At 45.3% G+C, this 236,711-nt stretch overlaps 5 protein-coding genes across 13 annotated transcripts in view; 3 read left to right on the top strand and 2 right to left on the bottom strand.

Moving 5' to 3' along the window:
* Positions 1-11,767, top strand: part of fgf8b (fibroblast growth factor 8b) — a 48,049-nt gene extending 36,282 nt beyond the window's left edge. The window contains exons 2-4 of the mRNA XM_078412713.1: positions 1,044-1,305; positions 8,885-8,991; positions 11,486-11,767. Coding sequence (XP_078268839.1) covers positions 1,044-1,305; positions 8,885-8,991; positions 11,486-11,767 — 651 coding nt within the window. The remainder of the gene's footprint in view (positions 1-1,043; positions 1,306-8,884; positions 8,992-11,485) is intronic.
* Positions 11,768-40,257: 28,490 nt separating this feature from the next.
* On the top strand, positions 40,258-129,765 carry fbxw4 (F-box and WD repeat domain containing 4). 5 transcript variants are annotated; one of them, XM_078412792.1, is made up of 10 exons: positions 40,258-40,540; positions 55,234-55,329; positions 55,798-55,983; positions 58,687-58,819; positions 63,700-63,794; positions 100,595-100,660; positions 126,696-126,836; positions 127,340-127,678; positions 127,951-128,092; positions 129,467-129,765. In XM_078412792.1, the coding sequence occupies exons 1-10, from the start codon at positions 40,287-40,289 to the stop codon at positions 129,599-129,601; spliced, it is 1,587 nt and encodes a 528-aa protein (XP_078268918.1). In that variant the 5' UTR covers positions 40,258-40,286; the 3' UTR covers positions 129,602-129,765. The 5 variants fall into 5 exon arrangements, 4 of the variants coding, with proteins under 4 accessions (XP_078268918.1, XP_078268919.1, XP_078268920.1 ...); XM_078412793.1 differs by lacking the exon at positions 127,340-127,678; XR_013548195.1 differs by lacking the exons at positions 63,700-63,794; positions 129,467-129,765 and having other exon boundaries at positions 127,951-128,062.
* A 682-nt stretch (positions 129,766-130,447) lies between these two features.
* On the bottom strand, positions 130,448-135,794 carry dpcd (deleted in primary ciliary dyskinesia homolog (mouse)). Its single transcript, XM_078412796.1, has 6 exons — positions 135,652-135,794; positions 134,953-135,033; positions 134,048-134,172; positions 133,469-133,602; positions 132,245-132,347; positions 130,448-131,294 (listed from the first exon to the last, which is right to left on the bottom strand). The coding sequence occupies exons 1-6, from the start codon at positions 135,713-135,715 to the stop codon at positions 131,190-131,192; spliced, it is 612 nt and encodes a 203-aa protein (XP_078268922.1). The 5' UTR covers positions 135,716-135,794; the 3' UTR covers positions 130,448-131,189.
* A 243-nt stretch (positions 135,795-136,037) lies between these two features.
* poll (polymerase (DNA directed), lambda) lies at positions 136,038-145,681 on the top strand. Of its 4 annotated transcripts, XM_078413292.1 has the most exons (9): positions 136,038-136,182; positions 137,435-137,603; positions 138,056-138,221; positions 138,875-139,374; positions 139,882-140,184; positions 141,482-141,655; positions 142,271-142,399; positions 143,049-143,217; positions 144,033-145,681. In XM_078413292.1, the coding sequence occupies exons 3-9, from the start codon at positions 138,110-138,112 to the stop codon at positions 144,389-144,391; spliced, it is 1,746 nt and encodes a 581-aa protein (XP_078269418.1). In that variant the 5' UTR covers positions 136,038-136,182; positions 137,435-137,603; positions 138,056-138,109; the 3' UTR covers positions 144,392-145,681. The 4 variants fall into 4 exon arrangements, with proteins under 4 accessions (XP_078269418.1, XP_078269417.1, XP_078269419.1 ...); XM_078413291.1 differs by lacking the exon at positions 137,435-137,603; XM_078413293.1 differs by lacking the exon at positions 136,038-136,182 and having other exon boundaries at positions 137,158-137,603.
* Positions 145,682-146,853: 1,172 nt separating this feature from the next.
* oga (O-GlcNAcase) lies at positions 146,854-193,507 on the bottom strand. Of its 2 annotated transcripts, none has more exons than XM_078413289.1 (16): positions 192,942-193,507; positions 181,588-181,639; positions 180,931-181,028; positions 179,540-179,670; positions 178,490-178,661; positions 177,630-177,728; positions 176,249-176,533; positions 175,495-175,653; positions 173,003-173,619; positions 168,955-169,129; positions 163,530-163,615; positions 162,454-162,558; positions 154,855-154,943; positions 151,849-152,041; positions 150,363-150,522; positions 146,854-149,223 (listed from the first exon to the last, which is right to left on the bottom strand). In XM_078413289.1, exons 1-16 carry the CDS (start codon positions 193,231-193,233, stop codon positions 149,087-149,089), a joined length of 2,850 nt encoding a protein of 949 aa, XP_078269415.1. In that variant the 5' UTR covers positions 193,234-193,507; the 3' UTR covers positions 146,854-149,086. The 2 variants fall into 2 exon arrangements, with proteins under 2 accessions (XP_078269415.1, XP_078269416.1); XM_078413290.1 differs by lacking the exon at positions 192,942-193,507 and adding an exon at positions 192,350-192,558.
* Between the last annotated feature and the right edge of the window lie 43,204 nt (positions 193,508-236,711).

A 236,711-nucleotide genomic window follows, 5' to 3' on the forward strand; every position in this document is an offset into this window, starting at 1 on the left:
TCAGGCTGGCTGTAATTGAAGGGACGGGGATGTCAAGACGCCTCAAGCAATCTACTCCCACAGTCCGGCAACAGCTCCCACTGCGCTGCCCGGAGTCCCCGACCTCCCGCTCCCCCTCCCGCTCCCGCCGCGGGAACTCAGCTACTACAAAATATTCATAAATAACACGAGTAAAGCATGCGGAGAAAGGAAACTTTCCACAACCGTCAGGGGGGTCTCGCCGGGGAGAGAAATCACCGGGGAAAGAGACCACGGGGAGAAGTCACTGGGGAGAGAAATCACCGGGAGATAAATCACTGGGGAGAGAAATCACCGGGAGAGAAATCACTGGGGAGCGAAATCACCGGGAGATAAATCACTGGGGAGAGAAATCACCGGGAGATAAATCACTGGGGAGAGAAATCACCGGGAGATAAATCACTGGGGAGAGAAATCACCGGGAGATAAATCACTGGGGAGGGAAACCACAGGGGAAAGAAATCATCGGGGGGGGGGGGGAAACGGGGGAGAAATCACCCGGGAGAGAAATCACTGAGTAAAGAAATAACCAGGGCAAAGGAATAACCGTAAAAGAAAAAAAATCACCGGGGAGAAAAATCTATAGGAATTCAACAAGAAAAGAAATCATCGGAGAATTGGTAACTGGGCGGAAAATTACTGGGCAAATAAATCACTGGGTGGAATCACTGGGGATTCACCGGGGGAAAAAAATCACGGGAGGGAAATCACAGGGGAATTCACTGAAAATAAATCGCGGTTGGGAGAGATCACTGGAAGAATCAGGAAGGGGGAGTAACACTGGGAGAAGAAGCAGGGAGGGAGGGAGGGAGGGAGGGAGGGGGTGAGTCTCTGGGGAGATGGCCAGCGGAAGATCACCGGGGGGGGGGGGGGGGGTGGATTCGCGACGGATTCACTCCCCTGTTGGTTCATTCATTAAGTGATTTCAACAAGCCGCCCTCCTGGAAGTGAAACAGTTCTTGGGCTGAGGCTTCTGTTAATTGATTAAACTTTAAAAATAAAGATATGATGTGGATCCCCTGCAGGCGGTGCCTCGATGTGAAGGCGGCTGTCTGTATCTGTCATTGTTTAATGTCTATGTGTATTTGTATATTGTATTTTCTTTAAAGGTAACCTATCAGTCACCGCCTAATTTTACACAGCACGTCAGGGAACAGACCAGGCAGACGGACCGCCTCAGCAGGAAGCTAATCCGTATTTACCAACTCTACAGCCGCACCAGCGGCAAACACGTCCAGGTGCTCGGCAAGAGGATCAACGCCAAGGCGGAGGACGGCGACAAGTTCGGTAAGCCAGGGCAGGAGGCGGGGGTGGACAGGGAGCAGGAGGACCGGGGGGGGGGGGGGGGGGGCGAGGGCCGGGTGGGAGGGAGCGAGGAGGTGTGGAGAGGTGTCCAGGACAGGATGGCGATGAGGTGGCAGGGGGAGAGGTGGAGGGAAGGGGGCGAGTGACTCCGTAGAGAATGAGATAAGGGATTGAGGGAGCTTCTGCGAAGGTCGGGGGAGAATGGAGGGAGAGCGAGAGACACGGGGGGGGGGGGTATCAAGGGGAGAGAGAGGATGAGAGTAGAGAGAGAGAGAGCGCGAGGTTGGTGGGAGGGGGGACGAGTGGTAACAGGTCAGTAACATCCCGGTGAGTGGCTGTAGGGTGCGTAGAGGAGGGGGAATGCGGAACTCCTCTCAACTGGGGGATCTGGGTGGGCATGGGCGAGTTGGGCCGAAGGGCCTGTTTCCGCTCTCTGGTTGTCGTTCATCTCCGGGCAAGTCAGGGGAAGGGAATTTAAAATCCTTACAAAAATCGGTTCGTTAGCACGCAACAAAAGCTTTTCACTGCACATTGGCACACTTGACATTAAAACGAAAAACAACTAAATGAAAACGCGAGGAACTGCATGTTTTGGAATCTTAAGCAAAATATGATGTGCTGGAGGAACTCAGCGTGTCGGGCAGCACCTGGAGAGGGAACGTACAGACGGCGTTTCGGGTCGGGACCCTTATTCAGATTCCAAAGGGAATCGTCGTGTGTCCATCCCGCTTCCCAGAGGCTGCCCGGGTCGCTGAGTTCCTCCAGCACTTTGTGGTCTTTCCTTGAAAATAAATCAGAGTTTCAAGGCGTCAAACAGCAGTAGGGGGTTGGACGGGAGGAGGTTTAGTCAGGATTCCCTCTTCGCGGGAGAGTTTGTCCGAGAGAAAGTAATTCATTCGTTAAATTGGGCCTAACGTGTCCACGTTCATCTTTATAGACACAAAATGCTGGAGTAACTCAGCGGGACAGGCAGCATCTCTGGAGAGAGGGACCGTTTGACGTTTCGGGTCGAGACTCAGTGTGAAGAAGGGTCTCGACCCGAAACGTCGTCCATTGCTTCTCTCCAGGGATGCTGCCTGCCCCGCTGAGTTACTCCAGCATTTTGTGCCTCTACTCGGTTTTAACCAGCATCTGCAGTTCCTTCCTACACATTCTACTTTACACCCGGACGGCGGAGAGATGTTGCATTTCATGTTGGATGCGCCTTTGCAACTCTAGCGCCGAGAGGCATCCACCTTATTGAGGTGCACAAGATCACGAGGGGTGTGGATAAAATGGACAGTCTTCTTCCCGAGGATTTTCAAACTAGAGGGCACGGGGTTACGCCCTCGGGGGCAACTTTTCCACTCCGAGAGCAGTCTGTATTTGGACCGCATTGCCAGAGGATGCTGGGAGAATGCAGCTTCTGCACACGAGAGACTGCAGATGCTGGGATCTTGCGCAGACCACAAAGTGCTGGATGAACTCAGCGGGCCGGGCAGCATCTGTGGCGCTGCAGCTCTCTTGACCGGTTGAGTTACTGCAGCATTTTTCCGTTCTAGTTTCGTTTGATCGTCGTTGTTATTAAGCTATAGAAGCGGACACAACCCCGACTTTCAAAAGACATTTAAAATAGATATATGGAAAGGAAGAGTTTACAGGAATGGGGGACAAATGCAGACAAATGGGACCAGCCCGATATGCCAACTTGGTCGGCAAGGACAAGGTGGGTCGAAGAGTTTCGACCCGAAACGCCACCGATTCCTTCTCTCCAGCAGAGTTGCTGCCTGTCCCGCTGAGTTACACCAGCATTTTGTCTCTATCCGAAGGGCCTGCTTCGTGTTTTGCGCAGAAAGCCTTTGTAACTGAATTCTTTGCGCATTCCCCGAAGTCCGTCATGAATGTATTTGGTTGCCCCCTGTTTTTCCATCAATCTCGTTGCCACTTCTTCCGCGACCACTCTTTGAATCCGGCGACAGCCCCCTAAATCAATACTCCAAGCCCCTTGATGGATTCTGCACCCCCCCCCTTCCCACTTGGGCGGATTCGGGCTTGTGGCGATAGCTTCTACAGATGGTGGCGATGATTAGTTGTATGATTTAGTTCAGACATTTCATCATGTGCAAGAACGTTCGGCCGTTCGGCCCCTCCAGCCCGCCCCACCATTTAATGTCCATCCAAACCGTGCCCTCATCACCACTTTCCTACCTGTTCCTCGGGCAACTGAACCATCCTATCACCAACTAGCGAGTGGTCCTGACCTCCTAACTACCTCATGAGAGACCCTCGGACTATCTTTAATCGGACTCTGCTGGAGTTTATCTTGCACTAAACGTTATTCCCTTTATCCCGTATCTGTACACTGTGGACGGCTTGATTGTAATCATGTATTATAGACTTTCACAGACCACGGAGGAGGCCAAGTCATTGAGTATTTTTAAAGCGGAGATTGACAGGTTCTTGATTAGTAAAGGTGTCAAAGGTTAGTGGGAGGGTGGAGGCAGGAAAATAGGATTGAGAGGGAAATATAGATTAGCCAATGGTTGAATGGGGAGCAGACTCGATGGGCCGAATGGCCTGATTCTTCTCCTATGTCATTTGGTCTCAACATTCCACCGATTCCTAAGGCTATTGTTAAGGGATATTTGCAGCATAAAGCAAATTCATGAAATGTGAAAGAGATGGTTTCTAGATCAGTTTATGGAGGAGGGAATGAGGATAAAGATTGCACTGTGCAATGAGAGATGGTTAATTAACAAGGGAAGAGTGATTCTAATGCAGACACAAGGAACTGCAGATGCTGGACACAGAGTGCTGGTGTATCTCAGTGGGTCAGGCAGCATCTCTGGAGAGCATGGATAGGTGACGTTTTGGGTCAGATTTAAGTGCTTCTAATGTGTTGGAATTTTATAACGAGAATAAGAGTTCAATTTTTCAATCAACACAAAGAGTTAAAGTTAGTTTGAGATTTGCGCCATACAATGTTGTCAAAAAGGACAGTTATTCCCTGAAGATCGGGGAATTTTCAAATGTCACAAGGTTTAGGTTTATTCTTGTCACCTGTACCGAGGTGGAGTGAAAAGATCCAACCAGATCAGATAATACGAAACATAAATACAATCAAGTCAAACTCAAGTAAATAGGCACAATAAGCCCAACCAATTGAGCAGGAGATGAAAGGTACAATATAAGAATGATTTACCACCAACCATCAAGAAATGGCAATAGCAGGTTTGATAGATTTGTTTAAAAAAAAGTTAATATGTGTCATTTACAGAGTGAGATTAGACTGGGAAATAAAGAGGTGAAATTCAACAAGAATATTGCAGTTAATGCACGAAGGTGGCACCGGTGTAAAAGATCAGCCACCATCTTACTGAATGCTAGAACGGGCATGAGGGGTGAATCATACTGCAGCTCTCATTCCTTATGTCCTTATGATCCAGCACAACCCAGGAGGAGCAGCCACATGGCCATTGAACTCGTTCCAAGAGCTAAGAGTGAATAACTGTCAAATGTGTGGACAACGGAACAATTAAATCCTTACTTGCAGCAGCATAACTGGCCCATAAAAAAGCAATTTAATATAATAATATAATAATAAAAAATAATTCAATAGATTATTATCCCATCATTCAAGACAGCGCCTATCATTTGTCAGGATTTGTATCACCACCTCCCTTTTCCAGTTTTCTCCCCCCCTTCACTCTATCAGTCTGAAGAAGGGTCCCGACCTGCAACCGTGCTGTCCATTCCCTGCACAGAGGCTGCCTGGCCCGCTGAGTTCCTCCAGCATTTTGCATTTTGCTCATGATTCCAGCTTCTGCAGTTTCTTGGGTCTCCAAACCAAAGACAACCTGTTTATTCCAACTCTCTGACTGTAAGCCATTCCATTCAGTCTCCCCTCATCCCGAGCAATGAAAGAACCATTGTTACACCTCCTTCAAGGCAAGTTTGTTCTTCCTTTAGTAAGGTCACCAAACCTGTAACAGGTGTGATTCCACCAAAGCACCATATAATTACCGCAAACCTTCTTTACTGATGTATTCCAACCTCCTTGTTATAAAGGCTAACGTACCATTTGCTTTCTTAATTGCTCTCTGCAGCTACATGTTAGGTTTTTGTGATCCTTGTATAAGAACACCCATATCCTCTAAAATAATAACATTTAGTGGTCTCTCCTCCTTATTTTTTCCATTCTTCATACCAAAGTGAATAATTGCTCATTTCCTCTCACTGCTCCCACCTCAGCTAATCATTTATCTCCATTGCAGCCACTTTGCATCCTCATATGTTCTTTTCTTTGTATAATTGATTGTGGTCGAGTGGGCTTGTTGGAAATTTGATTAACATGCTCCTAGCAATTGGTACTGCAATGGCAAGGGTTCTTAACTCCCTGGAAGAGATAACAAGTACGCAACTAGCACTTCTGAGCTAATACGGAATCGGAGATGAAGGGGAGTTGACATGAGTTACCTGAGGCTTTACCCGGGGTAGGGGAATCAAGAACCACAGGACATAGGTTTAAGGTACGACGGGAAAGATTTAATAGGAACCTGAACAGCAACTTTTTCACACAGAGGGTGGTGAGTATATGGAATGAGCTGCCAAGGAAGTAGTTGGGGCAGATACTAAAACAACATTTAGAAGACATTTGGACAGGTACATGGATAGGAAATGTTTGGAGACATTTGGGCCAAATGCTGGCAAATGGAACTAGCATAGATGGGGCCTCTTGGTCGGCATGGACTGAAGGGCCTGTTTCCGTGCTGCATGACTCTATGACTATGCTACATTATTATTTTAAGGAGATTTCGAAAACCAGAAAGTAAGCTTGGTAACTGAAGAAAAGTTAACGCTGCAGAATTTTTGTGATTGTACAGCACGGCATCTAAGAATGGTCACTGCCAAGGAAGCTGCTGATTCCTTGAGGGCACCATGTAACATGTGTGTGGTTTGATTTATTGCTTAGTGTGAGTCGGTGGTACTAAGCCTTCTTCAGAGGGCATTGGATGCATGGGTACATAAGGTTGGGATTCCGTACCTTAAATGTAACTGGTGAAGTAATTGGGATTTTAGCAGCAGTTCAGCAGATTCTGTGATTATTTCCCAGATTAGCTCTGCAAATTGCATTTATTGAATCGTTGCGGTGGGATTAAAACTATTTTTCTCAGGTCTATTGGTCACAGGGATTAATTCCTAGTTGTAAATATTCACATTCAAATAGAATACTATCAGGAGACACGAGGAACTGCAGATGCTGAAAGCTGGAGCAAAAAGCAAAGTGCTGGAGGAACTCAGAGTGTCAGGCAGCATCTTTGGAGGAGTGTATTGAATATTATGAGGCGTTGACACAGAGTTAGTTGCAGCACATGCCCGCAGATAGTGAACTGATGAGCTGCATTTGTGCTATAACACTGGCATGATACATAACAGGTCCCCTCCACAATAGCATTATGATTGCTGAGTAAATACAGATGTTGTTCCCATGCTGGTGTCAGAGCAAGTAGGGGAACGATTAACTGCCGCCCACCAAAACAGTGACTGCAGTGTAAATACAACATAAATGTTTTGAAATGTGAGGAGATACTCAGAGTGGATCTACCAATGTCTGGTGTGTAGCTGATACTCAGTAAAGTACTCAGGGGAAAGAGTACACTGGGTTTGTACAACCTGGTGCTAGAACAGCATTTAAAAGGCTTTTTAACAGGTTCTTGGCTGGAAAAGGTTTAAAGGGATATATATGAGGCAAACGCTTGCAGGTGGGACTAGACTAGATGGGGCATCTTGGTCGGCATGGGCAGGTTGGGCCGAAGGGGCTGTTTCCACGGTATATGGCTTTATGATTCTCTATGACTCTATAACCGTGGGATCTTTCTGTTGTTATTTAAGAACATGGGCTCCCATTTGCAAAAGCTTTCATTTCAGAAGCCCGGCTTGACAAATTACAGTCAGGGCTACCCTTTGGTTTACGACCTTAGCTCATTGGCTACTGACAGCTTGATCACTGTAATGTATATTCTACACACAGAAGGTATTTATTCACAAAATGCTGGAGTAACTCAGCAGGTCAGGCAGCATCTCAGGAGAGAAGGAATGGGCGAAGCTTCGGGTCGAGACCCGATACGTCGCCCATTCCTTCTCTCCTGAGATGCTGCCTGACCTGCTGAGTTACTCCAGCATTTGTGAATAAATACCTTCGATTTGTACCAGCATCTGCAGTTATTTTCTTATTCTACACACAGAATATTGTAGTTAATCATAGATGCCGAGATTAGTGTTGTGCAGTGTTCAAGACCTAGAAGTTGCTGGGAAGATGCTGTTCTTGAACCTGGAGGTCACGGTTTCCAAGCTCCTGTACCTTCTTCCTAACGGTAGCAGCAAGATGAGAGTGTGGCCAGGGTGGTGAGGGTCCTTGGTGATATTAGCTGTCCTTTAGAGGCAGCTCCTTCCGTAGATCCATTCACTGGTGGGGAGGTCAGTACCCGTGAAATACGGGTCAATATCTACCTATAGGCTCTTTGATATTCTAAAATATGTTATGTACAGTCACTTATAATGCAGGACACAGGTTGCTCATATGCATCTCCCACATACAGCAGCCTGATAACGATCAGATAATCTGTTATGGTGATGTTAGTTGAAAGATAAACAGTGATTGGGATGCAGAGGCAAACTCTCCTGCTCTTACATAGTAATTTCACATCTACCTGACAGGCTGAAAGCTGAGCTTGAATTTAACAGCTCATTTGAAAGGCAACATCTCTTGCTGATTAACACTCCCTCCCTCCGCACAACCCCGGGGATGTCAGCATTGGAAAACTCCCCCTCTTGAGTCGGCAGGAGAAGATCCTCAGGATCTGACCTGACTAGTTGAGGTTCGGCATGTATCAGGTAAGGACAGGACTAATCCCAACTGTGTCACCTTCATAGTTTAAAGGAGACACAAGAGACTGCAGGTGCTGGTTTACTAAAAAAGGCACAAAGTGCTGGAGTAACTCAGTGGGTCAGGCAGCATCTCTGGAGAACATGGAGGGATGATGTTTCAAGTCGGGACCCTTCTTGAGATTGACCAGTCCAAAAGTCCCGACCCAAAACGTCACCTATCCATGTTCTCCTGAGATGCTACCTGGCCTGCAGATGTCTTTGTGTCCAGCACCCTTGTGTCTTTTCTTCATAGTTTAATAATTGGCCATCAATACATCCCAGCACATAAAGAACAAATGCAATCCGTGGAGTTACAATAGGATAGTCAACTACTTGAGGGGATGGAAGAAAGCAGAGCACCACTCGGTTTATTGAATGGCTCCATATAAAGGAAACAAGGGAGCTTCATTCTATGTCTGACCCCGGGAGTGTGTGATGGGACAGTGTAAGGGGAGCTTCACTCTGTGTCTGATCCAGGAAATGTATGATGGAATGGTGCAGAAGGAGCTGCACTCTGTATTGGATTCATGCTGTTCCTGCACAGTGTTTGAGGATACTTGGTGTATGAACTAGCCCGTGCTCCCTTCTGCAGCAGGATTTGAATATAGTGGGACTGTCTGTTCAGGTGGTCATTCTGTGTGGTTTTTGCTTGCAGCTAAACTGATCGTAGAGACGGACACGTTCGGAAGCAGAGTCCGCATAAAAGGTGCCGAGTCTGGGTTTTATATTTGCATGAACAAGCGAGGAAAGCTGATCGGAAAGGTAAGGCTCAATGTGCGACTTACTACCAACGGAAGAGTGGATGGGAGTTCGGAGCATGGGGCAGGGAGATTGAGGAGGAACAGAGCAAATGTTTGGAAAAGTGGCAGAGAGAGCAAAATGGGGAGAGACGGATACCTTAAATAGCCCATGACCAATTATCATTAACATTTACATGGCATTTTTAATCCAATGAAAGCGATGAACCAGTGATAATAATTAGAACCGTGATGAACCAGTAATGATAATTAGTGCAGCACTTATTAATACTGTACAAAGCAACTGCAGAGCTGAAGAATCAGAAACAGTGATAACAGAAGGGATGGGGCGAGCAGTGACTGGTTATGGAGAGGGAGGTGGAGAAATTGAGAGGTATTGTTATTGGTTTATTATTGCGTCATGAAACAGTGATAAGCTTTGTTTGCGTGTTATCCAGTCAAATCATTCTATCCACGAGTACAACGGGTAGTGCAAAGAGAAAAATACCAGAGTGCAGAATATAGTGTTACAGTGTTAAAGAGAAAAAGTCTAAGGTCCGCAATGAGGTAGGTGGAAGATCGGGTCCCTAACAGCCTAGCTTATGGAAGCACCGTTCAGTAGCCTCGTAACAGTGGGGGAAATGCTGTCCTGAATCTGGTAGTACGTGCTTTCAAGTTTTTGTACTGACGGGAGAGTGGAGAAATGGAGCAAATTGGAGAATGGTAATTCAGACAGAGTCACCGTACTAATGAATTGGAGAGGTTAATTAGCAGGGGAAACAAAGAGAAACAGTGAGGCGGATGAGAGATCGCAGGACTTGGTGAGGGGTGGGAGGAAGGTTCATGGTGATGGAGAGTCGGGCCAAACAATCGAAGGTAAAAATAACGAAGAAGGGTAGGATGTGAGTTTCCAAAGTACAAGGGGGGGAGGTGAATTAAATAGCTCGTTCTGCATGAACACCCCACATGGCACTGCTTAATGGTTGGACTGAGAAAGCAGCACCAGGGTTTTGTCTTCCCTCACCATTGCCCAGGTCCCAGGTTTCAACACTTTAAACAACTGGAGGCACAAGGAACTGCAGATGCTAGAATCGTAAGCCAAGTGCAAAGTGCTGGAGGAACTCAGTGGGTCAGGCAGCATCTGTGGGGGGAATGGACAGACGAGGTTTTGGGTTGGGACCCTTCTGCAGACAATTGGTTTGTCTCCCCTGCTGTATTACCACCTTATTTTACTAACAAATATATTTCAAGTTGTGTAATAACGGAGGGAAAATGTGTTCCTCTTATTGTATGCCGTCCCTCGAACTGCTCCCTCTTCTGAACTCCAGTGTCATTGATATACTGAATTGAATCTGAGAGGAGGGACAAGAGACTGCAGATGCTGGAATCTGGAGCACAAACAAACGAGAGGAACTCAGCAGGCCAGACAACATCTGTGGAGGGAATGGACAGTGGAAGTTTCACCTGGACTGCAGAAACATCATCTTTTCATTCCTTCCACAGATGCAGCTTGACCCATTGAGTTCTACTAGCGCTCAGTCTTTTTGCTCAAGATTCCAGCATCTGCGGTCTCTTGTGTCTTCACATCATTATTAGCTATAATTCAGACAGTGGGATGATTAGACTTCTGTATATACAGATCAATCTCAGCATCTCCTTATGAAACGATTAGTTATTTATTTAGGGAGAGCATATTATGCAAAGAGTGCGGCTTGGTGGAAGTAGTCAATGAAAAGGGATAGCGGTCTCGAGGGAAAATAATTTGCAGGGCTGCAGGAGAATGGCGCCGCTGAAATTTAAGGCCGGGATTCGATAGTCCTGTGGCTTAAAGTCACAGAGCTGTGCTTTCGGCCCACCCTGACAATGAGAACCAAGTTTGCATTCTGCTCCCCATTTACCAGCTCTGGCCCATATCCCTCCCAACCTTTCTTTCCAAATATCTGTCCAAATATCTTTTGAAAGGCTTATTCTAAACAAAAAATCAAATGTTAGGTACATCGTAACAGAAAATAATGATTAACATTTTCTGTAAGGTCACAGCTGGTTCGATCCATGGATAAACTATCAATATTCCCATGTATAGATTTGTTGCAGTGTTAAGTATTTGGAGAGCTGGCTATTTGCATTGAATGCTGGGAGCTGGAGAAAGAATCAGATGAGTTTTTTAGTTTAGAGATACAACATGAAAGCAGACTTTTCGGTTCACTGAGTCCACAGTGACCATCGATCACCCGTTCATACTGGATCTACGTTATCCCATGTTTGCATGCACTCCCTACACACTAGGGGCAATTTACAGAGGCCAATTAACTTACATCCCTGCACGTCTTTGGGATGTGGGAGGAAACCAGAGCACACGGAGGAAACCCACATAGTTGACATCCGAAACATTAACTCTGTTGCGCGTTCCACCGATGCTGCCTGACCCACTGAGATCTCAGCATATTCTGTTGTTTGTTAGAAGTGCGGCTGGAGACGATTCACCGTTAAACTAATCTGAGACTGTTCTCTTTATGCAGCGGAGTGGGAAGAGCAAGGATTGTGTTTTCACTGAGATTGTCCTGGAGAATAACTACACGGCACTGCAGAACGCCAAGTACGAAGGTTGGTTCATGGGCTTCACCCGCAAAGGAAGACCCAGGAAAGGGTCGAAGACCAGGCAGCATCAGAGGGAGGTGCACTTCATGAAGAGGTTGCCCAAGGGCCACCTGTCCACACAGGACAACCACAGACACTTTGAGTTCATCAACTATCCATTCTCCACCAGGACTAAACGCACCCGACACTCCAGGCCTCGATAGAAGCAGCCACCCACGATAACCTCGCTCCGATAATTACAACCAACAATACAGGACTTTCGCCCCTTTTTTTAAAAGATAAATAAACAAGAGGTTTTATTTTTCTACGCCACGCGACCCAAAGTGACCAAACCAGCGGGGGTGTTGGGCAAAAAGAACTCAGCAAGGAAAGGACTGGGGCACAAATGGATTCTGATAGGGGTAAAATAAACTGTTTGGACTCCGAGCCATCAGCCCAAGCTGCTCCATGCTCACCTGAGTTAGGATTACGGTGTATGTATATAATGAGCTAATTCGACATTGGAGGGAGAAGAGCAAAAGAGAGATTGCTCACATTCTCTTCAGATGCTGTTTTGGGAACTTGTTCACTTAAGATTGACATCCAGGGGAGTGAAACGCCAAGAATCTACCAGAGCGCAGATCATTCTCCATCGAACACTCTCCCCGGATGCTGCTATCAGTCATTCACTGTGCAACTGCATTTACTGAATCTCAGCAGAGATCTGGTGCAGCAAAGGATTACAGCCCCACCTCTGACTTACTTTTTAATACTCTCTTCATTTGCTTTATTACCTATTTTTTTAGTAAAACACTGTATCACTGCCAAGAGACTGGCACAATTTTTATATCCTTTTTTTTGGAAGAATTGTGTAAGATATTTTTTAATGGTGAGAATATTTATTTAGTAACTGTATTAAATTTGTACTAGTTTACAGAAAGCAATTTCTGTGTGATGTTCGCTGTAACAAAGGATGCGCTAGATGCCAGGGATCATTCTCTGAGTGACACTCACATGCCCATCGTTACAGAATAAGTAACACAGCCCAGAGATGAAACCCGAGGGAGAGGGGGGAAGGAGAATGAAACATAGGGGGAGAGACTTAAAAAAAAGAAAATAAAGAGAACAAGTGAAAGGAAGAAAGAGGTTAAGAAAAGTTAGGGACGGGAAAGTTTGTTTAATGTATTCAAAGCCATCACTGCCAATACATTAACAGGTACATTGATAGGAAAAGTTTAGAGGGATAGGGGCCAAATGCGGGCAGGTGGGACCAGTGTAGATGGGGCATTTTGGTTGGCATGGGCACGTTTGGCCCTAGGGTCTGTGTGACTCGATGACTCTATTAACATCATGGCATCTGGAGCTCCTCCTTGCAAATTTTTTTAATTTCTCACCCCATTCCCATACTGATCCTCAGCCTCCTGTACTGCCATGGTGAGGCCAAACACAAACTAGATGATAACACCCTCTTCTTCTGCCTGGATAGTCTACAACCCAATGGCATGAACAGTGGATTCTTCAATTTCAGATCACCCACTCAGTCCCTTTCTCTTGCCTTCTGACCTACCCATGCTCACCTATTTCCAATCCGACCCAGCTCCCTATTAACCAGTTTCTTTCCCCTTCCACACCAACCCCATCTTCCCATCACCCATAAACATCTCTCACTGGGTCCCCTATGCTCTCCCCCACTCTTCCTACCTGCACACCATCCTTCCCTGATTTGGTTCCACTCTTCCTTTCTCATTAGATTCCTTCATCTACAGCCCTTTGTTACCTTTACTTATCACCTCCCAGTCTCTGTTGCTCTCGCTGCCCTTCCCTCCCCCACCTAACTCCATCTGTCAATCAATCACTTCTCACCTGGATCCATCTAGCATTTGCTAACTCTTGCCTCTCGCCTCGTTATGCTGGCCTTACCCCTCTACACTTTCAGTCCAGATGAAAAGTTTGAGCTGAACCAACTGTCCACTTCCCTCCACAGATGCTGCCAGACCCAATGAGTTCTTCCAGTAGTTTGGTTTTTGCTCCAGATTCCATCATCTGCGGTCTCCTGAGTCCACATTAACAACCACCTTGGAATCTTATTACATTTGAATAACTCCTATTTCTTTCACCTGTATGCTCATTTGAGAGATTGTTACAGTTATCACTGACAATATACGTTGCAAAATCACTCTTTAGAAAATGATACATAAAAAGAGTGACAAAGAGACACAAAGCAATAGAAAAGGGCAGATTACTGTGTATAAAGATAAATGCTACTATCCTAATGGGGCGGGTGGATAGATAGATAGATAGATAGGCAGACAGTTAGGTAGAGAGAAATCGAGAGTCAGAAAAATAGATGCATAAACACTATAAAACTAGTTTTAAAAAGTTGGGAAATTTTTCCTTTTCACATTAGGAAAATCGTGAGCATATTATACTTAAATTTATGTTTCCACATAAAAATGAAGAGTTAAAATTTTCCTCCAGATAGATGCACATATCAGATAGATAGAGAATCGGAAAGGCATAATTACTGAGAATAAAAAATGCAGCTAAATTGAATATACTTCTCACTGGTGACTTTGACCATGACAGCTGATCTGCTGTCTGGCTCTGTGTATAAATCCTACACTTTACAACATCGTTTGAAGTTGCCTTCTTTTTGTTGTTGCCCATCTTAACACTTTCTTCAATACACAGGGGTTATATGTTGCATTTTGCTACAACCTTCGATGGAATCATTAGTAACACAGATAAAACCAGAGTGCTGGAGGAACTCGGTGGATCAGGCAGCATTACTGAAGGGAATTCACAAACGTTTCAGGTCGAGACCCTTCATCGGTCAGAATAATGGTCCTGACCCAGAAACATCAACTATCCATTCCATCCACAAATGCTGTCTGACCCGCTGAGTTCTTCCAGCACTCTGTTGTTTTGCTCAAGATTCCAGCATCTGCAGTCTCTTGTGTCATCTATGAGCATATGCCTGAAATGTATACAAGTACAGAGTGGAGTACTATCTATGTTGGGTACACAGGAGAATTTATGTTTAACTCATACTGTTCCTGCACTGGGAGTATTTAATGGGAGTGTGCAGATGGAGTTTTACATTATATCTAGCCTGTGCTCTCCAGTCATGGCTGTGATTGATAGGTCATTATAGAGGGAATTTTACTCTGTACCAAATCCATATTTCCTGGGAGTATTTGATGGGACAATGTAATGGGAGCTTTAATCTGCACCTCACCAAGCTATTGGAACAGTGATACGGATGTACTTAATATCTCCAATTGTTCCTTCCCCACGTGAAAACTTTCCTGGTCTCCCTGAGTGTTTTGTTCCTTACTTTTCTACATCTGGGTGCAGCCAGCACTCTTGAAAGTTCTGTCTGAGATGTAACCTAACAATTGTTTGCAGGCATCCAGTAGCTTGTGCAAGTCATCATTCTTACATTGCTGTCACACATGCACACATCTCTGCCCAAACTTATACAGGTTCCAATTTCTTTTGGGATACGCAGCACTGGACTGCTTCACGATTCCTCTTTTGAGTCTGGGGTCTGGGCATCTATCTGACCTGGATTGTATAGATCACAATTTGTACTTAGCCTCGTGTGTTTAGTTCAAAACATGAGAACATTGTATCAGAAGCGCAGAGTCAATTGAAGCTGAGTTTTATTACTATAGGGGGACCTGACCATCAATCAATGCTCTTCTATTGACGATTTTGGAGCATTTTAAATATGATTTCAACAAGGTCAAGTTTGTCAGTTAAATATTACCAGGCAAGAAGCTTCAAGCTATATTTGTCTCTGTAATCATCCAATGGTTCATCAATGTGCAGCAAATCAAGATTATTTTCTGGGTAGCAAATACCATAAATGGATCAGAAACCACTTCAATTAAAAAAAGATATGTACTTAGCTACTGTACCAAGCATTCTCAATGCAAATCGCCACAACATGAACTGATCATTTATTATATATACACATTATGTTAGACACTATGTTGTGTCAATTCCCAGCATCCTGTTCCTCTGGCTACGCTTACAATGCAAACCTCCCATGTAAACAAGGCATATTCCCCTCAATCTACTGCAATGCCAGCACTGCCAGGCAGACTATTACAGCCTGACATTAATTGATTTCTATATAAACTGGAACTTACAAAGTATTTGGAAATTTAAAAATAATGATTGTTAAAGTTATTTTTATCTGATTAAAACCGGCGAGAGAAAAGAAAAACACGTGGCTGCCTGAGACCAATTAACTCCCGTCCTCTAATCCTGATCCACACGAAGACTGTCTTGGGTCTCAGTTCCCCAGCTTGGATTTCACTCTTGTTACCAGAAATCCCAGCTGCCAATTGGTGATAAATCTATTATTAACCCATTTGCTTTGCAGAGCATACTGTGTGTGTTGTGTTAATGGCTGCTGGCAGGAAACTGTCTTCGAGTGGGAGGGTTAATTGGCAATATCACTTTGGCAATATCACAACCAGCAGCAGCAGCAGGCATGGAGGTGTCAGCGAGCATCAGGGGTCCCAGATTCTCAGCAGAACCCGTAGATGGTTGAAACTGAAATTAAAACCTGCACAAGCTGACGCTACATGCAAAGAAAAGCACGTATCGGACGTATTAAGGCAGCCAATAGTCTCCACCATTGCACGGATTGAAGAGTGTTTAATTGGCATGTGCACCAGCAACAGAAAAATCACGTTAACGCAGTAACACACAAATCAATATAAAATAATCAAGAATACAATAAATTAATAATCAGTGATACTCTGCAATCAGAACATAATGGTGCAAAACCGAAGGACATTGTGCAAACAAAACAAAGTCCATAGTGGGTTGTAGGTGCTAAGGTAGTGTTGTGGCTAGTGTTGTACAATGTTCAAGTGTCTGAGTGTCACTTCAAGCTGTTCTTGAACCTTTAGCTCATGGTATTCAGGCTCCTCGACCTTCTTCCCGATGGTAGAAGTGAGATTAGAGCGTGGCCAGGGTGGTGTGGGTCTCTGATGATATTGGCTGCTTTTATGAGGCAGCGCCTCCTGTAGATCCCCGTTGGAAGGGAGCTCAGTGCCTGCGATAGATCAGGCAGTGTCTACTACGTCGATTGCCATTCAGTGTTGGAAATGCACGGACTCAGTGGGCTGAAGGGCCTGTTTCCTTGTTAGATCTCTAAACTAAACAACAAGTTCCTGCAAGGCCAAATAGACAATGGCCAGATGTCTATTCTTAAGTTGTGGTAAAAGTTATAAAAGTAGCGAGAACATTAGACCGTGCTTCCTTCCAAATAACGGTACAGAATCTTTTATGTCCAACTGAGATGGCTGATGAGCCTCATCTGAGAGATGGCAGTGCTGAGAGTGTGGCGTTCCTTCCCTGCTGCACTGGGAACATCAGCTGCGATAACGTGCCCAGGCTTTGGAAATGGGACTTCATCCCACATTACAGTGACTCAGGGAGAAAAGTGCTACTCAGAGAGTCATGTCTGATATCCTATATTTGTGAAGAAGCCAATCAAGTTTATAAATAGGCCACTAATTTGATCTGCAAAACATCTACACCCATGATGTGCATAGCAGGAAGTCGACCTATTCCAGTCAGCATCTGATACACATCAGTGAGATGAACGGTCAGTTGGCCAATTCTGTGCTGGCATGGGGGAAGAATATGGGACAGAGTAACAGGAGAACTTGCTGCTGAAATGACATCTAATCCACTTTATAACCTGCCACAGCCAGTCAGAGCCTTGCTCCTCTCAGCTCAATTTACAAATGGTTCATTCAATGAAACCCCATTCCCTCAAGTCTGCACTACAGTGTCTCCTGGTATCACATGCTCCACGCTCAACGGCTCAGATTCACAGCCTTCTCTGTTGCCACACGATTTGCAGCCCAATGTTTTTTAAATCCTTAAACAAATTTAAACCGTGATTCATAATTTAACAAATATTTTTGTGGTGTCTCCAGGGTAATAAAAAATTACAAGAGAGCTTAGTTTAGTTTAGTTTAGAGATAAAGCATGCAACAGGTCCTTCAGCCCACTGAGTACATGCCGATCATCAATCACCCATTCACACCAGTCCTATGAGGTTGCAGGGTGACTTGGATAGGTTGGGTGAGTGGGCAGATGCATGGCAGATGCTGTATAATGTGGATAAATGTGAGGTTATCCACTTTGGTGGCAAGAACAAGAAGGCAGATTATTATCTGAATGGTGTCAGATTAGGAAAAAGCAAGGTACAACGAGACCTGGGTGGGCTTGTACATCAGTCACTGAAAGTAAGCATGCAGGTATAGCAGGCAGTGAAGAAAGCAAATGGCATGTTGGACTTCATAGCGAGAGGATTTGAGTATAGGAGCAAGGAGGTCCTAGTGCAGTTGTACAGGGCCCTGGTGAGATCACACCTGGAGTATTATGTGCAGTTTTGAGGAAGGATATTCTTGATATTGAGGGAGTGCAGCGTAGGTTCACCAGGTTCACTCCGAAGGCAGTGGGGGGCGATTCATTGGATGCATTCAAAAGAGAGTTACATAGAGTTCTTTGGGCTAGCGGAATCAAGGGGTATGTGGAGAAGGCAGGAATGGGGAACTGATTGTGGATGATCAGCCATGATCATATTGAATGGCGGTGCTGGTTCGAAGGGCCAAAATGCCTACTCCTGCACCTATTGTCTATGTATCTATGTATCTATGTTAATTCCCGAGATGGCAGGACTGGCATATGATGAAAGAATGGGTCAACTGAGCATGTATTTCTTTGGAATTTAGAAGGATAAGAAGGGATCTTATAGAAACATATAAAATTCTTAAGGGATTGGACAGGCTAGATGCAGGAAAAAATGTTCCCCATGGTGGGGGACTCCAGAACCAGAGGTCACAGTTTAAGAATAAAAGATAGGCCATTAAGGACTGAGATGAGGAAAACATTTTCACCCAGAGTTGTGAATCTGTGGAATTCTCTGCCACAGAAGGCAGTGGAGGCCAATTCACTGGATGTGGTCAAGAGAGAGTTAGATTTAGCTCTTAGGGCTAACGGAATCAAGGGAAATGGGGAAAAAGCAGGAACAGGGTACATGATTTTGGATGATCAGCCATGATTATATTGAATGGCGGTGCTGGCTTGATGGGCGGAATGGCCTACTCCTGCACCCATTTTCAAATGTTTCTATGTTGCCCCACTTTCTCATCCACTTCCTACAAATTAAGGGCAACATTTTTTTACAGATGTCAACCAGCCTATAAACCTGCACATCTTTGTGATGTGTGTTCTAAGACAATGTTTTTCACTATTTCCCAATAGGTGATATTGGTTAGAGTTTGGTCAGAGAGTTATGCCTTAAACGTGGAGAAGTGAGGTCTGGGGGCCAGAGAGGTTGAGGGAAGGGAATCGAGAGCTTCACCCCCAGTCAGCTGAAGACACAGCCACCACATCACTTGTAATTCTCTCTCATCAATTGTACTGAATCTTGCACTTCTGGAGTGGATTACCCTGAGCACTCTCCGGCTGCAGCTGAAGATGTGCAAAACACAAAGGGCTGGAGGAACTCAGCGGGGCAGGCAGCATCTTAGGAGGGAATGGACAGAAGACCTGGACAGAATGGTTGGTGCCTCAAACATAAATACGAAAGGTGTGCTACAGGACTCTGGGGCTGTAGCTATGACACATAATTGGATAAAGCTAGACACAAAAAGCTGGAGTAACCCAGCGGGACAGGCAGCATCTCCAGAGAGAAGGAATGGGTGACGTTTCGGGTCGAGACCCTTCTTCAGACCGCTTTGTCTAAATCAGGGTATAAATGATACTAGAGGGCTTTAAGGGATGGCGGAGAGGAAGTATTACTGTGTATCTAACTTGTGTTGTCCTTGCTCTATGAGAGTTTGACAGGAATAGGGGTTGAGGGAACTTTATTATAATCTAACCCATGATATATACTCCTGAGAGTACACACTCGAGACAGAGTAAAAGGAGTTTTTACAGCATAATCATTACTGCATTTGAAACTTCATCTAGTGCATTCTGGTTCCTACATTGGCTACATTTCCACAGTGACAACACTTCAAAAACAACGTCATTGGTTGCAAAGTAACCTGCTCTGAAATTCTGAAAGGTGATTTTTAAGTTCAAGTTTTTTCACTGATTTATCATTTAAATCTGACCCAATTCATTAAACTAACTTGTCCAGTCGACGTTATTGTCATATGCACTCGTATGGTGGAGGTATAGTTACAGTGAAAACCTTATTTGCACCAGCATCACAGGCGCACAGGCTCAGACACTACATAAATTATACATAAATTCGACATAAACTCTGCAGAATAGAGAAAGGAAAAGGACTGCGCAAAAACCAAGATATTAGTGCAAGACACCGTGGGCAGCACCGTGGCGCAATGGTGGAGTTGTTGCCTGACAGCGCTTGCAGCACCGGAGACCTGGGCTAGATCCCGACTATTGATGCTGTAGGTGCGGAGTTTGTACGTTCTCCACGTGACCGCGTGGGTTTTATCCGAGATCTTTGGTTTCCTCTCACACTCCAAAGATGTACAGGTTTGTAGGTTAATTGGCTTGATTGAAATGTAAAAAATTGTCCCTACTCTGTGTAGGATAGTGTTATAAGAAGATAACTGCAGATGCTGGTACAAATCGAAGGTATTTATTCACAAAATGCTGGAGTAACTCAGCAGGTCAGGCAGCATCTCGGGAGAGAAGGAATGGGTGACGTTTCGGGTCGAGACCCTTCTTCAGACTGATGTCAGGGGGGCGGGACAAAGGAAGGATATAGGTGGAGACAGGAAGATAGAGGGAGATCTGGGAAGGAGGAGGGGACGGGAGGGACAGAGGAACTATCTAAAGTTGGAGAAGTCGATGTTCATACCACTGGGCTGCAAACTGCTAAGGCGAAATATGAGGTGCTGTTCCTCCAATTTCCGGTGGGCCTCACTATGGCACTGGAGGAGGCCCATGACAGAAAGGTCAGACTGGGAATGGGAGGGGGAGTTGAAGTGCTCGGCCACCGGGAGATCAGTTTGGTTAATGCGGACCGAGCGCAGGTGTTCAGCCTGCGCTTGGTTTCGCCGATGTAAATAAGTTGACATCTAGAGCAGCGGATGCAATAGATGAGGTTGGAGGAGGTGCAGGTGAACCTTTGTCTCACCTGGAAAGACTGTTTGGGTCCTTGGATGGAGTTGAGAGGGGAGGTAAAGGGACAGGTGTTGCATCTCGTGCGGTTGCAGGGGAAAGTGCCCGGGGTTGGGGTGGTTTGGGGAGGAAGGGACGAGTGGACCAGGGAGTTACCGAGGGAACGGTCTCTGTGGAACGCAGAGAGTGGAGGGGAGGGGATGGGAAGATATGGCCAGTGGTGGGGTCCTGTTGTAGATGACGGAAATGTTGGTGGATGATTTGTTGGATCCGCTGGCTGGTGGGGTGGAAGGTGAGAACGAGGGGGATTCTGTCCTTGTTGCGAGTGGGGGGAGGGGGAGCAAGAGCGGAGCTGCGGGATGTAGAAGAGACCCTAGTGGGGGCCTCATCTATAATGGAGGAGGGGAAGCCCCGTTTCCTGAAGTATCGTGTTAATATGCAGGGATCGCTGGTCGGTGAGGGCTTGGTGGGCCGAAGGGCCTGATTCCGCGCTGTGTCTCTAATCTAAACTAAAAAAAGACACAACTAGAAAAGATCCATGGTAATGCAGGGATCTGTGGGTGTGGGTCTTCAGGCTTCTGTAGCTCCTGCCTGACAGGAGCAGCAGGATGATAGATGCCGCCTTCTTGTGGCAGCACCCCATGTAAATGTTTTCGATGCAGTGACGAGCCATGCCCATGATGGACCACGCTGAGTCCATCATTCCCTGCAGCCTCTCGTGTTCCTGAGCTTTGGAATTGCGGTACTAAGCAATGATGCAACCAGTCAAATACTTTCTACTGTGCATCTGTAGAGATTTGTGAGGGTATTTAGTGACATGACAAATCTCTTTAAACTTCTTGGAAAGTAGAGAAAGTTTGTAATAAGAAAGTTTGAGTAAGAAGGTTTGTTTTGAACTTCTTTCCGTTGTTTATTATGGTGTCTACTGAGTATTACGTTTACATATCTGTTGAACTGCTGCAAGTAAGAATTGTATTATTCCGTTTTGGGACATATGACAATAAAACATTCTTGATGCTTGAGGTACTGGCTGGCCTTCATAATTACATCTGTGTGCTGGGCCCAAGATACGTCACTGAAGATGTTAATGCCCAGGAATCTGAAGTTCCACCACAGACCCACCCACCATCACTGGTACCTGGCCTCCCGATTTCCTCGCTCCAGTCAACAATTAATTCCTTGGCTTTGTTGACAACGTGCGAGAGGTTCCACATTTGGAAGGTTTGAGAAGTCAGAGGCCTGAACGCTAAATTTGTGCATCTGTGCAGAAGATTGCAAGGCAATCTGTGGAGTAGATTCCACAGAAACCAACGCTGCTGTAAACAACCAGGGCGTCACCTACAATCTGTGTTAATGTTTCTAACTGTTGACTTTAGTCACAACTCTTAGGCTGAAGCTGTCTGTTCTGTATTAAAGTAGTGCTACACTACTCAAATGCTGTATCTGAATGAGATTTTAAACAGAGGATCTAATTGCGCTGATATGCAGCCGTTAAAGATCTGCTATTTTGGGGAAGAGGGATATCCCTGGTCACCCTGAGGATATTTATCCATTAATCAGAATCTTTATGAAACAAAGTAACACATTGCTCTGGCTGTGAGAGCTTGCTGTGTCGTGCATGGTTAACACCTCTCCCTTATTGTAACAGTGGCTAACCTTCATATTGCTCAATTGTCTGGAAGGCGTTCTGGTAAAGATACAATAGAGATGAGTCTCCCACCATATTCCTCATTCCCATCTCAACTTAGACACTGCAAGGCAAAAGGGGGAGAAAGAAAATCCAGTGATAGAGATCCAAGAGTCTGCAGATGCTGGAATCTTCAGCAAAACACAAAGAGGAGGAAGAGGAAAGTCACCCATTCCTTCTCTCCAGAGATGCTGCCTGTCCCGCTGAGTTACTCCAGCATTTTGTGTCTATCTTCGGTTTAAACCAGCATCTGCAGTTCCTTCCTACACAAGAGGAGGAACTCAGCGGGTCAGGCAGCATCTGTGGAGAAAATGGACAGACACCCTTTTGGATCAGGTCATATGTACTGGTAATGGAACAATGAAATCCTTCCTTGCTGCAGCTTAGCTGGCCCCTAAAATGCAATAATACAGATAAATCTATAATCAAAAGTACAATCATTAATAAACATAATATTAGGTAACCATAGTAGTGCAAAACTGAAGTCCGTAGAGAAACTAGAGAGACAACAAAGGTCCCATAGTGCTGTTGGGTTGGGAGATCCAGGATTTGGACCCAGTGATGGGCCATATATTTCCAGTTCAAGACTATGTGTGACCTGGAGGAAGTGATGCACCTCATGTGTCTGCTGCCTTTATCCTTCTTAGTGGCAAAGGTCATGAGTTTAGGAGGTACTGTCAGAACCGGCTAGGTGTGTAACTGCAAGGTATTTTGTATCTAGTGCACACTGCAGCCTTGATGTTGACGTGAATTAATGTTTGGAATGGAAGATGAACAAGCATTGCCACGTGATTTTTCTCAGGAGCCAAGATTCGCAGAATTGCCTGAACAAGAGATATGGCAGAACCGATGTGAAGAAGAACTTCCAAAGATCCTTCCTTTTGTATATTATAAAGCAAAGCAGGCAACAATAAGCATTTATCTTAAACCTTAATTAATTCCAGTGAAAAAAAAACCCTTGGTGCGGTGAAGCAGGGGACATCAGACACCTGTGGGAAATGTCACACTCTCAGCTTGCACCCACTCACCAGCTTCAAGTCTCATGTAAATGGGAGGTGTTGAATCCCACCCCCCATCTCAACACCCCTACCGACCCTTTCATCTGCCTCTGAAACACCATCGCTTTGCCATTAAACACTGCAATCTAATTTGATTGCGTGCAATTCATCTCAGGGTAGTGTGATCACCAAGTGTCAGTCCATGAACTCAACAATTAGTCTTTTTACTGTAGGGAGCTTGGGGATGGGGTGAGAAACAAACAGTAGGCCTGCAGTAAAAACCTTGCTACTTCGCACCTGAGGGGCCGGTGGGGGGTCTTCAAAAAGAGTGTAAACCTCGGGCTAGGGGGTCCTGCAAATGTTTAAACTCTATCAGATGTTTCGGCAGAAGCTGGCCGTTCCAAAGAAGCAGGACTAAAAGGGAGAAATGCCGTCATCCCAATTGTCCCACCATCCCCAATGTGATGAAGGGGGAAGTGTGTCTGAAGGCCTCGCTGATGTTTCGGTCAAGAGTTGCCGATTTCCGAGGAACCACCCCAAACGTATGGCGATGTGAAGTAAATGAGTTGGCTCAGCTGTTGCCATGGATTCCCTCCGAGCTTTTATGTCACAGGTCAAACAACAGATACTGCCTAACTCCCACACCATTAGGAAGAAGGTAGCATTCTTGGCTCTGAGTGAGAAGCCATTTCCATTTTGGTTCAAATAAGGTATGGAGTCTTCTTACGTTACACCAGACCTATAAGGGCCAACACTTCTAATGCAGGATAGGGGGGCGCAGCAGTGTGGGGTGCACTACTCTTTGATGAAACGCTTCCCAGAGTCCCAGTTGCACAGGTGGATCTGGACGATCATAAGCCGCTGATCCAAGAAGAGCAGAGTGATTTCTTAGCCACATGAAGCTGCAGATCCTGCAGATGCTGAAACTTTGAGCAAAAGACGCAAAATGCTGGAGTTACTCAGTGGGTCAGGCAGCAGCATCTCTGGAGAACATGGAAAGATTATATTTTGGGTGGGGTCCTTCCTCAGACATCAGAATGATTTCTTGAGACCCTGCCCACATTACACTTTTAAACAAGTTCATTAAATAGTTATCTCAATCCATAGACAGCCGTTTGTATGATCTTGATGTGTTCAAAATATTTTATATTTCATAACTTCAGCACATCTCAAAATGTAAAAACATAGTACAGAACAGCACAGGAACAGGCCCTTTGGCCCATAGTGTGCCTGCTGATATGATGCCAAGATAAACTAATCTAATCTGCTTGCACATGATCCATATCCCACAATTCGCTGCATATACATGTGCCTATCTAAAAGACTCTTAAACTTCACTATCTTATTTGCCTCCACCACCATCCCTGGTAGCGCGTTCCTGACACCCACCACTCTGTGTAAAAAAACACCCCACACGTCTCCTTTAAACTTTGTCCCTCTTACCTTAATGCTATGCCCTCTCATATTTGACATTTCCACTCTGGGATAAAAAGGTTCTGTCTACCCGATGTCTCTCATAACTTTGTATACATTTGCAACCGATTAATTTGCTTTTAAATTATTTTGTATTATTGGGAACTTTGTAGTCAATTTGCACAAAGCAAGTCCCCACAGATTGCATTGAAATAAATGCCCAGATCAACATTTAAATGATTCTTGAAAGATAAGCATTGCCTAATTCCCATGTTTCTCAATGAATAACATCAATAACACAAGAAAATAAGAAAAAGCAACCCCCTGTGTCTGCTCCATTTTGGTTTTGCACTATTACTGTTTTATTGTTATTAATTCATTGTATTATTGATTATTATATATTTATCTGCCTGTTATTATATTAACAGGCTTGTTAAGCTGTAAGAATTTAATTGTTTTGTGCCGGTGTGACATATGACAATTAAACACTCTTGACTCTTGAAATAAAATGTGTTTTGTCATAAATGTGTTTAACTCTAAATTGAGGCAGACCGAGAAGCCCTGGTACTTGCTGCGGGGATATAAAGGGCTGTGTGAAATGAATGCCATGGTGCCAGCAACCATCTGATGGTACGGCAGCCAAATTACCCAGGGATTGCTCAGACATTTACAACACCTCATAACCTCTCCATTGGCTGTGAAGAGACTTAGGCCATCCTGTGGTCATGAAAGACGCTACAGTTGGCTCTACATTATCCATGATTTACCGGTTTGTGGGTTAGCCATGCAAGGGGACAAAATAACACACACTTAGCGGCATAAGATCTGCCTTCAGACAGCCTTCAGTGAAAGCACAGGAAATTTTAATGGGATTAAGTCTTTTGGGTTTTAGAATTTATAAATAAGATATAGAATTTGTAACTACAGTAGAGAATATTTAAGAATGGTACTGTATTCTGTGTTATCCAAGACACGGACCAGAGAATGATTGCAAGTATTAAAAGGGCTTGAAGATATGAACTGTTACAAAGGTTTGGTAGTAAAGGAAATGATTTGGAACTCTTTTAAGTTGCTTACAGTATGGGATGGGATTTGTGAAATGGTCAGAGTCTGGAGTGCAGTGAAACCGATCAGGCTGATCAGACCATGGGGTAAAATCTATGGTGAGGTGCTGAGGTGAGAAAATGGTCATAATATCGATGCAGAATACGTTTCCGCAATAGGCTTGGCAGAGCTCATGCAGCATACAGCTGGAGGTAAAAATGTTGATGCTGGAAATATTGAGGAACTCAGCGGGTCAGGCAGTATCTGAGAAGGGAATGGACTGACGGCTTTTTGGATTGGGACCTTTCTTCAGTTTGAAGAAGGGTCCTGACTCAAAACGTCATCTGTCCATGCTCTCCACAGATGCGGCCGGACGCATTCGTTTCTCCAGCACTTTGTAATTTGGTCAAGTTTCTAGCATCTGTAGTTTATTGTGTCTCCTGAGAACATTGAGGATTGGTTATTTCATTTGCTTGTACCTGGATATGATTTGCTTTCTGGGAGTGAGATTGTACATTAAGTGAACAGAAAGACCATGATGTTGTATGGAAGTGAAGGAACAAAATAAAACCTGATTTGCAGTATCTGGTTTCTCATGGTACAGCCTTTAATCATGCTGAGGTACTGCTTGGTGTATTACAATGAAATGTGGCATCCTTGACTATTTCTACAATTGTAAAGACAAGTATTAGAAAAATGGCAATCCTATCAACAAAACAATCAAATTGGAAAGAATAACTTAAAGAATAATACTTGTACCATGCAATGCTTTTGAAACTTAAATAAGTACAAGGGGGGATTAAAAATAATCCCCTCTAGTACCATGGAAACTCAAGAGTCCAGCGGATATAAAATGCTTCTTGTGCCTGTTGTCAATGTGTCATGATGCAACAGATTAGCTCATCACATCAGGAAAAAAAAAGGAAACAAAGTGCTGGAGTAACTCAGCGGATCAGGCAGCATCTCCGGAGAACATGGACAGGCGACTTTTTGGGTTGGGATCCTTCTTGAGACTGGATTGAACAGAGACCCAATCAGTTTCTCTCGACTAACACTCTCCTCCATCTGACGAAAATTATCCTCACCCTCAACAACTTCTCCTCTGACTCCTCTCACTTTCTTCAGGTTAAAGGTGTAGCCATGGCTACTCGCTTGGGCCCCAGCCTTTTTGTTGGTTATGTTGAACAGTCCTTGTTCCAAACATACACTGGCACCATCCCCCAACTCTTTCTCTGCCAACCAGTCCGAAGAAGGGTCCTGACATGAAACATTGCCTATCCAAGTTCGCCAGAAATGCCGCCTGACCCGCTGAGTTACTCCAGCGGAGTTATTTGGAAACCAGCATCTGCATTTTTTTTGTGTCCACATCCAGCAAAGGGCTGTTAAAGCAGTCTTAAGGCATTCCCAGTCAGATTTCTGCATCATGACTCCGTGGATCAAGGGCCAGTGACATGATGACAAAAGTAAACGGCATACTTTGTAGTAGCATTCACTCGAACAATTGCCAAGCTAATTTGACACCAAGCCTCTTAAGAAGATATTAGGCTAGGTGACCGAATGGTTGGTTACGGAGTTGGGTTATAATGAGAGCGTTAATGGAAGAGAGAGTGGTGGAGTAGTTTAGGAAGACAAATTCATGAGTCTGAGTAGTTAAAGGCAATGGTGCATTAAAACTGAGGACAGGCAGGAGGCTAGGGTGGAAAGAATGAGACATCTCTGGGAATTACATGACTGGAGCGCAGTTACAGAAATAGAGAGGATAAGTGAGTCCAATTAGGTTATTGGAAGAGACGGTGGAGACATTTAAAATTTAAATAGTACAGAGTATGATACTAGGACACATATCCCAGATTCACCCTGTCCTTGCTGAGTTATCTGATTTCAGCTGCCACGATTGTTGGGGTCAGGGGCTGACAAGTGTCACTTAATTTTTCTTTGGTAAACTTTTGCCCCTCAGGTCTTGGTTAGAACCTCACCCCTCTTGGGCAGTAACTAGAGGTACAAAGACTGGACATAAACACTACTCAACAAGTTGAAATGGATGGTGCAACAAGTCTGCATGGGTAGGGTGCAGAGTGCTGTTGTGTGGGCCAAGGGAGCCATGTCTCAGGGCATGAACAATATACTATCCCGTAGCTGGGAAAACCCTCTAACGTACTGAAAAACTGCAAGTCGCTGGATTATTTTCAGTCAAATATAATACGTAGCGATTAAATTTTAAATATGGTAAACACAGGCTGTAAATATTCCACAGGACTGTTTCTAATCCATTGCAATACACGTTTATTTTTGAAAGTATCTATGAGGATTTGAAAAGGGATTGGGGCCCAAAGAAACTTAGTGGCTGAAAAGTTAAGCGCTAGAATGAGACCACACTTCAAGCAGAGAAGTGAAACAAATAGCACAAAATAACTTTCATCACCAAACCAAATCACAACTTCCACACAGATTTAATAACATGCAAATGATGGGATTCTCTCTGTAGAATGACGCACCTTGAGAATTTATTTGCTAAATAATTTACACAGCTAGCGCCATGCTGGTCTTAATTAGCGCCCTTTATATTATCTTCCCACTTTCACCACTGATTCCAAGTTTGCCTCAGTTGCCTTTAACTGATGTGGATTGAGTTTGTGTACATTACAGGCACTCTTTCAATGAGGAGGCAGTCACACTATTGGTGTAGATTTTATTATTGTCAAGTGTACCAAGGTACAGTGAAAACACCAAGCCAAGCGCAGAAAATGCAGGACAGTACCAAGGTGCCATCTTACAAATGAGATGTTAAATTGAGGCTCTATTTGCCCACACAGGAGGATGCATACCACCCCACAGCATGGTATCAAAAAAGAACAGGGAATTTTCACTGGGTTAACTGACCAATCTTTATCGCTCACTCAATGTTGTGAAAAACAAATAATTTGGTTATTATCACTTGGCTGTTAGTCAAGCTCACTGTGTGCAAATTGGCTGTTGTGTGCTTCCAGGGTGAGTACAATTCAAATGCACTTTACTGGCAGCGAAGTACTTTGGGGCATCCGGAAAAAGGACATGAAAGAGGCTATAGAAATGCAACTCTCTTTCTTGTTGTCAAGAATTATTTAATCAAAGTGCCTAATCGCTTGAGTCAACAAGATCATGTTTTTGTGAGACTTGTAAACTGCAGCCCGGCTTTCAATCTTTTGTTTGAGTATTAGCTCTTGAATGCTACAAAACATTGACTAAACTGCGATCGAGAACTGTCTTGGTTGCCCTAAGGACTTTAGGCTCTTTGCGTTGTTAGCATTGGGGTTTTTAATTTGTTGAAATTTTTTTGTTCATTCCGTTATTGATGGGTATATGTTCACATGTTTGTTATGCTGCTGCAAGTAAGGATTTCAAAGACAGAAAATGAGACCCTTCCAGTCTGAAGAAGGTGACATATAACATCACCTATCCAATGTTCTCCAGAGATGCTGCCTGACCCGCTGAGTTACCCCAGCACTCTGTGAAACGTCACCTATCCATGTTTTCCAGAGATGCTGCCTGACCCCGCTGAGTTACTCCAGCACCATGTGTCTTTTTTGTTTACCCACATCAGCAGTTCCTTGTTTCTACAAGAAGTTCAAATTGTTCCTTTGATGGTACATATGACAATTAAACACACTTGACTCTTGGCCCCTGAAAGTGTGGGTTTTGTATCAACTCCAGATATTAAAGCAGAAAATCTGGGCTGAAAGTTCATTGCAATACCAGGCAGCTGCTGGTTTGCAGGTCTGTCTTGTATGGAGAGTTTAGGTGCATTTAGTCCATATTCACCAAAGTTTAGAAAAATGAATCTGATTGAAATATTTTTAAAAAGACACAAAATGCAGGAGTAACTCGGCGGGTCAGGCAGCATCAATGGAGGGAAAGGACCAACAGGGTTTTTATTCTGGAGATGGGTCCCAACCTGAAACGTTGCCCAACCATTCCCTCCACAGATACCGCCTGACTAGCTGAATTCCTCCAGCACTTTGTGTTTTGCTCTAGATTCCAGCAGCTGCAGTTCCTTGTGTTTCCAACATTTTCCTCTTGCTTTACAGCCATTGAGGCCAAGAGTTGTACCCGGACAGTCATCCCAACTGGCATCAGCTCCCTCAACAGAAGCCATCTGACAAACACCCCTGAAAAGGACACTTAATTTGAGGTGGCCGTGTAGTAGTGAGATGTAGGGATTGAGAAAGAGATGAAAGGGGATAGAGGGAGGAGACATCCCTTTAACAGGCATGAAGGGTGTTTGAGTGTGTGTGAGTGACACGCCGGCAGCTGTGTGTGCTCAGTGAGTTATGAAGGGGGTGTAAGCATGTTGTCAGTGAGACCACTTTGAGTGCTGTCCTGAATGGCGCGGGGTCAAAGCCCCGCTCACACAACAATCTGTGCACCAGCGAGCGGCATTTTCTCCCCATTCAGCGAGCATACGGCGTGATCAAACGCTGCTTTTGTAGCACTAATATAAACCGTGTTATACAATGTCCAAGTGGCACAATAACACAGAGAGAGGCGAGCTTCAAAACGGCGACTTGTTACTGAATGAAAGAGCCGGCGTTTGGGTGGGAAGACGAGACGGGGAAAGAGATGAAGGGGTGGGAACGAATATCCCAGGAAAGGGAAAGGGAGAGGGGTTGGGGGTGGTGGGGGGTGGGAAGGAAGGAGGGAGGAGGGAATAAAAAAATAAAATCGCAGAATATCCCGATCATCACGAAATGTTGTTAAAATAATTCAGGCAAACCAGTGTATTTTGGAAAACGTCAATATACTATATAGAAATCGGGGGTAGGCAAACAAGAAATGGATATGCGAGAAAGGACCAAATATAGGAGGGAAGGGAGGAATTGTAAATTTCATCGTGAGAGCAGCTAAACTGAGTGATCGTGGTCAGATTTGACAAGAATAGCTGCCGCTATATTGGTTCTGAAGTACATAGAACATAGAACAGTACAGCCTAGAATTAGGTCCTTCAGTCCCCCTTGTCTAGACTGTGCAAAGACCAAGTGTTATCTGCCTGCACATGATCCATAAACCTCCATTCCCTGCATATCCGTGTGCCTAACCAGAAGTCTCCTAAAACCACTATGGCATGTATCTGCTTTGATCACCATCCCTGGCAGCGTGTTCCAGGCACTCACTAGGCCCATCTCCTTTAAACCTTGCCCCTCTCACCTCAAGGCTATGATCTCTAATCTTTCATATTTGCACCCTTGGAAAAAGGTTCTGACTGTCTATGGTATCTATGACTCTCATAACTTTAGATGCATCTATCAGGTCTCCGGCATTCCAGATTGCTGTCGGATCTCCCTGGGCATTGACTGTGCGATCCACATGCACGCCATCAACTGCTTGGCATCTCAAGCTTTATCGCCCACATAAGATGAAATGTGCCCGAGTTACACTGGGCTGCTCTACACCTGAGTTCCCGAAGGCAGGGCAGATCCATTCAGGCACATGTGTGGGAGAGGATGAGAGAGCAGAGAGGAACATTGCTTTGAGGGAGAAAGAGACACTACCAGGAAGAAATGTAATGGAGGGTGGCACAATGGCACAACTGGTAGAGCCACTTCCTCACAGTGGGTTTCCTCTGGGTGTTCCGGTTTCCTCCCATATCCCAAAGACGCGCAGGTTTGTAGGTTAATGGCCCCTGTGAATTGCCCCAAGTGTGTAGCATTAGAAAGTGCGTTACCAGAGAACTAGTGTGAACTTAGTTTGTGATAGGCCTGTTTCCATGCTGTATTTCTAAACTAAATTAAACTAAACCAAATGCAGATTGGAATCCATATTCAGGGGAACACAACTAAAAAAAGTTGACATCAAATTTCAGAGTTATTGAAGACTCCAGGCTAATTGTTCGGGTCTCCTGGAAGAACTGTCTTTTTATTTGTGTTTATCCTCTTATGGATATTTGGGAAATTTGGGAAATTACTGGAAATAAATGGCAGCATTTATTGCTTATCCCTAACTGCCCTTCAGAAGTTGGCCTTTTTGAAGCCTGCAGACCCTCTTATTAAAGTGCTCTCACAGTGCTGCTGGGAAGGAGGTTTAGGGATTCAGATCCACTGGAGAGTTATTTCCAAGTCTGGGTGGTTGCAGCAAGGAGGGAAACAGGTCAAGTCAAGTCAAGTCAATTTTATTTGTATAGCACATTTAAAAACAACCCACGTTGACCAAAGTGCTGCACATCTGATTAGGAAAAAAAAAAAGAAACATACAGTGGCAGGCAGCCAAACACAACGGTGATGTTCTCCTGAGCCTGCTGCCCTTCTTCTTCTTGGTGGCAAAGGGTGCCATTTTGTAAGGTGCTGTCTCAGTAGCCTGGACAAGTAACTGCAATTCACACTGCTGGTGTAGTCCCACTAAGGGGATGTACAATTACAAAAGGACTTCTTACTCTTGTAAGCAAATCTCTCAAAACATACCATTTGACTTTGTAATTATTTACTGCATCTCCAATTGGCCTTTGATGACTTGTGTACTAGTACCGATACGTCACTTGGAACATCAACATTCCAATGTCTCACCATTTAACAAATACTCAGCTTTTCTGTTGTGTGCATAACAGAAACATCACTTTGCTAATGATCAAGATATGTTGCTATTGGCACCGTGTAAATTTCAGAATTGACGAATATTAACAATTCTTAATAATTAGATATGTTCAATATGTTCAACGTTGTGAGTGCTTCCCCAGATAGCTGAATATTCCTTAAAAATTTGGAATATTTTTCACATAATTAGGATTTACATCATTTCACACAGAATAACTGTGACTCTCTCTCTCTCTCTCTCTCTCTCTCTCTCTCTCCCTCTCTCTCTCTCTCTCTCTCTCGGCTCTCACACACACATAACAAATAGATAATATTTCGACCTCACTTTGTAGAAACAAGGAACTGCAGATGCTGCTTAATACACAAAAGGACACAAAAGTGCTGGAGTAACTCAGCGGGTCAGGCAACATCTCATGGATTGATGTATCAGGCTGAGACATCCAGAGTGAAGTGGAGTGAAAGAGAGTGAATTGGAGTGAAGGAGTATGAATCTCTTTTGTTTTGGGATCAGATCTCTCCAAAATCTTCAAAAAACAGAAAATGCTGGAAATGCTTAGTGGGTCAGCAGCAGAGGAAATATTTCATATCGATGGCCTGTCATCACAAATTGAAATAGGAGTTCTGGTTCTCTCCTCACATTTGCTGAGTGACATGCTGAGTATATTTAGCATTTATTGTTTTAATTTTGGATTTCCAGAATCTGCAGTAGTTTGGCTTATGATTCTGCTCTTCATCTTTCATGAGTCCACAGAAATTTCCCTTCTCATATTGAATCAAACCAGATAAACAAATCATCATGATATTTTTGTTGCAAAAAAAAATTGACGTCTAAAAAATGATCACCACAGAATAATGGAATAAATTACTCCGTCAGAATTATGTGCATTTTGAATTGTTTACTTTGGATCCAAAAGTAGATTTTAAGTCATTCTTGGAGATGCGGATTTAGGGCAGGGGAACGGGAAAGCAGCAGATGCAGAGAGGGGTAAATGGTCTCCTTCTGACCTATTTCAACAGTTCCATGTCAGGAAAATGCTGAACCTTTTAAGATCTCATCCGGTATCTGAAAAATGTTAATTGTGCCATTTTCTACCTTGGTAGGTGTGTTTCATCTGTAATAATAATATGGTACATATATATTTTTAAAGCATTCACAGAGAAAGCAGAGAAGTTGGTAGAGCATTTGAGGAAGGTGGTTTGGTGCTAGGTGTTAAAGCCAGACCTTTGATAATCTTTCAAACCGTTATGACTTCCTAATCACAATTTAAAGCGTTGAAAATCTACTTTGAAAGAGATAGCTTGGTTCAATTGTGTGTGTATGTGTGTGCGTATGTGTGTGGGGGGTGGGTCTAATTGTAAAATCATAGCTGTTTAACACAGGGATAAAAGGCAGCAATAGAATGAGAGAAAGAGAGAGAGAGAGAAAAGCTCAATTGCCTTTTAGCATGTTCAGGTCTGTCTGTAAAGCACAATAGGTTGAAAGTTTGCTGAGCAGCAGAACTCCTCAATCTGCCTTTTCCCAGGGCACAGGAGGCAGGTCCAAAGAGAGCAAGGGAGAAAAAAACCCTGAGCAAACATTAGGGATACAAAAGATTTAAAGATTGCAAGGCTTCCCCTGGTCTGGTTATGTTACAGGGCTAATGTTGTGTCCATTCACAGGGAAAGGTGAACACAAGCTTCCAAGTGTTTTTACATTTAGAAGTGTCAGAACAGGTAAAACAGATATACACAGATGCATGTAGCGTGACTGACTGGTCAACATCTCTGTTCACCTCCTGACTCTCCTTCCTTTTTACCCTTTTTCTATAAAACAACCAATGTTGCTAAAATATACATAAAATGCACCAGCAACAAATTACATCAAAGTATTCTTGCCCAACACCGTCAACCCTTCCCCAGTCACGCACTCGAGTGGGGTGAACGTCACATCAGGACTGCAATGACTGCAAGATTTATCAGGACATCCTGAATGGGAGATAAATGGGGGAAAAAATTGAAGTTTTACTTCATTTTAACCGTCTTTTTCAATTCAACGATGGGCAGCTTCACAGCCAAAGCCAGTTCAGTCTTCATATAGCTGGCAATTTCCAGTGGAGATCAGTGAAGCGTTCTCCAATGAAAAAAATACCAAGGTCATTTACTGCCACCTGGCTGAGATTAGTTGACTGAACTCTGAGTTGAATGTAAACTAGTTACAATCTCATAGAAAGAGGAGGCCATTTAGAACCTCAGACATATTCCATTATGTAATCATGTAATGGCTGATGTGTGAAATAACTCTTTACACCAACCTGTTCACATATCTCTAATCAATAACTCTCAGCTATCAATCAAAGATTTGTTAAAAACACAAAGTGCTGGAGTAACTCAGCAGGTCTGGCAGCATCTGTGGAGGGAATGGACAGATGGAGTTTTGGGTTGTTGCCTGTCCATTCCCTGACTCACTGAGTCACTCCAGCACTTTGTTTTTTACTCAGGATTCCAGCACCTGCAGTTCCTTGTGTCTCCGAAGATTTGATTACCCAGGCTCATGCCTGCAATGCATTTCTGAGGGTCTGCTGCCCAATCAGAGGCGCTGAGTGATACATTAAATAAAGGTTGGAAAGGTTCCCTGGCCACCCTTTCAAAGGAAAAACTTCCCCGGCCATCTTACCAATGGTCATTGCATTAACAACACCACTGCTTGTGTAATATTGCAAAAGGTTTTTTTTTCTTATTTAATTGCAGAATTTGTATAATGCCAACATTTACTGACTAACTTAATTGCTGCCTAAACAAAGTGCTTTGCTTGGCTATTTCAGGTGGCAGTTTGGTCAAACAATCAGGAGTCACATTGAGGCCAGACACACGAAGCATGTCTGGCTTCTGAAAATTCCTTTTCAGAAGAACATTCAAGAACATTAGCGAACTAAAGAGATTTTTAATAAGACTCCAATCATTCTACATGTTTGAGATCTCTTTCTTTAAGGACCTGCTGCTGCTGGTTAAAGGTGATATATAAATGCACGTTGTTGCAGTTGAGTCAGCACTTTGCAGAGCGTTGGATAAATCTGACAAGTGAGCAGCAAAATAATGTTTAATAATGGGTGTTTTCGAAGCTGAGCTTGTTTCTCATTATATCTGTACAAGGATATTGTAGCAGGGGTCACAGGATAACATTCAGATCATCAATTGTGGGGGCATCAGAGTCATACTGCTATTGGACCGTTCACTCTGGGAGTATATGTGCGGCTCAAATCCACTCAATATGCTGTGCTGACTCATTGTACATCTTCCAGCCTGAGTCAGTACTTACCAAGTTATCTATGCGTCCCAGTGTCTATGAATCGGAAACATTCTCACCTTATTTGTCTGCTCATTTTTCCCACACCTTTTAAATGTATTTATTCAAAGAATATGAGGATCTCTGCCACATTGTCCATCCCGATTTGCCCTATGAACTGAGTGGCTTTCTAGGGCATTTCAGAATGCCATTAAGTCAATTACATTGGTGGATTTGGGGTCATATGTAGATTGTACTAGATAAGGAGAGCACATTTCCTTTTATTAATGGATATTAATGTTTCAGAAGGGTATTTGATTTCCTCCCTAAATGTTTATTTGGCTATCTCCACAATGTACCCATTTATAAAGTCTTTCCTATATCAAGTAGGTTTAGGAGTCAAATTTGTTCCAAACATTGAAGAAGATCCATTGCAATAAGAAAAAAATAATTCACATAAGTATAGTGTCCAGACCACATATGTTTTCAGAGTAACTGGTCCTTCTACTCAAAAGTAGGTATTATAATTGCAAACATGGGAGAGGGAGAAGACTAGCTGGCAGGACTCAACTCTATAAATCCTATTCTCAACTGTTGTATTCATTGTAGCTGGCAATCAGGCTTCACTGTGATGTACAAGAAGGGTCTCGACCCGAAACGTCACCCATTCCTTCTCTCCAGAGATGCTGCCTGTTCCGCTGGGTTACTCCAGCTTTTTGTGTCAGGCTTCACTGTGAATCTGTTCCCGATTAACATCTTTCATTTATACAATTGCGTTTAACATAATAAAACATCTTAAAGATGCTTGACAAAATCAGGACAAATGGCACTGATCTCGTATTAAGAACAGGTGACCAGAAGGTTGCTCAAATGGGTAACAAAGGAACCACTTTGAAAAGTGGGAGAGGCAGAGCAGTTTAGGGAAGTAGTGTCAGAGATTGGGGCCCAGACAGATGAAGGTCCTGTGTTCAATGGCAACTGATGAAAGACAAAGGAATTGGAGGGGAGGAATTCAAATGTGGGAGGTTGCAGGTTTGACCATGAGTTTGTTTCGATCATGATCAATATGTCATTGATTGCAATGAGGTTGCAATTGTACCAGTATCTCCAGATCGTTGGAAATTCAAACATTTTCCTCCACTTCAGTTCTTGAGGAAAGGAAATCTGCCATTCTACCCCAATCTGGTCTTTATATGACTCCACACGGACCAATCAGTACTGTTGACCGTGCTCTTGCCTGCGAGGTCACTGAGTTAAATTATGGATGACAATGAATGAAAAGTAACCAACACACTGAGTGCAATAAAGGAACTGTTACAGGAAGATGTGCACACAGATGGGTCAGTTCGGAGACCCTTTTGGGCTGAATATGCTCTGACTAACTTGGCTCACATCCGGAGCAACTTTCACAACTTATCAAAGATTCCAATAGAAGTGGCACAGTGGTGCAGCTGGTAGAGCTGCTGCCTCACAGCGCTAATGACTTGGGTTCGATCCTGACCTCGGGTGCTGTCTGCGTGGAGTTTGCATGTTCACCCTGTGACCACATGGGTTTCCTCTGGGTGCTCCGGTTTCTTCCCACATCCCAAAGATGTGCGCATGTAGATTAATCGTTCTCTGCAAAATTGCCCCTAGTGTGTAGGGAGTGGATGAGAAAGTGGGACAACAGATCTAGTGTGAATGGGTGATCGATGGTCACAGTGGACTCAATGTGCCGAACTGCCTGTTTCCATGCTGTATCTTTCATCTAATCAAATAAATTCTGCATCCAAGCTATAAGCAGTTGTGCTGTTGTGATAGGGATGGGGGCAGATATAGGGGTAAAAGTTTGTTAGTAGAAAATTATTTTCTTCTTCTGTGCCCTGAACATAAATCTCAGTACTTTACTTAGAAACATAGAAAAATAGGTGCAGGAGTAGGCCATTTGGCCCTTTGAACCAGAACCGCCATTCAATATGATCAAGGCTGATAATCTAAAATCAGTACCCCGTTCCTGCTTTCTCCCCCATATTCCTTGATTCCTTTCGCCCTAAGAGCTAAATCTAACTTTTACATTTACATCTCTCTCTGTCAGTCTGTCTGTGTCTCTCTCTGTCATTTCCTCCTTTCTATTTTCTGCCTTGTCGCTCACAATAACTCAATTACCTCAGTGAGTACAGTCTAATCCACAAATCACCTCCTTTAGTAAAACATTTTGAATGATACAGTAACGTGTAATTTTGCTAACTATTTTCCAGCTGTCACTTTAGTGCAGCCACAATCGTAATAGATGCCGGCATCTTTGATCATGAATAAATAGAATAAAGTTAAAAAAACACATTTTCATCTTTTCCCCCTCCCTCTCAAATGGGAAGCACTTTAGTTTAGAGGTGTGAGTTCTGCTACATTCCTTGCATCTAATCCTTTCACTGATGAACACACTGAAAGCTGTTCAATAGCCAAGCCCCCATTCAACAGTGTAATACATTAAATTACAGGCGTTGCTGAGATATACTTGTATACTGTTACGCAGCACCTGGGATTAGACTAAAACTAGCCCCCCATTCACATGAAAAGACCTCTTCTCATATGACCTATCTTTAAATTGGCTGCACTTAAAAATAAAATGAAGTGTACGGTTTTACAGTAAAACCGATTGAAGTATAAATCTGGTAAGTCTGTAATTGCGTTAAGCTGCAATTCCAAACACCCAAATTATTTCCTATCACCAGCCGTTGCCTTCTGCTCCCTGTGATGTAACCGCAAAATTCTTTTACTTTGTTACACCAATTGCTCAAGAGCAAATTCCCTCGTATACACGACAAAGACATAGGTTTAAAGTGAGGGGGGAAAGATTGAATAGGAATTGGGGGTAACTTTTTTAAACAAAGGGTGGTGGGTATATGGAATGAGCTGCTGGAGGAGGTAATTGAGGCAGGTATTATTGCAACGTTTAAGAAACATTTAGACAGGTACATGGATAGAATAGGTTTTGAGGGATACGGGCCAAACGTAGGCAGGTGGGACTAGTGTTGATAGGGCATGTTGGTCGGTGTCTGCAAGTTGGGCTGAAGGGCCTGTTTCCATGCTGTATCACTCTATAACTCTATAAGGCCTTGCAGAGTTGTTTTATCCTTCCAATGTTGAACAAACTACCTCTATGATTGTGCAGATCTGTGTCTGGGTGATGGAATAACTTCATAACAGTAGCCCTGTATCTGTGTAACTAAATCACTGAATGCAGTAAAATCCTGTCACTCTGTGTCTGCGATCGTACACGTAAAGACCCTGTTACTCTGTGGCAGTGACCATACACAGTCTTTCTGCCAGTATGATCATATGCAGCAAGACCCTATTACTCTGTCTGTGTGATCACCCACAATGAGATAGCACTTCTGTGCAATCCTACACAGTAAGATACTGTTACGACATGACTGCATGATCACAGAAGGCCAAGTCCTGTTTAAAATTACTTTGATTCCGTTGTTCAATACATTGTTTTGGGTGATTGAGTGATCTTACGCAACAAAACTCCATTGCTTCTGTTGATTTTACGAACCTGAGGGGTAACGGCAGTGTAAGTTTAACAGTTTCCCATTGGTCCTGCAGAATAGCCTTACTCCAGTGGGAAGCTTGTTGGAGGTAAGACACTGCGTTGGATATTTGTCTTTGTCTTTGTAACTGATCCACTACAACGTTGAAAACTATATTCTAAATTCTGCATCATCGACTTTGTTATCTATTGTACTTGAATTTGACTTGCTTGTATTTATGTATAATACATCTAACCTGTTTGGTTGGCATGCAAAACAAAGCTTTACACTGTACTTCAGTACACGTGGCAATAATAAACCTAAAGGATTGTGGCATTTCATCAATGACCTTTGGGATGATTCTAACAATTAAATAAACACTTTTGTTTCATAAATAATCAGTGATCACCCCCCAAGAAGTTAAAAATTCCCATCGGATTCATTAATGTACAAAATCATGGCAATATGAGTTTTATAGCTCATCAGGCCACTCATCCTATTGTGTCAATATTGGCCAAGATACAACCAAAGGAGTCACTCCCACTTCCCAGCTCCTTGACCATTGCCTTGGAGGCCATGCTTCTTCAAGTGTTCATATGTTTACCTTCTTATATGACGAGGCTTTCTGGCTCCATCGCCCTTTCAACAATGCTAGATCCATAACATTATATGCTGACAAAAATGTAAACTCCCATGTAATCAAATTAATTTAAACCTATCCACCCACTTAGGAAGTTGCATATGTAATGCCACTGCGTTCATACAGACCACCTCAATACATAAAACACACGTGCAAAGTATATTTATGTCCTGACACATTTATATATTTTTAAAAAATACATAGAACAGTTGCTTACATAATTTGATTGCTCACTCCCTGCTTACTTATGTGACCCGTACTTTTTCACTATTACAGATAATAGAGAAGTATTTTATATAATGCAGATATAAATAATCCACATGCTGGTGAACCTAATAGTTGACACGACAGGAGCAGGCTCCGTCTACACGTGTGACTTCTGTCTGCACGACTGGAGATGGCGGCCGGCGGGGTTTAGAGAGAGAGAGGGAGGGAGGGAGGGAGGGGAGGGGAGGGAGGGAGGGAAGGAAGGGAAGGAAGAGATGGGGGCAAATGCAGGAGGAGGGGTATGAGTTTCTCTGCCCCCGTACCAGGCAGGGTGAGAGGAGGGCGATGCTGGCACTGTTGCTGCCCCAGCTCCCCGACGACATCCTGCTGCTGCTCTTCTCGTACGCCGATGCCCAGGCCCTGGGCCGGCTGTCGCAGGTCTGCCGGAGGTTCCAGCGCCTCATCAACAGGGACACTCTGTGGAGAAGCATCGCCAGAGTCTCCCTCAACACCGGCCTCACCCGCCTGGGAAGGGACGCGTGAGTAAAAAAACGTTTTTAACACCGATTCCCTTCAAAAAATGGAGGCGCGGCCTACCTGAGTCTGCGGCTCCTGCCGACCCGACTACCAGTCTCCATGGTTACCGACCGTCACCTTCACTAACTGCCGCATCGAATAACTCAAAATTATTTAATTCCATCCTCTGCATAAGAACTTATTTTAAGATCTCCGGCTTCTGCGCCGTTTAATTTTAATTTCCACTTTATTTTCACTTTATTCGCCCCAACTGGGCATTGCTTTCCATTGACTGACTCCCTGCACAGAGCCTGAGCCATCTGCGTGCATACACTGTATTCTTCCTATGTTGATATGTCACTGTTCCTATAAACGTTACTTTATAAAATGTTCATCCTTTATTTAACCTGGGGTACACGGGTAAGTTCAGTGTTCAGTCTGAGGTCGGATGGGGCCGATTTAGGAAATAACTTTTCCAGGAAGGGTTGGGGTGTGCATAGTGAAATACGAATTATAACAAAATTAATGATTGTATTTTATAATGTAAGGATAATACACAGGTTACACTGATAGTTTTCTTTCAATGAGGAATGAGGTGGGCAGATGATGACGTACTGAATTTCTAGGTATATATTTTTTCTTTTACATCTGCTCTCTTTGAAAAATTGATTTGTTTATATCGTGAAGGGACATCGATTGGAATGGCCTCTTGGTCTGGTTTGTGAGTGGCCCCATGCATTGAACATTTCATCTTAAACTGGTCAATTAGGATATTTTGCTTTATTCCCTCAGCCTAAAGAGGTCTTTTTTCATGCTTCAAATGCAAGGCCATCCAGACTTCAGCCATTTGTAATTCTGGACCAGTGAAGCTTACTGGCATTGTGTAAAAATGAACTGGTTACAGAAGTGTGAGGACCTGGAGTCGCCAAGTTTCACTCACAGTAGTACGTTTTTGGTCTATTTGTATGTAAATTCTTAAGTATTGATGAGGCTGATTGAAGTTCAGAATAAATAATTAGTTTGGAACATAAAAAGAGTGTGCAAATGTCTGCAAATAAGTTAAAAAAAGAAAATACGGATCGAAGGTATTGTGGCTCTCTTATGGATTGAGACATATTAAATTAGGCTTACGAGATACAGTGAAAAGTTTTGTTTTGCATGCTAACCAATTAGATCAGATATTACAATAAAAATTCAATCAAGCCAGACTCGAGTATGATGGGAAAGATGGAGTGCAGAATATAATTCTCAGCATTGTAGCACATCAGTTCCAGAGATAAAGTTTTAATGAGGGCAGGAGAGAGGAAACTGCAAACCAATTAGCCTATAGTGGGCAAAGTGCTCGTATCTATCATTAAGGAATGGGTACCAGGGCACTTTGAAAACAGTGTTAATAATGGGCAGCATCTATTTAGATACAGCCCCAACCTTTTTGATCGGCGAGCGGACATGGTGAGAGGAGGGGTGAGTGGTCGCCTCCTGTTTCTAGTTTTTCTCTACCATTGCTGTTAGTATGAATTGGTTAAGTTATATTAAGCAGCCCTCTTGATTTAACCATAAGATTCCATGTTATAAAAATCGCCCGGTTTCCATTAACTAGTTTGAGGATTCATGCCATCTCTATGTCACCTGTGCTACAGATGTTCAGATCTCGGATACCATTTGCTGCATCGGCATCTGTTGTGGGTATAGCACATGTGCTGTTGTGGCTTGAAAGGTGCAGAATGAGTGCACTGGAAAATTCTCAAGTGTGGGAAGCAAGTAATATAACTGACCAACAGTTGCTTGAGGCTTCATTAACTGAACCTGGTGACTGACTGTGCATTAATGATGGTGTGCTTTAACATGCTGTGCTTGTACAGCAAGGACACTCCAATTTATTTAATAATGAAGTGATTTATTGTGGATAGTGTTTGAGTTTCTGGATTAGCATCTGGATGGGGCTGCACAGTGGAGCAATTGGAAGAACTGATGCCTCACAGTGTCAGAGACCATGGGTTTGATCCTGAACCGTGGGTGCTGTCTATGTGAAGTTTGCACATTCTCCCTGTGACCATCTGGATGCATTGGTTTCCTCCCACATTCCAAAGACATACAGATTTGGAGATTAATTAATCTCTTTAAAAATTGCTCCTAATGTGTAGGGAGCGGATGAGAAAGTGGGATAACATAGAACTAGTGTGAACGGGTGATCAATGAACTTGGTGGGCCGAAGGGCTTGTTTCCATGCTGTATCTCTAAACTAAACTAAAGTATTTGATGGCCTGGATGTTGATCAGAAATACAAATTTGTGTTGAGCTATGGCAGCTGGAGAATTTAAATTTGAGTCCCTGTTAATTTGTTTTGGATTAATTTCTTTGAAAGTCTCCCACCACCGAGGTTAAATTAACTAGTTCATGGTTGCTAGGCTTATCTTCACTCCTTACTTTTGAACAGAAGCTGGTTGAAAACAGAACTCATAACAGAAACTGCAACATCTCCCAATAAAAGCAGGAGTAATTTCTCCAGAAAAATGAAGTCAGCAGGGGATTGTCACATACAAATTGTACACATGCTTTTGCAGCAGGGCAGTGATATATAGCCTGAATGTCAAGAGCTGGATAGGCAATGCCTAGAATTCAGGAGTAGACTAATCAGATACTACACCTCATTGGTGGCAAGCCACAGGAACCGCGAGCACAATGCATAGGACATCAGTTATACCCCATGAGCTGTCATAACAAATTCTGTACCTACTGCATGTTAAAGATTAATCTGGTAAAGTTAATCCAGTAAAGCAGTAATAAAGCTGGATTTAATGGTGCTGTCTATTCCCTGTGGTTTGGCTGGCAGTGCAGGGAGGTTGCTGAATGCCATGTTGAAGTGTTCCTGGAGAATAGGTAGTTTGTTATTTCTGGAAGCAGTGATTCTATGCTTTTGAATGACAAGAAAGTCACTTTGGCAGTAGAGATAGCAAGCGAGTCACTTGTGAGGAAGGCATTGTATCTTAATGTGTCATAATAATTACGTTTGGAAGTGAATGTGCTCAATATGGAACTTGTATTGAGTCACTAGATTCACAGTTAGTGTTGAGTTAGTTCAGGGATATCCTTTTGGTAGCTGTAGTTAACCTCAGCATTTCAGAAACTGGAATAAGACGGCTTTCATTGCTGACCACTGTCCTTTAGTTTATAAGCAGCATGGTCTCATCTCCCTGGATTTTTTTTTTCTTGTTGTGACCCATTTTATTACTGTCAGTGAAAACAGAGAAGATCCATCAGATGCTGGTGCTGGTGAAATTAAAAGTTGTTTCACCTGGAATTCATGATTCAATGATTCACCTGCACTTCTAATCTAGTGTCCTGCATTCTGTGTTCACGATGTGGTCCCCTCTACATTGGAGAAACCAAAAGCAGATTGGGTGATTATCTTGTGGAATACCCATGATCAGTCTACAGCGGCAAGCCCTGAGCTGCTTATCACCTGCCACTTTCATTCCTCATCCTACTCCCACTCAATAGTGAATTCCATCTTCTATTACTCTCGGCCTGTATCAATCATCCATGTGTAATATTAGCCCAGCTTGTTTTATTTTCTTCCTTTTATTCCCTCTCTGGAAGTGTCTAGCATGACTTGCTAGACTTGTTGGCCTGCTCTGCATTTCACAACTCCAATGTTAAGTCTATTTTCTTGCCCTCTAACTGCTCCCATTCACTCATTGACCAGATAACCTTGTCCCACTGGTCACCTGGTTTTGCCCTATCAAGACACAATCCTCCCTCACTCATTGCAGCTTTACAAGCTGCTTTTGTTTCCTTTTCAGTTCTGACAAAGGGTCTCCAACTTGAAATGTTGGCTAGAGTCATAGAGCGTGGAAACAGGCCCTTACGGCCCAACTTGCCCACGCTGACCATCATGTCCCATCGACTTGTCCCACCTGCCTGCATTTGGCCCAAATCCCTCCAAACCTATCCTATCCGTCCGAACCTATTATAGACTCTGTCGCTAGCTCCAACCAGTATCTTTCTCACAGTTGTGGCCTGTTTTCAGTTTAGATTTTCAGCATCTGCATTTTTTTTAAATTGGAAAGATTTGGGCTTGGCTCTGCTGGTTTTCATGATTGCTGAATGTGGGTTAATTGACTGGGTAAAATGTAAAAAAATTGTCCCTAGTGTGTGTAGGATAGTGTTAATGTGTGGGGATCGCTGGGCGGCGCGGACTCGGTGGGCCGAAGGGCCTGTTTCCGCGCTGTATCTCTAAATCTAAAAAAATAATTAAATAAGCGTTCAGGTGCTGGAATCTGGAGCAAAAAACAAACTGCTGGAGGAACTTGGTGGGCCAGGCAGCATCTGAGAAGGGAAATCATGGTTGACATGCACGGTAGCGCAGCGGTAGAGTTGCTGCTTTACAGCGAATGCAGCGCCGGAGACTCAGGTTCGATCCTGACTACGGGTGCTGCACTGTAAGGAGTTTGTACGTTCTCCCCGTGACCTGCGTGGGTTTTCTCCGAGATCTTCGGTTTCCTCCCACACTCCAAAGACGTACAGGTATGTAGGTTAATTGGCTGGGTAAATGTAAAAATTGTCCCTAGTGGGTGTAGGATAGTGTTAATGTGCGGGGATCACTGGGCGGCACGGACTTGGAGGGCCGAAAAGGCCTGTTTCCGGCTGTATATATATGATATGATATGATATTTCAGGTCGAGACCTTGCAGCAGGACTGAAAGTGCAAAGGGGAGATAACCAGTATAATGAGGTGGAGGGAGGAGTGAGATTGGAGCTGGCAAGTGTTAAGTGGATTGATGGGCAGATGGAGCCAGGTAGAGGAGAGAAGGTTGGAGCTAGTGACAGAGGATGGGAGGTGATAAGTGGAGATAACAAAGGGCTGCAGATTTTGGAATCTGATAAGAAAGAAAGCTGATGAGAGGAACCAGATAAGGGAGGGATGCGAATAATATGGGGAGGGGATATGGGAAATAGTGGATTGAATGTGTGGGTAATAGGCAAATAGAACCAGTTGGGGAGGGGAAAGAAACTGGATAACTGGACGCGAGGTTGGAAAAAGGGATGTGTGTGAGAGGACCTGGGTGGTTTAGAAAGTAAGAGAGAGAGAGAGAAACATGGTGGGTTACCTGAAACTGGAGAATCCATTGTCCATGCCATTGGTTTGTAGAACCAAGCTGGAACACGAGGTACTGTTCCTATAGTTTCCGTTTAGCCACATCCTGGAGGAGGCTGATGTAAGGAGTTAAATGGCTTGTGTCCATGAGCTGAAGATGGCTAGAGTTATTGTTTGTGACTGCCCCGTTACTTATCCCTCACCTAGCACTTTTATTGCACACTATCTTGTCATTATCAATTTTTTGTTTGAGGGTTCTTGCTCTGTGCAAATTGCAGCGTTTCCTACATTACAATGGAAATGCCTTCAAAGGTATTTCTTTGGGGCAAAGCTCTGAAAGTGAACCATGGGCACTGTACGCATGCACGTCTTTGTTTGTTCTTTGTGAGGGACGAACTGCTATTTTAGAAAATTGCTTTGTCTTTCAAGCGACAAGCTCTGGTTCCATCCCCTTCCCCAACCTGAATCAGCAGACCCTGAGAAAGCAAATTATTTTCTCGCCTGGCTTTGATGATCACAAGAGCAAAGACGTGGAATGGGTGACTTTAAGTCAGATGTCTAGGAATGCAATCACACTAAAAAGAAAGTGTCAAAAGATATACAGGGCTTGGGGCAGGTGGAGGGTGTAGAGAGAGAGAAAAGAGAAATGCCTGAGGCTATGGCAAGAGGATGGGAAAATGGAACACCAAGGCATTCTGTGTGCGAAGCGGCCACTGTAACGCGTGTTAACAGCTATGTGAGATGCTTATTTACTGCCTGAATCATTTTTAAGTGGCCTTAGGGAACAATGGCTTGAAACAAAAGCTGATGGGAATGTGCTTGAAGGAGAAATGTAGGGGTAGTTGAGGTTGGGGGGGGGGGGGGGGGGGTGGTAGTGGAGGTGAGAAGCACTGAACTGTTTTATTGAGTCAAGAGGTATGCTACAATATTGTCAAATTTTAGCAAATGTCATTAAGTGCAGGAATGCCCCCCCCCTCAAGGTCAAAGACCTGTTCTAAAAATGCGCCCCCTCCCACCAATAATGAGAATATTTAAACTAAGATCTGAAGCTGTGGTTGCTGTTGATGATTTGTTTTTGTGTGAGTAGTTGGATTATTCATTTGGCACTCACCCCACTCTTGGCGAAGCTGTTGCTGTGATGCTTAGCGTCCCTGGGGCTGTCTTGTTAGATTCTCTCCTGAAAGTAACTTTTCATAGGTTTGAAATACAGATACCCGCCATTTATTTGCTGCAAACTAAGGTTTATTGGATGTTGAATAAGGACAGAGTTGGCTTTGTGTAGATATAAATGGGGATAATCTTACAGGACTTGGCTGTGAAGTTCCAAACCTCAAAGAGTGTTGTGACACTCCATAGTTTGCATATTACAAAGAATTACACCAGTTACTGAGTTCCTCCAGCATTTTGTGTCTATTTTCAAGAAGAATAGTTATTTCAACATGCCCATAACTTGAGCATTGTATCTATCAACCAATGATGGTATTTTAAAGGGTGAATAGGGCGAGGAATAAGATCAGTGCATATAACACCATGAGTCTATAACACCATTTTGCCAATGAAGTTGGATCAATGCGGATCTACGTCATAACTGCACCTTCATGCCTTGTTTCTATAATATTTGATGGACACACAAGCAACTGCAGATGCTGGAATCACACACAGAACACAAAGTGCTGGCCTAACTCAATGGGTCAGGCAGCATCTCTGGTGAACATGGATAAGCAATGTTTTAGGTCGGGACACTTCTTCAGACTGGAGAAGTCCTCCAGAGATGATGCCTGACCTGCTGTGTTACACCAGCACTTTGTAGTCTATATTGTCCTTCTTCTGAAATTGTGATTAATTTCAGTTTTGCAGTTTCCAATTGATTCTCCGCCTCAACAGTTTCATGACAGAGTTCCCGATTTTCACTCCCTTTTGTGTGAAGAGGGACTAATGTCATAACTCTGAAAGTGCTGGCCCTAATTTTAAAGATATGACCCCTCATTCTGGAATCTCCCCTCCCTTCATGCTCTCCAATAGAATCCGAGAAAATTGTATTACTTTTTCAACCCTACTTTTAATCATTGTCAACATGTTGAGAAAGATTACAGTGCAAATGACAAGTATAGTCTGTAGCAATGCTGCAATTGAACCAAAACATTTAATCCTTTCTTTCTTCATGGTACTGCCTGACCTCCTGGGTATTGCCATCAATATTTTTATTTCATATCCCCACCATCTACAATTAAAAAAATAAAACAAACAACATTTTGCATTTACAGATTGTAAAATAATTACAGTTCATTTTCACCTTCCAGCACTTTTTTTCACCCACTGTTGAAGTCATTGTTCCTTGCTGGGAAGGAGGAGATAGTGTGGCCATGTTCATGAATTTGGCCTCACCTCCTGATACTTTGCCAACTGTTTGTTCTTCATGTCTGACTAGCGATGCTGAGTGAGTATTTATCTTTGAGGGTCCTCCTCTTGCCACGGGCTGATCTCTATGTTTCAGAAGAGATCATGGACTATCAACACACACCTAGTCTAATATTTCCACTCCGAACCCAGTGATACTAACACCAATTGTGACACCTCTGCCACCACTTTGGCCGACTTCAATGAATGCAAAGAAGCTCAGGAAATGAAACACTTTTTTGACCCAGTATAAACAGCATAAACACGGGTGTTGTGTCTTTGTGCGAGGTTAGGCAAGTTGATTGATAGCTTGTCTAAGTAATGTTTTGATCAAGCTTTATGAAGGTAGCACAATTATTAAGTTATTTAACAATACATGAGAAAGCTATTCTGTCATCGGGTCCACCCCAACTCCTTGAAGAGTAAATCCACCAGTCACTTTCGCATTTCCCTTTATTCCTGCAACCCATTCTGTCCTACGCATGCTCATCAGCTCCCTTTTGATTCTTTTTATCTTCAACCAGTGGTAATTGGTAATTTGCAGTCCATAATTAAACTACCTGCACATTTTTGTGATGTGGGAAGAAACTAAAGCACCCAGAGGAAATCCATGCAGTCATGGAGAGAACACGAAAACTCCACACTGACAGTATCTGACAGAATTCAAACCTGGGAAATTGGAGCTGTTAGGCAGTAGCTCTAATTGCTTTGCAACTGTGTCACCTTAGAAGGATTCTCCCTGTCTGACTGTCATTTGGCTACTTGGCGTTGAAGTCAAAGTCTGTGTGGTTCTCATCACCATGACTGCGTATTACCTTTTAGTAACATTGTGCAGTTCTCCAGAGCTTTTTGCTCTATCAGTCCCACTCTCTGATCTCTCACCCTGTTACTTGCCAAACTTTCAAAAGGCCTTTTGCTTTGGTCACTTGTACTGACGCCGACAAAGGTTTGTGAGTTGTTTCAATCTCCTGCATCTCCAGTACCAACACTTTCCTTGTTAATGGTATGTGTTGGTACTGGACTGGATTTCCTGCAATGCACCGGTCAACAGCCTATCCATTCCCTCCACAAATGCCTGACTCTGTGTTCATCCACAACTTTGTATTTTGTGACAGTGATCACTTTTCAAAAGTATTTCATTGGTTTTAAAATGCTTTGGAGCCTTCTGAGATAACACAAAAATATAGAAATGCAACAAAACTATAAAAACTCTTTTTGTCTGCCAAACATTAGCACTAACCCAGTGCTCTCCTTGACATCATCAATCACAAAATGTAACTCGTCCAAGAAACTGTAGCACACATTTCATGCAAAACCTCGCTTCTTCAACACCTTTACTGACGTCTGTTGATTCTGTGACCCTGTCTACTGCAAATCCCTGCTTAGGCTTATGCCTTCCATTCCCCAACCCCTCCTCCTAGCTCTCTGCAACCTTCTCCCACATTAAGTCCATCTGTGTTTTCTGAATCTTGGACACTGGCCTTTCTAACTCATCCTCCCTCTGCTCTGATAACAGTGGCAGCCTTCAGCTGTCTCAGCTCTGCTCCAGAACTCCCTTAGTAACCCCTTCCATTCTTATTTCCTAAATCTTTTTGGTACCTGTCCCAATACTTATTGGCTTTCCTTGTCATGCTCTTTGTCCTTCTCTCTGCCTTTCTTATCTTTGCTCCTTCCATCTGGCCCTGATGACACCTGTACATGCAACTTGTTGGTAATCGATTTTGTGAATAAATCGATTTGTACCAGCATCTGCAGTTATTTTCTTATATTGTTGGTAATTGTGACGTTTTGCAAGCTACGATTTTAAGATGCAGCACAGTGGCACAGTGGTAGAATTGCTGCCTCGCACGCGCCAGAGACATGGGTTTGATCCTGACTATGGGTGCTGTCTGTACGGAGTTTGCATGTTCTCCCTGTGACCACGTGGGTTTGCTCCAGGTACTCCAGTTTTCACCCACACTACAAAGACGTGCAGGTTTGTAGGTTTATTGGCTTCTGCAAATTGTCCCTCGTATGTAGGATAGAACTAGTATATGGGGCGATCTATGGTTGGTGTGGACTCAAACGGTGCCTGTCTCACCGTTGGCCAAAGTGCCTGTTTCCACGCTGAATCTCTAAACTAAACTAAACTAAAGTGACCTTGCTTTAACATAGTGACATACTGCAGTAAAAACATAGCACGCATAGTACATATTTGCGCCTGGCTTATCTGGAGCTAGTTCTTCAAATCCTAAATAGACACAAAATGCTGGAGTAACTCAGCGGGACAGGCAGCATCTCTGGAGAGAAGGAAATCCTAATTGGCTTTTGACACTGCTACAGTACCTGAACAGCTCTGACCTAAACCACTGATATATCTTATGTGACTGTGACTAAGAGCATCTACCTTTCCTTCTCTGCAGTATTGACATTGTGACCACATAATTTTCTTCAAATCCCTCTGTCGTTTCCTTTAACAACACTGACTTCAAACATTAGCTTTGAGTGCTTTGGAACATTTTTACTAAAGAAATATAACTCTTTTAAGATCAAATCTCAAACTCCCAGTAGTTTATTTTATAGTTTAAAGATAGTGTGGAAACCGGCCCGTCGGCCCACCAAGTCCACGCCAACCACAATCACCTGGACATTAGCATTATCCTACACACCAGGAACAATTTACAACAGCCAATGAAGCTAAAAAACATCACGTTTTGGGGATGTGGGAGGAAATCTGAGCACCCAGAGAAAACCCATGCGGGAGAACGTACAAACTCCGTACAGACAGCAACCATGGTCAGGATGGAACCTAGGTCTCTGGCACTGTAAGGTAGCAACTACTGCTGCGCCACTGTGCCGCCGAGTATTGGTAAGTGTTTTGGATGAGCAGTGAGAGTTTTCCTTGCGTCCTTGGCAGAATTAACCAATGAGCGAAGTATCTAACTCTGACACGTGGATTAATCAAACAGAGGTTTTTCCTTCAGTAATTTCAAAGAGACTTTCCTAAATCTGTGACAGTTTGTTGCAGGTTTGGTTGGGGGTGGGGTGGGGGTTGGGTGGTTGGTGGTTGGTGGGTGGCAGAAGATGAAAAGGGGGATATGATTGGGTTTTAAAACATAAGGATTTATCATGGATGGAAAGGCAGAAATGCAGTGGGATGTGTGAAATGTGGCAGCAAGCTAGATTGTCCTTCAAGTGTGTGGGGCTCTCCCTCCAGTCCAAATGCACTGTTGATTTACAGTTTGCTCTGTGTGTGTGATGAAGATCTATTGTTGCTGAGCATATGTGTCTCACATTTGTTTCTGCAGAACAGCAAATGGCAACTGGTTAAAATAAGCGAGCTGCATGCTGACCTTTGCACTTTGACCTAAATAGGTGTTTTATATTGGGTTTGGATGCATTGGAGGGTCTCACATTACCAAAGATGTAACCTTGTATATTTTTCTTTACAATCTTCCTTTTCTGTGCTAAAGCCAGTGAGGGCACGCTTCTGGGAAGACTGCAGGTATACTGTTTGTGTCTCCTCCCAAAGGGCCAGGAACCGTGACTGTTGCCAAGTTACTCAACCCCAGAGTGCTTCACAGAAGGTCCTAACTTTCACATCAATCTCTGGACAATTTCTACGACCACCGCATGTTGTTATTTGGTAATGGGAGCCCTAACCAGTGATACTTTGTCATTGTTGGCCACAGTTCAGTGGATAGCTCTAATGTCTTTTTTTGAAACTTTTTCTCTTGATGTCTTGCAGAATTTAGGTGTAATTTGTGTATAATTGACATTTTGTGTGTAGTCTGGGTGTATGTGCCTATGTTGTTGATGCAACTAAGATTTTCATTGTTCCTGTACCTCACCATACAAATGACAGTAAACTCAGCTTGACTTGACTTGACTCTGAATCAGATGGTTGTGGGTTCAGATCTGACTCCGGGCATGAGCTGATGCTCCTAATACAATGTTGAGAGCTTTGATGAAGCACTGAAGAAAGGTAATGTTGCCGTCACAAATAGAGGCGAATGGTTCTGTGGCATATTTTAAAATTAACTATAGGAGGTCTCCTTGCTCTCTTAGCCAATACTTAATGCTCGCCCACCATCGGCAAACATGAGGAACTGCAGATGCTGGAATGTTGAGCACAAAAAAAAACCCAATGCTGAAGTAACTCAGTAGGTCATATCATATCATATCATATCATATATATACAGCCGGAAACAGGCCTTTTCGGCCCTCCAAGTCCGTGCCGCCCAGTGATCCCCGTACATTAACACTATCCTACACTCACTAGCAACAATTTTTACATTTACCCAGCCAATTAACCTACATACCTGAACGTCATGCAGGATCTTTGGAGAATATGGTTGGAAGCATTCTTCAGAATAGCACAAATAGCACGCTGCTGTTTATGGGATCCTGCTGTGCATAGTTTTGCTGCTTTGTTTCATACATTAGTACTTTTTTCACAAGTATTTCTTTGGCTGTAAAGTGCTCTCTGATTCCTAAAATTTTGAAAGGTGTCTTAGAAATTCAATTTTTTTTTAATGAGTTTGCACGTGTCTATCTGAATTGTTGTGCTCTGGCATGGATTAAACTTTCAGCCATCTTACTTGGAAGGCAAGAAAGTTCTACTCGCACAGCTTTGGTTGACAAATCCTAGTTGTTGTGCGTGGGCAGAGTCCACAGTTGCTGCCCTGCATACTTTCCCCCACTCATATCCCCCTCCCGTACCGTATATGTCACTAAAGCACAAAGATCCCTCATGGTCCCTCTTTAAGGGCAGCACAGTGGTGCAGCGGTAGTGTTGCTGTCTTAAAGCACCAGAGACACAGAGATTAAATCTTGACTGTGGGTGCTGTCTGTATGGAGTTTGTACATTCTCCCTCGGACCGCATGGTTTTTCCCTGGGTACTCTGAGTTAAACATAGAAACGTAGAGAATAGGTGCAGGAGTAAGCCATTTGGCCCTTCGAGCGCCCCCATTCAATATGATCATGACTGATCATCCAAAATCAGTACCTCGTTCCTGCTTTCTTCCCATATCCCTTGAGAGCCTTAAGAGGCTCTCTTGAAAACATTCAGTGAATTGGCCTCCACTGCCTTCTATGGCAGAGAATTCCACAGATTCACAACTCTGGCTGAAAAAGATTTTCCTCATCTCAGTTCCATGACCAACCCCTTATTCTTACACTGTGATCCCTGGTTCGGTGGGCTGAAGGGCATGTCTCTGCACTGTATTTGTAAAGTTTAAAGGTCAGAATACATGGTTATAACTCATCTGGGATGGAGTATTCTAATAATTTGTGATTTGACTCAAAAAAAGAAATTCCATCATTTGGAACTGGTAATTTTTAACCCCTGAAATTGTCCCCCCAGTTCCAGATTCCTCCACCAAGGAAATATCCTATCAAGTCCCCTCATAGCCTTGTAAGTTTTAATCAATTAAATTGCATACTCATAAATTCCAAAAACCAGAAGCCCACCTGCTTTATCTTCCATCACAAGGTAAGATGGGCGAACAGGGGGGTTTGAATTAGGACACAAGTAGTAGAGCTCCGATGGTTTCACGTTCTTGCATGATGCAAAAAGGGAGATTGACCAGCAGGGACAAATCCAGAAATAGCAGGGATGTGAATACAGAGGTGAAAATATGCGGTCTATTGGCGAGACGTTTTGGGATTCGGAGCTGAATTCAAGTTAAATATGGCATCAAAGATACCAGCAGCCTGTTCCAGCTTCTCGCTGGGCAAGCCAGCTGATCATTTAGTACTTCAGGTTTTTACCACCTGTCTGATTCTCTAGAGATTATAAATGTGTAATTTAAAACCTGGTGTCTCCAAAGCGCAGTTCACCCTCTGTATTAAAGTTCAGAGAGTGCTGTATTACCCCTGTTTTGCCTCTCTCTGCATTGCTTTTCTGGCAGTTCTTCATTGATTTCCAGCCTCTAGCATATGATTAAGTCCCGGAGTCACGTTTGAAATGGCAATTTTCAAGTAAGAGTGCTCTCTCATGAGCTAAGCTGATGCCTACAAGTTAGGAATTTGGTTTTAGAATAATACAAATAGTTCTTGATCCCATGTTTCTGCAGAGTTATTTTTGCTCTTATTTTAAGGAGTGAGATGAGACCAAGAATTAATCCTGTCAGTCTGCAATGGCTTAGAGCTCAACTCTAGCAGTGATTGAACAGCAATCAAACCAGCTAAGCAATGGTATATTTTGTGCGAATTCATCGCACGTGGAACAGTTGAACCTGTTCTCTTCAGAATCCTCTCTGCTAGCTCTGAGAGTCATAGTCATGCAGCACAGAAACAGGCTCTTCAGCCCAACCCATCCATGTCGACCAAGATGCCCCAGCTAAGCTAGTCACAATTGCCCGCATTTATCCATATCCCTCCAAACCTGCCCTATCCATGAACCTGTCGAAATTCTTTTAAATGTTGTTATAATGCCTGCCTCAATAACCTCCACTGAAAGCTCGTTCCATATACCCACCACCCTCTGAGTGAAAAAATTACTCCTATGTATTAAATCTTGCCCGACCTCACCTTAAACCTATGTCCTCTTGTTATTGATTCCCGTATCCTAACTAAAAGGCTCTGTGTGTTCACTGTCTATTCCCCTCATGATTCTATAAGCCTCTATAAGATCATCCCTCAGCTTCCTATGATCCAAGGAATCAACTCCTAACCTGCCCAACCTCTCCCTGTAGCTCAGGTCTTCCATTCATGGCACACATTCTCGTAAATCTTCTCTGCATCCTTTCCAGCTTAATGACATCCTTCCTATAGCTGTGTGACTAAAATTGAACTTAGTACTCCATGTGTGGCCTCACCAACGTCTTATACAAATGTAATATAACATCCCAAAGGCTATACTCAATACCTTGACCGATGAAAGCCATCTTTGCAAAAGCCTTCTTTATCCAGTCTATTTACCGATCCTTCTGCTTCCCAACACTTCCCAGGGCCTTACCATTCACTGCAAAGGTCCTGCCCTGGTTTGACTTCTCAAAATGCCACACCTCGATGATTGGGGAAATGCAGGAAATGAAGTTATCTCAGACTCCTATACAAAATTGGCTGCCCATTCAACATTGTGCCCGATAGTTTCTTTTCAGTTTTAAGGTTACCAGAAGTGAACATTGGGTAAAGTATAAAATTAATTTGCTGCCCCTGTTTCAACAGTGCTGCTTCTGTATCACTGATGCCTCTTCAGTCTGTGTTTATTTCTTTACTGTGCTGTACTGTTTTAGATTTCCCCAAATAGCTCTGAAGGAGCGCGTGAAGGCCTCTCGGAACTGGAAGCACGGAAGGTGTCGCCAAGAGGTTACCCTAAGGTGGAAGTGCGAGTAAGTGACAGCGCAGTTTTAGTTCTATTTATTGCTGCTCTTCTTCCCAATATGACAGGACACAAAGTGCTGGAGTAACTCTGTGGGGAACACGAATAGGTGATGTTTCAGGTTGGAATCCTTCTTCAGATTCTGAAATGTCCCCTGCCTGTGTCCTCCAGAGATGCTGCCTGACATGCTGAGTTATTCCAGCATTTGTGTTCTTTTTGTAAACCAGCATCTGCAGTTCCTTGTTTTTATGCTGTGTCTTTAAATTGCGCTGCACTACACTACACCACACCACACTTAGTTCCTGATACTTAAGCTAATATTTATGGTTGTATAATAATGGAGCTTAGGTGGTCTTTTAATGTTGGCAAGCCTGGTGGATAGGTATTGCTTTGCTTCACTGAAACATGGAGATAGATTCCCCATTGTGCTACCTTTGCATCCTGTGTTGATCTCATCTCTATTCTGATTTCCCTTCAGTTTGTTACCTTGGTTACAACTGGACCAACAGTGGCTCTACCTCTCCCAAGCATCTGATATCCGAGCCTACTCCTTGAGACGGAATGGCACTGGTCTGCGGAAGCGCCCTGTCGCGGTCTACACTGGTCATCAGGATGATGTCTGCCGGTTTGTCCTCAATGAATCTCAAGTCGTCAGTGGTGGAGGGTAAGTACTTCAAATTACTGAGTAGTCTTTGGAAGTACTTTAAGATTGAGAGTTCAGTGGTTCTACTCTGGCTCCGTGGCTTCCTATTAAGACCGATACATGACCTGCAGACTGCTACAGATGGTTGCTAAACACTTTAACTTCCCCTCCCATACCCATACTGACCTTTCTGTCCTGGGCCTCCTCCATTGTCAGAGTGAGGCTCAGCGCAAATTGGTGGAATAGCACCTCATATTTCACTTGGGCAATTTACACCCCAGCAGTATGAACATTGACTTCTTTAACTTCAAGTAACCCTTGTTTTCCCTCTCTCTCCATCCTCTCCTCCTTCCCAGTTCTCCAAGTAGTCTTACAGTCTCCGACTACATTTTATCCCTGTTTGCTTTGTTGTTATTTTCTCACAACTGACAATGATCTATTCTACATTTTCCTTGATCTCCATTCCCTTTGTCCTATTTTCACACCATTTCACACTTATCTATACATTCCCTTATCTATGTATCTCCCTCTCCCCTGACATCAGTCTGAAGAAGGGTTTCGTCCCGAAACGTCACCCATTCCTTCTCTCCAGAGATGCTGCCTGTCCCACTGAGTTACTCCAGCATTTTGTATCTATTTTCAATTAAAACCAACATCTGCAGTTCCTTCTGCTATGGGGCATGCAGCTGATGTGACTGCTGGTTTTGAGATCTTGATCTAATCACTTGGAAATTATTTTCCTCACAAGGCCAAAGGAAACAGTGGTGCAGTAGAAGATGCTACCTTTTGTCATCAATGCCTGTCTTTGTGGATAGATAGTTCCTGAGATGTGGAAGGTGAACTAGATTTCATTGTCTGAGTTTGGTGTTGTGCAGTGGAGGTTGGTGGAGGAGCTTTGTCTTACTGTGTCAGTGAACGTGTCAACTGTTCTGTGCAGCTCATCTCCAAGTGGGCATACATGTCACCTATATACGACAGCTCGATCCCTCATTTAGTCTACAGTTGTCCTGTAGATTAATTCCATTCAAGGTGAGAGAGGTGCAATGTAAGGTATCATTTTGTGATTTTTAGATTTTTTAGATTTAGAGATACAGCGCAGAAACAGGCCCTTCGGCCCACCGGGTCCGCGCTGCCCAGCGATCCCTGTACACTAACACTGTCCTACACCCACTAGGGACAATTTTTACATTTGCCCAGCCAATTAACCTACATACCTGTACGTCTTTGGAGTGTGGGAGGAAACCGAAGATCTCGGAGAAAACCCACGCAGGTCACAGGGAGAACGTACAAACTCCATACAGACGGCGCCCGTAGTCAGGATCGAACCTGAGTCTCCGGCGCTGCATTTGCTGTAAGGCAGCAACTCTACCGCTGCGCCACCGTGCCGCCCGTGATGAGGAAGATTGGGAAGTGTTGGAGTGGTAATGCAGCTTTACTTGACCCCCAGTCTGCAAATTGGGATTGAGTCTATGGTGATCATAGCTTGTATGTCATCATTTATTTGACATAGGTCAGAGCAGAATTTCTGAGCATGCCCACATTTGAGAAGGGTATCACAAATTTTCACAGTTGACAGTGAAAGATTTTTGTGAGGACAAGAAAGATTATATATAATGGTTGGTGCTGATTCCCTGAATTATTCTTAGAGTTGACAGGCCTTGATTATTGTGCCTAACATATTTGTCGATGATGGAATCTGCCCAGCATCTCGGTAAGGAGATGCAATGCAGCGCTTCAACTGCTGGGGCAGGGCAGTACTCCGGTGAGGACATCCTCAACAGTAGGCAGCAGAGGTTGTAATTGCAGTGATTGGATTTGCTTTCTTTCTTGAATATGCCATGGTCTCTCGGATGCCCTCCGTTCTGTTCTTGTGTTACTGGATGAGAGAGCGGAGGCTGTTTAATTTGACCAGAAGTTCCTCTCCACAAAGTTTTGGGTCCAGTGATTCATTCCAGTTCAGTCATTTGTAAGCTGACTCTTTCTTAGCTATATGTGTATTATGCACATGCTTTGAAATGGTAATATGTAGACACCAGGAATGGCAGGTGCAGGTTTACAAAAAAGGCAAAAAGTACTGCAGTAACTCAGCGGGTAAGGCAGCATCTCTGGTGAACATAGGTTATGTTAAGGATTGCGAGCCTTCTTCAGATACTGGAAAAGGGTCCCGTCGTGAAACAACACCTATCCATGTTCTCCAGAGATGTTGCCTGACCCGCTGAGTTACTCCAATACTTTGTAACTATTTCAAACAAAAAGGACAATTTTTCCTGATGATGCAAAGCTTATTTGCATCATAGTGGTAGCAGTTATATTTTAATGGTACGGATCAAATACAAAGAAGCTTTCATTTCTAGAACATGGAACAGTATTCCTACTGGTGTTCAGCCCCTGATTATGCCCCCCCTCTCGCTACTTGTTCCTAATCATCCAGTCTGTCTCTCACTCTTATCTTAACTTTCATGTTATCTAAGCACAGTAGTGACAGCACCTGGAGCAATGTGCATTAAAGTCAATGAAAGTCTTTTTTTTTCATGCTGAGCAACATTGATTCAGATCCATTACATTTTTAAAAAAATTTAAAGAAATATTGCAAGATCCGCGTTGAGCGCTATTATCTGTGTGTGTATATGCCCGCACGCATGTATGTATGTGTGTATATTTCTAATGATCTTATTGACAATTCTGATGCAGGTTGCTAAGAGCATATGTTAAATTACTTGGCAGGGATGGGAAGATCATTGTCTACGACACTTGCAACTCCTTTTGCACAGAGTACTCAGCACACAATCAAGAGGTCAACTGCATCGACAGCCGAGGACATGTCATCGTTAGTGGCTCAAGAGACAAGACAGCACGGGTAGGTGTGGAGAAGTAGCCTGGTGTTAAACTCAGTTTGGCAGCTAATCTCATCCCTATCAGAAGTGGAATTTGCACTATCTGTGAGGGAAAGAGTATTTTTAACTCTCACCAAGGAGAAGATGAAGTCTTGGAATGCCAGCAATGAATCTTTTTGTTTTCACCTTCAGCCTTGTGAACTTGCTAAAGCCAGCAATGAATTTTAGATTAATATATAGAAAGGGGTGAACTGTATTTGGAATGGGGAATGGGTCATAAAATGTATATATTAGTATCAAAACACACACCACAGATGTAGATCTTTCTATCTGTGGACACCAATGTTAAAAGATTGACCTGAATATTTCCATTAATTTCCTTTTTAATGTATGTATATTTCCTATTTCCAGCTTACTTTCAAACAATGTGTCTTAGTTCACAGTAAGCTGTTTCAAAAAATTCCACTCCTCTTGCTCCTGTCCCTTTTTTGCCAATTATTCCATTTCATATGACTATTATAAATCTATGCTTTCTGGTTACTTACGTTCCTGCCAATACACACAGTTTCTAATCTATCCTATAATGCAGGAAGAACTCTCCTCATCATTTTGAGCAGGTTTGTCGCACTCCCCCTTAATCTTCTATACGCCAATTCAAATTTCTGCTGTAATTTTTTTTCCTTGAAACTTCAATTGGACTCAGATCTTGTAAATAACATTGTGTAGACCAGAAAGATCAACCTTTTGTTTCGTAGGAAAGAAAACTGCAGATGCTGGTTTAAATCGAAGATAGACACAAAATGCTGGAGTAACTCAGCGGGTCAGGCAGCATCTCTGGAGAGAAGGAATGGGTGACGTTTAGGGAGTTTGTGCTAAGTTAGTAGAGAGTTCAAAGGACAATGCTCCACAACTAATGAGGAGTGTTGCCTGGCCTTGTGTACTTGAGTTACAGGGAGAGGTTGGATATGTTGTACAAGATCATGAGGGGCATGGATAAAGTGAACTCTCACAGTCTTTTTCCTAGGGTAAAACCAGGTTTAGGCTTGAGATGAGAGAGGAAAGATTTAAAATGGACCTCCAGGGCAAACTTCCCACTCAGAGAGTAGTCTGTATGTGGAATGAGCTGTTGAAGGAAACATTGCCAACTTGGTCATCATGGACAAGGTGTGCCGAAGGGCCTGTTTCTGTGCTATATAGATCTATAATTGCTTCTCAATGCTGTTAACCCATCTTTTTCTTGCAACATATATATCACACCATTCTCCATCTGATAATTTGACAAATTGAGATTAACCATTTAAGATGGATCCAAGTCAATAGTGCAAAGGATACACTGTGCAACAACATCAGGATACAAATCGCCCCAGTGAATGAATGAATACTTTACTTTATTGTCACATGTGACAAGTCACAGTGAAATTCTTTGCTTGCATGCCAAAGGTATGCAAATAGTCGCCACATAGATGGCGCTTAAATAATGTTATCCTTGGAGGAATTGTGATATCACCAGATAAGGGAAGTTTTGATCACCTTGGACAAAATCTGGATTTCAGTTTGGATTATGGAGGAAAAAGGCAGAATTAAATTATTGTGCCTCACTCCCGCTTACTGAATGTATCTGTTTTATTGCCTGCAAAAAGTTGATCTGTATTGTAGCAGCTAGTCATTAATTACGCTAATCTCTTGTTCTCCAAAGTAATGTAGAAATTAGCATTCTCTGCCCAAGAGGCAGTGCCTCATAAAATTCAGAAAATAAAAACCGTTTTATATCTAATCAAGAAGCCAAAAATGATTGAAAACACTTGGGTTTTGGCTTTAGCCTTAGAGTTGCAGCATGGAAACAGGCCCTTTGGCCCACCGAGTCCCTGCTGACCAGCGATCACCCGTTCACATGAGTTTTATGTTATCCCACTTTGCATTCGTGCCCTACACACAATGGAATGGATTAGGCACAGTGAAATTATTTGCTTGCATACCCAATGTATACAAATAGCAGCCACCTCTGGCAATAGACAATAGGTGCAGGAGGAGGCCATTCGGCCCTTTGGCGCTGACAAAGTTACAAAGCACTCCAGCTCCTCCTTTTGTTCCCCCCCCCCTCCCCACCCCCACGCTGGGTCCTCTATTGTTCTTCCCCTCCTCCCTCATGGTTGTCCACCCATGCCGGGATGATTTATAGAGGCCAATTAACCTAAAAAACCCATGCATCTTTGGGTGGAAATAGGAGTACCCAGAGGAAACCCACATGGTCACAGGGGGAAAAGTAAAACTCCACACAAACAGCACCGAGGTCAGGGTTGTCTTGGAGTAGATAGCAGATATACCAGCTGCAACACCGAACTGCCTTAGAGTAAAGCCTGGTTTGCCTAGATTGGTTGGCTTGGATAAGGTGAGCCGAAAGGCTGTTTTCGTGCTGTCCACCTCTATGACTCAAAGGAAGAATAACGTTTCAGGCTGATAGCTTTTCAGTAGAAGTGAACAGTCTTAGACTTCAAGTATTAACTTAGGCAGCACAATAACGCTGCTGCCTCACCACGTCAGAAACCCGGGTTCATTCCTGAATTTGTGTGCCATCTAAGTGGAGTTTGCACTTTCTTTCTGTGACTGCTTTGGTTTTGTCCGGTACTCTGGTTTCCTCCCACATCCTAAAGATGTGTGGGTTTGTAGGTTAATTGGCCCTCTGTAACTTGCCCTTAGTGTGTAGGGAGTGGATGCCAAAGTGGAATAATATAGAACTAGTGTGAATGGATGATTGATCGGCCAAAGGGCCTATTTCCATGCTGTATCTCTAAACAAACCTTTTTTCTCTCTCCACAAACACCGCCTCACCTGCTGAGTGTTTCTGAGATTTTTTCTGTCTTCTTCACAGTTGACTGACTTGTGAAATAAGGTATCTGCTTCCCCAGTGTAGGAGTGTTGAAGCTAATCTCAGCTCCAGCAGAGATCAGCAAACTCATTAGTCTGTGCATGGAACGCAGGACCTCCCCTTGCCTGCAAAGTAAAATAAGAATCACATAATGAAGTCTAAACCGTCTGGGGAATAAATAAACCTTAAATAAAAATCGCACTTCTTGTTTTGGGATGAACAAGTGCTCCATCAGTTCTTGAAAGGTCCTGTTGCTGCTGTAATCCAGAAATGTAATACTGACATAAAGCAGACTGCAGTCTGACCTCGAAGCTGCCAGAATGCGTAGATACAGAGTGATTTGAGTCTCAGACTTTTGGATAATAAACCAGTACAGTGACAGCACGGGCATTACTGGGCCTCAAGATTAAAATTTAACGCTTTGAGAACTGGGCCGGAATGAAATTACTGGCCCGAGTTTATTTTTATCCCAGGAATGTAGCTCGATGACTCTTTCCTAAAACTGTGTATGCTCTTTCACCTGTATCCACCAATCACTTGACAGACTTTGCCCCGCACCCACCTTTCTTCCAGCAGCCTACCGACGGTATGAATATTGAATTCTTAAATTTGAGGTAACTAACTAAACCCCTCCCCTTGCATCTACATTTGCCTTCTCTGGCTTCACAATTCTTGACTATCCTATCCTTGTCTCACACCTTTGTCTTTGCATCTCTGGCCTTGGACCAACTATCTGCTTTGTCCTGCCCCTCCTCTCTCCAAGCCTTCTTCAACCTTACCGCAATCTGTAGATGGGTCTCAACCCAAAACGTCAACTATCCATGTTCTCCAGGGATGCTGCTTGACCTGCTGAGTTATTCCAGGACTTTGTGTCTTAGTTTAGGTGTACAGGAAAGACATTGCCATCTTTGACCATCTTCATGAGGCCTTGAGTTATAAGAAGGCATTGGATAGGGTCTGTTTTCTTTGGCCCAAAGGAGGCGAAAAGATGACCTTACAGAGGTTTATAAATTCATGGGGGACATAGATGGAGCATAATTCTCAGCCAGAGCCCCAGCTTAATACTATTAAGGCTTTATTTTTGGAAACTTACTCTAGAATTTCACCTTCCCCTTCACTGAGTTCTCCAAAGTACAAACTTTGTTTCCTTTGTGAATATTGATGAAAAGTATTTGTTGAGAACCTCACCGATACGTTCTGACTTCACACCCAGGTTGCCCCTGTTGTCCCGTGTGGTCCCTGGTCTTTCTCCAGATATTCTTTTATCTGTAATATACTTGAACACCTTTTGGATTTACCTTAATCCTGTCTGCCAGTGATATCACATGACCTTTCTTTACCTTCGTAGTTTACCTTTTTAGCATCTCCCTGCACTTTTTATACTCGTGACAGGCATCCCCTATCTTTAATTCTTGACACCTGTTAAAAGCTTTCTTTTTTTCTTTTTATCCGACCTTTGATATCCCTTGACATCCAGGTCTCCCTGTTCGAGTTGCCTTCAATATTCTGTGACTTGCAAACTGGCTTTTGTTTTTCTCTCTCCTATGTTTCCATGTTCTATTTCACAGGCAGTGTTTTCCATGTTATGTTGGTCCTTCTTGATGTATGTTTGTCTCTCTGGGTCTCTGCTTCTGCAAGTTCTTTTCCTGTATTTTTTTTATATCTCTCTTAAACTCTGTTTTCTATCTCTCTCTTTCCCTCTTTCTATCTATGTGCCTTTGTGTTCCTCCCTCTTTGAGTCTCTCACTGCGAGTGTGTGTGTCTGTGTCTCCGCTTCATACATGTGCATCTCCTACTCCATCTGTGGAGCATGCTTGTATTTGCTCTCCTGCCCTCAAAGGGGTGAATATTTCTGGAGAACAGTCCCCAGAATGACAGTTTATGTCTGAACCATGGCAGTGAAAATTTATGAATGGCTTTGACGTGGGAATGCCTTGAATATTCGATGAATTATCTGAATAATCTGAAAAGTAGAAGCATAAAAGTGAATCCTTTACGCAAGCCATGTATTTTTAAAGCTCTCCTCAACCCCTACAGATTTGGTCACTGGATTCAAATCGCCTGGGCGAATGCTTGCACACAATAAGGACAGAAGATCGAGTTTGGTCAATCGCCATTAGCCCTACTCTCAGGTACACTTTATTTACCTTTCATTTCTCCTTTATTCACCTTAATTTCTGAAGGTATGCTAATTTCAAGAGCAAATTAGGAACAGTTTATGTTACAATACCTTAATCAGCGTGCAGCTGGTAGAGCTGCTGCCTACTGCGTCAGAGATCCAGGTACAATCCTTATCTTGGATGCTGTCTGTGTGGTGTTTGCATGGTCTCCCTGTGACTGTGGATTTTCTCTGGGTGCTTGGGTGTTCTTTCACATCCCAAAGATATGCAGGTTTGTAGGTTAATTGTAAATTGCCCCTAGTGTGTAGGAAGTGGACGAGAAAGTGGGATGACATAGAACTAGTGTGAACGGGTGATCAATGGTCGCCGTGGACTCTGGGCCAAAAGGCCTGTTTCCATGCTGTATCTCTAAATTAAACTGAACTGTCTATATCTTGTTAAAATTCTTCTATAAATTTGTCTTGTATTAGGAAAGGTTGGACAGACCTCGATGTGCTGGAGTGTAGACAATTGAGAAATAAATGGGTTGAAATGTATAAAATCCCTGAGGGGTGACTGAGTGTTAAAACTCTCCATAATCATTGCTCAAGAGATTCCCAGCTTCTTTTAACAACCCCTGGCTCAAGAACTATTCTGGTAAATCTGCTCTGCACACTCTCCGCTAGGCAGTGGAAATACAATTAGTAACACAGTGTGTGGAGTCACTCAGCCTAACCATGTGAGAGAGCTGAATTAAGATCAGTGTAGTTTTATTCATTGATGCAATGACGGCTAAATGAGATGAAGCACTGAGTTAATAGTTTTTTACTGATCTGGTTATCTTTGCTTTGGATAACTATCGGATGTTTGCAGGACTTGAGGGCCTTAGGTACAGGGAGAGGTTGGGCAGGCTAGGGCTTTATTTCTTGGAGCACAGGAAGCTGAGGGGTGATCTTATAGAGGTTTATAAAATCATGAGGGAGGATATACAGTATAGGGTACATGCACAGTGTATTTTACCCAGAGAAGGGAAATCAAGAACCAGAGGACAGTGGTTTGTGAGAGGGGGAAAAAAATTAAATAGGAACCTGAGGGGCACCTTTTTCACACAGAGGGTGGTGGATATATGGAACGAGCTGTCAGAGGAGGTAGTCGAGGCAGGTGCGATAATCACACTTAAAAGAGATTTGGACAGATACATGGATAGGAAAGGTTTAGAGGGGCAATGGCCAAACGGGGGCAGCTTAGGCCAGTGTAGATGAGGCATATTGGTCGGCATGGTCAGGTTTGGCTGAAGGGCCTGTTTCTGTACTCCCTGTTACTAAAAACTAGATGGAATTCTGTGATGGGCTCTAGTTACAGTGAGCTGCTGGGATGAAAATCATGGAAACACAAGACATTGGAAGCACTCGGGTAGACATGAATAGACCGAGTGCGTGGTTGTGTTTAATTGATGTCTTCCAACTACAGTTCATGCTTTGAGAGGGAGGAAATAGAAACCTAGACAAAGAAAGTATGACTAAGAATGGGGCTTTCTTGGGGCCCATACCCCATTCAATATGATCACAGCTGATTATCCAAACTTTGTACACTGTTCCTGCTTTCTCCTTTTGGCCTTTGATCGCTTTAGCCAATAGAATTATATCTAATTCCTTGGCAAACAATGAGTCGAGCTGAACATGGAATGATTGGGGTAACATATGATTAGCGTTTGACGGCACTGGGCCTGACCTCGCTAGAAGGATAAGGGGGGACCTCGTTGAAACTTGACGAATAGTGAAAGTCCTGGATAGAGTGCATGTGGAGAGAACGTTTCCACATGGGAGAGTCTAGGACCAGAGGCCATAGCCTCAGAGTAAAAGTTCGTACCATTAGAAAGATGAGGAAGCATTTCTTTGGTCAGAGGGTGGTGAATCTATGGAATTCATTGCCACAGAAGACCGTGGAGGTCAAGTCAATGGATATCTTTAAGGCGGAGGTTGATAGATTTGATTGGTAAGGGTGTCATGGATTATGGAAGAAGTCAGGAGATTGGGGTTGAGAAGAAAGATAGATCAGCCATCATTGAATGACGGAGTAGACGGTGGGCTTAATGGCCTAATTCTGGTCCCATAACTTGTGAACGCTCTCCTTGGGAAGCACTATTCAGTGGAAGAAAGAGCCGAAAAGATTAAATCCTCTCTTTCTCCTTATCCTGTCATTTGACTCCAGCAGATAGTTGAGCACAGAATAACAATCTGCTAATCTGTTCTGATGGTACTGGGGAGTTTGTCGGAGGATATCACCAGATAATTTGGTTTGGTTTACTAATGGTGTTGTATCCTTTTCACGAGACGTTCTTCCAATGTCAGAAGATAAAGCTGGTGACCTAAGATGATATTTTAGTGTGGAATTTCAGGAATGATGAATTGCCAGTGTCAAATCTATCTTCATCAGTCTGAAGAAGGGCCCCAACCTGCAAAGTCATCTATCCATGTTCTCCAGAAATACTGCCTGACCTGCTGTGTTACTCTAGCACTTTGTGTCTATTTTTGTAAACCAACATCTACATTTCCTTGCATCTATTTCTTTGTTGGACTTCCAAGACTCGCCCTTAACAAGTTCCCCTTGTTTAAATCTGCTTTTGCGCTTGACTCTATAAGACCCATCAACGTCACCAAAGTCAAAGCTTTTCAGTTTCTGTGAAACGGTTTTCGAAGTTTTCAAGAGACAAGAATAAATGGAAGATTTTAATGAGGGTTCTGGGATGATATTTGATACTTCAGGAGTTCAAGATGACATCTGAATGACAGTGTGAATAAGGAATGTGCTAGGAACTCACAGTTGGTCACAAGCCATCAATGAATGGAGGAGACACGTGGGACCACAGATGGTGGAAACTTGAATAAAACACAGTGTTGGAGTCGCTCAGTGGGTCAGGCAGCATCTGTGGAGGGAATGGTTAGGCAACGTTTCGGGTCAGGACCTTTCTTGGAGGAAATAAGTTAAAGTTTCTGGTGTGGATCCTGCATCAAAGTAGTTCATCTCTTCCCAGTGGACGTGCTTACGTACTTCTAGAACTTCCTGATCTTGTTTTCAACTTAAAGATTGTTTTGCTTCTCGCTTGTCTGAACCGTGCAGGCTGCTGTACTTGAATAAGGTTGCAAAGCAAGTTAGTGCAGAATAAAGTTCAAAAACTACCTTTGGTTCATTGAACCACTGCCTGAGGTAAGGATTAAAATACATTTTGAGAGATGCTTTGGGCACAATCATCTTTTTAGAACTAATTTCTTCAAACAAGCCTGTTGAATTTACTTATTTTATTAATCTGTACGTGTAACAATCTCAAAGAGAGGGAGTTTATTTTTATTGGTGGATTTATCCCCTCAATGACTTGCTGCTGATGCGATAGTTTGTTCCGAAGATTTCTAATGAACAGCGGGCGAAAGCAGGATGACGCACGTACTCGATCAGCCATGTTAAGGAGTGTCCCAAATGGGACTGTATGCTAAGATAACAGTGCATGCTGAACAGAAGTAAATCTAGGCTTCTCCGGCACGCTGCTCTGACAACCTGCATAGCTGTCTCGTGTGGCATTAACCTACCATTTCCTTGGTCTCTTCCTCAGAAGTCAGAAAGTCATACAGCACGGAAACAGGCCCTTCGGCTACGTCCACCAAGATGTCCCATCTAAGAATGTCCCATTTGGTCCATTTCACGTTAAACCCATATACTTGCCCAGGTGTCATTTAAATGCTGTTATTGTACCTGCTTCAACTACTTACACGAGCGATATGTTCCATACACCCACTGTGTGGAGAAAGTTGCATCTCTGGTTCCTATTAAAGCTTGCCACTCTCACCTTAAATCTCGTTTCTGATTCTCCTACCCTGGATAAAAGACGAAATGTGTGGGAAGGAACTGTAGATGCTGGTTTACACCAAAGCCAGACACACAATGCTGGAGTAACTCAGTGGGACAGGCAACATCTTTGGATAGAAGGAATGAGCGATGTTTCAGGTCGAGACCCTTCTTCACACTGAGTCTCGACCCGAAACGTCAAACATTCCTTCTATCCAGAGATGCTTCCTGTCCCGCTGAGTTACTGTAGCATTTTGTGTCTATCCTGGGTAAAAGACGATGCATTCACCCTATTATTTCCCTCATGATTTTATACACCTCTATAAAATCACCCCTCAGCCTCCTGCCCTCCAAATAATATAGTCCTAGCCTGCCCAACCTCTCCCTATAGCTCAGGCCCTTCATTTCTGGCAACATACTCGTAAATATTCTCTACACTTTTTCTATAGGTGTGTGTGTGTGTGTGTGTATATCTTTTCTATCTATGTGCCTTTCCCCTGCTTTTTGAAGGAGGCACCACTTTACTGTGTTGTTTTGCTGTTGTGACTCTTGCCCAGTACAGGGAGTTAAGAAGGCAATAGAGGGTCCACAACGGCACTCATGGAGCTAGGTAACACTCATGGAAGGCATAAAGCCTGTTCGATCTCCAGCTTGACCATTAGGCAAAATGTTCACCCCCCCCCACCATCGCCCCACGATGGCTAAAGAGTATATTATCTGCAAGATGCTCAGTAGCAATTTCACAAGTCTTATAAAATAGCATCTCCTAAACAAAAAGGAGGTAGAAGGAGCCAGTAGGTGGTGGAATCTTGTGCGAAAAACGTTTGCTGGAGGAATTCATCAGGTCAGTTATTTCAACGCAGCTCAACAACATGCAAGCAATTAAAATGATATATTCAGTAAGAAGGAGTGTGGCGCAATAATTTAATGCTGCCTTTAACCTTCATAACCAAAACTCAAATCCAGATTTTTACCAAGATGATAAAAATCTCCTTAATGTGGTGAAATCAACTACTCCATGAATGACTTCACCTCCATCCCTTAGTTCTCTCATCTCACCCCTTGTTTTCCCCGCCTTGTTCATTTTACTCGCATTTATTGGTTTGTCATATATTTTCCCCCTCATTATGCTCATTCTTTTCATCATTCTTTCCTGATGAAACAAAAACGCTTTTCACTCTACCTCGGTACAGGTGGCAATAAGCTAAACTAAACTCTAGTTTGCTCCTTTCTCCACTCTGGCACTCATCTTGCTTTGTCTTTCAGTCCCGACCTCTAATGGCCTCTCCTTCTTGCTATCTTCTGCATTCTGGCGCAGAACAGTTCATTCTTTATTTTAGTCAAAATATTTTACCTTGGCTTTTCCCTCCTGTCCTTTTTCTGCCATTTACAAGAGGGTGAATGGGATCTTTTTGATGTGCACTGCCACCCAGCTGGCTGCTTTGAGTCACTCACCCATTTTATTAGGTACGGCGCCACTTTATGTCTTTCTGATCTTTCTCTCTCTGGCTCAACTTCTCTTCGTTGCAGACCCGGTATCAGAAGCGATTAAACAGCTCGTTAATTCTCCAATATGATGGTTGATATATTAGAGCAGAACAAAGCCAGACCTGTCAGATAACGGACACCTTTGCACATTACCGTGGTGCCGTGGGTTAATTGAAGTTTTCCCTGGATAATGGTGTCACGATATAGGTTAAAAGATTTTTTTAAATGAAAATGCCCATTCTTGTGTGAATTTTTCCATTAGTTTGATCTTTTAGAAAGGCGGGAATAAGAATATTAGCCGTTATTGAGGTGATGACAATGTGTCTTGACAGGTGCCGTTGGGCACCAGTGAGTTTTGGATGGATTTCATACATGGTTGAAGCAGAGAGAATAACTCGCAGTAGCTGAAGTACTTGCTTGAGTTCCCCTTGCAGATGCTCTGCTCTTTGCAAACTGCCAATGTACGTGTGTACCTGGGCACAGAATCAAGTGGACCTGATGCCCTCTGCAGTTCAATAGTCTGTTAACAATTGGTCTCAGCAGCATGAAACATGGAACATTGGCAAGGTGCCAATGAACAAAGGCACCACTTTACTTCAGCACACATCAGTGAGAGAGCACTGGCTGCAGGAGCAGAGTGTAGAAAAATGGGAAATCACTGGTGCCTCAACTGGACAGCTCAGTCATAGAGTCATACAGCATGGAAACAGGCTCTTCAGCACAATTGGTCCAAGATGCCCCTTCTACACTATTCCCACCTGCCTGCAATTAGCCCATATCCCTCTAAACCTTTCGTATCCATGCACTTGCCCAAGTGTTTTTTAAATGTTATAGTACCTGCCTCAACCACCTCCTCAGGTAGCTCGTTCCATATACTCACCATCCTCTTTGTGGAAAAGTTTCCCCTCAGTTTCCTATTGTCTTGCCCCTCTTACCTTAAACCATGTTCTCTGGTTCTTGATTCACCTACCCTGGGTAAAATACTCTGTGAATTCATCCTGTATATTCCCCTCATGATCTTGTATGCCTCTTTAAGATCTCCCTCAGCCTCCTGCACACCAAGGAATAAAGTTCTAGCCTGCCCATGCTCCATAGTTCAGTCCCTCGAGTCCTGGCAAAGTCCTAGTAAATCTACTCTGCACTCTCTCCAGCTTAAGGTCTTCACCTTCCAAAATCTTTATATGTTCCTTTCTCCCTCTCGTTCATAGTTTCCGGATATTGAGAGAAGGAAGTACTCCAGGACACCAGTTGTTCTAATCAGACCAGCAACCACTTGCTGGAGTTGTCATGTCCAGAAAGGGTCAGATTGTGGACAGCTAGTGCTGTTACCCAAGTAGCAGGGTGTTCTTTCTGGTGCCCAAGGAGAAGTTTGGAGATGGACTGTTTGCAGTTGGGGTTGGAAGCTAGTAGCTGAGTAAGGAGGGAAAAGGTTGTAACATCCATGTTTCTTGATGTCTCCCCTTTCAACACACAGACATTGACGTGTGTGGCTGCTCCTTTAAGAATCGCCCGAATAATACACAAAAGCAAGAGTTCAAAGATAACTTCACAGTGGTGCAAGCTGCGTGCCGCTGAGGAAGCTTTTCAATGGAGACAATGGGGCAGTGACGGGTTAAGAGGGAAATTAGAGGGTTTTGAAGGTTTTGCCAGGGAGGGGGTGACAGGTTAAAAAATGTCCCTTTGTTCCAGCCCTAATTCTGAGGGACATGCTCTCCAAACAAATCGTACAGGTCGGATGCTTTTGTTACCACTTTTACTGATTGATCTTTTACTAGTTTACTTTTCTGTTTAGTGCATGTCTTTTGAAATTCTATGCAGTCTTGTTATGTAAGGTGTCTGCCCATTGAGTGGGAGTCTGAGAGCAGTGCGGCTGTGTACCCAGCTTCAGGCACAGAGGTGCTGGAGGGAGGGATTTTGTTTTCCCCCTATCCTCTCCTGCTGCAAGCTCTGATGTCGGGCCGGAGCAGCTTCCAGTTAGCTCCCACTCTTTCTTACCCTGATCTGCCATATTCTCATTCCTCTACTTGATCAGGATGACCATAGGCTTTAACTATTACTCGCTGGTAATCAGGAAAGCTTCCTATAACACCTCATTACAACCTCGCTACCTCTTCCCTTGCTTTCAAAACCCTTGATTGCATACTCTTCATTTAAGTTATTTAATTTCAGTAAGATATAGAGGGTGTTTTACAAGAGGGTGCTTTGATAACAAATGGGATAAAATAATCGGCATACCAAAATATAATAAAAATGATGATTTAAGGAGGAGATACCTAAGGAAGTGATGTTTTAAAATTTAAAACTAAGGTGCTACATTGATAAATATCATGTAATGGGTAAAGCCAGGAATCAGCATGTGGGGTTATGAGAGTATCACTGCTGAGCATGAAGAGATCACAGACAATGTGAGCATCTAATGATCTGCATCACAAGGAGGAATGGAATATATTTTGGTTAATCAAATCCTAAAGATTAAAAAAAGCTCTCCTGGTCTTGGGGAAGTACTTATTCATCCCTCTTCTGGAATGCTGTGTCTTGACTTGATCTTATACAATAGATGATGCTGAGAGATTGAAAAAAGATTCGGACAATTTGTTTCCTCATATAAGACCCCATAAACATTTAATTCAAGGTGATATGATTTAAGGAGTTTAACTAATGAAAGAAACAGAATTGGGTATGAGTTAGGAATGTATCTTGCATACATAAAAGAATAGATGTAGTGTGGTCGGCCATGGCAAGACTCTTGGGTGTCAGCCTACACCACACTACGGCGTACCATCCACAGTCGAACGGGTTGGTGGAACGCTTTCACCGCCAGCTGAAAGCTGCCCTGAAGGCTCGGCTCACGGGCCCAGACTGGGTGGACGCCCTGCCGTGGGTTTTGCTGGGGATCCGCACCGCACCCAAGGAGGACTTGGCCTCCTCCTCCGCCGAGTTGGTGTACGGGGCCCCCTTGACGGTTCCCGGGGAGTTCATCCCACCAGCGCACGGTCGAGTGGAGCAGCCTTCTGACGCCCTGCAACGTCTTCGGCAGACGGTGGGCAGGCTGGCACCTGTGCCCACATCACGTCATGGGACATTCCAGCCACACGTCCCTGCCGCTCTGGAGGACTGCCAGTTTGTGTTCCTGCGCAGGGACGCACACCGATCACTTCTCCAGCGGCCGTACGAGGGCCCCTTCCGGGTCCTACAACACGGCTCGGCCACATTCGTTCTGGACATGGGGGGTCGCAGAGAGACTGTTTCGATCGCACGGCTGAAGCCGGCACATGTGGACATTGATCGGCCGGTGCCGGTTGCACAGCCCCGCCCGCGCGGTCGCCCCCCCGTCCAAGCTACCCCCTCCAGTGTCTGCTACGACCCCTCCACCTGTCGGTCAGTCGCCGGTCCCTGCGCCGGTCATGGTGCGCACCCGGGCTGGTCGCCTCGTGCGCCCTCCTGTCCGTTTTGTACCTCCGGTTCTTGGGGGGGGTCCTGTGGCGGATCAGGCCACTCCTCGGGTCAGCCCCCTCGTTACGTGACGGACAGGTGAAAGGGGTTAAAAGCCAGACCAAGGGAAGGCGTGGATCATCCCTAGGAGAACTACGCTGTGGGCACCAGCTCACAGCCTAATAAAGAATCTAACTAAACACTGCCTGGCGTCTTGCCTTTTCTCTGGCCTCCGCCAGGCCACTACAGTAGAAACAAAGAACTGAAATGCTAGTTTCTTCCAAAGGTAGGCACAAAGTGCTGGAGTAACTCACTGAGATGCTCCAGCATTTTGTGTCTATCCTAATAATTTGCCATTCTTGTGTGCCCGTATTTAATATACCTTTATCTCTTCCTTCTATTAAAGTAAATAACCACATTTGCACACATTATAGTTTATCTACCATTTCCATGTCCATTTACTTAATATGTATCTCTTTGCAGAGTACACATCCACAGTTTAGTTTTAGTTTAGTTCTGCCCACCGAGTCCACACCCACCAGCGATCCCTGTACATTATTACTATCCTATACGAGGGACAATTTTTTAAAACATTTATTTCAAGCCAATTAACGTACAAACCTGTACGTATTTGGAGTGTGGGAGGAAACTAAAGTTCTCAGAGAAAACCCACGCAGGTTACAAGGAGAATGTACAAATTCTGTACAGGCAAGCACCCCCGTAGTTAGGAGCAAACCCGGATCTCTGGCACTGTAAGTTACAGCAACTGAGTTGCAGCAACTCTACCACTGTGCCCCTGTCTACTAGGTATCACCAAAAGAGTGATTTGTGTAAATTTGACAGCACAGAAGCAGACAGCTGTTCTGTATAACTGTTTATGTTCCACACAAGTCTACTTTTGCTTCTGATCTATTTGCCAGCAACTCTGTTGTCTCCCTCACTTTTTTCTTGACTTCCCAAAAAGATATCCATGCTAGTCATTCAACATGTCCATTTCACTTATGGAAACACAAGAGATGGCAGATGATGGAATCTTGAGCAAAAAAACAAGTGCTGGAGGTACTCATTGGGTTAGGCAGCATTTGTGGAGGGAAATGGACTGATAACATTTTAAATCGGGACCCTTTTTCAGGCTGATGTCCTTGATCGGTCTTGTTCAGACTTGATGTTCAGTCTGAAGAAGGGTCCCCAATCTGAAATGTCTCTTCTAATTGCCCTCCATAGATGCTTTGTGACCTTCTAAGTTCCTCCAGCACATTGGTCAAGATTCCAGTATCTGCAGTTCCTTGTCATACACATAGAAACATGCTGTTCGGCCTAATTTGTCCATACTGACCTAGATGCTCCATCTAAGATAGTAGTCCTATTTGCCTGCATTTGGACCATATCCCTTTAAACTTTTCCTATCTATGTGTATCAATAGAAGAGACGGAGTCAAGGAAAGAGCGTTCACGTTGTGGCCCTGTTTCCACCAATCTTTCTACCACTAGGCACAAGAAGCGCAAGACGCCATTATATGCAGATGCTGAGAAGTGTGTTCAACTCTGGCTAAACAATTTCTAATCTTATGATGTGGACTCGATAAGAAGAATAGAAGAGATTGCATGTCAGTTTTGAAACTATAGCCTATCCAACCTCTCCAAGAACTTAAGCTTGCAACCCCAGCTAATATTCTAGTGAATCTCTATTGCATTAAACTGATGTCCTATCTGCACTTTGGATGAACATTCCTCCCTCCTGCCCTGGTGGATATTTACCTATTTCTGTAAATCACCAGAACTGATTATTATTCTATTACTGTTTGACAGAGCTTGCTGTGAGTAAGTTATTACCTTTATTGTGCTGAATTGACTCCGCTTGTAAAGGACTTAATGATGTCAAGTGGTGTAGGATATCCCAAAAGGCATTCCTCCCAACGACGTGTGGGTTTGTAAGTTAATTGCCCTCTGTAAATTGCCCTTAGTGTGTAAGGAGTGGATGAGAAAATGGGATAACATTGAACTAGTGTGAATGGGTGATAGGGGCGTGGGCTGAGGAGCCTGTTTCCATGCTGTATCTATTAACTAAACTGAGTTTAGGTTTAGATTCATTATACTGACATGTACAGTGAAAAGCTTTGTTTTGCAAGCTGTCCAAACAGATCAGATATACCGTGCATGAGTACAATTAAGTCCATAAGACAAGAGCAGAATTAGGCCATTTGGCCCATCAAGGCCATTCGATCATGGCCGATCTATTTTTCCTTCTCGACCCCATTCTCCCTCCTTCTCCCGTAACCTTTGAAGCCCTTAACAAATCAAGAACCAATCAATCAATCAATCAATCAATCAATCAATCAATCAAACTCGAGTATAATAGATAGACCAAAGGAAAGGGGAAAATACAGAATGCAGAATATAATTCTCAGCTTTGTAACGCACCAGTTCCATAGACAAGGTCCAATGTCGGCAGTGGGATAGAGGTGAGTCAGACAGTACCTTAGCTTATGGACAGTACCCTAGCTTATGGTTCTTTTTTATTGAGAGGAGGAGTAGGTGTGGATGGGAGAGGAGAGCTACTGTTAGATTGTGGGGGGTGGCAGAGAGTTAAACAGGGTGAGGGTCTGGTAGATATGGTTAAGCTTGAAGCAGCGACCTGGATGAAACAAGGATGAGGGCAAGGAAGGATGCACAATTGAGAAAAAACGGGGACATCAAGTTGGGAATGGAGGACAGAGAAAAGGCATCCTAATGAGATAGTAAATGTTACAGCTTCAGAAGGACGGACATCAGGCATTTTCCCCACCCCAGCCCCTCCATGGAGTTGGGGGGTTGCTGTGAAGCTGATGAAAAATGACCAAAAGGGAGTCACCCTGCTGGGATATTATGCCAGGGAAGGCTCGCGTTGTGGGATAGTGGCAGTCAAGTGTTGAACCTTTTCATCGAGTGGATGGATAAAGGCAGTGACACTTCAGACTGAATGTCTCATTGTTTCTTCACTGAGAAAGCAGTTGTTTTTTTCCCTATCCAGGGGCCTGCCTTGTACTTACTTTCGCTCTGCGCAGCACTGCCTCTTTGTTTTTTACCATCCTTTGATCATGGCCCTGCCAATAGATAATTTGGCAATGGCATCTTCCAAAGTGGAAGCGTGGAATTAATGTAAAACAGCTTCTCTTTTCACTGGTTCAGTGGTCGACAAAGCGAAGCAATGGCCAGCTGTAAATTTTCACCCAGGAGCTGATTAATTCTGAGTGGAGTGAGACACATGGACTTTAAATTGCTCACCTCCTCATCAAAATTGGGTACACCCTTTTAATTAACCTATTTTGCTGATTTTTCTAATTCAAAAAGAGTTTGAAGTACAGAAAAGTCCCAAATTGCATTCCGGGTCTGTATTGATGTGCCGAGTCGGAGGGTAATAATTTGGTTAGAATTGGGATATTAATCACCATCTTCAGCTGCCTGGACCCAAGGCTCTGGAAGTTTTCTCCCAACTCTGTCTTTATTTCGTCCTTTAAGATACGTGGATATGCAGGGGATGAATGGGTATGGGTCATGTGAAGGCAGATGAGATTAGTTTATTTTGGTATCATGTCCAGCACAAACATTGTGGGCCAAAGGTGCCTGATTCTGTGTGGTACTGTTCAGTGTTCTAGGTTCTAGGACATGAAATTAAAACCAATCTTTTTATCACCTGCCCAAATTATCCTTGTGTAGCTTGGTGTAAATTTTGATTACTAATCTTGTGAAGTCTTTTAGAATATTATGTCTGTGAAAGTTGATGTATTAATATTGATGGTCATAAAATTTTAACGGCAGAGTAATGAGTCTCTGGGGAGGTGATCTAAGCTGGAGTTTAATTAAGATGAAATGTGTTTATTTCGCTACATGTTCTATGTCTGCAGTGTCACAAAACATATAGTTATTTGCTCCCTCATTGACTAAGTGCGTGCTCATTTCTATTTTGTAGCTTCCTAATTTGTTCTATTCTGTTCATGTTCTCATTACTGTATAGGCAAAAATTCATACTTGCATGCACATTTCTTCAAAGTTCATACTCTCATGCACACTTTTCCCCCAAAATAAAAACTTGTAAAATGCAATAGCTTGTGTTGGGAAGGTAAAATAATCACAAAGTCAATCTTTCTCCCAGTTGCAGGAAATGTTCACTGCATGGTTGCAAACACTAAGCTTCTACATGTAAGGCAGAACCTTCATCAGTCAATCCTGCAGGAAGGTTCATTTCAAAGGAGTGGTACTGAACATCAAGAGAAGTCATCTTAAAGTCATATAGAACTTTGAGTAGATCACATCTGGAGCCCTGTACATTGTTCTGGCTTATACATTGCTGAGAAATAATATAAAGGCACTAGAGAAGTTACACATAAGAACTGGAGGTTATAATTGTTAGGAAACAATAATTGGTTGTGGTTCTTTTCCTTAGAAGGAGGAAGCTGAATGGCACTAAAACTTTGAAATAATAAGCGGGAGAAGATGTTTCTGCTTCTAGTTTAACAGTCTTAAATATAAGATGTTCGCAGATAAATTCTGTGTAATAAGGTCAGGGTGGTGGCAATGTGGAAATAGCTGTCACGTGTGAAAGAGAGAGAGAGGGAGAGAGAGAGCTTTCATCGTGGAAAAGAAGGTAGTGAGGAGAACTAATGGTGATGTACTGGTTTATGTGAGGTAAATGATCCCATCAGTGAATGGTTTGAAGACCAGGGTCTGAGATTTAAAATTATGTGCAGAAGATATTAGGGGGATGTGAGTGAGCAGTTCTGATCTGCAATTTGTTGACTGTTGGTCTTGGTGGAAGCTAAGTCAGTCATAATGTCGAGAAGAAGGTGGATAAGCATTTGAAAGAGCATAATTGGAAAAGAAGAATAATGCAGTGGATTGGATTGCTGAACTTGGAATTCTGATGGATGCAATGGTTCAAACAGTATCATTCTGTGCCGTAATGATACGGTGTTGCTATCGTGCACTGATAGGATAAATTGGTTAGAGGTTGGAGCTCAGACATTGCCATTGTTCAATTTGGTTAGCATGCCTGTTGTGTGCAATAAATTCTAAATGATTTTACACACAATCCTCCAAAATTTCCACCACCTGCAATGGGATCCCACCACCAGCCACATTTTCCCATCTCCACCCCTTTCCGCAGAGACCGTTCCTTCCGCAAATCCCTGGTGAACTCATCCCCCTGCCACCCAAACCACCCCTCCCCAGGTATCTTCCCCTGCAACTGCAGAAGATGCAACACCTGTCCCTATACCTCCTCCCTCGACTCTGTCCAGGGACCCCGACAGTCCTTTCAGATTAGGCAGAGGTTCACTTGCACCTCCTCCAACCTCATCAACTGTATCCTTTGTTCAAGATGTGGACTCTTATACATCGGCGAGACCAAACATCGACTGGGCGATCGTTTCGCTGAACACCTTCGCTCAGCCCACCTGAACCTACCTGATCTCCTAGTTGTTAAACACTTTAATTTTTCTTCCCATCCCCACACAGACCTTTCTGACCTCGGTCTCCTCCAGTGTCAGAGTGAGGCTAAACGCAAATTGGAGGAACAGCATCTCATACTTTGCTTAGGCAGCTTATAGTCCAATGGTATGAATATTGATTTCTCTCACTTTGGGTAGCCCTGGCATTCCCTCTCTCTCTATCCCACCCCCACCCAAGTCACACTAGCTTCTCGTTTTCACCCAACAAACAGCTAACAATAGCCTGTTTCCTTTATCATCGTTACTTTTATTCATTGTTCTTTATCTCTCCACATCACCGTCTATATCTCTCATTTCTCATCCCTAACCAGTCTGAAGAAGGGTCTTGACCTGAAAAGCCACCCATTCCTTCTCTCCAGAGATGCTGCCTGTCCCACTGAGTAACTCCAGCTTTTAGTGTCTAACCCTATATTTGTATTCAACTTAATGATGGGCCAGAAAGTTTCCCAGTGTAACCATAATAACTGGTAGAGTTAAAAACATTGTTACATTGATATGTTATGAAATGGATGGATGGGCAAATCTTCGCAAATGTTTGGTGGACAATAAAAGTATTAATGATGAAAAGCTAGAATGAGTGGTAATCTAAGAAAAGTGGAGCAGTCTAATTATGATAGATGAAGCCTTGGCGGCAGTGGCGGAGCCTCGTGGCGATGGGGCCTCGGCGGTGGTGAAGCCTCGCAGTGGCGGTGAAGCCTCACGGGTCGACCCACGGTCGATGGGAGCGTGGGGGGACCGCTGTGAGGAGGGGAAGAACAATGGAGGACCCGGCGTGGGGGGACTGCCATGAGGGAGGGAGAAGAACAATGGGGAGTGAATGGGGGGGGGGAGACCCAGCGTGTGGGAATGGCTGTGGGGGGGGAAGAGAGACCAAAGGAGGAGCTGGCGTACTTTGTAACTTTGTCAGCGCTGTAGGTGGCCGCTATTTGTATATCTTGTCACATGTGACAAAGTATTCCATTCCCATGTAGATTATTAAAATGTCATGAATGGTTATAGAACATAATGGAATGCTGGCCTTTATGTTTAAAGGACCAGAGTGGAATGGGGTGCAAGTTATGCTGCACTGTGAACAGCTCTGGTCTAATCACAGCTGGAGAGCTGTGAGCATACTTTACTTTAGACTTTAGAAATACAGTGTGGAAACAGGCCCTTCGGCCCACCGAGCCTGCGCCGACCAGTGATCACCCCGTAGACTAGTACTATCCTACACATAAAACTGCAGGTCTTTGGACTGTGGGAGGAACCAGAGAAAACCCACGCAATCACAGGGTGAGCGTATACATTCTGTACCGACAGCACCCGTCGTCAGGATCGACTAAGGTCTCTGACGCTGTAAGGCAGCAACTCGACCGCTGCGCCACTGTGCCACCCAGCTTTGCCACTATGCTGCCCAAAAGGACAATATCGAGAGTAAATGCTTCGGAAGGATTTGTCAGTTTAATAACTGGAGTTCATGATTTAAACAAGCATATGCAAAAGGGACTTGACCCAAAACATCACCTATTCCTTTTTTCCAGAGATGCTGCCTGACCTGCTGAGTTTCTCCAGCTTTTAGTGTCCGTCTTTGGTTTAATCCAGCATTTGCAAATCCTCCCTATACATGTGCAAAGACAAGCTTTGTTGGCATATTGCATCCTTTCCAATTGAGGTTTGAGTGACCTTGATTCCAGAGTGTAATCACCGTAAATTGATCCGTTTTTCATTAATTTGACGATTATGCCACATAATCTGTTGGTAGATATCTGTTGGAGCTGAGGAACAAAAAGATTGAAAATAATTGTTACGGCAATGACGCAGCTTTGTTTGACCTTGGTCTTCACTGAGGGTCTCTTGTTGGCTCATTGGTTAATATATTTTGGATGATCACCCAAATGTGAAAAATAAATGGATTTCTTGGCAGTTAAATTGTAGGTTGGTATCCTATAATTTGTAATAAAAAGGAACTGCAGATGCTGGTTTACTCCAAAGATGGACACAATGTTGGAGTAACTCAATGAGTCGGGCAGCATCTTTAGAGAAAATGTGGGGGTGACGTTTTGGGTCGGGACTTTTTCTTCAGATTGATCAGGCTGGGATCTTTTCCAACAAGTGAAGGAGTCCTGGAACTCTATGCTGGAGACAGAAACACTCCCCGCAGTTAGAAAGATTCTAGGTGAGCACCCAGAGACCCTGACCTCCAGTTCACGGACCAAAAGTTAGGAAGTGGAATTAAAATTCATTTGTTGACATGGACTTGACAGACCAAATAACCCATGATTCTCTAAAAATCTTTTAACAACAATGTGAAAATGACCGGTGATGTTTAGCGAGAAATATTCACAGGCATACCAGGGATAAATCCCTAACTATTCTTCTTCAAGAGTGTTTAAATGTCATATTTACTGACAGCAGAACAATGACATTCTTACTTGCTGCAGCTTAAAAGGCTCATTAATGCAATAACACAGAAAATGTAGAATAATTAATAAATGTAATACAGGTACACCACCGATATTTCTGTCACATTTGGTTCCAGAGCCTTGCCTGATTATCTGTTTTGCTGGTCCAGTAATAATAATTCAACGATATATCTCTGACCCACGAATTATATCCCACCCATGTCTCTAAAGCACCGTGGACTGCTAGAAACTTAAATAATAATAATAATAATAATAAAAATAATTAACTCTTTTGGGATGGAGGTGCAGGTCCCAAAAGAGCATGAGCCAAGATCAGTGCCATCTGTGGCGGCACAGTTTAGTGCTCGCGGGAATTTTAAATGCGCCCTCGTAAACTTTGTCTGGATTAAAGGAGGTGCCAGATCATCAGTTGTCGGAAAATCAGTGGTGTCCCTGTACTAATTGTGCAAAAAAACCAAACTTTGTAGTGCAACCAAAGACACAGGTTTAGGTTTACTATTGTCATGTGTACCAAGGTACAGTGAAAAGCTGTTTTGCATGCTACCTAAAAAGATCAGATATATTATACATAAATGCAATAAAATCAAATTTAAGGGGAAGATACAGAGTGGAGAATATAGTTCTCAGGATTGCAGCACATCAGTTCTCTAGACAAAATCCAATGTCTACAAAGGTGAATCGGACAGTGCCCTAGTTCATGGAAGGACTGTTCAGAAGCCTGCCACAGAAGATCAGAGGTTAGTGTAGTACTGTGTTCAAGAGCCTGATGGTTTTTGAAAGAATCTGTTTTTGAACCTAGAGGTCACGTTTCTCAGCGTCCTGTAACTTCTTCCGGAGAGCAGCAAGCAGCAAGACGGGAATGTGGCCAGGGTGGTGTGGGTCTTTGATGATGTTGGCTGCATTTTTTTTGAGGCACCACCTCCTTTAGTTCCCCTCAATGGTGGGGAGGTCAGTGCCTATCATGCAATCCCACCTGAATAGACAGACATGGCGGTGATTCATCTGATGGTGCAGCCTCTCCTGTACTACACGGGACACCATGATGGTGGTACCAGCAATGGTGGAACCCCTTGTCTAAAGCATTGGGAATGGCAGCCTGCATCATCTGCTGAATCCTCTGGAGTGTGACTTGAACCCATACCCTTCTGGCTTGAAGAAGAAACTGTGACAACTGACCCACAGCTGGCACTCTGCATTCACTGTTGGAATATCTGCCTTTTTATAATGAGATAAACATTTCCAATATTCAGATGAAAGATAGCAGCGAAGACAGCAGGGAGTTTATTTTGCAAGGTCTTTCAGATTGGATCCACTGGAGGTAAATGTGATGGTTGGCCAGAGCGAGCTGGTCTTTGTATGGTTCTTCTCTTTTGTATTGGGATGTTTTTGAAGCAGTTTTAATTCAATAGAAATTATTTGAAAGGTGCCGAATCTGTTAACGGCTCCTGCGATGGCATGGGACTTGATTGAGGGAGTCCGAAATGCAGCCTAGCAGCACTGCCTTGTGTGTAGAAAGGGCTGTGAAATACAAAGGGCTTTGTTGTGGGTGGGGATCTCCCTTGGCCACTACAGTGATGGGAGGGTTCAGAAAGCACTGGAGAGAGAAGTGTTCCAATGTGGAGGGAGGGGGTCAAAGGAGATAAAACAGAAGAGAAGAAGCCTACTTTCTTGTGTGGAGCCTGTCAAGCAAATCTACAGAATCACTGCAGCCAAGTTTTCAAAGGCAGCTGATCGTTTGATAAAACCCGCTCTGACTCACCGCTTTCTCACAAGTGAGGGGACGTGACCTCTGACCCTATATCACTTTGCTCTTTAAAAAAAAAAAATCCTTCCTTCGACAATATTTCTAACTTGTACGGACCCATTACCCTCCTCGTCTTCTTCTCTCGCTTTGCAGGACATCTCCACTGTCTGTCTCGCTGTCAGACACGGCGGGCTGTAATAGGAGCGGGCTTTCTCTCGCCTCCCTCCCTTGCTCGCTCACTCACTCACAATGTCTGTCTGTAACAGTTGCCCCACATCTTCCCATCATTTACATGTCTTGGGAGAGCAGCGTGGATACCGTTGAAACAGGTGCCAGGAATTGTGAGGCTCCTGCGAGAGACAGTTGGGGGAATTGAGCAGGCAAGAGACACGGATTCCTGAGCCTCACTTTGGTGGGGTTTCATTAGCAAATAGTTTTTTAAAGTCTTTGTAACTGTTTCCACGGTCGGTGAGTTTGCTCTGCATGGGTGGACAGTGCCTTCTCTTTCCCCCCCCCACCCACATTTCTCCTTTTCTTGAAAAAACGAATGCTGGCTTGACCTCTGTGTCAATTCTATTAAAGACCCGATGAGTCTAATTTTTTTGTTTGAATCATAGAAGTTGTATTAATGTTGCTACGGGTGTGTTGCTAGGACTTGATGTCTCGAGGCTTGGAATGAGCACGATGCCCAAGTTTACACTGAAGATGTCAGCAATGAGGGAGGAGGTGGTTGAGAGTGCATATTGATGTTCTATAACACTGACATGCATGCTCTGGGTAAAAATCGTATGACCCCTCCAGTTAAGCAGTGAACATGAATACAAAGTCCTGATTATCAGACCAAGTGCAATACTGAAGGAAATTCTCTTTCTCTCTTTCTTTCTTTTTCTCTCTCTCTCTCTCTCTCTCTCTCTCTCTCTCTCTCTCTCTCTCTCTCTCTCTCTCTCTCTCTCTCTCTCTCTCTATCTCTCTCTCCCTCTCTCTCCCTCTCTCTCCCTCTCTCTCCCTCTCTCTCCCTCTCTCTCCCTCTCTCTCCCTCTCTCTCCCTCTCTCTCCCTCTCTCTCCCTCTCTCTCCCTCTCTCTCCCTCTCTCTCCCTCTCTCTCCCTCTCTCTCCCTCTCTCTCCCTCTCTCTCCCTCTCTCTCCCTCTCTCTCCCTCTCTCTCCCTCTCTCTCCCTCTCTCTCCCTCTCTCTCCCTCTCTCTCCCTCTCTCTCCCTCTCTCTCCCTCTCTCCCTCTCTCTCTCTTCTCTCTTCTCTCTTCTCTCTTCTCTCTTCTCTCTTCTCTCTTCTCTCTTCTCTCTTCTCTCTTCTCTCTTCTCTCTTCTCTCTTCTCTCTTCTCTCTTCTCTCTTCTCTCTTCTCTCTTCTCTCTTCTCTCTTCTCTCTCTCTCTCTTCTCTCTCTCTCTCCTCTTTCTCTCTCTCCTCTCTCTCTCCTCTTTCTCTCTCTTCTCTCTTCTCTTTCTCTTTCTCTTTCTGAGCAGATGTCAATTTCAGCACAGACTTTGTGGGCTGTACTTTTCTATCGATACTGGGAACTGCAGATGCTGGAATCTTGAGCAAAGTGCTGGAGTAACTCAGTGGATCAGGCAGCATCTTTGGAGGACGTGGATAAGTGACGTTTTGGGTTGGGATCCTTCTGAAGAATTTTGAAGAAGGATCCTGACCTGACATATTGCCTGACTACATCCTTCAGAGATGCTGCCTGACCTGCTGAGTTACTCCAGCACTTTGTGTTCTACACTGTACTTTTCTATGTTCTATTAATTCAGGGTTCATTCATTTCACACGTGAATGAAAAGATTCACAGATCCATAGAAAACCAGGCAAGTTCTTAACTTTTACTCACCGTCCACCAGGACTTGATCATTTAAAAACAGCTATTCATTTGTGCACTGTTTATGGATACATATTGCTGATTAAAACTGCAATAACTGCTTGATTTATATACTACCTTTGGTATGGTAAAGCCCACCTCAAACAAACTTTATTACCAAGCTACATGAAGACCTTTTAGTCTGACTTTTCATCTGTCCATTCCCTCCACAAATGCTGCCTGATCCGCTGAGTTCCTCCAGCACTTTGTGTTTTGCTCAAAATGTCGTCACCTGCAGTTTCTTGTGAGTAAAGACATTTTGGGATTTAAGTTCCAACGAATACTTGAGAAGCTTTTGACAAGCATCTTAAATGAGGAGAGAGGCTAAGCAGCAATTCCAGCGCTCGGGCTTGGCCATATGTGATGTTCTTTTTTGTTTCTTTATTGATTTTGGTTAAAGATGGAGCGGGTTGTGTTTAGATAGGGACTATGCAGAAACATTAGTGATTTCTCCAATTAACATTGTGGCACTGTTGGAAAAGCCTGTGGGGAACCCAGGATGTTAATTTAAACTCAGCTGGTAAATCCCATGGAGACAGGAGAGGTTGCAGATACTGGAATCTTGAGCAAAACACACAGTGCTGGAGGAAGTCAGTGGTTCAGACAGTATCTGTGGGGGAAATGGACAGACGACATTTTGGGTCGGGATCCGTCAGTCTGGTGACATGCAACATTTGAGTACGAAATGATCACGTGTGCTGTATTTTTCTCTGACTCGAAGAAAACATTTTATCTGAAGTGTTTTGGCATTTAACGAGGGTGTGTGGACGTTCTTTTTTTCTGAGTTGGGACAATTGGAACAGGAGGATGTCTATCCGTCACCAAGGGGGCTGACCACAACGTGGATCTTTAGCCAGGATTTATGACAAGCATTGTAGATGGGGGAGGCAGGAAGCACCTCTGCTTAGAAGTAGCAGTGGTTTCATCCCTCTAGGGTGCAGTGATTTACAATAATCAATACTTCTCCATGAGTGACCTGTAGGAGGCAGACTAGAGCTGGGAGCAGTGATCCAATTAACTGGGATGAAGTGACAAGAAATTCTCATCAAAGTTTTGAGGGATCACAACTGGCTCTCTTCCAGCTGCCTAGATTGCGCGACACCGTCATGTGGTAACTTCTGGTCTCGGTGGAGTGCCCAGGGAAATAACCGAATTCAAGATGATGCAAACTGGTTTAAACATTTCTACTAAATTGCCCCAGTAAATAATATCTTAATATCTAACAAGGTAAGAAATATTGTGTCTTTTATGAGCTAATTTCACAGGCGTGAAGTAATCATTAAGTTTGTTCACCGCTATGTTTGAAATATCTAAGAGTGATCATATGAGCAGTGACCTTTGATACATAATTCGACACTCGGTTTGAAAGGGTTAACTGACCAATGATGACTCTTCCTCCTCCTCCGATATTACGTTACGGTAGAACTGGTGGTGTCTACAGACACAGGCGGCTAATGGAGAGAGGAAGTCCATTTCCTCTAACGCACTGCCTGGAGCGCTTGACGGATTGCCCTCAAGATTTATAGGAGTGATGGAACCTCTGTGCCCTGACACCTTGTTTCCATTTAGAAAGACATATGCCAAGGATAGGAAGCAATTAGGGAGGCATGGGGGGAAGAGAGAGGCATCTCTGATGTTCCGCTGTGTATTACAGTGCAGTAGCTCACAGCCCAGGCTCTAACTGGGTTACTGACTCAAAGCTAGCGCCGATAGGTGATAGTTCAAATGCATCATCTTGTGTGCTGCTTACTGTGTGCTGGTTTGTACGTGTTTAGAGTGTGATTTTTGTCTTCCTTTCGCATTATGTTTTTCCTCTTTCTGTGTGTGTGTGTGGGTGGCTCTCTCACTCCCTCGCTCTCTCTCTGTCTGTCACTGTCTCTGTCTGTCACTCTCTCTGTCTGTCTCAATAGACAATAGGTGCAGGAGTAGGCCATTTGGCCCTTCGAGCTAGCACCGCCATTCACTGTGATCATGGCTGATCATCCACAATCAGTACCCCGTTCCTGCCTTCTCCCCATATCCCTTGACTCCGCTAACTTTATGAGCTCTATCTAACTCTCTCTTGAAAGCATCCAGAGAATTGGCCTCCACTGCCTTCTGAGGCAGAGAATTCCATAGATTCACAACTCTCTGGGTGAATTTTTTTTTCTTCATCTCAGTTCAAAATGGCCTACCCCTTATTCGTAAACTGTGGCTCCTGGTTCTGGAGTCCCCCAACATCGGGAACATGTTTCCTGCCTCTCGCGTGTCCAATCCCTTAATAATCTTATGTTTCAATAAGATCCACTCTCATCCTTCTAAATTCCAGTGTATACAAGCCCAGTCGCTTCATTCTTTCAACATATGACAGCCCCATCCCGGGAATTAACCTTGTGAACCTACGCTACACTCCCTCAATAGAAAGAATGTCCTTCTTCAAATTTGGAGACCAAAACTGCACATAATACTCCAGATGTGGTCTCACCAGGGCCCTGTACAACAGCAGAAGGACCTCTTTGCTCCTGTACTGAACTCTTCTTGTTATGAAGGCCAACATGCCATTAGCTTTCTTCACTGCCTGCTGTACCTGCATGCTTACTTTCAGTGACTCTGGGTCTATCTGTGTCTCTCTTTCTCTTGGGTTTACTTACATAGAAACATAGAAAATAAGTGCAGGAGGAGGCCATTCGGCCCTTCGAGCCAGCACCGCCATTCATTGTGATCATGGCTGATCATCCGCAATCAGTAACCCGTGCCTGCCTTCTCCCCATACCCCTTGTTTCCACTAGCCCCAAGAGCTCTATATAACTCTCTTTTAAATTCATCCAGTGAATTGGCCTCCACTGTCTTCTGTGGCAGAGAATTCCACAAATTCACAACTTTCTGGGTGAAAACGTTTTTTCTCATCTCAGTTTTAAATGGCCTCACCGTTATTCTTAGACTGTGGTCACTGGTTCTGGACTCCCCCAACATTGGGAACATTTTTCCTGCATCTAGCTTGTCCTGTCCTTTTATAATTTTATATGTGCCCAAATCAGACTCTTATCAAGTACTATTTTCCTCTGTGAACAATTCAAATGGGAGTGAGGGGGGAGGTGGTGTCACCATTTTACAAAGAGATGATGGGGGGGGGGGCACACTCCAATTTGAACTGTATCCATATTTTCTGATATGCTTAGGGTTTGGGGGGGGGGGGGATGCACTGGATGGTGACAGGGATCTCATGGCAATATTTAAGCTGATCCTGGAGAAGGGCTAGGGGGAGGAGGTTATTGTAGAACATCAGAGAGACTGCTCTGGAGAATTTGGAGGTATGAAAGATTGCAGTAACTGGAATCTATAACAAAAGAAGGGGAGATGTTGGAGCAACTCAGCAGGTCAGTGGAGGGAATTGGAGATGATCTTTCGGGTTAAGACCCTTCAACTAGACTGGTTGTATCCACTCTTTCAACCTCCTGTTTTACATGTTCCGGACACCCATCAAGGATTGTAAACTCACCCACCTCCAGGCCCTGAAACTACTCGGGGTCCCTTCTGCTCACCCCCCCTGTCCATTCCCTCCACAGGTGCTGGCAGACCCACTGAGTTCCTCTAGTGCTTTTGTTTTCATGCTCAAGATTGTGGGATCTGCAGTCTCTTGAGTAGAGTACCTGGGGGTGACGTGCACCCTGGAATTCAATCGAGGATTTTAGAGAGTTTATACAGCGAATCATATGCTAGAGTCTAATTGAGAGTGTCAGATAGTCAGGATTGAGGGGTTTCCATGTAACACTGTAAATCCTGCCTCTGACTCAATTTATATTGGTACTTGAGGTACACAATTGATTATTACTGGAGCATTAAATCGAGCAAAGTAGAGCTGTTGTCTATTCAGCGGGGGGGCTTGATATGTGGTACTGTAATTACACACAAAAAAATGACAAAATTGTGGAGAATGAGTGTCCCCGCAGTGCTCCCCTCATCTACTCTCCCTGCATCACTGAGTAACGCATTGGAACATATCAAAGGGGCAGAGTACCCTCATGGGCCATTGTGGTAACAGCCTTGTGTTTTCATCTCGGCGGACAGGAGAGATTGGTATCAAGTGTTACTTGTAATGTAACCAGTTAAAGAGCAATTCGGTGCTGGGAATGTTGCCCTCAGCTGACTTTGTTATGAGGGTCTGCCTTTTAGGCACTTGAAGTGTCCTCACCCATAAAGTTTAAAAGGCAGAGAGGCTACAGTATCAGTTAGAATTTAGCCCTCAGGACCAGATGAGGTTTTTTTTTGGAAGATTCTCCTGATTTGAATGCAGGTATTTGTGATTGCTTCTGTATTTTTGAAGAATCCAAACATTTCTATCTTGAAGAAATGTATCAGATTATGCAATGAACCCATTTATACTATCTCCTTTAGTGACCTTCGCTTAGAGCAAATTACTAACTTGGTTACTTTAACAAAGGTATCCACAACCATATTGTGGTCCTCGTGTTTAAAGTGTTATGTTAAAATTCTCGACTTCATGTTTTAAATCTGTAAGAATTAGTTATTTCCCCAGACCATAACCTCTTCCATCACTAAAATACTTCGAAGAAGGACACAAAATGCTGGAGTAACTCAGCGAGTCAGGCAGCATCTCTGGAGAAAAGGAATAGGTGACGTCACTGCCTGATCTGCTGAGTTACTGAGTTACTCCATCATTTTGTATCTAACTTTGGTGTAAACCAGCACCTGCAGTTCCTTCCTACACTAAAATACTCCAATCTTTTTTATCCATCACTGATTTTGTTTGACCTCTTCTGCCTTAGTTAATCTCTTCATCTCTTTCTCCTTAGAACACAACTGTTGAACAGAACTTTTGACCATTATTTCTTTATACAGACAGGGTCAAATTTAGTCCAATACCATTTCTATGAACCCTCTTGAAGCCTTTTATAACATTAAAGCTGCTATGTAAATGCAAGTTGTTGTCAGTCTTTTGAAGATGAAAAGGATAGTCAGTACCATATAGTGATAGTGGCATTTAAGAGGCTTTTAGATAGGCACGTGGATATGCAGGGAATGGAGAGATATGGATCACGTGCAGGCAGAAGAGTTTAGGTTAACGGCATCATGTTTAGCACGGACATTGTAGGTTCCTAGGCTATACTGTTCAGTATTTTCTAGATTGGAGCAGTGATTTTTTTTTTTACACACATGCATTCATTTTGATAGTATAGTTTATCCCTCAGCGTATCAAAAATCGAAACTGAGTAAGAGGGGGGGATCTTGGAGGCTGCCAAGTTCGACCCCAAAGAATGGAAAGTTGAGGAGGAGGGAGCTGCTGGCGATGATGGATTCAAGGAGAGGGACCGGGGTATTGCCTCTCTTGCCTTCAAGGTCGGCTGCAGGAGGTACCCCTGGGACACCAAGGCGGTCGGGCAAGGAGAGGAACATCGTTTCATGGGACAAGCCCGTCGAGGGCGACAGAGGAGGCCCTCAAGCGGCGAGGTGCTTACCTGGATCGGGAGCCACTCCAGTACATCGAGCACATGGACCGTACTTTGGACGTTTACAAATGGCGCCAAAATATGGCGACTCGTGTGAGCTATGCAAAAACGATTTCACTGTGCAGTGAATACATGACAATAAAGCACCTATTCACAAAATGCTGGAGTAACTCAGCAGGTCAGGCAGCATCTCGGGAGAGAAGGAATGGGTGACGTTTCGGGTCGAGACCCTTCTTCAGTCTGAAAAAGGGGCTCGATCCGAAACGTCACCCATTCCTTCTCTCCCGAGATGCTGCCTGACCTGCTGAGTTACTCCAGCATTTTGTGAATAAATACCTTCGATTTGTACCAGCATCTGCAGTTATTTACTTATACAATAAAGCACCGTTGAGCCATTGATTTGAAGGCTGAGAGGGGTGATTGGGTTGGCAATGTGGCAGAGACAATCCGAAAGGAATATTTAAAAACACCCAGGTTTTTGTGGAATTAATGTTGGAGTTTGTGAGTGTGGTGGTGCCAGCACATGGGAATATCCAGCGTCCACTTGTTCCTGACCTGCCTGTGATGCAGACACACCCATTTGCCAATTGACCAAGATGGCTGAAGCTGCTCCTGTTCTTCAAATCTCCCATTTTGTTCTGTATTCTTTTTCATCCCTTGCCAGACCTCTTCTTCAGCCCCAGCCCACACAAAGAGTCTGGGGAGAGAGACACATTCTATTGATGGTAGTTTATAGCAAAGCTAGTGTCTGTAATGAGCGATTTTGGCAAAGACTGCAAAAGCAGATTGGATTGTAAAACGGGATCGAGTTACAGTTTGTGAGTATGATTGGTCGATTAAAGTCTAACAGGACATTCACCTGCACCACCTGCTGATCACTGTCTTGTTTCTGTGCTGTTGCTGCAGGTTTGACTTCTGTTGGGATCCTCTTCATAGGGGTAGCATTGTTCAGTGAGTGTAGTGCACCTCCACTCCTACGACAGCAGCTTCAACGAAATCAGCAGCTTCTTACCAGTTAACTGCTTCAGTCCAGCACCATGCGCTGCAGGGTTTATGCTAATTTATTCCATGCCCACGTGGAACTTGAACACGTTTTGTAAAGAGTGGTGCAGAAAGCAGCGTAGGTAATGTGTGATTGTGCAGCACTATACAGATAGGAGCAGCATATTATATACAAGGTCCAGGGTACATGCTGTTTCTGGATTGTGTCGGCAGGACTTTGGGATACATTGCATGTGCAGGATAATTGAAATACAATCGCAAGATGCTATACAAACAGAGTATAAGGAAATTATTACACATAAGAAGTGTAGGATGCATGTTACAAAGGAGATGTGCAGGACAAGATTATTTACACAGGGTGGTAGGTGCCTGGAATGCGCTGCCGGGGGGTGATGGAATAGATATGATAGTGGCGTTTAAGAACCTTTCCATTGGCACATGGATATGCAAGGAATGGAGGAATATAGATCATGTGCAGGCAGATTAGTTTAACTTGGCATTATGTTCGGCACGGGTATTGTGGGCTGAAGGGCCTGTTCCTGTGCTGTACTGTGCAGGCAACTGAACCATTCTATCAACAACGAGAGAGCAATCTTGAGCGACTATCTACCTCATTAAAGACCATTGGTCTATCTCTAATCTGACCTTAGTGGACTTTATCTTGCACTAAACATTATCGCCTTTATTGTGTATCTGTACACTGAGGATAACTCGATTGTAATCATGTATAGTCTTTCCGCTGACTGGTTAGCATGCAACAAAAGCTTTTTACTGTACCTCGGTACACATGACACTAAGCGAAACTATGTTCTAAATTCACGATAATGCATGAAACATATAATGTTGGTTGCACTCAAAGACCATAATATGCATATAAAATCTAGAAGCATCGGATACATATTATAAACTTTTGAAGTGAGAAAAATTAGTGACAAGTTAGATCTGACAGGAACCATAATTGTTTAGTGGGCTGCAGAACATTTACAAGAGTTATTTCAGCCCAATTGGGAACCATTTCATCAGTGTGTATTCCTCAGACCCATTTCCAGCATCTCAATTTACTGGAATTGTTCTTGTCTGTCTTCATTGGTCTCGTGTTGTTCTCGGTCATTGCAATATTTTAGTTGCTGATGAGAAATGCAGAGTCTACGTGTAAACTTCACCCTTCTTGTGCAGGTGCCTTTCATTGTTGAGTGCTTCTTCTTCCTTGGTTTCTGCTTGATGCTGTATAAGTGAGATATCAATATTTTTTTGTCAGCTGTATGTCATTGTGTAGGCTATTAAAATGAATGTATGGGGTTAAAAGAATGCGACCATGCCACACCTGTGGCTGTGCAGTGATATATATTGGACTTGTTGTGTTGCATTGGGCCTTGGCCCCTTTGTCTCACAGAGTCATGGAGAATGGAAATGGGCCCTTCGGCCCAACTTGCCCATGCCAACTAAGATGCACCATCTATGTTAGTTACACCTGCCCACGTTTGGCCTGTATCCTTCTCAGCCTTTCCTATCCATGCACCTCTCTAAATGTCTCCTAAATGTGGTTATGGTACCTGCCTCATCGACCTCCTCTGTCAGCTCGTTCCATATACCCACCATCCTCTGCGTGAAAATCTATTGACTTTCTTTACGATGACAAGCCAGGAATGAGGATATTTGCTGCCAGTTACCCTCGCCCACCGACATTTGATTTCATCAAAGTCAACATAACCCAGTGTTAGGATGTTGATACTTTCGCACCCAATTGACTTGGTGGGCGAAAGGAATTTCTCCTCCATATCTTCTCAGTTGTTCGGTACGTAGATGCAGGAAGAAGTAGACAGTTAGAGAGAGAGAGTGGGAAAGGATGAGTGGGATAAGGGGGGATGGGTTCAGAGGAACGGAGAACCGTTGATTGAAGAGAATCCGTTAACTTGGAAACGGCGGCCTGGGTTTGGTGCGAACAATGTTGGTACTGTGGCAGATGCTGTCCCGCTAGGAATGGCTTTGTGTTTGTGTGACCTCTGGCAATAATTCCATGCCTCTGAGGTACCTCAAATAATGATGTCAAATGATTAGGTTACCGAAAATGTGAACAGTGGCAATAGGACGTGACATGTTCTAATGATTGCTGGACACACTGGCAGGTCCGTCGTACCTGTGCTGATGTAACCTTTGCCACTATAATATCGCTGGTTGACAAAGTGCCTACTTACACACAGAAAAAACTCTTTCCCTTCTTCAAAAGCTGATTTAATTGTGTTTTTTAACTTTTTTCTTTCGCCTCTCCGTGCGGGGATCAGTGGGCTATAAATAATTTGAGTAATCGAGAGTAATAGGGTTGAGGGGGAGGAGAGGAGGGCAGGTTTGGCAAGGGGGGGGGCAGGGGGGAGGTTGAACTTTTCCTCTTTTGTATCCTGTGTCAGCGAGGGTCAAAGGTCAGGAGGCTTGCATATTCTATTAGGTCGAGTCCTAATCATTGGAACAAATGAGTTTACCCAACAGTGATTAAAGTGCCAGGGAAGTTCGGCAAGGCTGAATGTGTTTGATGAGCTCTCTGGTGAACGATGTGACAGCCCCCTGAGCCTGTCCTTGCCAAATTGCTGTCGCTCTACGAAGATACTTGAAAATAAAATAAAGTGAGTGAGTTGAGATCACTTGGGCGACCCGCATGTTCCCAGTGATACAAGAAACACATTAATGCGCCAGTTCTCCATGTACGTTCTAATTATGCAATCTGTTGATCTTGTAAGGCCGGAGTTCAGGCAATTGATGCAACAAACCCCATCTGATCATCCACTGAATGTTGATTGCACCTGTCGCTCCCCTGAAACGAGCAGCTTAACCTCTAAAGTCCAAGGGAGAGTGAGCGATAATTTATCACTTGCCACCATGGAAGGGGGACCTCGTTGAAACTTACCGAATAGTGAAAGGCCTGGATGGAGTGGATGTGGAGAGGATGTTTGCACTAGTGGGAGAGTCTGGGATCAGAGGCCGTAGCCACAGAATAAAAGGAAGTACCTTTAGAAAGGAGATGAGGAGGAATTTCTTTAGTCGGGGGGTGGTGAATCAATGGAATTAATTGCCACAGATGGCTGTGGAGGCCAAGTCAATGGATATTTTTAAGGCAAAGATTCTTGATTCGTACGGGTGGCAGAAGAATGGGGTGGAGAGGGAAAGATAGATCACCCATGATTTAATGGCAGAGTAGACTTGATGGGCTGAATGGCCTAATTCTGCTTCTATAACTTATGAGCCTTTCACTTGCCGTCTACCACGGTTCAGCCACAGTGACAGGTGCTGAATGTAGGGCTGGCACATAAACCATAGAACAGCACAAGAACAGGCCTTTCGGCCCACAACATCTGTGCCGAACATGATGCTAATACCATTTTTTATCTACCGCATATCACAACATATAAGTAGAAAGCTAGCATCATTCACAACCTCAGTACATACAAGTGTGGTTTCACAGTCAGTAAAGTACTTTTGAAGTGTAATTATTGTCAAATTGAGCTATTCATAGTATGCTACCGGTGGCGCAGCGGTAGAGTTGCTGCCTTACAGCGAATGCAGCGCCGGAGACTCAGGTTCGATCCTGATTAGGGGCGCCGTCTGTACGGAGTTTGTACGTTCTCCCCGTGACCTGCGTCTCCGAGATCTTCGGTTTCCTCCCACACTCCAAAGACGTACAGGTATGTAGGTTAATTGGCTGGGCAAATGTAAAAAATTGTCTCTAGGGTGTAGGCTAGTGTTAATGTGCGGGGATCGCTGGGCGGCGCGGACCCGGTGGGCCGAAGGGCCTGTTTCTGCGCTGTATCTCTAAATCTAAAAATCTCCCACAACCAATGACCAAATGATCTGTAGATAGACACAAAATGCTGAAGTAACTCGGCATCCAAGGGATCTTGGTGCTTGCTACCTCAAGATGGAGATGCTACCTCAAGATGGCAGGTAATATCATCAAAGACCCACACCACCATGGCAAATCTCTCATCTCACTCCTACTGTCAGGAAGAAGGTCTGAAAACTCTGACCATCAGTTTCAAGAACAGCTTCTTCTCAACAGCCATCAGGCTCGGCGGATGTCTGAATAAGGGTCCAGGCCTGAAATGTCTCCTATCCATTTTCTCCAGAGATGCTGCCTGACCCGTTGAGTTACTCCAGCATTTTGTGTCTATCTTTGGTATAAACCAGCATCTGCAGTTCTTTTTTATCACCAGATGATCTGTGTTTCAGTTGTTGTTTACGAGATAACTAATAGCAAGGACACCAGCGAGATTTACTTCTCTTCCTTAAATGGCTTTTTTAATTCATTTGCGGGGTGGATTAGCTTGTTTTATCATCTAAGAAGTGGTAGATCAACAGATTCGATAGACTCTCTGATCTGCAACTAATCTTGCAGCTTTGCAAATTAATTTCACTCCTGCATGGGCAATTGTCGTTTGAAAGCCTGATTAGTTCTATATCCAATACGTTCTCCATCATTTTAAATCTGTGTTGAACATGATGCCAAGCAGATGAGATGAGTTGAGATTAGTATCGTGTTCAGCACAGACATTTGGGGCCGAAGGGCTGTACTTTTCTATGTTCTATTTCTATCTATGCATGCTGGCCTTTCATACATCTACTAATGGTTGTTCTATCCATTCATCCCATCTTAATCCGTCATTGGTATACTGCAGCTACATTTGCTGAATGATATAGAATTAATTGGGTTAGCAGGTTGCGAGGAAATATGGTTAGGTAATGTTAGGTCCAACATGAGTATTGACCTCCCCACCATCAATAGGAAACACTGCATCAAGAAGGCAGGTAATATCATCAAAGACCCACACCACCCTGACAATGCTCTCATCTTGCTACAACCATTGGAAAGAAGGTACAGGAGTCTGAAAACTGTGACCAGCAGGTTTCTTCTTCTCAACAGATCTCGGACTCTTCAGCCACACTGCACAAGTCTGAAGAAGGGTCTCGACCCGAAACATCACCCATTCCTTCTCTCCCGAGATGCTGCCTGACCTGCTGAGTTACTCGAGCATTTTGTGAATAAATACCTTCGATTTGTACCAGCATCTGCGGTTATTTTCCTGCACAACACTAACCTCACCCCTACCTCAGAAATGGACCACGATGGACTTTGTACAGGTTACACTACATAGCTTAGGCTTGCAATATTATGGTCTCCTTTCCACTGTCCATGTTAAATTGGCTGAAGATGGGGAAATTCCGCTGACCATTGCATCAAATTTCTGCTTTCCCACACTGTGTGAGGCCAGCATCTCCACTTAGTGGCATGATTTATGCCAGATTCACTTCTTTCCCCAATAACCACCTAGTGTTGAGATTAATTCTGTATGCATTAACTGCCTGTTGGTCGTCTTGTGATCTGGCTCTTAGTGTCAGACTGTGAGCTGTGGTTAATTTACACTTAGCTTATGGAATTGACTGCAATGCCCGCCTCTCGATATTTGTGAAAGATCCTGAGTGGCAGCCCATTGAATATGTTGACCCACTACTTATGGAAAAAATGGCTACAAATATCTTTTAACAATTGTGGAAAATACTATTCATACAGTCAGGGTCTAGATATTTTGTGTGTGCTTTTTCGTTCGTACTGCATAATTGAGTCTGACTGTCACTGAAGTATTTCAAAAACTGGATAAATAGGACAACTGACAGTCTCTGTGAAATACTAGCATTATCTATTTGTGGTCTAACAGACCTGGGAAATTTTGAGTCTAACGCTTCATAATTGCCCAAGAAATCATCACCCTGTGAATAGGCAGGAGCTTTGTGGGATAATAATAATAATGATTTGTGGAGCAATAATAATTTGTATTTATACAGCAACTTTAATGTTGAGATTCATTTTCTTAATAGAATGCAAGGGTGAGTATTTTGGGCACAAGACTGATGAATGAGCTGGAATTGATGCAAAGTACAATAAGCTCCCCACCGAGTCTTGGATGAGTTCATGTTTGAGGAAGTTGGAGGATTGGAATCGGAGGAGGGATGAATGTAAAAAAACTCAAGAGATAGAATTCAGGCCTTTATACCTCTTGCACCATTTAGTAATATCTTTTATCTTGGCATCATTCATCTACACCATATCCCTTGATTTCCTTAATATCTAAAAATCTATCATCTCTCTTTTGAATGTACTCGACAGCCGGGCATCCATAGTCCTTGTGGGTAGAGATGGTTCCAAAGTTTTGCCACCTTCGTGTGAAGAAATGTCTTCCCTTCTCAGCCCCCCCTTAAGTTGAGACTCTCTCCCCAGCTTCTAACCAAGGAATGGTGTCATCTCAGATCTGCACAAAATATTCCAGGTACAATTTCACCAGGAGCTTCTACAACTGGAGCAAGACGTATCTACTCAAATTCTTGCAAAAAAAGGCTCTTGCATAATTTGCCTTCCTAATTGTATCTGCATGTTAACTTTAAGTGAATGATTTGCTCACAATGACACCAGGTTGCTCTGAACAGTAGCGCCTTTCAATCTCTTATCATTGAAAATGGGCTGCGAAAAATACTCTTGCTTTCTATTATTTTTTCTCTCAAACTAGATGACCTTGCATTTTCCCGAATTATATCTGCTATGTCCTTGCCCATTCATTATCATGTCTATATCACCCTGAAGGCTAATCCTTCTCACAGCTCCCATTATGTCAGAGAGGTTCGAGAGTAATTACCATACCGCGTCCATACACACATTTTTCCATTGATGGCCTCCGTGTAGAGCTCTTATTGACCTCAGCAGGATCTCAAGCCATGTGAGGTCTGTCTCTTCGCACAATCACTAGTATTGTAAGGACAAAACGTGCTGGAGTAACCCAGCAAGTCAGGCAATGTCTCTGGAGAACATGGATATGTGATGTTTTGGGTCGAGACGCTTCTTCAGACCGTATTCTTAAGACAGGATTATAACAGCTCATCACGTTGGTTCTTGGATGGACCTACCTGATGTAACTGTGACCTGAACTGTGTAAGGGATCCAAGGTGTGCCCAGGAATTTGCTGTGTCACTTCGATGCCAGCGCTAATTCAAGGTCCTGGGTCACTCTGCCACAACTTCTCATGGGTAGTTACAGTCATGTTGCCAGCTACCTATGGCTTTGTGAAGATGAAGGATAATGGTTGCTAGTCATAGTTGGCATGCTTGATTATGTTATTTCAATACCATGGCAGTGATGGAGTCAGATGTTGAACGTTCAAACATAAGGCAATGGCAAAAACCACCGTTGACTTGAGGTGACTACATATTCAGCAACTGTGGATGGGGTAGACAGGTGAAAAGAGAGCCACGGGTGTGTTTTTTGGTAGTGACAAAGTTTGCAAAGATTTGTAACGAGGGTAATGGAACCTGTTGTGCTGACATGAAACAGGTAGATGGTCAGCAGTGGGAATGAAATCTGGGTGAAAAAACAAGTCCCTGAAACCCTTGCACTTGATGAAGTAGTGAGTAGAAAGGGAAGAGGCAGGAGAGGAAGAGATTTTAAGAAATAGTATTGGGTAAAAGAAACCAAGAATATCCTTATTCTAAGGTAGAGGAGTGGGCCATGGATTGGGCAGAGGAGATTGAAGTTTGGTATTACTTGACGTGGTCCAAACAGTCAAGTCTAACCTTCACCATCTTAGGCTTTCCCTTGGGTAACAGGACGACTGGTTCTGTGCATTCTGAAGTGGCTGATCAGGCCAATTTGAGACCTGCAGATGCTGCCACTGTGAGGTGGGACGTGCTTGGCAGGTGTGGGTGGGAGGTGTGGGTGCTGGTGCGGGGCTTCTATCTGCTCCTGACAAAGGAACCCGACGTTATTAACACCGTCCTCAATGCTCCACCATTCTGAGCAGTCTTGCGTTGAATAAACTGTGACTCTGTGCTGTTTTTTGAAGTTGCGTATTGAGTAAACCTTGCCCTAAAAATTAATTCCATGCAATTACACAAAAAGTGACCCCCTACAAATAAACAGCAACACAATGAGTATTGTATTTTAAATGCCGAGTGATGTGTGCAGTTACAGTGAACTGTAATACTTTTGAAACTAATACAATTCCATAAAGTGACCCTAAATAAACAGACTCCATACATTGATGCTGTGAATCGCCTGAATACAGTGTAAATCTGTAAACTACTTAGAAACTATAATCTGTTAACTTGTAAAGAAAAACCGTTAACCTGCTAAATAACCTTTGTGAAGTTGTACGATATACAAATCGCACCCTTTTCACTAGTCTATTTTAAAAGCAATTCACATATTTCAGGTGCTGTTTCATGAGTCACTAATTCTGCCTCCATGTGGTGAATTGTTCTATTTGCCAATCAGCAAAGGCAACTAATAAAATGAGCCAGGGATATCTCTGTCCAGTTATCAAAGGGAGGTTTATTTTCATTGATCAGAAATTGTAAAGAAGTTTGAACATTTTGGTCCTTTAGTGCTAAAATAAGTTTCTGAGATGCCTTAGTGCCTTTGTGTGGGGCTTGAGGTGAGGATTGCAGCAAAACCATGGCTTTGAAAGGTTGGGTTGGGGAGGGCTCAGTGTTGGTGGTCCGCTGGCCAATTTTAGTGTGGCAGGTTTTGTATGAATGGAAACTAAAAGCTATTAGTGTGTACGTGAGTGTGATGGTCCCCCAGGGGTAGAGTGAAAGGGGTTAGGTGGTGGGAACACAGCAGGTAGTGGCAGGAACAGGGGAGGGGGTCTTTCAGGTGATCCACAGCCTGTGTGGGATTGTGCAAACTGCTCCACCCCTGTATTGTGTTGTGTAATAAATGATTCAGGCCTGCTCAAGAGCAGTGTACCAACTGGAGAAAGGCTAATTCCAATCTCTTCCCCCCTCCGAGGCCCTCCGTCACACCTCCCCTGCTCTTAACCATGTATCCAGCACTTGATTGGTGTTAACCCATTCCTTGATAGAACCTACATGCGTGATTTGTGTGGACCCATTCTCATTTTATTTTGTGTAGGAAGGAGCTGTAGATGCTGGTTTACAATGAAGATAGACACAAAATGCTGGAGTAACTCAGCGGGACAGGCAGCATCTCTGGATACCCATTCCTTCTATCCAGAGATGCTGCCTGTCCCGCCGAGTTACTCCAACATTTTGTGTCTATCTCGTTTTATTTTCCTCGAGCATTAGAGCTCTGTAATACAATACTTGCCAAAGTGCAGTTCGTTGCGTACAGAAATTATGGATAATGATGGATATTCCACTGCTACTACCCCTTCTCCCTGTCCCTCTATTTCTGGTGGGTTGGAGGGCAAGGCTGAGTTGAATAGTTTTTAGATTTAGATTTTTAGATTTAGAGATACAGCGCAGAAACAGGCCCTTCAGCCCACCGGGTCCGCGCCGCCCAGCGATTCCCGCACATTAACACTATCCTACACCCACTAGGGACAATTTTTGGAGTGTGGGAGGAAACCCACGCAGGTCACAGGGAGAACGTACAAACTTCGTACAGTACAGCACCCGAACCTGAGTCTCCGGTGCTGCATTCGCTTAAGGCAGCAACTCTACCGCTGCGCCACCGTGCCGCCCTAATAAAGCTGGCTGGTGCATTTGCAAGGTTCAAAATTGATCTTGAGATATACAGAGCAAGGGATATGGGGAAAAGGCAGGAATGGGGTACTGATTTTAGATGATCAGCCATGATCATATTGAATGGCGGTGCTGGCTCGAAGGGCCAAATGGCCTACTCCTGCACCTGTTTTTTTTCTATGTTTTCTATGTTTCTATATTTCTAGAGCAGTAGTCCAAGGGTCTCCAATGAGGTGGGTGGGAGGTCAGGACCGTTCTCGAGTTGGTGATAGGATGGTTTAGTTGCCTAATAACAGCTGGGAAGAAAATGTCCTTGAATCTGGAGGTGAGCGTTTTTGCACTTCTGTACCTCTTGCCTGATGGGAGAGGGGAGAAGAGGGAGTGACCGTGGTGAGACTCAATTTGTTATCCCCATGTCTCTTTTCGGTCTCGTATATATACTTTATGCACAATGGACCCTGACACAAAATGTTATTAGGGTACAGTGAGGATTACATACATCCACTCCAAAACAAGGGCTATAGAATCCAAGAATAGAAAAATATATAATTTACTTTGATGCACCTTTTTGTTTGGTAAGTGCTTGTACTTTCTCTTTTCTAGCTCTGTTATGACCGGGACTGCTTGCTGTGGCCATGCCTCACCCTTACGGATTTGGGACCTTCAAAGGTAAGGGATCCGACCCCATGAATCTCAGTCTCTGTTCTTGTGTTGTCACTGGAGCCCTCCTCTTTTCAGAGGGAGGAAGGACCCTGCATTTGTTCAGCACCCTTCACAACCTTCAGTCATTCTTATGTGTTCTACAACTAGTCAGATACCTTTAATGCACAGTCGGCATGATGATGAAACACAGTGGCCAGCTTACGCACAATGGGGAAACTGCCGCAAACAGCAATGAGATGACAACCAGGTTACCTGTTACCAGGGTCCAGACCCTAAACGTCACCTATTCATGTTCTCCAGAGATGCTGCCTGACCCGCTGAGTTATTCCAGCACCTTGTGTCCTTTATTTGTAAACCACCATCTGGTGTTCCTTATTTCTACACCTGTTATTAGAGTTGTTCAAGATACAAATATTGCTTGCAACTCTTGGGAGAACTCTGTTGCTGCTCTTTCGAAAGGTCCATGGATCTTTAATGTTCACTCGGAGGTGAGAGGATCCCTTAGTTTAATATCTCGTCTGAAAGAGCAACTCAGACAGTGCAGCGTTCCTCCATTTTTGCTGGAATTTCTGCCCAGAAACAGACCCTTGGAACCAACACATCGATGCCAAAATCCAGTACCCATGTATACCAACACTTAGGCTTCGATCCTTTTTGCCTCGAGTGCTCAACAAATGCTTCTTAACAGTTGTGAGAATGCCTTCCTCCACCACCCCTTTAGGCAATGCGTTCCAAATTCCATAACCCCTCTGCGTGAAAAAAATATTTCTCTCCTTCTCTCTGAACCTCCTATCTTACCTTAATCCTGTGCCTTTTGATTTCCAGCATCCCTGGGCTTTATGGCCCTCATAATTTGTCTACATAGGACATGGACTATACAGCGTAAGAACAGATTCTTTGGTCCACAGGATCTGTACCCTACATAATACCAAGACCAATTCCTATCTGCTTGCACATAAATATTCTCAATCAGTTCAATCAGATTACCAACCCCCCCACCCCTCACTTGCATCCTTTACTCCACACAAACCCAACCTGACCAATGTCTCCTATAAAGAAAAATCCATCCTTATACAACAATAGTATACTTCCTATAGTGTTCCAACCACAGTATTGTGCACACAATACTCCACCTGTACCCTAGCCAATATTTCATAAAATAGTAGCATATCCTCCTTCTCCTATAGACTGTGCTCCAGTTAATGGAGGCGAGTATTCCATAATAGGAATATTCATATTTTGAGTATCCCCCACCTTATCTGTCAGTGCTGCCGCCTTCCGTGGTCCTTGGACCTGTGCACCTAGAGATCCTTCTGTTCCTCAGTTCTCCCTCAGGACCTACCAGTCACAGCCTGAAGAAGGGTCTCGACCCGAAACCTCACCCATTCCTTCTCTTCCGAGATGCTGCCTGACCTGCTGAGTTACTCCAGCATTTTGTGAATAAATCAAATTGTGTGAAATATTATGTTCTCCCTTGCACTTATCAGGATTAAATTCCATCTGCACTTCTTATCAACTGATCAATAGCACGTTGTCACCTAAGACAACCCTCCTCACTAACAACACCATTGATTTTCCATGCAACCTGCAAACTTGCCAATCATACCTCCCAAATTTGCATCTAAATCATCAGTGTATGTTACAAACAGTAAACATCCCAGCACCGATCCTATGCTGCACCACTGGATGCAGGCTTCCAATCCACTATCGCTCTCCGCCTCCTATTACCGTAGCAATTAAATTTGGCTACAACTTGCCAACTTGTCCTGGAAGGGGATTTGAACCATCAAATTTATGACTTGGAAACAAGAATGCAGCCCACTTAGGGCGGCACAGTGGTCGAGTTGCTGCTTTACAGCGCCAGAGACCCGGTCTCGATCCCGACTACGGGTGCTGTCTGTACAGAGTTTGTACATTCTCCTTGTGACCGTGTGGGTTTTCTCCAGGTGCTCTCATTGCCTCCTACACTTCAAAGACGTACAGGTTTGTGGGTTAATTGGCTTCTGCGAGTTGTCCCTAGTGTGTTGGATAGTGCTAGTGTATAGGGTGATCGCTGGTCGGTGTGGACTGAAGGGCCTGTTGCCACATTGTATCTCTAATGTGTAAAGTCACTTAGCCACAGTTAAAAACCCTGAGGAAGAGACTAATTCAGCGTTTTGTTTTAAGGTGATGGGGAAGAATGAGTAGGGAGGATGTTGATTAACCTCAGCACAATGAGGAAGAAGAGCATGCAGGGAATTGTAGTGGAGAAGGGGAATGGCGGCCTGTAACCATTTCTGTGACAACCACCTCTATATCAGGTGTAGGTAGTAATAATATGAAGCTGTACACTTGAGGGGTCAGTAAACACTGCCAATGATTTTAAATGTGAAGGAAATTTATCGGCCTGTTTTCATTGCAGTGGAGTGATAGCTCAGTGCAGCTGGGGAGCCTGAATCTGCCCAAGTAACAAAGCTGTATTAGTCAGGATTAGCAACACGGACAGACAGGGTTTGAGTTTATCTAGTGAAGAGGCAAGCACAGGCAATTGAAGGAGATTAGTCTTGTCTAATAGTTTAATTTCTCTTTTAACTGGCAATCGCTCTTCATTTGACTGGCAGCTTGTGCAAGTGGTTTAGTGTCGAGCCTGCTGAGAAGGGCAAGAAGTAACAGATCTATTTGTAATAGACAGGTGTCACGTTTAGGTGTTGAGTGAGGCTGTTCAAAGGCTCTGACAGATGATGTGGCCTTTTTCTCTTTCTTTGGTTTGGCTTTCTGTGTTCTCCCACTATCTATCCATAAATTGCTTGCATTTCTTTTCCTTGTCACACCCTTTATACATGTTTTCTGCTCCTTGGTTCTACGTCTCAATAATGTTTTTATTTTCTCACATTCCCGAGTCTAGCAATTTGTCTTTATATTTGTCACTCTTTTTCTGATTTGCTTTATATTTCGCTCTTTTTTCATTCATTCTTTCTTTCTTCATGGCTTTTCAATGATTCAATGAAACTTTATTGCCACGTATACCTAGGTACAGTGAAATGCTTTGTTTTGCAAGTAACGTGATAAAATCATGCAGCAGACATCACCTAGGCAGTACACAAAGAGTCACCACGTTTCTAGCACTGACAAAGTCACAAAATGTTCATAGAACATAGAACATTCTTTCTCTTGCATTCTCTGTTTCTATTTGTTTGCTGGCCTCACATTTAACTGTTAAATGAAAGATAGGCACAAAATGCTGGAGTTTCTCAGCAGGACAGGCAGCACCTCTGGAGAGAAGAAATGGGTGACGTTTCGGGCCGAGACCCTTCTTCAGGCCCGGAGCGTCACCCATTCCTTCTCTCCAGAGATGCTGCCTGCCCCGCTGAGTTACTCCAGCATTTTGTGTCTATCTTCAGTTGAAACCAGCATCTGCAGGTTCTTCCTACACATTTTAACTGTTCAATCATCCAGCCATTTTCAGTTGCTTTCTGTGGAGAAGAGAGAAGGTAAACTCTGCGGGCTGTCATTCAGTGAGCCGTACTGTTTCCTACCAGACCGAATGCGTTGGTTCAAATCTCACTATGGAGACTTTACCTCATAAAAGATACTTGGACAGGTACATAGACAGGATGGGGTGTAGGGGGATGTGGGCCAAACATTGGTGAGCTTGGACAAATTGGGCTGAAGGCCTGTTTCAATACTGTGGACTTGATTACTCTATGTAGGCTGATGCATCCTGTGCGATACTGTAGGTATGTTTGACTGTGTTGGGCATTCTATATGGAAGGACACCCAGGTAGATATAACAGATTCCATGAGACTACTGTTTTGAAGAAGAGCAAGAGGTTCTCTCTGGTTTCCTGATCAACATATACACAAAATGCTGGAGTAACTCAGTGGGACAGGCAGCATCTCTGGAGAGAAGGAATGGGTAACATTTTGGGTTGAGACCCTTCTTCGGATTCGATCTGCTATTTTTTACAACAGTTCGATCTGCCATTTTTCACAACAGTTCGATCTGTCCCATATATCCCTCCTTTGTCAGGTATTTAGCTCCTGCTGATGGTGGGATATTGCTCTTGTTCATTGTGTAAAAATTGTTCATTGTGTTTTTTGCAATGGTGGCCTCGCATTTAAAACTAAACATTTTATTAGCTGAAAAATTATAATTGGGCATCCTGAAAGGAGCTGCAGAAATCCATAAAGGCTGAATTGTAAGTCTTCTCTCTTTTACTGTATTCAGTGGGTCAGTGAGAAACATTTAGACAGGTACACAAATAGGATAGGTGTAGAGGGATTTGGGACAAATGCAGGCAGGTGGGGCTAGTGTAGATGGGACATGTTGGTTGGGCTGGGCAAGTTTGGCTGAAGGGCCTGTTTCCATGCTATATGACTGATTCTAAATGGGTGGGAGCTGTTTTTCTTTCAAAGAATCAACAGTAGGAGTTCAGTCAGTCCCTTGAATCTTTCCCATCCTTCAATACAATGATTACTACTTTGCCTCAATTCCACTTTCCCACTTAATCCCCATATTCTTTGATTTACCCAATTTGACTTCCTGCCTCTCTGGATTGGAGAAAGCCAAAAATTCACAGCACTCTGAGTGAAGAAATATTTCCCCATCTCCGTCTAAAGTGGCTGACTATCCTGAGACTATGCCTCTTGTTCTAAACTTGCCATCAAGAGAAACAGCCAGTCAAAATATACCCTTTTTATGCCTCTAAGAATTTGTTTACTTTTCATTAAAATCACTCATTCCTCTAATGTCGGGAAAGTACTTTAAAGAAACATTCAAGGCTGTGCTTGGTTCATTCATATGGTCTGACCATGGTGGCTTATCAATAACAAAGAGAGTTTGAATTGAGCAAGTCCGTCACCAGCTATTTCTGTATTGTAAATGTATGCACTGTGCCTACTGTGACATGCCAATATTATTGTCAACCTATATATGCCACCCTTGCATATTTGTTTAGTTTATTGTCAGGTGTACCGATGTACAGTGAAAAGCTTTTTTTGCTTGCTAACCAGTTTGTTGTGTGCAAATATATGGGTTACATCCCAGATTTTGGTATTGAAAGAAAAGAATAATTATCAATAATTTGTATATGGTGGAATTGATCTGTATAAATAATTGTGAACTAAATAAGAATATCAAGTGATTTTTGTCTATGTATTAATACATCTCTGGGATTTAGTTCAAGTCTGAAATCAAATCAAGTGAGTCAGGTGGTTTATATACGGAAGTGAATTTAAAAGTTTGTGGTCTAATCAAAATGTTTAGGTAGTTTATACACTGAATTATTATAGATACCTGAGGTATAAGTTGTGTCTGTGCATAGTTTGGTCAGCGAAGATAATGTAAGAATCTGGAAGTTTGGATTTATCGTTTTTTTCCTTGTGGGGGCCAGATGGGCTGCTGTGAAACAGATGTTTTGCTTTCATCCTTTTATCTTCTGTGTGTGTAATCATGTATGTTTTGTCAAAGTACAAAGTAGCCCTGGTACAGGTTTACCTTTGTGAGCCATTGTGATGGCAAATGTCTTGTGTGTGATTGTGTGTGTTTTCTCCCACATATAGGGGCCACCTCGGCCTCCCCTTTTTTTTTGTATCTTCCATTATCTGAAGCTTTTTCTCTGCATGTCGTGCTATTGAAACTCGTGCCCGGGCTTGCGATGCAGGTTCCCACCATTCAAGACAGAACGTCAGGTGTTCGGGTAAGGGAGAGCCCTTTGAAGTAAACCGCTGAAGTCAGCACCAATCAAGGAATAAACACAAGCTGCACTGAGAGGCAACAGAACCTGCCTCAGACTGGACGACAGCTGGACTTGCCGGCAAGCTCACTACAGTCCAGTGGAAAAATAATCTATTTTTTTTCTCTTTCTCGTTTTCTTGTTCATCTTCCTCTAGAGGCCAACTAGTTTGCCAGTTTGACCCAATGTCCAGCATTGTTTAGTTTAGTTTAATTTAGTTTAGTTTACTTTATTGTCACGTGTCTCGAGGTACAGCGAAAAGCTTTTTCGTTGCAACTTATCCAGTCAGTGAAAAGACTATATACATGATTGCAATCAAGCTATCAGTGTACAGATACAGGATAAAGGAAATAACGTTTAGTGGAAGATAAAGTCTAATAAAGTCCAGGATTGTGTTAATGCTGGCTGAGTATAGATTGTGATTGTTGATTCCCCCCCCCCCCCCCCCCCCAAGAATCTGCCCTCATCTGGCAATAGCATACCCCTGCGGTCAGCATAACCTTTCACTGATCGCACCTAGTCCAACTGATATCTGTTAACCAAGCACAGTCTGAGATGAAGTCACGTCTGACTTGCCTGTAGGCTTGGCATAGTATTGTGCTGTTGCCCCTGTAGGCAGCTTTTTATTGATAAACATTGTGTTGGGCGAGGTGTTTGAAAAATACATCAAAAGTAATAAACACACCTTTACATTTTCCCCGCTGGGCTGTTTATAACGAGAATAATGGACACCTGGCAGTGTGTTATAGTCTGGAATCTAATCAAGGTGTTTGGGTAGTTTATATGTAGAATAGTGGATACCTGAGTGTGAGTTACAGGGTAGAATATAATTGAAGGGTTCAGGGGCTTCAATTATTGAATAACATATCTGGAAGTGAATTACAGGATGGAATCTAATAGAGGGACTCAGGTGGTTTCTGCATAGAAAAGCAGATTGGATTTGTGACTGGTCACTTCTGTACGCTTGAAATTAGTTCAGTGGGATAGGTTATGCGATGAGGAAAAATCAAGTAAGACTTGAGTTTGTACTCACTTCAGAAAGTAGAGGGTATCCAACGAAAGATCTCGAGGGAGTGACAGGGTAGCAATTTCCTCTCGGGGTAAGGGGTTAGCCATTTAGGTTTGAGATGTAAGGATATTTCTTCAATGTATAACATTGTAAATGTTCAGAATGGTTCATTTTTGCATGTGCAAGATCCACCGGGAGTCATAGAGTCACACAGCATAGAAACAAGCCCTCTAGCCCAACCAGTCCATGCTGTCCAAGGTGTCCCTCTCAGCTAGTCCCATTTGCATGCGTTTAGTTTATTTACCCTCCAAATCTTTCCTCTCCATGTACGTGTCCAACTGTCTTAAACACTGTTATAGTACCTGCCTCAACTATCTCCTCCAGCAACTCATTCCATATAGCCACCACCTTCAGCATGTTAAAGTAGCCCCTCAGTTTTCTATGAAATGTTGCCTCTTCACCTTAAACTTATGTGCTCTAGTTCTTGATTCCCCTAGCCTGGGTACAAGACATAGTTCAGCCTATCCATTCCCCTCATGATTTTATACGTCTCTATAAAATCAATACATTTCTGTAAGATTAAATATAAGATCGGATTTTTGGAAACTAAAGGATTAAAAAAAAAGAAATAAGTGTAGGATCAGCCATGTTACTGAATAGCAGAGTAGGCTTGAGAGTCCTCGAGGGCTGCTCTCACTGTTATATTGTGTTCTTCTGTGACCTGGGGGTAAATATTTTTTTTATTTAGAATATCACATACCTGCGAGTGAGTGGGATGGAGGGGTTTGAATAATTAATAAACAATATCTAGGAACGAGGTGGCACAGCGGTAGAGTTGCTGCCTTAATGCGCCAGAGATCTAAGTTCATAAGTCTAGGTGCAGAATTAGGCCGTTCGTCCTGACTAAGGATGCTGTCTGTGTGGATTTCGTACGTTCTCCCTGCGACCATGTGAGTTTTCGCCGGGTGCTCCAGTTTCCTCCCACACTCCAGAGAAGTACATGTTTGTAGGTTTATTGGCTTCTGTAAATTATCCCTAATGCGTAGGATAGTGCTAGTGGACTGGGTGATCGCTGGTAGGCGTGGACTGTTTCCGTACCGTATCTCTAAAGATGAAAGTCTAAGGAATGTGCTAAATGTAGTGCGGGAAGGAACTGCGGATGCTGGTATAAATTGAAGATAGACACAAAATACTGGAGTCACAGGCAGCATCTCTGGAGAGAAGGGATGGGTGACGTTTCAGGTCGAGACCCTACTTCAGACTGATGAATGTGCTAAATGTAGTGTTAAACTTTGTTCGGTAGAGGATAAACATCAAATGTGATGGGCTGGATCACTTCAATCCCCTTGTTGGGGGAATGTTTGCAACACTCTGCCAGCTCTAGGAGCTTGTGGTATGACTGGGATTCCTTGATGTGGCATGGTCTCCACGGTGGGATCTTTTGATGTTATCTCACCCTCATCCTTGTAAACTCTGCTCTTTGCCAAACTGAAAGTTTGCCTTCTCTTTATCTACTGAAAGCTTTGCAGAGATGAGATGGGGAACCACATCAAAGAAGACATCTTGTTACTGACCGCAAAGATTCGGAAGTGTACAGACCCACCTGGCAAGATACCAAAGCTCAGATGGTGCTGGGTATTGCACTTTCTGACAACACTGACCTTTCAAAGCTCCCTCTAACTGAAGTGCAATCCAGTCCAACCTAATGAGGTGGCAATGGCTTCTTAACCCTAACTGGACTAAAGCAAGGCCTTTAACAAGGTCCTGCACGGTAACAGATCCGGATGATGAGAAGACTTGGGATTCAGAGTGAGTTAGCAAAGTGGACACAATAGTTTAGTGAAAAGAGGCAGAGGGTGGTAGTGAAGGATTGTTTTTCAGGTGGAGGCCTGCGACCAGTAGTGTGCCACAGGGATCGGTGCTGGGTCTTCTGTCATTTGTCATACGTATTAGTGATTTGGATGGGAACATAGGTAGCATGATTGTATAATGTAAGAAAATAACTGCAGGTGCTGGTACAAATCGAAAGTGTTTATTCACAAAATGCTGGAGTAACTCAGCAGGTCAGGCAGCATCTCAGGAGAGAAGGAATGGGTGACGTTTCGGGTCTCGACCCGAAATGTCACCCATTCCTTCTCTCCTGAGATGTTGCCTGACCTGCTGAGTTACTCCAGCATTTTGTGAATAGGTACCATGATTAGTAAGTTTGAAGATGACACCAAAATTGAGGCAAGACAGTGAAGAAGGTGTCTATGGTTACCATAGGATGTAGATCAACCACACCCATTCCCCCCCCCCCCCCCCACTCTCCTTACACTTACATTCCCCTCCACTGTCTTCACAATTCACAAATATTCTATCTTTATCTCACACCTTTGTCTTTTCATCTCTAGCCTTTGTCCAACCATCTGCTTTGTCCTGCCCCCCCTCTCTTCAAGCTTTCTTCAATCCCACCACAATCAGAAGAAGGATCCCAGCCTGAAACGTCACCTATCCATGTTCTCAAGGGATGCTGCCTGACCCGCTGAGTTACTCCAACACTCTCTGCCTTATTCCTTGTGGTCTTCCTCACAGCTAAGTACTTTAGTTGAGTTTAGTTTAATTTATTAACTGTCATGCACACCGAGGTACAGTGAAAATCCATTTGTTGCGTGCAATCTAGTCAGCAAAAAGACTATACATGATTACAATCAAGTCTACAGTGTACAGATACATGCCAAAGGACTAACGTTTAGTGGAAGATAAAGTCTGATTGAAGATAGTCTGAGGGTCTCCAATGAGATGGATGGTAAGTCAAGACTGCTCTCTAGTTGATGATAGGACGATTCAATTGCCTGATAATAGCTTGGAAGAAACTGTCCCTGTATCTGGACGTTTGCGTTTTCACACTTGTCTGATGGGAGAGTGGAGAAGAGGGAATGACAGAAAATCTTGTGTTTCTGTAGTGTCTTTCACAATCTCAGATGCTCCAAAGTACCTTGCAGCTAATGAAGCACTTTATAAAGTTTAGTCATGAGAGATCGAGGCAGTCAAATTGCGACAGAAAGCAAGAGGAAGCAGTAAAATAAATGGCACAAATCTGTTGAAGTTATGATTATTGAGGGACAGATATAGGCCATGATATCGGAAACAGCATCCCTGATTTTTCTTCACAATAATATGATCTAAGTGTCCAGACTAAGTGTGATGTCGCATCCTATACATGTGCACGTGCAGCATAGGTGTTGTACTAGGTGTCTCAGGCTAGGTCGTGTGCTCAGAACCCACAACCTCTTAACTTACAGACGGGAGAGTCCTGCCCACAGCTGATGCCAGTTAGAATATCAAAAAAAGCAAATCTAACAATTGTGTCTGAATAGTCTGGCAGAACGCGAAGCTTGTGTAAGTTTAGCTTCAAAGGGCAGCTGGGACTCAAGAGGAATAAGGTGTGCATTTGTTTAAAGTATTACTTTGACATCTAAACATTCTTTGAAGTGTTTTTGTTCTATTTTTGAAACTGTTGATGTCTTCAGATTAAGTGTAAAAGGGTGAGAATCTTCCTTTAGCTTCACACCCCAGTCTCTGTTTCTGATTATGCTTTAATTTCCCCGCACTTTGTCTGACGACCTAGATTCTTTGGTAGGGTTGACATCAATGTGGGGTCTGACGTGTAGGGAGCTCAAACAGAAGGGCCATTTAAAATGTGACTATCCTCTCTAAATGACAATTCATTACCTCCACTCCTGGTTTAAAACAAACTCGAGTGCTGTGGTATCGATTGAAATCTTCGAGACTGATATAAAGGGAAAGATAAATGAAATTATGATGATAAATACAGTGATAATCAGATGCAATCTAATAAATCACAAAATAAATGAATAATTTATGTACCCCTTTAAGCACCTCAAGGTGAGGACTTTATTTCTTAGTGATCTTGTAGAGCTGTATAAAAACATGAGGGTGGAGGTAGAGTGAATGTACACAGTCTTTTTTCCATGGTGGGGAAATCAAGAGCCAAAGGTTTAAAGTGTGAGTGGAAAAATTTAATAGGAACCTGAATGGCAACTATTCACTCAGAGGGTGGTGGGTATATGGAACGAGCTGCCAGAGGAGGTAGTTGAGGCTGGTATTATAACAACATTTAAAAGACATTTGGACAGGTACATGGATAGGAAAGGTCTAGAGAGATATGAGCCAGGCATAGGCAAATAGCCTGGATGGGGATCTTGGTCAGCATGGATGAGTTGGGCCGAAGAGCCTGTTTCCACTCTGACTCAAGATGTCTCAAAGAAGTGAGGTGCCTCTGTCGGGTCAGTCAGTGTTTCAAAGTAGGACATTACAGCAGACCATTCATTTGGAAGATCCCACCAGCAAAATACATGATAACTGAAGAACATTGTACTTTCATGATATTGGCAAGGAACGTGTACAAACGGCAAAGGAGGATGTCCCTGCGGGGGTCAGTGGCCAACTGTTCCCAGTACTGGTCCATCCACCTGTGACGAGCATCGTACACAGGAACCGTGCAGTCGGCAGCTTTTCAGCTTCCTCTGATTCAGCAATTGATTCACCTCTACCCCATTGGACTTTATCTCTAGAACTGATGCGCTACGATGCTGAGAGCCTCACTCTGCACTCTGCGTCTTTCCCTTTGCTCCACCTATTCTACTTGAGTTTGACAGTTATATTTACGGATGCCACGTATGATCTATTTGGATCGCATGTGAAACAGAGCTTTTCACTGTACCGAGGTACATGTGATAATTAATAAACTAAACTTAGTTTGTGTTCTCCATCCCAGTTGTGTTCTCTTCTCACTTCTCCTGTGCAGCATTGAGGAAGTAGCACCCGGTGCCATTACTTGTGGGTGGTGTATAAAACTGAGTGTTCAGCTAGTTCTCCAGTTGGAGACTACCAGAGCAAGGGCAGAGGTCTCCCACTGTCAATTTGGTCAGCATTCTTTCCTCATTGGAGAGGTATGAGGCACATCATAACGTTGTCTCCTGGCCTCCCCTCCTCCCCGTCTGCCCCTCTCCCCTGCCTTTGACTCACCTTCAAAAGCAGAGGATGTGAACAAGGTTTGGGTCAATAAGGTCCCTGGGGATCGTTGGCAAATCTCCCAATCTCTCACATTGCCTGACCCTTCCTCCTCTCTCTCTTGTGTTTGTAATTTCTCTCCTTCTCACTCCATTTTTTTTCAATCTCCCCTTTAATGCTCCACATTTATCTACTCTCTTGGATATTCTCAATTCCTGAATCCCATTTTTACCCCAGTGCCTTATCCTCAAGTCTACTTGGCACCCTGTGTGCTATTTAAAGGTTCTCCCTTTTAGATTTTTTAAAGAAAAGCTGATACAGTGACTTTGTAGTGCAACAGCTGATGCAGGCATACCTACCCACCAATACGTCCCGCCTCGAAACTTAATCAGTTAAACTTCACCCCCTCCTCTTTCTCTTTAAGGCTGCACAGCCTGGCTTAGATCCCCACAATGATGTCAACCAAATCTGTGTTGCTACGCAGCCAGCAATGAAAGGCAGGCTGCATTGAAAAGCCTTATTGCACTTCCAACATGCCTCATCGTCCTCCAACCCTGCCGCATTGTGTGTTCTCCTGAAGGGTCGGAGTGGTGCAGAGGGAAGCTTTAGGGTCCCTTGCTTGCAACAAGGGGGCTGGGGGAGGCGGCTTTTGCTTTAATGGTGGGTGGCCCGGTGGAAGGCGGGTTGCATTGTGTTGTGGCACAGTGCAACCACTGGTAGCAACAGATGGTTAATAAGGAGAGGGTACAGTGCCATCTCTGTTTGTTTTTGCCGGAGTAACAAGGGTTGCAGGTCGCTCGCTGTCTTTGCTCGCCGCCTGCCTGCCCCAGTTGCAGGGGGGTGGCTGTTTCTCATCGCTGTGCGACATGACCGTTTACACACACAAACTTAACCTTTACAAGAGGGGTTAAAATAAAAGAGAGAAAAGGCGCCGCCGTACCCAGTGGCTGTGTGGAGGGGAGGGGAGTGGAGGAATCTGGGCTTTGTAAAGGAAGGTATTGCCTGTGCTCAATGCGAGGGCTCTGCAGCTAAAAGAAATCCTGATACGCTGCAGGCAGCTCCAGTCAAGTGAATATTTCTAAAGCGAAAAGCGAGTAAAATTCCCCTCCTCCAGGATTTCTACCCAGACACATTGTGCTTGCTCCACTTGATTGAATGTTTGGTTTTCAAAACTTCATTTTTAAGTTCAGCATTTTTTTTAGTATCTATTTTCCTCTTTCCATACCGTCTACTCTTCCTTGATGTTTTGCTCAGGAGGAATAATCCCTGATCGTAAAAAGATAATTTACGCGTGCTTTTCGCCCAGATGCCTGTCAAAGAATCATGCACCATAGAAACAGGCCCTTCGGCCCAACTTGTCCACGCCGACCATGATGCCCCATCTATACCAGTGCCAGCTGCCCGCGTTTGGCTCATATCCTTCTAAACCTTTCCTATCCATGTACTTGTCCAACAGTTTTTAAAATTGTGTTATTGTACCTGCCTCCACAACCTCCTCTGGCAGCTCGTTTCATATGCCCATCACCTTCTGTGTGGAAAAAGTTACCCCTCAGGTTCCTATGAAATCTTTCCCCTCTCACCTTAAACCTATGTCTTCTGGCTTTTGACTCTCCTACTCTGGGTGAAAACTCTGTGACTCTATGTGCATGACTCTGGACATAATTAACATTGGAGACACTTGACGAGGATCCCTGAAAACTCCTTCACACATTCTCACACTGTATTGCACAAGTGTATTCTTGTACAAGTGTGATCTTGCACATAGATGGTGTCTACCACACTCTTGACCATTGATTAACTATCTCTTGTGTAGGAAGGAACTGCAGATGCTGGTTTATACCGAAGATAGATACAAAATGCTAGAGTAACTCAATGGGTCAGGCAGCATCTGTGGAAAAAAGGAATAGGTGGCGTTTCGGGTCAGAACCCTTCTTCAGACAGAAAGATAGAGGTGGGAAATTTTCTTTCACTTTTCCTCCCCCCCCCCCCCCCCCAACCCCGCAATACAGGGAAATAAGACCATTCGTCGATGTATAAAGCCCTCTGGCTATCTTGGCAATGCCAGGAAACCCAATCTGAATCTGTTTGAAACATTGTTCCTCGCTTTCAGGTGGCCTGCTTTATCGTTTTACCATTCTGGATAGCACATCGTAACCCTGCGACATGACTCCTGTTAATCCGTTAATGTACAAAATTGCAGTGGGCCCAGAGCAGGGAGTTAACCTTTCAATCAGCAGGTCAAATTGTTTCCTAATTCTGCAAATACCCCACAACAGAAACAGTCTGACAACTTCCCAAATGCATTGTACAAAGGGGTCTGTAATTAAAGGATGGTTTCCAATTTCAGTCTGGTCCTTTCACATTTACTTTAGTTTAAAGATACAGCACTGAAACAAGCCCTTCGGCCCACTGTGTCTGCGCGACCAGCGATCACCCCGTACACTAGCACTATCCTATACACTGGGGACAATTTACAATTTACAGAAGCTAATTAACCTACAAACCTGTACGTCTTTGGAGGGCGGAAGGAAAGCGGAGCACCAAGAGAAAACCACGCAGTCACAGGGAGAGTGTGCAAACTCTGTACAGGAAGGTACAAACTCTGTACAGGAAAGTACAAACTCTGTACAGTTTCATGTCATGTATGTCCTGGATGAGGCCATTGAGCCCTTCAATCTGCTAGCTCATCAATGATCTGTGATTCTAACAACCACTTCTAGGCTCCATTTAAAAAAATACTCTCCAGTAAATATCTATTAATCTCCGTTTTAGATGTATATCGTAACTCTATAGATTTAATAAGAACTTGAAGGCAATTATTCTCACATTGATGGTGGTGGGTATATGGAACAAGCTGCCAGGGGAGTTAGTTGGGACAGAAACAATAATATTTAAAAGACATTTGGACGGTACATGGATAGGAAATATTTAGAGGGATATTGGTCAAATGCAGGCAAAGGGGACTAGCATAGATGGAGCACTTTGGTCACCATGGACGAACTGGATTGAAGGGCCTGTTTCCATGCTGTATGATTCTAATTAGAGATTGACAACAAATGTCAGCCTTGCATGGCTCACATAATAAGACCATACATCGATGTTTAACAGAGTTCAGTCCTTCCCTGCAGTCACTTCCAAGTTTTGTTCTATATCACAAGGCTGCTTATTTCTGATCATGCTGAACATGTTTGTTATCCCTTCTGTGTGTAAATATGACGCCTTTAAAATAGCAAATTGACCCAAGGCAGGAGGATTTTAGAAAAAAAAGTTAAATCATCAAATGAAATCAGGGATTTGTCACAGGAGTCTATATATTTTTAAAAAACAATTTGTTATTTTTGGTTTTTGACATAGCGTTTGTACAGGTTACTGTGATGTCAGCTGCCAAGTGGTCATACAGATAGTCAGGTGGATAATAAAATTAAACCATGGACCTAGATCCTGGCTGCACAGTTGGTCCAAGTGTTCACCAACTATATGAAGTCCGGGGCTATGGGTCGAAGCACGAGAATAGGGTTGAGAGGGTGAGATAGGTCAGGCATGATTGAATGGTGGAGTAGATTCGATGGACCGAATGGCCTAATTCTTCTCCTATAACCTATGAACATCCCCCAGCCTCACCATTCTGTTCTTTCTGGTTCCTGCCTCTGATTATAGGTTTCCCCATGTATTGAACACAAGATGCTAAAGTAACTCAGCGGGTCAGGCAGCACCTCTGGAGGACATGGATAGGCAAAGTTTTGGGTCGGGATCCTATCCAAAACATCACCTATCCATGTCCTTCCGGAAATGCTGCTTGACCCGCTGAGTTACTCCAGTACCTTGTGTCTTTTTTCCCCCTGCACCTGCAGTTGTTTGTCTCATCTCTCTATGACATTCCCATTACTGGCCCAAAGCATCTAGAAAAGAGATCCATTTGCATTTCTACAGTGTCACGTTCTAAAACATATTACAGTTAATTAATTCCTTTCAAAGCAAACTGATGAATGTGATTTAGAAAAAGCAACAGAGCAAGATTCTACAAATATGGATGAGATTCCTGACCAGATATTCTGCTCGAGGAATCCGCAGACTAGATAGAAGACTGAAGAAGGGTCTCCATAGACACAAAGACACAAATTGTAAAAAATCAAAGTGCTGGAGTAATTCAGCGGGTCAGACAGCATCTCTGGAAAACATGGATAGGTGACGTTGCCATTCTTTTTCTCCTGAAATGCTGCCTGCCCTGCTGAGTTACTCCAGCGCTTTATGCCTTTTTTTGCAAGGCAGCATCTGCAGTTCCTTGTTTCTAGCCCAGATAGAGTCGCAGTATAACTTCACACCTGGACAGAACTGAAACCAGCGAGTTCAAGAAACTAGAGTGACGATCGGAGAAAGATTGTGATTTTTAAAACGACTTTTCCTGGACCACCACCAGTGCAGATCTGATGGGGCAGGAATTCCCAAGCATTTGTAAATTGAATTATAGCATCATTGTAGTTAATAGAGGAAAACCCATATACATTCAAAGGTACCTGTGCAATAAGCGGGGTTTAATGATGTTCTGAGGCTTCCGCATGAGCGGCACTGGCTGGGTGAAAGGGTTAAACAATGGGCCTCTTTGTTCTCCGCTTTGTTGGCATGTGAATTTTCCCACTCGCAATTGGGACGAGTCCCCCCCCTCCACCAACTATGATTCCCAGTATCTTTTTTAAACACACTCTTTCAAACCCACTGGGCTGGTACCGAGACTTTTCTTCAACTACACTCCTTCGAGAACCCCTGAGAGGAGAGCGGGCACTGTAAGTAACAAAACTGTGCTTGGTCACCTCCTACTCGCCAGTTCACTTTGAGATAGACCATTCTCCTTTTTCATCCAAGGGGTTTGTCCACTTTGTTGATCTCTGCACACGGAAGGCATGACACCTCTCACCAAAACACAAAGAGCTGGAAGAACTCAACAGGTCAGGCAGCATCTGTGGACGTAATGGACAAATGACGATTCGGTTTGATGTCCTTCTTCAGGGACAGAATTAAAAAAGATGCAATTGAGGTGGTAAAATTGGGGAACTGGAGAGAGAGACAGTGAGACTACTCCGCAAGAAATTGCAGAAAATTGTGGACACATCCCAGATAATCACAGAAACCAACCTCCCTTCCATTTACTCCATCTACACTTCATGCTGCCTCGGCAAGGCCACCAGCATATTCAAGGACCAGCCTTACCCCGGTCACTCCCTCTTCTCCCTTCGGGCAAGAGGTACAGAAATGTGAAAACGCACACCTCTAGATTCAGGGACAGTTTTTTCCCAGCAGTTACCAGGCAAATAAACCATCCTATCATCCATTTGGGAGTGGTCCTGTTACCATCTACTTCATTGGAGACCCTCAGACTATCTTTAAATGGACTTTACTGGACTTTATTTTGCACTCAACGTTATTCCCTTGATTCTGAATCTGTACACTGTGGCCGGCTCGATTGTAATCACATGTAATCGTTCAGCTGACTGGTTAGCATGCAACAATAGCTTTTCATTGTACCTCGGTACACGTGACAATAAAGTAAGCTAAACTAAACGTGGGAATGAGAAAGGTGTAGGAAAGAACTGCAGATGCTGGTTTTATCGAAGTGTAACCTACCCAAGCAAAATATGAGGTGCTGTTCCTCCAATTTGCACTGGGCCTCACTGACAATGGAGGAGGCCCAGGACAAAAAGGTCAGATTGGGAATTTACTTGCACCTCCTTGTGAGGCGCAGCGCAAATTGGAGGAACAGCACCTCATATTTTGCTTGGGCAGCTTACACCCCAGCGATATGAACATTGGCTTCTTTAACTTCAAATAGCCCATGCTTTCCCTCTCTCTCTCCATCCCCTTCCCCTTCCCAGTTCTCCCACCAGTCTTACTGTCTCCGACTACATTCTATCTCTGTCCCACCCACTCCCCTGACATAAGTCTGAAGAAGGGTCTTGACCCGAAACATCACCCATTCTTTCTCTGCAGAGATGCTACCTGTCCCGCTGAGTTACTCCAGTATTTTGTGTCTATCTTCGAAGAGAAAGGTGTGCCAATTCCAACTTGAGTAAGTAAGATTGGAGTTGCAGGGATGGGATCCTGTAACTTGAGTGAGATCAGAGCAACACCTGAAGTCATGGTTACACATGGGGCAACCTGAGTTGAAACATTCAGCAGGACCTGGCATCTTGGTTTCAACCGCCGACTGACCCACAAACCTTCAAACCGTATGGCCCGCTCAGGGTGGGGGGGTTGGAGGTCAATGCTGAGGTTTGCTCATCTAGGCGGTGAGTGTGGGAAGCCGTTGGCGAGTCCAAGAATTGAGCGCGGGAACCTCCTCTGACATTCCACACTCAGCAGAGAGCCTTTCAAGACCAAGTTGCATTTCTGTACTGCCTTCCAGAAAGCCCACATGACTTGGAGTTATAGAACTTACAGGGGATGTAAACTGGCTCTTAGGCCCAACTCATCCAATCCAACCAAGTTGCCTAAATGCTAGTTGCTCATCCCTTTGGGTTTTTCAGTTACATAATTTTCTTTGTTGAACTAAATTAAAGTGCATGTTGCACTCAAAAGCGCTTGAATAGTTGGTTGGGAAGACGGTCAAAGTGAAAGATAGAGGACTGACATAATTTTCAAGAGCAGCCAGCTCCTGTGCCCGGGCCATATCCCTCCAAACTTTTCCTATCCATGTATCGGTCCAAGGGTCTTTTAAATGACTGACCCATACTTCTGCTTAGCACTCAGTTATATTCATTAGAGCTTCCTCTTCCATTTTGATGCCACTCCTTATATCCCTTTGGAGATGAAGGAAATCAGAGGATTTGGGTTATTGCGGGAAAGTGCCAGTAATCAGCTACAAACTGATTGAACGGTGGAGCAGGTAAGGGGTGTGGAAAGGTCTGCTCCAGTTCCAGTATTAGAGTCATATAGTCATAGCGCCATTCATACAGTGTGGAAACAGGCCCTTCGGCCCAACTTACCCACACCGACCAACATGCCCCATCTACACTAATCCCACCTGCCCGCGTTGGCCCATAATCCTCTAAATCTTTCCTATCCTTGTATCTGTCCAAAGGTCTCTGAAACATAATGATAGTGCTGCCTCAACTACCTCCTTCGGCAGCTTGTTCCATATAGCCACCACCTTTTGTGTATTAAAAAAAGTCACCCCTCAGGTTTTTTCCCTCCTCATCTTAAACCTGTGTCCTCTGATTCTCGACTCCCCTATTCTGGCAAAATACTCTGTGTGTCTACCCGATCTATTCCTCATACACCTCAATAAGATGACTTCTCATCCTCCTGCGCTCCAAGGAATCGAGTCGTAGCCTGCTTAACCTCTCCTTATAATGCTGGCCCTACTAACCAGGGCCAGCTACGTCAGCACCTTGTCTTGTTTTGTAAACCAGACTCTGCAGTTCCTTGTGTCTACTTTGAATGATCTTTTTTGATTCCCCTGTCTTGGCCTAATCTTGACCCTCTGTGCCACCCATTGGGAGAGCTGAGACTCTCCGCCTGGCACCACAGCCTGCTAGCATCGTGACACCTTGCAAGGACTCGTGTAGGTACACAGGACACCAGAGGACGCTGAAGATAGACACAAAATGCTGGAGTGACTCAGTGGGTCAGGCAGTAAAAGAATAGGTGACGTTTCTGGTTGGAACCCTTCGACAGACAGTCTGAAGAAGGGTCCTGACCCGAAAAACATCACCTATTCTTTTTCTCCAGAGGTGCTGCCTGACCCGCTGAGTTACTCCAGCATTTTGTGCCTATCTTTGGTGTAAACCAGCATCTGCAGTTCCTTCCTTCACCAGAGGAAACTATACAGATATAGTCAGACGGACACCGACCGGGTTGTTTTGAAAGGTGCGTGTTTGGCACAAAGCCTTTGGAACGTTGTTGCTGAAGACAAAAAAACAGCTTTGCAAGAATAAAAAGGGAGCCTCACAGTGAGAGTGCTTTGTTGAAATTGTGAAGATATCAAATTCCTTCCTTCCCTGGACTTTCTCACATCTTTTATTTTTAAAAGAAATATCAAACACCACTGAAATGACGGGATGCATTTAATTTGCATCTGGGACTTTTCATGTCCTCCCGGCGGGTGAATCCAGGACAACATGGGGGCCTCCCTCAAATGAGCTTCAGGTTCCGAGGCATCCATCTCGCCAGCCAGGCTGGTGTGGGGCATCTGGCCAACCAGTGTCTCCTCACTCCCTCTCCAGCCACGGCCATCAACATTTGTTGACTCCACCTGCTTAAATATCACCTCATTTGACAATCACCAATGCTTCCTCAACTATTTGATTACATTTATTGGTTGTTCAAGCTGTTCAGGTTCCTCAAAGTCTACAATGGTTGAAAGCAGTGAGTTCAGAGTAGAAGTTATGCCTTGGTGCCTCCATCTGCAATCGGTTTCTGAACTTCCTGACTGGCAGAATTGGTCGAAACATTTCCTCCACCTAAACCTCGACAATGTAGAAACAAGGAACTGCAGATGCTGGTTTAACTAAAAAAGACCCAAAGTGCTGGAGTAACTCAGCAGATCAGACAGCATCTTCGGAGAACATGGATAGGTGACAGTTTGGGTCAGGACCCTTCCCCGATTCAAAATGGCAGCTACCTATGTTCTCCAGAAATGCTGCCTGACCTGCTGAGTTGCTCCAGCACTTTGGGTCTTCCTTTGAACCCTCAACAATGATGCTCCTCAGGTGTTTGCTCAGTCTCTTGGTCTGCTCCATGTACACTGATAACAGAGTACCAAGCACAGCGACAGCTCATGCTTTAAGGTCACCGATGATGCCAGTGCCGTCAGCCAGATCAACACCAATGATGAGACAGAGTACGTAAAAGAGTTCAGGATCCTTGTATCATGGTGTCAGAACAACATAACCCTTAACATCAACAAGACAAAAGAATTGGTTGTTGACCTCGGGAAGCAAGGGAGGCAGAGAATGCAAACCCATCTGCATCATCAGAGCTGCTGTAGAGATGGTTGACAGCTTCAGGTTCCTGGACCTAACCTGGTCCCCTCACACTGATGTGGTGATCAGGAAAGCTCATCAGCATATTTACTTTCTTAGGCACCTGAGAAAATTCGGCGTTTCTTCAAGGATTCTCTTGAACTTCCACAGATGTGCCACAGAGAGTATTCTGATGGTATGCATCTCAGCCTGTTCTGGCAACTGCTCTGCTCTTGACCACCTGAACCTGCAGAGTGGTGAACACAGCCCAGTCCATCACAGGCTTCCATCCGGTCCATCCTCATGGCGCGTTGCATGAGGAAGGCTGGAAGTATCGTCAAGGATGCCTGCCATCCCGACCATTCTCTTTTCTCTCTTCTACCTCTGGGAGAAGATACAGAAGCTCAGACATTCAGACTTAAGAACAGCTTCTTCCTCACTGCCAGCAGACTCCTGAACTAATTGCCTTTTTCACACCTACTTCCCAGAGGTGCTGGCTCAAACTCTTACTCCCAACTCTACCTCATTCGGTGATTCCTTTAGTGCACTTTATTTTTGTACTACACCAGATTAATCCTCAATCTTGCACTATTTTGCTGATTTATATTTGAAACAAACTTGGAAGTTGCTTTGCACCCTGGAGTATATGACTATAAACTAACTTTAAACCTCCTTCCCATCTTAAATCTGTAACCCTCAGGCTGTAGACCCCGGCCTTGGGAAACACACTCTGGCTTTCTACTGATCTATGCATCTTATACTTTTACATACCTCTATCATGTCACCTCTCAAACCCCAGGAAAATCAGAGCCAGCCTTGTAACTCAAGCCCTCCAATCCAGCTACAATGCCAGTATACAGAATGGTATTATTTGTGCAGCACGGGGTGTTAAATAATTAAAGGAGTACTGAGTTATTTTTAACATATTCAGCTGTTTTGAACATTGTAATTCATAATGCTATTATGTAATAGATGTACAGGAATGTTACATGCAATAGCATATATTGTCATATATATTAATACAAACAGTTTCACAATATAGAACACAGGACAGTGCAACCTTCGGCCCACAATACCCGTTCCGAACCTGATTCTAAGGCCAACTTTTATCTGCCTGCATGTTATCCGGGGCAGTAGAGTTGCTGCCGTACAGCGCCAGAGACCAGGGTTCGATCCTGGCCACGGGTGCTGTCTGTACGGAGTTTGTACGTACCCCCTGTGACCGCGTGGGTTTTCTCCGGGTGCTCCGATTTTCTCCCACACTTCAAAGATGTGCAGGTTTGTGGGTTAATTGGCTTCTGTAAATTGTAAATTGTCCCTGGAGTGTAGGATAGAACTAGCGTATGGGGTGATCGCTGGTTGGTGCGGACTCGGTGGGCTGAAGGGCCTGTAACCACACTGTATCTCTAAAACTAAAAACACTGTCCATATCCCTCCATATCCATGTGCTGATCCATGTCTCTTAAACACCACTATCGTATCTGTCTCCACCCCCCGGCAGTGCGTGTAAAAAAACCTGCCCCGCACAAATCCTTTAAACTTTGCCCCTCGCACATTGTAAAGCTTTCTTGTTGCGTGCTATCCAGTCAGCAGAAAGACTATATGTGATTACAATCAAGCTGTTCACAGTGTACAGATATAGGACAAAGGAAATAACGGTTAGGTCAAGTCCAGTAAAGTCCGATTAAAGATAGACCGAGGGTCTCTAATGAGGTAGATGGTACCGCTCTCTAGTTGGTGATAGGGTTAGGGCGAGCATAAATGGAGCATCTTGATTGGCATGGGCAACTTTCTCCCTCTCTTCTCTCCCCCCCCCCCCCCCCCCGCGCTCTCCCTCCCCCTCTCTTTCTTCCACCCTCTCTCCCCCCCCTCTCCCACTCCCCCTTTCTCTCTGTTCTTCTGTTTTCAGCTCTTCATATGATGACGGAGGAAGACCCTGTATCACTGGCCCAAGGCGTTTGTGCAGTCCTGTCTGTTTGTGTGTTTAATCACAGAATATGTTTCTCTAAGTGATGCTGGTTGTGGGTTTTTTTTGATGTTCAAAGTGTTGACTGAGGATTCTTTCCCTTTGAATCTCCTGTATCATGTCCCATCTCGTCCTGCTCTCTGAGTTCACCCACCGGGTGCTGCGATAAGGGATTGGCCTTTGCTCCGCTCTGTTGTCTCGGGGTGGTGCTATAGAACAGTGCCCTGGTGCGGCAGACCCAGAGGCTGCCGTATGCTTATCTACCAACCCAGCACTCGCTGTCTGAGACCTGATCGGCAAAGTGGCGCAGAGGTAGAGTTGTTGCCTTGTAGCACCAGAGACGTGTGTTCCATCCTAACTATGGGAGCTATCAGTACAGAGTTTGCACGTTCTCCCTGTGACCACGTGGGTTTTCTCCAGGTGCTCCGGTCTCGTCCCACATCCCAAAGACGTGCAGGTTTGTAGGTTAATTGTCCTCTGTAAATTGTTCCTCGTGTATAGGATAGAACTAGTGTACAGGTGATAGTTGGTCGGTGTGGTGGTTGGGCCAAAGGGCCTGTTTCCACGCTGTATTATTATGCATACGGCATGCATTATTATTGTCTCTTTATGCACTATCAGTGTCTATTTATTTGTCTGTTTCTTTTCATATACTGAACCTCTTTTCTTTATTGTGGGTATTACAATGTTTACATATCTGTTTGGCTGCTGCAAGTAAGAATTTCATTATTCCGTTTCGAGCCATAAAACAATAAAACACTCGACTTGGCTATCTCTAAACTAAACTTCCAGAGGCAAGGGAGAGTGTGTTTGATTGCAGAACAATGACATTCTTATTTGCTGCAGCTTTACAAGCTACTAACGCAATCACACACACAAATAAAAATATACAATACCCACCCTGCACAATCCTAACCACAACCCTACCTCAGCAACTATGATCTTCTATCTGCACTGTTTTGGTTGTACTGTGGACTTTGCTTGGTTATCAAGTATTCCTGATTACTAATTTATTGTCTTATTGATGATTACCTGTTTGTCTGTGCATTGCTGCGTTAATGAACCTGTTAAGCTGCAGCAAGTAAGAATAGTGCTAGTGAGCGGGGATCGCTGGTTGGCGTGGACTTGGTGGGCTGAAGGGCCTGTTTCTGCACTGTATCTCTAAACTAAACTATAATTGCCCTGCCCCTGAGAGCGAGGCTGTGCAGCAGGGGTTAAAATCTTGACTCCAGTGGGTTTGGGTTACCTCCAACGTGGAGAATCTGCAACACAATAACACTCCACTGCAGGTTAATGTCAAGGATTAGTCGAACTACTTGACGATAAAGCTTGTGAAGGGATGCTTACAAGAGCCTGTTGCCATGGCCGGCCGAGCTAATTTGGCTGGTTGCTAGGGGCAAGGTATCGAGGTGCAATGTAGACATGCCCAGTCACGGCCAAGGGGAGAATTGAACATTGACAAAGAAATTGTTACTCTAAATAATCTTCTCTTTGGAAAGCGAGTGGGGACAGGTCTCCCCCAGTGTGTGATTAGCTGTGATCAGAGCAGCGTAGTTAGTCTCTGCACCGTCTGCATTGGGGCGCTATGTTAGATCTCCAGCACTTCGCTTCAACTAATAAGCTCCTTTTGCAAACCGTTCCACCGGACAATGGTGTTTATTTATATTTTAACATTGCCTGGCCTTTTCTCTCTGTTCCACTCCAACTTTTGGTGTGGTCTCCATCTTAATAAGGTCTGACCCCGCTGATATGCCGGGTCAGTCAAATAAAATAGTCACTGCTCTCTTTTGCCTGTGTGCTGGCGGCCTTGCTCTTTAAAATGTGTTGCAAACTTCGGTCAGCGTTGTCCTGTGGAACAGCTCCATCCAAGAAATTGCAGAGTTGTGGACGTAGCCCAGACCATCACACAAACCAACCTCTCGTCCTTTGACTGCATCTGCACTTCACGTTCCCTCAGCAAGGCCACCAGCATAATCAAGAACGAGTCTCACCCCCGGTCACTCCCACTTCTCCCCTCTCCCATCAGGCAACCGATCCAGAAGTATGAAAACACACACCTCCAAATTAACGGACAGTTTCTTCCCAGCTGTTATCAGGCAACCGAAACCATCGTATCACCAACTAGAAAGCGGTCCTGAGCTACCATCTACCTCATTGGAGACCCTCGGACTAACTTTAATCAGACTTTACTGGACTTTATCTTGCACTAAACATTATTTCCTTTATTTTGAATCTGTACACTGTGGACGACTTGATTGTAATCATGAATAGTCTTTTTGCTGACTGGATAGCACGCAACAAAAAGCTTGACACTGTACATCAGTACATGTAACAATACTAAACTAAACTGAAACGATGTCTTCCCTCAGCCACGGGTGAGACTGAAGGATACGGTAGTGATGTTCAAGCGGCTTTTAGACAGGCACACGAATACACAGGGATAGACACAAAATGCTGGAGTAACTCAGCGGGACAGGCAGCATCTCTAGAGAGCAGGAATGGGTGACGTTTCAGGTCGAGACACTTTTTCAGAATGAGACTGATACACAAGGAATGAAGGGATTATATGCAGGCAAGGAGATTAATTTAACATCATGTTCAGCGTAGACATGGTGGGCCAAAGGGCCCGTTCTTGTGCTGTACTGTTCTATGATTGTTTCTCAGTGATATTTCGATATTTGGAATAACGAAAAGCAGTTTAACAAAGTCTGGCGCCACTGATATAAACTGAAAAGAGTGCAGAAAAGATTTATGAGGACGTTGCCAAAACTAAAGGGCCTGAGCTACAGGGAGAGGTTGGGCAAGTCAGGACTTTATTCCTTGGAGTGCGGGAAGCGGAGGGGTGATCTTATGGAGATGTACAAAATCATGTGGGATAGATAGGGTGAAAGCGCAGAGAAAGCAACATGCCCCATCTACACTAGTCCCACCTGCCTGCATTTGGTGCATATCCCTCTAAGCCTATCCTATCCATGAACCTGTCTAAATGTTTCTTAAATTTTACGATAGTACCTGTCCCAACCACCTCCTCCGGTAGCTCGCTCCATACACCCACCAATCTTTGTGTGAAAACATTGTCCCTAAGGTTCCTATTAAATCTTCCCCCGTCACCTTAAACCTATGTCCTCTTGTTTTCAAATCCCCTACTCTGGGTAATAGACTTTTACCTGATTTACCTGATTATATACCTCCATTTACCTGATCTATTCCTCTCATGATTTTGTAGACCTCGATAAGATCACCTCTCATCTTCCAAGGAATAAAGTCTTAGCTTCCCTATAGCTCAGGCCCTCGAATCCTGGCAACATCCTCGTAAATCTTGTCTGCACCCTTTCCAGCTTGACGACATCTTAATCAATGCTGTGTGTCTGATCCATTCCAGTGGCCATCTGGAGAGCAGCCTGGGGTCGGACTTCCGAAGGGGAGCCGGGGTCCTGGACATCTTGTACGAGAGCCCCACGGTCGTGCTGAGTTGCGGGTACGACTCCTACATCAGGCAGTGGGACACACGGGCCGGCACCAGGTAAGCCCAGCATCTCCAGTCTCCGAGCACCTCTCCCCGCTCCTCCCTATCTGCACACGCTCGCTTGGAAAAAACAAGAGTCGTGCTTTGGTCTCGTCTGTTCCACGGCCATGAGATGCCCCAAACCATTTCCCAGCCAGTCACGGATTCATACAGCACAGAAACAGGCCCCATCTCAGCTAGTCCCACCTGCCCACGTTAGGCCCATATCCCTCTAAACCTTCAAATAATGCTGTACATCAGCATGATCATACTCAAGTATAAGGATGCAGAGGGGGAAGGAAATGTGAGGAGTGGGAGGTGCGGGATGGACAGGGGAGACAGGGGGGATTCACCTGCAGGGAACCCAGACCTGTGTAAACAGAGAGCTTGTAGCTGTACAGTGCTGTGATTCTCCCTCTCCCTGTGGCGTAATGCTGCCATCTGCTGGATAGATTCATACTCTTGCAAACACTTCCACACTGAGGTGAGCAATGTGGCTGATATAGACTTTTCGACTTTAGAGATACAGCGCTGAAACAGGCCCTTCAGCCCATCGTTCACGCCGACCAGCGATCACCCCATACACGAGCACCATCCTACACGCTGGGGACAATTTACAGAAGCCAATTAGCCCACACACCTGCATGGCTTTGGACAAACCAGAGCACCCGGAGAAAACCCACGGTCACAGGATGTACAAACTGCGAACAGACAGCACACCCAGGATCGAACCCGGGACTCTGGCGCTGTGAGGCAGCAATTCTACGACTTTCATTCAGAGGGTGGTGGGTATATGGAAGGAGCCGCCAGAGGAGGAGAGCTCCCAGATTCAAGGACAGTTTCTTTCCAGCTGTTATCAGGTAACTGAACCATCCTTTCACTAACTAGTGAGCAGTCCTGAGTTACCATCTACCTCATTGGAGACCTTTGAATTGGACTTTACTGGACTTTATCTTGCACTAAAGGTTATTTATTCCATTTATCCTGTATTTGCACACTGTGGGGGACTTCTTTTTAATCATGTAGTCCTTTCGCTGACTGGATAGCACGCAACAGAAAAAGCTCGACCAGCTGCACCAAGGTGCTTCCCAAATGGCGCATTCTCAGTTCTAACCTGCCCCTTCTGTAACAGGCGCTGTGTGTCGGAATGGGAGGAGCCCCACGACAGCGCTCTCTACTGCCTGCAGACCGACGGGAACCACATGATCGCCAGCGGCTCCTCGCACTACGGGGTGGTCCGCCTCTGGGACAGGAGGCAGTCAAAGAGCCTCCAGGTAGGATGGGTGTGGCAGAGGGTTTGACCAAATCATCCGTGATCACCCGGAGTGTGATTGTCCTCCTGGTGGCTCCTGTCTGTGGGTTTTGAGGAGGCTGATCCTGAAGCCACAGACGTTCTGATCCTCCAGGTGCACGCCCATGGGTGATGTCTTTACCGTAGGGAGACTGGTGCACGGACAAGCATCACACTGGCCCTGACAGATACTGACCTGGATCAACAGCATGGGATCCACCACGGTTGGGAGTCTCTCCCTGCGGCCGCCTTCTCGGCCGTTGTGGACCCCACCCAACGGCCAGCCATCATCCTCCGCCTGTTCCACCGCCGATATCTTTGTGGGCAGGAACCTTCCCCTCGTGCTCCCAGCCAGGAGCACAGCTCCACACAGTTGTCAGGATCTCAGTCACACGCAGGCATCTCTACCACAACAAAGTGGTGACCTTACATTGTAGACACCTGGTAATTGAACCCATTTCCTTCCCACTGGAGGCCAGGCAGCAGCACCCTGGCACCAACAGTACAAGGTTTTGGGTGGGCAATGGTGACTGTGCATCCTTGAGAAAGGAGTTGACTTACTCTCGTCTGAGGGTTGTCTCCACGTCATCAGTTGTTGAGGCAAGGGACCCTGACACGTTTTCGAATCATTGAAAACATAACTTCCCTTTCCTTTTGCCTAATGCAAATTGGAGGAACAGCACCTCATATTTTGCTTGAGCAGCTTACAACCCATCAGTATTAATATTGATATCTCTAACTTCAAGAAACCCTTACATCCCCTCTCTGTTTGTCCAACCCCCACTCTAGTAATCGTACTAGTTTTACTGTCGTTCTGCTGAGTTTCACTGTTTGTATCACTCATTATCACCTTCCCCACAGCCAACAATGGACCATCATAGGCTGTACCATTCCTTGATCATCGTTGCTGGCTTTAGTTTGTTCTATGTACATTTTCATATCTCTCGTTTCCCTCTCCCCAGACTGTCTGAAGAAGGGACTCGACCCGTAATGTCACCAATTCCTTTTCTCCAGTGATGTTGCCTGACCCTTAGGGAGTGGATGATGAAGTGGGATAACATAGAACCAATGTGAATAAGTGATCGATGTTCAGCATGGGCTTGGTGGGCCGAAGGGCTTGTTTCCATGCTGTATCTCTGAACTAAACTAAACTAAATTAAACTTATCCCATCCCGGTCACAGCTTCTTCTCCCCATTCCCATCCGGCTAAAGGAACCGAAGCTTGAAATGCGTGCATCACCAGACGCAGGAACAGCTTCTTGCTCTATCTTTCAATCCATCAAAAATGACAAACTGGGCACAAATTGGAGAAGGCACGTTTCCGAGCTAACTGTTGTTCTGTTTCCTCTTCCACCAGATGTTCTTCCTCTCTTCCCCCAACAGCAGTCCCGTGTATTGCCTCCGGTTTACTACCTCCCACCTCTACGCTGCCTTAGCCTATGCACTTTACACACTGGACTTCACATCCTCCAACTCGTGGCTTGCCAAGTAAAGGGCCCCAGACACCAACGAGACATATCCAGGACGGTGCTACTGAAGTCAAGATTTGCCGAGCACACTGGCAAATGATGCATTCGGAACAGACACCACTCCTTCACCCTTCCAGCTCTGCAGTCATTAAAAATCACCTTCTGTGGCTTTTTTTAAAATATAAAAGAGAGCGTTCTTTATTTGCAATAACTTTTATATGACTAGTGAATGAGATTGTCCATTCGCTGGAAGCGTCATCTGTAACTGGATTTGGGTACAGTCGGAAGGTGCTAAAGGCTACACCAGTGTTCGGATGTTTGAATGCAATTTTTAAAAAAAAGTAAAACCTTGCATTTCCAAGTGACACAGCCTTATCTATCAGTTGTCTCATGTTGTAATGCAAGCAAAAGCAACAGCTGGTTTGTGCAGAAGTTGTATACACAGAAATGCATACAATTATGACTTGAAAGACATTTGGACAGATATATGGATAGAAAGGGTCTAGAGGACTATGTGCTAAATAGGACTAGCCCTGTATGCCAACTGTGTGCAGTGGTAGTTGTTGCCTCACAGTACCAGAGACTCAGGTTCAATGGTGACCCCGGGTGCTGACCCCGGAGTTTGTACGTTCTCCCCGTGACCGCATGGGTTTCCTCCGGGTGCTACGTTTTTCTCCCATAGCCCAAGACGTGCAGGTTTAGGTTAATCGGCTTGTGTAAATTGACCTGGTGTGTAGGATAAACCTAGTGTAAAGGTGATCGCTGTTCTAATGGCCTAATTCTGCTCCATGAACAAGCCGAAGGACATGTTTCCATATTCTATGACTGACTTTGTGAGAGCTACTACACGGAGTGAGGTATCCCAGCAAGTGACTGAAATCGTGAAGGGCTTTGAGGGCTTGGGAGACAAATGTCACGACAATATCCAATGTAGAAAGCATTTTATTGGGATGCATCGCAGCTTGGTTTGGGAACTGCTCCATCCAACACCGCAAGAAATTGCGGAGAAGTGTGGATGCAGCCCAGATAATCACATAAACCAACCTCGCTTCCCTTTACACTTCACGCTACCTCAACGAGGCCACCAGCATAATCAAGGACCAGTCTCACCACTCCCTCTTCTCCCCTCCCTCATAAGGCAAAAGGTACAGAAGTATAAAAACGTACACCTCCAGGTTCAGGAACAGTTTCTTCCCAGCTGTTATCAGGCAACTGAACCATCCTACTAACAGCGGTCCTGAGCTTCTATCTACTTCATTGGAGACTCTCAGACTGTCTTAAATCGAACTTCACCTTGCACTAAACGTTATTACCTTTATCATGTATATGCACACTGTGGACAGCTTGATTGTAATCATGTGGTCTTTTTCCTCTGACCGGATTGCATGGAACAAAAAGCTTTTCACTGACCCTTGGTACACATGACAATAAACGAAACTGTTGGTAGAATTTACTATGACCACCATAAAATGAATATTTTCAAAAACTACCAGGACTTGAATGGAATTTTAAATATACGAATGGAAGGTGGATTTGAAGTGGTGTATGCGTCCACAGGTCTGTGCCTTCTCCCTACACGTTGCCTGTGGAGGCAGACACAGGTGCTGAGGATCACTGTGTTTTACACTCCGTATCTCCATCCTTTGCCACCTTCATTTTCTTCAGTTCCTGCTGCACCTCCTGCTCCAGCTGTAGGATTGCTGTCGGCTTTTGATACTGATGGGAGGGAGGGAGGGAAAAATATTCAGTGAACACATTTACAGTCAGCACCCAGCCAGCCCCTCCCTTCATGTGTTAACACCATCCCGTTCTCAACCACCACCATCCACACCACTTTGCCAATACAAGGAGCTAACTGCAGATGCTGGTTTACAAATTTCCCCAGTGTTGGACGAATAGTGGAATATATTATATTATTTTTAAAAAGACACACAAAGTGCTGCAATAACAATGGGTCAGGCAGCATCTCTTGAAGGCATTGCATAGATGATGTTTTGGGTTAAGACCATTCTTCAGACTAATTGTAGTAGGGGAGAGAAAACTGGAAGAGAGGTGGGGGCAGGACAAAGCCTGGTGAGTGATAGGTGGATATAGTTGAGGGGGTTGAAAGGCAGATGGTTGGACAAAGGCCAGAGACGAAAAGTAGTGAGATAAGGAGACAAAAGGACACAAAGTGTTGGAGTAACTCAGTGGTTCTCAACCCAAAACGTCATCTATCCAGGTTCTCCAGAGATGCTGCCTGACCTGCTGAGTTACTCCAGCACTTTGTGTCCTTTTGTGTATTAACCAGCACTGGCTGTTCCCTGTTTCTATACTACAGATACAAGAGGCATGAAATATGAAGTCAGAGTATGGGATATAGGTGGAAGGAGAAGGGGGAAAAGAACCACTTTTCTGCCTCCACTCCCGTGGCTTGAATTGTCCATGGTTCTGAATTTGTGGCCGAAGATTCCTAGATTATTTTCACCACAACTCTTTCCGTAACTCCTGGGGAGTTGCAGACTTGCCCGACATTGAATGATTAAAAAATCATCTGAAGCAGCTGGGCCAGCCGAATACGATGAACCTGCTCTCTACCTGTCCTCTCAGTCTGTGTATGGAACGCAGCGGGTCTGGCGGCATCTGTGGAGGATGCGGATGGGTGATGCAAAGGTTAAAGTGCTCACCGTGATAATGAGGGTATTGTTAGCATGAGTGAAGCTGAGTGCTGAGCTGTCCAGAGGGAGGTGGCATCGGTCCATATCGGCAACACTAAACTTCTTGTAATACCTGGAGACAAGAAAGCGCCCACGTCACTCTCAACAACAGAAGACTTGCATTTATAAGACCATAAGAGATAGGAGCAGAATTAGGCTGTTTAGCCCATTGAGGATCTGTATCTTCATTCAATCATGGCTGATCTATCTTTCCCTCTCAACCCCATTCTCCTGCCTTCTCCCCAGAACCTTTGACAAGAACGTGCTGCAAGGGGTGGTGGTGGAAGCAGATACAGTAGTGGCATTTAAGAGGCTTTTACATAGGCACATGGATATGCAGGGAATGGAGGGATAAAGATCACATGTCGGCAGAGGGGATTTGTTTGATCTTAGGGTACAGGGCATGACACTTGGGTTGGAGGCACGCAGAATTTCTTCAGGGGGTAGTGAACCTGCAGAATTACCTGCCATAAGAGACTATGGAGAACAACTCACTCAATATATTTGGAAGGCAAATAAATGCCTAGCCACAAGAAGCATCAACGTTACTCACACTCTGCCGTGTACCCAGTCCCCATCCACCAGATCTTCCTACACATGCGTACGGCACAGTGGCACAGCAGGTAGAGATGCTGCCTCACAGCGCCAGAGACCCGGGTTAGATCCTAACCTCAGGTGCTGTCTGTGTGTGGAGTTTGCACATTCTCCCTGTGACTGCGTGGGTTTCCTACGGGTGCACTGGTTTCCTCCCACGTTCCAAAGACATGCGGATTTGTAGGTTAATTGGCCCTCTGTAAAAGAAAATTGTCTCTAATGTGAAGGGAGAGGGTTAACGTAGAACTAGTGTGAACATGTGATCAATGGTCAGCATGGACTCCGTGGGCCAAAGGACCTGTTTCCATGCTGTGACTAAACTAAATTAATCATCAATGGGAGTCTGAAAGAGGAGAGGGATGTGGGCATGGGATTGTTGTAGAATTGTAACAGCAGTAAAGAAAACCAATTGGCCCACGTCCGTGTCTGCATGCTGCTGGAGAGGGAACACACGGTGCCCCTGAGGACGTGAGGCCTTCCGTGAATGCTGGTCGCCACAGGGGAGGGGGTGGGGTGGGGTAGGGCGTGTCTAGTGCATCGTGTATATGGATGATAATGTTGTAATTTGATTGATCTTTGCAGTGCTTTATAACGGATTACTTTTTGTTCGCGGTCCTCACAGTGCAGCATGGCTGCTCTGGATCAACGGTTACAGAGTACACGTTCTTGGAGTACGGTAGATTCCGAATCCGCCACTGGAAGCTGGTCTTGGTGTCCTGCCTTGTGAAAATTGGCTGCAAGATTAACAAAATAAACAAGTCAGCTTTAGAAAGGATATACTCTCTGAAGTTCAGAAGAATGAGAGGTGGTGTAACTGAAACTGGGAAGGACTTAAGAGGGAAGAAAGTGACCCACACATCTTCCGTCGGTGGTGGTGGAGGGGGGATATTGAGAATCGTGGGATGTGGTTCTGGCATAAAGGGAAACTACATAACATTATTATTGTGTTAATGGTCATGTTAAGCTACAGCAAGTAATAATTGCACTATTCTATTGCAGGTACATGTGGTAATAAACATAAACACCTTTACATGGTGAAACAAACTCACGGAACCGAATAACTTTACAGTTATACAGCACAGGAACAGGCTATTCGGCCTGATTCGTTCCACAGGTACTCGCTCTGATGAATATGGAGCACTTTAAGAGTTGTTTATACACTTTGCTCCAGACACTTACACTGCTGCCACTCTCGTGTATCAGCTGCTGCTCCAAGCTCCCTGCAGGTCGAGAATAGGCTTCCCCCACCTCGAATTGCCACTGCCCAGGGGATCCCAGTGTGGTCTTCTGCTTCCACTTCCTGACTACAAGCAAAGGTCTCAAAGTGAATGGGATGCAACATTCGAAGAGAACCATTAAGCAATGTACAGTGACGAAACAGGTCCTGCATTTCCAGGGCAATGCACAGATTATTCTGCAGCTCCAACATGATGCCACAACCAATTTATATCTGCCTGCCTATAATCCATGTTCCTCCATTCCCTGCATATCCATGTCTCTTAGGCACTACTATGATTTCTGCCTCCACCATCACCCCCAGCAGCACATTCCAGGCACTCACCACACTCTGTGCACATCTCCTTTAAATTTTGCCCTCTCACCTTAAAGCTATGCGCTCTACTATTTGATTTTTCCATTCTGAGAAAAAGGTTCTGACGATTTCCCTAAATATGCCTCTCATAATTTGACATACTTCAATCTGGTCTCCCTGAAACCTCTGGCATTCCAGAGATAACATTACAAGTCAGTCCAACCTCTCACTGCAGCTAACTAATACCCCTAATTCAGCCATCATTCCGGTAAACCTCCTCTGCACCCTTTCCATACTTCCTGCACGTAATACTCCAAATGCGGCTTAATCAAAGTCCTATAAAGCTATATCATGACTTCCTGCCTCTTATGTTCAATGCCTCGACGGATGAAGGCAAGCATATCGTACGCATTATCATTGGGTATTACTTGCAACTGATCACCCAACACTACCCCTATTTACTCTATAAGCTCGATTAATACAATTGAAAAACGAATACTAAATAATTATACCAAACCGACAAGCGTTGCCAGTGGGAGCGAGTAATTCTTACCCTTTAGTTGATCGCTGGAAATTTCATATTCTTCCACCATTTCTGCGCCATCGGTAAATACATAATGGACTTTCCTCTTACCTAGGGGTTTGTAGGGGAGTCAGGAACAGAGTTGGCAACCATTGTAACAATCAACACAAGTGGCAGAGATGACGAGAGACTACAGATGCTGGATTCTTGAGCAAAACACACAAAGTGTTGGAGGAACTCCCGGTTGGTTGGAAGCTCCCAGCCAGCCCGGCGAGCATTAACAGCATGCCCGGCGCGACCACCATGGAGCCAGGAACCCAACTTGGATGGAGTCCAAGGCTCATCTCTTGCTTGACCCCATATAGACCAGGAACCGGGGAGAAGAGTGGAGAAAGATCTTTAATCATACTTTCACTGGACCTTCTCTCCCACCAAACGTTATTCCTTTTTAAACTTTTCACTGTCTCTCGGTGCACGTGACAATAAACTTTTCTCACTCCCCTCTCCACACCGCTCTCCCTCCTTCCCTCCCCTCAATACCCCCTCCTTATCCTTATCCCCCTCCTCCGCGCCCTCCACCCATCCACGCTCTTCTTCTCTCACTCCATCCCCTCTCTCCATCCATCCCTTTCTCTCGATTCCTCCCGTCTTTCTCTCCCTTCCTTCAACCACCTCCTCTCCTTATCCTCCACTGCCCCCTCCATTCATCCTCTCTCTCCCCCACCTCACCTTCCTGCACCAACGCCGTTTTCTTCGCTCCCCGCAGACTCTCCAGCCAGACCCGCGCCGCCATCTTGTTTCGAGCTGCCCGTCTCCACGGCAACGGCCGGCCTTGGCCCCGCCTCCGCCCCTCGGATCCGGCACGTCCACTGATTGCATCCGCCGCCCTTGGCCCCGCCCCCGCCCCGCCCACTGATTGCATCCGCCGCACTTGGCCCCGCCCCTCTTTGCCGCCCGCCCCGTCCCCGCCCACTGATTGCATCCCCCTCCCTAGGCCCCGCCCCTCTCTCCCCCGCCCCGCCCCTGATTGCATCCTCCGCCCTTGGCCCCGCCCCTCTCTGCCGCCACCGCCCCGCGCACTGATTGCATCCGCCGCCCTTGGCCCCGCCCCTCTCTGCCGCCCCGGCCCCGCGCACTGATTGCATCCGCCGCCCGCTCCCCGCCGTCGACGTCGGTTAATGAATGGACGCGGTTTAATTCACGCCGGCCGGAGGTGGGTCGCTGTCCGCTGTCCGCTGTCCGCTGGGCATTTCCGGCACGGTGAGTGAGGCCACCGCCATCTCGGTCTCCATCTCCGCCCCCGATCGGCGCTCCCCTTTACACCCCGGTCGTCGCCGTCGCCGCTCCGGTGATTTAACCGTCAACCCGCCGGTGCAGAGGCTCCGGGCCCACACAGCCGGGAGTGGGGCTCTGATTGGCCGCTTCCTGTCGCACCGGCCTCGCCCATTGGTCACTTTAACCCAGACGCAGGCTCTTCGGCCCAACTTGCCCAATCTGGCCCAGATGTCCTACCTGCCTCCGCTTGGCCCCGATCCCTCCAAACCTGGCCTATCCATGTACCTGTGCAAGTGTCTTTTAAATATTGTTAACCTCTTCCCTACAGACACCAGGCTATTAAACATCATAAGCTCCAAAGTACGTAGACTTGGGGGCATTAGTTTTGTCTTTTTGCACACACACATATGCACTCAAACCTGTGATATTTGATTTCCCTACTCTGGGTAAAAGACTCAGAATTCACCCGATCTATTCCTCTCATGATTTTGTACACCTCAAAAAGATCACCTCTCACCCTCCTAGGCTCCAAGGAAAAAAAACCTATCCTGCCTAATCTCTCCCTAAAGCTTACGCCTGGGCGTTCTGGCAACATCCTCGTAAATCATCTCTGTACTTTTTTCAGCTTATTGGCATCTGTCCTATAACAGCAATTAAAAGTAATAATCATAACATTTGAATCATCACTAAAATAGGTTCACACCAGGTTACCCTGGCTTGAGTTACAGAAGGAGATTGGATAGGCTGGGAGCATTTTCTTCACAATAGACAATAGACAATAGGTGCAGGAGGAGGCCATTCGGCCCTTCGAGCCAGCACCGCCATTCAATGTGATCATGGCTGATCATTCTCAATCAGTACCCCGTTCCTGCTTTCTCCCCATACCCCCTGACTCCGCTATCCTTAAGAGCTCTATCTAGCTCTCTTTTGAATGTATTCAGAGAATTGGCCTCCACTGCCCTCTGAGGCAGAGAATTCCACAGATTCACAACTCTCTGACTGAAAAAGTGTTTCCTCATCTCTGAGTGCAGCCTCATTCAGACCTCACCCAGCCAGCGGCCACGTGACCTCACCCAACCAGCGGCCATGTGCTCCCGCTCCACCAAATTTTTTCAGATTTTTAAGCTTTTATTAAATTCGTATCTTTTGTAGGATAAAAAATTCCATATATATCTACATTATTTTAATCAATGTCTTTTCTGCATAAAAATCAAAATCCATTTCTTGCTTTGCTCAGACTGATTCCAGATGCCATTGTCAGCGATGCAGTTTGGTTTACTTTGCCGGCTCCGTAGCTGCAGGAGAAGCCAGGACTGGTGACGGGGGAAGCAGCCTGGGCCTGGACGTGACCGGGTCACTGTGAGCCTGAGATGGGCCAAGGGAAAAAGGCTGCAGCAGCAGCGGCGGTGAGGTCGGGCGTTGGTTGAAGTGGAGGCCAAGGCCTAGGCCAGGCCTGCCCTCGGCTCCCCCGTCCCCCCTCCTCTCCCCGGCCGGCTCAGCGCCTTCCCCATGCCGCCCAGAGTTCAGCGGCATCAGTGCAGCAACATGCTCTGGCCCTCCGAGGGCCGACAGTGGGAGAGCCGCCGACGTCTACCCACCGCACTGAACATATCCAGGACAGGATGGGACGGGACAGGACTCTTAATAAATATATATATGTTAAACGATCAGTTATTCTAAGTAAACTAGACCATGATCGAGTAAAAACCAAAGTAATTTGAGCAAGAACTTTAGTGCAAAGTCCATAGTGGGTCGGTGCTGTGCGAACACACACTTCCAGCAGAAACTCTGGCGAGGTTTGGCCACTTTGGGGAGTAAACGCAGGAGCATGGTTGCTGACACGTGTCTTTCTCACCAGTCGTTGTACAGGTGGGATAAGCGTTGACCCTCACCGACGGCTGGCGGGTTGTGCATGGAGCCTCAGGGGATCGTGAAGGCTTTTCGAAAGGTGAAGCGAGCCCAGGATGTCCAGTCCACCACAGACGGGGTTCCCCTGAAGACGACAAGGCTGGATGAAGCCAAAGGTAGAACCATTGATTTATTATTGTAACCTGTACCGGGGTACAGTGAATAGCTTTGTTTGTGTGATATACACAGGGCGGTGCAGTGGCGCAGTGGGTTTAGTTTAGTTTATTGTCACATGTACCGAGGTACAGGCAAAAGCTTTTGTTGCCTGCTAGTCAGCGGAAAGACTCTACATGATTACAATCGAGCCATCCACAGTGTACAGAAACAGGATAAAGGGAATAACGTTCAGTGCAAGACAAAGTCCAGGAAAGTCCGATTAAAGAGTTGCTGCCTCACATCGACAGAGACCCGGGTTCAATCCTGACCTCAAGTGCTGTCTGTATGTGGAGTTTGCATGTTCTCTCTGTGACCGTGAGAGTTTCCTCCGGATGCTCCTGTTTCCTCCCTCATCCCAAAGACGTGCAGGTTAATAACCCTCTGTAAATACCCCCTTGTGTGTCGGGAGTGAATGAGACTCACGACACACAGAACTTGCATGCTATCCATTCAAATCATACTGTCTAGAATTTGTGCAGGAAAATAAGAGTTGGTCTTGGCATCATATTCGGCACAGACATTGTGGCCTGTTCCTGTGCTGTACTGTTGTGTTGTACATTGTGGTTGTACAATGTGGTTGTACAATCTTATCCCCACGTCCATTCCGTTGCAGAGCAGTGGTTGAGTGGAGTGACGGTGTACATCGTACCGGCCGGGATTGGAAAGGCTCGGACGGAGATCTTCCAGAAGCAGATAGCACAGAATGGGGGAGAGGTCAGCCTAGTCTTCGGCCCAGCGGTTACCCATGTGGTGGTGGACGATGGGATGGATGCCGAGCGCGCCCTTCGCCTGCTGGGGCTGGAGGTGCTGCCACCCAGCGTCTGCCTGCTGCGCTCCGCGTGGCTCAGTTCCTGCATCTCACAGCGGAGGCTGCTGAGCACTGCGGCCTACGCCCTCTGCACCCCGGGACACCTCCTCCCAACCGAGCCGCCGCTCCCCGCGCCTAAGGCAGGAGACGAGAGCCAATGCGGGAACGTGCGCCCTGAACTCAGTGGGCAGCCTGCCCTGTCGCCAAGTGCCAGCTCGCTCTGCCCAAAGGCAGAGGGAGTCGCAGCCCAGCACCCACAAGCCATCAGAGAGAGCAGCGAAAAATGTTGTGCCTCTACAGCCCAGGTAAGTAAACAAAAGGCGAGCGTTTTATTGTCATTTGTCCCAAAACAGAACAATGAAATGTGATCCTGCCCACCATTATGCTCCACCTTTCAATCATGGCTGATCTATTTTTTCTTCTCAACCCCATTCTCCTGCCTTCTCCCTGTAACCTTTGACTCCCTTAAGAACCTGTCGATCTCTGCTTTAAAAATTCCGAATGGCGTGCTCCACTGCCGTATGTGACGATGAATTCCACAGATTTACCACCCTCTGACAAAATAAATTCTTCCTCATCGCCTTTCTATGGTATGTCCTTTTATTCTGAGGCTGTGCCCACTGATCCTAGACTCTCTCTCTAGTGGAATCATCCTCACCACATCTAGGCCTTTCATTATTTGGTAGATTTCAATAAGATCCCTCCTCATCCAGCGAGTGCAGACCCTGAGCTGTCAAACGCACCTTGTACGTCATTCAACCCAGTCACCCCAGGGACCCTGCCACTGAGCACCATTTATGATATCTCCGCAGCTCCCCAACACTGACAGTAGCAGCGACTCTGAGGATGAAGGTGTGTCCCAACGTGACCTGCGAGCTCTGATCTCTGGGGGTGAGCGTGGAGCTGTGGACCCCGACCCCAGCGGAGCCAGCAGCAAGTGGGTGTGTTCCCGCTCGTCGCAAAGCAAGCAGCTCAACCACAACCAGGCCATCACAGACAAGCTGAAGGCGTTGGAGACGGCGTACACACACCAGGGTGACAGGTGGAGAGCGCTGGGATACGGCAAGGCCATCAACGCCCTGAAGAGCTATCATAAACCAATCTCCACCTATCAGGTAAAACATTCTCACCGCCCCCCCCAAAGGAATGAAGCTTCCATATCACAGATGACACAAAAAGCTGGAGTAACTCAGCCTAAAGAAGGTCTCGGCCCAAAACGTCACCTATTCCTTTTCCCCAGAGTTGCTGCCTGTCCCGCTGAGTTACTCCAGCTTTTTGTGTCTATCTTCGATTTAAACCAGCATCTGCAGTTCCTTCCTACACATGTTAGTATCACAGCTTGGTTTGGGAACAGCTCTGCCCAATGCCGCAAGAAATTGCAGAGTTGTGGATGGAGCCGGGCCCATCATACAGACCACACTCCCCACCATGGACTCAAGCAGCATCTGTGGAGGGAATAGACTGAGGGAATTCTCCAGAGGAGCTGCCTGACCCACTGAGTTACTCGAGCACTTTGTGTCTCAGTCACATTGACTGGGGCACCATTCCTAGTATGAGCTTTTTAATCAGGATTTATTTCATTATTTGAATTTAAATTCCCAAGTTGTTTTGATGGGAAACACACTTCCATTAAGAAATTAAAATCAAAAGACTAGATGCTGGAAATCTGAAAAAAAAATAGGTGGTGCTGGAAAGGCTGGATGTGTGGAATAGAACATAGAACAGTGCAGCACAAGAACAGGCCTTTCGGCCCATAATGCCTGTGCTGATCATGATGCCAAAACCAACTCTTATCTACCTGCACATAATCCATATCCCTCCATTCCATCTCTTATTTAGAAATATAGCGTGGAAGCAGGCCCTTTGGCCCACCGAGACTGCACTGACCAGCAATCACCCACACGCTAGTTCTATCCTACACACTAGGGACCATGCCTTTGAGATGAAGGAAATGGGAAAACACGGAGAAACCCCAAGTGGTCATGGAGAACGTATAAACCATAGTTGGAATCGATCCCGGGTCACTGGTGCTGTACATACAACGCTCTACAGCTATGCCACTGTGCCGCCATATACCGATTACCCACCTGCACGTAACCCACGGCCCACCTTTCTCCACATATCCATGTGCCTATCCAAAGGTCCTTTAAATTGCCATGAATGAGAATTAATGAACTCAAAAAGAGAACCAGTTGAGGTTTCAGATCTGGAATTCCTCAGCAGAAGTTCTATGGGCCTGAAATGTTGACCCTGCCTGTCTCCACAGATGCTGCCTGACCGGCTAAGAATGTCTGACATTGTATGTTTTATTTTGCATTTCCAACATCTGCATGTTTTTTTGTTTTGAAAGTCTGCCCCTCTCAGGGGTTTGTGCAGTTCGGAGTCATCCTCCCTCCCTTTCGCTCTCCGTAGGAAGCCTGTGAGATCCCCGGGATCGGCAAGAGGCTGGCCGAGAAGATTTGGGAGATCCTGCAAACTGGCCATCTGCGCAAATTAGATAACCTGGACGAGAGTGTCTCTGTGCTGGGGACTTTTGCCAACATCTGGGGAGCTGGTGTGAAGACAGCCCAGATGTGGTACCAGCAGGTGAGGAGCTCGTTTGATGGAGTGCAGAGTCCTGAGTGCCGTCAGTACGTTCAACCTGGTAGGGCAGTACAGTGGCGTAGCGGTGGAGTTTCTGCCTCACAGCGCCAGAGACCCGGGTTCGATCCTGTCTACGGGTGCTGTTTGTACGGTCACCCCATGACCTGCATGGCTTTTCTCGGGTGCTTCAGTTTCCTCCCAAATGCCAAAAACAAACAATATGGTGCAAAGATAAAGATAATGCCCCAAGTCCCAAGTGAAATCAAGAGAATTTGTCCAATTTATTTGGAGTTCATAGAGTTCAATAGCCTGATGGCTGTTGGGAAGAAGCTGCTGCTGAAGGATATAGGCCAACACAGGAAAATGGGACTAACTCCATTAGACAACGTGGTCAGTGTGAACAAGTTGGGTCGAAGGGCCTGCTTGCATGTAATGTGACTATGATTCTATAAATGCTGATCTATTAGTTAGAAACTGTAACTTATTAAGGTTTCCACACCCCATCCAGGCTTGTAAATACCTAACTTTTTCTGGAAATTAAGATCCTTTCTGCATTGCTACTTCCTTTCCCTTGCACTGTTCACTGAAAAGCTTCAGTGCCTTTGCTGTGCTTTGCAGGGATTCAGAACTTTGGACGACATTAAGACTAAAGCCAGTCTCACCAGACAGCAGGTGATAGGTCTCAAACACTACCATGACTTCCTGGATCGCATGCCCAGGGAAGAGGCAGCTGAGATTGAGAAAACTGTAAGTGCTTTTGTGTGAATGTGGAACCATCGCTACCCCAGTTTACTCCTACACCCCAAAGGCGTGCGGATTTGTAGGTTAATTGGCCCTCAGCAAATTGCTCCTAGTGTGTAGGGAGCGGATGTGAAAGTGGGGTAACATAGGATTAGTGCGAACGGGTGTTCGATGGTCGGCATGGACTCAGTGGGCCGTAGGGCCTGTTTCCATGTTTGAATACGCATACAGGGTCAGATAGAGATTCAGGGACACTTTCTTATCAGTCAACAGAATAGTCTTCTCACCAGTTAGAGTGTGGTCCTGACTTCCTATCTACCTCATTGGAGACCATTGAACGATCTTTAATGGACTTTATTGGACTTCATCTTGCACTAAACGTTATTCGCTTTATCTTGTATCTGCACCCTGTGTACAGCTTGAGTGTAATTATTAATAGTCTTTTGTTGATTGGATAGCACGCAACAAAAAGCTTTACACTGTACCTCGGTGCACGTGACTTTTAATAAACTAAACTAGGCTTAAAGAAGGCAGAGGGATATGGCCCAAATGCTGGCAGAAGGGACAAGCACAAGTGGGGCATCATGATCGGATTGGACGGGTTTAGCCAAAGGGCCTGTTTCCGTGATGCATGACTATGCCCTATGCTGTCCAGGTGTGTGACATGGCTCATTCCATCAACCCGGGCCTGATTGGCCACGCCTGTGGTTCGTTCCGACGGGGGAAGCCCACCTGTGGGGACGTGGACATCCTCATCACCCACCCCGATGGACATTCGCACCGAGGCGTCTTCAACAAACTCCTCGACGGTCTGCGCAATGATGGTGAGCACAGGCTGGTGCGGTAACTCGGACTCTAACAAGGTCCAGGTTCAAAGGCATCCCGGGTTTGGAAGCAGGATATCTCCAGAGGAAAACCAAATTTTGTAGTTATTGGGAGTATTGCGTGCTGTTCTGGTCGCCCGAACACGGGGGAGATGTGGAGGCTTTGGAGAGGGTGCAGCGGAAGTTTACCAGAATTATGGATTGGAGGGTTTCGGCTACAAGGAGAAGATGGGTAAACTTAGATTGTTTTCTCTGGAGCATTGGAGGGTGACTTGATAGAAGTATATAAAATGAAGAGAGGCATAGATCGTCAGAACCTCTTTCCCAGGGTGGAAATGTAGCTTTAAGGTGAGAGGAGACAGTTTAATGGAGAAGTGTGGTGCAAGTTTTTACATGTAGGTGCCTGGAGTGATAGTGGTGTTTAAGAGGTTTTTAGATAGGCACATGGAAGTGCAGGGACTTAAGGGATATGGATCACATACAGGCAAATAAGATCTGTTTATCTTGTCATCATGTTTGATACGGACATTATGGGCTGAAGGGCCTGCTCCTGTGCTGTAGCGTTCTAAATAAGGCCCGCATTAACGAAGTGAACCAAAAACAAACAAAAATGCCAGAAGCACTCGTTTGATCAGGCAGCGACAGTGGAGAGATAAACAAGGTTGAGGATCCTTTCCACAGATGCTGCCTGACCTGCTGAAGGTTTGTAGATTGTTGTTTTTATTTCAGGATACGCTCGTTTGACAAGGTTCACTCCGTTAATGTGGGCCCCGATTGTTTTGCAGTTTATTGATCGCTGAATTTTCTGCTGCTAGGGTTTATCACGGATGACCTGGTCAGTCAGGAGAACAGGAACCAAGTCAAGTACCTGGGAGTTTGCCGGCTCCCAGGAGCGGGGCATCGCTACCGCCGGCTGGACATCATCGTGGTGCCGTACGCGGAGTTTGCCTGCGCCCTGCTCTACTTCACCGGGTCGGCCTACTTTAACCGTTCCATGCGAGCCCTGGCCAAGACTAGGGACATGAGCCTGTCCGAGCACACGCTCAGCTGCCGGGTCCTCAGGAAGGGCGGCACCAAAGTCGCCACCGGCATCTCGGTCCCCACCCCCAGCGAGGAGACAGTCTTCGAGAAGCTGGGGCTGGTGTACAGAGAGCCGCGGGAGAGGGACTGGTGAATCTCTGCAATTCATTCATTGCCACACACGGCGGTGGAGGCCAAATCTGAGTCTAATGGCCTACTTCTGGTCCTATGACATGAACATTGGACCTCTTCCTTTGGGCCTGAGGTTGGTGAATCTGTGGAATTCGTTGCCACAGACGGTGGTGGAGGCTAAGTCATGGGGTATTTTTAAAGCAGAGATTGATAGGTTCTTGATTAGTAATGGTGTCAAAGTTTACAGGGAATGGAGTTGAGTGGAAAAGATAGATTAGCCATGATTGAACGGTGGAGCTGACTCGATGGGCTGAATGGCATAAGTTCTGCTCCTATATCTTGTTGTGGATCCTAGCATTGGCACAGGCACTGGGGTATGATCTAGGATCCTGAACCCCCTCCCTACTCATGGGTAGCGTGCCCAGGGAGAGGTTCACGAAATGGTGGTTGTTCTAGCAAGGAATGGGCAAGTTGGGCTGAAGGGCCTCCTTCCACACTGTATCACTCTATGACCTTTCTCTCAGGGGATGAATGGGGAAAAAATACTATCTAATGGAGACACAAGGAACTGCAGGTGCTGTAATCACGATCAAAACACAAAGCACGGGAGGAACTCAGCGGGTCAGGCAGCATCTGTGGAGGGAATGGACAGATGACATTTCAGGTCGGGAACTTTAGACTCGTCTAATATTAACTTGGGAGTATTGTGTTCAGTTTTGGTCACCCTGCTATAGGAAAGATGCCATAAGCTGGAAGGAGTGCAGAGATGTGAGGATATTCCAAGGACTCAAAGACCTAAGCTATAGGGAGGGCTTGAGCAAGCTAGGACTCTATTCCTTTGAGCACAGGAGGCTGAGGGGTGATCTTACACAGCTGTATAAAATCATGAGATGAATAGGGTGAATGCATAGAGCTGCTACCCAAGGTAGATGAATAAAGAATTAGAGGACATGGTTTTAAAGTGAGAGGGGAAAGATTTAATAATCTGAGGAGCAACATTTTCACACCAAGGGTGGCGGATACATTGAACGAGCTGCAAGAGGAGGTAGTTAAGGCAGGTACTATAACATTTAAATTACGCTTGGACAGGTACATGGTTTGAAAGGATCAGAGGAATAATGGGCCCAATGGGACTAGGTAAGATGGAGCATCTTGGTCGGCATGGATGAGATGGCCCAAAGGGCCTGTTTTCATGCTGTATGGTTCTGGTTCTGGTTCACCAACATCTGGATTAATTGATCTCATTTTAATGAAGTTATCCAATCCTGCTGTGTTCTCTCAGTAAAAGCTTTTAAATGCCAAAGTTTACATTTTAATAAATGACATTAATGTTCATCATGTTAACAGTGCATAAAGATCAGATCGTTGGGGCGAGTAAAGTCTCAGGTCTAAAACTGGTGTTCTGTCTCCACCTTGTGGACAAAACCTAAACTTGCCAAGGCAACACAAGGAACTGCAGATACTGGAACTTTGAGCAAAATCCAAAGTGCTAGAGGAGCTCAGCAGGTCAGGCAGCATCTGTGGAGAGAGTGGACAGACACCGTTTCACGTTTGGACCCTTCACCAGCAAAGGAATGTGTTTTTTAGAGTTCTGTTGACTAATTGTTTAAATGTACATTGTGGAAACAGGCCCTTTGGTCCACCAAGTCCCAGCCAACGAACACTAAGCACTAGGGACAATTCACAGAAGCCAATTTACCTACAAATCTGCACGTCTTTGGGATGTGGGAGGAAACGACATGCAGCCACAGGGAAAAAATTGAACAAATGCTCAAAAGCACAGGAGGTCTGGCAGCATCCGTGGAGAGAAACAGAATTGGTTAGACAAGAAACTGCAGATGCTGGAATCTTGAGCAAAAAATGTGCTGGAGGAACTCAGTGGATCAAGCAGCATCTGTGGAGGAAATGGACAGGTGATGTTTTGCATGGGAACTTTTAGCTGGGGAGCTAGAGAAAACGTGGGGACACTGTTACCGTGACTGGAGGCTGGGACTTCTTTCCCCTGGAGAATGGCTGAGGAACACCATGATAGTTTATAAAATCACGAAGGGCATAGAAATGGTGGATAGCTACAATCGTTTCCCCAGGATTGGCAAGTCAAACTACCATGGGGACCATGAACGACACACAGTCCAATCACTACACAATTCCCCTGTTTGTGGGTTCATCCATTCCAGGTTCTCCAACTGTTGGTTTCAGCCTATCGGTAGGGCAGCACCAGAGATCTGGGTTCAATCCTGACTGTGGGTGCTGTCTGCACGTGTCCCCTGTGACTGTTGTTTTCCTCCAGGCGCTCTAGTTTCCTTCCACATTCCAAAGATGTGCAGGTTTGTAGGGTAATTGGCCCTCTAAATTGCCTCTAGTGTGTATGACTAGTGTATATTTGATCAATGGTCAGCAAGGACTCTGGGCCTGTTTCCACACTTTATCTCTAAACTAGGCATACAGGCAAAGTCACACAGATTTGTGAGGAAAATGCTGGAGGTGCGTTTTTAGTTTCACCAGAGCAGAGGACAACTGATGAACATAGCTGAAAGTTTAATGCAGGTGCACTCCTTTGGCTTGCAGCCACATACTTCATACAAACAGCATTGCCTGTGTTGTGACCACAATCTCAGACCTGTCCCACTTCCCTTGGTTGGCACCATCTGTGCAGATGCAAGAAAGTAAAGGGTGAAGCAGTAACAGTCACTGAGGAAACACTGGAGAGGCTGTGTATGAGCAAGCCTGACAGGGGTTTAGTTTAATTTAGAGATACAGCACGGAAACAGGCCCTTTGGCCCAATGAGTCAGAGGTTAATTGGCCTCTGTAAATTGTCCCTGATGTGTAGGATAGAACTGGTGTACAGATGATTGTGGGCAAGTTGGGCCAAACGGCTAGTTTCCACACTTTGACTCTGAGGGCTGAAATTTGAGTGCATGATGCTCAGAGGAAACCAAGTTAGCCAAGTCATTGCGGGAAACACAGGTGAATTTGTTTAATGTCATTGGATATGGACCTTTAACTCCCAGATACAGATTGTGCATGAAGACTTTTATATATCCATCTTAGGTCAGCCCAAAACACATTACCCTGGTGTCTAGGCTTGAGTTTTTGGGACAAGTTGGACAGACTGGAACTTTTTTCTTTGTAGGCAGGTACAACAGCAAAGATACTTGGGACTGGTACATGGATAGGCAAGATTTAGAGGGATATGGGCCAATAGCAGGCACTTGGGAAATGGGTACCAGACTGTAACACTGTCCAGTTCCCTCAGGGCTTTTTCCAATTATATTTTTCTGCTCTGTATAACAGGCAACAAGTCATTGATGTCTTTGAACATAATGCCGCAAATGTGCAGCCAGTAAGTTAGGAGCCAGTCAGGACGCACAGATCTAGTGAGAGGTGGGTTTCATAATTTTGACCATTCCTGGAGCATGGCAAGAGAAGAACTACTTACCCACATCTCAATGTGAACTGCAGTACTCTTAGATTAAGGATAATGGCCACTTTTTGTGTTGAATGAACTTGACATTTGACTTTTAATTGTACACGCACCTTCCAATCTACAATAGTTTACACTGAATTTCAATAATGTAGTTTGTAATAAGTGCTCTTTGCTTCCTGGGTTGCTAAAAGTTCAGTGATTGCCGTCTCGACCCAGCCTCATGGTCTTCGCTGCTGGGCTCCTTGAATCGAAGACCAGCTGCAGCAGATGTTGGGGGAAGTCCACTCTCCAAGGCCAGCAGTTTGCACCACTGGCGGCAAACCCAGGCTGCAACTGTCAGGAGGTCAGTCCGTGGTATAACCTCTTGCGCACGCCTGAGAGAACGCTGGGGACAGCCGGCACACTGCTGATGAGCAATCTGGAATGGATTCCTTCAGTAAGTGCAGGTAATCCCCACACCCCCAGTGCATGACTGCTTCATGGGGCTGGTGTACGAACAAGCTCTCCCACCACACTCAACAGTTTCACGTACATTTAATTACGTTCTGATCCACCCAAATTATTAACCTATCTTTCTTTACAAACGTTGACAGACCCAGTATGCAGTCCAGTACTGCTGTGCTCATTTCCAATGTCAACATTTCATTCCTTTCTCCAGAGAGCAATTCCACTAACCATTCAGACTGAGATTCACTACTTATAAAGTGCCTTCAAAGAGAGGTATCAAAAGGTCATTAGTTTTCACAGATGCATACGTGCTGCAGAAAGCAAACTCTTAAAATCACCGACTGAAGCCCTAAAATCTCACTTAGTGAAAATGACTGGGCTCCAGGGATGAAGAACTCCAATTACTCCTGTGGGTGGTCAGTTATAAACAAGGCCACCTTGTGATGGCAAAATGGCTGGTTTAACAGCATGCCCACACCAGGACTGCAATCAGGCAGTGGATAGTCTAAACCACTCTCTTTTTGAATGGCATGGGCAGTGGACCGAGTAGTTTCCTACTCAGAGGCCAAGTTCCCCGATTCCAAACGAGAAACTTCACAGACTCCCTGATATTTGCAGGGAAGACTGGGATGAAATGTCAGAAGGGGATCAAATAACTGTTATTGCATCATTGGAAGCTCACCCACTTCACAAAGTTCCATGTCGAGTTCACCTTGTGTATTGCAAATTAAAAAGATAAAATATAAAACATTATTAAACACAGGTTATTCAGCTTAAGGCTAAATTTAGATACATTTAATTATACACATCCTTTAATTACACTACGTTGAAGAGGCTGCACGTTACAAATTCCTTCCCAGCACCAGCATCTCCTTGGGGAATCCCTCCATCTTGGCCAACTCCAGGAAGCCGAGTTTGCTGTAAAACTCCAACCCTCGCCTGTCGCTGGGTTTCACTTCACAGAAAGCTCCTCGAGACCCTGGAAAGGAAACAGTCCTTTACAATACAATATATCTTTATTGTCATTGTACAGGGGTACAACGAGATTGGGAATGCGCCTCCCATACGATGCAATAAATTAATTAGCTAATCAATATTAATTTAAACAACCAAATGAAACAAATTAGAAACAGTTTTAAAACAGAATAAAGTGCAAGTAGGTCTGTGCCGGTTCACTGTGTGATGTGACCATCCGGCTCAGCAGGACCGTTCATGGCAGCTATGGCCCTGGGGATGAAGCTGTCCCTGAATCTGGAGGAGCGGGCATAGAAGGCCTTGTAGCGCCTGCCCGATGGTTGAAGTTCGAACAGACTATTGCAGGGGTGTGAGGCGTCTTTGTGAATGCTGGTGGCTTTTCTGAGGCATCGTGTGTTGTAGATACCTCCAAGGCTGGTAGCTGTGTTCCGATAGTCTTCTGAGCAGTGCCTGCTGACCGGCAGTGGAAACTGGCAGTACAAGGGTGTGACAACATAGTTTGTCATAGTCATACAGCATGGAAACAGGGCCTTCAGCCCAACTTGCCCACACCAACCAACATGTCCCCTCTACATTAGTCCCACCTGCCTTCATTTGGCCTGTATCCCTCTAAATCCGTTCTATCCATGTACCTGTCCATTTTTCTCTTGAATGTTGCGATAGTATCTGCTTTAACTACCTCCTCTGGCAGCTCGTTCCATACACCCCCCCCCCCTTTGTGAAAAAGTTACCCGTCAGTGGAGAAATCCAGAAATTGAGGTCATTGGTTTAAGATGAGGGAGGAAAGATTTAATAGGAACCTGAGGGGCAGCTTTTTCACTCAGAGGCTAGTGGGTACATGAAATGAGCTGCTAGAGGAGGTAGTCCATGTAGGTACTATAACATTTAAAAGACATTTGGATGGATACATGGATAGGAAAGGTTGAGAGGGATATAGGCCAAACACAGGCAAATGGGATGAGCTTAGATGGGCACTGGTCAGCATGGACGAATTGGGCTGAAGGGTCTGTGTCCGTGCTGTACAATGCTAAGACTGGTCTAGGAAGGAAGAACAAATGCCACTGAAGTTTTACTCTGTGTGAACCATGCACTACCTACTCACGGATGAAGGTAAAACACTTGGAAGAAAAGAGAGGTTCTTACCGTTAGCTTTTAAGGAAGAAAGCAAGCAGCCCATCATACTCTTAGCGACACTGGGATCTGTCACCTTCGAGTGCACGTCCACTTTAATCAGCGAGGGAAAGGAAGTGAGGAAGTGTTCCGGCAAGCCTTCCTGCTCTTCATGGAAACTCAACATCATTTTCTGTGAGAGACACAGACCAGTGACGGAGAGGCACTCAGTAATAACACACAGGTATACAGGTAAAGTAGGGGATCTGCAATTATTCCCTTTGGAGAAGGGTGGAGAACAATCTAATAGGTTTAAAGATCACACAAAAATGTCCAGAAAAGCTGAAAGAACACTGGTGACGAGAGGAAAACCTTTACATGTAGTACTGATTCAGAATTCATCGCCAGAGCAAAATGGAATCAGATTCACACGTGGCTTCCAATCACAAATTGGATAGAGAGAAGCAAAATAAAACTCCAGGAATCTAGATAAAGGGCAACCGACCAGGAATTGGGCAACGATTCTTTATAAAATGGGGACTTGAGGGGTGGGGACATGAGGAAATGGCGAAAGACAGGACATAACAGTACATGTTTCAAAATATTAGTAAGTTTCAGGTGAAAAACTGGGGAAAGAGCAAGTGTTTGAGCATGAAGATTCTATTTTTGTCTGGAACCCACTGCCGGGTGTTGGAGGCAGATACAATAGTGATGTTTCAGAGGCTTTAGGATGCAGGGAATATGGATTATGTGCGGGCAACAAAGGTTGCTCTTGACATGTTCGGCACAGACACAGGGCCTGTTCCTCTGCTGTAATGTTCTATGTTGGTAACAAAATGTTTACTGTATATTAGAACCATTACTCTGATCCCATTGTAGGCATGCCTCATGATTTTACTCACAGAAGCAGCTTGTTTGCACTATATTTGACAGCAGTTGTGACAATCTCCAGACCACCTACTGCTATGTTCCCAGGACTGACTCGGGCCAACTAGATTATCAGCGAGGATGGACGTGGCCACCTCCTTAGATGCAGGCATTGTAGTCGCCAGAGTAGCAGTTAGTGGGTTCACTAACTTACAGTGCCAGAGAGCCAGGTTCGATCCTGACTACGGATACCGTCTGTGTGAAGTTTGCACGTTCTCCCTGTGAGCGCAAGAGTTTCCTCCCGGGTGCTCCAGTTCCCTCCTACATCCCAAAGACATGCAGGTCAGTAAGTTCACCGGCCATTGGCGTGCACACTAGTGGTTGAATTTGGGGAAATGAGAATGTGGGGAGAATAAGATGGGATCAATGAAGGGTCAGCGTGAATGGGTGGGCTGCGGGGAACCGCGAGGGCATGAACCCCATGTCTTTACTGGTTGCAGAGTTTTGTCCATTGAAAGACACAATAAATTTACAACAAGCTGTTGCTAATTTGTAAGATTCAGATGCAAAAGTGGGGCAGTAGCAGCAAATGTTATTGAATTAATTTACAGCATAAAGGTTCTATCATTGTCTAATCACTCTGAGAAAGTACCTGTTCCTCGGAGAGCTCCTTACTGGCTTCTGGTTTATTGTATTTTTCCCGCATAGCGGGAATCCAGGAAACTTTACACTTTCTGGCGTATGGGTTCACGTCGACAGTGCCAAGGGCATAACCACACACGCTGCCCTCATCTTCCAACACAAAGCAATAGTCGGGGCTCAGTGTCAAAAATCCACCCACCAAGCTGCAACACAGCAAGAGCAGCACAATGTATAGGCACATCAGAACCACATTCCCCTTCCCCATACACAAACTGGTTCAAATACTCCCTCAGTTAGACACCTACTAAGAGAGTCAAGTGTTTTATCGTCATATAGCCGGGAACAGAACAAAGAAAATCTTTCTTGCTGCAGCAGCATAACATGTTTTTAACAGTACCCAATAGATAATATAATAATCAATAACCAATTGCTGTCTTTCAGCGCCAGAGATCCAGGTTCGATCCAGACTATGGGTGCTGTCTGTACAGAGTTTATACGTTCTCCCCGTGACCGCGTGGGTTTTCTCCGAGATCTTTGGTTTCCTCCCACACTCCAAACACATACAGGTTTGCAGGTTAATTGGCTTTGTATAAATGTAAATTGTCCCTAGTGTGTGTAGGATAGTGTTAATATGCGGGGATCGCTCATCGGCACGGACTCGGTGGGCTGAAGGGTTGTGGAGACAGATACAATAGTGGCAATCCGCGCTGTATCTCTAAACAAAACTTAAATAGAAAAAAAACAATAGAGTACATAAACAAAATGCCAAAGACCCTAGTGCAACACAGGCAGGTTGCAGTTTAGTTGGAGTTCAGAGTGTTCAAGAGCCTGATGGTTGTTGCAACACAGCAACGGGAAACAATCTTCAGCCACTTTATGCAAGATAAGAGTCAGAGCGTGGAAACAGGCCTTTCGACCCAACTTGCCCACACCGACCAACATGCCCATACCTAAAGATGTGAGCTTCTCAGAAGGTTCAATAGCATAGAAACAGGGACAATATTTCCCCTAGCCAAGATCCAGTCGCATAAATGTCAAATAGAATGACTAGTATTGGTATATTGTTGTGTGTATCGAGATGCAATGAAAAACTGTGCTATTCAGTCAAATCATACTGTACATGAGTACCATCAAATCACACACAAGGACAAAGAGTGCATAAAATAGTGTTACAGGACTGTAGTGTTACAATTCGAGAAAAAGTACAAGGTCCATAATGAGGTGGGTGAGAGGCTGTGACTACTGAATATAGTCAGATAGTAGTGGGGAAGATGCTGCTCCTGAATCTGGTGGTTCATGCTGTCAAGTTTTTGTATCGAAGATAGACACAAAATGCTGGAGTAACTCAGCGGGACAGGCAGCATCTCTGGAGAGAAGGAATGGGTGCCATTTTGGGTCGAGATCTTTCTTCAGACGGATATCAGGGGAGTGGGTGGTACAGAGACAAAATGTAGTCGGAGACAGTAAGACTGGTCGGAGAACTGGCAAGGGGATGGGGAGAGAGGGTAAGCAAGGGCTACTTGAAGTGTAGGGCGGAAGTGGCGGCGCCTAACGGCTGCGGCTCGCTAGCAGTCTGTTGGTCTTTTTTCCTTTTTATTTGTTGTGTGTCGGTGTTGGGATGGTTTTTGTATTTTTTTGGTTGTGCATGTGTGGGGGGTGGTGGTGTGGGTGGGGGGGTGGTGGGGTGAACTTTTCTCTTTTAGGTCTCTTCCTCACAGCGCGGGGTGCGGCTCGGCCGCGGGGCCTAACAGTGCCCGGTGCGGCTCGGCCGCGGGGCTTAACAGTGCCCGGTGCGACTCGGCCGCGGGACTTTTCATCGCCCGGTGCGGCTCGGCCGCGGGACTTTACATTGCTGGTGCGGTTCGGCCGCTGGACTTAACAGTGCCCGGTGCAGCTCGGCCGCGGGGCTTAACATCGCCCGGTGCAGCTCGGCCGCTGGACTTAACAGTGCCCGGTGCAGCTCGGCCGCGGGACTTTACATCGCTGTTGCAGCTCGGCCGCTGGACTTAACAGTGCCCGGTGCAGCTCGGCCGCGGGGCTTAACATCGCTGGTGCGGCTCGGCCGCGGGGCTTAACATCGCCCAGTGCGGCTCGGCCGCGGGACTTTTCATCGCCCGGTGCGGCTCAGCCACGGGACTTAGCTGCGCACGGCTCGGCCGCAGGGACTTCCATCGCCCGGCTCGGCCGCGAGACGTTTCAGCGCCCGGTGCGACTTGGCCGCGGGGACTTCCATCCCGGGGACTGTGCGGGTCGGTCGGGGACGAGCTGTCTGTCCGTGGGCGTGGGGAAGAGAGTGGAAGTTTTGTTGCCTCCATCACAGTGAGGGGGTGTTTGGAGTCACTGTGATGGACGTTTGTGTTGGGGTTATGTGTCTTGTGTTCTTTTTTGTATGACTGCTATGTAGTTTCGTTCGGTACCTTGGTACCGAATGACAAATAAAGCTCTGTTATGTTATGTTACTGTTGAAGTTAGAGAAGTCAATGTTCATACCGCTGGGGTGTCAGCTACCCAAGCGAAATATAAGGTGCTGTTCCTCCAATTTGCACTGGGCCTCACTCTGACAATGGAGGAGGCCCAGGACAGAAAGGTCAGTGTCGGAATGGGAGGGGGAATTAACCGAATATCAAATATTTAACCGAATATTAAATACTAGAGGGCATGGTTTAAGGGAAAAGTTTAAAGGAGATGTGTTAGGCAAATGTGTGGGTTTTTTTTTTAAGATACAGAGGGTGTTAAGTGCCTGGAATGTGCTGCTGGGGGTGGTTGTGGACACAGATACAATAGTGGCATTTAAGAGACTTTTTGGATAGGCATATGGATACGCAGGGATATGGATAATTTGCTTGCGTATATGGGTTGGTCCTGGCATCATGGTCGATACAGACATTGTGGGCCAAAGAGCCTGTTCCTGTGCGGCATTGTTCTATGTTCTATTTCACACACCAGCTGAGACGACAGAGCCATTGAAATTCAGGGAAACCAGTACTCTCCGCACCACATACCTACAGACACTCACCTATCACCGATGATATCTGGCTGATCGGACATCAAGTCGGCATCCATGTCATCATCATACATTTCCTTGCAGATCTTGTACACCGAGGCCTGTGGATAAAACAAACCCGGTTAATAAATAGTTCTCTTAACACACTACGAGTGGCCTGTTGGACACACTGACAAAATACAGGTGTTTTAGCCTTTCATTTACACGAAATGCAACCAGAAAAATCACAATATCCAATGATCACCGAATCGTCATGGAAACAATCCAATGTAGTCAAACAGATTTGGGATTGGGATCAATTTGTCAAGGCCCTACTGAGGCTAATGGATCCTCCTTGTACTTTAGTTGAAAGGTAGAGCAAAACTGATGGATATATTTACCTGCTGTGAATTTCCAACTAAAATGAATAAAATTCTGAATAAAAGGATGTAAAAAAAAACATAGAAAATAGGTGCAGGAGTAGGCCATTCGGCCCTTCAAGCCTGCACCGCCATTCAATATGATCATGGTTGATCATCCAGCTCAGTAGCCTGTACCTGCCTTCTCTCCATACCCTCTGATCCCTTTAGCAAAAAGGGCCACATCTAACTCCCTCTTAAATATAGCCAATGAACTGGCCTCAACTACCTTCTGTGGCAGAGAATTCCACAGACTCACCACTCTCTGTGTGAAGAAATGTTTTCTCATCTCGGTCCTAAAAGACCTCCCCCTTATCCTTAAGCTGTGACCCCTGGTTCTGGACTCCCCCAACATCGGGAACAATCTTCCCGCATCTAGCCTCTCCAACCCCTTAAGAATTTTATATGTTTCTATAAGATGTACTTTTAGACTGGAGGCTAAGAGGAATTTCTTTAGCCAGAGTGTGCTGAATCTATGGTATTCATTGCCACAGATATCAGTGAAGGCCAAATCATTGGATATGTTTAAGGCAGAGATTGACAGATACTTGATTAGTAAAGATATTGAGGGTTATGGTGAGATGGCAGGAGAATGGGGTTCAGGGAAGGACAGATCAGCCATGATTGAATGGTGGAGTAGATGGTGATCCTGTGATTTATGATCATTTTTGCTCCTGTGATTTATGAACATAAACTTAAGTCCAACAACATATATAAACATATTAAGTCCAACAACATATATAACCACTCCAACACTTCCACAGAAGACTATGGAAATTTGGCATGTTTCCCATGAATTATTAACTTCAACAGATGCACTGTAGAAAGCACCCTCTGCATCAGTTCTGCCCAAGAGAGTAATTCCCTCTTCTCTTCTCTCCCATCGGGCAGAAGATATAAAAGTTCGAAAGCAGATTCAGAAACATCTTGCCCACATAATCAGACTCTTGAATGGGCATCTCATGCACTAAGCATGTAGTCAAAATATACCTAATTGCAGTCCTTGCACCTTTTTTTACCTGCATCTTCCCTGTACCTGAAACACAATATTCTAAAGTTGGAAGTTCAAAAGCTGAATTCTACAACTTTAAGTAACCTCCACAAAACACCCCTCCCCTTTCTTCCCTGTAGCCCCCCCCCCCTTTCCACTGCACCTCCCGAGCCCTGGCACCCATCTCTCCCTTTGCCCTCCACTATATTCCTAAACGAGTCACACCTCCATCACTCAGTCACGAGTCGCAACTCTTGTGTGTTCATCTCATGTTCAACCTTTGTCCAACAATCTGTTTATCAATTCCCACCACCCACGTTCACCTATTACCTGGTATGCCTTGTCTGCCCCTCCACTCTTTAAGCTTTTTTCTCTTCTCACCCCTGGAATCACCCTGAAGGGTCCCAACCCAAAACGTCACGTATCCATGTTCTCCAGAGATGCTGCCTGACCCGCTGAGTTACTTTGGCACTTCGTGCCTTTATAATAAGTGTCCACGCTTTCAGGAACCACGCTCTGAAAACTCCCCTCTCTGAACCACTCATCTTTTAAAAGCTTCATAAAACATACCTATGCCAGCAAGTCTTGTGTCACGTGCGGCAGTGTAAAACTTTATCTAACAGTCCACTGAAGGGCATCGTAGACAGCTTGGACGAGGAACCGGACACGCTGGAAGTCTGCCTGCATGTTTGACCAGGTAATCCTGTGCTGCGGTATGCTCTCCCACCTTGTCCACGCTCCCTGCTGCCTGAGCCCCACCGTCCTGCTCACACGCTCTTCCTCCACACCTGCTCGGACCTCTACCTGGATGAGATGGTGTCTCTCCTTGCCCTGGGGCGTGCCAACCTGTGTCTTAGGGAGGTATCCCAAGCCCAATCTGCCAGTTGCTATGACTCCCACCAATGCCTTTTGTCTTAAGCATGACTCTGCCACCTCCACTGCTTTCTTCGTCCTCCATTCTCACCTTGATGCCAGCTGATGACACCTTCTGGTCCCTGGAGTCCCTGTACTGTAGGGCTTCTCTTGTCCATGCCACCATAAACTCTTCAGTGAGGCCACTGAATGGGAGCTGCAAGATGTTACTGGTCCCGTACAGTGCTGCACTGTTGAGGCTGCGGGGAAGGCCAAGCCACTTGCGAAGAAAGCCACTGATCTTCCTTTCGAGGGACGCAACTGTGGTCAATGGAACAGCGTAAACCAGCAGAGGCCACAGGACACGATGGAATGCTGATAGATCTAGGCCTTGAAATGCCAGGCAGGCCTGACTTTGGTGAGCCAGGCTTCGAGATTGTTTTATTGTCATATGTCCCGAAACGGGACAAGGAAATTCTTACTTGCAGCAGCACAACAGACATGGAAACAAACGCTGTATTATGTTTACTTATTGTCAGCATTGTGCAGCACTATAATCCTACACTGTCAGTGACTGGTTAAGGAGGGGCAGGTACAATAAGTGTGATCAGTCTCAAGGGTCTCGACCCGGAGCTTTTCACCGTACCTCCGAACAGTTGACATAATAAAACCAAACCACTTGGATCACTAGCTGTTACTTAAGATGCCTTAAAATCTTGAGCAATTGTGCTGCCATTAAGTACACTACACGCGTTTTCCGATCTCTGAAGGATGTACTATTGTAACATCAGTAAATTGATCTACTCATTAGATATTTTGGTACATCTTCAGTGGACTGTTAGATAAAGTTTGACACAGCCACACGTGACTAAACACTTGCTGGCATAGGTACGTTTTATGAAGCTTTTTAAAGATGAGTGGTTCAGAGTGGGGAGTTTTCAGAGTGTGGTTCCTTAGCAGCCTTTTCTCCAGAGCGGTGGCCTGACCTGCTGTTACTCCAGCCTTTTGTGCGTATCTACAACACGAGGATCCCAAAGATGCCATTCCTATGGTTCAATGGTTCTTTTTTTTGCCACGTGGAACAAAGGTACAGTGAAATACATTTTTTTGCGGGTTATTGTAATACATAGACAATCCTTAAAACTCAACCAATATCACAAAACATCAGTGCTGGCTGCCAAGTTATGGGAGATGAATTTGCATTGAAGGAGAGCTCAAAGAGCGACATGTTTACCCCCCAGCTCCAGTGACACAACATCTGGGGACAGGCCAGAAGTTTTGCCACTGTTCCCCGTGCGTATTTATGGTACAACTGTATCAGTGACGCAGCTGGTGAAACTGTCGGTCTTATTTGCAGTGTCTGCCGTTCTCAGACTACGCGGATCCCAGGTAATGAAACACACAGAGCAGTAAGGTCTTTGCAATAATTTCTTGGTCGCAATTAAAGATAGTTGGTAGTAAGGGACCACTTAATCCAACTTGGTCTTGACTGGCAAGAAGAGGGGAGGCCCAAATACACACATCAGGCGAGAAATCTGCCCAACTCTGCCGCGGTATAGTACTTCCCGACGATTCACGCACAAGGAATAATTTCCCCCTGGATTAAAGGGCTCAATAATGAATGAGCCAGACCCAAGGTTACGGGGAGAAGGCAGGAGAATGGGGTTGAGAGCGAAAGATAGATCAGCCATGATCGAATGGTGAAGACTTCATGGGCCGAACGGCCTAATTTGGCTCCGATGTCTTGTGGACTTTCTGATTGTAAATTCAAAATGTTGATCCTCAACTTTAACTTGAAATGTTTCAAGACAACTCTACCAGGATTTCCAGTCCAGTAGTTTGGACAATAATGGTACGGTTGGTTATTGGCATACACACGGGTATGGCAAGGAGCAAAGGAGCACGCAGCAGCAGCAAAAGCACATAAACCCAGACAAACTATATTATATACAATTCTAAAGAAAACGATTGTGCAAACATGTAACAGTGCAAAAATATAATTAGAAAGAAATACAAGTCCACAGCAGTGCAAGGGGTGGTCCTTAGTGTTCCGTTGCCGAGGTAGGATTAGGGAAATGCAGGTCAGTTCAGGAACGTGTTGGTGACAGGAAAGTAGCTATTCCTGAACCTGGTGGTATGGGACTTCCACCACCAACCCACCAATAAAACTGGTTGCCCGACTTGGACAAAGCTCCCAGCTTTAACCTTGTATGTATTGTTTGCAATTCTCTGGACCAATGATCCAAATATTCATTATCCAGAGACTAATAGAACAAACCAAGGATTGAAGTCAGGTTTGCACACATGTGCAGATTCACTGCACAGAAGTGCATCTCGGTTCCAAATGTTGACTGTAACTCGGTTTAAAAGATAACTGGCCAATCTGATAGAACTTACCAAGTAAATTCATATCAATGGTGATTTCCACCTGTACAAGGACAAATCCATCATATAGCATTCCAGTTTCCCCAGGTTCTTTTACCTGTAAAGAGTATGTTAATCACTATACTATACAGATTAACCAAGCACTGGGTGCCAGGAAGCAGTCGAACGAGTCGGGTAGTTCCAATAGTCCAATGTCCTGCCAAAGCAAACTGGCCAATTCCGCTTCTTCCCAAAATAGGAGCCATAAATTTAATTAAGAATTTTATCATATTTATTTGCAGAACACGAAGAGCCTGATAGGGAATTGAAAATTTTGGAGATAGAGACTGCAACCCAATCACCAGTGCATTTGTTTCCTTCACGAATCTGAACACAATAATCGTGTACACTTATAAGCAATCGGACGAGAAACTTGCTCAATAGCAGGTCCAGCTTCTGGGCCACATCCATGCCATGGATGGGAAAGAATTTCTCTAGCCAGAGAGTGGTTAATCTGTGAAATACATTGCCACAGACAGTGGCAGAGATCAAGTCATTGGATACTTTTGAAGCGAAGATTAATAGGTGCTCGATTAGTAACGGTGTTAATAAGGAGAGAAGGCAGGAGAATGAGGCAGAGAAAAAAATGGATCAGCCATGATCGCATGGCGGGGCAGACACGATGGGCGGAGTGGCCTAATTCTGCTCCTATGTCTTAGGAAAGGTACAGATGGGTATGGGCTAAGTGCAGGCAAATGGGATTAACTTAGGTGGGGATTGACAAGTTTCCGTGCTGTATGACATTGCCAGATTTAATTCAGCCAGTGTGCCATTACAAAAATGCAAAGTGAATTCTCATGGATTAATCTAAATGTACCAAGGCTTTTTTTAAAAAGTATTCAAAAGTAATTCTACTTTGAACGTTTAATAAACTGATCACTTTTGGATAATTTAAAAAGCCTTGGTAGCTACAGTAATCAAATTTCCTCACCCATTGAGTTTGCATCTCGTTCTGCGTTGAACAGTTAAGAGAACAGAGGTTACAGCCGGACTGATCCTCGATGTACGAATGCTAAAATTACGCCACTTGTTGTTCTCCTGATCCCTGCAGCACAATGGCGCAGCGGTAGAATTGCTGCCACACAGCGCCAGAGACCTGGGTTCGATCCTGACTACAGGTGCTGTCTGTACGAAGTTTGAACTCTCTCTCTGTGACCGCGTGGATTTTCTCCGGGTGGTCTGGTTTCCTCCCACACTCCAAAGACGTGCAGGTTTGTAGATTAATTGGCTTTGGTAAAAATTGTAAATTGCCCCTGGCAATTGTGTGGCATAGTGCTAGTATACAGGTTGATCGCCGGTTGGAGTGGACTCGGTGGGCCAAAGGACCCGTTTCCATGCTGTATCTCTAATGTCTAAAGTAATTGACCTAGCAATTTAGAAGAAACAGCAACAATAGCCACTGAAGAGATGGTCAAAAGAAGATACGATAATGCTTAACTTCTAAAAATATAAAGATACAGCATGAATATAAACCGTGAACACGGTTTCTGAGTGATAATAGTCAGAGTACTGCCTTGGGAGATGCCTTCTTCCCATTACCGAGGGATTAAAATCTTTTGTAAGACCAAGAGGGAAGGATGCAGACATATCACTTGTTCAAATATGGCACAGCAGCAGAGTTGCTGCTTTACAGCACCTGAGGCTCGGGTTTGATCCTGACTACAGGTGCTGCCTCTATGGAGTTTGTACAGTATGTTCCTCTTCCTCCCACACTCAAATATGAGCAGGTTCGTAGGTTTAATGGCTCCGGTAAGTTATTAAATTGTCTGTAGTGTGTAGGATAGTGCTAGTGTATGCGGTCAGTACGGTCTCAGTGAGCCGAAAGGTCTGTTTCTGCGCGGCACCACTATAGTCTAAAGTCAAATAGTTTGCACAAGCAGCAGTTGCTTTCTCAAGACCAACTCAATAAATAACTGAAGCAAATGGAGATAAAAGCATCTCATTTAAGTGGCTTCTGTGCATGGACAGCAATGACATAAGAAAAAAAAAAGCTTCCTCCAACAAATGTCTGTAGTTACGCAGAGACACAAGGAACTGGTGATGGAATCTTGAGCAAAACACAAAGTGCTGGATGATCTCTGTGGGTCAGGCAGCGTCTGGGGAGGGAAATGGACAGATGATGTTTTGGGTCGGGACCCTTCTTCAGACTGTCAAAACTGCAAAGCCCTCAGGTACATTGAAGATCCTCAGGGCATGAATATCTGAAGTTGGCCAGTAAACACTGATAGTAGGAGGGAGCACGCAAGAAACTGCAGGGGATGGAATCTTGAGCTAAACAAAGTGCTGGAGGAACTCAGTAGGTCAGGCAGTGTCAGTGGAAGGAAGGGACAGGCGACGTTTCAGATCGGGAACATTCTTCAAACTGATGAAATGTCACCTGTCCATTTCAATCCACAGATGCTGCCTGACTTGTCGAACTCTTTCAGCAGTTTTTTTCTTATAGTTACATGGAAGGAGAATGCGAGTTGGATGAGAAGCCACTGTCTGACACCAACACCACATTTCACAGTTGGTGATAAGGTTTGGAATTTTGATATATATTAAGAATCTGATTAAAACTCAGTTAAATTTTCGTTTAATAACAAAAGACGCTGAGTATCACAGCATCTCTGGAGAACATGGAAAGGTGACATGTGTGTAGGAAGGAACTAAAGATGTTGGTTTATACCCAGCCAAGTACTGACCAGGCCTGTGCCTGCATAGCTTTAGAGATCAGCCGTTTTAAGATGGCTAATAGCATGGTCTGAAGAAGGGTTCCAACCCGAAATGTCAGCTATTCCATTTCTCCAGACATGCTGTCTGACCCGCTGAGTTACTCCAGCATTTTGTGTCTACCTTATGTATAGGTGACGTTTCAGGTTAGGACCCTTCTTAGTTTACATGAACACAAAATGCCAGGATTTAAGAGTGTCTCGATGGTGTAGTTGAGATGAAAATGACACTTACCTCATCCTTTGGGAAGTATGGCCTGATGGCGTAGACTTTTGACGTCGGCGTGGGTGGCGGTGGTTGGTAGAAGAGATCGTTTGCCCCGTCAATGGGCAACAAACGCTGCGAAGAACAAACAGCTTAGTCAGTACTGCTCTGCGACTACTTTGGGACATCAGTATATGCTCCACACAACATACCTTCCAATCTCAAACTCAATTGCTACTGAAGGCACCATGCAAAGCATCACGTGCAGCAAAGCAGCTGGAACCAATTCCAGTCACTGGACATGACACACAGTATCTGCAGCAGCAAAGAAGTCAGGGAGGTGCCAATTACTGCACGTACTACGGAAATCGTAGTTTTATTTTTCGTTTTTAAAAAAAGGCCAAATAATCTCTTTTGAAGGGTTTGGGGGGGTGGGGGGGCAAGGAATGTCTGGGGAGGTTTGGTCTGGAGAGGGTTAACTGGCTGTCGAAGCAGTGCACCCAGAGTTTCATCGCAAGCGCGGTATCACAGGCTGCGCGCAAAAGCACCTGTGGAGGAGAAAACAAAACAGCGCAACGAAGCTCCATGAACCTTTGAGGAAAAACCAAGAATGTTCAGCAGAGTCTGGATAGAAAACATCCTTGTCCATCGACCCTCCCATTCGAGTCCATTAGGCACCAATGGCAAGGCGAGTTATAACTTAGTGTGTTTACATAGATGTCTCGGTGTCTTCCTCCCTCCCGCCCGCCCTCCGTCCCCACCACATTTGAGGCTGAATGTTCACTTCATTACTTGGCCTTCGCGGTTCATGGAACTTCGAGGTGGAAGCAAGCTGCGCAGCGCTCAGTAAATGTCGCGCAACCTGCAAAGGAACGTTTTTGTCAACGACACGTCAACTAAAATTTGCAGCGCGCGCAGGCGCAGTGGGATTCCAACATCTCCTTCCAAACTGAAAAGAAAGCAAATTAGTGCCAGTACCAAAGTGTACCAAATTCTGTCAAAGAAACCAGCTAGCCATCAACAGACCAATCCTTTCCTTTTGCACAATGTTTTCTCTTTCAAAATGAAGAAAAAATAACATCAGTCATTGGGAATTGGTAGAATACCTGAAACTCTCCTGCTAGACCACCTCTAAAGGCCCAGGGTTCTTGGTCGCCACTCAAGAACTGTGCTGAAGATTGACTACGACACCCTGTTGATCAGATCCAAGCGGAGAATGTTACGTGGGGGCTTCCTGTGGTCTTACTTTTCCACAAAAGCAATACACCACCTTCTCAATAGAAAGAAAAAATGCGCAGAAAGAATTGCCCTCTCTGAACTGGACTATCCCTTGCACGAGTTTAGGGCTGTAATGATCCACACCACTCTTCTTGCCCACTCTTCTTTAGAAAGGTTTTAATACGAAACAGTCGTCTATTAACCCATCAAATGTCACCACCAATAGAGAAGTGTTTGACCGTGGCTCTTTACAAAATGCTTTATTTACAAATGTGCATGGAATAATTCCAAGTTTTGCCATGCTGTTTTGGCTACATTGGATATTGAAAGGATGCCCCTAAAGTCCCATTGCAGCCCTAAGCATTCCTTAACTTAAAATGAAGTCACATTTTGGCTCCTCTTGTTAGATGACACTTGGTATGCAGATTTGTTTGTTTAAACAGGAAAACCTTTAACCTATCTATGCTGGTTACAGATCAAAAATAATTGCGAGCTTCAATTAAAAAGTAAAGAAAATGCTGGGAATGCGCCAGCAATAGTTGATAAGGGAAACACAATGTTTCATTCTCACAATCCCTGCTTGAATCTGCTAAGTATTTTCAACTCTCTTGATTTCTTATTTCAGGTTCCCACCATCTGCAGGTTGCGTGTCTTTCAATGGGGGCAAGGCTCATCAATCTTTGAGCAATCACGGCATCCTTCAGTTCTCGTATTATCAGCGAGGTCCAACAATAAAAGCTCGATATAGTCAACAAACTGAAGCTGGGCAGGACAGGGCTGTAAGCTGCAGGCAACTAGTCTCCCCAGCTCACCCTTGTCCGACAGAGGGTTACCTGGCCAACAGACCTTGTACGTACATCAAGACAGCCAGCCATCTTTGCCTGCTCAGCTCGCTTCTTCCAAAGGATGTAAAATTCACTCCAGAGTCTACCATTCAAGACGTTTGACGGAAATTTTCCCAAGAGGTAAAACAAGACCAAGATTGTCTTAAAGCAAGGCATCAACTCCAAGTTTCAGTAACACAGATAACGCCCATGTTCTCTTCTCATCTCAAATTTCTTCAATTCTAGCAGGTTTTTAAATCCAAGTTAAATTTGCAGCAATTATATTAACTCAAACACACAATGGTACTCTGGATAGGACTGAAGTTCTCTGGATGGGACTGAAGTTGTCAATTCTTTTCATTTGTGGCTGGTGAGTTTTCTATATGGTTTAGGTGTATATTGGAAAAATCAAGTTGAATCTGTATTTGCACACCAGTTGAAGGCCTGGAACCACGACCCTGTTTACTCTCAACATAACGTCCGGTTTCTAGCAAGTTCCCAAATTCCCTTTGCAACCAGGAATCACTGGGTGAGGACTTTGTAGCCTGAAGCTGCTTTGAAATGTAATCGCAGATTGTTTCACTGCTTTTGAGGCACCGACCGCCCTGATCACTTTCTTTCCTAGCCATGAAGCGAGGTTGAAGAAGGAACAGGAAGGATGGATGGCTATGTATTGTTTCAAACGTAGAGAGAGGAAACAAGACTAAACATAGTGAATTTGGACAGTTAACTGTTTCTATTCAGAGAATCAGCCAACTGAGTCCAAGTCAGCCAAAGGAAAGGGGCGCAAAATAATATTGTTCCAGTCACGCCAAGCCACTCCATCAACAGGGACAGGCGATGTGGTCAGGTCAAAATTATGAACCTGGAACCTTGCTGGGTAAATGCTCCCTCCATTTTTAATACTGAGCAGACAATTAACTATAACAAAGATTGGAGAGCAAGTGAGGGAAAGACAGACATGTTCACCAGACGTGTAAATAACCATTTAGAGTGTTAAGGCAGGAGACAATTTTAAAAGGTGATTCCACATGTAGAATCAACTTTACCGCTTCCAAATATTTGCACATTCTCCCTCTATCACCCTTCGACACTGGATTGGATTACCTTTATTGTCATTCAAAAATAAATTTGAATGAAATGTCGTTACCATGCAGTCATGCAGCTCATTTACATCAACGGCACAAACCTGCAGCTCCACTACAGACAGATGTGATCACAGATAAAGCACAGGTTTCCAACAAATAACACTGGAGACAATGTTTTTATACAAAGGCCATTATACAACCCATTTCCTGGAGCTGATAGCTTCAGGTAGTGCCTTTAACAAAGCTGTGCTTCAATGCTATACATTTAGCACAGTTCACAAAGGATCCAAACTATATGCTGCTGTGGAGCACCTGTATCGGATGATTAGTCGATCCTCCTCTGGGACCAGCATGCAAAGAGTCACCACACTACGGCACTAGCCTGTCAGTCCCGCTGAATGCCAACTTGTGGGACACAGTTTGGGAGGCAGAGGTTGAATAGAAGCTCGCACTGTATCTGCACTTATATCTGCACTGTCGCGATTTAATGGGGTGAACACGGAGGCAATTTAGGCCGTCAGAAAATCTGAGATCTAAAACCAGCCAGAAAAGTGAAAAGCCACTCAATATTTGGGACCAAATGTTGACTTGAGAAATAAATGCTTAAGTTTTGCTATTAGCCATACTTCCAAAACAAGAAATCGAAGCATCAAACATTGCACCGGCTCCTGCACAAAGCAACTTTCCCCACAATCCTAATGGGGACAAGGTGGGAAGGGTCAGATGCACCGAAGCCCCCCTTCCACAATTAAGAATTCTTGCACCATGGTTTATAAACTGAAAGCAATACTGGAAAACTCTGTTCACTTTGACTTTCCACTTTCGCTCACTATTCCAAATAGGTGAACAGAAATGATGACTGGCTTGCAGTCCATACCATGACAGTCATCTGACAAGATCAGCAGAGCAGCACAAGAGAGAAAGCTTCAGTTTCTAGGCCGTGCTCGTTTTTATGGATCAATGCAAAAACGAGTCTGTAACCTGGCTACGAATAAGGAAGCCTTCCTCTCGATTCACTAGTGAGATACAGTCCTGAGCAGTACCCACGTTACTTGCCAATCTAGAATGAAAAATGCAGAACTTTAATAAAATGACAGATATGGAATGTGGCACGGAAACACTTTACTGAACCTTCAGTATATGTTTTTAGGGCTGGGGCATGGAGAACTAGATTAATTTTTATGCTGCAATTGACTTCCATTTGCAAAATGAATCAGCTTTGAAAACTGAGCCCATTTCTAAAAATTAACTGCAGCTTCAGAAATAATTTTTCCTACATTATAACAGACCGCAAAACAAAACATTGCATAAAGCTTGTAACGGGTACTTGGGGGACAGTAACACAACTAGCTTTTGATTTCAAAGTTAATCTGGACTGTGTTCTATAAAAAAAAAAGTTAAAGCATTTCTTATAATACTGGCTGCATAAATGTGACTTCAAGACTTCCTCAAAACATTCTCTTAGAAAACCTCACTGCCTATCACTAAGCTTAATGAATGATCGCGCCACGCTTCATACATCAGGCGTTGTCGATCCCACAGCTGTAGTAACTTGTGCTGAGGATTCTTCCATCTGTACACAATGAGGGAAGAAGACAAGACAATAGAAGAGGCCGTTAGTAACCCTTCACATCACAGCATCACACTCAGGTTATGACAGAATGCAAACCGCATCACTGAACACTAGGACAATCTCAGTGGGGGAAAAAGCCGAGCTCTAAAGCTGCCTTTCTCACAACTTGTGCCCCCCCTCCAATGTTTAATGAACTAACACTGAATTTGCCGAATAGTTTGTTTGAAGCACTGCTGTTTGTGTAATCTATTGTTGATTTTGCCAAAATAAAATTAAAACATAGGAACAGGCCCTTTAGCCCACAATATCTGCGCCGAACATAATGCCAATTATGACTCCAATAATGGAATCTAATATTTGTAAGCTGCCAACTAACTGTTGTATACTGCTGATTAATAGATAAGATGAATCTAAGCTCTCACATAAGAGTTCAATACTGACTCAAGGGGGAAAAAAAAGCATCCCACTCATTGATTTTCTTTTAACTATCAGGAGGGTCAGATATTCATCATTTCTGATCTCTACCAGAAAACTGCTATTCTACATTCTGAATTGTATCACAACCACATGGTGGGCTGTACACCTGCCATTATAAGATTGCAAACTCTTGTGTTACACTCACTGCAGCATTTGTGGAAGTCAAGAATTTTCTCGCCCCTCCCCAACACACAACGGCAGCCTTTTACAAAAAACTATCGAAATGCTTTGCCCTCGGACTGGGGACCTTGCCACTAGAATAATCCTAGGCGTTTCAAAAGACGAACCCGTGCCGTGATCACGACGCCAGTTGAGCTGCCTGCTGCATTATTCTTTAAAAGACTGCATCCACGCCATATTCCCTGTCATCTGCGTAGAACCTGTGAATAAAATTTGGTTACATGCCGTAACCTAGACCATGCTGGTGCCTGAGACAGTCCGCACTCCACCACCTCAATCAAAGTAAGCTCTCATCGTTGTTTCATTCCATGACTGTATTCCAATTGCATTTGCAAAAGGAGATTGGAGTCTCCAGATATTAATACGGCTTACTGCCCATTTTTTGTTGTTGTTTTGGAACTGGTAGCAATTGTGAAGTACTGACTGAAGCAGCAGTCACCAGAATAGCCTTGCGTGTTTTATAAAGCTCGCATGCGCTGTGGCCTGGAGTTTGCGTTCCAAGCCTTCGGCTTCTGCTGGCGTGCCACTGTTCTGTTGGAAACAGTAATGTTACAAGACACACAGCAAGCAGCTCCCAACGGCAGGGTGTGATCTCGGCACATTTCAGTTCTCCCTGGGTTAATTCCTCTGGGTGCCATTCCACAATTTCGAGACATTTTACTAGTTCTAGTGACGTGATGCAGTCCACAGTCAGTCCCAGAAAAAAGAGACAACACAAAAATGAAATGCAATGAGCTGTTTCTTTTTTTTTTTTTATCACCACTGGGCTTTAAATAGTTACAAGGAACAACTGCATCATCCTCTGAAAAGTAAAGTTAGTGGAAAAGAGTGGTTTAGAAACTATTAACTCAAAATCATTAACTCTAATCCTGGTGTTGGTTTAAAATCCCAGCTCAGAAACAAGATATCAGCATGCCAATGTCCTGCACTGTACATGTGATGTGGGCAGGGGAGGGGAATTCAAGATCAATGTGGGTTAATTAGAAGATGCCGTATCTTTAAAGGACAGAAGTAGCGGATGGCAGAAATTATTTCTGAAGTGCGACCTTCGGATTCCAGATCGATTTGGTGCAGTGATAGTTTTAGTTTAAGAGTTTTCAAGGGCTGACACAATTGTAGGATCTCAAACCAAGAGCATGTGGGATCAATACCAGACTGCGATATTACCTACCTAACCACTGGACAAAGGATTTCACCATGGCGACAACACCCTTTATGTCCCAGACGTAAGGGTACAAATCGTAGAGAATGGATCGGTTTTCGCAGTTAGCCAGGCGAGTAAACATCTGCATTACTCTGCAACACATTTCTTCAAACTTGGTGGCTCTGAAATGCCATTTCTCAATCTGTAACAGAAAAATCAGAACTCTTCTTATTGTCTAAATACACACTTATGGATAGAGTATAACTCAATGCAATTTTGGGTCGGCAGTGGAGCAGCAGTAAAGCTGCTGCCTTACAGCTCCAGAGACCAGTGTTCGATCCTGACTACAGGTGCTGTCTGTATGGAGTTTTACGTTCTCCCTGTGGGTGTAGGATAGTGTTAATGTACGGGGATCACTGGGCGGCACGGACTTGGTGGGCCGAAAAGGCCTGTTTCCGGCTGTATACATATATGATATGATGATATATGGGTTTTCTCCGGTTTCCTCCCACATTCCAAAGACGTGTAGGTTTGTAGGTTATTTGGCTTCTGTAAAAATTGTCCCTAGTGTGTAGGATAGTGTTAGTGTATGGGTTATCGGTGGTCTGCACGGACTCTATGGGCCTAAAGGCCCGTTTCCATGCTGTATCTCTGAACTAAACATTTTATCATTTGAATATTCCCCAGGGTGAGGCAATCATTTCTTTGAAAGAACCTTCTACTTAAAAAGATGTAATTAATCCTGGAAATAGGGTGTTTAGTTGCTCAGCTTGCAATTTTAAAATCAGTCAATAGATCAATACATCACCAAACCACACCCAAGATTGTTAACAGGAAGAGCTGACCACCAAATAATGTTTAAAGACAGATCCTTAGAAGAGGCAAAAATGCAGAAGAAATGGAGGAAAATAATATCAGGTCAGCAAAGGCCATGTTCAACTCAAAGGACAGAAACAAAAAGGAACTGCAGATGCTGATGTTTTACGTAGAACACAAATTACAGGAGGAACTCAGAGGTATTATTCAAGGGCGGTACGGATGAGCCAGGGAACTCCAGGTAGGTGAGTCTTATGTCAGTAGTACAGAAACTATCGAGAGAAAAATTATTTGGGACAGGATTTAGGATCACTTAGACTGACTAGGGGTAGTTGGCACAGGTTTATGTATGGGGAATCCTGCCTCACCAATCAGATCTTTTTTTTTTGAGGCGACTAAGAAAATGTATGAGAGCAAGGCAGTAGATTTATTTATTTCCCTCTGTACTCCACAATTTGAGATTTGTAATAGGAAAAATCACATGTGGTTAAAGTGCACATTGACAGATTTTAATAAACGCCATTTTTATACATTTTGGTTTCACCATGTTGAAATTACAGCAGTGTTTATACAGTTCCCCCATTTTAGGGCACCATAATGTTTGAGACACAGCAATGTCATGTAAATTAAAGTAGTCATGTTTTGTATTTTGTTGCACATCCTTTGCATGCAATGACTGCTTGAAGTCTGCGATTCATGGACATCACCAGTTGCTGGGTGTCTTCTCTGGTGATGCTCTGCCAGGCCTGTATTGTAGCCATCTTTAGCTTATGCTTGTTTTGGGGATAGTCCCCTTCAGATTTCTCTTCGGCATATAAAAGGCATGCTCAATTGGGTTCAGATCGGGTGATTGACTTGGCCACTCAAGAAATGATCATTTTTTAACTTTGGAAAAACTCCTTTGTTGCTTTAGCGGTATGTTTGGGATCATTGTCTTGCCACTGAATGAACCACCCGCCAATGAGTTTTGTGGCATTTGTTTGAACTTGAGCAGATAGGATGTGTCTATACACTTCAGAATTCATTATGCTACTGCCATCGGCAGTTGTATCATCAATGAAGATAAGTGAGCCAGTACCTTCAGCAGCCATGCATGCCCAGGCCATAACACCCCCACCACCGTGTTTCACAGATAAGGTGGTACGCTTTGGATCTTGGACACTTCCTTCTCTCCGCCATGCTTTGTTCTTGCCATCACTCTGATATGTTAATCTTCGTCTCATCTGTCCACAAGACCTTTTACCAGAACCGTGGTTGCTCTTTTAAGTACTTCTTGGCAAACTATAACCTGGCCATCCTATTTTTGCAGTTAACCAGTGGTTTGCATCTTGCAGTGTAGCCTCTGTATTTCTGTTCATGAAGTCTTCTGTGGACAGTGGTCATTGACAAGTCCAAACCTAACTCCTGAAGAGTGTTTCTGATCTGTCCGACTGGTGTTCGGGGATTTTTCTTTATTATAGAGAGAATTCTTCTGTCATCAGTTGTGGAGGTCTTCCTTGGCCTGCCAGTCCCTCTGCGATTAGTAAGCTCGCCAATGCTCTCTTTCTTCTTAATGATGTTCCAAACAGTTGATTTTGGTAAGCCTAAGGTTTGGCTGATGTCTCTAACAGTTTTATTCTTGTTTCTCAGTCTCATAATGGCTTATTTGACTATCATTGGCACAGCTTTGGTCCTCATGTTGATAAACAGCAATAAAAGTTTACAAATGTGATGGAAAGACTGGAGGAAAGACTAGGTGCTGAGAGCATTCTTATATCAGCATTGAGACAATTAAACACACCTGAGCAATTACACCTGTGAAGCCATGTGTCCCAAACATTATGGTCCCTGAAATGGGGGGACTATGTATAAACACAGCTGTAATTTCTACATGGTGAAATCAAAATGTATAAAAATACCCATTAATAACATCTGACAAAGTGCACTTTAATCACATGTGATTTTTTTCCCCAATTACAAATCTCAAATTTTGGAGTAGAGGCAAAGAAATAAATGATGGGTCTTTGTCCCAAACATTATGAAGGGCACGTACATTCAAGGAGCAGAATTAGGCCATTTGGTCCTTCAATAGTCAATAGTCGTTTATTTGTCACATACACATAAATGTGTAGTGAAATGAAACATTACCCGCAGTTGAAACATCAAGTCTACTCCACCATTCACGCATGGCTGATCTATCTTTCCCTCTAAACCCCATACTCCTGCCTTCTCCCCATAACCCCTGACACCCTTACTAATCAATAATCTGCCAATCCCCACCTTAAAAATATCCATCGACTTGGCCTCCACAGTTGTCTGTGGCAATAATTTCCACAGATTCACCAACATCTGGCTAAAGAAATTCCTCCTCATCTCCATTCTAAAGGTACGTCCTTTTATTCTGAGGCTATGGCCTCGGGTCCTAGACTCTCCCACTAGTGGAAACATCCCCTCCCCACTCACTCTGTCCAGACTTTAGCAAGGCTTTTGGCAAGATCCCACATGGCAAGCTGGTGCAGGAAGTTATGGCGCATGGGATCCAAGGTATTTTGGCAAACTAGATCCAAAATTGTTGGGGTGATAGGAAGCGGTGGGTAATGTTGCAACTGTAAAAGACATAGCTGGCTACATTTGGAATATTGTGTTCAATTCTGGTCACCTGTCGAAGGAATGTGGCAGCGCTAGAAATTTTGAAGAACAGATTCCTCAGGATGTCACCTGGAATCAAGGGTTTCAGTTACAAGAAGAGATTGGATAGGTTGTAACTGTTCTCATTGGAGGCGGAGGAGTGTAGTTTTATAAATTATCTGGGAGTTAAATAGGATGGATAGTCAGTTTTTCTCCAAGCGTAGACGTCTTAAACTGGAGAACGCGTTTAAAGTGAGAGAGGAAACATTTAAAGGAGAGAGAGTACACAGGTTTTCTCCCCAAGAGGATGGTACATGTGTGGAAAAAGCTGGCAAATGTGGACATAAACACAGCACATAAGCACATGGGAAAAGAGGGATGTGGGCCAAGTGGGATCAGTATAGACAGTCTTCTCAGTCGGCACGGAGGCAACAGACCAAAAAAGGCTGGATCGGTGTACGACTGTCAGATGTTGACTGGCCTCTTCACCTGCTCCATCTCAATATATAACTTATATCGACTCCATTCCATAACTTCCAGGGATCATTAAATGAATCATTTCAGAAGGAGCTGTACACTGTGCCTAACACTTTGCTGGAGCCGCCCTGTGTGTTTGATAGGAGAGAGTAAACAAAATCTCTCTACATTTTACCTTCTCAGCATCTTTTCCTTTACAGTTCACACTGACGACACTACTGTTTGCCCGAAGCCACTGAAATTCCCTCAACATCTGAACAGATTTGGGTCCGTGCTCATAAGGCAGATAGAACATCTCAGCCAAGAGGTTCAGATCTTCCAAAGTCACAGCCTCAGCAGCATAGAGAGGCTTGTCGTTGGGACCTGGGATGTACTGTTCCTTGTTCATCTGCTCATCTGTCTGCATCAGTGCCATGTCACTTCCCGAATCTTCCTGCATAAAGATCTCCGGAGACTTGGATTCAGCAATACCGTCTTTGTCCATTTCCATGGGTTTGAGATCCTCAGACATTTTGGCTTTGACGATGTCTGTAAGGATCTGATTAACGTTTTTGGTTTCTTGCTCGTCTGGTTTTTCCAATACCATTTCCATTGGCTCCTCATCGGACTGCTGTTTCTTTTCCTCCTCTTCCTTGGCCAGTAAGACCGGCTCGCCACTCAGTGGGCTTCCCTGACTCATGATGGGCTGCTGATAAACCGTGGTCACTGTCGTAGAAGAGTTCAGGCATGGTGTGTCAATCCCTCCCGTGTCAACCGAGTTTGTCTTTGCACCGCTGTGAGGGACTGATCGGCCTGAAAACAAAAAATATTCATTAAACAAAAAAGCAAACTAGAAACTTGAAAGCACGCACCAGCATACTCAGAAACAGCTGTTATATCAAGCTTCAAAATGTTCTTTCCATAAGCTTGGGTACCGTCTGATTCACCTCTACCCCATTGCAGACATTGGACTTGGTCTCTGGAATTGATGGGCTACAATGCTGAGAACTATATTCTGCACTCTGCATTCTTCCCCATTGTTCCATCTATTGTACTCGAGTTTGACAAGTGTATTTTTGGATAGAACATCCAATCTGATGGGAGATCATACAAAACAAACCTTTATGCAGTGACTCAGTGCATGTGGCTATAAATCGAAACCTAATTCATGAATAGTTCAAAGGAAAATTCCAGTTTAGCAACAATATTTTAGCACAAAACTGGAATGGAATGGAAGATCTCACAGACCAAAATTGACAATGTTCTCTCAATAGAGCAGCAACAGGCAACCATCTAACTTTGCCTTTGTTTACCCAGCATCTATTCTTAAGCAGCAGCAAAGTGATGGAAGTGCCATCTCATAGAAATTACTCTTGTATAGGATTTTCACACCAAGGTGGCTGTAGTGTTGGGAGTGTTATAGAACAGAGGGACCTTGCAGTACAAGTACATAACTGCCTAAAAGTGGTATCAGTGGACAGAGTGGTGAAGATGTTTGGCATGATGGCGTTTGTTGGTCAAAGCATCAAGTACTGGAGTTGGGATATGTTGCAGTTGTACCAGACGTTGGTGAGGCCTCACATGGAGTGCTGAGTACAGTTTTGGTCACCCTGCTAGAAGAAAGATGCCATTAAGCTGGAAAGAGTGGTAAGATTTACAATTATACAGAATGAGGGCCCGGGTTTATAGGGAAAAGTTGGGCAAGCTAGGACTTTATTCCTTGGAGCAGAGGAGCCTTATGGTGACCTAAATGAGATACGGTGAATGCACGGAGTCTTCTTTCCAGGGATAGGAAAATAAAAAACTATAGGGGATAGGTTTACAGTGAGGAAGGAATCTAGGGGGGGGGGGGGCACAACCTTTCCAGACAGAGGGTGATGTTTATGGAACAAGATGCCACAGTAGTTGAGGCAGATACAACTATTTCAGGTCATTCTGCTTACGAAGCCTACACTGTGAATGGAAAGGTTAAATCGTACTCAGTAGGGAGGGAGGCATGCAGGGGTACATAATTTGTAGAAGTATTCAAGGGCAGTTGAGGAAAATTATTGCTAGTGATTATATTTAAGAATAGTGCGCACGGTAGCGCAGCGGTAGAGTTGCTGCTTTACAGCGAATGCAGCGCCGGAGACTCAGGTTCGATCCTGACTACGGGTGCTGCACTGTAAGGAGTTTGTACGTTCTCCCCGTGACCTGCGTGGGTTTTCTCCGAGATCTTCGGTTTCCTCCCACACTCCAAAGACGTACGGGTATGTAGGTTAATTGGCTGGGTAAATGTAAAATGTAAAAATTGTCCCTAGTGGGTGTAGGATAGTGTTAATGTACGGGGATCACTGGGCGGCACGGACTTGGAGGGCCGAAAAGGCCTGTTTCCGGCTGTATATATATGATATGATATGATATGATATGAAGAAGTCTTCACACAAGGAAGACCCATGGGGTGCCTTTGAGGATTGAGAACTGGCAAGTGGCCAGCAAGAACGAGTGGGCTGAATGCTATCATTCTGACTCTACCCAGATTTGTTCTTGGCTCTCCTTGATATTGTTCAATTTGGACGTACGCAACAACATTAAATGGAAACTGAAAAGCAAATCTTTCTGTGCCAATCACATTCCAGTATTTGGGAGTATAAAACTTAGTGGGTCATCGATAGGAAAGACTTGGTGAAAATGCGGTCAAATGCTTACAGTTATACTGATGTGGTACTCCAAATTCCTGCATCCACTCTGTTATGGCCAGCTTCAAAGCCATTTGAGGGCTGTACAAGACATCCATTTCTATCTCCTCGTCACTGCCTTCATTTTCAAGTTTGATCTGGATGGACACGGTGTTCTCTTCTGTGTCAGCTGGACGAAAGAAAAAGGATAACCCATAATAAAATCAGCATCAATATTCCAATTAAATGCAGAAGTCACAGGAGAACAGAGAAGGTGGGGTGGCAATCGTTTTGGTATATTTATCCTTTGTGGTTTTCTGACTGAGCCAGAGGTGCTTGCTGCCAGTTAACACAAAGTACAGTATGATCACTTGTTACGTGACTAAAATACTATGGAATGTGGTAAGGAACAGCAAGATCCCAGCTTCACACTCTGATGCACAAACATACCAACAGCAGCACTTCCCCCAGCGACTTCAGCTGTACAGACGGCAGGCATTGAATACAAAACATTTGTGCCAATTTCAGCCTCATCTTCAAAATCACCATACATCCACGGGTGGGGGAAATAATTACCACCCATTAATGTTGGGTTAATGTTATAATCATGTTATTATTCTTATTAATAGTAAGATTAATGTTGTGAATACAAACAATTGGGTTTTCTGGGGTCACAACCAACTGTACCCCCACATTTTTAATGCACCTCTACCAATGTTGGAAACGACACTAAAGTTACAAATGACAGATGCAGCCAGCAGCGAAGTTTCACGCAGTCTACTTACTCATTACGACGTCCTTCCTCACACCATTCATGTTGGATTTGTACCAGGTAGCCAGCGTGTGAATGGCGACAAAGTTCCCTTCAAATTCACAGTTGGGGTTCGTTAATACTCCTTTCAGTCGTGGAATGAGCTCAGTTGACCGCCCTTTGTACGGCCCAAGAAAGAGGCGTTTCTGATCATAATCATTGGCATGTAGATTGTCCCAGATGAGAGGAGACCTCTTCAATATTTTGGTGACCTCTTCAATAGATTCCACAGAGATATCTTTGGACACGACCTTTGGACCTACAAATCAAGAAAAAAAGTTTGTTTCTCACACATTTTACCCGTTTTACTGTTTGCAATCAAGTACTTGGTCCAAATGTTATTGATTTACCATATTTTAGTTTAGAGATACAGCGTCGAAACAAGCCCTTCGGTCCACTGAGTGTATGCCGACCATCGATCACTTGTACTCTAGTTCTATGTTATACCACTTTCACATCCCACACACTAGCGGCGATTTACAAAAGCCAATTAACCTACAAACCCACACGTCTTTGGAATGTGGGAGGAAACCAGAGCACCAGAGAAAACTCACGCAGTCACAGGAGGAAGGTACAAACTCCAAAGGCAGCACTATAGTTAGGGTTAAACCCAGGTCTCTTGTGCCATGAGGCCGCAGCTCTATCATTGCGGCACTGACATTTATAACAAAATAAAACATTAAAGATTCAAATTTAACCTTAACTGTTCTCCAATGCAGGGGGTGGGGAACACAGAATTAGGTTATTTTTCTTTCAGTAGCATAGAAGCCAGATATCTCAATCTGTACCCCTAGGCTTAGTAATTCAAGCCAAGTTTCAAACTCAGAATATTATGCAGAAAATATCCCCCACACAAAATTGTCAGGGGATCAGAACACTGATATACAGTGACCTACTCACAAAATACCAGTACAAAAAGTGTCTTCAGGGATAGGCACATTGCCCCCGAAAAGGGTAGACAGATAAATTTGAAATATTTCCCGATACTGCTAGAAAACAGCACCATTTAAAGGCAATTAAGATGTTAGCATTCCTTTGGAATACTGACATTATTAAATAGGTATACATACATTGCATGCAAGGCCACTGTCCCAGAGGTCAATTTGAAAATGTTGCTATTGCAGAGCCAAGTAACAAATAAATATATTTTAGACACAAAGTGCTGGAGTAACTCAGTGGGCCCCTGGTTAACATGGAGAGGTGACATTTCGGGTTGGGACCCTTCTTCCGACTGCAGTCTGACTCGAGTTACTCCAGAGCTCTGTATTTTTTCTGTAAACCAGCATCTGCAGTTCCTCGTTTCTACAAATATACTCTTGACATTGATTTGACAAGATAAATTAACAGTAGAGTACCTGTCCACAATACATCAATGCCAGGCAGAAGCTTATCTCCAACAGTCCTGAGATATGGGGAATGGGCAACATTGGGGTAGCAAAATGTTCCACAGTATTCTGAAAAAGATGAGCAAAAATACGAAATAAATACCACTTCTAATGCCATTATGTTTGAACATGACCGCGTGGTCAGTAAACAGCAAAACTAACCCTACAATTAAATCTGCAGATGCCTTCCCAATCTGATTTGGAACATTTAATCTAAACAAATCAAGTTTCATGGGGGGGTCAAAGGAAAGTGTTCTGCATGGAGAATTTGACTACATTTCCCGTAATCTCACACTTGCAGACTCCAGTCACAAATGGCACGTATAAAGCAACTCTGACCAGCCCAAGAACCCCCTTGGTAGCACAAAGCATTTGAAGAAACTTTACTGAACTTCAGATTTTTGTATTTGCAGAGTCGAGAGTTGATTGTGAAATAGAAATCTGGGAAACAAATTTTCTTCACACGTGACTAAAACAAATCTCACGAGAGGTCACTGTTCATTAATACAAAAACATTTTTTGGAACTACTTCCTTTTAAACAACAGACAAATTACAGTAAAGTTCAATTACTTTAGCAATTCTACAGCTGGAATATACAACCAGTCTCAAAGATCAGCAAGTACAGAAATGCATCTAACGAAAGAATGTTTCTGGCGAGTTTTAAATCAAAAGAGTCAATTCTGCACCCTCAAAATTTCTGGCTTTGCGCTGGAGTCAAGAAGACCTTTGCAACTATCAAATGCAAAAAGGAAAAGCATTACAGATTCACTGGCAGCAGAAACCTTATACCCAGGTTGCATTACAGTAAGAAATATTTCTGCATACTCACCAGTTGGACAGAATAAAAAGTGTTCCGGCTCTTCCAGGTACTGATAAATCTCGTTAGTAACTGAGAGTTGTGCATGTGCAAATGAGCTGAAGACCTCTTTATCTGCTGGACATATGTTGTGGTCAATGTCATCAAATAACAGTGCAAAAGACTTGCAACCAAACTGTGACACCTGTAAAACAGGAAGACAGTGTTTTTAACTGGAATTATGCCATTGGCCCAACTTGCCCTTGCCAACCAAGATGCCCTATCTACATTAGTCCCACCTGCCTATATTTTGCCCATATCCCTCTAAACCTTTCCTATCCATGCACTTGTCCAAATGCTTTTTAAATGTTGTGATACCTACCTCAACTACCTCCTCTGACAGCTCATTCCATGTACCCACCATCCCCTTTTTCTCCTCAGGTTCCTTTTAACACTTTCCCCTCTCTTTAAACCACGGTCCTCTGGTTATTGATTCCCCTACTCTGGGTAAAAGACTGCACATTTACCACATCTATTCCCCTCGTGATATTACACAGCTTTATATGGTGCCTTTAACAAGGTCCCACACAAGAGATTAGAGTGCAAAATTAGAGCACATGGTAATGAGGATAGGGTATTGACATGGATAGAGAACTGGTCAATTCATTGGATGTATTCAAGAGAGTGTTAAATATAGCTCTTGGTGCTAATGGAATCAAGGGATATGGGGAGAAAGCAGGAACGTGGCACTGATTTTGGATGATCAGTCGTGATCATATTGAATGACAGTGCTGGCTCGAAGGGCTGAATGGCCTACTCCTGCACCTATTTTCTATGTTTCTAAGATCACCCCACATCCTCCTGTGCTCCAAGGAATAAAGTCCTAGCCTGCCTAACCTCTTCCTATAAGTCAGACTCTCAAATCGTGGCAGCATCCTTGTAAGTCTTTTCTGCACCCTTTCCAGCTTAACAATATCCTTCCTCGAGCAAAATCACTTCCAATCCCATTCACCTGGTTGGCAATTGAAAAAGTTGAGTAACAAAATTGAGTATGACTTCCAGAAATATCACAAAAACACTCACCTGATCCAATTTGCGTTTAAGAGTTGCAACCTCCTTCTGATTTGAGAAAGTGATATCCAGTCCAGGTGATATGGCATAGACAAACTCAATACTGTGCTCTTTTGCTGCAGTAATTAGCTGCATCAATTGCTCTAGAACAAGAAAAAGATGAATAAACAAAAGCTTTGCAGCAGAAATGTTGAAAAAAAATCAATCTAAGAGCCAAGAAATTGGTCAACTCCCAAAACAGACAACAGCACACCGCTGATACAACAGGACATTGAAAAGGCCAATGAGCTGGGAGATAAGAAACTGCAGATGATGGAATCTTGAGCAAAACACAGTGCTGGAGGAACTCAGCGGGTTAGGTAGTTTCAGTGGAGGGAATCGACAGCGAGACATTTTAGGTCAGGACCATTCCCCAGAAAGATGCTGAAATAAGAAACGGTTCAGTCAGAAGGGTCCTGACCCAAATCGCCACCAGAATTTATGAATTTATAAAATTTCTGTTATATATTATTTATGTATAGCCTGTTTAAGGCCTGCTGTGCTACAGTAGGGAACAATGTCAGAGGTCTGTTGTCAGTACATCTGACAATTAAACACTCTTGACTCATTTAGAAGGATGAGGGGGGATCTTATTGAAACATATAAGATAATTAGGGGATTGGACACATTAGAGGCAGGAAACATGTTCCCAATGTTGGGGGAGTCCAGAACAAGGGGCCACAGTTTAAGAATAAGGGGTAGGCCATTTAGAACGGAGATGAGGAAGAACTTTTTCAATCAGAGAGTGGTGAAGGTGTGGAATTCTCTGCCTCAGAAGGCGGTGGAGGCCAGTTCATTGGATACTTTCAAGAGAGCTGGATAGAGCTCTTAAGGATAGCGGAGTGAGGGGGTATGGGGAGAAGGCAGGAACGGGGTACTGGCGGTGCTGGCTCGAAGGGCTGAATGGCCTACTCCTGTACCTATTATCTATTGTCTATGAAACATACACTTCACTCTGCCTCTTCCCGGGACTGAAGAGTGTGTTCTTCAACTAGTGGTGGAGCTCAATCACAAAGGGAAATATGTGTGTAGGATAAACAGCGCCAGAAACCCAGATTCGATCCTGACCTCGGGTGCTGTCTGCATGGAATTGGCACGTTCTCCCTGTAACCGTTTGGGCTTCCTCCAGGTACTCTGCTTTGCTCCCACACCCCAGAGACATGCAGGCACAATAGCCTCTGCAATTGCCCCAAGTGTCTGTAGGGAGCAGATGCAAAAGTGGGATAATGTAGAACTAGTGTGAACGGGTGATCAACGGTTGGCTTGGACTCAGTGGGCCGAAAGGCCCGTTTCCATGCTCCACCTCTGAACTGAACTAAATTGTACAACATTAACGGAAAGGGAAAAATGGAACTGAGACTCACCTGCTTCTTCAACAGAGTACATCTCTCTCCAGAACATTCTGTGCTTATAATCATCCTTTGGTGCATAAAGGTATGTGTTCAATCCCCATCGACGCATTCTGTTGAAGAATGTAACAATAAAGACGCACATTAAGCCTCTGCACTGAAGTATCCAAAATGCTGGAGTTTTAGATAAAACCAGAACACCAGTTCAGATGACCAGATTTGGTGGAGGAAGAAACAAAAGGGGCTAAATCAGCCCACAAAGGATGCACATGTAACTATTTAGAACAGTTACTTCAAAGCTAAAATGTTAAATCTGTAACATTACAAACCAAATCAAACATACAAACACACATTAAAGGAAAAAAATAGGTTGAAGGTTAAAATCCACACAGAAAAGTTATTAGTGAGAATAACTTCTAGCTAGAGTGGAGAAAAAAGCTTTAGAATCTAATTTTAATCCAATGGCAGGAAACTAGGTTATTTATCAATACACTTCCAAAGGCGAAAAGAGAAGAGAAGACCAGGTTTCCTCAGTGACAATTCACACTACTATTATTTCTCTATGTATGGATTCACACGGGGTTAATAAATAAACCTAAAGTCATGAGATTGCTGATTTAGTTTGAAGAGACAGTCAACTTCAAAATATACCTACGAGTTATAGAAACACACCTTCTGAACAGCTCCTTTCTCTGTTCCATGCTCCAGGGACGCCCATAAAATCCTAGGAAATCGGAAAACAGATTAAAAAACAAAATACTGCAAATGGCACAGATTTCATATATCTGCCCGAAGGATTTGATGCTAAGCAAATAATAACATGGTATTAAATACGAAATAAAAGCAAAATAATTCAATAAAATTTATTTTTATTCATTCGTGACTATGTGCCTAATAAAGCTGGTAAGGACAGCGTGTATTGTGTCTATAAACCAGCATTTGCAGTTACTTTTTATTATATCATGTATTGCCTGGTAGCTTTGAATTGGGAGGCATGTATGCCAAGTCATTTCCAAGGACACATTCTTTTGTGACACTAATATTAGCAGTAAAGTGGATAACAAAGGAGACCATCTAAGATTACAGAAGGGTCTTGATCAACTGGGCCAGTGGGCTGTGGAATGGCAGATGGAGTTTAAATCAAGATAAATATGAGGGGTTGCATTTTAATAAGTCAAACCAGGGTAGGAACTACACAGAAAGTGGTAAGGAGTGTTGAGGAACAGAGGCACCAAGGAGTGTGGGCACACAATTCCATGAAAGTTCAGACACAGATGAACAGTCTAAAGGCGGCATTTGGAGTTCTGGCATTCATCAGTCGGAATAATGCATACAGGAGGCGGGATGTCATGCTTGGGCCATATATTTGAAGTACTATACACAGTTCTGGTCTGTGCTGTGTTGCTGTTCAAAGTAAGAAGCAAAGTGAGGTCTATTTCATGGAAAATATTAGTGGAGGCCCTCATTAATTCTGAAAATTGCAAACAAGAATTCTTGGGGATGGAGCGTATAATTCACACCATTTCATTGCAGTACTGAAGAAGTTCTCTACTATCTGGGGTGCAATCGAAACATCAAATCTGCCACAAGGGTCTTAAAAAAAAAACTTTTTGAAGAGTGGCATCATCTTTGGCCTCTGGTTACTACCAACATGAACTAAATATTTCAATGATCACAATACATAAAAGACTGCAGATGCTGGAACACTGTGCAAAAAAAAAAAGAAACCAGAAGAAATTAGCAGGCCAGGCAGCAATCATGGAGGGGAATGGATTGGAGACGTTTCTGGACTGGATCCCTCTTCATGCCCATTTCCCTGCCCAGACTATGCCTGACCTGCAGAATTCCTCCAGGAGTTTGTTGTTTGCTTGGAATTTCCCACAGTTGCTAAAATTTGTCCAACACTGAAAATAGATTGATATTTTAAAAGACTAAGATTACAGTGCACTTGTGTCAGAACATGAAGCACTCAGAAAGCAGTGACATAAAAATGTGTCCAGCAGGGAGATTTACATCATTTACGTCAAAACATCTTATGACATCTAATGTTAACAGTAATTACACAGTCTGATAGTTGCAATTTGGCATGTGGAAATAATTATTTACTTGGTTCTTTCTAAAATCATTAGACTAGACAAAGGGAATTGACTTGAAAGATTGCTTGAATGATGGATGTTAGGATTGAGACTCCAAAACACTGCTGGGGTGAAGAGATGAATTATTTAAAGGGCACCCATGCTATTAATATCCAAGCCCATTTTCATCTGAAACATTAATTATACCTCCTATTTCAGTTAAGCAGGACTGAAACCTTGAATTGTACCTCAAATAGATTTCACCATCCATCCTACCTTTTGCAACCTATAAAACCCAAACTGCTAACCCTTCTGTAATCTTAGATGGTCTCCTTTGTTATCCACTTTACTGCTAATATTAGTGTCACATGGTATCTTTAAATTCATACATGTCCAGTTCACTAATCACCATGTGTAGGAAAGAGCTGCAGATGCTGGTTTAAACAGAAGATAGACACAAAATGTTGGAGTAACTCCACTGGAGATGCTGCCTGTCCCACTGAGTTACTCCAGCATTTTGTGTCTTTCACTAATCACCATTGTGCTTGTTGAACCATACTGGTACCCAGCAAAAAACTGAAGAAGGGCCTCGACCCGAAACGACACCCATTCCTTCTCTCCCGAGATGCTGCCTGACCTGCTGAGTTACTCTAGCATTTTGTGAAATAAATACCTTCGATTTGTACCAGCATCTGCAGTTATTTTCTTACACTAGCCTTTTGTGACTGTCGTCCGTTTTAAACCAGCATCTGCAGTGCCTCCCAACACATCCGAAAACACATACAAATCTTTTCCTTGCTTTTACATCCCTCCACAGTAGTTGGTCACCTAGCTCTGCAATCCTGTTCTCCTTCAATATGCCCCCCACCCACCCATTTAAACAGACACAATTAGTAAACGAATCTGTTGCTTTTTTATGTGTTTGGTTACAGTAGTTATGCTTTCAGCTTTCATGACACTAAACTGGGAAATTGAGCGGTGAAGGCTGCTTTGTGCGCACGGCACGCTGTTTTAAACCCAGGTCACACAAGCCATTTACACACAAACAGCTGTTCCCAAATTCCTTGATGCAGAACAAGTGTTGCCCTGGCAACCCAAGAGCCAATAACCTCACAGCAAAACTGCCACATCACCAGCTCCAATCCACCAGTAATCCTTATACAATGCTGAACATGCTTATGCTTTGACCTTCGCCATAAATAGGAAACATGTTAAAATTAAGCACTTATCGAGCAAGTATCTCGTAAATTATTGCGTGTAAATATTATCCCTTCTCAATTGGCCGTGGGAAATTAAGTGGTTAAAAAAAATCTATTAAATGGAACCTTTCTTGAACTGAATGGCATCACTGTTGTTTTGCCACTGCAGAGGGAGACATCTTACAAATATTGTACAATCCTAAAGCATGTACTGAAAAGATATATAGCATCCCAACATTTTGGCATGAGGCATGTTGTCACAATTTTTGTTTCAATTGAAGGATGACAAATGAGATCCTTTGCATTGTAGGCAGTGTGCTTAGCAGAGTGCCAGAAACTAAACAGTTGGGTTGCTAATTAGTGATCTCGAAACCAAGCACATAACACGGCAACAGATTCCTTTACTACTCATGTCTAGTCACTATTACATCAAACCAAATATGCTCCCACGTTGCCAAATAGAACTGGCACATTTACATGCAGTGGGAGGCCAAAATGAAAGAGTATCAGCCACAGTCAATGTCAACTGCTCAGTACACAGATCCCACCCCCTGCATTCAGACAGCCTGTGACATATGGTTGCTGTCTGAACTCACATTTCTGGTCACGCTCTAAATAAAAACAAACCGCGTTGAAACTCCATGACAGGCACGAGGAAAGTTCAAAGGCTATTTAGGTTCATTTAGTAAGAAAATAGCCACTCTTGTTTATTGATTGAAAGATACAGCATGGAAATAGGCCCTTCGGCCCACTGAGTAAACGTAAACCCATTCAAGTAGTTCCATGTTACTCCAATTTCATAGCCACTCCCTGCACACCAAGGCCAATTTACAGCAGCTAATTACCCAACAGACCAGCACATTTTTGGGATGCGGGAGGAATCCGGAGCACCCGGAGGAAACCCGTACAGTTACAGGGAGAACGTGGAAACTCCACATGGATAGCACCCAAGTTCAGAATCAAATCTGGGTCTCTGTTGTCAAGACAGCAGCTCTATCAGCTGCATTCTGCAGGACATTCGCCCATCTCGAAAGGGATACCCAATTAACCAGTGATGCCACTATTTTTTTTGGATCAATCATCTTTTCTACTCATCCCCCCACCCACCCAATGCACCACAGTCCTGAAGATTCAAGATAAGCTCTCCCTTATGAATGGGGAGCAGACAGACAGGCCACATTCAGATTAGTTTTTTGTCATATACAGTCCACCAGCACCTCATTTAACCCAGACAGAATCATGCCAACATAATTGAAATTCCCCCAGACATCCCCCCAAAAAAAGTGCTACCTAGGCTGGGTGAAGTGGTCGATCTCAATCTCATCGGGACTTCCGATCAGCGGGGCAAATTAGCCCCCTGTAGCCAGGGCCCCGAAACTCCGGCCCAGCAGGAGCCAGCGGATCTGTTCCCATACCCGAGTTCTTAGGCTGACTTGTGGGCCGGTATCTCAGCACCCCAGCAGCCTAAGCGGACCCTTCCAGTAACGTTTCACTCCACCTGGAGGTCCATGACCTCTGGATAGACTCAAAAAGCTGGAGTAACTCAGCGGGACAGGCAGCATCTCTGGCGAGAAGGAATGGGTGATGTTTTGGGTCGAGATTATTTCTGATTTAAACCAGCATCTGCAGTTCCTTCTTACACATGGCCCATGACATCTGTTGGTCCAGCAAAACGGGTAATCCGGGAAGGCTCTGGAACCAAAGGTGCTGGAAAAGAAATCTAAACTGGGGTGCTGGACCGTACATCAGTGTGTAATGAAATTCCTTGCTCACATGAAACTCAGAGTAAACAGCTGATTGTAATGATGGATACAACGATAAATTGAACAAATGCCAAACTGCAGAATGGTGCAAAGATTGCAGTGCCAAAAAACCTCTGAAATAACAGACTAACCGAATGGGGTAGAGTCAAGGGTAAGAGTACGTGACAGCAGCTCCATGAAGGTGGATGTGAAAGAGGTGATTGGTTCAGGAGTCCGATAGCAACAGGAAAGCTGTTCCAGAATCTGGGCATCCAAGCCTTCTAGTTTCTGTATCTTCTCCCAGAAGGTAGAAGTGACAAATGGCCAGAATGGCAGACATCCTTAATGGTCCAGTCTTGCTGATGCAATGCACCGTGAAGATGGACTGGATGGAAGGAAGTGATGAGCCTGTGATGGCTGTGTTCACTACTGTAGACTCAGGCAGTCAAGATCGGTGCAGTTGCCATACACTGCAGAGATGCATCCCGTCAGAATACTTTCAATAAGAGTCCTGGCAGTCATCGCTATATTCTAATTACCAATCTCAACACCATGAAACAGCTAAGGTAGACACAAAATGCTGGAGTAACTCAGCAGGTCAGGCAGCATCTCTGGAGAGAAGGAATGGGAGACGTTTCGGGTCGAGACCCTAGTTCAGACTGAAGGGTCTCGATCTGAAACGTCACCCATTCTTTCTCTCCAGATGCTGCCTGTCCCGCTGAGTTACTCCAGCATTCTGTGTCTATGTTCGATTTAAACCAGCATCTGCAGTTCTTTCCTACACTGAATGTATTCACTGAGTTTAATCAAACCATCCTCAAGAAAGCAAAACCGAGAATAGGTAGACATGGGAGATTATACATATTCCTGAAAGATTAATACGCCTCAACAAAATAGGGTCCTGGGGGTAATCAAAGCAGTCGATTAAGACTATATACAGGATTGAAAGGAAACAAACTTTCCAAGTGAGTGCCCAATGTTATTAGAGAAAAGCTGTCACAATGATTCCAATAGGGAACAGAATGTCTAGGAGGATATCATGCCGTCTAATCAGGCCATTCCACTTCCCATTTTGTGACCTACAGTTAATTAGTCAAAAAGTCTTAGTGGACACCATTTTCAAACAATTAGTATTTCTTACAAATGGAATTTTCAAATTTGACTTTTATTCAGAATGCTGCACTACCATTCTTGTCAATGTCAGCAGAACAGGGACATCAACAAGGAGGGAATGAAATACAAACATGCAAGTCACCTCTGGCCACATGCACAGATTTGTGGGGATCAGGAAATAACACTGATAATAAAGATTGGATGCATCCCTGCATCGTAAACATAGCCAACCCTTTGCAATCATCCAGCTACAGTGGGCCAAGAAATGGCAGATGGAATGTATCTCGCATAAGTGTGAGATGTCACAATTTGTTAAATTAAACCAGGACAGGATTTGCACAGTAAATAAGACTCCGGAGAATGTTGTAGAACGGAGAGAACCAGGAGTAGAAGTAAGCTCCCTGAACATAGCGACACAGATCAACAGGGTGGTGAAGACTGTTTGGCATGCTTGCTTTCATCAGTCAGGGCACCAGGTTCAGGAGTGCAAAAAAAATCACGAGGATGTTTTTGGCATCGGAGGACTTGCGTTAAAAAGAAGGGTTGGAGAGGCTAGGACTTTTCCCACGTTATAATGTGTATGGTTACTGTTCTTTTTCCAGCTCTAGAGAATCTAAGACTAGAGGACAGGTTCAAGATATGAGAGTAAAGACTTAATAGTGACCTAAGGTGGCAACTTTCCAACAGAGAAGATGAAGGGTTCAAGGAAGCAAGAGGAAGCAATAGAAGTACAAATTACAATGTTTAAAAGATATTTGGCCAGGAACAAGGGTAGGAAAGATTTATCGGTATGTGGGCCAGATGCAACTAGCTTAGATTGACATCTTTTGTTGGCATTGACAAGTTGGGTCGAGGGATCTATTTTGGTGCTGTATGACGACAAAATATTGTTGGCCAGTACTCCCTTTCACCCGTCAGGCAATATTACTAGAGCATTAGTTTGTAAATGCATTTCATTAATTTTGCCTTCTTAATGTACAAAGGCAAATCTGTGGCACAGGCAACCACACCGCTAGTACGTACTTGTTTTCTGCTACTTTTATTCTGCAATATAAAATGGAATATCTGCAACCGGGTTTAGCAAAGTGACACCCGAATAAAAATAATGACTAGACTACTTTGAAAACAAATTAGGGGATGCAGACAATACCATGATTCTCTAACCCACAATTCCCATGGTTTGGCTACACAGACTGAATGCAGGGGAGACAAAGGGATAATTCTAAATCTTATTCTTAAAGTGAAAAGGAATGTGGCAGCGAACCAAATAGCAGGCTGCCAGCTGTTGCAGGAGACTGGAACAGTTTAAGCAGATTTCATAGGCATGGTAATACTGTGTCAGTAGGTTTAATTCACCAGCGCCTAGGAGGAGGAAAGGCACCAGTATTCCTACCCAGCATTCTGCAAATGATCAAAATGTCAACATGAGACAGTGCTTAATTTTACACTAAGGCTTTAAAATAATTGAGTAAAACGGATACATTAGGAGTCTTGTTGAAAGTAGCCATGGTGTGATGGGTGTTTTAACATCAGGATTAGATCACATTAGGCAAAATGGCCATATGGAGAATCATTGTTCCAGCCAGTTATCATCCAAATTACCCCAAACCCCAATAGATTTACGTCAGCGCTGTACTGCAAAGTTCAAACTATTCAGCTTCACACTAATAATTTAGAAACTGAGCTAGTCGTGGCAACCTGCTTAGGTTTACAGCATTTATTTAACTAACTGAATCACATTTCATCAACTTTATTATTTTAAATCAGTAATGTACAATGCTTACCAAGATCACCATTCATATATTGAGGTCTATTGGAGATTCTATAACAGAATTTGGCTTCATCAACTTTGGAAATAGTTGGGTGTAGTTGACTTTAATTAACTCAGAAATCCTAACTTGCACTGCCATGCCAATACTGCATTAAATATATTAAACTCCCTCATTTATCAAAGAGATACCACTCGTCTCGTGGTGGGACACTGATGAGGTTTGCTGACTTAATAAACCAATCAGGGCACACTTTGAGCAACACTTCTCCTTTTAGAGAGTTACTTCAGTCAGTTAGCTATTCTACAGAACATAAATGATCAAAACTAGGTGCCATTTTGCACAAATGAAATACTTATTTCAAAAATATAGTATAATCCAGGATTGAAGATAATATTAAGAATATTAAATAATACAATTCAAGGAAACGGAGAAAAAAAATCAATTTGGAAAGGTCTCGGAAATTGGATCAAATAGGCAAAGATCCTGCTATTAATCTTTGCACTAATGGCCAAAAAAAGAGAACTGAACAGTATAGGGCTAGATGCAAAACTGAAGAGAATTACAAGCGATCAAATGATTTCACTTTTTTGTAACTATCGTATCACACAGCAAAAGCTCTAAAGTAGTAAAAGGGATACAACAAAGTGGGCAATGACAATTACACATTTTTTAAAAAGGCAGTCAGAGCAGTGAACATATCCAGCATTAAAAAATGCAATTGCTTTACATTATAAGTCTCTTAAGTTGTGGGGCTTGAGGCAAAATGCAATGAATCGGATTACCAACATTAGAATCCTCTGGCTAACCAAAAACTCCTCAGCAATCACACAAGACTTGCTATCAACCCACAGCATTTAATCTTGCTTCAGCCACAGCAAGTAAACTACTCAAACAATCTTTGAAACAAAATGCAAAGAGATAATGCTCAATTGAACATGTTAAAATGCTATAATTTATCAATCATACTTTTCTGATAAATACACTATCACAAAGGAAAAGTCCTGATCTTAATACAAAACTAGTCAGTGACTCAGCTATACAAATTTGAACAATTAAAACCCCACAGGGTGAAGAAAACTTTAGAGCAGACATTTTGTGTTCTCTATTTTGGTCACTTCTGGAGCAGAACTTTAAGTCTCACATCAAGAAAACTACAAACAAAATGTCTGCCAATTATCTGTCAAAAAAAGCCCAAAGTTGGCCCGCACAGGGAAAATTCAATGTGTGCACAGTTCCTTGCAGTTACCCATGATCCGTCTAAAGTTTATAACTAGCTGAATTCTCAAAGACCGTAAAGGAGACCCTTTTTTTCTCAAGTCTAGCTCAAACTAGCTCAAAAATTAATGTTTTTTTTGCCAAACAAAAACTAGTCACATGGTTTATAAACCAAATATTCTTTCATGATGCAATTATGGAACCAAACATTGCATGTATCTGCAAACTGTCAGACTTAACTTGGGTTAATAGCATTTACCCTCAGTCATTAGATTATCCACTACACCGCCTTAATACCGTGTCAAGAAATTGACTGGACAGTTTATTATATATCCGTCATCCTTTTAAAATGGGATATTACAGCCAGGTTACATTTTTCAAATATTAAACTGGCATTATGCAAATACTGAGAAGCTTCAGGACCATAAAAAAATAACTGATTTATAACATGATCACATAATGTTATACTACCTGGCCCTGCAAAAAAAATATTGCACTCCATGATTGTCGAATAGCAAAGCTCCTTCTAATTTCTCAACAGCTATCATAGGTCACCAAATGATAGCTGTTCTCACCAAAACAACCATGCTGAAAATATATTCTACTACTCCGACATCAGATAAAAGTGCTTAACAGTAAAATAGGTTTTATTGATTATAGAAGGAACTGCTGGTTTACAAAAGAAGACCCAGAGTGCTGCAGTAACTCAGCTGGTCAGGCAACATCCCAGATGGACATGGATCGACAAAGTTTCAGGTCGGAACCCATATTTTATTAATATGGCCTTGCCCATAATTCAGTCCCTACCACCCATTACTGTTTCCATAGATTTGGCAACCTTTCAAGGACCACTGCAAACATTTGAAGGTAGATATTAAATCCAAACAAGTAGGAAAAATAATTCAGTGATTGCTTTTGGCCTTCTGATCTTCAGAGGCATTCAATCAAACAGCAGTGGTATGGAAAAGGGATGATAAACCATTCATGCTAAAACCAGTTCACGTTTCACTTGACCGTCATGAATCGTTCATTCTTAATTCCTTCCCCCCCCCCCCCACCGCCACCACAAACAAACTTTGCTGAGATTTTTTTTGAAGGAATCCAGGATAAAATAAATTGGGCTCATATACAGAATCCAATCAGCATGGAAATCTTCCCTCAAGCACAAACTAGGCATTTTAATGAGCGTACTTGCCACTGCAGGCCATTGCTTCTGGACTAACATGAAATAATAAACCTCAGTCATCAAAACATCCACTTGAGCTCCCCCCCCAATAAAGCTGTGGCTCAATTGATCCTGTCCTCAGTTCCCCTCTTCTGCCTTTTCTCATAACCATGAATCCTATTGCCACAGTTCATCAGGTTAGAGAATCACAAAAAAAGATCTGCAATCCTCAAACATTCCTCACCTCCATTTTAATAAGACAGCTTGCATTTTTAAAAAAAATCTTCAACTGGATTCATGGCAACCGAGGCAGGTCAGTGGATCTGAAGATAAGCTGAAAGACCCACCACCTGACATCCCACCCCCGTTCGGCAGAAGATGCAGGAGCATGAAAGTGCGCACCACCACTCAGGAATAGCTTCTTCCCCTCCATTATTAGGTTTCTGATCAGTCCTTCCATAAGCTAGGGTACTATCAGATTCACCTTTATCCCTTTGTAGACATTGGACATTTGCCTCTGGAACCGTTATGTTACAATGGTGAGAAACTATATTTCTCTCTCTCAACCATTCTCTTCGCTCTGTAGAATTTTGCTTGCTTATATTTACGAAGAAGGGTGCTTCTCCAGAGATGCGACCTGACCAGTTGAGTTCCTCATGCACTTTGACTTTGTAAGCTGGCAGCTGCAGTTCCTTTAGACTTTGGAGATATAGCTCGGAAACAGGCCTTTCGGCCAACCGAGTCAGCACTGACCAGCGATCACCCTGGACACTTGTTCTATCCTACACTATGGGAAAATTTACTGAATCCAATTAACCTACAAACATGTGTCGGAAGGAACTGCAGATGCTGGTTTAATCCATCCCTAATTAGTACAGATATCAGAGGTTATGGGGAGAAGGCATGAGAATGGGTTTAGGAGGGAGAGATAGATCAGCCAGGATTGAATGGTGGATTAGACTTGATGGGCAGAATGGCCTAATTCTACTCCTGCCACTTATGACCTTATGACACCGATCGTCACGAGTTTCACTGTCCTCCTGATTAAATTTTCCTGATTGAATGCCCTTGTCACCTTCCCTATAACTAACAATAAACCATTCTACATTTCCTTGATCAACATCTGCTTTGATCTGTCGTTCTCACAACTTACCTATCCAGATCTCTAGTCTCCCTCTCTCCTGACTCTCAGTCTGAAGGGTCTCGACCCAAAACGTCACCCATTCTTTCTCTCAAGAGATGCTGTCCATCCCGCTGAGTTATGCACGTCTTGGGATGTAGGAGGAGACAAAAGCATTCGGACAAAACGCACGCGGGAAAACGTACAGACAGCACCCGTAGTCAGGATGGAAACCGGATCTCTGGTGCTGCGAGGCAGCAACTCCACCGCTGCGTCACTGTGATGCCACACATTTCTTGCGCCTAGTATTATCTTTCATTGGAAGGCAAAGCTTTTTTACTGTAGTCCGTACAGGTAACAATAATAATTCTACACCCTTGGACGTCCCAAGTGCATGTTGTTATTCATGGGAGATAGAATTAAAGGATGCTATGACCTCAGAAGTAACGCCGCCCCTCCCCCGGCGGCAGGGAGGACCCAGAGGGACAAACAAGCCGTGCTTTCCACACCGAGGAATAAAGGCTGAGCCGCCTGTATGGTGCAACATTAATGTAATACATGTTACACCCGCCGCCGATCGGGACCTGGGCATTTTAAAGGCGCTCGCTACTATTTAACCCTTTACCTTCCACGACGCCGCACAGAAACTTCTTCTTGCCGCCGGGAGAGTCGGTGCGCGGCGGTGCCGGCCGGTTGTCGGGGCCGCCGTCGACGAGGGTGGGCTCGGGGGCGGCGTCAGTGGGGCCGGGCTCGGCCGTGGCAGGGGGGTCGCCGGGCGGGACGGGTAGGCAAACATCGGCCGCGGGGACGGGAGCAGGGGAGGGGCTGGGTTGGGAGCAGTCTCCGCCGCCGCCGCTGTTGCTGCCACCGCCGCCGCCGTCCTGGGGGCCCGGGGGAACTTTGTCCGTCTGCACCATGGTGACCGGAGGGAGGACGGGAGGGTCCGCGGGCCTCGCCCACGCCCACTGCTCCCCGACTACTGCCGATCGGCGGCGCACCGAGATTGTTCTGACTCGGAGCGGGGCTTATTCTGACAGGGAGCGGGTTTATTCTGGCACGGAGCGCGGGGTTTATTCTGGCACGGAGCGGGTTGCTTTTCTCTGTTTTTCTCCTCAGGGCGGCCAGCGATCCTTCGCTTCCGTCCCTTGTTGTCCACTGAAGCACCCTGGGATCGCTGGCCCGCCTCCCCGCATGCGCACTGCCCGCCAGCGCCCTTCCCCGCGCGTGCGCGCCGCCGGGCCGCGCCCCTCCCGCATGCGCACTGCCGCCCAGCGCCGCCGTCACGCCCCGCCCGCATGCGCACCACAGCCCGGCATTCTGCTCTCTCCGCCCCGCACGCACGCGCGCTGCAGGCCGCCGCACAGCGCAGGCGCAGCTTCGTTTCCACCCCCGCGGCCACGCATGCGCACCGCCGACAGCAGCCGCCCCCGTCACAGTCCGGACTCGCTCGGCCGCAAAACCCCACATCTTTTTTATCACTTGGTCCTCATTCTTGCAAAATTATAATCAGTTAATCCACCAATGCGCGCACTCCCGTTTTACTCCCGGCAAATACACTGTAGAGCGAGGCTGCTGGGGGTTTTGACGCGAGGCAACTGCGCAGGCGTGGGAACCACCCGAAACCAGAGTTAACCGGTTTGTCCAAACGCCCATCTTTATGTGCAAAAATAGCTTCCTGTGAAAATACGTTCTTTAGATTAACAAGTTTTTTTCAATTCTTCCATGAGGGTTTACTACACTTTGTGGACTGTGCAATGTGTAATACGCGTTGGGCATTTGCAGATTGTGATTTAAACCTCTTGCCCGTTCCCCTGTTGTAAATCGCCGGCGCTGAAACGCCCGCGCTGAGTTCCGGTTCCCGCGCTGGCGTGACGTGCGGGCGCCGAGCTGGTGGCGGGAGATTCAATCGTGCGCATGCGCCGCAGCTCTCACCGGCCGGAAGGAGGTGTTTAGTTCCGCGCGTGCGCGTTGGGGAGGGCGTTGAGTCCGGCGCACGCGTGGTGGCCAGGCCGGGCCCACAACCACTGACCTAATTCCATGAAGCAGAGGAAGGCAAGAGAACATTTCACTTTATTATTTAATTTGCTCTTTCAGCAATTTCCATAGCAACTCACATCGTGATTTTTTCCCCCCCAGCTCCCAATCATTCACTTGCTGTGTTTATCACGACGTTTCCAGCCAAGCCCCCGTCTAAAGGAACATTGTCGTGTGTGAGGAGAACGATTCAGCAAACTGTTAGATATGCTCCTACATTTTTATTGAACACAATAGAGGCTTTCATTAAAAACATCTCAAAGCAATTAATTACGAGTGATTGCTTACTTGGAAGAAGGTTTCAAACCAAAACATCACCTATTATTTCTCAAGAGTAGGTGGCCTCCTTATGGGGAGAAGGCAAGAGAATGGGGTTTGGAGGGAGAGATAGATCAGACATGATTGAATGGCGGAGTAGACATGATGGGCCGAATGGCCTAATTCTACTATCACTCATGATCTTATGAAGAGTCAAGAGTGTTTTATTGTCATATGTCCCAAACAGAACAATTGAATTCTTACAATACAATTTATCTTTATTGTCATTGTACAGGGGTACAACGAGATTGGGAATGCGCCTCCCATACGATGCAATAATTTAATTAGCTAGTCAGTATTAATTTAAACAACAACAACCCAACGAAACAAATTGTAACAGTTTTAAGACAGAATAAAGTGCAAGTAGATCTGTGCCGGATCACTGTGCATTTTGACCATCCGGCTCAGCAGGACCGGTTCATAGCAGCTATGGCCTTGGGGATGAAGCTGTTACTGAGTCTGGAGGTGCGGGCGTAGAAGGCCTTGTATCGTCTGCCCGATGGAAGGAGTTCGAACAGACTGTTGCAGGGGTGTGAAGAGTCTTTGTGGATGCTGGTGGCTTTTCTGAGGCATTGTGTGTTGTAGATGCCCTCCAACTCAATTAAGATTACAGCACAATACGAAGAAGGGTCTTGACCTGAAACGTCATATGTTTCTTTTCTCCAGAGATGCTGTCTGACCCGCTGAGTTACTCCAGCTTATTGTGACTCTCTTCAGTTTAAACCAGCACCTAGTTTCTTCCCACACAGAATATATAAACATAAGGCAGACACAAAAAGATGGAGTAACTCAGTGGGTCAGACAGCATCTCAAGAGAAAAGGAACATAGTACTCAGTAAACTATATATAATAAAAAGTTCAGTGTGACAAACCATAATAGTACAAAAAGACAAAACCAATGAATCCAAGTCTATGTACTTCAGAGCTTATTTGGAGGTTGTAGTGTTTAATAGTGTGATGGCTGCAGGGAAGAAGCTGTTCCTGAACCTGGATGTTACAGATGCTGCCTGACCTGCTGAGTTACTCCAGCATTTTGTGTCTATCTTCAATATAAACCAGCATCTACAGTTCCTTCCTACACAATTAATTTTATATGTGGATAGAAGAGAGGATATACTTGTGAAAGGAGGCTTTAGAGACTACAGAGACTGCATCTCTGGAGTCTAAAGGAGCCACACGGAACTGCAGATGTTGGTTTACAAAAGAAACATAATATCAGGCAAAGAAAGGACACAAAGTGCTGGAGTAAGTCAATGGGGGCAAGTAGCATCTCTGGAGAACATGGATAGGTGACATTTCGGGTTGGGACCCTTCAGACTTATCAGTCTAATATTCCCGGCCTGGAAATCTGTGCAAATTTATTGAAGGTGAACTTTATTTTCACTTCTATTTGCTTAGGAATAAGCTCCTCATTCCCCATTCCCAGGTACAATTCAGTACATGTACAAGGCCAGGCAGGCATGACAATATGTGTCCTGAGGGAGAGATAGAACCCAACCCAGAATACTGGCTTGGTTGATCAGTCACAGCAGCACCATCACGGTACATTGAAAAAAACACATTGGTTTTATGTGTGGTGAACCACGTCTCACCAATTTGACTTTCTGAAGAGGTGACCCGGAAAATTGATCAGCGCAGTGTAGTAGATATTGTCTACATTGACTTTAGCAGGGCCTTTGACAAGGTGCCACGTTGCAGGCTGGAAGGTTAGATCACACGGAGTCCAAAACGAGCTAGCCAGTTGGATACAAAATCGGCTTGAAGGTAGGAAACAGGGTATTGGTCGAGTGTTGGTATTCAGACTGGAGGTCCGTAACGACTGATCACAGAGTCAGACAGCAGGGAAATAGGCCATTTTGTTGAATTCGGAGAGGGGAGCAACGTCGGTTCACGGGAACTGCTCCATTATACCGAGCGCGCAAGCCAACCAGACTCGAGTTCCATCCCGACTGCGGGTGCTGTCTGTATGGAGTTTGTAGGTTCTCCCCGTGACAGCGTGGGTTTTCTCCGAGATCTTCGGTTTCCTCCCACACTCCAAAGACGTACAGGTATGTAGGTTAATTGGCTTGATGTATGTGTAAATTGTCCCTAGTGTGTGTTAATGTGCGGGGATCGCTGGTCGGTGTGGACTCGGTGGGCCGAAGGGCCTGTTTCCGCGCTGTATCTCTGAACTAAACTAAACATCCCATCTGACCAAGATGCTGTTGCCTGTTATGCAGCTGCAAGGAAGAACGTCATTGGGTACATCTGTCAATTAAACACTCTTGATTCTTAATCCAAGCTAGACCCATTTTTCTGCATTTGGCCCCTTTCCTATCCATGTACGTGCAGAAATGTCTTTTAAATGCTGTTATAGTTCCTGTCTCAACTCCCTCTGGCACCTCATAGAAACAAAGAACTGCAGATGCTTGTTTACACCAAAGATAGACACAAAGTGCTGGAGTAACTCAGCGGGTCAAGTAACATCTCTGGAGGAAAGGGATAAGTGACGTTTTGGGTCGGGACCCATCTTCAGACTAAAAGTAGGTGAAGAGTCCAATTAAGATATTAATACCAAAAAGGGGTCAATATTATCAGTTACTTTTGATTGTCTTGAAGCATTAATGTTATTTATTTAGACACAAGGAACTGCAGATGGTGGTTTAAAAAATAAAGACAAAGTGCTGGAGTATGGGAGCTGTCTGTACAGGGTTTGTACGTTCTCCCTGTGACTGCGTTGATTTTCTCTGGGTGCTCTCGTTTCCTCCCACAAATACATACAGATCTGTAGGTTAATTGGCTTCGGTAAAAATTGTAAATTGTCCCTACTGTGTGATAGTATTAGTGTGCGGGATCGCTGATCGACACTGACTCGGTGAGCCGAAGGGCCTGTTTCCACGCTGTATCACTAAACTAAACTAAAACTAAGTAACTCAGCGAGTCAGGCAGCATCTCTGGAGAACAGGGCTAGGTGCCATTGAAATGCAAACTCTTTCTTAAAGGAAGGATATTTCCACTACTTGAGTAAGCATGGAATTCCCCCAGGAGAATTCCCGAGGATCTGCTTCGGTGCAATCTGCAGGAGGCCAGCAGTCCTCTCTTTGCTTTTGGTTGTGTGGAAGTTTCTCTGACTCCGGCTGTTTAAGAAAGATCAGGGTGAGATCAGCCGGTTGGCAGATTTATTGCCAATGAATAACCTTTTGCACTCTAGGACTGGTGTGTTTATTGGTGGAATGATATGAGTTGTATCTACCATCCCTTGTGCACCAGCATGCTGGGACAGTTTGCATTAGACGTAAAGCAAAGCTCCCACTACCATGTCCCAGGAAAGACACAAATTGCCAGAGTAACTCAGCAGGTCAGGTAACATCCCTGGAGAAGAGTCGGGAATATGCTGACTGACCCGTCAAGTTACTCCAGCATTTTGTGTCCTTCTTTTGAAAATGTTCCAATTTCTCCAGGGATGCTGCCTGACCCCACTGTGTTACACCAGCATTTTGTGTCTTTCCTTGGTAAACAATCTACGGAGAGTGGTGGACGCTGCCTGGTCCATCACAGGTACTGACCTCCCCACCATCGAAGGCTGGTTGCCGTTTTGAGGCGTGCTGCCTCAAAAAGGCAACCAGCATCATCAAAGACCCCACACCACCCTGGCCATGCTCTCATCTCACGATGTTTCAGGAGCCTGAATAATGTGACATCAAGAACATCTTCTCTCCAGCAACCATCACGTTGTTGAATCATTCTATGGACTTAGTTTTGTTTGCACGACAGATTTCAATTTGCACTGTTATCGAGTGTTCCTGTTATCGTGATTTGCTGCTTTCTCACATGCTTTGCAAAACAGCACACAGTTGTCTGTAGAGCGTATATCACTCCGGTACACTCACCAAATCGTTCAGTTTTTTACAAGGCGTTGACTTGACTAGGCATTTTCACGCTTGCAAGGGCAGATCCTACAGGAGCGGCGATGTAGACCACTACAGGCAGGCGAAGTACGAGCTGAGAAGAGTGATTATTGACTTATTGGATTTTTGTTTATTGAATATTTATCTCTATGTGGTGTTTTACGGGTCTGTTAAGCTGCAGCAAGAAAGAACTTAATTGTTCCATTGCCAATACTTATGACAATTAGAGTCATACTGTGTGGAAACATGCTCTTCGGCCCAACATGCCCACAACGACCAACATGCCCCATCTACATTAGTCCCACCTGCCTGCGTTTGGTCCATATCCCTCCAAAGCTATCCTATCTACGAACCAGTCTAATTATTTCTTAAACGTTGCAATAGTGCCTGCCTCAACTACCTTCTCTGGCAGCTCATTCCATACACCAAACCCCTTTGTGTGAAAAAGTTACCCCTCAGATCCCTGTTAAATCTTTCCACCTTCACCTTAAACCCATGTCCTCTGTTTCTCAATTCCCTTACTCTGGGTAAGAGACTCTACATCTACCTGATCTATTCCTCTCATGATTTTGTACACCTCTATAAGATCACCCCTCATCCTCCTGCCTGCTCAACATCGCCCAATAGCTCAGATCCTCGAGTCCTGGCAACATCCTCATAAATCTCTGTGCACCCTTTCCAACGTGACACCATCTTTCCTGTACATGATGCCCAGAACTGAACACAATGCTCTAAGTTCGACCTTACCAACGTCTTATATAACTGCAATATGCCCTCCCAACTTCTACACTCAAAACACTCTTGGCTATTGGAAACCTTCATTCCTGGACTTGTTCCAGCAAATCACTCTTCTATGCCTTCTCCAAGACCTTCGCATCTCTAAAGTTAGAGGAGCAGAGTGGCATTGCCTCACACTGATTTTTATTCAGCACTACATGTGATGAAACCGTCCTTTGTTGGCCTGAGCCTCACAAAGGAATCAAGACAGTCATTTGAGAGACACAGCGGTCCAGCTGGTAGAGCTGCTACCTCACAGCGCCAGAGACCCTGGTTCGATCCTTACCTCAGGCTCTGTCTGTGCGGAGTTTGCACGTTCTCCCTGTGACCGCGTGGGTTCCCTCTGGGGGCTCCGTTTCCCTCCCACATCCCAAAGATGTGCGGGTTTGTAGGTAAATTGAGCCACTGTTAAATAACCCCTTAATGTACAGGGAGTGGGATAACATAAAGATTGAAAGATACAGCACGGAAATGGGCCCTTCGGCCCATAAAGTCCATGCTGACCATCAATCACCAGTTCGCACTAGTTCAATGTTATCCTACTCCCTTCACTTTATTTTTTACCAAAAATATTTAATCAGTTATTAATAATATTTACAGTATGAAATAAATCAAAACAAAACCCACCACCATCATTCAAGACAAACAAATATATTAAATAAGCTACTATACAACTATATTACAATCCTTATTGAGGATGACTTCCACTCCACGTGGAGTCAACGGTCCCGGAAATCCCCCAAGGCGCCCGTAGGTCCCTCTCAGGTACCACCCGGGCGTGGATGTAACCCCAGAAAAGGGGCAGGCAGCCGGCTCGGGCAGAGCCCTCTTCTGCTTGGCGCTGTGACTCGTGGATGGCCAGCTTGGCCAGGCCCAGGAGCAACCCAACCAGGACATCTTCGGCCCTACCTTTTCCCCTAAGCACAGGGTGTCCAAAGATGAGGATGGTGGGCGTGAAGTTCAACCAGATGGCAAGGATCAGGTATTGGAAGAGGGGCTGCCACCTCACACACTCCTTATACATGTGGAACACAGACTCTTCCAGCCACTCCCTTCACGTTAGGGGCAACCACGCAATAGCATGAACGGGTGACGAAGGTCTGCATGGAAAATGTGGGCCTAAGGGCCTGTTTCCATAATGTATCTCTAAATTAGACACTACATTTTCAGGGTTCTGCCTGAAAAGCAGGGAGAGGGACTGACAGGATTGTTTGACTGGGAGACGGCACAGGCTCAACGAGCTGTGACCATGCTAGTTACTGCGTCAGCAATAGACACAGGCAGAACTGCTGAGCATTGCATATTCTCACTCCCTGCAAGAGCAGCAATGAAATGCCGACACATTAAACTGCAGATGATCAAAATGAGAGCAAAGCACGAAGTGCTGTAGGTACTCGGCGGGTCAGGCAGCACCTGCGGCAAGTCCCGACCCGAGACGTCACCTATTCCTTCTGTCCAGAGATGCTGCCCGTTACTCCAGTTACTCCAGCATTTTGTGTCTATCTTCGGTTTAAACCAGCATCTGCAGTTCCTTCCTACACATTGTATTCTCTTGAGTATATACTCTGCAGTTTCTCGTGTCTAAAGTATATTCCGAGTCTGCCCCTTGTTCCAGAGTCTATCAGTAGTGATCAGGGGTCTACACCCTTCTATTTTATGACATCACCACCATCTGTCTATAATTTAGATTTTTTAGATTTTAGATTTAGAGATACAGTGCAGAAACAGGCCCTTCGGCCCACCGGGTCCGCGCCGCCCAGCGATCCCCGCACACTAACACTATCCTACACCCACTAGGGATCATATATTTTTTACATTTGCCCAGCCAATTAACCTACAAACCTGTACGTCTTTGGAGTGTGGGAGGAAACCGAAGATCTCGGAGAAAACCCACGCAGGTCACGGTGAGAACGTACAAACTCCGTACAGACGGCACCCGTAGTCAGGATCGAACCTGAGTCTCCAGCGCTGCATTCGCTGTAAGGCAGCAACTCTACCGCTGCGCCACCGTGCACCATCTATTTTAAACTTCACCATAGGAACATGCTGTCGGGTTGCATCACCACTTGGTTTGGGAACAGCTCTCCCCAAGACCGCAAGAAATTGCAGCGAGTTGTGGATGTAACTCAGTCCATCACACAGACCAGACTCTATACAATCGACTCCATCTACACTTCATGCTGCCTTGTGAAAGCAGCCATCAGAATCAAACACTTGTCCCACCCTTCTTAGGGACATAGAGTGATACAGTATGGAAACAGGCCCTTCAGCCCAACTTGCCCACACCGGCCAACAATGTCCCAGCTACACTAGTCCCACTTGCCTGCGCTTGGTCCATATCCCTCCAAACCTGTCCCATCCATGTACCTGTCTAACTGTTCCTTAAACGATGGGATAGTCCCAGCCTCAACTACCTCTTAGAAACATGGAAAATAGGTGCAGGAGGAGGCCATTCGGCCCTTCGAGCCAGCACCGCCATTCATTGTGATCATGGCTGATCATCCACAATCAGTAACCTGTGCCCCAACTTCTCCCCATATCCCTTGATTCCACTAGCCCCCCAGAGCTGTATCTAACTCTCTCATAAATTCATCCAGTGATTTGGTCTCCACTGCCTTCTGTGGCACAGAATTCCACAAATTCACAACTCTCTGGGTGAAAAAGTTCCTTCTCACCTCAGTCTTTAAATGGCCTCCCCTTTATTCTAAGACTGTGACCCCTGGTTCTGGACTCCCCCAATATTGGGAACATTCGTCTGGCAGCTTGTTCCATACACCCACCACCCTTTGTGTGAAATTATTACCCCACGGATTCCTATTAAATCTTTTCCCCTTCACCTTGAACCTATTTCCTCTGGTCCTCGATTCCCTTACTCTGGGCAAGAGACTCTGTGCATCTAGCCAATCTATTCCTCTCATGGTTTTGTACACCTCTATAAGATCACCCCTCATCCTCCTGCGCTCCATGGAATAGAGACCCAGTCTTCACACCCACTTAGTGACATTGGTGAGGCCACATTTAAAGTATCGCATTCAGTTTTTGTCACCCCATTAGAGGAAAGATGGAAAGGGTGCAGAGAAGTTTTACGAGGATGTTGCCAGGACTGGAGGGTTTGAGCTCGAGGGAGAGGTTGGCAGGCTAGGACTTTATTCCTTGGAGCCCAGGAGGATGAGGGGTGATCGTATAAAGGTGTACAAAATCCAGAGGAATTAATATAGTAAATGCAGAGTCTTTTACCCAGAGTAGGGGAATCAGGAACCAGAGAACATAGGTTTAAGGTGACGGGAGAAAGATTTGACAGGAACCTGAGAGGAAACTTTTTTTACACAAAGTGTGGCGGGTATATGGAACGAGCTGCCAGAGGAGGTAGTTGAGGCAGGTGCTATCATAATATTTAAGAAACATTTAGACAGAAGGAATGGAAGGGGGAAAGAGGGATATGGGCCAAGCACAGGCAAGTGGGACTAGTGGGGCATGTTGGTCGGTGAGGACAGGTTGGGCCGAAGGCCCTGTGTCCATGCTGTATGACTCACTCTACCCACTGCCAGTCATCCCCTCCCCTGTATCCACCTATCACTTGCCTGACTTTGTTCCGCTCTCACCTCTATTTTCCAGCTTACTCATCCCCCCCTGACTGCAATCAGTCTGAAATTTGGTCCCAACCCAAAACGTTGTGTCCGTTCAGGGTGGCACAGCAGTAGAGTTGCTGCCTCACAGCGCCAAAGACCCAGTTTCGATCCTGACTACGGGTGCTGTCTGTTCGTATTTAAACGTATTCCCTTTGACCGCGTGGGTTTTCCCCCACACCCCAAAGACGTACGGATTTGTAAGGTAATCGGCCTCGGTAAGAATTGTAAATTGTCCCTAGTGTGTTGGATAGAACTAGTGTACGGGTGATCGCTGGTCGGCACGGACTCAGTGGGCTGAAGGGCCTGTTTCAACACTGTCTCTAAATTAAACTAAAAATTCCCTCCTCAGATGCTGCCTGACCTGCTAAGTTATTATAGCTGTTTGTATTTCAGTTTAACTTAGGCATCATGTTTGGCATGAACATTGTGGGCAGAAGGGCCTGTTCCTATTGTATGTTCCTGTATGTGTGTTTCTCCTGTATGTTAGGTACTGCTTCGTTCTTTAGAAGGCCCCTCACTTCTCTGAGGCAGGTCTGGCCCTCTGCCCAAGGCGATCAGTGTGAACACAACCCTCCTTGTGTCCAAGAAAAAAAATTACTTGAAGGTCGATTATCCTCAGGAATGTCTTGTTTGGAGTTGGACTGGCCTTGGGAAAAATGCCTTGAGTCACAGAAAGAGGGAAATCTGAAAATGATTAACAATGAAAGAGTCTGCAGAAGGGTCCCGACCTGAAACGTCACCTATCCATATTCTCCAGAGATGCTGCATGATCCGGCACTTTGTGTCTTTTTTTGTAAACCAGCACTTGCAGTTCCTTGTATCAGCCAATCTATTCCCTTTTCAAATTCAAGTAGGGTTACACATTTGCATCTCGCAGATCCTGGGGGTTGGGTGGTAAGTGAAGGGAGAAGAAGGAAAGAGAGAGAGAGAGAGAAAGAGAGAGAGAGAGAGAGAAAAAGAGAGAGAGAGGAAAGAGAGAGAGAGAGGAAAGAGAGAAGAGAGGGGGGAGAGGAGAGAGGGGGGAGAGAGAGAGAGAGAGAGAGAGAGAGAGAGAGAGAGAGAGAGAGAGAGAGGAGCGAACGAGGGAAAAGGAGAGAGAGGGAAAGGAAGAGGGAGGGGAGGAGCAAAGGGAGAAAAAAGAATGAGGGAGGGAGACGGAGGGGAGGAGCAAGAGAGGAAAAAAGAGAGAAACAGTAAAACAGAGAAGGGGAGAGGTGGGAGGAGCGAGGGAGAGAAAAAAAGGAAAAACAGAGAGGGAGGAGCAAGGGGGAGAGAGAGAGGGAAGGAGAGAAGGAGGGGAGCAAGGGAGAGAGAGAGAGAGAGAGAGAGAGAGAGAGAGAGAGAGAGAGAGAGAGGGAAGGAGGGGAGGAGCAAGGAAGAGAGAGGGAAAGAGAGAAGGAGGGGAGGAGCAAGGAAGAGAGAGGGAAAGAGAGAAGGAGGGGAGGAGCAAGGAAGAGAGAGAGAGAGGGAAAGAGAGAAGGAGGGGAGGAGCAAGGAAGAGAGAGAGGGAAGGAGAGAAGGAGGGGAGGAGCAAGGAAGAGAGAGAGAGGGAAGGAGAGAAGGAGCAAGGAAGAGAGAGAGAGAGGGAAGGAGAGAAGGAGGGGAGGAGCAAGGAAGAGAGAGAGAGAGAGAGAGAGAGAGGGAAAGAGAGAAGGAGGGGAGGAGCAAGGAAGGGAGAGAGAGAGAGAGAGAGAGAGAGAGGGAAAGAGAGAAGGAGGGGAGGAGCAAGGAAGGGAGAGAGAGAGAGAGAGAGAGAGAGAGAGAGAGAGAGAGGGAAAGAGAGAAGGAGGGGAGGAGCAAGGAAGGGAGAGTGGGGAAGGTGACTTCATTCGATAAACAAGTGCAGGCCCAGCCCAGCCCAGCCGGAAGGGCCTGTGGTTGGGCTCATGGAGAGGGGCGTTGATGGACAGTGGGAGAAATCTCACTGAGGGTTTTAACACTGAGCAAAAACAAGCCTTTGGAGAGACGGAATCTGGGTCACATGCTTTGCTCAGTCTCTGCCATCCGCCGTTTCCTGGGTTACAATGCCAGGCTGACTCTCCAACCACCGACATTTCCCTCCCTCCCTCCCTCCCTCTCTGCCTTTTGCATATTAATGACTAGAGGTATTCTGTCTTTTTGAGGGAATGAATATTCTCAGCTTCCTGTTTGCCTGACGGTTCCTCTCTCTTTTATTCCCCCCCCCCCTCCCTCCCTCCCTCCCTTCAGTACGTGACATCAACACACACACACACACACACAGGATACCATGAAGTAGAGAGTGACACACACACACAGACACACACACACACACACACACAGGGGAGGGGAGGGCAGAGAGGCTGCGTGTCTCTGCTTCTCCAAACCAGAAGAAGCCCAGTGAAGAAGAAGAAGAAGAAGGATTTAAAAAGGAAGCATCTTTTCTGCTCGCACGCATAGGAAGGGAGTTCAGAGATGTGAAAGATGTCAGGAGGCTGCTCGTGTCCTGGTGAGTACTGCACACGCACACACACTCCTGCAACTAATGGCTAAACCAATTAACTTTACTGATGTGGAGATGTGTGGTTTGTCTGAAGCTGGGCAGTTAGGCCCGTGGCTGTGTTTTGCACTTGGTTTCAATGAGGGAGGGAAGGAGGGAGGGAGGGAGGGAAATAAAAAAAAAAGCCTGAATGTCTCTGTTGTTTTGTAGGCGCGCGGTTGAACCATTTTAAGATTTGATTACTGAGGGTTTTCTCCTCCCAATGCCTGGTCTGGACGTTCGAAAAAATGATGCCTGATGAATGTTTAATTTTAATTTTTCCATGCACACTCGCACGCACGCATGCAACATCCCCACGCATGCACCCACCAACAGCAGGCACATGCACACCCACGCATGCAACATCCCCACGCATGCACCCACCAACAGCATGCACACCCACGCATGCAACACCCCCACGCATGCACCCACCAACAGCAGGCACATGCACACCCACGCATGCACCCACCACAGCAGACACATGCACACCCACGCATGCAACATCCCCACGCATGCACCCACCAACAGCATGCACACCCACGCATGCAACATCCCCACGCATGCACCCACCAACAGCAGGTACATGCACACCTACGCATGCACACAGCACAGGCACACCAACGCAGGCTTGCAACACCTCTCTGCGTGCACACACACACACATGCATACCCAAGCAGGCCTGAGCACACCAACACGCGCACATACACACATGCAAAACACTTTTGCGTGCACACACATTTTACACCCACACACACGCATGCTTGCACACCAACACACACTGACATTCAGACACACGCAAACACATATGTGTGTGAGTGTGCACAGGCAGCTGTTGTGTATTTGGCAATCTCGTACCCCCAACCACAACAGAGTGAGGCTCTGGAACTCCTTCCAGCAGTAACATCATCTGTAAACTTTTACATTTTTGCCCCCCAGGAATGACCGATCATTTTTCTCAGTCACCCTGGGGCCACTGCACACTGTGACCCATGTATGAAGCAACAGCTTGGACCTCTGCCCCTGGGCGAGGCTGGTCAGTGAGATGTACACCGACATGGGTCCTTGGCAGTCATGCTGCCCAGAGTACCGGGTCCGCCATCACCACCTGGCTAGTCATCTACGGCTTCCATGCCAAGGGCCGGGCAAGCAGGCACCGTTACCACTGCTCAGGTTTGCGAGGATGCTGCCAGGACTTGAGGGCCTGAGCTATAGGGAGAGGTTGAGCAGGCTAAGACTTTATTACCTCGGAGGGCAGGAGGATGAGGGGTGATCTTATAGAGGTGTATAAAATCATGAGAGGAATAGATTGGGTGAATGCGCAGAGTCTTTTACCCAGGGAAGGGGAATCAAGAACCAAAGGACTTTTGTTTAAGGTGAGAGGCGAAAGATTTAACTGGAACCTGAAGGGTAACTTTTTCACACGAAGGGAGGTTGGTATATGGAACAAGCTGCCAAAGGAGATAGTTGAGGAAGGTACTATAACACAATTTGAAAGACATTTGGCCCGGTTTAGAGGTATTTCCATGGATAGGAAAGGTTTAGAGGTATATATGGGCTAAACGCAGTCAGATGGGATTAACATAGGGGGTGCATTATGGTCGGCATGAATGAGCTAGGCCGAAGGGCCTGTTTCTGTGCTGTGTGACTCTACATGTCCTCCCGTGCCTCACCTATGGGTAACCCCCCCCCCCCCCTTGTTCCTCAGCCCACAGTGTCTCTGACCCCTCTCCCCTCCAGTATTGGGTACCTGCGATTCCTTCTGTCCCCACCTTTTGCAACTGAAGGGGTGGCGTTTAAGATGCTTTTGGACAGGCACATGGATATGGGCAGCACCGCAGCGCAGCTGGTAGGTCCAATGCCTCACAGCACCTGAGACCTGAGTTTGATCCTGACCTCAGATCAGTGTGTCTGTGTGGAGTTTGCACATTCCCCCTTTGACCGTGAGGGTTTCCTCCGGTGCTCCGGTTTCCTCCCACATCCCAAAGATGTGCGGGTTTGTAGGTTAATTGGCCCTCTGTAAATTGCCCCTAATGTGTAGGGAGTGGATGAGAAAGTGGAATAACGTAGAACTAAACTAGTGTGATCGGTTGATCGATGGTCGGCGTGGGACTCGGTGGCCCGAAGGGCCTGTTTCCGCACTGTATCCCTAAACTGAAAAAGCACAGGGAATGGAAGGATATGGATTATGTGCAGGCGGATAAGAGTTGATCTTGGCATCACGCCACGGGCATTGTGGGCTGAAGGGCCTGTTCCTGTGCTGTACTGTTCTATGGTCGACATACAGTGATGGTGCAGCGGGTAGGTTAACAGACTGTTAACACAGACGCCCTGAGCAAACATCCGGCGTGTGGCAGTAGAATCTTTAATCTCATAATCTGGAATTTTAAAAGCACTTGTGATAATTCTAGATTGAGGTTAAAAAGAAACCCCTCTGTTTCATTAATGTCCTTTGGCGGAGAAAATGTCGTATCCACCCTGCGATTCGGCTGAGCAAGCAACTCATGATCATTGCATTGAAACAGAAGGCAATGTTCCCACACAGATCGTCTCTCTGACTTCGAGCCTCGTCGCTTGACCTTGCAAAATCCTCCTCAACACCTGGGAACAGCTGCCCCTTCACTGCCAGGGACAGGGGGAGCAGGTGACGGGAATGCCATCACCGGCTGCTCCCCTCCCTCCCGCCGCCCAGACTTGAGGTACTTTAGCCCCTTCCACCACCTTGAACCTTTATCCCTCCACCATCATCCACCCAGGCCACTCCTCGCCCACAGTGGGGAGGGGACGATTAACACACCATCCCCCATGGCCTCTGGGGTGTGGGAGTGATTGAAAGATACGGATAGGGAAACAGGCCTTTCGGCCCACCGTGTCCGCTCCACGATCCAACATATAGGGCACTCACAACCCTATATTTTTAATAAGACTTGCCCTTAAAGTTTTCCCCGTTGACCTTAAAATTATACCATCTAGTCTTTGACAACAAGGTTCTGACTGTCTACATTATCTATGCCTCTCATCGTTTTATGTAGTTCCATCAGATCACCCGTCAATCTCTGACATTCCTGAGAATGCCTAACCTCTGTGGACAGCTGGTACCTTCTAATCCAGGCATCATTCTGGTAAACCTCCTCGTTACCCTCTCCAAAGCCTCCACATCCTTCCTGTAACGGGGTGACCAGAACTGCACGCAATACTCCAAATGCGGCCTGACCAATGTCCAATAAAGCTGCATCATGGCTTCCTGTCTCTTGCCCTCAATGCCCTGGCTGATGAAGGAAGCATCCACAGAGTCTCTTACATAGAGTAGAGGAATCAAGAACCAGCGGATATAGGTTTAAGGTGAGAGGGGAAAGATTTAATAGGAACCTGAGGGGCAATGTTTTCACTCAGAAGGTGGTGGGTATATGGAAAGAGCCGTCAGAGCAGGTACTATAACAACATTTAAAAACACTTGGACAGGTGCATGGATAGGAAGGTGTAGAAGGACATGGGCCAAACAAGGGCAAATTGGACTAGCTTTTTAGTCAAGTTAATTTTATTTGTATAGCACATTTAAAAACAACCCACGTTGACCAAAGTGCTGCACATCTGATTAGGAAGGGGCATCTTGGTTAGCACGGATGAGTTGGGCCGAAGGGCCTGTTTCCATGTTGTATGACTATGATAGTTACATACAATGGGAGGGAGCTGGAATGTAGCATTGAGACAAGGCATTGCACAGCACCATGTTAAATAGAAGCGCAGACTCCAACAGTCTATAAAAGGGTCCCGACCCAAAACATCACCATCCATGTTCCCCAGAGATGCTGCTTCACCTGCTGAGGTGCTCCAGCACATTGGGTCTTTTTGTTTAGTAAACCAGCATCTGCAGTTCCTTGTGTGTAGCTGAAGGATTGTATTTGTAATGTGTCGCTGTGTGAGAATTATTGCGGGGGGAGGGGGGGGGGGTGGGTTTCAACGTGATGGGTTAAGTGAAGAACTCTTTAATCGAAAGGCTTGGATTCATGAGTTCAAATCTCACCAAGGCAACTGCGGAATGTAAATGATGTTAATTAAATAAATCTGGAACACTTTAAAAAACAATCCACCGGTGTCGGCCCAGTGGCTATGACACTGCAGCAAAGGCCTACCCTCTTCACTCATGCTCTTGGCGGAAGGTTTAGGTCTATTCTAGTCATGTGTACAGTGAAAAGCTTTATTTTTGCATGCTGCCTGACCTGCTGAGTCACCTTGTGACTATTTGGCAGAAATCCTCGCTGTAATATTCTTTAGACTTTATTGGCCCACCGAGTCTGCACCAACCAGCGATCACCCCTTACATTAGCACTATCCTACACGCTAGGGACAATTTACAGTTTACAGAAACCAATTAATCTACAATCCCACATGTCTTTGGAGTGTGGGAGGACACCCGGAGAAAACGCACGTGGTCGAAGGGAACACGTACAAACTCTGTACAGACAGCATCCGTAGTCAGGATTGAACCAGGTCTATCGCACGGTAAGGCAGCAACTCAGCTACTGCCACCTGTGTCCTTCCGCCCAAGTCGAGGTGTGTGGCTCAGTAACAAGGCAAAGTTCATTACTACTGGTTATGTTTGGTTAGATTTATTATTGTCAAGTGGATCGAGGTACAGTGAAAAGCTTGGTTTTGCATGCTATTCAATAAAATCAGCGAATACTATAGATAAACACAATCAAATCAAACTTGGGTGCAAAAGGTGGAGGAAAGAGGAAGATACAGAGTGTAGAATATAGTTCTCAGCATTGTAATGCATCAGATCCAGAGACAATGTTCAATGTCTATAATGTGGTAGAGGTGAACCCTAGCTTATGGAAGGACAAAGGGGAAGTTGTTCCTGAGTCTGGTGGTGCGCACTTTCAAGCTCTTGCACTTTCTGTCGGATGGGAGCAGGGAGAAGAAGGAATGACTGCGGTGGGACAAGTCTTTGATTGTGTTGGCTGCTTCTCCACGGCAGCGTGGTGTAGATTGAGTCAATGGTGGGGGGTGTGATCTGTGTGATGGACTGGGCTACATCTACAACTCGCTCCAATTTCTTGCAGTCTTGGGCAGAGCTGTTCTGAACCAAGCTGCGATGCAACCCAACCAGCGTCTATATCTTTCATGAAGCTTCCGAGCTTCTGTATCTTCTGCCAGACAGGAGCAGGGAGAAGGTATGTCCGTGGAGGGAGAAGTCTGAAACTGCTGTCTTGATTCAGTTTGGCTTCCTCGACTCCAAACTCATCAAACGGACCTCTGAAATGGCCGGCAAGCCTCTCCATTCAAAAGCAGGAAATGCTTTTGAATCTGTGGAATTCTCTGCCTCAGAGGGCAGTGGAGGCCAATTCTCTGAATACATTCAAGAGAGAGCTAGATAGAGCTCTTAAGGATAGCGGAGTCAGGGGGTATGGGGAGAAGGCAGGAACGGGGTACTGATTGAGAATGATCAGCCATGATCACATTGAATGGCGGTGCTGGCTCGAAGGGCCGAATGGCCTTCTCCTGCACCTATTTTCTATTGTCTATTGTAAGCCTTGGTTATGATAGCCTCATCCCCGGAGTGAATAAAGGAAAGCTCACACTTTGCCCTGTCAACGTTTCATTAAATTCCCACCAATATTCATCCTACAGTCAGCACTGCTAAAACCATGAACGCTCCCACTCTCACACTGTTTGTGTGAGCCATGCTTGTGAGAATTAACAGCACTTGCCATGGGTGGCACAGTGGTGCAGCTGGTAAAGCTGCTGCCTCACCGTGCCAGAGACACGGGTTCAATCCTGACCTCGTTGCTGTCTGTGTGGAGTTTGCATGTTCTCCCTGTGCCTACATGCGTTTTCTCCGGGTGCTCCAGTTGCCTCCAACATCCCAAAGGTTTGCGGGTATGTATGTTAATTGGACCTCTATATGTTGCCCCCTAGCGTGTAGGGAATAGATGAGAAAGTGGAATAACATAGAGCTAGTGTGAACGGGTGATCGATGGTCGGCTTGGACTCAGTGGGCCGAAGGGCCTGTTTCTTCGGTCCACTGAGTCCAAGCCGAACATCGATGCTGTATTTTTCAATCAATCAATTACTTGGACGAATTTCTGAGGAAGGGTCTTGACCCGAAACGTCGTCTGTCCATTCTCTACACAGATGCTGCCTGACGCACTGAGTTTACGTTTTGCTCAGGATTCCAGCATCTGCAGTTTCTTGTATCTCCAGAACGAGTCTATCCATCTCTTGCTGTTACCGATAGCAGTTCTATCATTTCTGATTTAAATGCCCCTCTTTCTTAAATGATAAAAGTTATAACTCGGTCAAATTCTCCATCCCAAGGAGTTCCCTGCAAAACTTGAGCAAATAAAACAAAGTGCCTGAGAAAATCAGCAGGTCAGGCAGCATCTGTGGACGGAATGGACAGACGATGTTTCAGGTCGAGACCCTTCAGTCTGATGGAGTCGGGGGGAAGAAAGCTGGAAAAGAGAGGTAGGGGCGGGGCAAAGTCTGGCGAGTGATAGGTGGTTACAGGTGAGGGGGTGATTGGCAGGCTGGAGATGAAAAAGAGACAAAAGTGTGTGAGAGAAGGAGATGGGAAGTGAAATGTGAAGCTGGAGGAAGCTGGGTGGTGATTGGCAGGCTGGAGATGAAAAAGAGACAAAAGTGTGTGAGAGAAGGAGATGGGAAGTGAAATGTGAAGCTGGAGGAAGCTGGGCGGATGGGGACAGTCACATTTGCATGTGTATTTACATGTTTGCGTAGAGTTATACAGCATAGAAACAGGCCCTCAGATCTGAAGAAGAGTTCCGACCCAAAACATCACCTATCCATGTTCTCGAGAGATGCTGCCCTCCCTGCTGAATTACTCCTGCACTTTGATAGAAACAGGCCCTTCGGCCCAACTCGCCCATGCCAAGCACCATGCCTCGTGTTTGTATCGCGCCATTCACAAGGGATAGAGGGCGCATGAAAAGAAAATATGTGAATCAGGGGTTGGAGATGAGTGTGGGAAGGGGAAAGGAATAAATGACGGGGGGGGGGTGGGGTTAATGCGTGTATACCAGGGTGGGGGGTGGAGGTGGGGTACAGAGGGTATTATTTGAAATTAGAGAACTGAATGTTTATACCCAAAATGCTGGAGTAACTCAGCAGGTCAGGCAGCATCTCGGGAGAGAAGGAATGGGTGACGTTTCAGGTCGAGACCCTTCTTCAGAATGAAGGAATGGGTGATGTTTCGGGTCGAGACCCTTCTTCAGAATGAAGAAGGGTCTCGACACGAAACGTCACCCATTCCTTCTCTCCCGAGATGCTGCCTGACCTGCTGAGTTACTCCAGCATTTTGTGAATAAATACCTTCGATTTGTACCAGCATCTGCAGTTATTTTCTCATACTGAATGTTTATACCGTTGGGTTGTAAGCTAAACCCGGGTGGAATATGAGGTGCTGTTCCTCCAATTTGCGTGTGGCCTCACTGGGTCAATGGAGGAGGCCCGGGACAGAGAGGTCAGTGTGTGAATGGGAATGCCAAATCTGGCTGTTTAATGATGCACTCTGGGATTTGCAGAGAGCATCGAAAGCACGAGGGGGTTTATATAAAAACAAACTCCTCGGAGACACGAGTGTATCTTGGTTACAAACTTTGAAGAGAACACATGCGATTTTAAACCACGTATTCGTTGATTTATGAAACTGTTGACTGCATCACAGCTTGGTTTGGTAACAGCTCTGCCCAGGACAGAAATAAATTGCAGCATTGAATTGAATACTTTATTGTCACATGTGACGAGTCACAGTGAAATCCTTTGCTTGCACACCCAAGGTATGCAAATAGACGCCCATAAAGGGCGCACAGAGAGTTGAGGATGTGGCCCAGTCCATCACACAGACCAGACTCCACACCATCGGCTCCACCGACACTTCATGCTGCCTCGGGAAAGCAGCCAACATAATCAAGGACCACTCACACCCCAGTTATTCCCTCCTCTCCCCTCTCCCGTCGGGCAGAAGGTACAAAAGCTTGAAAGCGCGTACCACCAGATTGAGGAACAGCTTCTGCCACCTGATCGGTCATCCCATAAGCTGGGGTGTAGTCCTGATCTTCCAACAAATCTCATTGCGTACTTTGCACATTTTCTCTGGAACTGTCACGCTATGATGATGTAACATTATCATCATCATCATATCATATATATACAGCCGGAAACAGGCCTTTTCGGCCCTCCAAGTCCGTGCCGCCCAGCGATCCCCGTACATTAACACTATCCTACACCCACTAGGGACAATTTTTTTACATTTACCCAGCCAATTAACCTACATACCTGTACGTCTTTGGAGTGTGGGAGGAAACCGAAGATCTCGGAGAAAACCCACGCAGGTCACGGGGAGAACGTACAAACTCCTTACAGTGCAGCACCCGTAGTCAGGATCAAACCTGAGTCTCTGGCGCTGCATTAGCTGTAAAGCAGCAACTCTACCGTTGCGCTACCGTGCCGCCCGCTATATTCTGCACTCTGGTATTTTTCACTACCTGTTGAGCTAGAGAGAGCTAGATAGAGCTCTTAAGGATAGCGGAGTCAGGGGGTATGGGGAGAAGGCAGGAACGTGGTACTGATTGAGAATGATCAGCCATGATCACATTGAATGGCGGTGCTGGCTCGAAGGGCCGAATGGCCTCCTCCTGCACCTATTGTCTATTGTACTTGTGCACGGCTTGATCATACTCGTGTGCACTGTGATTTGACTGGATAGCACGCAGACAAACATTTTCCCACTGCGTCTCGGTGCACGTACCAACCAATACATGCTGTCGAGTTGCCGTTGGGGAAACGGGTTCCAGGTGGGTGCAGTTTCCATGTGCGAGAGAGCCAGTGGATCTGGCATCTGACATGGAGAGACGCCACCTCTGATGAAGCAGCACGTCCTCAGCACTGCGCTGGCAACATGCGTCTGGGAGGCTCGAACTCCCAACCTCCTGTGTGAGGTGAGACTGTGACCCCCTCCCCCTACCAAAACTAGTTGTAGGGAAACAGAGAGTTGAGGAACCTTCTTCTATTTTAATTTATTTCTTACTCTTTTTAGATGTGAGTAATCTCCAACTGCTTTGAGGAGGTTGGTGAGTTGCCTGATTGAACCATGTAAAGGGTGGCACCCTGGTGCAGCTGGTAGAGCTGCTGCCTTACAGCGCCAGAGGCCCAGGCTCGCCTTTCACCTCAGGTGCTGCCTGTGTGTGGAGCTTGCACGTTTAGTTTAGTTTAGAGATACTGTGAGGAAATGGGCCTTTCGGCCCACCTGTTTCGTGCTGACCAGCAATCACCCGTCCACAGGCTCTATCCTACACACACTTGGGACAAGTGTTTTTTTGTAGAAGCCAATCAACCCACGAACCTGCATGTCTTCGGGATGTGGGAGGAAACCGGGACATCCGGAGGAATCCCCGCGCGGTCACCGGGAGAACATACAAACTCCGTACAGACAGCGCCCGCAGTCAGGATCGAACCCGGCGATCCATTTATACCGAATGGGTGTTCCATTTTCCTCTCCCATCCCAAATACGTGCGGATTTGTGGGTTAATTGGCCTCTGTGTGCATGGAGTGGATGAGGAAGTAGGATGACATTGAACTAGTGTCATTGGGTGATCGATGGTCGGAGTGGACTCGGTGGGCTGAAGGGCCTGTTTCCATGCTGTATCTCTAAAGTAAACGACACTGAACACACTTAACCTGACCCAAGTAGACATCAGGGTCTGAGTCTCTTGCTCGTCCCTTGTATTGCAATGAAATGGCTTTGTGTGGGGACATTCTCCTGGGTGGCGTCACCCTCGAACACATGGCCTTCACTTACACCACGCCATCACCAGTAACGTTGCACTGGCAACAAGCCGCTGCCTGACCTGCTGAGTGTTTCCAGCACTTTGTATCTTCATTTCAAATTCCAAGTCTGTTTTCTCTCACTCTGTTCGCACAGTCAAAGCTTGCCGTCTGCAATTTCTTTTCCCGAACATGCCTGTGGTCCCCTCCCTTGCCTGGGGTAAGAGCTGCGTTTCAGGGAGTGTGTTTTTGGAGGAGAGAGTCGAGAGGTTTAGGGAGGGAATTCCAGAGCTCGGGGCCCAGGCAGCTGGAAACACAGCCGACACTGGTGGCACGGTTAAATCCGTGGGGCGGGAGGGACGGGGTGAGGCTGGAATGACAGGATTGCAGAGAACCGGAGGGGGGGCTGGGATGGAGGAGGTTGTAGAGAGAGGCAGCAGGGAGAGAGATATATGAAACCAAATTTGAAACACAACGTGTAAATGGGGAGGGTTTGGAGTGATATATGAAATTGAATTTGAAACACAACGTGTAAATGGGGAGGGTTCAGAGTGATATGAAACTGAATTCAAAACTCAACGTGTAGGTGGGGCGGGATTGCAAGCAGAGGATTGATATTTCCACCCTGGTGTGCTGTCGGCTGCTTCCCTGAGCTCCTATGTCGGTGGTGCATAAATCCTTGCGAGAGTGATGGGGGGAGGGGAGAGCGACCACGAAGCCTTGCGACAAGCTGAGGGCAGCCGCCTGCAGTCTGTGGCAGCGAGGGCCGGCGCTTTCCCGTCTGTTGAGTTGAGGAATGCCACTGCTTGTGCCCTGGGCCGCAGCGTCCCCTCTCACCCCACCGCCTCTGCGGCTGAGGGAAAACAAATCGTCGGCTCTAACACTCCTCCTCGCTTCAAGAGTCGAGAGTGTTTTATTGTCATTTGTCCCGGAACGGGACAATGACTTTCTTTACTCTCAGCAGCACAACAGATATGTAAACACTGTAGGAAGGAACTGCAGATGCTGGTTTAAACCGAGGATAGACGCAAAATGCCCTGGAGTAACTCAGCGGGACAGGCAGCATCTGTGGAGAGAAGGAATGGGTGACGTTTCGGGTCGAGACCCTTCTTCAGAATAAAAGGATGTCTGAAGAAGGGTCTCGACCTGAAACGTCACCCATTCCTTCTATCCAGAGATGCTGCCTGTCCCGCTGAGTTACTCCAGCATTTAGATACGTAAACACAGTACGCTGTGAAACCGGCGCAGTGGTCGAGTTGCTGCCTCACAGCACCAGAGACTCGGGTTCGAGCCTGTACCTGGGTTTTTTCCGAGTGTTCTGGTTTCCTCCCACATTCCAAAGAGGTACAGCTTTGTGGGTTAATTAGCTTCATTAGAAATTATCCCTGGTGTGGTGTGTGGTGTGTGGTAAGTTAACGTGGATCGTTGGTCGATGCGAACTTAGTGGGCAAAAGGACCTGTTTCCACGCTGTATCTCTAAGCTATGTTCAGTAGATTTATATGTGTGTGTGTATAAACACAAACATACAAGTAAATAAACAATAATAGTGCCATCTACTGCCCCCCTCCACAAGTCTATATCGTTTGGAGCCTATTTGGAGATTGTAGTGTGGAGTAGCTTGATGATGGTGGGGCAGAAGCTGCTCCTGAACCTGGATGTGATAGTTTGCAGGCTCCTGTACCTTCTTTCCAATGGCAGGAGTGATATTCACAGGACTTAAGAATAAAAGGATGTACCTTTAGAAAGGAGATGAGGAGGAACCTATGTAGTCAGAGGGTGGTGAATCTGTGGAATTCATTGCCACACACAGCAGCAATTTTTAAAGCTGAGATTGATAGGTTCTTGATTAGTGAGGGTTTCAAAGCGTACTGGGTGAAGGCAGGAGAATGGGGTGAGAGAGAAAGGTAGATCATCCATGATCGAATGACGGAGCAGATTCGATGGGCCGAGGGTTTAAATCTGTTCCTATGTCTTATGAACGTGACTTGCATGTTCATTAATCCATCAAAACGGCACAAAGTCTCCGCCGGTCAGGCAGCAGCTCTGGAGAGTAGGGATAGGTGCGGCCTCTCTAGTTTAATCATGTCCTTCCTTTAGCACGGCAACCAGAACTGCACACAGCACACCAAGTGTGGCCTCACCAGTGACGTGTACAATTGTAACGTGACGTCCCAGCGACTTTAGGCTTTGGAGATAGGGAGTGGAAACCGACCCTAGGGCCCGCTGAGACCGCGCTGATCAGCGATCGTCCCACGCACTTAGCACCATCCTGCACACTAGGGACAATTCACAATTTTACTGAAGTCAATTAACCGACAAACCTGCACATCTTTTTTGGAGTGTGGGAGGAAACCGGAGCACCCAGAGAAAACCCACGCGGTCACAGGGAGAACGTATCTCCGGAGAAGTTGCCTGACCCACTGAGTTACTCCAGCACTCTGTGTCCTTTTAAATGTAAAGCAACACCTGCAGTTCCTTGCCTCTGCGGGGAACTTCAGGGACGTGCGGATGGGCTGAGTGCCGCATCGTGGGGCGGGATTGAGGAATTGGTGGGAAGTCTTGAAGTCCCCTCGACTACCTTGGGTCCACCTGTGGGAGACGAACATTGTGAGAGCATGGAAGGGAGGAAGCTGGCTCTCCCAAAGTATTTTCCAGAGATAAGATCTTTGAGTCAGATATTTGAGGGTAGAGATTAATTACCGAGCAGTCCCGACCTGCACTTTGGGCCCCAGTTACCACGGAGACCTTCGCAATGGTGTTCATTGAGGTGAAGTCTCTATTTTCTCGGAGTTTGGTTCTAGAATATGATCCCTCTCTTCCCCGTCTCTTATTTATTTGTCTTCCTCAGTTTAATCGTCAACCTCCGCACTCCTTCGTTTAGTTTAGATGTACAGCCCTTCGACCCACTGAGTCTGAGCCCACCAGTGATCACACATACACTGGTTCTATCCTGCACACTCTAGACACATTACAGAATCCAATTTACCTACAATTCAATTATACTTTATTATCACATGTGCCTAGCTAGGTACAGTGAAAGTCTTTGTCTTGCACACAACCCAGTAAAATCTACAGCAGACCTCATTTAAGCAAGTACACAACGAGCCACCATTTTTCTGGTGCCGACAAAGTCACAAATGTTCATCAGTGGTGCAGCGGGTAGAGCTGCTGCCTCACAGTGTCAGGGACCCACCCGGGTTTGACCCTGACCTTGGGTGCTGTCCGTGAGGAGTTTGCACGTTCTCCCTGTGACCGCGTGGGTTTCCTCCGGGTGCTCCGGTTTCCTCCCACATCCCAAACATGTGCGGGGTTTGTAGGTTAATTGGCTTCTGTAAATTGGCCTCCTAGTGTGCAGGGAGTGGATGAGAAAGTGTGATAACATAGAACTAGTGTGTACGGGTAATTGATGGTCAGTGTGGACTGTGGGCTCCTGTTTCCATGCTGTTTCTCTAAACTAAACTATTGGTTATTTTCCTCAGGTTAAGCTCACACGACCAGACACTCGAGGTGCTGTGTGTGTGTGTGCGAGACTGCGTGTTTGTATGTCTGTGTGTGAGTGTGTGAGTGTGTTTGTCTGTGTGTGTGTTTGTCTGTGTGTGTTTGTCTGTGTGTGTGTTTGTCTGTGTGTGTTTGTCTGTGTGTGTTTGTCTGTGTGTGTGTTTGTCTGTGTGTGTGTTTGTGTGTGTGTTTGTCTGTGTGTGTTTGTCTGTGTGTGTTTGTCTGTGTGTGTTTGTGTGTGTGTTTGTCTGTGTGTGTGTTTGTCTGTGTGTGTGTTTGTCTGCGTCCGTGTGTGTCTGTGTCCGTGTGTGTGTGTGTGAATGTGCGTGTGAATGTGCTTGTGCGTGTGCATGGATGTGTATGTGTGGGTGTGTGTGTGTGATCCAGCTGTTATCTGCAGCAAGCCAGGCGTTGCGGTTTTCCTGAGCCCAGCCTGGGGAGGGGGGGGGAGTGGTTTCTGCCCCTTTCCATTCCTGCTAACTCACTCGTCCCTGCTGTCGGCCGTTGCGCCCGATAGCGCTGCTCCCTCCCTCCCTCCCTCGGGGTCGCCTCCCTGGACACTGGGTCCAATCCGCGGGGACACTCTGCCGCCCCTCCCTCTGACACCCCACCCACACCGCGGCCGGCAGCCATTGTGTGTCCGGAGCTCGTTATCCATCCCCGGCACGGCCACATCACACCACCTGCTCGGGAACTCCACCTGTGTAAGAGGGGAGTCTGCTGGCGTGATGGAGGAGCAGTACGGAGCACAAGGTATGAGAGGGGCGGCCTCACAGCGGCAGAGACCCAGGTTTGAGCCTGACTACGGGTGCTGTCTGTACGGAGTTTGTACGTTCTCCCCGTGCACACATGGGCTTTCTCTGAGTGCTCCGGTTTCCTCCCACATCCCAAAGACGCGCAGGTTTGTAAGTTAATTGGCTTCTGTAAATTCTAAATTTTCCCCAGTGTGTAGGATCGTGCTAATGTAGGGGCTGATCGCTGGTCGGCATGGACTAGATGGGCCGAATGGGCCTGTTTCCATGCTGTATCTCCAAAGTCTAAACTGTCCCCAACCTGCCAGCTTTTCCTTTCAGCGCCTTCACTCTGCTGCTGGTCCTGCCCTCACCGTTCCTTGGTTCAGGCCACGAGTTCACCTCTGAGTCAAGGGTGAGGTATTGGTATTGTTTTTTCAAGGTTTAGAGACACAGCTTGGAAACAGGCCCTTCAGCCCACTGAGTCCACGCCAACCATCAAACACCCATTGACACCAGTTCTATGTTATCCCACTTTCTCATCCACTCCCTGCACACTGGGAGCAATTTACAAAGGGCCAATTAACCTACAAACCCACACAGACAGGTCTTTGTGATGTGGGAGAAAACCAGAGCACCCGGAGGAAACCCACTCGGTCACAGGGAGAACGTGCAAACTCCACACAAATACGCAGCCAGCACCCGATGTCAGGATCGAACCTTGGTCTCTGGTGCTGTGAGGCAGTGGCTCCACCAGCTGTGCCACATGTACCGAGCTGCAGTGAAACATTTTGTTTGCATGCTAACCAGTCAAATTAAACTGTATAGGAGTACAATCATGCCATAAACAAGTACCACAGGCAGTGCAAAGAGAAAAATACCAGCATGCAGAATATAGTCTTATAGTATAAAAGGTGGACTGGGCTACATCTACAACTCTGCAATCTCTTGCTGTCTTGGACGGAGCTGTTCCCAAACCAGGCTGTGATAATCCCTTTTTCTCCAGAGGTGTTGCCTGACCCACTGAGTTATTCCAGCACTTTGTGTCTCTCCGTGATGCTTCCACGGTGTAAGTGTAGAAGTTGGTGAGGGATGTTGGAAACATGCCAAATGTCTGTCATCTGCCGAGAAAGTAGAGACGTTGGTGTGCCTTTTTGGTCATGGCTTTGATGTGGTGGATGCTAAGGTGAGGTGTCGGGGGATATTGATTGTAGGGTTCGGGGTGCAGACAGCACACTGTGATTTGTAGACACCAGGAACTGCAGAGGCTGGAATCTTGCGTAGAACACAAAAGTGCTGGAGTAACAGCGGTTCAGGCAGCATATTTGGAGGACACAGAGTGATGATGCGAAGAGTCTGAAGAAGTCTTGACCTGAAACGTCAACCCTCCATGTTCTCCTGACATGCTGCCTGACCCGCTGAGTTACTCCAGTACTGTGTGTTCGATGCATGATGTGATTTTAGTTTAGTTTAGTTTATTGTCACATGTACCGAGGTACAATGAAAAGCTTTTGTTGTTTGCTAACCAGTCAGCGAAAGACAATAGAATGATGCCATTCGGCCCATCGAAAGACAGCAGAACAATACATGGTTACAAACGAGCCATTCACAGTGTACAGGTATATGATAAAGGGAATAATGTGATTAACGTTTAGTGCAAGATAAAGTCAGAAAAGTCCGATCACGGATAATCCAAGGGTCTCCAACGAGGTAGATAGTAGTTCAGGACTGCTCTCTAGTTGTGGTAAGATGGTTCAGTCACAAGTTGCACCCTGATTTGATTAGTCAGGGTGGGAGTCTGGAAAAGTACCAGTTTTAGTGCCATGGAGTCATACAGCGAAGAAAAAGGCCCTTTGGCCCAACTCGTCCATGCTGACCAAGATGCCCCATTTGCCCATGTTTGGCCCATATCCCTCTAAACCTTTTCTATCCATGCACCTGTCCAAATGTCTTTTAAATGCTCTTATTGTACCTGCTTCAAAGACCTCCTCTGGCTGCTCGTTCGATACTCCCACCACCCTCTGTGTGAGAAAGTTAAGCAAAGTTCGATAACCACCATTGCTGTGGGAAGTTCAGGTCATGTAACCAGCAGAAGGAACAGTAGGATCGATCAGCCGAGTAATTTTTCATGGTACGGTGATGAAGAAGAAAAATAAGAACAATTTTCGTCTGCTGGTTGACATTGACATTTAAATTTTCCTTTGATCGCTTAGAGTTCCAACACCCACAGCCAGAAATATGAAACGTCAGTATCCCGGAAATATGAAATGTCAATATCCCATAGTGGGATAACCACATTCAACCACGACTGAATGGTGGAGTAGACTCGATGGGCCGAATGGCATCATTCTGCTCCTATGACATGAACTTATTAATGCCCTGTGATGTAAGACCATTAGGAGGGTAGAAGCTTGGATGGGCCATCTTGGTTGTCATTGATCCGTTGGGCCAAAGTACTTTTCCAAAGACAACAGTTCAATTTTCAGAGGCACAAGGAACTGCAGATGCTGGAATCTTGAGGGAAAAACCACAAAGATTTGGAGGAACTCAGCGGGTCGGGCAGCATCTGTGGAGGGAATGGACAGGCGACGTTTCAGGTCGGGACCCTTCTTCAGACTGATGGAGTAGGGGGGGGGGGAAGCTGGAAACGAGAGGTGGGGGTGGGACAAAGCCTGACGAGTGATAGGTGGATACAGGTGGAGGGGGGGCTAATGGGCAGGTGGTGAAGAGAGTGAGAAAGACTGGAGGTGAAAAGGGGACAAAAGGGTGTAAGGCGAGTGTTGAGGAAAGACACGTGGCTGTGGTGGCGAGTCTGCATCAGTGCATGGTTGTAGAGGAGGGCAGCAGGAATCACAGAGGGTGAGGGGGGGGCAGAGAGAGATGGTCTCACAGAACCCCCCCCCCCCCCCCCCCCATCAGAGAGAGGAGGAAAGCATCTGATGGTAAGGAATGATATTCATTCCCTTGCAAGGGGTGACATAGAATCAGGAGATGTTGAATCAGTATGGATAGAAATGAGAAATTGTAAGGGTAAAAAGACCCTAATGGGAGTTATCTATAGGCCCCCAAACAGTAGCCTCGACATAGGGTGCAAGTTGAATCAGGAGATAAAATTGGCGTATCAAAAATGTAATGCTACGGTGGTTATGGGAGATTTCAACATGCAGGTAGACTGGGAAAATCAGGTTGGAAATGGACCCCAGGAAAGAGAGTTTGTAGAGTGCCTTCGAGATGGATTCTTAGAACAGCTTGTACTGGAGCCTACCAGGGAGAAGGCAATTCTGGATTTAGTGTTGTGTAATGATCCTGATCTGATAAGGGGACTAGAGGTAAAAGAGCCATTAGGAGGCAGTGATCACAACATGATAAGTTTTACTCTGCAAATGGAAAGGCAGAAGGGAAAATCGGAAGTGTCGGTATTACAGTATAGCAAAGGGGATTACAGAGGCATGAGGCAGGAGCTGGCCAAAATTGACTGGAAGGAGGCCCTAGCAGGGAAGACGGTAGAACAGCAATGGCAGGTATTCCTGGGAATAATGCAGAGGTTGCAGGATCAATTTATTCCAAAGAGGCGGAAAGACTCTAAGGGGAGTAAGAGACACCTGTGGCTGACAAGGGAAGTCAGGGACAGCATAAAAATTAAGGAGAGGAAGTATAACATAGCAAAGAAGAGTGGGAAGACAGAGGATTGGGACTCTTTTAAAGAGCAACAAAAGTTAACTAAAAAGGCAATACGGGGAGAAAAGATGAGGTACGAGGGTAAACTAGCCAATAATATAAAGGAGGATAGCAAAAGTTTTTTTAGGTACGTGAAGAGGAAAAAAATAGTCAAGGCAAATGTGGGTCCCTTGAAGACAGAAGCAGGGGAATTTATTATGGGGAACAAAGAAATGGCAGATGAGTTAAACCGTTACTTTGGATCTGTCTTCACTGAGGAAGATGCACACAATCTCCCAAATGTTCTAGGGGCCGGAGAACCTAGGGTGATGGAGGAACTGAAGGAAATCCACATTAGGCAGGAAATGGTTTTGGGTAGACTGATGGGACTGAAGGCTGATAAATCCCCAGGGCCTGATGGTCTGCATCCCAGAGTACTTAAGGAGGTGGCTCTAGAAATAGTGGAAGCATTGGAGATCATTTTTCAATGTTCTATAGATTCAGGATCAGTTCCTGTGGATTGGAGGATAGCAAATGTTATCCCACTTTTTAAGAAAGGAGGGAGAGAGAAAACGGGTAATTATAGACCAGTTAGTCTGACATTAGTGGTGGGGAAGATGCTGGAGTCAATTATAAAAGACGAAATTGCTGAGCATTTGGATAGCAGTAACGGGATCATTCCGAGTCAGCATGGATTTACGAAGGGGAAATCATGCTTGACAAATCTACTGGAATTTTTTGAGGATGTAACTAGGAAAATTGACAAGGGAGAGTCAGTGGATGTGGTGTACCTCGACTTTCAGAAAGCCTTCGACAAGGTCCCACATAGGAGATTAGTGGGCAAAATTAGGGCACATGGTATTGGGGGTAGGGTACTGACATGGATAGAAAATTGGTTGACAGACAGAAAGCAAAGAGTGGGGATAAATGGGTCCCTTTCGGAATGGCAGGCAGTGACCAGTGGGGTACCGCAAGGTTCGGTGCTGGGACCCCAGCTATTTACGATATACATTAATGACTTAGACGAAGGGATTAAAAGTACCATTAGCAAATTTGCAGATGATACTAAGTTGGGGGGTAGTGTGAATTGTGAGGAAGATGCAATAAGGCTGCAGGGTGACTTGGACAGGTTGTGTGAGTGGGCGGATACATGGCAGATGCAGTTTAATGTAGATAAGTGTGAGGTTATTCACTTTGGAAGTAAGAATAGAAAGGCAGATTATTATCTGAATGGTGTCAAGTTAGGAGGAGGGGGAGTTCAACGAGATCTGGGTGTCCTAGTGCATCAGTCAATGAAAGGAAGCATGCAGGTACAGCAGGCAGTGAAGAAAGCCAATGGAATGTTGGCCTTCGTAACAAGAGGAGTTGAGTATAGGAGCAAAGAGGTCCTTCTACAGTTGTACCGGGCCCTGGTGAGACCGCACCTGGAGTACTGTGTGCAGTTTTGGTCTCCAAATTTGAGGAAGGATATTCTTGCTATGGAGGGCATGCAGCGTAGGTTCACTAGGTTAATTCCCGGAATGGCGGGACTGTCGTATGTTGAAAGGCTGGAGCGATTGGGCTTGTATACACTTTAATTTAGAAGGATGAGGGGGGATCTTATTGAAACATATAAGATAATTAGGGGATTGGACACATTAGAGGCAGATAACATGTTCCCAATGTTGGGGGAGTCCAGAACAAGGGGCCACAGTTTAAGAATAAGGGGTAGGCCATTTAGAACGGAGATGAGGAAGAACTTTTTCAGTCAGAGGGTGGTGAAGGCGTGGAATTCTCTGCCTCAGAAGGCAGTGGAGGCCAGTTCGTTGGATGCTTTCAAGAGAGAGCTGGATAGAGCTCTTAAGGATAGCGGAGTGAGGGGGTATGGGGAGAAGGCAGGAACGGGGTACTGATTGAGAGTGATCAGCCATGATCGCATTGAATGGCGGTGCTGGCTCGAAGGGCTGAATGGCCTACTCCTGCACCTATTGTCTATTGTCTATTGTCTATCTTCAAGAAGTTCTGAAGAAGGGTCCCGACCCGAAACGTTGCCTGTCCATTCCCTCCACTGATGCTGCCTGATCCGCTGAGTTCCTCCAGCACTTTTGTGTATTACTCAAGATTCCCTCGTCTGCAGTTCCTTGTGTCACCTCCCTGTTGTTCCCCATAGGATTTGGCTGCGAGTGGTTAATTAGAGTGGGTGATCAAAAAGTTCTTGCAAGAGGAAGATTTAAGGAGAAAAAAAACCAGGCACAGAGCGCTGGGGTAACTCAGCGGGTCAGGCCGCATCCCTGGAGAACATGCATAGGTGACGTTTCGGGTCGGGACCCTTCTTCAGAACATCTGCAGTTCCTAGATTGAATGGGAGGGGGGGGGGGGCACATAAACGAGAGGTCAAGCCACACACTGCCAGCAGTGAAGGGGTTAAAAGTGGGGGTTGATGAGGGGTCATGGATTGGAGGAATGCACGGGTCTCGGAGAGTTGGGGCAAGGTACAGATGAGAGGGTGGGGGAACAAGCTGAAACGAAGGCAAGGAGTGTGAAAGCAGGGTCGTCTGGCCCTCGGCGATGTGATGCTCCCAGTGTTATCTCCACCTGTCTTTCTTTGTGCGGTGGGCGGGAGGCAGCCTGTCTCCCTGGTGGAGAGGAGGAGGGGGGGAAGGGAAGGGAAGGGAAGCCAGAGAGCTGTGGGGAGGAGTAATGGGAGGGTTACCGAGAAGCCGGCTTCCCCAGGCCCCTCCGCCGGTCTCACCCTATTGTCTGTCCGGGGGGGGGGGGGGGGGAGGAGCTGCTCAATGATTCAGTGCAAAGCAGGCCACACAACACCAACACACTCATATACACACACACACACTCACATATACGCGCGCGCACACACACACACTCACACACACACACACACACACACACACACACACACACACACACACACACACACACACACACACACAGTGCCGGCTCTCCACACTCCATTGTTGTTCTCCTGACAGCTGCCTGCCCCACAGCAGAACAAAAGGCACAGTGCTAGACAGAGAGAAGGCAGGCATGCCAAGCCACTGCAGGCCTTTGTTTAGAAGGATTAATAAATAAATAAGAGTATATTGCTAAAGTGTTTGGGAGAGGAAGAGGGAGAGAGGGAGGGAATTCTCCAACCTGTGAACCCTGGGTTTCCCCCCCTGGAACAGCTTCTGTGCAGGTAAAACAAACACTCTTTTTATTCTTTCTTGTCGCTGTGTGTGTGTGTGAGTGCTCTATCCTGGCCTTCTTGGGACTTTTACTTCTTGTTAAGTTGCTGGCGGATTAGCAGCCTGACTGAGGCAGGCCCGAGGTGGTGGTGGGAGGGAGGGAGAGAGGGAAGGGTGATGGGTGGGTGAGTGGGAGGGAGGGGGGGAGATCTCTGGTTTGTGGTGAGGGGGAGAGAGGGGAAGGGAAGGCCAGGGCCTTGCAGAAAGCTTCCCCTCAACCTGAGACGTCTGTCCTACTCTCCTCACAGTGAGGGAGGGAGAGGAGAGGGGGGAAGCAGAGGGAAGAGAGGAGGGGGAGAGGGAGGAGGAAAGGGAGGAGGGGGGGAGAGGGAGAGGGAAGGGGGGGTGAAGGGGAGCTCCTCTGGCGGGGGGGTTAAAAGATGAATGCACCGAGGCTCCAGTGGTTAATGAGATGGACATGGGAGAGACGAGGAGGGGGGAGAATAATATAACCCCCCCCCTCAAGGCCTATGTGTGTGTCTAAACAAGCAACATAGAAAATAGGTGCAGGAGGAGGCCATTTGGCCCTTCACGCCAGCCCGTTAAAGAGTTGCTCTGCAGATGATCCTTTTTAATTGAGAGTCTGTAGCTGGGTATTGCTGGTGTCGTTTGGCCCTTGGTTCCCAGTCCCCATCCTCATCCCTACCCCACACCTTCTCAAATCTACTCTCACCCTCCCCTCCCTCATCCTTAGTCCCATCCTCACCCCAACCCCTCACCTCCACCCCACACCCTCACCCTCCCATTCCTCACCTCTACCCGCACCCTCACCCTGCTATCCCTCACCCCAACCCACCCTTTCCTCTACTCTCATTCCCCTCCCACCCCTCCCTCGCTCACCCCCTCCCTCGTAACCCTCACGCTCCCCTTCCTCCCTCACCTCCTCAAGTACAGCAAGCAGTGAAGAAAGCTAATTGCATGTTGGCCTTCATAATGAAAGGATTTGAGTATAGGAGCAAAGAGGTCCTTCTGCAGTTGTGCAGGGCCCTGGTGAGACCACACCTGGAGTACTGTGTGCAGTTTTGGTCTCCTAATGTGTGGAATGACATTCCTGCTATTGAGGGAGTGCAGTGTAGGTTCACGAGGTTAATTCCCGGGATGGCGTATGATGAAAGAATGGGACAACTGGGCTTGTATTCACTGGAATTTAGAAGGATGAGAGGGGATCTTATAGAAACATATAAAATTATTAAGGGATTGGACACTCTAGATGCAGAAAACATGTTCCCGATGTTGGGGGAGTCCAGAACCAGGGGCCACAGTTTAAGAATAAGGGTTAGGCCATTTAGAACTGAGATGAGGAAAAACTTTTTCACCCAGAGAGTTGTGAATCTGAGGAATTCTTTGCCTCAGAAGGCAATGGAGGCCGACTCATTGGATGCATTCAAGATAGAGCTCTTGGGGATAGCGGAGTCGGGGGGGTATGGGGAGAGGGCAGGAACGGGGTACTGATTGTGGATGATCAGCCATGATCACATTGAATGGCGGTGCTGGCTCGAAGGGCCGAATGGCCTACTCCTGCACCTGTTTCCTATCTGTCTACCCCCCACCCTCACCCACCACCCTCGGTCTTTCTGCACTAAAGCTGTTCTGGTACTTCCGAGGCTGCCTGGGGTTAACATTTCACCGTGTTGGTTGTCGATGTGTTGTAAGATGAGTGGGTGGTGGGGTTGATGGACACACTGCGTCACAGCTCCAGAGACTCGTATTCGATCCTGACCACAGGTGCTGTCTGGGTGTGGAGTTTGTACGTTCTCCCTGTGACCATGTGGGTTTCCTCCGGGTGTTCTGGTTTGCTCCCACGTCCCAAAGATGTGTGGTTCAGTGGGTTAATTGCTCTCTATATATTGCCCCTCGTGTGAAGGTTAGAACATAGAACTGTCCAGAACAGGGATAGGCCCTTCGGCTCACAATGTCCGTGCCGAACATGATGCTGTTAAACTAATCTCCCCTGCCTGCACACGATCCATATCCCTCCATTCCCTGCATAACCACATGTCTCTTGAACACCACTATCGTATCTGCCTCCACCACCACCCCTGGCAGCACGTTCCATGCACCCACCACCCTCTGTGTAGAAACACTTGCCTCGCACATCTCCTTTAAACTTTGCAGGCTGGGACTTTATTCCTTGGAATGCAGGAGGCTGAGGGGTGATCTTATAGAGCTGCATAAAATCATGAGGGGAATAGATAGGGTCAATGCACAGAGTCTTTTACCCAGAGTAGGGAAATCAAGAACCAGAGGACATGGGTTTGAGGTGAGAAGGGAAAGATTTAATAGAAACCTGAGGGGCGACTTTTTCACACAGATGGTGGTGGGAAAATGGGAACGAGATGCCAGAGGAGGTAGTTGAGGCAGGTAGCATAAAAATTTAAAAGACATTTGGACAGGTGCAAAGGTAGGAGAGGTTTAGAGGGATACGGGCCACACGCGGGCAGGTGTGCTTGGGGCATGGAGAGGTTGGGCCGAACAACTCTAGGACTCCAACCACTGCCGGATGGCCTAGAGGGTAAGCTGCAGTATCCTCAGCTCCTGAAGTTCAAGACCCTCGGTGGCCCTACAGCAGGTAGTCGTGTGGTCACTTGTGGAAGCTTGCTGTGCACAGATTGGCTGCCTCGTTTCCTACGCCACAACACTCACTACACTCTGTTGTCGCCGATTCACTTTGAGAAGTCCTGAGATAGGCAGGAAGGGCACCGTGGAACCATAGAACAGTCGAGCACAAGAATAGACCCCCTCAGACTACAATGTCCCTGCCAAACATGGTGCCAAAACCAACTCTAAAGGACGTAGGCAAAAGGCTGGAGTAACTCAGCGGGTCAGGCAGCATCTCTGGAGAAAAGAAATGGGTGACGTTTTGGGTCGAGACCCTTTTTCAGAAGGATGTACCTTTAGAAAGGAGATGAGGAGGAACTTGTGTAGCCAGAGGGCGGTGAATCTGTGGAATTCATTGCCACAGGCAAGTCATTGGGTATTTTTAATGCAGAGATTGACAGATTCTTGATTAGTTAGAGGGTCAAAGGTTACGGGGAGAAGGCAGGAGAAGGGTTGAGGGAAAAATAGATCGGCAGAGTGGACTTGATGGGCTGAATGGCCTAATTCTGCTCCTGTCATGAACTTATGCACAGATCTGCGTGCACGTAATCCATATCCCTCCATTCCCTGCATATCCACGTCTGCTTCCATTACCACCCCCAGCAGCACGTTGAAGGTTTCCTTTCGGCCCCTCCTGCCCCCGTCACCTCCACGACACTGCGTCGCTTGGAGATCTCCCGTTTCTCCGTTCCCTGCCTCTTCCTCACTGTCCCTCATCCAGCGCTGACACCCATGTCTTCCGCTGCTCTGGAACTGCCCGGAGAAACCTCTCGGCCTCTCCCACCTCCCTCCAACCAAGCCTGACAACACTCGTGTGAGGCAGCACGGGACATTTTACTGCATCAAACCATTGGCCATTTTTAAAGCGGGGATTTGACAGGTTCTTGATTAATGAGGGTGCCAAAGCTTGCAGGGAGAAGGCAGGAGAATGGGGTTGAGAGGGAAAGACAGATCAGCCATGATTGAATGACGGAGTAGACTCAATGGGCCGAATGGCCCAATTCTGCTCCAAATTATCTTATGAATTTAGCCTCCCTCTACTCTGGGGCTAATGGGTCCAACTCTAAGAAGAGCCTGAGAGGCAAGCGGCTCTTTTCTCTCCTTCCCGCAATCAGTCTGAAGCAGTGTCCCTACCTCAAACGTCACCTGTCCATGTTCTCCAGCGATGTTGCCAGACCTGCTGAGTTACTCCAGCACTTTGTGTTGGTTGCTGCTTTGATCTGCGTTCTGTGCTGGGTTGGGGAGTGGTATAGGAGTGTGGAGTGGTACAGTGGTCCCTGGTACAGGCAGCAAGAACAGGGTTCTGTCCCCCACCACCACTCCAAGAGCAGCCAACATTGTGGAATCCCCTCCCTCAACTCCTTAAAGACCCCCCTCTGTGACAGAGGGGTCCCGATCCAAAACATCACGAATCCTTGCTCTCCACAGCTGCTGCCTGACCCGCTGGATTACTCCAGCACTTGTGTCTCTGTGACAGATGTCCTCACTGTAGCAACCCTTCCTCCCAAATCAAGCTGCATGGCTCAGTAGCAAGGCAAAGCTTAGTAATAGTCATTACTACTGGTTAGGTTATGTTTAGGTTTATTATTGTCACGTGTACCGAGGTACAGTGAAAAGCCTTGTTTTGCATGCTTTCCAATCAAAGATCAGATAATACTCTCCAGAAATGCAATCAAGTCAAACTCAAGTACAATAGGTAGAGCAAAGGGGAAGATACAGAGAGCAGAATATAGATCTCAGCATTGTCGCGCATCAGTTCCAGTGACAAAGTCCAAAGTCCGCAATGTGGTAGAGGTGAATCGGACAGGACCCTAGCGTATGGAAGGACCGTTTAGAAGCCTGATAACAGACGGGAAGAAGCTGTTCCTGAGTCTGGTGGCAATAGACAATAGACAAAGCGCATGCTTTTGAGCTTCTGTACCTTCTTGCCAGATGGGAGCAGGGAGAAGAAGGATTGACCGGGGTGGGACTAGTCTTTGCTTATGTTGGCTGCTTTTCTGAGACAGCGTGAGGGACATTAGCAATGTTCTCAGGGACAGATGGGTTGACAGCTCGTTTGGAGGAGGCAGGGAACAGAAGGGCTGTGGTTGATGTTCGGATGGTCAGTAATGCGGATTGCCGGGACTGTTTATCTGTTGCGTGTCTGCGAAATAGTTATTTTACCCCCGTGAGATGTATTGCGAAAGTCCCACTCAGTGACTGCACATTGCCTCCAAGCCACGAGTGTTTAATTGTCATATGTACCGGCAATGGAACAATTCTTACTCGCTGCAGCTTAACAGACCATAATAGTGCCAAACCAAAATCCGTAGTGCAACCAAAGACACAGTCTAGAAGACCACAGTTGCTGAGGTTAGTGTTGTGCGGTGTTCAAGAGCCTGATGGTTGCTGGTAAGAAGCCGTTCTTGAACCTGGACGACAAGGTTTTCAGGCTCCTGTAGCTTCTTCCCGATGGTAGCAGCGAGATGAGAGCGTGGCCCAGGGTGGTGTGGGTCTCTGATGATGCTGGCTGCCTTTATGAGGCAGCTCCTCCTGTAGATCCCTTCGATGGTGGTGCGGTCAGTACCCGTGATGGACCGGGCAGTGTCCACCACTCTCTGTCGTCTCCATTGTTCCTGGGCGTTCGCGTTACTGAACCAGGCCGTGATGCCACCAGTGTGCGTGCTCTCCGCCGTACACCTGTAGAATCGTGGACCACCGGTGCTGAGTGGAGAGGGAATGTGTCGTTATCCGAGGTATGGTCTTTCAGGGAAAATCAAGTTGAAGCCCTGCCTGTTCTCCCGGTTACTGCCCTTAATGCAGACCAGGGCAGTTCCATTTGTCCTTTAGCTGCCGAGATTCCGGTATATTATTGTCACAAGTATCGAGGTACAGTGAAAAGCCTGATCCAGATCAGATCAGATAATACCGAAGAAAGACACAAAATGCTGGAGTAACTTAGCAGGGCAGGCAACATCTCTGTAGAGAAGAAATGGGTGACATTTTGGGTCGAGACCCTTCTTCAGACTCGACCCGAAATGTCACCCATTCCTTCTCTCCAGAGATGCTGCCTGTCCCGCTGAGTTACCCCAGCATTTTGTGTCTACCTTCGGTGTAAACCAGCATCTGCAGTTCATTCCGGCACAGATCAGATACCACACATAGATGCAAACAGTCCAAGTCTTTGATTATGTCGGCTGCTTTCCCAAGGCATCGTGAAGTGTGGATGGAGTCGATGGTGGGGAGTCTGGTCTTTGTGATGGACTGGACGTTATCTTGCACTAAACATCATTCCCTTAATCCTGTATCTGCGCACTGTGGACGGCTTGATTGTAATCATGTGTAGTCTTTTCGCTGACTGGATAGAACGCAATAAAAAAGCTTTTCACTGTCCCTCGGTGAACTAAACTAGTGGTAAAGAATGGACAAGGTATACTTGCCTTCGTTGCTTGGGGCATGGAGTAGAAGTCAGAAAGTCACAACGCATCTCGATAACACTTTGGTCAGGCCACCTGGGCAATATTGGGTGCTGTTCTGTTCTTTACAGCAAGGATGCAGAATCTTTGGAGAGGGTTCAGAAGAGGTTTACAAGAATGCAGCCTAGTCCTGAGATATAGTGAAAAACTTTGTTTCCCAAGTCATACCCGACATAAATACAATCAAGCCAACAGGTGTTGCAAAGTGAAAAAATACCAGAGTGCTGAATATAGTTTTATAGTGTTAGAGTTACAGAGGGGGGAAAAAAGTGCAGGGGCTACAGAGATGTAGGTTGGAAGATCGGGACTACTTAAAGGAGGACCGTTCAATGGACTGATAACAGCGGGGAAGAAACTCCTCGATGTAGACACAAGGAACTGCAGATACTGGATCTTGCATGGAACACAGAGTGCTGGAGTAACTCGGAGGGTCAGGCAGCATCCCTGGAGGACATGGATAGGTGACGTTTTGGGTTGGGACCCTTCTCAGACTCTCAATTTAATTGAATTCTCCAATTCTAGGTAACTAATTTACAAACACCTATTTCTCCCTCCCTTTCCCCCCTCCGTCCCCTGACCCCTTCCCCCTGTAATCCTTCCACAGGCTTCACATTTCACACATCTTCCCTCCTTGTCTCTTTATCACTCTTTTTTCTATCATTTCTGGCCTTTGTCCAACCTTCAGACAATCAACCCCCCCCCATCACCTGTATCCACCTATCACTCACCCTTTGTCCTGCCCCTCATCTCTTCCACCTTTCTCCCCCCACTCCCCACCCACCGTAATCAGTCTGAAGAAGGGTTCCGACATGAAACGTCATCTATCCATGTTCTCCAGAGATGCTGCCTGACCTGCTGTGTTATGCCAGCACTTTTTTTGCAAACCGGCATCTGCAGTTCCTTGTATCAACATCAATTGATTGTCGTCATCTTGTGTTTCTCACAGTCAAATCTGAGGAAGCCAATTAGCTGCTTGTGTTTCTTATGCATTATGATTTATCTGCGTTTTGACTTCCTGGTTTCTCTCTGAACTTCATTATGCTTCCCAGTCCTGGGAGCACCACCTAACACCAAACATTCACAGGCTTTTTGGGAAGAAAGTGTGGGAAGGATGCGGAGGCTTTGGATAGGATGCCGAGGAGATTGACCAGAATGACGCCAGGATTAGCTCTAAGGAGAGGTTGGACAAAATTGGATTGTCTGGAGCATCGGTTGAAAGGAAAGGCAGGATATGGATCACATGCTGGCAGAGGAGATTCATTTGACTAGGTGTCATGTTGGGCGTGGATATTGTGGGCCGATGGACCTGTTCCTGTGTACTGTCCTATGTGCAGGAAGGAACTGCAGATGCTGGTTTAAACCGAAGATAGACACAAAATGGTGGAGTAGCTCGGCGGGACAGGCAGCATCTCTGGAGAGAAGGAATGGGTGACATTTCGGGTTGAGACCCTTCTTTAGATTGATGTCAGGGGAGAGGGAGATACATAGATAAGGAAGTGTAAGGTGTGAAAATAGGACAAATGGAATGGAGATCAAGGAAAATGTGGAATAGATCATTGTTAGCTGGAAGAAAAGATAACAACATCAAAGCAAACAGAGATAAAATGGTAGTCGGGGACAGTAAGACTGGTCGGAGAACTGGGAAGGGGGAGGGATGGAGAGAGAGGAAAAGCAAGGGTTACTTGAAGTTAGAGAAGTCGATGTTCACACCGCTGGGGTGTAAACTGCCCAAGCGAAATATGAGGTGCTGTTTCTTCAATTTGCGCTGGGCCTCACTCTGACAATGTAGGAGGCCTCGGACAGAAAGGCCAGTGTGGGAATGGGAGGGGGAGTTAAAGTGTTTAGCAACCGATTAGAGATTGTACTGTCCTTTGTTCTTGTATCTTGTGCAGGCAGGGGTGATCAGTTTAACATAGCATCATGTTTGGCACAGATATTATGGGCTGAAGGGCCTGATCCTGTGCTGTACTGTCCTGTGAACGCAGTGTTCTCCTGGTGGGGGGGGGGGGCGCTGGCTGTGAGTGGCGTGCCACGGACGGTTTGGTGGGGAGCAGAGCAGGTCAGTGCTGGCGGTTGTCAACAGGTGTTTGGGCCTTCACTGATGTCCCTCCTCTCGTTCCAGGGTGTTCGTCTAAGTCCTTCAAGCTGTACTCGCCGAAGGAGCCCCTCAACGGCAACTCATTCACTCCCTACCACCCAGGCAGCATGCTGGATCGCGATGTCGGGTAAGAGAGATGGGCAGGGAACTCCTCCGCTGGGTTGTTTGGGTGGGTCTTTGATGATGCGGGCTGACCTCTTGAGGCAGCGCCTCCAGTAGATCCCTTCGATGGTGGGGAGGTCACTACCCGCGATGGACCGGGCAGTGTCCACCACTCTCTGTGGTCGCCTGCATTCCTGGGCGTTCGAGTTACCGAACCAGGCAACCAGGCAGTGTGCTCTCTACCGCACACCTGTAGAGGTTCAATCGAGTATTCGTCGACAGATCCAATCTCCTCAGACTTCTGGAGAAATAGATGCATTGATCAGCTTTCTTAGAGATTGCCCCAATGTGCTTGGCCCGGGACAAGAGATGCGCGCCCAGGAACTATTCATACAAATTGTTGATATGAACAACTGAGTACCGTGACTAAATGTGTAGGAAGGAACTACCAAACACTTTAACTCCCCCTTCCATTCCCACACAAACCTTTCTGTCCTGGGCCTCCTCAACTGTCAGAGTGAAGCCACGTGCAAATTTGAAGAACAGCACCTCATATTTTGCTTGGACAGTTTACAACTCAGTGGTATGAACGTTGATTTCTCTATCTTCAAATAATCCCTGCATTCCCTCTCTTCCCCCCTCACCATAGTCATCCTACTAGTTCCACTGTTTGCATCCTTGTACCCCTCTTGTCATCACCTCTCTCCCAGCCAACAATGAGCTGTTGTGGGCTCCACTCTTCCTTGGTCATCTGTTGCCATCCCTGATTTGTTCTGGCCTTTTCCTACCTCCAGTTCCGCCCCCACTTTACTTTCAGTCTGAAGACAGGTTCTGACCTGAAATGTCACCCATTCCTTTTCTCCAGAGATGCTGCCTGACCTGCTGAGTTACTCCAGCACTCTGTGTCACTATCTTGAGTTCCCAGACTGTTTCCTACGGCAGCCTGCAAATCCCAATCCAAACTAACATTCATTCTCACTCTTTATCCACTAACCAATCCTAAATCTAGATCTGATCCAAAGCATCACCTATCCAGGTTCTCCAGAGACGCTGCCTGACCTGCTGAGTTACTCCAGCACTTTTGTGTTTTATTTTGTAATTCAGCAGGTTATCTATATTTAAATAAACTCTTTCAAATGCCCCCACACACTCTCTTGTTATTATTTGCAATAACATGTTCTTCCTCCTTAATATCAGGTGAAGCTTGGGAGAGGCAGCTATAGTATTGGTATTGGGTTATTATTGTCAAAATGAGTGTTCTCAGGAACCGAGGGATGTCCTGCTGTAGTACCGCAGGTGGCCAAACGGTGGAGCACTTGAGCGCTGCACGGTTTCGGTCCGCCACACGGGGGCGCTCACGAGCAGCGCCGCCCCCGTTGACCATGCGCGGCACTGCGGCTCGGATCGCCGTAGCAGCGCCACAATCTGGCCTGATGCGGTAGTGCAGCCCCATAGAGCACCACATTCATGTTACTGAACCAAATCCCCTCTCCCTCCTCCCCTCTCCCTCCTCCCCTCTCCCTCCTCCCCTCTCCCTCCTCCCCTCTCCCTCCTCCCCTCTCCCTCCTCCCCTCTCCCTCCTCCCCTCTCCCTCCTCCCCTCTCCCTCCTCCCCTCTCCCTCCTCCCCTCTCCCTCCTCCCCTCTCCCTCCTCCCCTCTCCCTCCTCCCCTCTCCCTCCTCCCCTCTCCCTCCCTCCCCTCTCCCTCCCTCCCCTCTCCCTCCACCCTTCTCCCTCCTCCCCTCTCCCTCCTCCCCTCTCCCTCCTCCCCTCTCCCTCCCTCCCCTCTCCCTCCCTCCCCTCTCCCTCCCTCCCCTCTCCCTCCCTCCCCTCTCCCTCCATCCTTCTCCCTCCCTCCCCTCCCCTAAAAAAGAACCCTTTTTCAGTCTGAAGTTTCAGTTTGGACCCTTTTTCAGTCTGAAGTCGGGGTGTGTGAAAGGGACCCAAAACATCACCTCTCCATGTTCTCCAGAGGTGCAGCCTGATCTGCTGTGTTACTCTAACACTTTGTGTCTTAGAAATAAATGTTAATGGAAAGGATGGTGAAAATTCCTGAGTTTTGTAATAATCTCTCTTTTCTCTTGGCCCTCCTCACAGTCCTAC

The sequence above is a fragment of the Rhinoraja longicauda genome, chromosome 16 (assembly GCF_053455715.1).
Source record: "Rhinoraja longicauda isolate Sanriku21f chromosome 16, sRhiLon1.1, whole genome shotgun sequence".
NCBI lineage: Eukaryota > Metazoa > Chordata > Chondrichthyes > Rajiformes > Arhynchobatidae > Rhinoraja > Rhinoraja longicauda.

Excerpts from the sequence above, each read along its gene's own strand:
- poll (XM_078413292.1), top strand. The coding sequence starts at position 138,110 with ATGGAGCCTCAGGGGATCGTGAAGGCTTTTCGAAAGGTGAAGCGAGCC. Across the intron at positions 138,222-138,874 it reads AAGGCTGGATGAAGCCAAAG|AGCAGTGGTTGAGTGGAGTG; the intron begins GTAGAACCATTG and ends ATTCCGTTGCAG. Across the intron at positions 141,656-142,270 it reads CCCAGATGTGGTACCAGCAG|GGATTCAGAACTTTGGACGA; the intron begins GTGAGGAGCTCG and ends TGTGCTTTGCAG.
- oga (XM_078413289.1), bottom strand. The coding sequence starts at position 193,233 with ATGGTGCAGACGGACAAAGTTCCCCCGGGCCCCCAGGACGGCGGCGGC. Across the intron at positions 181,029-181,587 it reads AGAAAGGAGCTGTTCAGAAG|AATGCGTCGATGGGGATTGA; the intron begins GTGTGTTTCTAT and ends ATTCTTCAACAG. Across the intron at positions 149,224-150,362 it reads TTCTTCCTTAAAAGCTAACG|GGTCTCGAGGAGCTTTCTGT; the intron begins GTAAGAACCTCT and ends TTTCCTTTCCAG.
- fbxw4 (XM_078412792.1), top strand. The coding sequence starts at position 40,287 with ATGCAGGAGGAGGGGTATGAGTTTCTCTGCCCCCGTACCAGGCAGGGT. Across the intron at positions 55,984-58,686 it reads CAAGTCGTCAGTGGTGGAGG|GGATGGGAAGATCATTGTCT; the intron begins GTAAGTACTTCA and ends ATTACTTGGCAG. Across the intron at positions 58,820-63,699 it reads CAAGAGACAAGACAGCACGG|ATTTGGTCACTGGATTCAAA; the intron begins GTAGGTGTGGAG and ends CAACCCCTACAG.
- dpcd (XM_078412796.1), bottom strand. The coding sequence starts at position 135,715 with ATGGCGGCGCGGGTCTGGCTGGAGAGTCTGCGGGGAGCGAAGAAAACG. Across the intron at positions 134,173-134,952 it reads TTCCAGCGATCAACTAAAGG|TCAGGAAGTGGAAGCAGAAG; the intron begins GTAAGAATTACT and ends CTTTGCTTGTAG. Across the intron at positions 132,348-133,468 it reads GTGAGGACCGCGAACAAAAA|GTATTACAAGAAGTTTAGTG; the intron begins GTAATCCGTTAT and ends TCTTGTCTCCAG.